We start from the raw sequence: 288,358 nt of genomic DNA on the forward strand, positions 1-288,358 counted from the left end.
AGTCTCATTTTATGTCTTTTATAAGAACCTTTTTTTGAATCATCTGGCCATAAAACACTACTTTTTGCAGAAACCTGAAGGAAGCGTGCTCATGACCCAAAATTTAAACATGGTCATATGAGGCGGTGTGCATTCAGCCCTTGTCAGGCAAACTGGGAACTACTTGACTGAGAAGTTGTTGTTGTTGTTGTTGTGGTCTTCAGTCCTGATACTGTATTGATGCAGCTCTCCATGCTACTCTATCCTGTGCCAGCTTCTTCATCTCCCAGTACTTACTGCAAGCTACATCCCTCTGAATTTGCTTAGTGTATTCATCTCTTGATCTTCCTCTACGATTTTTACCCTCCACGCTGCCCTCCAGTACTAAATTGGTGATCCCTTGATGCCTCAGAACGTGTCCTACCAACCGATCCCTTCTTCTAGTCAAGTTGTGCCACAAACTCCTCTACTCCCCAATTCTATTCAATACCTCCTCATTAGTTATGTGATATACCCATCTAATCTTCAGCATTCTTCTGTAGCACCACATTTCGAAAGCTTCTATTCTCTTCTTGTCTAAACTATTTATCGTCCTCACAAATACTTTCAGAAACGACTTCCTGACACTTAAATCTATGCTCGATGTTAACAAATTTCTCTTCTTCAGAAACGCTTTTCTTGCCATTGCCAGTCTACATTTTATATCCTCTCTACTTCGACCATCATCAGTTACTTTGCTCCCCAAATAGCAAAACTCCTTTACTACTTTAAGTGTCTCATTTCCTAATCTAGAGAAGTAGGTCGCAAAAACGAACGCCCTGGAGAGCGGTGTGCTGACCACACCCCCCTCCATATCCGCATCCAGTGACGCCTATACATTGGGGATGACACAGCGGTCGGTCGGTACCGTTAAGGTCTTCCGAGACCTGTTCAGAAGGTGTTTTTTTTATTCATGTGAGGGGTATGGCATATATAAGCCCATTATTAAAAACACAGAGAGACAGAACGTTCATAGGTGTAGTGGTGTCTTCTAAACAGCCATGTTGGCTGTTGCATGCATTTCTAATGGTCCCACCATGACCTTGGAATATTTACAAGCATTAGTATATTAGTCTAATCCTTGCCAAAATTTGCATAACGGCAGAACATACACTAATGTCATCCATTAGGAATTTATATTGACCTCCATGGCCTTGAAATACAGTTTTAGTTAAAAGCATAATAAACGAAATCATTTACTTTGTTCCTCCCTGTTGATTTAAAAATCATCCGTAAATTGTAGTGAATAGTCATTCATTTTCAGATGGTTAAAACATGCATTAACACAAAAAATTGAGACAGCTTATGCCAATAATCCTTTGCACTACAAGAAAACGAGGAATATTATACGAAAAATGTGTGTAAAAAGCATATTGACTTTCGAACATACCTACATGAGCCTGCAGTCCAAACCTTAGGAAACTTACAAGTTGTTGTTTGGAGTATTTGGCAGAAAGGAGACGTCAGTGTAAGAAATGCTTTACAGAAGTACGATGAAATAAGTAAACACCTGTAGATATAGAACTGCATAGCGAGCTCTACAAGTGCTTACATATGGTACAGCTCATACAGAAAGATATAGCTGTTTGTTCTTTCCGCACGCTATATGAGATTGGAATATTAGAGAGTTGTGAAGGTTGTTCGATGAACCCTCTGCCAGGTACTTACATATGATGTGCAGAGTATCCATGTAGATGTAGATGACACAAGGGCACAAACTGAGCCACTACAGATAACTTCAAATATTTTTTCACAACAGAAAACATGGGCAGCACACACACAATGACAAAGCTTAGACAGTCGCAATGAAATTCTTCAGCAGCTTCTCAAGCATACTAGAAGATGTACTGTAACTTTTGAGTGACTGAGTGACCTAAATTATAAAACAGTTCCCATAACACCAAACTATCTACTCCTTGCAACATAGCAATCACCAATCTATATGATTAAATAAGGTTTATTATTTTATCTTTTATTCTTCATGTCTTTATTTTTTACACTAATAATCTTCTTAAGCAAACAGTTTGTGCAGAAATAAAAAAAATATATATTTACTAGTATCTTTGATTCGCAATGTACGCTAGTAATGAACGCTCTTTGACTCACAAAGGACTATACCCAGTGAACCTATACATTCTTCATGTAGATCTCGGACCTCAATGCATGGAATTTCGACGTGCCTGCAGATTCTTGTCATGTGCATATTGTAATTAGACAAAAAATTTAGACCTGTCCGTACATGATAAAGAATTCTATATTAACTTCTGTCTTTGAACCTTACATTAATGTGCAATGAACAGGCTGTGGGAGCAGAATCAGACAGTATTTTCATTCTGCATTCTCGTGGCATGTTATGATTAGGCGGGAAACTAAGTACGAACATCTTTGGCCGGCACGTTCAGGCAGATGGGGTTCAGCATCCAGATAGTATAGAGATCACTGATTGTATCTCAACATCTGAATAATCTCTGGATTGTTTACGTTATTGGTTCGTGTTTGTATGACATCTAAAGGTGGCAGCGTATATTTATGACGAACCTAAGGGTTCTTCCTGCTGGAATCTATTGTGAATATCTTTATTATTGTTTAAAACGTCTTACCATAGTGCCATATTACCTTAAGAAGCGCTGATTATTATTCATAGCGAAATGTCCCTCAAAATAGGTAATTGACTATCTCCAGCAAATAAATATGTAAGGCAATCCAATGAACCCTATGACGACGAGGATGTAAGTCCTCTAAACGCGTCGTGGGAGTAAATAAAAAGCAATTGAAACAGATAATTGTTTTAATTTATCTTTTTTGTCATAAGCAGTCGCAGTTTTCTAACCTCAGTCCGACATGAACGATCCAAGGTTGTTTGGTCCCATGCAAAGTACTCTCCGCCATGCAGTGCGCAGTGATTTTCAAGGTGTGCATATTAATGTAGAGTGAATGCATGTGACTGAGGGAATGCTCACAGACTGTGTTACAGGCAAGCGCGCTGTGGTATTCCGTGGTCACGAATATGCAAATGCAATTTTGCCAGCTTTCAGTGTTCTCGTTGCCCTCACGGCACAGCGCACTGGCGACCACCCCTCGCAATTGGTTTCGCCCGCGCTGTACCGACCTAGCACAAGGTATTCCGCCTGCAAGCGCTTTTGGCGGCCAAGGTCGATGCAGCAGCGCCATCGACCCAGCGCACTGTTGCCGGGCAGCCATTGAGGGGTCCGTTGCCACCACCACGGGGTGGCAGTGGAAAATCCCAGAGAGGGGAACGAAAGGGGACAGCGCAGGAAAGCGAGAACAGCGCCACAGCGAGTGCGGCGGCGGGAGAGTGGAAGTATCTGTGAAGCGAGGCGAGCAACGCGCAGGCGTCCTCCGCTGGTTATTTTTTCACTTCCTTGTCTCTGTTAGCGCTATATGACGCCAAGCGGAATGCGACAAATGTACATTACCTAATCGTAACTCACACTTTTTTAAATATTGATATCGGGTGGCAGTCATTGTTTGGTTGCTGTAGACATATACTGCAAGAAGTTTATTCGCTTTACAACCTCAGATGATCTTTTCGTACTGCATAATTTTTATTTGCGTTGCAGACTCGTCTGTCTTCATAATAATCAAGTCTCCAGCGGATTTTTCCTGGAATACCACAACTTCATTCTACCTGTGATGAATACACATTCCGAACAGTTCACTCCAAGAGTTTTACTTGAGTAAAATGTTGCCTACAGTTAAACTCATCTGTCCTACCAAATCTGTGTTTCGTCTCATCTGACCAGATGATCGTAACTGTAGCATTTTGTTCCTGTAAATATTGTTTTTAGTGACAGTTGTTTTAAATCTAGAAGCATCACACCTTCAGTGTATTTTAGAACAAACACACTGAAGGTGCTTTTAAAGTAAAAGGTAAAACACACATGGAATGTAAATAAATATTACTTGGGCGCAAGAACAAACGGATTTGCATTTATTAAGCAGTAAAGTTACTCATGGAATTGTCGCGTAAGTCAGACTTCGACCGCCTTTCTCAGTACCGAAGCTCGTTTCATTTGTAACCGGAACGTGCTGTTTAAATGGAGGGCTACGTAAGTCGATGTAATAATGTGTTTGAGGCTACCTACGTTTGTTATAAACAGAGCAAATATCAGAGAATAGGAAAAGATAGCCATCAACAGGCAGCAATAGGCTTTTCTTCTTTGCTGTAGGTTTCAACTTGGTACTTAGTGCTGTGTTCGTATCATGCAGCGTAAACAGGATATGTTGTTGTTGTTGTTGTGGTCTTCAGTCCAGAGACTGGTTTGATGCAGCTCTCCATGCTACTCTATCCTGTGCAAGCATCTTCATCTCCCAGTACCTACAGCAACCTACATCCCTCTCAGTCTGCTAGTGTATTGATCTCTTGGTCTCCTATTCCGATTTTTACCCTCCACGCTTCCCTTCAATACTAAACTGATGATCCCTTGATGCCTCAGAACGTGTCCTACCAATGGATCCCTTCTTCTAGTCAAGTTGTGCCACAAATTTCTCTTCTCTCCAATTCTATTCAGTACCTCCTCATTAGTTATGTGATCTACCCATCTAATCTTCAGCATTCTTCTATAGCACCACATTTCGAAAGCTTCTATTCTCTTCTTGTCCCCTGTCTCACTCCCTTCCGAACCACTGCTTTCCTTTCATGTCTCTATCTGAGTTATGAAAACAGTTGTATCAGGTGGCCTGCTTCAGCTTGCGCGCACAAAAGCCTGATTAGCTAACTCCAATGTTAGTTGACTCGAAAGCGGCGCAAGGCACCGGATTTTTTTTTCTATACAGTTATTTCTCGGCACAACCTATTCAGAAACACCCTTATAAGATTTTCAGACTTTTTTTGACCTGCCTCTATATACTTAAGTTGGCTGCTTGTTAATACTCTGACCACACAAAAAATTGTGTAATGACGTGTAGTTTACAACACTGCTACTATTCTGTAACTGAATTGAAACTAGATTCATAACTTATGCGTAATAAGGATTGTCTGTCCATGTTCTGGCACACTTAGGGTAAAATTAAGCACTAAATTAATTTAACTTCGTTACATGGCATTTTAGGTAACGTGACACTTCACTAATGATCGAGTATCACTGCCATTGCGTATATCATGAACAATCCTTCATTCCTTAATTATGAAGGAATTCGATGATCGGATATGAGTTGTATATATTTCGAATCACAGTAATTTGTGAACAAACAGTACAAGTGCGCGAAGAGAAGTCTTTGACCCGGCAGTAGAAAACTGTGTTTTAAGTAACAAATGTAGGTTTTAGTTGCGTTTTGACATACTTCCCTTTTAGACCAACTCACATTGTCCACTGCTTTCAAGAGATACGAATCTATCCCTGAGGTGAGATTCTTGACGATCTGTGAAGATCAAACCAAGTAGAGTCTTAATCTCTTCATTGAACTCTGATGAGCAGAGTAGATTTTTTAATAATCTGTACTTAAAATCCCCCAATTCTCTTATGCCAAAGCACTTTTGCGGTCTGGTACATAGTTCTGAAGAAAGGCATCCTAATAAACAACTCTTCATCAAACTGATCCAGACCACTTGCGCAATATTCGCCTGTTACTGCAGTCAGTAAGAAGAATGCCTTCTGCTTACCAGAGATAGCTTCGCCTTTTTTGGCGCATGTCCGCCGGGCCCTACCCATTGCTTTGACTGCATTTTTGTTATTGGTGTGTATGTTGTGACGGAAGTCTCATCCCCAGTAACATATAGTTTCACAGTTTCAGAATTACTCTCACAAAAGACCTCACCCATTTCTCACCATGTTTTCTCACAGCTAGTTCTTCACGAACAACATGCGACACTTTTTCTTTGATACGCCTATTGTGTGTTTTACATACGATTAATCGCCAGTCGAGTACGAATTGCGTTGTTTTCCGATTTTATCTGTGGTTGCTGTTTCTGGAAAGTCCACGTCGATCATCTCCAAGAAGTATGGCATATCTGAGTCCAGCGCTGCAGTTATAATCGCGTCTGCAATTCACGCTGCAGTATGAAAGTAAACTCTGCATGCTTAGCAAAAAACACGAACAACTATTCTTCTGCTTTATCTCAAACACCGAATGGAATTCTGAGCGTATTTGTTACTATCAGTTGTGTACTGAAATTCATTAAGAATATATGCGGTTGTCACCAGCATCCCTGTGTTCTTAAAAACATAGCAGTGTGGCACGGAGTAATTTCAACGACGACATACCAGCCATTATGGAAGTTACCAAAGTGCTGAAACTTGAGATGGGATCAGTCTGTTACAATTCTGCACAAAATCGGATGAAAACCGTATCGAGCGAGCGCAGTGGCGGATAACAGAAGTTCCAAAGAGGCCCGCAGGATCACCATCGCTACGAAGAAGATGTAGGTCATCTTCCTTTTGGTTCTGCAAGGATATCTTATGGTCCGGGGATCACTGACTGGAGGTTTGTTTAACTTAACTACAAAACGTATAGCCCAAAACATTAAACGTCTGTTTCTCGAAACAGTAAATAAGATTTTGATCAAAATTTGATGCTGGTATTCTAAAACCAGTTCTCTATCGGCGTACATAACCGTTTAGAGAGAGCTCCAAAAATCTGTTTTCGGTGCTTGCTTTTGTCTCAATTTTTTGTGCGAAAAATATGATATTTATTTCAACACGTCACCATTTTGTTATAACTTAGTATTTTTCAGTTATCCCACCTATACTTGTAGAAAATATATTGAAAATTATTTTGTTGCAAGTCCAATAGAACGCTTCGGGAATTCCCGCCAATGACCAGTGTTCCTCCAGTTTGTACAGCGGTTACATGGAGCGTCTGATACGGACACAAAACTGATTTCTGAAAGGCAAAAGTTAGAGGAACATAAGAATATCATCAAATGTAGCATTACACTGTGTTTCACTTGAAAAAATCACGAAAATAACCTATTTTTCATGCATTCAATGACAATTACTCGTCAAGCGATGTAACACATTACGAATGTCCATAGGTTATATTTTGAGTGAAGATGAACTACTGCAAAATTATTTTAGAAATGTGAGATTGTTTAACTAAATTCAGTGTTATTCCTCCAAAATATAAAATGAAAATGGTAATTGCATAAAGGTGTCTTTCTTCAACAGGTTTTGAAACTGCTGCTGCAGCACTATGACAGCCATTCCTCGAGTGGGAAAAAGGAAAGAAGAAGACGTCAATTCTCAAGACTCCAGCAGTTAATCAATTTGAAGAAATGAGAGTCTGTTATCAATACTGTATGTCTGAATAGTTGCAGAATTTTGTGAAGCTTAATTACTGGACATTTGGAATACTGCACTGTCTAAAGCTGTGAAAATAAAGGCACGCATGTAAAAGATATCAAAGCTGGAAAATTTCTTCCACGAAAACAAATCAGTTAATAGGCTGTACAGGCATCGTTTTCACCAATCTGACATGTGTATTGTGGCACGGTTCCATAGCTTAACTAGCGTTCGAACCCACTTTTGCATTTATATCCATACTTTCAAATCACTGTGAAGTGCATGGCAGCGGCGCTTCCCATGTATGTTTAAATGCTTCTATGTGCATTGTATTTCATGGAGCAGTCCTCTTTGAATGTATAAAAATTATGTAGTTTTCGCGATTTTTTCCAATAAAATAAAAAGCAATGCTTAGTACGATTCCATAGTTTTATTCCTTACATTTATGTGTCCACAGTGGACGCTCCCTGTAACCGGTGCACCTGCTGGAAGGATCTCTTGCAGCCATTAGTCCGCTATTGTGCAGATGTTGTAACATGTTGCCCTGATTTCACGTGTGACCACATTCATAATTTCCATAATGCTTTTTACAACGTTGTTCAAATTACATGCTGCCACGTTAGCCGCGATGTCGACTATTTCTTTCTCTGCTATGAGTGGTTTTCGGGGACCCTTTTTAAAAATCGCATTGTAACTCGACAACAGTGCATTTCTGTCGACTGGGGATAAACGCTACAATCGATATGACAAAGAACATATTTTTAGCCAACAAAACTAATCTTTTTTTTTTTTTGAAATTTTCAAAGTGGACTATCCTCTTAAGCTTCCATTACCTGCCCGCGCGGGATTAGCCGAGCGGTCTGACACGCGCTGCAGTCATGGACTGTACGGCTGGTCCCGGCGGAGGTTCGAGTCCTCCCTCGGGCATGGGTGTGTGTGTGTTCGTCCTTAGGATCATTTAGGTTAAGTAGTGTGTAAGCTTAGGGACTGATGACCTTAGCAGTCAAGTCCCATAAGATTTCACACACATTTGAACATTTTTTTCCATTACCTACTGCCTCCGACGAACATACATAATCAGTTTTAATGACCTAACTGTCTGGCTAATAACACATTTTGAAGCAAATAGGTAAAATGGAAATGTCGTGTGGCTAGGGCCTCCCGTCGGGTAGACCGTTAACGATGAGTAAACTGAAAGTTCAAACTACTAAAAACAAAATTGCTGTGCACTGGACATTCGCATTATCAAGTTATAAAATGGAGATTACCCATTTGCAAGCTGTATACTCCGACAAGTAGATTAGTAAGTCGTACTCTTTTTCACCATTCGTCCCATCTTTGTAATAATCTCCCATTCATGACGTACAAAATATTTTTTCTTTTAACATCGTTCACAAATGGCCTCCATTTCATAACAGTTAGCAGCCCTTGGAGAGAATGGTGAGCCGGCCGAAGTGGCCGTGCGGTTAACGGCGCTGCAGTCTGGAACCGCAAGACCGCTACGGTCGCAGGTTCGAATCCTGCCTCGGGCATGGATGTTTGTGATGTCCTTAGGTTAGGTTTAACTAGTTCTAAGTTCTAGGGGACTAATGACCTCAGCAGTTGAGTCCCATAGTGCTCAGAGCCATTTGAACCATTTTTGAGAATGGTGAAGCGGGTCACCTTCCTTCGAAATAATGTGAACTTTGTTCTGTGGGTATTCGTATCTTAAACAGTTGAATACCAGCACAGCATTATCCTAGAAAAATGGCAAAAACCGCCTCAAAAGGCAGACTGGCGAGTGTACAGCACTCCCTCACTACATACATTCAAAAATACATCTCAAGAGAAGATCAAAATTGAAAACAGTGCCTTCATAGCGAAGCTGCCGTGGTTTACATCCACTTATTACCTAATGACCTTCTTATAATATGAGCTTGCATGGGTGGCTAACAACCATGAGGTATCAGCAGGTGGCGAGGGATGTTGGAAGAACTTCAATTTATAACAAGCATCGTTGTATGAAAAACTACTTTATGCAGTTCTCTGTCAGTAACTGTCTTTTTCATTAAATTTCAACGTAATGTTAACGTTCATAAGCCACATACGTTATCTACTAATCTAACTTCCACGGGTATTGACGCGAATTCCCGCTTTCTAATCCTGACGATCACCTTCAGTTATTATGTAGAGGAGAAGTCTGGATAAAGGCCCATTCAGCCTTGTGAGGATGTTTGAGTAAAATTAGCAGTAAATCTGCTTCTGCGCTCAGTAAATAAAACTGTTAAGAGTTGCAGTGGTCACAGGGATTGTTTACAATTGCTGCTACTGTACTGTACTGTGTTGGTGGATATTTTCATCATATAGTGCGAGTGTATATTTATTGAGACTGACAACTAGTGCTAACCCTTCTCGTCGACCACTCTTGGATGGCCAAAAGAATTAATTTTAAATGTCTCGTGCAGGTGAGTGTGATGAATGCGTATGTATCATAGTGTCGTGTTTGTGTCAGTGATGTGATAATTCAATTCCATACAAAGACTGTACCATAGCGAGAGGAATTTCGCCATTAGAATACTGCGAAAGGGGTGCAAATATAAAGATATGTATTCCGTGGAGCAAGTGGGAAGAGAAACGCGCTCAAGAATATTACTAGCTCGCACCATTCAAAAGGAACAATAGGAGACGGAGAAAGCCTGTTTCATTTCCTCCTCCCCACGTTGGCGCCGTGAGGAGGATGAATTTGCTCGTCTTTGTCCCTCTCATCTTCCGCTGGTATTGAGAGTGAACCGTCTTGCGGAAAACTGTGATGGAGGACGAAGACGAGTGGCACCAAGCTACTCTCTTCCCCACCTCTCATGGGACGTGAAAACCTTCGTGGACGAGGAGTTGACGTCACAGCGTGGAACTCCAAGTTCCGCTACATGTACGTACGTATACTATACGTGTGTACTACTGTAAGTACACGTATGAATTTACTCTGTGTGTGTGTGTGTGTGTGTGTGTGTGTGTGTGTGTGTGTGTGTATGTATGTGTTACCACGTAAAAGTCTCTATACAAGATGATTTCGTGATGTTACAAACTTTCAGGGATGATGGAGAAGGATAAATATATGCATTTGAGGTAACCAGAAACGACCGAGGCCAGAATTTTAAAGCTGAAATCGCTGTGATACTCTGACAGTGGAATAGATGTACCAGTACTGCTGTCGCTAAGATTGCGAAGTGGGTACTTTTCAGAGATGGACAAAAACAAGAAAAAAATGTTTGGCTACATGGGCTCCAAAATGCATACCATAAGAGTATTAGTTCATCTTCGATATTGTAAAACAGACATCATCTGTTACACAAGTGCTCATAACTCTTAATGTATGCATTATAGGGCCCATATTTACATAACTTTTTTTGTTATTTCGGTCCATACTAACTCCTTCAAAAATGCGGAAACCAAAGAGCTTACCATAGAAGAGATGGTTTTCACAGTATCGGAGATAAGTGCTAATAGCTTTTAAGAAATAAATTTTAGAAACCATGTTTACTAGTCACTTTCTCTTATTTTGATCCATATTATCGTTTCTACAAACTTGGCAACAATAGTACCGGAGCATATATTCCACTGTCAGAGGTATCAGACCGATTTTCGCTTATAACTTGCTCTCCTCAAATTAATACTTTTACTGTTCTCCATCATACCTGAAAGTTTCTAACAGCATCACGGGATCACCATGTATACTATAAGGGGCATTCAAATGAAACCCGGTCACTAGTTTAAAGTAACGGTAACGAGAATGAAACTTTCACTCTGCAGCGGAGTGTGCTCTGATTTGAAACTATTTGACAGATTAAAACTGCGTGCTGGACCGAGACTCGAACTCAGGACGTTTGTCTTTCGCTGGGCAAGTGCTCTACCAACTGAGAGCAGTTGCAAAGGTCCCGAGTTCGAGTTTCGGTTCGGCACACAGTTTTAATCTGCTTTGTAGTTTCATAACGGTAATTATTTTATTAACTCAGAAATGTAGTTATACACACTACATACTCAAAAATAGTCGCCAAAACTGTTGACACATTTATTCCATTGCGACACTAGCCAATCGATTCCATCCTTGAAAAAGCTAGTAGGCTGCTGTCGGATTCAGGCCTGAACCCAGTCACACACTTCGTCGTCCGTTGCGAATCGACGTCCGCGGATAGCTTGTTTTAGACGTCCAAACACATGAAAGTCACACGGTGAAAGGTCGGGACTGTACGGTGGATGTTCCAGCGTTTCCCACCGAAACTGCTGCAATGTCGTCCTCGCCGCATCGGCCGTATGTGGGCGGGCATTGACATGCAGAAGGATAACGCCATTGGACAACATGCCCATGCTAATACCCAGTAACCTATGGATCTCGTTCATGGTGATTCTGCAGTCGTCCAAGAATAAAGCATTCACTTCCGCAACCATTTCCGGTGTGATGACACGATAAGCCTGTCTAGGTTGAACATCCTCTTCCAGTGACTCGCACCCCTGAAGGAATCGTTTGCGTCATTCCACAACACTTGAACGACTCAAATTGTACGCACGGAGTACAGCCTTAATCAGTCGATACATTTCACAGCCTCCAAAACCCTCCAACGCCAAAAATCGAATCACTCCTCGTTGTTCCTGCTTACTCGCCTGCATGTTCGGTAGTGGGCGATAACTTGCGTGACACACTTCTCTTCGGAGTGAAACCACACTGGCGCTATGCAACATCAAACGGTGCGCACGCGTCAGTCTCTCTACCAATAGATGGCGCCCCCATAGCCGCAGTTACGTGGTGCCACATTACGTGTCTGTTAAGGTACAACCAATAATGTGTTGTAAAATAACTTTCAAAATTTTTCGTTGATAAAAAAAGATAATAAAAGCTTATTGTAAAAAACTTTGGAAAGATCTTGTTAATAAACTAGAAATTAGTTTGCTATATACCTGTAATTATTGACAACAACTACCCACACCCTGATCCCAGACAAACCTGATCGTTTCAGTATAGTGAAAAGAACTTAAATGACAAGGCTCATGCAATTGCTCTAAAGAGACAAAGAGGAGGGGGTGGGAAGAGCTCCATTAAAGAGTACGGGGGGAGGAGAGGGGTTTTCCATCTCTTTTAAGCCATCCTGTTCGTCTGGGTTAGTGGTGGGAAGGCTGACCACGTCTTAGATCGTTATATGGGCTATAAACTGCCACAGTGAATGGGGGGCCTCAATTTTTATCTCATGTAATTTCCCATGATACGTGGGTTACCTTGGTGGGAACTTACCTTGACATGTGATGGACATCAGGTTACGTCCTGATCTTGAAAGTAACTCACGCAATTACCCTAGATGCATGGACAGAGAGGGGTGGGGGGATTTCTCGAGAGCATGGGCATGACCTTGGGATATGAGCGTTACCTTGGCTTGAACCAGCCCTGCTCCACTAGTTTACGTATTATCATATGCGTTCTTTAAAATTATGTTGGACAGATTAAACAGCTATAACTCTGATGTCTTTTGGCCTGAATAATTTTACCTATGTTGTTCTTGATATTCAATGGGGTTACGAGAAAGCACACTTTATTAGCCAGATTTCTAGCTTTTTGATGTATTATTTGCATGTTTGACAAAAGAGTAAAACTTCAGTTTCACTTTATTAAAATAGAAAATAAATATATTTCCTTATTTGCAACCGAGAAGTCAAATACCAGTTTTCATAGATTTAGCTTTAAAAATGTTTTAATATAACTAAATATTTTCATAAACATTTTCATCCCCTGTATGACCTCCTTAGGGGTTGAATTTCCTAAAACACTCATACATAATTTTTTTAAATTCCTGATCAGGAAGTCAAAATTTAGTTTTCATAAATGTAGCTTTAAAAATGCTGTAGCGGTTCGTCAATAACAATATGATTTCAAAAAGCTTTCACCCACTATTTTCCTCCCTTTGTGGTCAAAGTTTCAAAAATGCTTAAACATGTATTTTTTTAATTTCTGGCTGAGAAACCAAATACCAATTTTCGTAGTTCTGTCTTCAAAATTGACTTAAATACGACATATTTTCAAAAACTTTTCACCCTCTATTTCATCCACTTAGGGCGGAATTTCAAAAAATCTCTATTTAAACGATGTGTACAGTATACAGTCAACACTTTCTTCAAATTTCAAGTTTCTCTTCTTAGCGATTTAGGGTGAGCGATGATGAGTCATACAGTCAGGACGTCTCCTTTTATATACAGATGTATTGTTGGGTTTTGTATGGTCCTCTTTACAATACTGTGTACTGGTAGTTTTGTCATCTGCAATTAAATGGCGTAGCCCGTTCGAGAACATTTTTTCACATAAACAACGTATCATTTGACGCTCCCCCACTCCCTCATATACCATCACCCGTGTCATTTTTCACCACTAACTGTGATGCAGCTTGTATACAAATTTTGCTCTTGGTTGCTTGTGCCACTTGAGCTTTAAACCGGCACTGGGTATACAATAATGTAAAGAGGGTCTTACGCTACTCAACAATGTATAAAATAGGGTAGTAACCAAAAGAGGCATAAACTGTTTTAAGCCTAATTTCATTAGAATAATTAGTACTTCATGTATGTTTGCATTTTACAGAACTGAATAAAAGTACCCAGTGATGATGGCACCGAAGTGCTGAAACATATTTGAGCATTTATAAACAACAGTTGTTTGCATAATTCGCACATCTGAATTCTCATAATTTAGTCTATAAAAACATATGCTGCCTAACCTTGAAAATCAAGCAATGAAAATTCTGGTGATCAGTGGGCATGTGTAATATGTTTCTTACAGGTTTATTCCTGCTCTAGCTGCTTTTGTGTTGAAAACCATGCTGCTCTGTACAGTATGTGCTTGTTATTTATATTGCATTCCTAATATAAATAGTTTACTTAACCTAATTTTATCTAACGTAATGTCTATATCTCAACCTAATATTCAATTATACAGCCTTACACTGGAGTTTATTATCAGTTGTGTCTGTATATTTGACAGTTTTCTCGGATTAATTAAGTGATTATCGATCACGATATACGAGGGCTGTTCAATAAGTAATGCAACACATTTTTTTTCTCGGCCAATTTTGGTTGAAAAAACCGGAAATTTCTTGTGGAATATTTTCAAACATTCCCGCTTCGTCTCGTATAGTTTCATTGACTTCCGACAGGTGGCAGCGCTGTACGGAGCTGTTAAAATGGCGTCTGTAACGGATGTGCGTTGCAAACAACGGGCAGTGATGGAGTTTCTTTTGGCGGAAAACCAGGGCATCTCAGATATTCATAGGCGCTTGCTAGAATGTCTACGGTGATCTGGCAGTGGACAAAAGCACGGTGAGTCGTTGGGCAAAGCGTGTGTCATCATCGCCGCAAGGTCAAGCAAGACTGTCTGATCCCCCGCGTGCGGGCCGGCCGTGCACATCTGTGACTCCTGCAATGGCGGAGCGTGCGAACACACTCGTTCGAGATGATCGATGGATCACCATCAAACAACTCAGTGCTCAACTTGACATCTCTGTTGGTAGTGCTGTCACAATTGTTCACCAGTTGGGATATTCAAAGGTTTGTTCCCGCTGGGTCCCTCGTTGTCTAACCGAACACCATAAAGAGCAAAGGAGAACCATCTGTGCGGAATTGCTTGCTCGTCATGTGGCTGAGGATGACAATTTCTTGTCAAAGATTGTTACAGGCGATGAAACATGGGTTCATCACTTCGAACCTGAAACAAAACGGCAATCAATGGAGTGGCGCCACACCCACTCCCCTACCAAGAAAAAGTTTAAAGCCATACCCTCAGCCAGTAAAGTCATGGTTACAGTCTTCTGGGACGCTGAAGGGGTTATTCTGTTCGATGTCCTTCCCCATGGTCAAACGATCAACTCTGAAGTGTATTGTGCTACTCTTCAGAAATTGAAGAAACGACTTCAGCGTGTTCGTAGGCACAAAAATCTGAACGAACTTCTCCTTCTTCATGACAACGCAAGACCTCACACAAGTCTTCGCACCTGAGTGGAGCTCAGAAAACTTCAGTGGACTGTTCTTCCTCATGCACCCTACAGCCCCGATCTCGCACCGTCGGATTTCCATATGTTTGGCCCAATGAAGGACGCAATCCGTGGGAGGCGCTACGCAGATGATGAAGAAGTTATTGATGCAGTACGACGTTGGCTCCGACATCGACCAGTGGAATGGTACCGTGCAGGCATACAGGCCCTCATTTCAAGGTGGCGTAAGGCCGTAGCATTGAATGGAGATTACGTTGAAAAATAGTGTTGTGTAGCTAAAAGATTGGGGAATAACCTGGTGTATTTCAATGCTGAATAATACAACCCCTGTTTCAGAAAAAAAAAATGTGTTGCATTACTTATTGAACTGCCCTCGTATTCTGCCACCTAATGATATAAACGATGCGTATATACTTCTGAAGTGTTACCCAAACAGTGTAGGTCTTACTACATTTGATTTCAGTGTAAAGCACTCAGCTGAAAGGTATGTGAATACTTATACGAAGGGGGGTCGCAAAGTTTCTAGCATAACAAAGAATGACAGAAATTTCGTAATACCGATTTATTTTTCAAGATAACACCCGTGTACACTAATATACTTGCGGGCACGTCCAAATAACTTCTGCAAACCATTCAAATAAAAGGTCTTCGGTTTCGAGTCCAACCAAGCGTTCACAGCATCAATCACTGCATCATCATTGTCAAATCGTCGTCCTTTGAGGTCTGTTTTTAGATTTGGGAAAAGAAAAAAGTGTGATGGAGCCAAATCTGGAGAATATGGCGGATGACGCAACAATTCAAACGGGCAGTCACTCAGAGCTTCTAGTGTTGCCAAGGCTTTGTGCGCAGCTGCGTGGTCCTGACACAAAATAACTTCGCGCGCCAATTTTCTGCGCAATTTTTTTCTTTATCGCTTCTCTCAAACGGCACAGGAGGGTGCAACATTGTGTTGCTTTGACAGTTATGCCCTTTTGTAAGTATTCCACCATAATTACTCTTCTGCATCCCAGAAGACCGATGCCATCCGTCACCTTACCGGATGATTTTTGCACCCGGAATTCTTTTGGCTTTTCCATTGTTGAGACTGTTGTTTTGTCTCAGGATCAAAGTGTGAACCCACGTTTCATCCATTGTCACATACCTCATAAGAAAACCGTCGTTATCGGCTTCAAATTGGCGGACGACTTCTTCACAACACTGCACTCGCTCCCGTCTCTGATCTGCACTCAAGTTCTTCGGGACCCACCGACATGAAACTGCCGGCATCCCAAAATATCCACCACAATGCCTCAGGACGCCCGTGGGAGATTCGAAATGTGGTTTCAATGTGCTGCAACGATGTTCGACGTTCCTGACAAGGGAACCTCCCCATGGCACCCCCCTCAGATTTAGTTATAACTTGGCACAGTGGATAGGCCTTGATAAACCGAACACAGATCAATTGAGAAAACAGGAAGTAGTTGTGTGGAACTGTGAAAAAATAAGCAAAATATACAAACTGAGTAGTCCATGGGTCACATATGCAACATTACGGAGATCGTAAGTTCAGGAGCGCCGTGGTCTCGTGGTAGCGTGAGCAGCTGCAAATGAAAGGGTCTGAGGTATTTGGTTCAAGTCTTCCCACTAGTGAAAATTTTACTTTCTTTATTTTTGCGTAGTTATTATCTGTCCGTTCGTTCATTGACGTCTCTGTTCACAGTAATAAGTTTAGTGTCTGTGTTTTGCGACCGCATCGCAAAACCGTGCGATTAGTAGACGAAAGGACGTGCCTCTCCAATGGGAACGGAAAACATTTGATCGCAAGGTCATAGGTCAACCGATTCCTCCACAGGAAAACACATCTGATATATTCTATACGACACTGGTGACGGCATGTGCGTCACATGAAAGGAATATGTTGTCGACCGACCTAACTTGTACACTTGGCGAATGGGTAAAAAGACTCTTCTACCTTGCCCGATTTAGGTTTTCTTGTGGATGTGATAATTACTCCCAAAAAAGTGATGAAAACATAAGAGTTTGTCACATAAACTGGAAATAAAAAAATTAAAATTTTCACTCGATTGAATCAAGGACCTCTCGTTCCGCAGCTGCTCACGTTACCACGAGACCACGGAGCTCCTGCTGTCCCAGAGTCCATGATGTTACGTATCTTCCTATGGACTACTCAGTTTGTATATTTTGCTTATTTTTGCTCAGTTCCACACAACTTCTTCCTGTTTTCTCAATTGATCTGTGTTCAGTTTTTCAAGGCCTATCCACTGTGCCAACTTATAACTAAATCTGAGGGGGGTGCGATGGGGAGGTTCCCTTGTGAGAAATCGTATCGTTAACTGCACTCACTGTTTCTTCAGTGGCAACGGTGAAAGGCTTTCCGCTCCTTGGAGCATCTTCCACACTCTTTCTTCCACGTTGGAAGTCAGACACACAGTTTTTCACTGCTGCGTAAGTTGAGTACTGTCATTGAGTGTATTCCGCATGTCCTTTGCAATTTTCTTGGGCGTTATTTCCTTCAAATGAAGATATTTAATCACAGTAGGATTCTTGATTATCTCGATATTCGTTATTTTGATTACAATTCGGTAAACAACGCATTCTACCGGCAAAAGTAACGAAGCTGGGCCATCATAAAAGAAGATGTTGCTTGTGCGAGACTATCTCAGGCTGGGCACTTTTCGACCGCCCCTCGTACATGGTGATGGTTTCACATCTTTGGCAACTCAACTGAGCCGGCCATAATGGACGCGCTCTATGGCAATTAGGCGGGAGTTCCTGTGACCTCCTGCCACAAGCTACTGCATCTCGTGGATGTCATGAAATTGGGTTTGCTGACTGGCTAACGTTCATGATGTCGTAGCGCAACTCGAAGCGACCTCGAAACTCAATAAAAGTTGGATGCCCTAGGGTTCGTCGTTTATAATTGTATTCCTGTTATAAAATGTATGTTATGATAGTATGCCATTTCAAGCCAATGACACACTGAAGATTTATCACAAGCACGTCACTCATGGTACGATTTGTTATAATTGTCACTTAATCACATAGCTTTCATGACATCGTTACATGATGGATAATGTCTGAATTTTCGTGTATTCACCATCGTGTAATGGACAGGTGTATGGGGTTATGAAGTAAATCGTTGTAGGTTTATGTTATGTAGTACTCTAATATTTTTACCCAGCTTCACATTTGTAAAAAGTTCTGTGACTTTCTTATTAATGTAATATAAGTATGTTCTGCAACATTCGATGTTATTTACATATAAGAGAGTATTCCTTCATGAATGAGTTTCTTCGATTTTGTGTCTCCATTCTGATTAAAAAACGAAATTCCTACGAGTAAATCGAGGAGGAGTGGCATTTGTGTTCTGGTTTGTCACGACAATTTCGGCGCTTTTACCGAATATGTCGCGATTTCCAAGGGTGTGGTTAGGCAGGAATCTAAGAGGGCAGTTCAAATGTCGATAAAGCTCCTTACAGGACAAGTTACTAGGCAGGTCTGTTACAGACTGTCCGTGCCATGTACGATGTCATGAACGTTAGCCAATCGGCAACCAATTCTCTTACAGCTGCAAGAGGCAAGTGCCGCACGCCCCTCACCTGGCAATCTTCTCTGACAGCTCTCATCTGTCACCGGCTGCCTGATTGGCTCGCGCATTCAGGCATGCTCCCCAAGCTCTCTCAGCATATATCTAATGTCACATTACTAGCTTTGAGAATTAAGGTAATGAGAGACTCAATTTATTGTGAAAACTCCGACACTCCATGGATTGCTCAACAGCAATGGAAAGCTCCATGGTGGTAGTTACTTGGAGTGACAGAAAGGCGTAACTACGATAGTACTTTTTTTTTTAAGTGGAGGCTGTTGGAACCTGCAGCGAGGCGAAAGAATGATGCTTGAACTAAGGAAATTCTTCGCTGAATTTCTAACGATAAGAGATTAGCGAGATGATGGCATGTCAGAAGGAAGATGGATCACATCAGAAATCATACTAGTTGCTTGATCACTGGAGCTAAGAGATGACAGAGGTAAAAAACTGTCAGACTGATATTGACGAGTCGTTTCTATAGATCGAAATAGAAAAGGTCAAGTAAAATAATGTAGCCAAGACGACGGATTAGAATCTCCAGGTACTGTATAGAGGACACGGTACTGTAAAAATAAATATCTGATTAAATTTCTTAACAAATGAATTTTTTGTTTCGAGAAATTCTTACGTATGAAGTGAGACTGCAGCACTCTTTTGTAGTGCGTTATAGTTGGGCTCACAACATGGTCTGGTAGGACGTGAAGTTAATACAGAATTTATAGAATATCATTTGTGGCACATCAGTCTCGGTTTGCTGCAGTTATTTTTCAATCATACAAAATATGAGACTAATACAGACGGCTTCTCAATTTGGTCATGCGTGCTGTATTGATAATCGGGCAAACTGTCATGTCGCGGAAGCGTGGCAGTGTTACGACAGCTTTCCCGTGACTTGACCTGACTGCAACTGTGTATGGATCTATTGGAAAATACGTCGAAGCCATAACATGAGCGATAACGCATGTTGGAGCAGAATGCATGTAGTTCGAAAGTCTCGTGTCATCTTTGTACTAATGTATTCCCCCCCTCCCACACCCCAATATCTGCAGGCAAAAAACATAGAAAATATAATCTGTAAGTCATTCGGACAGAGCTATGGTAACTAAGTTGTCTAAATAGCAGAAAAGATGGAGATCGGAAAAAGGAAGCTTGGCTTTTTTGTGCATGTTCTAATATAAACCATCCATACGATGTACAAGAAAAGCAGGCCTGCATAAGTACCAGAGGTGCTAACCACTATGCAAATGGCAACTAATACGGAAATCTTGAGTTCAGTTCTTGATAATCACATCTGAAATTTACAATGTGAGAAGGTTTGGAACGGAGTCTCTACCGTAGATCTATCGCTTATCGTGGATACGAACTGTTGGGATTACTAAGTATTACGACGATTGCTTTGCAGGAACTGGCAAATTCACCAGTGCTTTTAGCCTCCTCGAAATTTGTCATGAGTAATTATTTCCCATCACTTTCTTCCTCCCTTTCATGCCTATTCAAGCATCAACAACATTAAGTATTTGTCGTTTGCGACCATCACAATAGACAGTAGTAGCAAGGTAACTGTCTCAGTTCTAATTTTCGCAGATCAGTGCGAGAAATATTTTATTAAATATTATTGTCTCTGAATGGTGAAGTAGTTATAAAGTTTACGGATTTTGAAATTCAGGTATCCTACTCTTTAGGAGCTACCTATGGAGTTGATGGGGTTCAAATTGTTGAGTTGATCTAGAAATCTTGATATAAACAGAGCTGGTCAAAATTCTACTTAAAAGCAAAAAGTGAGACGTAACAAATTTATCACATTATTAAGCAAATACCTTGACGGTGGCAGAGCTGAGAGCGGCAACACAGGTGGGCGAGGGATTTCCATCGATGCCGGAGATCCTGCTCGAGACTTGGCCTTCTTCATTTCCGATTTGGACTGCAATAAATGAATGTGCTGTAAGTACCGTGTGTTCCGATTAACATATACTTTTGCTTCATGAGAACGTGTCCAGAAAATCGAAATAGGTCAGTAGACGCTACAGATTCAAGAAAAATAGTTTGAAATTCAGCTCAAGAATCCCTCTTTAACGAAAGAATTCTAAGTGCACACTGACTTTAGCTTATACTTGTCATTCCTCACTCTGCTGTACAGTGGTCAACAGACTATACAGGAAAATGAATTCCAAAATTTTCGTTATGTTTTTTTTTTTTTACGAAAAATGACACAGTAGGTAAAACGTAGGGTGAATAAAAGAATAACGCGATCATAGACTCCACCAAACTGATCGTTCCTCTACATTTGGAAATGCAAAATTAGCTTGCAATTGCAATGAACTGTATAGAAAAAGAAGTCAACATGTAAACAAAATCCTAGTAAGCGAAACACAACGTAGTTGTCATCTCCAACGATTTGGAGTTTGGATATAAAGATGACGTGGAAAGTAGAAGTTAAAACAATTATGACATTATTGCTGCAGAATAATGCTTGCTATAAAAAGTTGTTTTTTGTTTAAATTAGTAGTGCACTCTTCAGTTTTTACTTCCTTAAAACGTGAATGACATGTAATGTATCTCCTTTTTGATAGCTGTATCCGCTTTTGTAGTCAAGGTCGCTAACGTATGCAACTGCTGTGGTGCTCAAACCTTTGGGTAGCTAGTTAGAGCACTGGCAAAAAAAAAAAAAAAAAAAAAAAAAAAAAAAAGACTCACCAGCTGCTTTTAGCCATAGAATGTGGCGGGAGGTGATGGTGGGAAGTTCCTGATAGCCAAACGTAATTGCTCAAAATAGATTCGCCCAGGCTCACGACTTGTGTAGTTCGCGATTTTTGTTCGGGTGAAGCTGGAAGGCCAATCAGTCATGTTTCGGGCCAGTACCATGTACGTCTCCTATCGCTGTTCAGAGTAATTTGAGGGCTGGAGTCATATCGGAACAGGATCCTCCAACCAACTGTCCAGTCCTACAGTCAACATGGCAATGGGTTCGTCCCTCAAGACGATAATGCACGAGCACATTGAGCCTATCTCTTGAACATCTTCCTCCAGAAGGCAACAATAAACAAAATGAGGTGCAATACACTACCTGCTGACATGGAGCCAGCCTAGCACGTTTCCAGAAAATCGTCGCACGCTCCGTCCACACGCACTCGGTGACTGCAGAAGGGACAGTGTCAAGAGTGGGGCTAGCTTGAGCAGCTACATCTCTATAAAGCTTGTGGACAGCATGCCTTCGAGGATCCGACTATCCGGTAGGAGTTTTCACCCTGCAGTGGAGTTTGTGCGGATCTGAAACATTCTGGTAGATTAAAACTGCTTGAGTCCGCCTCCATAGCACAGCGGCCAGCGTAGATGAATGTCATGCCAGGCGCCCAGGTTCGAATCTTGGCTAGGACGGAGATTTTCTCACTCGGGAACTCGTTGTTGTGTTGTCCTCATCATCATTTTATCATCATTGACACACAAGTCGCCGAAGTGGCTTCAAATAAAAAGACTTGCACCAGGCGACCGATCTCCCCAAAAGAGACTCCCGCCCAAAATGTGCTAAGACTGCGTGCTGGACTAGAACTGGAACATGGGTTCTTTTCCTTTCGTATGCAACTGCGCTACGAACTGAGTTATTCAGGCACAAGTCACGACTCGCCCTCACAGCACTTCCCTGCGAAAGGTTGGAGTCCGAGTCTGGCACTTAGTTTTCATCTGCCAGGAAATTTCAGGATCCAAGAATGTTACAATGCACTGAGTGGGGTAACATGGTTTGGCTAGCGATATTACCCAGCAGCAGATTTTGGTATATACTGATGATCGCTTTCATATGAAATGCTGTTATTTCGATTATTGTTTTGGTTTTATTTCACAGCAAAATTATTTTATTAGTTTGATATGACTTATTCTGTCATTCCCCACTTTATCTGAAACTAAGTCCACATACGTTCGCAGACATTCTTTTTTACCAGTTTATGAGCTAACGTCTTAGAAATGTTTCAAATCCATCTGCTGTATTCATAGAGTTAGGGCTTGTTATGTTGTTCGTGGTGATCGTCTGTCGGATGGGGTCGTTTCCCTTCGTGATTTCTACGTTGTTATATGAGGATGCTAGAAGGTAATCGACAATGAATTTCACTCTTCTTCCTTTCATTCTATACTCAGTTATAACAGCACAAACAATAACATACCGTATGCATGGTGCCAGTTCTTTCGGGAATCAGCGAAATGCCGTGAGCAGTGAGGATAAAGGGGAAGTGACACTACATCAGTTTTGTGGGTAGATAAGTTGAGAATCTGGGTCTGACGGGAGGCATGCTAGGGTAGTCCATGCAGTTGTGATGACCACTGTGCCCGCATGGCATAGTGGTCCGTGCATCTGCCTAGTAAGCAGAAGACCCAAGTTCAAATCCCAGTCTGGCACACATTTTCAATTATCTCCATTGATATAAATCAGTGCCCACTGGTAGGTAATATCTTTAATTCCCGTGTGTCTCCAACAACATAATGCACGAGTTTTACTGAATGTAGTGGAATACACTCTTTGAAACGTAATGGAGATAAAATATTGTGAGTGTAAGGTTACATACGACTTGCACCGAAACCAGACTGCTGTTATAAGAGTCGAAGAACATGAAACGGAAGCATTAGCTGAGAAAACAGTGAGACACGGTTGCGAGCTATCCCCTTTATCATTCGCTCAATACATTCAACAAGCAGCAAGGGGAACCAAGAAGAAAATTGGAAACGGAGTTATAATTCAGGCAGAAGAAATAAAAACTCTGAAGTTTGCCAGTGGCATTGTGGTTCTATCAGAAACGGCGAAGATCAGTTGAACGGAATCAAAAGTGTCATTCAAAAGAGTTTATAAACTGAATATCAACAAAAGTATGACCGTGGAAATAGAATATAGTCGAATTAAATCTGACAACGTTGAGCTAATTAGATAAGGAAATGTGGCACAAGAAGTAACAGATGAGTTTTATTCAAAATCAAAACGGTTAAAATGGCTCTAAGTGCTATGGGACTTAAAATCTGAGGTCATCAGTCCCGTAGACTTAGAAGTACTTAAACCTAACCAACCTAAGGACATCAAACACATCCACGCCCGAGGCAGGATTCGAACCTGCGACCGTAGCAGTCGCGCGGTTCCGGACTGAAGCGCCTAGAACCGCTAGGCCACAGTGACCGGCGAGTTTTATTCAGTGCCTGAAAAAAAAAAAAAAAAAAAAAAAAAAAAAAAAAAAAAAAAAAAAAAAAAAAAACCACCACCCAGAAGGTAAGCGGGAAACGAAAATAAATTTCAGGGGGTGAGAGGGCATGTGATATTATTTCAGTGATTACAAACTCGAGTCCGATATTAGTAAAAAGGCCACGAGTGTCATGTTGGGCCCCTCTCGCTTCGTTGCATACAATGATTTGGTTGGGAAGGGTGTCTTAAAGCCCTTGTATCCTCTCCTGAGAGAAATGGGCCAAATACTCTTGCAACTGGTCGTTGATATCCTGGGTACAGGCACTCGGACGAAGTTGAAGCCCAAGCTGGTCCCACACATGTTCTATTTGGGACAGATTTGGAAATCTAGCTGACCATGGGAGCCTCAACATCACGCAGACAATTAGTCGAGATGAGTGGTTGAGAATTTTCCTGTTGAAAAATAGCAACAGGATGCTATCACCTGAGAGAAAACGCATGAAGACGGAGAATGTCTGTCATGTGCCATGGTACCACCAGAGACCTTTTAATCAGTACCAGCTGTCATGGTCTGAAGTCACACCCGATGGCTTCCCACACCATGACCCCAGGTATAACACTGCTGTGCCTCTCCAAAACATTGGAAGAATGTGACCTCTCCACGGATCGCCGTCGTACTCGCCGACGATGGTTGTCTAAAGCACTCTATCTTCAGGCCACAAGTGGCCCACCGGGACCATCCGACCGCCGTGTCGTCCTCAGCTGAGGATGCGAATAGGAGGGGCGTGTGGTCAGCACACTAGTCTCCTGGTCGTTATGATGGAGCCGCTACTATTCGGTCGAGTAGCTCCTCAAGTGGCATCACGAGGCTGAGTGCACCCTGAAAAATAGCAACAGAGCATGGCGACCAGGATGGTCACCCATCCAAGTGCCGGCCACGCCCGGCAGCACTTAACTTCGGTGATCTGACGGGAACTGGTGCATCCACTGCGGTAAAGCCGTTGCCCCATGGTTGTCTAAGGTAGAGCAGAATCGTGATTCCTTACTGAACACAGTGCGACGACATTCATGAGCAGCGCAGGCTTCCCTTCCCGGTCATGGCACCACTAAAAACGCAACCATTTCCGTTGTGATGTTAACGGCAGTAGGCGCAAGGGACGCTAATTCCCAAGCCCAGCTCCTGCTTGTCTCTGACTAATGGGTTAGATTACACAGATTGTTACAGGGAGCCTATTACTTTTTCTCGGATGGCAGGCGCAGATGTGACTGAGTTACAATGCCCAATGTGGAGATCTTTCCTTGCAGTGATCAGACGTGATCAGCTGGATCCTTGACCAGTACTGCCACATCCGAATGCCCCACAAATCTGTGTACTGCAAAATTCGACCAGCCAGCCGAATGTAGACCTTCAGTGAGACCTCCTTGAAATTCTGTCAGATGTTGGTAATGCTGTCTCACATGAAAACGTGGTATTTCCGTGCCCTTGACACAGATCACTTAGCATCGGAACTGTACATGTCCCCTATACAGAGTGTTTCAATAAGAGTGTGCAAAAATTTAATACGACATAAAGGATTCTCCACTGAACAATTTGAGATAGGGTACCTAGGGTCGGAAAAGCCAGCTTAAGGAGATAATAGGAATAAAGTCACATTACTCTGTACTTTTTATTTTCGTTAGTTACAGTTAACTACAAATACCACCACTTACACAGTGAACATACCGTTTCTTGTGTATCTTACAAAATGTGCTGAATCTGACGGCCATCGCCCTCAATACATGCATGACATCAGTGAACAAGGTTCTGACGCACCCTGACAGATATCCCTGGGGTGTTTAGAATCATAGCACAAGCAGCTACAATTCTAGCAACTAATTCCATCTCTGTATCCCCTGGGATCTCATACACAAGTGAATTTATATACCCCCTCAGGTCAGGTGACAACACAGGCCATGGAATAGGATCTTCCCTTCCAACCCAGCGACCAGGAAATACAGTACTGAGATGGTGTGGGGCATCCACACTGAAGTGAGGCGGTGCACAGTCATGTTGTATCCACATCCTCTCACGAACAGCCAAGCCTATGTTCTCCAACAACTCAAGTAGAACCCTTTGCGCTAATCCTAAGTACAGGTGGCCATTCAGACGGCCATGTAGAAGATATGGCCCAATAAGATTATCGCCTATAACGCTGGCCCAGATATTCACAGCTAACGTACTTGATGGTGTGACTCTACTACAGCGTGAAGGATTTCCTCATCCCACACATGGCTGTTTCTGTTGTTCGAAATACCATCACAATCAAATGAGGCCTCGTCAGTAAACCGCGCGATCTGAAGGAAATGTGGTCGACCAATCCAATGTTGGAACAACCACTGACGCAATGCGACCATTGGTGCAAACTCAGTCACAAGCACTGCATGGACACGTTGTGGGTGATATGGGTGTAATTGTTGTTCGTGGAGTAGTCGGCACATGCTAGTATGTGCAGTGCTCATTTCACGTGCAATACGACGAATACTTGTAGTGGGGTTCGCTGCAACACGTTCTAGCACCTCCTCTTCAAAATCTTGTTGCGAGTGGTTCTCATGTTGCCAGGTCCCTCGTGTTTTCTTTCCAATGAACTACAGTCCCCGATTAGTCGATCGAGAGAAATAAACACTCGTGATAGATGAAGCCTGTTAGGAAATCATTCCCTGTACAGCCTTTCAGCAGCAAGATCATTCCAACGTAGTTCCCCATACATAAGGTGCATGTCAGTGAGTTCTGCGAAACTGTACCGGTACTGCTCCATCTTATTGTACTGTACTTCTCTGAGCGGCACTGAGCAATGAATGGGTCTGTCGTTGATACATAGCGCGTTCTGTCATAAGACAATGTAAACACGATACAACTGAGCCACCCTATGGACGAGTAAAGTAAACATTACCTCCATCATGACTTCCTAGTAATCAGGCTCGTCCTCCTCGTTTCCTTGCAGGAAATAAAGAATGTTCATGTAAATAAACAGCACAGTACGCGTAAACTTGTACGCATTTTAGTTGTAAATAAGCTGGAAAACAGCAATGCTAGATAAAGTGGTAGACAAGTTTACTTCCATATCTCCTTAAGCTGCTTCTCTGACCCCAGGTTCACTTATCTCAAACAGTGCAGTGGAGCATTTTTGTACGCTCTTACGGAAACACCCTGTATATTGTTCCAGAGCTAGTAACAACACTAAACTTGAACAACAATAAACTTATACAACACTCGTGCACTCTTGTGGTCGTTCTACCTGCCACAGAGAATTCCAACTCTCCTTTACATAACCGCCGATGGGGTTTTTGAGTAGGAACTTACATCCGACCATGTCTTCTAGGTGCTTCACTTTTTTTGCCGCTCAGAGTACGACAGCAAAATAATAACATTGGCTGAAGTAGTGACAACAGCTATAAAAGCTTTTCTAAAACAGAGAAATGTGTTATCATAGAATATATTCTTATATTTAAGTGCTAGGAAATATTTTCTGAAGGTATTTGTCTGAAGTGTAGCCTTAAGTAAGTGAAAAGTGGACGATAAACAGTTTAGAGATGAAGTTAGAATTTTGTGAAGTGTGGAGTTACAGACGAAAGCTGACGATTAGATGAGGAAAAAGGATAACTGATGAAGAGGTGCTGAATCGAACTAGAGAGAAAGATATCTACTGATAATATACATCCTGAGACATAAAGAAATATCAGATTTTGTAACGGCGTAGGGGGATGAAAACTCTACAGCTAGATACGCGCTTGGCTACTGTAAGCAGGCCCAATAGATGTACATTATCTGATGAAAAGCATCTGGTCACCTATTAGTGGACATTCCGATGTTTTAGAGCCAGTGTTGTTAAGAAGAATTATGCAGTGTTCCTTCGGACATGCATACGTATCCGAACGAACATGGTATCTTTCTTCTTAACAACACAAACACTGCAGTAACGCGTTTATCCGTCGATACCACACAATTAAAATGTCCTGCCCGGTACGGGAATTACATAATGTTTGTACGAGTACAGTTCATCAAGCAATAGCGAAAGAACTTGCCCCCCTTCTAACAGCCGTGTACCGCAAGTCTCTAGATGAACGGAAGGTTCCAAATGATTGGAAAAGAGCACAGGTAATTCCAGTTTTCAAGAAGGGTCGTCGAGCAGATGCGCAAAACTATAGGCCTATATCTCTGACATCGATCTGTTGTAGAATTTTAGAACATGTTTTTTGCTCGCATATCATGTCATTTCTGGAAACCCAGAATCTTATCTGCAGGAATCAACATGGATTCCGGAAACAGCGATCGTGTGAGACCCAAGTCGCTTTATTTGTTCATGAGACACAGAAAATATTAGATACAGGCTCCCAGGTAGATGCCATTTTCCTTGACTTCCGGAAGGCGTTGGATACAGTTCCGCACTGTCGCCTGATAAACAAAGTAAGAGCCTACGGAATATCAGACCAGCTGTGTGGCTAGATTGAAGAGTTTTTAGCAAACAGAACACAGCATGTTGTTCTCAATGGAGACGTCTACAGACGTTAAAGTAACCTCTGGCGTGCCATAGGGGAATGTTATGGGACCATTGCTTTTCACAATATACAGGGTGTTACAAACTTTCAGGAAACATTCCTCACACACAAATAAAGAAAAGAAGTTATGTGGGCATGTGTCCGGAAACGCTTACTTTCCATGTTAAAAAGAGCTCATTTTATTACTTCTCTTCAAATCACATTAATCATGGAATGGAAACACACAGCAACAGAACGTACATTGTTGGATGAACCATTCGAAGAAGTGTACCCGTGGAGGCCAATCAGCTGCTGATAGTGCCTGCACACGCTGTACATGGTACGGAAACAACTGGTTCTCCCGTAGCACTCTCCATACAGCGACGTGGTCAAGGTTACCATGTACAGCAGCAACTTCTCTGAAGCTGACATTAGGGTTATCGTCAACTGCACGAAGAATTGCCTCGTCCATTGCAGGTGTCCTCGTCGCTCTAGGTCTTCCCCAGTCGCGAGTCATAGGCTGGAATGTTCCGTGCTCCCTAGGACGCCGATCAATTCCTTCGAACGTCTTCCCGTCGGGACACTTTCGTTCTGGAAATCTGTCTCGATACAAAAGTACCGCGACACAGCTATTGCCCCGTGCTAATCCATACATCAAATGGGCATCTGCCAACTCCGCATTTGTAAACATTGCACTAACTGCAAAACTACGTTCGTGATGAACACTAACCTGTTGATGCTACGTACTGATGTGCTTGATGCTAGTACTGTAGAGCAATGAGTCGTATGTCAACACAAGCACCGAAGTCAACATTACCTTCCTTCAATTGGGCCAACTGGCGGTGAATCTAGGAAGTACAGTATATACTGACGAAACTAAAATGAGCTCTAACATGGAAATTAAGTGTTTCCGGACACATGTCCACATAACGTCTTTTCTCTATTTGTGTGTGAGGAATATCGCCTGAAAGTTTGGCCGTACCTTTTTGTAACACCCTGTATATAAATGACCTAGGTCGGAAGTTCCATGCGGCTTTTCGCGGATGATGGTGTAGTATACAGAGAAGTTGCAGCATTAGAAAATTGCAGCGAAATGCAGGAAGATCTGCAGCGGTTAGGCACTTGGTGCAGGGAGTGGCAACTGACCCTTGACATAGACAAATGTAATGTATTGCGAGTACATAGAAAGAAGGATCCTTTATTGTATGATTATATGATAGCGGAACAAACACTCGTAGCAGTTACTTCTGTAAAATATCTGGGCGTATGCGTACGGAACGATTTGAAGTGGAATGATCATATAAAATTAATTGTTGGTAAGGCGGGTGCCAGGTCGAGATTCATTGGGAGAGTCCTTAGAAAATGTAGTCCATCAACAAAGGAGGTGGCTTACAAAACACTCGTTCGACCTATACTTCGGTATTGCTCATAAGTGTGGGATCCGTACCAGGTCGAGTTGACGGAGGAGATAAGATCCAACGAAGAGCGGCGCGTTTCGTCACAGGGTTATTTGGTAAGCGTGATAGCGTTACGGAGATGTTTAGCAAACTCAAGTGGCAGACTCTGGAAGAGAGGCGGCTTGCTGTCCAGGTATCGAGAGGGTGCGTTTCTGGATGAGGTATCGAATATATTGCTTTCCCTACTTTTACCTCCCGAGGAGATCGCGAATGTAAAATTAGAGAGATTAGAGCGCGCACGGAGGCTTTCCGGCAGTCGTTCTTCCCGCGAACCATACGACTGGAACAGGAAAGGTAGGTAATGACAGTGGCACGTAAAGTGTCCTCTGCCACACACCGTTGGGTGGCTTGCGGAGTATAAATGTAAATGTAAATGACATATGGAAGCTTGGATCTGACAGTGGGTCGTGCATGGATAACCAAAGCAGTTAAGGCGACAGGTGACTAAAGCGGGAAATGGGAGTTCGAGTCCCAGACTGCCACAGATTTTCACAGTCGTGATTCCCTTATACAGCTGATGGTCGTTCGTGTACGCAACTGCAAATATATTTCATTGAGTAGACATTAATATTGGTTGTGACCACACGTCGCCTTTATGTTGACTTGAGCTCTGCTGTGCGCACTTTCAATGAGGTGTTTGTATGTCTGTGGAGAAATGGCAGCACATTCTTCCTCAAGAGTCAAAACTAGAAACATAGCGATGTTGGACTCCGGGGTTTGGAGCGAAGTCGCCATTCTAACTCATCCCAGAGGTGTTCCATTGCTTTGGGGTCGGAACTCTCGGTAGGCCATCTCATTTCTGGAATGCTGTTGTCCACAAGCCATTGCGTCGCAGATGCTGCTTTATGACAGCATGTATTGTCATGGTGACACAGTCATCGATTCCGAATTATTCCTCTACCATACACTGTACATAATTCTGTAAAACGTGTTCATATGGTTCTCCATTTAGCGCAATAAGGGTACCACACTCTAATCACGGAGAACACCCCCTTACCATAACATCACTCTCATCGTACCACGTATGATGGCAGGTAACGTTCTTGAAGTACTCACCAAACCCAAATCCTTTCATCAGCTTGTTTCAGGGTACAGAGTGATTCAACACACATAATTTGTTTCCACCCATCCACTGTCCAGTGGCATCGCTATTTATAACATCTCAAGATCGCTTAGCACTGCGGATTATGAGGATCTGTTCGACCACTCTGCAACAATCTTATCTGCACCCTATGCTGTCATTGTGCTATCTGGACTGCTGCTAGCACTTTGGAACACTTCCACCGATTTCATGACTTTCTTTTCTAACCAACATCCACACTCCACAAAAATCCCTGTCTGTCAGCACATGACGCCTTGGTTTAGCTGGGGTCGTTCCTTCGCGTTTCCACTTCGCTGCCACATCGCCAGCCATCGTCCTGGGCAGCTTTAGAAGCGTTGCAATGTTCCTGACGGCTGTGTTACTCAAGTGACATCCAGTGACAAGTTCACGTTCGAAAGTCACTGAGCAGTCCTGACTAACCCATTCTGCTGTTACTGCTTCACTACTGGCAGTGCAATACTTCAATACTTTCGATCAAATAGTGTTAGCTGCATCAGCTATTAAGATATGAAGAGACTTGCACAGCACAGACTTGCACAGCACAGACAAGTGTGAACAGTTGCATCAAACCCGTCTTCTATCTAAAAACGACAACAACAACAACAACAACAAAATAGTTCGCATGAAAGTGGCAATATACTGCTCTCCATTTGGGCCTTGTCAAGTACACCAATGATGTTTCCAGGCCTCAACACTCGAGTGTGGGACTGGCTTCGACTTTGAATGTTTACAATGAAATTATCTGGCCACTTACTTTCACTTGTTACGAGGCGTGTTTTTTAAGTAAGTATCGTTTTGAAATTAAAAATACGTGCTAATATATCTCAAAAATTTTATTTTTACGTGAAAGCCTGTAACCTTAATCTACGCACTGACGCCATTAAAGTCTGATTCTTCCTTGTTTACGTTGCGTACTGAGTGTTTAAGATGCCTCCGATAATCGTGAGTCCCACCGACTGTGAAGTACGGGCAGTTATAAGATTTCTTAGTGCTAAAGGCCTAAAAGCGATCGATATTCATCGTGAGATCTGTTCAGTTTACGGAGAAAACAATATGAGTGATGGAATGGTAACAAAGTGGGTGAGAGCATTTACAGATGACCTCACAAATGTGCATGATGAACAACGGAGTGGGCGTCCTTAGGTCGTTAAAGAAAGTTTGGTGCAGGTGGGAGAAAACAGACGCTTTACGATTTCCTCCTTGCGGGATGACTTTCCTAATGTTTCTCGTAGTGTTTTGTATGGCATTGTGACCACGCACTTGAATTACCGAAAATTGTGCGCACGTTGGGTACCGAAAATGTTGACGGATGTGCACAAAACCAAACGCTTAGACAGTGCATTGACTTTCCTTCAGCGCTACCACAACGACGGTGACGGTTTCTTAAGCCAAATTGTTACGGGCGACGAAACATGGGTGGCCTACGTCACACTCGAATCAAAACAACAGTCCATGGAAGTTGAGCAAGAGCATCGTTTTGCTGCAAGACAATGCCCGTCCGCATGTGGCGAATCAGACCAAAGATCTCATCACATCTTTTCGATGGGAAACTCTAGATCATCCTTCGTACAGCCCCGATCTTGCGCCCAGTGACTACCATCTGTTCCCGCACTTGCAGAAACACCTGGGCGGTCAGCTTCTTCAAGACGATGACGAGCTCAAAACAGTGGTGATGCAGTGGTTAACAAGTCAGGCGGCAGAATTCTATGAGAAGGGTATTCAAAAACTGGTACAACGTTATGGCAAGTGCCTCAATATTGACGGAAATTATGTAGAAAAGTAGATTTAGGTTCATGTAAAAATAAAATTATTGAGATATCTTAGCACGTCTTTTTTTTAATTTCGAAACTGTAGGCCTACTTACTTAAAAAACACGCCTCGTATAAAATGCAAGTCTGAATAAGTTTTTACTCTTTATTCCATCAGTGAATTTGCTTTCGGGTATTTTTTGCATCCTAATTTTATGTCAGTCCAGTATGATGATTTCTAATTTGAAAGACAGTACTGAATAAGAGAAAATAGCTGGTAATTTAACCTTTACTTTAATAAAGCACCAGTTCAATACACCACCTACATTGGAATACAGATAGAATATCATTGATACCGCGCAACTAACAATCGAAAGTCAGGAACAGTATAGAAGTATTCGTCAGTTCTGACGTCTTCATCATAGTGCACAGAAAGCACTGAATATTACCTACCAGACTAAGGTAGGTATAGTTCCAAGGATCTAACTTAAATTTTTGAAACTTGTTCTGCAAATAAGAAGACCTTTAATTCGAATTAACCTTGTACCACAGATTAGGTAAATAATAATACACAAATGATTATAATTGCAGAACCACACATATGACCTCTGCCTCTGAGACTGCACACAGTATGAAGTCTTCAAGCTCTGCAAAAAATTATTATAGTGTGTAATCATATCGAGCACGGGAAATTTTCGGCCATACCGTTTCCATGCGAATCAAAGCATCAACATTCGTTGGTTGAGGACCGCGACGACCATATTTCTAAATGGTTCAAATGGCTCTGAGCACTATGGGACTCAACATCTGAGGTCATCAGTCCCCTATAATCTAGAACTACTTAAATCTAACTAACCTAAGGACATCACACACATCCATGCCCGAGGCAGGATTCGAACCTGCGACTGTAGCGGTCGCGTGGTTCCAGATTGAAGCTCCTAGAACCGCTCGCCCACACTTGCCGGCCCATATTTCTACATCTACAGCTACATCTACATGGTTACTCTGCAATTCACACTTAAGTGCCTGGCAGAGGGTTCATCAAACCATTTTCATACTACTTCTCTACCATTCCACTCTAGAATGGTGCGTGGGAAAAAGGAACACCTAATCTTTCCGTTCGAGCTCTGATTTCTCTTATTTTATTATGATGATCATTTCTCCCTACGTAGGTGGGTATCAAAAATATATATATTCGCATTCGGACCAGAAATTTGGTGATTGAAGTTTCGTAAACGGATCTCACCGCAAAGAAAGCCGCCTTTTCTTCAGTGACAGCCACCCCAACTTGCCTATCATATCAGTGACACTCTCACCCCTATTGCGCGATAACACGAAACGAGCTGCCCTTTTTTGCACTTTTTCGATGTGTTCCGTCAATAATACCTGGTAAGGATCCCATCCCACGCAGCAACATTCCAGCAGAGGACGGACAAGTGTAATGTAGGCTGTCTCTTTAGGGGTTTGTCGCATCTTCTAAGTGTTCTGTCAACAAAGCGCAGTCTTTGTTTCGCCTTCCCCACAATATTATCTACGTGGTCTTTCCAACTTAAGTTGCTCGTGGCCGGCCTGTGTGGCCGTGCGGTTCTAGGCGCTTCAGTCTGGAACCTCGTGACCGCTACGGTCGCAGGTTCGAATCCTGCCTCGGGCATGGATGTGTGTGATGTGCTTAGGTTAGTTAGGTTTAATTAGTTCTAAGTTCTAGGCGACTGATGACCTCAGAAGTTAAGTCGCATAGTGCTCAGAGCCATTTTTTAAGTTGCTCGTAATTGTAATTTCTAGGTATTTAGTCGAATTGACAGCCCTTAGATTTGTGCGATTTATCGTATACCCAAAATTTATCGGATTTCTTTTAGTGCCCTTGTGGATGACCTCGCACTTTTCTTTGTTTAGTGCCAATTGCCACTTTCGCACCATACAGAAATTCTCTCTACATCATTTTGTACCTGGAATTGATCGTCTGATGATTTTACTAGACGGTGAATTACAGCGCCATCTGCAAATAATCTAGGGGGGCTGCTCAGATTATCACCTAGATCATTTATGAAAATCAGGAACAGCGGACGGCCTATGATACTACCTTGCGGAATGGCAGATATCACTTCTGTTCTATTCGATGATTTACCGTCTATCACTACGAACTGTGACCTCTCTGAGAGGAAATCACGAATCCAGTCACACAACTGAGACGATACTCCATATGCACGCAATTTGATTAATAGTCACTTGTGAGGAACGGCATCAAAAGCCTTCTGGAAATCTAGGAATATGGAATCGATCTAAGATCTCTTGTCGACAGCACTCATTACTTCATGGGAATAAAGAGCTAGCTGTGTTGCACAAGAACGATATTTTCTGAATCCATGTTGGTTATCTATCAATAAGTCTTTTGCTTCAAGGTGATTCATAATGTTCGAGTGCAGTATATGCTCCAAAATCCTATTGCAAATTGAGGTCTGTGATATGGTCTGTAATTCAATGGGCTACTCCCATTTCCTTTCTTGAATATTGGTGTGACCTGTGCTACTTTCCAGTCTTTAGGAACAGATCTTTCGTCAAGTTAGCCGTTGTACATGATTGCTAAGAAAGGCGCTATTGTGTCTGCATACTCTGAAAGGAACCTGATTAGTATACCACCTGAACCGGAAGACTTACCTTTCTTAAGTGATTTGAGTTGTTTCGAAACACCTAAGATATCTACTTTTTTGTCACTCATGCTAACAGCTGTTCTGGTTTCGAATGGTATTTACTTCGTCTTCTTTGGTGAAGGAATTACGGAAAACTGTATTTAGTAATTCCGCTTTAGTGACACCATCATTGGTAACATTCCATCGCTATCGCGCAGAGACGGTATTGACTGTTTTTTGCCACTGGTGTGCTTTACATACAAACAGAATCTCTTTGGGTTTTCTACCATATTTTGAGACAATGTTTCATTAAAAGCATCTCGCGTTGACGTCAAAACTAAATTTCAAGCTTCCGCGAAAATTAGGCAGTCTTGGGGATTATGCGTTCTTCTAAATTTGGCATGCTTTTTTCGTTGCTTCTGCAACAGTGTTCTGACGTGTCTTGTGTACCACGGTCGATCAGTCCCGCCTCTTATTAACTTATGCGGTATGAATCTATTTATTTCTGTCGATACTGTATCTTTGAATTTGAGCAATATCTGGTCTACACTTACATAATTAGCTTGGAAGGAATGGAGACTCTTTCTTAGGAAGGCATCAAGCGAATTTTTATCTGCTGTTTTAAATAAATATATTTTGCGTTTATTTTTAGTGGTAGTTGATACGGTTTTGAGCCTCGCTACAATGACCTTGTGTTCACTAATCCCTGTGTCCGCCATGACGCTATTAGATCAGAATTATTTGTGGCGAAGAGGTCAAGGGCGTTTTCGCAAAAATTTACAATTCGTGTGGGCTCATGAACTAATTGTTCAAAGTAATTCTCAGAGAAAGCATTTAGTACAACTTCGGAAGATGTTTTCTGCCTACCACCGGCTTTGAACATGTATTTTCGCCAACAAATCGAGGGTAGATTGAAGTCTCCACCAATTATAACTGTATGAGTGGGGTATTTATTTGTAATGAGATTCAAGTTTTCTTTGAAGCGTTCAGCTATTACATCATCTGAGTCGGGGGTCGGTAGAAGGAGCCAATTATTATTTTGGTACGGTTGTTGAGTATAACCTCTACCTATAGTAATTCGCAGGAACTATTTCAACTTAACTACAAGATAAAGTACTACCAACAGACACAAACACACCACCACCTCCTTTCTGAACACGGTATGCGCCTCTGTAAAAATTTCAGCAGAATTTATCTCCGGCTTTAGCCAGCTTTCTGTTCCTATAACGATTTCAGCTTCAGTGCTTTCTATCAGCGCTTGAAGTTCTGGTACTACAGCTACGACAATTTGCAACTACAATACCGACTGTTGCTTGGTCCATTCTCGTCGTTTCTTTGCCCTGTACCCTTTGAGACTGGAGCCCTTTTATATCTTTCCCAAGACTGTCTAACCTAATAAACCGCCCAGTCCACGCCACACAGCCCCTGCTACCCGTGTAGCCGCCTCCTGTGTGTAGTGGACACCTGACCCATTTAGCGGAACCCGAAACCCTACCACCCTATGGCGCAAGTCGAAGAATCTGCAGCCTTCACGGTCGCAGAACCGTCTGAGCCTCTGATTCAGACCCTCCACTCGGCTCTGTACCAAAGATCCAGAATCGGTCCCGTCGACGATGCTGCAGATGGTGAGCTCTGCCTTCATCTTCATTCTGATCAACCATAAGTCCGAGACGTTCGATGGTTGATAAATCTTGTAAAACTGAGGCCAAAAATGTATTAGTACACATTGTACTTCGAAGAAAGCTGGCACATTCGTCGCCATATGTGGCGAGGCTGTGTGCTTCTCACTTATGACATGTGCCGTTGTCTGAAGAGGGGAAAGGGGAGACATTCTCAAACCCTATATCCTTCCTGACATAGTGATCTCTGCTTAGATTTTGCTCAATGAGGAGTCCATGTCGCATGTTGTATCACTCGATATCCTAAGCTGCCTCATTTGATGTTTGTTCGAAATGTCACACAGTAATAAAGACAGCAAGACTACAAGTGGCTCACACTTAAGTGATCATCATTGCAGGATAAATAGAAGCAAGACTCGTCTTGACACGCAGCATTTTGTTAGTCAGCACGCCAGCGACGAGGATATTTGCCTATTTCAGTTTGTGGTAGTGTTTGGACAACGTGCTCTACACTGACGAGCCAAAACATTATGAACATCTGATTAGTATCGTGTTGGCCCACTTTTGAAACGCAATAAAGCAACAGTTCTGTGTGGTTTGGGTTCGAGAAGTCCTTTGTAGGTTTCCGGAGGTGTATGGCACGAGTTGTCCATGTGTGGATCATGCATTTCCCGCAAATTACGGACCGATGGTTTGTGGACGCGTAGATAGTGCCTGGTAGCGTCCCAGATATGCTACGTTGGGTTCAGGTAGGGCGTTTCTGTTGGCATATACATAATTTCGTTATCACGATCCCCAAACGACTTTAGAGCATTTCTGGTCCTGTGACACGGACAGTTATCATGGTAAGATGACACTGCTGTCGGGGAAGATAAAAAACGCGAAAGGATATACGGGTATATGGTCCACATAATTTTTACGTAATCCTCAGCTGTCATGGTGACTCCGGTTACTGCCATAGGTGCCACAGAAGCCCGGGTTAATGTGCCTCATAGCATAAAATTGCCCCACATTGCATTGGTCTGTGGCGTAGAGCATGTTTCGAGCGGCTTGGATGACGGCATGTCCGGTACAATCATTCACCTGATGCAAGGGGTAACGTGATTCATCCGATCAAGCAAAAATTTTCCATATACCCGTAGTCCAGTAGCATGACTGTGTGCCCCCTGCAATCATAACTGATGTTGTCATTTGGTCAATAATGAAGCGCAAATGGGTCGTCTTCTATGGAGCCTCTTTTCGAACAATATATACTGAACAGTGTGCTCTGAAACACTTCCGTCCGCACCAGCTTTGTACTCTGTCGTCAGATCTGAAATAAACCACCGCCTACCTTCCTTTAAAGAGCGGGCAAACCTTCAACCTCATAGTTTCACCGTCCTTCAAACATCTTCCATATAGAATGAGATTTCACTCTGCAGCGGAGTGTGCGCTGATATGAAACTTCCTGGCAGATTAAAACTGTACAGGACCGAGACTCGAACTCGGGACTTTTGCCTTTCGCGGGCAAGTGCTCTACCAACTGAGCTACCCAAGCACGATTCACGCCCCGTCCTCACAGCTTTTATTTCGCCAGTACCTCGTCTGATACCTTCCAAATTTCACAGAAGCTCTCCTGCGGACCTTGCAGAACTAACACTCCTGAAAGAAAGGATATTGCGGAGACATGGATTAGCCACAGTCTAGGGGATGTTTCCAGAATGAGGTTTTCACTCTGCAGCGGAGTGTACGCTGATATGGAACTTCCTGGTAGATTAAAACTGTGTGCCGGACCGAGACTCGAACTCAGGACCTTTGCACAGTTTTAATCTGCCAGGAAGTTTCATATCAGCGCACACTCCGTTGCAGAGTGAAAATCTCATTCTGCAAACATCCTCTAGGCTGTGGCTAAGCCATGTCTCCGCAATATCCTTTCTTTCAGGAGTGCTGGTTCTGCATGGTTTCGCAGGAGAGTTTCTGTTTGGAAGGTAGGAGACGAGGTATTGGCAGAAGTGAAGCTGTTAGGACGGGGCGTGAGTCGTGCTTGGGTAGCTCAGTTGGTAGATCACTTGCCCGCGAAAGGCAAAGGTCCCGAGTTCGAGTCTCGGTCCGGCACACAGTTTTAATCTGCCAGGAAGTTTCATGTTCCATATACGCTCACGACAGTAGCACACAGGCAGCTGACTTGCGTCGCTTTTTTCGGGATGCTCGTTCCCAGGGATTGAGCTACATTAATCAACCCTTTGTCAAAGTCGTTTATGTCATTGGATTTTCCCGTTTTCAGTATATATCGTCACTTCAATGATTTCTGAATCATCTGCGTTCTGATTTTATAGTTTCCTTATTACATCATGTACCCGCAATGCCACACGGTAGCACTGAGTGTCAGAGTGAGCAGCGGACATGACATTATGGTTCATCAGTGTACCGAAGTTACAGCAGTTTCATCATTTGTTACTAGTATGATGTTTCGCAGATCTTCCACGTCTGGATTATTCGTGCTTTCAAGGTTTTGTAGTTATAACACAGATCCGTGTAAAAGCTTACACGGTACTATGATTCAGTAGCCAGTAATTCATATACCATTACAAGCCACAGGCTTGTGTACGAATGTATCCAGCAGCTATGAAGTCACCTCGAGACTAGAACACATACCTTGATTGGAGGGAGCCGTGCTCGACGAATGTCGCTGGGCTCAGCTTGCAGCGGAGATGGCGGAGCGGCCTCTTTTGATTTGCGGCTGCTGGCTGAAGGACGTCCGCCACGAGACGGCCGTGTCTGCCCCTGTGAAAAACAGGAACTTTGATCATTGGTCGCTGAACATTCTGCGTCGAGCTTTTTGGTTGAGTGATAGGAACTACACTCCTGGAAATTGAAATAAGAACACCGTGAATTCATTGTCCCAGGAAGGGGAAACTTTAATGACACATTCCTGGGGTCAGATACATCACATGATCACACTGACAGAACCACAGGCACATAGACACAGGCAACAGAGCATGCACAATGTCGGCACTAGTACAGTGTATATCCACCTTTCGCAGCAATGCAGGCTGCTATTCTCCCATGGAGACTATCGTAGAGATGCTGGATGTAGTCCTGTGGAACGGCTTGCCATGCCATTTCCATCTGGCGCCTCAGTTGGACCAGCGTTCGTGCTGGACGTGCAGACCGCGTGAGACGACGCTTCATCCAGTCCCAAACATGCTCAATGGGGGACAGATCCGGAGATCTTGCTGGCCAGGGCAGTTGACTTACACCTTCTAGAGCACGTTGGGTGGCACGGGATACATGCGGACGTGCATTGTCCTGTTGGAACAGCAAGTTCCCTTGCCGGTCTAGGAATGGTAGAACGATGGGTTCGATGACGGTTTGGATGTACCGTGCACTATTCAGTGTCCCCTCTACGATCACCAGTGCTGTACGGCCAGTGTAGGAGATCGCTCCCCACACCATGATGCCGGGTGTTGGCCATGTGTGCCTCGGTCGTATGCAGTCCTGATTGTGGCGCTCACCTGCACGGCGCCAAACACGCATACGACCATCATTGGCACCAAGGCAGAAGCGACTCTCATCGCTGAAGACGACACGTCTCCATTCGTCCCTCCATTCACGCCTGTCGCGACGCCACTGGAGACGGGCTGCACGATGTTGGGGCGTGAGCGGAAGACGGCCTAACGGTGTGCGGGACCGTAGCCCAGCTTCATGGAGACGGTTGCGAATGGTCCTCGCCGATACCCCAGGAGCAACAGTGTCCCTAATTTGCTGGGAAGTGGCGGTGCGGTCCCCTACGGCACTGCGTAGGATCCTACGGTCTTGGCGTGCATCCGTGCGTCGCTGCGGTCCGGTCCCACGTCGACGGGCACGTGCACCTTCCGCCGACCACTGACGACAACATCGATGTACTCTGGAGACCTCACGCCCCACGTGTTGAGCAATTCGGCGGTACGTCCACCCGGCCTCCCGCATGCCCACTATACGCCCTCGCTCAAAGTCCGCCAACTGCACATACGGTTCACGTCCACGCTGTCACGGCATGCTACCAGTGTTAAAGACTGCGATGGAGCTCCGTATGCCACGGCAAACTGGCTGACACTGACGGCGGCGGTGCACAAATGCTGCGCAGCTAGCACCATTCGACGGCCAGCACCGCGGTTCCTGGTGTGTCCGCTGTGCCGTGCGTGTGATCATTGCTTGTACAGCCCTCTCGCAGTGTCCGGAGCAAGTATGGTGGGTCTGACACACCGGTGTCAATGTGTTCTTTTTTCCATTTCCAGGAGTGGATATTAAAATGTTGCAGAGAGTGGGTTGTAGAGTAGGGAACATGGGGGAACTATGTCACGAGACAAATGAAAGGTAACATCTTTTAGATGCGTGACAATCTTTATTAAATGTTTAAGTATCAAGAAAGAGTGACGTACACATCCAAAACTAAACTGGTACGATGAAGATAGCCAGAAAGACATTGGTAGTAGGTATAAAAACAAATATGCAATTTGGTTTCCATAATATTTCCAGAATTTCCCTATAATTCTTAAATCCAACACAAAAAATTGTACGACTTTCACATTCAAGATAGCCAACAGCCTTGCCGCAGTGCCAACAATGATTCCCGTCACATCACCGAAGTTAAATGCTCGGCAAGCTCTTGGATGGGTGACTGTCTGGGTCTGCCGAGTGGTGTTGCCAAGCGGGGTGCACCCAGTCCTTTTGAGGCCTATTGAGGAGTTACTTGATTGAGATGTACAGATTTTGGTCACGAAAACTGACGACGGATGGGAGAGTGGCGTGCCGATCACATGCCGCTCCACAGCTGCATCCAGTGTCGCCTGTCGGCTGAGAATGACCCAGCAGTCTACCGGTACCGTTGGGCCTTCTGAGGCCTGTTCGGACTGAGTTTAGTTTTTTTCCACATTAATGATCGCAATATCCATGCTAACAAACCCTGGGTCATCTAATGTCGATTGGCCTAGCGCCTCCTCTGTAGGTGATGGTAACAACATTTTTCGTTGGGGGATAAAAACGAATTTCACTCTATTGTTCGACTTCTGCAGAAAGTCTAAGAACAGTGTAGTTCATCAGTGTTGGAAATTACTGCTACGTCTCTATTTCAACGCAGTACCCCAACTGAGAAAATGCTCAATCCAATAGAGTTGGAAGTACAATGAGATCAAACCTGAGAAGATGCAGAAGGATGTGGTACGAAGGACAGGAATAGAATTGTAATGACTCCCAATGGACCTTTTGTATGGTTCGTCTATGAGAATCACTCCAAATACCGTTTCATCTATTACTCTCAATCTTGCCACTGGTTGTACTTTAAAATGATGTATGCGGTCGATCTTTCAGAGCTGCATCTTCACAACTCTTAATACAGTTTACCTTTCTAGGTATAACCACACCACTTACTAAGTAGTCTATCCATTTGTGTTACGTCTTAACCACTTTCCTGTAGCAACTACACGCTCTCTCTCCTACTCGCTCTCTAGATACCTGGCATCAAAATTATATCTGCACTTCAAGGGCACCATAGGTTCTTCCCATGTGTATGCCCGACGTAATAATGACTACTACTGAACTCTAACACATCCCAGACAGGTACGCACTGTGGATCTCATAAAATCTCTGTTAGATCGTCCTGTACTACCAAACAAAGTCGTCTTTTACCCTGCTTATCACTTTAGTCTGTTAGAGACATACTTTATAACGGGTACTGCTTGAAGTAGGGCTTTTCACCAGGTGACACTGCCTTGCACACATGATAATGTGTGGCACTGATCAGCTAGGCGCCAGGTTCTAATATGTACACTACTGTAGATTATACCGTCAGTATACCTGTGCCGGTATATGATTTTGTTTTTCTATTTAACATGCCTAGGCGAACCAAATGAAAGATGAATTTCATTCGGAAATACAGAAGACACAAACCAACATTAAAGAAAACTTCGGCTGTAACAATGGCAAATGACTAGTTGGTTGTTATGAGAAATTGGACAACCAAATTTCAATAAATTCTCATAAATATGGTACTTAAAGTTCGTCCATTGTGATTTTTTATTCACATAATTCATTGTTTTCAAATATTTCTAGCGTAAGGACTTATTTTTAAAATCATACATACTATAAAAAATTTTGTTCTAAAAATGCGTCAATAGTTACTTAACACTATTTACTTACAAACTGAGTACTCTTAACATCAATTACCACTGGGTTACCAGTGTTTACTTGCTCGAAAAGCTAACGAAATGTCTCTGTGAAATCTTTCAAAAATACCAATTTAAAAGATAAGTTTATGGTACTAAGATTTGCATCACACTTTTTGAAATAATGAAGTATAACAAACTCAGATATCAAACTATGATTAAGCACAATGTTATGGATGGGCTTTACTGTCATGTAAATTACTGCTAGGTCTCTGTTTCACGGAGTTCCCCAACTGTGTCTCTGGTTCATAGAGAAAATGATCAGCCCAATAGAGTTGAAAGTACAACGAGATCAAACCTGAGAAGATGCAGAAGGATGTGGTACGAAGGACAGGATACAACTCAATATTGTTTACTTCGTTAAACATTTATTCACATTTACCTGATTAGCAACAACCTTAGAAGCTTATTTGCATTCACGAACATATTCAGGATTATTGTCTGAGTTGTAAATATCCACATCATCATCATATTTGTGCAAATTGTCCGTGGAAATCATTTTCCTGGCACGAACACGGCACATATTACCGCTAGTAGCTGCCATGTTTTTGGCACTTATCTCTGTTTACGTGCACAAATAATGACAAAGAATCCATTAGTGAGAATCTGAAATTAGAGGCAGAGTTGATTTTTCTCGGTTTATCATGGAGCTATCGACTACTGTGAATGATGTACATCACTTACCCTGTTTTACATTCAGTAACTATGTTCCGCATCGAGTGTCCCTTATCACTGTTTACAGCCAGAATCTTAAAAATTCAAATTAAAAAAGGAAACGAAAATGTGACATTAAATTAGTAAAGAAAGATGGTTAAACTCTTTCGACATAACATAAGAAATTATAGCCATGTACACTAAAATACACTGAAAATCTAATCATCCTCCAAACCAAAAACAAGGTGCACTAAAGCCTATGTTATATGAAGTTAAAGGAATCTCACACGGTGAAAGAAACCATGACTACGAAATGTATGAACAGTGGATATAACATGTAGGCAGCAGATAACTGGTTTACAGTGCCAGTTTAGAGATAAGGAGTCCAACAATCAACTGATTTACAAACAATAAGTTTCTGTACACATTTTAACTTAGTTGGTTTTAAATATGGGTGCAGGGTGTCCCAGTGACTGATTAGTTCGTGGCTGGGAGCCACTGACATAGATAGTTCAGTCGATTAAGTACTGCTTGCGAAAGGCAGCGGTCCAGGTTTCAGTCCTGGTCTGCCCCGCTGTCTTGACAATCTCGACGTTCCACAGCTGCAGACCTCTAACGATGAACACTACTAATATTGGCGTGTGGTTGGGGATTCGTCAGCAACTGTTATTAGACAACATCCGCAGAATTTGAATAGTTGCACAGTGAATATGACAGCGATAAATTACGGTGGTGTGTTAATCTGTACCTTGGGCGGCGATTCTGCCGGTGGTTTGGGCTTCGCCGGCTCCTTGCTGTGTCGCAGTGCCGACTCAACCGCTGCGGGAGGCCACTCCGTAGACGGCTGGTATCGCGTGTACAGCTGCTCCGACAGGCCGCCGGGCCGATCCTAACAATGGGCCAAGCATTGAGAGGCATTATTCGAACGAATTTCTATCCAGCTAATTATTCTAATGAATAAATATTACAAAAAATATTTACGCACAAATATCCGCAGGTAAAAAGACTGGAGTGTTGTTGTAGACCCCTTTCTAAAATCTTGGCTACGGTAACAGACTAATCCGTAGCGCAGCCTGATATCACAATCTGCATAAAATTTAACGCACTTTGCCATATTTCACTCATTATTCGTTATAAAAACTAAACATGCAAAGTAAATTCAGAATACCTATATTAGATACTGCACAATCCTCCCAAGAGTATTTACGAAAATATATGAAACGAAAACTACGGAGACACAAGGGAGGGGGTTCACTACCTATTACTGATAAAGGGACTATTCCTCTCTGAAAACAAAATAGTAGTTTGTTATTTATTACCACTAACTTTTACTAGCGAATAACGTAGACCACCACCGCATTGTTTTTGTTTACTTCTCCATCAGCTCACTCCGTCCCCCCCCCCCCCCTTCCTCTCTCTCACGTATAACCCTGTTTTTCCTTGTGGTTGAATGAGGATTCTGCTTGAGAAATTATTTACAATCCTTTATACACCACAAAAAAGTAAATAAAAATGCTACATAGGCAAATGCTCCCAGCATTTCACTACTACCGCGTACCAATTCAACTCACTCTCTACTTACCAGTATTTCCTTTCGAGAAAGTGTCGAGAGACGATTTGAAGGGTTTCGTCGCCACTCTGTACCATAATGAGAACACGCAGCTATTGCAGTAATGCCTTAGTCACGACGTAAAAACAAATGCTTAATCTTTATTGCTATTCATGTCGAATGGAGGCTTACAATGAACATCAAACACAGAGCAGTCAAGGAAATGCCGATTAAGCGGCTGACGAGTCAGAGAATAAAGTTAAAAAAAATTCATTTTACAATTTTGAATCAGACGCGGGAGTTGAAACTGTCGTAGATACGTAACACCAATTCCCAAAAACTGGAGCAGAATTTATTAAGGACTGCTTGTTTTAAACGTCTTAGATCGTTATTCTGAAATAAGGGGGTTTTCGGTAGATATAACCCACCGCTTTCCCATTCGGCATCTACTGAACATCTTATATTTTCATGTGGCATTCACGACTAACGAATAATAATTTCTATCGGTATTTATTATTCCAGATGGAGACGAATAAGTGCCATATTTATGGGCACAATTATAAGTTAGTTGAGAGGTTTTAATTATTTACTTGAATAAATTTTCTAGCCCAATCTAGACCTAATATTTACGAGTGATAAACTACGTAAAATCTTGTCAACAGTGTGGCCGTGCGGTTCTAGGCACGGCAGTCTGGAACCGCGTGACCCCTACGGTCGCAGGTTCGTATCCTGCCTCGGGCATGAATGTGTGTGATGTCCTTAGGTTGGTTAGGTTTAAGTAGTTCTAAGTCTAGGACGATCTTCGACTATGACGATCTTCGACGACTAAGTCGAAGAGAAAATCCCAACACCCAATCCCTAATCCAGTTCCTTCCCACATAACACCAATCTTCTCGCCTACCTCAGGCAAGTACCAGACACACTCACAACAATCATCAAATTATCACAGACACCATAAAAACTATAGAAAAATCACACACACACGTTCACAGGGGAGTAAAAGCCGAAAGGCTACAAACTCCCCCTCACACTTCCCCAAAGATGGGAAAGTAATAGATGAGAGCAGCAGCAGCAGCAGTTCTAAGTTCTAGGGGACTGATGACCTCAAAAGTTAAGTCCCATAGTGCTCAGAGCCATTTGAACCATTTTGAACCAAGTGATTGAGGACTTGCTTTAAGTATGGATTTCTCAAGTGAGGGCAAGATAAGAACACTGGATATGGCAGGATACAACTTGAATAGGGACTGGGCATATGACATAGCTGGTGATCAAGACAGGATAGCTCTACAGACTTGTTCCACCAATGTGCACTCTGTTAAATTCTTCTGACGCTGAGGTGGACCATGTCTTATTAGTGCTCTAAAGCATATTAATGCACAGCTGAGGATGTAGCTGATGACAGGTGCCATTGGGCATGTTGTGGTGGAACTGAAGGAACTGTAGATATGAGTGCTGTGTGACCTACTGGACATGTTAAGGAAATAGGGTGGAAAAGAGATAGGAAGGAAATAATGACTTTGAGTCACACAAGGCATTCTACGGGTGTGACAGCTGTTTGATAAAAGAGTTTCAGTGCGGATGCACAACGAACATTTGAACTACTATGGGAATCAGAAATCTGCAAGTAGGAGATTAATGAGTGTGGGTCGTTATGGTGTGGTGTGCAGTAAATTAGGAATTTGGGCCTGACAAAAAGTGTGTCCACATGGCCGATGCAGTTAAGGCAGTTGCTCTGGAGAAGCAGAGCATGCAGGTTTGAGTGCCAGTCCAGCAGAAATTTTTAACTCTCACTGTTCCATAGACACAATGCCTTGTGTGGCTGTAAGTCATTATTTACCTTCTGTCTCTTTCCCATCCCATTTCCTTTCCATCCCTTTCACCCCAGTTATTCATGTACACCTGAAGAAGACTGGGAAGGGAAAGTACACTGAGCTTATTAGTGAATGCATAATTGCCTGGGTCTCGGGTCATACATGGTCAAATACCTACTGTCAGTAGTAGGACGACTAGGACTTTTTAGATTACATCCAGACAAGCTTAAAAATGTCCCTATAAGTTTGGAAATTTCAGATACGAAGTGCACTTTGTGAGGCCTGACTTATCCTGTCACACGGTATAAAATACGTGACACTTTAGTGAAATAGCATACTGAATACTAGTAACATACATTTTTATCACTAACAAATAACATTTGCTATGTTTTCAATAACATTTGCTATGCTTTCAACTACCCACTTTCAACTACTTTTTCAAAGTTAATCAAACATTTTAGCTACCCCAAGTTAGGGTTAAAATTTTATCATGCTATACAAAACGTTTATCATCATGTGTTGATAATGTTAACTCATGGTGTCACACAGTAAAAACTGTATGACACTTCACACCATGCATTGCCATGTTATAGACAAATTGTAACAAATTACTCCTATACATCACTATGTTACAGCAAAATTGTAACAAATTGCCCCCTACATCACCCTTTTGCAGCATGGAAGCTCAAACAGGACAAAATAGGTATCATTCACAAGAAAAATACTGAGACATGTAGCTCAGTATACTACAAAACACTACATTATCATAATACACATACAACTTTTTTGTTTGGATGTTGAGTGAGACAGAGTGTTTTCACGTTCTTTGTTATAAGCAAAGCTATACTGTGGATCACAATCAATTGCCTGTTTCGCTACTTCTATTGATGTACAAACGATCACACAAAAATTGGAAATGAGCGTTGGCTCATTGGCCGGGAGGCCCCTTGCGAGGCAGGTCCGGCTGCCTTGGTGCAGGTCTTATTACATTTGATGCCACATTGGGCGGCCTGCGCGCCGGATGGGGATGAAATGATAATGAAGACAACACAACACCCAGTCCCTGAGCGGAGAAAATCCCAGACCCAGCCGGGAATCGAACCTGGGCCCGTAGGACGGCAATCCGTCATGCTGACCACCCAACTATCGGAGCAGACACAGCCTCAAGGTAACTGTACTTATGTATCACATACTGGTTTGTCAAGGGTTCAAGCATATTTGTTTTTTAAATTGTTGAACAAAAACATACATTTGATATGCTGGTAATGGGGGCAGTGTCAGTCCACATGTCAATTGACTCTTATTGCCCCAAAAAGTATTAACATCCACCATCCATTTTGGATAATAGCACTCAACATAACTGGGAGTAGTGACTGCCATCCATGTCAAGTGACCCTCATTACCATGAATAGTGTCCACTATACATTTTGGGAAATGATAGTCACCATGATCAGGGGTAACAGCAATCGCCATTTGCCAAGTGACTCCCATTACCCTAATAGTAGCCATTTCATGTTTTTTCCTATATTTCAGATGGTTAAAAAGATAGAAGGATACCAGACAAAGTTAAATGAACTGCAGGAAACATGGAAGAAGCAAAGCAAGTTCTTGTTGAAAATCTATTAAATAGAAAGGTTGCTAAAAATTTTAAAACACCTTTTAGCACACTGTAAATCAGATTAAAGTGTGGAACTGGATCAAGTCCAAGCTTACGAAGGAAATGTGACTGTCCTCCTGCACACAAAGAAGCTGTCACTGACCATGTTAAAACATCTGAAGCTACATTCAATTATTCAGATCCTTGTCCTAGCCATTTTTACATATATTGCTGAAGAGATCTTGAATACTTATATATGGTACCACTCATTAAATTCAATAAACTATGAATGTTATCCGATATTTTATATATGAATACAAACAACACTTTATTTATCCAAAAATGTAATTATTTACACTTGGATGTAAATAATTCAAAGAGAAAAACTATATTTTAGTTTCACCAGAATATCATTTCTTGGCTTTAATGACTATCTCACAAACACGAGGCATGCACTCAGTAAGTTTCAGAAGTATTGTGAGATGAAATTCATGAAGCATGAACTTCAACTTCCCATCAGTATTATTACTAATGAAGGTGGATTACAATTAGGAAGTTGCAAACATGGCAATCTGTTTCCAGATACAATTAGATGTACCATATCTGCTCCACCCTGTCCTCTTTATGAAAATGGTCTCAAGTTTAAGATGTATACCACTCATTACTTTCAATAAACCTAATAATTGCCATCTAATTATCTGTAGTTACCATACCATGGCTGTGTAAGCTGGTAAACAAGTCAGGTTTATGTGTTTGTTTTTATCTACATGCAATATTATCCAGAAGAGTGTTGTGTACATACAGAATAGTTTCTGAACTGGTATGTTTGTTTGTTTGTTTGTTTATGTATGTCATCAATGAACACCCATTCCATACTTCACTCTTGTCCCTGTGGTGTTGTGATGTCCACAGTGTACTTCAAGCAATGGCACAATACATCTACATGGTTATGGCACTTCTATTCCTCAGTGACAGTTGACAGCATACATTGTGAAAATAGAAGGGTACATGGACTAGAGACACTGATACTGCATACTTCAGTATCATATGATTCCATGTGAATGCCACCTAAAAGGGAAAAAGTCCACATTACAATAGGACAATGATCCTAAACAACAGTACATTGCATCAAAGGAAAGCCAGAAGATTCTGAAAGACATGGTGTAGCTAAAGCCCTTACTGTAATTCTGTTGAAATGCCCTGGGATGAAATGGACATACACACCCAGAAAGTTCACATAACAAGCATAGTCAATCTCTGGATTGTTGTAAGGGATTTACAGCATCATATAGACTCGCAATACCTATGAAAACTTATAGCTGCATGCCTCAAGTTTGTAAGCCAGCACTAAATCCAAGAGAGGATACTTTTATAAAAGCAAAATATAGTTTTTTGTTTGTATTGTATATGTTTAAGTGTAAGTAATTACATTTTTGGAAAAATAAAGTTTTATTTTATTTATATTTGAAATACCAGACAACAGTCATAGTTTATTGAATTTAATGAGTGGAACCATATATCTGCATTCCAAATCTCATCAGCAAAGTATGTATAAATTGCTAGGACAGGAATCTGAAAACTTGAATAATACTGGATATTTCATATCTGCAAGTAAGGAGATGTTATATCGTCTGGTGAAGTGCTACCATTTTTTATTTTTATTTTTGATGACATTGTCTGTGGTAAGCAAGAACACATTAAGGGATATTTTTCCATGGGTCACAGTTATGGTGTAGATAGCTTTTATTATGCCAAACATATAGTAAAATTCTGGAACAGTTAGAGACAAAACTAATGTAATTATTCGTTCAAGACAAAGATTGGGCCATGAATTAGTGATCATGCTAACTTTGATATAAGTCTGAATGTGTCCCTCAAAATGTGTAAATATGTATGCAGTAATGATGCATACAGGTTTCTAGCTATAAACGAAGGTGTTGATAAAATAGCAGGTGTTATCATATTAATTTTGATAACTACACTTCTATGGAATAGAGTAATAGATGAGTAAGGAATGAAATTGTAATCTGTATGTTGTATATGTAAAGTGAAATTGTCACTGGAACATATTTGTTGAATATGTATTATAACAGTGTAGTATTTCATAATATATTAAGCTACACATCTCAGTGTGTGTGTGTGTGTGTGTGTGTGTGTGTGTGTGTGTGTGTGTGTGTGTGTGTGTGTGTTCTGTACCTATCATGTCCTGTTTGAACATTCATACTGTTAACTGACACATCTGGAAAACAAGGCCAGCCAACAGTTTCATTAGGTTGCTGTGATGTCACACCAAATGGCCCACAGCAAGAGAGTATATTTGCAACATGGTGACAGAATTTTATTGCAAGTCAATCGATGTTGACCTGTGAATTGCTGAAAGAGTTCTTGTTATTACACATCTCTTTCATCACTGCATGGCATTTGCTTTCTGTCACACTATGGTGAATAAGTGCTTTGTACTAGGCTGCACTGATAAATACTGGACCAGGAAAAAGATTCTGTGCCCAGATTTCCAGAGAACTCTGAGCTGAGGAATTAGTGGGCACATGCTATTTGATGGGAGAAATTCACTCCATCAGAATGTTTCATGGTAAGCACTATCAAGACGCATCAAGAACAAAAAAGTAACGCTAATTTCAGTGTTTATGTGGGGTATGCAACAATAAATTATAACCACAATGGTTCCATTATTGGTGCACATTTTCATTGAAATAGTAACTCCATCAGAATGTTCCGTGGTAAGCACTATCCAGACACATCAAGAACAATAAAGTAATGTTAATTTCAGTGTTTATGTGGGGTATGCAACAATAAATTATAGCCACAATGGCTCCATTATTGGTGCACATTTTCATTGAAATTATCATGCAATTTGTATAGTTTGAATTTTGCATGATTCAATGTGTGTCAACTGAACAGTGGACAAGCTACATAAAATTTTGTGTGACAGTGTGAATAGATTATTTAATTTCAACTCCCTACAGTAACTACAACAGTAATTCCAGCACCTAAAAATACTTATCCCAAAAATTTTCGTGTTTGATGATTAACATTTTCTGCAGATGAATAACAAAATATATTTAAATTAGTGAAAAGTACTAATCTTGCTTTGCTATAAAAGATGTGTGACATACTTTTGCTAATGTGATATTTTTATAGCAAGATGATGTGTAAGTAAAAGTATTTCATTTCACAAATATTACAGAATAATTTTCTTTTCATTCCTTTTCCAGGTTTGTCAAAAACACTTTCTTTAGAGTAACCTGATATTTCGAAGCACTAGAGTTGATCGGAAAACAGGGAAAACATTAACACTTCCTTTGGAGAAACCCAGATTGAAATAAAATACAGTGCCACATTTATTACCGAATGCCAGTTGCTTGAGCTCAGAATAATATGTTCAATGAGAATCCAAAAGTCAAAGAAGACCGAGGCTGGAAGCAGATGCCTTGAGAACAGCTATATGTGAAAGCATACAAGTAGAAACAGCTTCCACACGGATGGAAAAAGAGTTTTGACAATCCTAATGAATAGTGAATGAAATGTGGAACAAAGTTTTGAAAAAAGATTATGTACTGTTCCTGTATTTAAACTTTGCAAAAACTTCACTTGTAATTGTGTATATAGCTGTTTGCAGAAAAGTCCATGTGAAATTGTTTATGAAGGGTGTAGAGATTGTTTCAACACACTTTCAATGAAAGTTAGCAGTGCAACTGAAGTTGACAATTTGCCGAAGTTATGTGCAGAGTTAATTAATCCCAGAAATAGTGATCTAAGCATGCCAGTTATGCACTAAACAGTGTAAGAAGGTTGTTTCACTCCTGAAGGCACACACTGCAATCTCTTTTCAATCTAAGGCTCATAAATTTGATCCAGAGCTTTTGATTTTATTGTGTTATTATTGCACCACATGCTTACAGGGTGTTGTGATCACTGGTTTTGTCATTATGCCTCACCAGAATTCATTGAGGAAGCTTAGCCACCATATAAATGTGAACCCAAGTAAACATGATATCTTATGTCACTTGAAGCATGAAGTTTCACATTTAGAACCACATGAGCTGTTTGTAGTCTTTATGCTAGATGAGACAAACATCAAGCTGTAAATAGATTATAAAGAACAAAATATTTCTTTAATGACTTTGGACACTACTGTTATAGCAACAAGTGCATGTGTTTTTATGTTCCAGAGTATCTTTCTCCTTGCAAAAAGGTTGTGCATGTATTGGCTATAAAGAAACTGAACACAAAGATCTTGTTTAATATAGTAAGGACTTTAGTAGTAGGTGCAGATGCTTTTTCACTTGTTGCAGATAATAATGCCATCAATAGAAAAACAGTTACACATTTAGCAAACCTACCACCGGCCGGTTTTGTGAACACAGATAGTCAATTCATTTATCCACATGACACTGTTCATATTCTTAAGTACCTTCATATAATTGGAAGAAAATGAAAATCTTAGAGAAACATTTTGTTGTCCAGATTTTGATAATACTGATGCTGTTAGATATGCATCTTTTGTTGCAGTTATGGAAGTTTGTGATATAAAAAGTCAAAAGTTGTTAAAAGATAGTTATGGTGTGTCAGTTAAAACTATGTGGCCTAAATTTTAGAAAGGCAAAATGTTAAACTGGTCACTCAAGTGTTCAGTGATTATATTGAAAGTAATTTAGTTCAGTTAGGGTCCATTCATAACATGGAGAACTGGAAAGATACAGCTAAATTTATAAATCTGAACACAGTGAAGCACTGTAAATGTTAAAAAAGGAGTTCAGTATAAAGAAGAAATGCAGAAGTGTATGACCAATGAAACAGGAGACATGTGTAGATAAGTTAATTACTTTGTTGGATGAAAGGAGAACTTGAGGCTCAGACAGTGGTAAGCTGTCTCTAGAAACAGGCACAGCATTTGAGCTTACTACCAGGGCCATTCAATAATTAAAGAGACAAACTGGTCTAGAGAAAAACTGTTAGTACCTAGTTTGGTACTTCTATGGCTTTAAGTTGGTATCACATGGATGAACCCTGCTCAGCTGATGTTTCAACATCGTTTTGTTTATAATCTCAAAAATACATTTCAAGATGGCGAGTGCACTTGAAATATCCACATTAGTTGAATAACGTTCTGTTATTTGTTTTTTACTTGCTGAAGGCAAGAAACCAGTGAATATATACTGTAGAATTTCTAAAGTTTATGGGTAAGGTTGTATGAATTGTGCAAATTTTTACAAGTGAGTAGAGCAGTTCAAAAATGGTTGCGACTCAGTGACTGACGAACACTGCTCTGGTCGACCAATCACAGTTTCAACTCCCTCACTTGAAAGTCAATTTGATGACATTATTTGTACCTATCACTGTGTGACTGAGGAAATAATAGTTGATAAGGTTCTAGTTAGTACTGGTACAGTCCATTACATTACCTGTAACAAGCTGAAGTACCGCAAAACGTGCAAGATGAGTCCCAAAGGAGTTGATGCGGCTACACAAGGAAATAAGGTTGAGAGTGTGCACAGATCTAAAGGAGCATTATGAAAGAGAAGGTGAGCACTTCCTCAACAAATTTTTAACTTGTGATGAAACTTGGGTTCACTATTATGAGACAGAATTAAAAAGTTAAAGCAAGGAGTGGAAGCACTCCAACTCACCAGTGAAGAAAAAATTCAAAAACCAACCATCAGGAGGAAAAGTCATGTTGGCAGTGTTTTGGGATGCTGAAAGTCCAGCATACAATGAACAGCCAATACTACTTGGATTTGCTTTTAAATGAGGTGAAGCCAGCCATGAGAGAGAGGTGTCGTGGATCTCAGAGGAGAGGTGTGATTTTACAGCAAGATAACGCACATCCTCATGTTGCTTAACTAACCTGTGAAACCATTGACAAATTGGGCAGAGAAGTACTGCCTCATCCCCCTTATAGTCCTGATTTAGCACCTAGTGATTTCCATTTTTTTAGTGCACTGAAGGAGGCATTACTTGGGAAGAGGTTCCAGGACAACGAGGATGTGAAAAAGTTTGTGGGAAATTGGTTCAAACATCATGGTAAAGAGTTCTTTACAGCTGGAATAAAAAAGCTTGTAGCCTGTAGGAACAATTGCATTAATGTTCAAGGAGATTATGTTGAAAAGTAGAAAAAGTATTGTTTTGTAAAAATAAACGTTTTTTTCTCCATAACAACTTGTCTCTTTAATTATTGAATGACCCTCATATTTATGCATTAATGTGGTAACTGAGTACTGTAGCTTGGAAATAAATATGACATAATGACATATATCCTATCAGCCAAGTTCCGGATTAATTCTATGGTAGCAGGATTTGGTCTGTATAGAAAGTTATCAGGATGTCAGCATCATAGCCTCAATTAGTGATTTGTTGAAAACTGAAAAGAAGACTCATGAGTATCTTAGAACTAAAGGTGCACATACAAAAGAAGATGAGAATTGTAGAGATGGTTTTTAAATGTTGAATCTGATCTCCCAGGTTTAACACCCATTGCTGGTCTCTGTTGCCATTCATTAATAAGGAAACTTTGAAGTACAGAGGGCACAGTTTTTTGACACTAGATAGGTCTGTGACAACTGATAAGCAGTTCAACTTAGACAACTGCACAGAGGTAGTTTGAACTTCTCACATGCATGTCCTGTGACTACACACAGTTATTTGACCCTGTAGAGTTTGTTGATAAAACCTTCGACCATGAAGCTACAAAACAGAGGGCAGTAGCAACTGAAGTCATTTTGAAAATAGTTATGGCTAATTATGTGATGTGTCAAAAGTGTTGTCCTCAAGAAAATTATATGGACCACTGCGAGTATTGTACCAAATAATTTTTGCAAAAAGAAAAATAATGAAACCTCCATGCAATCTCTTCAATGCTATAGGAAGAGGAAATTACAAATAATTTGCGAAAACTAGAGATCAAATATTTGATTTTTATCCATTTATTCTGTATTGCTTATGACTGCCTTCCACACACAACCACATATTTCCAACACAAGATGCTTTTACTCTATGAAGCAGTGTGTTATCTGCTCAGTGTGTAGTGTAAAATCAAGAGCAAATGCTGCACAGTGGATCATGTTAAGAAACAACAACCTTAATTTTTTGGGCAAAATCTGTCAACATTTTCATTGATTGCTTAATATGCATTGCTTGTACCTATCAGTAGCATCCAAATAAGCCCATAAAAATGTTTCTGCTCTGTAATGAATGATGCAGTGGACACTGGACTCAGCACTAAGTGTAAAATCAAATTTAAGTGTGACATAGTCTCCTGAAAATGATTATAAATAAAACTGAATTTTTTGGACACAGTATGACAACATTTCCTTTTATTGACAATGCAGGAAAAGATAGATTGCTACTTACTGTAAAGCTAACATGATGAGTTGCAGATAGGTACAGCTAAAAGATACTTGTACAAAGCTTTTGGCCACAGCATTCATCAGAAAAAGAGAAACACACATCATTCATTCACACAAGCAAGCACACCTCTCACACACGACTGCCAACTCCGCCAGCTCGGGCCAGAGCTGGTGGTCATGTGTGCATGAGGTGTGCTTGCTTGTGTGCATGAATAATATGTTTCTCTTTTCCTGCATAAGGATCTGGCAGAAAGCCTTGTGTAAGTGTGTTTCAACTGTGCCTGTCTACACCTTAAGTGTCATCTTTACGATAGGTAGAAATCTGGCTTTTCTTACAGTGTTGATACTCCTACCCCAGTTTCCATTGTTTGATGTTCCTTTCATTGATTAATATGCATTGCTTGCTACCTACACACCACTAACCTCCAGAGGTCCTCTAATAAAATGATTTTACTCTTTAAATGAATGATGCAGTGCATACTGTGCTCAGTGACAAGCATAAAATCAAATGTGAGTAATATACAGCCTCCTAAAAAAAAAAAAAAAACACTTAAGTTTTTCTGCACAGTCTGACATAAACCTCCCTTTGAATGCTTAATAAGCATTGCTTACTACATATCACATATTACCACATCTAGATATATCTAGATATACTGAAAAGAAACTAAAAATTTTCTTGAATTTCAAGCTGCAAAATCCAAATCAACTTACTGTCAGAGTTTTTATGAATCACTGGAACTCTTATGGTGCCAGTTCTAAGTAATTAATGCATACTGATTCACAGATAAATTACATTTATAAGAAAACAGAAAATATTTTAGAGTTCATTTTCTTCCCTTCTCTGATTGCATCGATAGTACCTAAAAAACTGCAGCGTATAATCAGTATCTTTTGTGATAACAAACAAAACTGTGTCTCTGTGAAGTATGCTGTTACTGACCTGTTTGATAACAAACAACCAATTGCAAGTGCAATATAGGTCATTAAGTACAATTTTTCATTATTAAATGAAGAAGTGCAGTGATTTAGGCACTGTACTTGCAATTTCCTTGCGGTATTTCATGACTGAGGAATGAGCATCTGCAGGCTTTGTGCTGCAGTTATTTACATGGACCACTAAGCATTATGTCACAAAGTTGTTGGCTGCAGTTGTATTCTCGGAGGTGTCACAGTAACATGGTGATGTGGAGGGCAATTGTTTCAGTTTTGCTGTAACATAGTGATGTATGGTGGGTAGTGTGTTACAATTTAGCTGTAACACGGTATTGTATAGAGTGATGTGTCACATACTCTCTACTATGTGACAGTGTAAGTTAGCATTACCAGCAGAGTATCACAAATGTTTTCCACTGCAAGAATTTTTTTTGTGCTAGCATGGAGTCACTATATTGTTTGGCTGACATTAAAAACTAGTTAAAAATGATAGTTAAAAGCATAGCAGCCCTCATGTATTACCAGGATGACAGTGTGTTACTTTTGCTCAATATGTTATTTCATGTCATGTAGATTACACTGCGTGACAGTCTTTGTCAAGTGCACTTGAAACTCTAAGTTAGATCATTAGTGCCAATGTGTGAGATATGCACTTTTTTTTTACTGTTGTAGAGTAATAAGTTACAACAGCAGTGCCATGTGTGTTTCATACTGTTATACATTAAAGCTGTGTGTGTTTTGATAAATACTGCAACCAATTTCATTTTGATGCAAATGTCGAATTTTTGTTTCTGATCAGAGTTCGTAGTCATGCTTGCATATTATGACAAGCATGTATTTTTATTTTGTACTTGTAACCTTTATGTACTTTGATAAATATTTTTTATGCAAAAATTGTTTTTTAGAGAGGTCGAACTTTCCTGTGTGTGGAAGCTTGTCCTTCACTGTCTTGCCTTTCAAAGTCATTCTTGCACATTATTAAAATATGCAGTTTTATTGATACAATGCTTTAAAGATCTCATCAAAATGGACCATTTCTAGTACACTTTGCTGTGCTATGGTGTCAGAAAATGTGACATAATTGGATAAATATGCTGCCAGAGATAAGTTCAAGATCAAAAATAAAATTACTACTCACTCCACAATGTTAATTTTACTTATCTTCTTCTCCCCCTAAAATGGTGCTTGGTTAGTTTGTTTTTCTAACATTGGATCGTTAGGCATAAGACGAAGTGTCAGCTGTTACAGCAACATGTTATTTTGGATACATGTGTTTTTCACTGTTGTGGAACAATTTAAATGGGGAAATATCATTGCAACACATGGTTTGAGAGCCAACAGTCAAGTTTTACATGTAACATGTAAGTTACACAACTACACTGCTCCAGTAGCTGACACATTATTGTAGTTGACATGCGAGATGTATAACAGTTTTTTTTTGGGTCATCAGTCTACTGACTGGTTTGATGCGGCCCGCCACGAATTCCTTTCCTGTGCTAACCTCTTCATCTCAGAGTAGCACTTGCTACCTAAGTCCTCAATTATTTGCTTGACGTATTCCAATCGCTGTCTTCCTCTACAGTTTTTGCCCTCTACAGCTCGCTCTAGTACCATGGAAGTCATTCCCTCATGTCTTAGCAGATGTCCTATCATCCTGTCCCTTCTCCTTATCAGTGTTTTCCACATGTTCCTTTCCTCTCCGATTATGCGTAGAACCTCCTCATTCCATACCTTATCAGTCCACCTAATTTTCAACATTCGTCTATAGCACCACATCTCAAATGCTTCGATTCTCTTCTGTTCCGATTTTCCCACAGTCCATGTTTCACTACCATACAATGCTGTACTCCAGACGTGCATCCTCAGAAATTTCTTCCTCAAATTAAGGCCGGTATTTGATATTATTAGACTTCTCTCGGCCAGAAATACCTTTTTTGCCATAGCGAGTCTGCTTTTGATGTCCTCCTTGCTCCGTCCGTCATTGGTTATTTTACTGCCTAGGTAGAAGAATTCCTTAACTTCATTGACTTCGTGACCATCAATCCTGATGTTAAGTTTCTCGCTGTTCTCATTTCTACTACTTCTCATTACCTTCATCTTTCTCCGGTTTACTCTCAAACCATACTGTGTACTCATTAGACTGTTCATTCCGTTCAGCAGATCATTTAATTCTTCTTCACTTTCACTCAGGATAGCAATGTCATCAGCGAATCGTATCATTGACATCCTTTCACCTTGTATTTTAATTCCACTCCTGAACCTTTCCTTTATTTCCATCATTGCCTCCTCGATGTACAGATTGAAGAGTAGGGGCGAAACGCTACAGCCTTGTCTTACACCCTTCTTAATACGAGCATCCCTCTTGGTTGTTGTACATATTGCATATGACCCGTCTCTCCCTATAGCTTACCCCTACTTTTTTCAGAATCTCGAACAGCTTGCACCATTTTATATTGTCGAACGGTTTTTCCAGGTCGACAAATCCTATGAAAGTGTCTGATTTTTCTTTAGCCTTGCTTCCATTATTAGCCGTAACGTCAGAATTGCCTCTCTCGTCCCTTTACTTTTCCTAAAGCCAAACTGATCGCCACCTAGCGCATTCTCAATTTTCTTTTCCATTCTTCTGTATATTATTCTTGTAAGCAGCTTCGATGCATGAGCTGTTAAGCTGATTGTGCGATAATTCTCGCACTTGTCAGCTCTTCCCGTCTTCGGAATTGTGTGGATGATGCTTCTCCGAAAGTCAGATGGTACATCGCCAGACTCATATATTCTACACACCAACGTGAATAGTCTTTTTGTTGCCACTTCCCCCCATGATTTTAGAAATTCTGATGGAATGTTATCTATCCCTTCTGCCTTATTTGACCGTAAGTCCTCCAAAGCTCTTTTAAATTCCGATTCTAATACTGGATCCATTATCTCTTCTAAATCGACTCCTGTATCTTCTTCTATCACATCAGACAAATCTTCACCCTCATAGAGGCTTTCAATGTATTCTTTCCACCTATCTGCTCTCTCTTCTGCATTTAACAGTGGAATTCCCGTTGCACTCTTAATGTTACCACCGTTGCTTTTAATGTCACCAAAGGTTGTTTTGACTTTCCTGTATGCTGAGTCTGTCCTTCCGACAATCATATCTTTTTCGATGTCTTCACATTTTTCCTGCAGCCATTTCGTCTTAGCTTCCCTGCACTTCCTATTTATTTCATTCCTCAGCGACCTGTATTTCTGTATTCCTGATTTTCCCGGAACATGTTTGTACTTCCTCCTTTCATCAATCAACTGAAGTACTTCTTCTGTTACCCATGATTTCTTCGCAGCTACCTTCTTTGTTTTCCTTCCCAACTTCTGTGATGGCCCTTTTTCGAGATGCCCACTCCTCTTCAACTGTATTGCCTACTGCGCTATTCCTTATTGCTGTATCTATAGCGTTAGAGAACTTCAAACGTATCTCGTAATTCCTTAGTACTTCCGTATCCCACTTCTTTGCGTATTGATTCTTCCTGACTAATGTCTTGAACTTCAGCCTACTCTTCATCACTACTATATTGTGATCTGAGTCTATATCTGCTCCTGGGTACGCCTTACAATCCAGTATCTGATTTCGGAATCTGTGTCTGACCATGATGTAATCTAATTGCATTTCCCTTTCCAGATTGTCTAGTTTCCCTACCACGCTCAAGCTTCTGACATTCCACGCCCCGACTCGTAGAAAGTTATCCTTTCGTTGATTATTCAATCTTTTTCTCATGGTAACCTCCCCCTTGGCAGTCCCCTCCCGGAGATCCGAATGGGGGACTATTCCGGAATCTTTTGCCAATGGAGAGATCATCATGACACTTCTTCAATTACAGGCCACATGTCCTGTGGATACACGTTACGTGTATAACAGTAGTACAGACAATTTAGGTTGGGTAATAACATTGACATAACCATTGTGTGCGTGATCAGACCGGGATACAGGGCAGGAGGAGGGGCAAACCGGGGTATCCGCCCCGGGTGGCAACTTCACGGTGCGCCAATTTCATATTCTTGAAGATAAACACTTGGTTTCACAAAGTGCCTAGTATCCAGCCCATGTTGGTCTACTGATTATGCATATTATTTTGAAACGCATCTTTGTGGATTTTTGAACACATTCTAAGTCGATTTCTGAACGAATGGTAAGGTGATTTTTTAATGCAAGCATAGCGCACGTAATGTCTCTCCGTCTCCCCGTCACATCTAGAAATAGAGATCTTTCCCACAGACAAAAGGGGACTGCCCTATAAGAGCTGAGCCGAAAAAATCCGCACAGGTGAATGCCAATCGTTATTTGTTTATGTGGTTGGTTGGGTGAGCGAGTGATTAGCATTATTATAATTATTAACCAAATTCATCGGTTCAGACTACCAGGGTGGAAATAAACGGCTAGCAGGAATAACATACAGTGTAAGAAAGATAACACATTATCTTCTTGGTGTATCCAAGAAAATGAAGTATTGATAGAAAATTTTTGCCAGACAGCACACTGCTAAGGACCAGCTGTATAGCCCCTGGTTAGCAGATGCTTAAATTCTGTGCTCGGAATAGCGCGGAAAACGCGTTCTACGAACACATAATAACGCCTAACTGAAGAATAAACGCGGGAACACTAAAACGGTGACTCTGGTATGGTTAGTGAAGTTAACCGGAGAATAAGTTTTGGTAATGGCAGGAACAATTACAGAATTAGTGATGACAAGATTGATTGTTAGAATGAGGAAACGGGGACATCACCCAAACTATGTGGAAGAATATGACGATTCCATACTTATATAAAAATTTTGTGCTACTACTTCTCGATCTCATGCTTGAGAAATTGGAACGTATGAATGAAATGTGAAACTATTTCCTAACATAAAACTTTTTGCTTGTAGTACGCATAATAGGCATTTGATACTGGTACGTCATGAATTATATTCTGTCGTGTTATTTGTTTAAATGAGGTAGATAAAAATGATAGGCGTGTGTTACAACTGCTGCAGTATTAGAAAGGTCTGTTTCGTTTTAGCTAACAGTGACAAAATAGACATAATAAAATCGAGAAACCATTTCATTTTTTACCACACCAGTCTTGGGTACTATTCGTATTAATACTTTTTTCAGTATTAGACAATGACATTTTGATTTTTCATGTAGCAAACGTTTGACGAACGTCGATGAAGTAATAGGTTCTTTCGCAGAAAGGAAAGGAGGCCGTGTAAAGCTGTAGCAGGATTAGAGAGAAAAAAATGCTGGGACCTAAGGATTGAAAAAATGTCTACTGCTCTGCTTGTCTCTTGTCTTTACTGGTTTTATGTTTCCTATGCTTAATTTAATGTCACACAAAGGAGACAGTTATTAGCTAATAGGCAATAAAGACTGCACATTTTCTGAAGAGTTTTCATTCTGCCAATTACAAGTAACCCCACCCAGTTCGTGGGTGGTAGGACGTCAAATTGGCTGACTGAGAGCAGAAGAGGCACCACAGGACATTTTAATTTCCACTGTTCTGAATATAGATTTGATGGCTTCCACTGCGAAATATACACGTTTGAATACCGCAGAGCAAAACACAGTGATGTGCGATGGAAGAATGCCGTGTGAAGAGGCGTGGCACTGTTCTTTGACACACTCAAAGACAGAAAAACATGTCTTACATTTCCTCGAGCATATATGATTTACATATCAAACGCTTCAGAAAGATGTGCGCTACAAAACGAACATATTTTTGAAAAATCGATTTTTTTAAATTTTTGGCGTCCTATCGCAAACGCTGTTGGAAAGGGGGTGGGCTGCCACTATCAAGATTTTGCCCCGGTTCGGAAATATCGTAGATCCGGGGCTGTGTGTGATTACGTAGTTTTGATAAATAATACAGACATTTTAGATGTGGAAGTATTGTAAGTTGTACCAGTATTGTCAATATATTTGCATATTTTTGATAAATAATTCAGATTGTTCGAATAATTTTTAACATCGTCAGTTCAGTAGACTTAATGGATTCCAGGCCCGGAAATTTGACGGTTGTCCTTAGAACCGAGGAATGTGTTGGAATGCCTATGAAAATATACCCCTATCGTCCTTCAGGTCTCCCTCCACACACTGGGACAAATGGCAGCAGCAATCAACTTCTCGATAACATCTGCTGTCTGATATTACAAACTGTGGGGCATGAGAAGGTGATTCTTATGTATCTTCGTTTGTTTTCTAACGATTCTGGTATCAGAATAGCTATTTCACTATACCACTTTGGGTTTTCAACAGACTGCAATACGTTTGTTTAGTCTGACAGTATCAGCAGTTTTTGGAACTTTGCATGATGTCCAAATTTGAGAGCCTCTCCAATCGCTATCACTTCAGCGGTAAAAATTGAACAATATGGGTGCAGGTGAAACTGACTGATGTATTTCTACTTAAGAACAACAAATGATGATCCTACAGATGAAGTCTCTTGATATTAAGAGCCATGTGCCCATGAACGTAGTGCAACCAATAAAGATTAATATAAACACTGAACTGGTGGTACCGAAGGAACTTTTCATAAATTTGTAATAGTGAGTATCGACGTTGGCCAATATCTGAATGGAATTCCAAAAGCGACTTTGTAGGTATCTGAATCCAGTCGTCGACGGCACTCACAGAGTCTAACGCTGTCACTAGTAGAAGGCAAAGACTCCACATTCGCAACGTAGATCTTATGACTGAAACACTGCCTCTCATTTATCGTAGGATACTGATTAATCTACTATTAGGCTGCCAACTCCTGGGAGAAATTAATTTTCTAGCCCTAGTACTGACGCCTAACAAACGGCAGAGGTTCAACAGCTTCTGTTAATAAGGTGTACGTCAGAATTGATTGCATTGCTCAGAGGCATATCTGCAGGCATCGAAATTCTACCATGTCAAGTTTAGCAGTATATGTAAACTAAAGGAGGAGGAGGGGGGGGGGGAGATAGGAAAGGAAAGGCAAAGGAAGCGATTATTGATGTTAGCTGCATCGGGACATTACGCGCAATCAGCGGTGATGAATGAAAACATGTACCGGATCGAGATTCGAACCCAGTATCTCCTGCTTATTAGGCAGATGGGTTATCCACTGCGCCATCTGGGACACAGTGTTATTGCAACTTCACGGACAATCTCGGCATATCTCATGACCAGCCCACATTTCCACCGAGTGCCACCTATCTGTAGTCGCTATCTATTTCCTCCATGCTCGCTACTCTGATTGTGAGATTCCCACAGGAGGTCGGACATACTTATGCATCCACACTGAAGAAAGTGGATCCATTGCCCATCTACCAAACCAATGATATGAATGTGTGGTGTCTATTCTTTCGGACATGACTAAAAGAACAGACACCAAGCGGAACCTGCATCTGTGATACGCTACATGTAAACTGAAGGTGGAGGGGGCAGAAAGGAAAGGGAAGGGAATACTGATATCAGCCGCATCGGGACATTACACGGAATCAGCAGTAATGAGTGAAAACGTGCACCGGACTGGGATCCTAATCCGGCATCTCCTGCTTTCTAGGCAAGTGCATTAATCATTGCGCCATCTGATACACAGTGCTACTGCAACTGCACGGACTATCTCTGCACGCCTTACCCACATTCCACTGAGCACCACCTGTCCGCAGTCCCTGTCCATTTCCTCCCTGCTCGCTAGTCTGAGATTCCTGCAGGAGGGTAGATGTATTTGTGCACTGCACTGAAGAAGGTGGATCCATTGGCCATCTACGCAAGTGAGTTATATGAATGCATGGCGTCTGTTCTTTTGAACGTATCCGAAAGAACAGACTCCACACATTCATATAAAAGTTTGGCAGCATTGTGAAGTAATAGGTAACCACGACCATAGACTGAGCAGATGAAGCCCTTGTACATTATCAAGAGAAAATAACGATCTTCATCCCATCATGTTCCAGCGACAGATCTCATTGCGCTAATAACGTTTTTCGTTATCTTGATTGTATGGCATGTGTGTTCATCCCATGTTGAGTACTTAAGCGTTTGTGAGATACCATACCTAAAAATTTCGATTTAGTTACCAGCGAGGAATATAGTTACACCACTAAAATCCTTGAACTGGTTGATCGGCCCCAGGTCATACAGAATTGGCGTACAATCACAAGGTCGACCAGTTGGCGAAGAAGGTCAATGTTTCTCGCGACTGTCTACCATCCCCTGTTTTCATGTTATAAATAGCCTATAGAAACTACTCGAGGACGGATGGGCTGAGGAATGGCGGCTTTCAGTCTGTCATAAAGCTAAATAATTTACTGTCATCTAAACTTCCACAGGTTTTGAATATTTCAGACGAGCAGCACGCTAACTACCTTGATACGAATGCATACAACCACTTATATTGGATAGGCGTTAGGGACTATCGTATCTGCGACTGTCACAAGAAAGAAGAAAGAGATGTAAATCATTAGCCCTTTTCCTATACTTTCGCCGAAGCACAGGAAAGCCGTTTATTGTGCAACCTCATCTAAGTGAAGGTGCCCCTTCCAACAAGTGCTCCTTTCTTTTGCGTCACGAAGATCTTCAGGTATATAACCCCTGTTTTATTTTATACGAGATGGTAACGTGTGTATATAAACTTGCTGTACTGTCGGTACTCGTATAAACACTATTTAATCTGCAGATGTTTGCTTCCCAACCTCTATTGAGTTTTTTTTTTTTTTTACTTTGTTTCGTCTACAGTTGACATGTCAGTATTCCTTAGTTATAAGGAATCCATGTGAACATGTTAAAATAGTTTTCAATCTTTGTTCATGTTATTTAGATCGCAGTTTCTCTGTTGCTGTAAGCAGTATGGTTCAATATATCCAAGCCAAATTAATAAAGCCAATTTTTTTTATTCTTACCCTCTGTGCCAGAAGCGTAATCCTGTGAATTTCTATTGGCGACAACCTGCATTTGTACTTCTCAAAATGACACCGTCTCAGATCGCACAAAAGAGGCCTCATTTTTCGAGTAATTCAAAGGCTATGCTAGTTGTAGGGTGGAAAAGAGGGGGGCGGGGGAGAACTCTAGCCGTGGTGAAAGCAACTATCTGAGGAAGACACCCTGGCAGGAAAAAAAAGCAGATCAGAAGACTTCTAGTAAGTAACTCAACGTACGACCGACTTGGCTACATGTTGGTAGACCATACACAGAACTCCTGTTACTCAAGATTGTGATGAAGCCTATCAGGACTACAGTTCCAGGTTCATTGTCTGGAATAGTAGTAGGACACAGACAGCCCTTATTCCCCTGCAACCGTCGACCCTTAGCTACCGACCCACAGTGCAACCTCATCTAAGTGAAGGTGCCCCTTCCAACAAGTGCCCCTTTCTTTTGCGTCACGAAGATCTTCAGGTATATAACCCCTGTTTTATTTTATACGAGATGGTAACGTGTGTATATAAACTTGCTGTACTGTCGGTACTCGTATAAACACTATTTAATCTGCAGATGTTTGCTTCCCAACCTCTATTGAGTTTTTTTTTTTTTTTACTTTGTTTCGTCTACAGTTGACATGTCAGTATTCCTTAGTTATAAGGAATCCATGTGAACATGTTAAAATAGTTTTCAATCTTTGTTCATGTTATTTAGATCGCAGTTTCTCTGTTGCTGTAAGCAGTATGGTTCAATATATCCAAGCCAAATTAATAAAGCCAATTTTTTTTATTCTTACCCTCTGTGCCAAAAGCGTAATCCTGTGAATTTCTATTGGCGACAACCTGCATTTGTACTTCTCAAAATGACACCGTCTCAGATCGCACAAAAGAGGCCTCATTTTTCGAGTAATTCAAAGGCTATGCTAGTTGTAGGGTGGAAAAGAGGGGGGCGGGGGAGAACTCTAGCCGTGGTGAAAGCAACTATCTGAGGAAGACACCCTGGCAGGAAAAAAAAGCAGATCAGAAGACTTCTAGTAAGTAACTCAACGTACGACCGACTTGGCTACATGTTGGTAGACCATACACAGAACTCCTGTTACTCAAGATTGTGATGAAGCCTATCAGGACTACAGTTCCAGGTTCATTGTCTGGAATAGTAGTAGGACACAGACAGCCCTTATTCCCCTGCAACCGTCGACCCTTAGCTACCGACCCACAGCTATCAACCTGCAATTATGGAACCCACACCTACTGACCTACTCCTATCGTCTACAGAAAACGAGAAGAGACGATCATAATCACCTTTTCTCAACGCCCCCCAGGACGCCAAATCTTCCCCACTGCAGTCCCACGAAACGCCAAACAGTTTAACCTTTTCAGCCAGTCATCACTGTGTTCACATTGTGATCATTGTTCACCTCATTGAATCTTCATTATCTCTATCTCTCTCCTCCCATTTCAAATAGTGACATCTCTCAGTTAATACTTACATCATAATGTTAAAAAGGGTTCTTTCAGTGGTCGTTAGGCACGCTCATTAAAAACTGCCAGTGTGTTCTTGACACCTGTCATCCCTCTAAATGAGAGGAACATTCCACCTATGGAATTGCATTGTCTGACATCACACTTAAAGTGACTTAAAATCACTCACAAAAAAATCAAATCCAGACTGTACAGTTTATAGCTATGGAGATTTCCATGCAGACATGGAAACAATGTGTTAGACGCTCACCTCATCGGCCGACTTGGGTGCTGACACGCTGCTGGGAGATGCTTCCGTAACTGGCGACGGCTGAGGCGTGCTGTGTGCCTCTGGTTCTTCTTTTGGCTTCTGCTGCACGACAGGCACCATGTAACTCAGCCACGGGTCCATTGGAGATGGTTCTGGCTCCTTGTCGGGCGCCCACGACGGATTGTCTGTTAGCAGCTTCTCGCCGGGGTCGAGTTTTATGAAGTATATCTGAAGCCGAAAAAAGAAATTCACGTGCTTTTGGTCATATTCGTTTCGATAGTGCACACCTCTGCAAAACAATTTTTTTTAAAATGTAGAGTCATCTTCCTTTGCCATGCAGAAATGTTGTTGCAGGTTCAGCCCAGGAAATATCAAGATTTCTCTTATTAATACACTGAGGAGCCAAAGAGACTGGCATACCTGCCTAATATCGTGGATGGTCCCGTGAGCACGCAGAAGTGCCGCAACACCACGTGGCGTGGACTCGACTAATGTCTGATGTAGTGCTGGAGTGAAGTGATATCATGAAACCTGCAGGGTTTTCCATACATCCGTAAGAGTACGACGGGGTGGAGATCTCATCTGAACAGCTCGTTGCAAGGCATCCCAGACCTGCTCAATAATGTTCATGTCTGGGGAGTTTGGTGGCCAGCGGAAGTGTTTAAACTCAGAAAAATGTTCCTGGAGCCACTCTGCAACAATTCTGGTCGTGTGGGGTGTCGCATTGTCCTGCTGGAATCGTTCAAGTCCGCCGGAATGCACAATGGACATGGATGGATGCAAGTGATCAGACAGGATGCTTACATATGTGTCACCTGTCAGAGTGATAGCTAGACGTCTCAGAGTCCCATATCATTAAAACTGCACACGCCCCACGCCATTACAGAGCCTATACCAGCTTGAACAGTCTCCTGCTGACGTGCAGGGTCCATGGATTCATGAGGTAGTCTCCATATCCGTACACGTCCATCCACTCAATACAATCTGAAATGAGACTCGTCCGACCAGGCAACACGTTTCCAGTCATCAACAGCCCAATGTGCCTGTTGGCAGGCTCAGTACTACTGAACCTTCAGTCCACTGTGTTAACTCGAACATCAGTTTTTTTAATGATTTTTTTGCACCTTTACATACAGTTGCATGTTAAATTATTCAGGGCAATATACAGGGCTATAACAAATGATTGAAGCGATGTCATAAATTCACTGTAGCTCCATTCATTGACATATGGTCATGACACACTACAGATACGTAGAAAAACTCATAAAGTTTTGTTCGGCTGAAGCCGCACTTCAGGTTTCTGCCGCCAGAGCGCTCGACAGCGCAGTGAGAAAAATGGCGACAGGAGCCGAGAAAGCGTATGCCACGCTCTCCTGACATAACCCCATGCGATTTCTTTCTGTGAGATTATGTGAAAGATTCAGTGTTTAAATCTCCTCTACCAAGAAACGTGCCAGAACTGCGAGCTCGCATCAACTATGCTTTCGAACTCATTGATGGGGACATGCTGCGCCGAGTGTGGGAGGAACTTGATTATCAGCTTGATGTCTGCCGAATCACTAAAGGGGCACATATCGAACATTTGTGAATGCCTAAAAATACTTTTTGAGTTTTTGTATGTGTGTGCAAAGCATTATGAAAATATCTCAAATAATAAAGTTATTGTAGAACTGTGAAATCGCTTAATCATTTGTAATAACCCTGTACACGTATAAGTGTACACATTTTACTTAAAACTCGTTTATACTGTTAGCACAGTGCAAAAGTCTTATTCTTCATATACTTTGTAGTTCATCTACTTTGATTAATTAGGTTAATTTAATGTTGTGCACGTGAAAAATACTTACAAATACAAACATAAGCCTACCATCAATATTATATGAGCTGAGAGCAACTGTCGCTAGTAGGAAAGCCTCAATTATGCGACAAATTGCACATATTTAACACAAAACTATAAAAATAGAAATCTGCAAATAAGTAATCCATTAGCATGCTGTAGGTGACAGAAATTAAGGAAATCAAGAAGAATTATTTGGTGACGTTCTATCCTTAAGAACTTACAGATCTGAGTGACATTTATGAATTCCCCTAAGTCATTTCTACTTTGGGGCTGCTCAGATATTACTGAAAATACTTTCGATTAAAACTTGGTTTGCTAGTTGTATATCGGAAGCTGTAAAACGAATTCACTGGTACTTACACTGGTGACTTTGAGGAATGCCTGATGAGCGCAATGTACAGTGAAATCGATGACCTGTCTCTCAAGATACTTTTCGTAACAAATATTGAAAAGACTTTCAAATATTTCTTCTCGAATCTGAAGAATCGTAATATCACGTGTTTCGTCATTAATGATTTTTTCCCTGAAAAAATGATGTTTGAATTGAAAATGAACATAAAATGTGGTTTTACATTAAATTAGTCATATTCCATGGATTCCAGGGTGATTAGTCCCTGGCATGTGGAAAGAAGTACAGCTACACATTCAATTTAAGTCCAAAACTATGAAATGATATTACATGTGACATTACTATATTACAATGCTCCTCTTAATTATAAAGTAACTTAAAACATTACATTTCAGACTTAGGCAAAGATACTGTTCAGTGTACTATAAGGGGTTGCCCAATAGAAATTTCCTTAATTCAGCCTTAAAAGTGCTCTCGTAGGTTACTGAATACATGTATGCTTATGTATCTGACTCGGTTTCTGTACTAACGTTAGATTCTTGAAGTCTTTGTAGAGGTTGTTTTTGGTCCTAGTGTGATATTTATGTTTTTTGCTATTTTTTAAAAAACAGAAATATTAATAATGACAAAGGACATCAATAAATACATAATTTTAAGCAGTTGTCAATATAACCATTTTTTAAAGACATGATATTCTAGAATTAACACCAGATATAATTCTTATAACATGTTACTGTATTCTGAAAATGTGCAGAGTATACTAGTTTCTCCATTTGCCTACAGTTGTAATCTTGTTCATTGCAAACATAGCTGAACCAAGGTGTTTCTTTAATTCTAGACAAAGGGTATTCCAATATTGAGACTCTTGCCTGCCTGTAGCCGCAAAAACATTACACTTCCAACTTCTTGTATTTCATTTCTTTTATAGCTAATGGAGTTCTCTGAGAAGTACTGAACTCTACGCACTGAGTCTTGTCAAAATTCCATGATAATCCATTTGGCTTCAACCATTCATTGATGTTTCAGATATATACCAGTAACAGGACTAGTAATAATTTTTATTCGCATACTTGTATAATCTACAAAAAGTACAAAATTTATATCTTCAGAAATTGTAAATGGAAGGTAGTTATGTACACAAGTAGTGATCAGAGATTTGCATTCCTTTCGCTTCCACAATGACAAATCTCAGAACTTATCAGTATCACCTAGTCTTCTTTTGCCTATGACAATAACCAGACACAACTCTTAATTAAAGGATCTGAAGTGTTGCTACCAAAAGATAGAGTAAAATATGTTTTTCTATAATGTCATACAGAATTTAAATTATCTGGAAAGGTTTCAAATATTTTCCACATGAATGTAACTAATAAGTCAACAATTTTAGAACTGTTAATATGGAGAGACGTTTTCCTACATCTCCATCTGTATCAGTTTTTCAAACAAGTGACAGTTGGTCTCTAGGCTGCACCTTGAAATGCCAGTTAGTGCCATGCAGCAGAGGGTTGGATGTGGCTTCTGCAGAATACAACACTTATAGGCTCCTAGAACGCTCAGCAAGCTGAGACTATATGTGTCATACCAACCTCCACATGATTTTCACGTTCCATTGCTTACAACAAAAGGGAGTCAACTTAGAGGCTAAATGTTTAGTCTGGAATTCCTGTCTCTTTAATCTGTATCTCTCTATTATGCTTTGAAACATCATTAATCGATGTTCAACAATCCTTTGATAGTGTTAAAAATACTTTTTCTTCTGGCACTGGCAGTTCTACCCACTGATCAAAAGCATACAAAATTTGTACATGTTTCAAAGAGTGCACTAGAATACACTAACGTAAGTTTAACCACTTTGCGAGAATTTTATCAATGATTAGATGAAATAAGTGTAACAGCATGATCCTGATGCAAGAGAGCTTGTTCTCATGAGACAGCCACTTGGTGTAATATGCTGGCATGGCATTTCTCTATGGCACCTGCATTGCTAACCTTGTCTTGTCAGTCAATAACCAGCTGGTTACTGAAACCATGGACACTGTATGCAGCCACACCACAACAAACCCACTTTTCCATCCAGGTAGGCTCGTCATCAAGTCAATATGTCATTGAGTCAGCATCTGTAGATACTGTTGGTTTCTGCTATGCGATTGCTGCCATTTGACCATCATCTTCAAAGGAATGCCTTACAGCTGAACTGCAGCAGCGATGGACCAAAGGTCAGACTACATCCTTCAGCAGTAGGGCAGGCTCGGTAAGAGAACCAAACCATTAATAATCGATTATAACCAGTTTAATCCACTGATAACACAGGTTAAGGTCACACTTGACCTTGAGAGGGGTATTGTGTTACACATGAGGCAATTGGGCATGTTATATTCAAGGTCACCCCCTTCCCTCCCCTCAGACGTGACCACATACCATCCTCCCTCCCCTCCCGTCCCCCTTACCCCTCGAGCAATTAAGAGTGGAGCTCCAACTCCCACTCCTCACCCTTTATGACTAGAGGAAATATGTGGGATGTGCTTTCGAGGTGTATATTTCATAGTGAAAGGAACATGATAAGGCATCAGGGATCACCCGCCACATCATGGCAGACTAAAAAGGCATGTGAGTACAATTAACTATTTACTGTCATAATTAATTTCTGTTTATAATTTTGAGGTAATTTTTTTGCAGTTGTACCAATTTTCCCTATACCTACATCTCCATCCTGTGATATATGTAAATACGATGGTAAGTAATTACCTCAGTGTGTTATTTAACAAATTGCATTATATCTGAAGTTGAAGAATATTCAAAATGCATTTTTAACAACAAATACGCTCTTGATGAGACATCAAATGTTAAACAAATCACACCAATATTCTGCATTAAACGATTTCTAAAGTGTGTTGTTAACAAAAGATACACTCTTGCAAAGTCTTTAAGTGTTAAATAAATACCGTAACACTGTATTTATACAAATATATACCAAATGTAAGCCATCCCTGCGTTACTGGCATGTGTGTGTGTGTGTGTGTGTGTGTGTGTGTGTGAGTGAGACATTATAGTGTATGTTTTAAAATGAATGTGTTTTCCAATCAGTATAATTTATGTAATATAATGAAGACGTGACATACTCTATTATATCTCTGTGAATAGTAACAAAACATATGACATAAAACACTTTGACAACACAGTGTGTATAAATTAATGACGTCATAGCAAATTATGAACACGTATTGCTATTTTACTAATGTCCTTCCACTTTCCATGACAGTTAACCAAACACAAGCAGATGTGGTATATAAGATAATTAACACAGTATAATGTATTAATTAATACCACACTGCTACAAATACACATAGAGAGTATGAGAAACTCGCTCCTGTACTGTTGTGTGGTGTCACTATAAAGTTGCTATAGGTTAAGCAGCCCACTATAGGATATAAATAGACGTGTAAAATAGTGACAGAAAAAGTTCAAGCATGTACATACTTTGCTTAGTATCACGCTTTATTTAAAACAAACTAATAAAAATATGTGGGATCATTTCACTGCTCACATGCTGTCACACAGATAACCACAAACTCCAGAGACAAGCACTATCATCGCTGCCACCACCGCTGCCAGTGATCACTGATGCTATGAGCCAAACACATGTGTGCAAAACAATAATCCACACTGCTGCTGCTGCTACCAACCCTGAGGCATGAATGACCTACCTCTGCCCACCCATCTTCCCATCATATGTTGAGAAAGTAGAGAAATTCACTTTATTTATTTAAAACAAATACACCCCAGCTTGTACCTTCTACAAACACGCTGATGAATGATCACATACCCACCACCTCTTAATTGCTGTCATGGGTGGCTGAGGATAAAGACTGCCACATTATGAAACACTCTGTCAGATCTCTACCACCCACAAGAATCCTCCCCTCCATGTCCTCCCCTCCATCCCTCTTTCTTTGACTCAAAAAGAGTCAGGATCTCCATCCACCCCTCCCACTTTTATTAATAGAGCAAATGCATCGACAGCTTTCATCTTCTCTCGCTGGAGAGCTTCTGTAAAGTTTGGAAGGTAAGAGACGAGGTACTGGCAGAAGTAAAGCTGTGAGGGCGGGGCGTGAGTCGTGCTTGAGTAGTTCAGATGGTAGAGCACTTGCCCGCAAAAGGCAAAGGTCCTGAGTGCAAGTCTCGGTCCGGCACACAGTTTTAATCTGCCAGGAAGTTTCATATCGCCGCACACTCCATTGCAGAATGAAAATCTCATTCTCCATCTTCTTTGTTCACCACGGAGAGAATATCATCATGAAACACCAGCAGCAGCAGGCCCTGTTGCACAATTATTATAATTTAATGAAGTCACAACGTTTTCTGTAGCCACTGGAAAGCATGACGCACAACTAGTATTCGAAAATACATATGAGATGCTTGAACGATGGATAAATTGCACATTGCATTATTTAGTAACAAATGCCCGCCTGATAAGTACAAAGTCTACAAAAGCACGGTGTGACATGCCTATCAGATTCGTAAATAACGATGGAAAAATCCGACTGTGTACCTCACAACACACTGCTAAATGTAAACTTCAAGCATTTATTGTCACAAGAATTTAAAAAGATGACATCATAGTATGTTAAAACAATAATGTCACTCTAAGACTTATCCCTAGCACCCAAATCAGACTGAGCAAGGACTACAACGTAACAAATAAACAAATTCTACATACCAAGTCATCGACTCTACCCAGTCACGGGCCCCTCTGCAGAGCGTACCACTGTATGATAAATGTGAAACAATGTGCAGCTGAAACCAACTACCAACTACAGTGTTTGTTTGCTGTCTCTTGATAAGATCAGATGACAAAACTGTTCACAAGCCGTTGGCAGTCACATAAGTCTTCTGATCTCTTACACACATGACACATGGGGAATCACCAGTCTTTGTTGCTTTAGTTAATGACTGAATTATCTGTTCGATGCCTCTGGATGTTGAGCGATGTACATGTATGCCTTAGATGCCTACACACAGTAGATAAGCTGCCAATAGGAAGGAGCAGCAGCGTCTAGAATGCAGAGATGCAGAGCAAGTGCGCTCTTTGAGCGTTAAAATCATATAGTAGCCAGGGGAAACCCAAGAAATGCCCACGTGCAGTGATTGCATATTGATAGCTATGTCACCAATAACACAGACAATAAGCATTCAACAGAGAAGGAGAATATAAGCTGTAGTAAACACACTAAAATATCTTTATTAAATGTCTCAATTCTCCAGGATATTTTCCAGAAATGTAGTGTTATTAATGTTCCACATACTGATAAAGTTTGCCTGACCATCTATCTAATGATAATATGTATATCTTTTTTTAATCATCTCTGGAGTCCTAAGTATGTCATATGTAACCTAGAATTACACTGAGAGACTGTTTGAAATACAACTGTCAGCATATATTTTTTGTTACTGCCTCTTGCCATTACCAAATGTTCCATTAAAACTACAGTACACATAAACTCTTCTTGATTTTGCTTAAGAAGAATAGGCAGTCACCCATTAGAGGAATGGAGTCAGATGTGTGTATGAAATAGATTTTCCACACCGCTTTCAATGCACCTGTCAGTCCTATCTTACTGTGGTGGCGTGTAGATAGACCCTAAAATGTGTTTCTACAGTTTTGTTCACTAATACCACATTTATGGACAATATTAGTATCGTCTACATACAGCTGATACAATATTCCATTAGAACACTCACTTTAATATCAACCAATTCACATTCCTGCAAGAGCATCAGTTCGTCTATTTATAATAATAATAAGTGATGATTAAACTATGGGACACTGACAGGCACTTCCTGACTGATACAGATAGCATTACCACGTCACATAGGAACGACTCCGACAAGGCAATGCAAGCAACCCATCCTAATGCACAGGACTATTAATAAGTAGAATCAGTTACAGCTGATACAATATGGCTATCCCACTGAGAAAATGATTTTAGAATCTATGAATACATTCTCTGCATTTATTCTGAATGACTTACAGCACTTCTCTGCTAAAACGTTCTTTCTGATATGCCTACTTCTGATGCAGTATGACCGTCATATAGGTGAATCTGGTAGCTTCGTCTCAGCACCCTGGTGCAATCAATAGCTATCATATTAAGAACAGACTGAAAGTGTGCTTGATATAGGAAAAAGAAAGTATTTTAATGATAGTTTTTTCCTCCAAAATGTGTTTTAATAATGTATAGAAATATATAAGAAAATAGTGGTATTTCCTACAAAATCGTTGTTTTTGTCAAAAATGCTCTTACTTTAGTTGGAAGAACTCTCCAGCACACTACACAAGGAGGAAAGGGAAAGTTCAAATTTAACACAAACAGCAATATGTCTCCATGGAAGGAATAGAACTTCCATTTATTCCTGTAAGCATATTTTACACAGGTATGCATTGTCAGAAGCTTGCACAGTCATGTTAATTCTGATGCTGCTTTCAGAAGATTTGGCAGAAATGTAATATTAGCTGAAAATATTGCATCTCTATTCTGACAAATACTATCCACAAAATCTTTACCCTTCGTAAAAATCACAAACGAACGCTGGGAAAACCACATAGCGCGTTCAACCCACGGATTGGGTGTTTTTTCCCAACATTTCAGGACTTCATCACTAAGGAAACACTAGGTTTGATCTCTGTTACCAGTACATAAGAATCCAGCATCACTTAGTTTGTCATAACGTTGATTAATAGCTAATTACCAACCACTGTAGGATACCAGCCTCATATCATATATTCTATATTTAGGATCAGCCACCTCACTGCCTCGTACATCACATGTTGAAGTGCACTATGATGTCATTTCAGGAGATGAATACTGACATATTTCCATTCTGTACCGAAAACAGTTCAATGCGTAACATTTCATCCACCACAGATACACTTCATAGGTGTGACTCCCTAACAGCCCAGACATCCACTAAGTTCAAAAGAGACTTGCTTTCAAACATCCTCACATCTCTGTTACATAATAAAGTGCGGTGTATGTATGTATGTATGTCCTGAATCTCTTTCCAAACTCCTGAGTCGATTTTAACCGAATTTGGCAGGGAAACAAAAGGACTTACAACTATCAGACCTGCAAAGTTTATAAATTTTGAAGTCCAGGAGGAGTGGAGAAATGGTAAAAACGTGTTTTTTCCAGACCTTAGTATATAGACTGCCCTACATGATAGATATGTTGTGTGGAAGCAATATTGGCCTGCCAAATCATTCTGCTCTGCAAGGCATCCTACATGTCAGATGCAAGAAACAGTTTTCTGGGCCCCAACATGTAAGTTTCCTAGCATGGCGTGTTCGTGAAGTATCGACCTGCTATACTGAACTGTATTGCAGGAGCTACATATGCCAATGAGCATGGCTGGGAACAGGTTGAGGCAAATAGAGATGTGGGTGTACAGAGTGAGGGGTTAGAAGAAATTGACAGAGAGAGGGGAGAAGGAGGAGATGCATTTGGTGGGTAGAAGGCGTAGGAGGTGGTGGGCATGTGGAGAAGTAGGGGGGAGGAGGTTACTGTCAGAGGGAGGTGGAGGAAGATGTAGTCAGAGAGAGAGAGTGGAGGATATGGATAAAGAGAGGGAAAAGAGGAGATTAAGAGACAGAGAGAGTGGGGAAGAGAAGATAGACAGTTAGGGTTGGTAGAATAAGGTGGACAGACAGAGGGAGGAAGAGGTGGAAGAGGAGGTGTATTCATAGGCAGGTGAAGCTGCAGAGAAAAGGCTATGATACTCTAATGATGCTGGTTAGAGGCACTTCCAGTCATGTGATTAAGATGTGACTGTTGGTCACGTATTCTGCATTTATTTGTACAAGCAAACCAATTGCAACCACTTAGCCCAATTGCGCTACTTTCTGTATAAGTATGTGTTGTCGTGAGGGCCCAACAGACCATAGTCTGGAGCTACAGCAAGTAAATCCAGGTAAATTCACTTCTGGATGCCACTCCAGATGCAATACTGGTGGTTCAGTCTCCAGATGTTACCCCAAATCATACACGTGTGGATCCAACCCAAACAATGCCATGGACATAAGCTGGTGGATCAGTCTCTGGACATTACCCCACATCATATGTCGTTGGATCCACCCCAGATGTTATGCTGGTAGGTCCATCTGTGGGAATTACTTCTGGTCATATGTGGGTGGATCCATCCCAAACAATATCCTGGGTGCAAAGCTGGTGGATCCTCCTTGGACTCCTATCCCAGGTATAACTCATGGTGGACCCACATTCGAAACCTATCCCAAACCTAACTTGGACTTTGGGGAGGTATACCTGTGCAATGTATCTGTGGTGGGCTGTATGTTACACCTTGAACTGTTTTTGTACGATATTTACGCTCGGTATTGAATGGAAATACATCCATATTCATGTCCTGAGTCAACACAGCTGTGCGGTCCGGTGTGAGATGTGCAAGATATTGGATTAGTTCAACCGAAATATAGAACAGATGATACGAGGCTGATATCCTTCTGTGGTTGGGCTTTGGTTATTAAGGAACGTCATGACAAACAACGAGGGTCACTCCAAATGAAATGCGCACTATTTTTGTAAAAATACAGTTTTAATTCTGCATGTGTGAAAGTTTTACAGTGTGTAGATACATCCTTCCCGCTTGTTTTCAAACTTAGTTCAACCTGTTCCCGTGAGTGGCGCCGTTACAGCATGTCTTCAAGATGGCTGCTACACTTGACGTTCGTCAGAAGCAACGTGCTATCATAGAATTCGTGTGCTGTGAAAACTAGACAGTGGGAAACATCCCCAAGAGGTTGAAAAAGGTGTATGGAGATGCTGCTGTCGATCGCAGTACAGTTAGTCGGAGGGAAAGCAGGTTACGTGATGAAAGCGGGCACGGTAATATTGAGGATTGTCCTCACAGCAGCAGGCCGCATACTGCACACACTCCAGACAATGTGCAGAGAGTTAACGAATTGGTGACTGCTGACAGGCGCATCACAGTGAACAAATTATCACGCTACGTTGGGAAAGGAGAAGGAAGTGATTGCAGAATACTGAAAGTGTTGGCGTTAAAAAAGATTTGTGCCAGGTGGGTTCCCAGGATGTTGACAGTGGCTCACAAAGTAATTTGGCTGTGAATGTGTATCTGTAAATATTGTAGTATGTTTTTAAAAAATCAAGTGATGGCAATAAACGTGAAATGCTTCACAGGCAAGCAAGGGGTATTACTTACCTCATTTATAACTATTTCAAGCGTGAATCTTAAAGTTAGACTCTTTCTATTGACATTTGAAGACACGAAAACGGACTACAGAATCATGTGGTATCGAGAGAACTGTAAGCAAAAGTGTTAGAGTTGTAGAAACCTTAGGAAAAGTTGGTTTTGTGTCTGCTGGAAAGCATCGAAATCCCAAGAAGGCTGTACCAGAAATGGATGGTTTTGATAACGACGTTTTAAAGCGTTACACGTCATCAGTGAATATCCGACATCATAAAAACTTATTGAGCGGGTTGGCGCAATGATTACGACACTGGACTCGCATTCAGGAGAACGACAGTTCAAACCTGGGTCTGGCCATCCTGATTTAGGTTTTCCACGATTTCCCTAAATCACTTCAGACAAATGCCAGGATGGTTCCTTTAAAAGGGCACGGCGGACTTCTTTCCCCATCATTCCCCATTCCGATGGGACAGATGACCTCACTGTTTGGTCCTCTCCCTCAAATTAACCATCCAACAAAAACTTGACACAATTATGCACGGCTCCAAAGGTTGTGTTTCCTCAATGTAAAGAATTTTAGAAGACATTGATTTTAAATATAATAAGAAGAGGGCCTCTAGTTGAAAGAAGGATCACAGGCACAGCACAAACAATATCTCTTATAAAGATGAACGATACAAGAGAAGTAAGTAGTTCAACAGTGTGCTACCTTGATGAAACATGGAGGAACCAGAATCATTGCAAGAAAACCTGCTGAAAAATGAATGATGGAACTGGCGGTTTTAAAGTTCCCATAGGACGTGCCCTTGTTGGCAGAGTTCTCTATTTATGCTCTTCTCAAGGACACAGATTTAGCAGAGGGTGTCGTCAAGAAATTGACACCTCAAGGACGTGTACCACAAGACTATGGACTCCCTAAAGTCCACAAAGAAGGAGTGCCGTTACGCCCAATTGTCAGCAACATTAGGGCACCTATATATTTTCTGGCCAAATGCCTGGCAGAATTACTAAGCCCCTATGTAGGTAAATGCCCTCATCACGTTCGTAATTCTGTGCATTTCGTAAAACGTTTCGACAACTTCAAGCTGAAAGAGTCAGATATCCTGGTGAGTTTTGATGTTGTTTCTTTATTCACCAGGGTGCCTCTTCGAGAGTCAGTTGACCTTATTGCACAGAAATTTGACGAGAAGACGACCGACCTTTTCAAGCACGTTCTGACCTCCACGTATTTTCTCTTTAATGGAGAATACTATGAACAAAAAGAAGGAGTCGCAATGGGGAGCCCACTCTCGCCTGTGGCCGCGAGTTTCTATATGGAGTACTTAGAGGCAGAAGCTTTGGCATCATCCAAATGGAAACCTACTTGTTTTGTACGTTATGTGGATGGCACGTTCTGATCTGGCCCCATGGAAGGGACTCGCTCCTAGACTTCCTTATACACCTGAACTCCATACATCCGAACATAGAATTCACTGTAGAGACCGAAGCAGAAGGAAGATTACCATTCCTAGACGTCATGGTCAAAAGAAGAGGGGACTGCACCCTGGGCCACGGGTTATACAGGAAGAAAACGCACACCGTCCTATATTTGCAAGCGGATAGCTGCCACCACCCTGTGCAGAGGAATGGGGTGCTAAAAACACTGGTTCACAGGGCGCGCACCATCTCTGACGCAGAGAGTCTGCCCCAAGAGCTGCAACACCTCAAAACTGTATTCTGGAAAAACAGGTACTCGAAATGGCAAATCAGGCGCGCTCTCCGCACCACCTCTACAGTACAGCACGTGGAGACGGAAGAAGGCACGGAGAAAGAGATAGCCACTGCCAATGTACCGTATACTGGCGCACTATCGGGAAAATAGGACGAATATTGAGGAAACACAGAGTGGGAACTGTCTTTTACCACCAAATAAAACGCGACCATTATTGAGAAGTGTCAAATACGATCTCGGTTTGCGGCCGGCCGGCATATACCAGATTCCGTGCCAATGTGGGAATATCATTGCCGAGAACATCAGAGGCACACTCGACTTGGGTATCCCAACAAGTCGGCGGTCGCAGAGCACTGTTTGTCCGAAAATCACGAAATGGACTACCAACATCCCAGGGTCTTGGCACAGACATCTAAATACTGGACAGCGTCGTTGGAGAGGCTATCGAAATTCGTACCATGGCCAGACTCATCAACCGAGATTGCGGCTACAACCTCAGCAAGGCATGGGAAACAGCATCGAGTCTAATAAAAAAAGACGGTCAGCAAAAGGAAACGAACAGGCGACTAGGGCGGACGAGGCAATTACACAGACGCCGACGCCAGCGTCTCACGACCGCTGACGCGCTGACGCGGACCGCAGGGTGAACGCCTCGCGAGGGGAAGGGATTTAAGACGGTCGCCCACCCTCAGGAGCTCAGTTCGTCAGGGCACCTGACGATGGCGACATGTGTGATTGCACAAATATTGTGCCCGTTGGACGCTATGGACCGGCAGTACACCCGTGGACTGTTCGAGCAAGAAATACGCCGGGGGAAACTGAAGAATCATATCAAAATTTTATTGACCCGCAAAATTCTTTTGCTGTTAAGTGACATGCCCTGCTGTGGCAGGTAAATGCGGGGAACCAGCGGAAAAATGCTCCTACCGGAGCACAGAAAAGGCGAATATGCTCCTATTCAAAAGACTCTGACTGACAAGTATACTGCCTCACTCTACCTGCCAAAGCACCTTTAAAAGTTTTCCTAAAAATTGTAGCATGTGAACATACTCACGCTTTTCATGCTCACGCTTTTTATGCTGAGGGAAAAGGAGACATTGGCAGTGGGAAATAGGCAGGAAAGTAATAACGCAGAACGATAGTAGACAGTGGTTGTGGTATAGAAAGAGCGAAGGAGACAATAGCAGTGCGAGGACAATGACAACGAGAAAGAGGGAGATAGTGACAGTGAGAAGAGACAGCAGCTGTGGGAAGTAATGGATGAGGTAACAGCAGTAAGACAGGGCAAGAGGGAGACAGCGACAGTGAGAAGAGACAGTAGCATTAGGACAGAGCGAAGGAGATTGTGGCTCTGATACAGGAGGCAGTGACAGAGAGACACAAAGAGATAACAGGAGTGAGTTAGGATGAATGAGTCACTGTGAGGGGACAAGTGGTAGTGGATGGGTTTGTGCGATTTCCAGTGAAGGACTAGTGGGTGTGAGCGAGTTACAGTTAGCAGAGCTTATGGGAGTGAGCGGCGAGTTGCACGTTAACAAGAGCGCGAAAATGTTCGCATGGCAAACTTTTTGGGAAATTTTTGAAGGCAGCATACCCCACTTTTCAGTTATTTTTAAACAAGAGCACATTAGCCTTTTCAATGCTCCGATTAGAGCACGCTTCCGCAGGTCGAGTTGCCGTGCTCTATGCAGCATGGAAGGCCTACGATAAGTAGGTAAATCCTCATCCGCCCTCTTTTAAGCAAAGTTTGAATCACAATAGCAACATGCGTTACATCACTATACGCGTCTTTTCCAGAGCGTTCGAGTGATAGTAAACAAAGTACAGCGTCCCATTTAAAAAACGTGTACTTGCCTCATTATCTCGGTCAATATAAACGTTGTGATTATTGTGCATGTACCAACGTATGTGCCCCATAGTCGGCTATGATTCGCCAAAAACCGCATGCCGATACGTGCAATCGCCCCCGGAAAAAGAGGGTGTTACGTCTTACGCGACTCACCCTGTATATATGATAGCAGGAGAACTATCGTGGTTGCCCCAAGCCCCTGACTGCAGATTTGTAGGACCTGTCTAATATACAGGATGGTCCATTGATCGTGAACGGGCCGAACAGCTCACGAAAGAAGCGTCAAACGAAAAAACTACAAAGAACCAACCTTATCTAGCTTGAAGGGGGAAACCAGATGGCGCTATGGTTGGCCCGCTAGATGGCGCTGCCATAGGTCAGACGGATATCAACTGCGTTTTTTTTAAATAGGAACCCCCATTTTTTATTAAATATTCGTGTAGTACGTAAAGAAATATGTTTTAGTTGGACCACTTTTTTTCGCTTTGTGAATGATGGCGCTGTAAGAGTCACAAACATATGGCTCACAATTTTACACGAACAGTTGGTAACAGGTAGGTTTTTTAAATTAAAATACAGAACGTACGTACATTCGAACATTTTATTTCGGTTGTTCCAATGTGATACATGTACCTTTGTCAACTTATCATTTCTGAGAACGCATGCTGTTCAGCGTGATTACCTGTAAATACCACATTAATGCAATAAATGCTCAAAATGATGTCCGTCAACCTCAATGCATTTGGCAATATGTGTAACGACATTCCTCTCAACAGCGAGTAGTTCCCCTTCCGTAATGTTCGCACATGCATTGACAATGCGCTGACGCATGTTGTCAGGCGTTGTCGGTGGATCACGATGGTAAATATCCTTCAACTTTCCCCACAGAAAGAAATCCGGGGATGTCATAAGTGGTGAACGTGCGGGCCCTGGTATGGTGTTTCGACGACCAATCCACCTGTCATGAAATATGCTATTCAATACCGCTTCAACCCCACGCGAGCTATGTGCCGGACATCCATCATGTTGGAAGTACATCGCCATTCTGTCATGCAGTGAAACATCTTGTAGTAAAATCGGTAGAATGTAGGAAATCAGCGTACATTGCACCCTTTAGATTGCCATCGATGAAATGGGGGCTATTTATCCTTCCTCCCATAATGCCGCACCATACATTAACCCGCCAAGGTCGCTGATGTTCCACTTGTCGCAGCCATCGTGGATTTTCCGTTGCCCAATAGTGCATACTTTGCCGGTTTACGTTACCGCTGTTGGTGAATGACGCTTCGTCGCTAAATAGAACGCGTGCAAAGAATCTGTCATCATCCCGTAATTTCTCTTGTGCCCAGTGACAGAACTGTACACGACGTTCAGAGTCGTCGCCATGCAATTCCTGGTGCATAGAAACATGGTACGGGTGCAACCGAAGTTGATGTAGCATTCTCAACACTGACGTTTTTGAGATTCCCGATTCTCGCGCATTTTGTCTGCAACTGATGTGCGGATTAGCCGCGACAGCTGCTAAAACACCTACTTGGGCATCATCATTTGTTGCAGGTCGTGGTTGACGTTTCACATGTGGCTGAACACTTCCTATTTCCTTAAATAACGTAACTATCCGGCGAACGATCCGGACACTTGGATGATGTCGTCCAGGATACCGAGCAGCATACATAGCACACACCCGTTGGGCATTTTGATAACAATAGCCATACATCAACACGATATCGACCTTTTCCGCAATTAGTAAACGGTCCATTTTAACACGGGTAATGTATCACGAAGCAAATACCGTCCGCACTGGGGGAATGTTACGTGAAACCACGTACTTCTACGTTTGTGACTATTACAGCGCCATCTATCACAAAGCGAAAAAAGTGGTCCAACTAAAACATTCATTTTTCTTTACGTACTACACGAATATGTAATAAACAATGGGGATTCCCATTTTTATAAACGCAGTTGATATCCGTTTGACCTACACTATATATATATATATATATATATATATATATATATATATATATATATATATTGTTGTTGTGACTTGGCAAGACAGCCAAGTCACAATGAGAGGAAGCCGAAAGGCAAGCGCTTAAGCTCACGCAGGCTGGCGCGAGGTCTGGAATAGTAAGGGAATTAATAGTAGCAAATAAAGTACGTAGTTGATATAATACTTAACTTTAATCCACAATTGTAGAATATCTCTCTTGACGGTACATGTTATAACCACAATATAAAATAATATCCAATGCTATGGCGCCTTGCTAGGTCGTAGCAAATGACGTAGCTGAAGGCTATGCTAACTATCGTCTCGGCAAATGAGAGCGTAGTTGTCAGTGATCCATCTCTGGCAAAGTCGGCTGTACAACTGGGGCGAGTGCTAGTAAGTCTCTCTAGACCTGCCGTGTGGTGGCGCTCGGTCTGCTATCACTGACAGTGGCGACACGTGGGTCCGCCGTATACTAATGGACCGCGGCCGATTTAAAGGCTACCACCTAGCAAGTGTGGTGTCTGGCGGTGACACCACACACACACACACACACACACACACATACACACACACACACACACACACACACACACACACACATATAATTCTAAACGGATTTACCTTCAAAACCTTTAGGAGAGAATGTTGCCGATGATAGAGAAACTGATGATCTTTTGAGACTATAACAAACTAGCTTAGCACCCGCTGCTTCGCTCGGTCAGGCTGTATGACCTGCAGAGATTTTTTTATATTTTTTTTATTTAATCGAATTTTTTTGTTGCTCTCTAACTGCAGCACTTTCTAAGTTTTCACCCTAATTAAGGCCACATAAGCTTGGTCTTTTCCGAACGTACTTGTGATCAAAAAGCGATTTTGGCAGCTGGAATCCAAAGTTTTTTCTAAACTTGCCTTCTGTGTTCTTGTGGAAATATTTACATAGCAGCTTTCATCCCCTAACAAATACTTCTTTATATCCAACCGAGAAGTAAATTACCAATTTTCATAAATTTAGCTTTAAAATTTTTGTCATGTAAGGAAATATTTTCTCATAAATTTTAATCCCCCACTGCACTGCCTTAGGTGTTGAATTTCCAGAAACACTCAAAACACTTTTTTTTAAAAAATTTGTAACCGAGAAGATAAGTAACAGTTGTTTTTCAGATGTAGCCTTAAAAATCTTTTAGTAGTTCTCCAGTAGTTATTTATTTTCAAACAACCTTTCACCCTCAATTTACCCCCTTAGTGTTTTAATTTCCAAAAATGATGAAACACATATTTTTTATTTTCTGACAGAGAAACCAAATACCAGTTTTCGTAGTTCTAACTTAAAAATTCCCTTAATAGCGACATACTTTCGAAAAGCCTTTCATCCCCTATTTCATCCCCTTAGGAGTGGAATGTCGGACAATCCCTTCCTAAAATATGTCTACATTTTAAGCTCTACATCCTCTCCAAACTTCAAGTTTCTATCCTTAGCAGTTTGGGCTGGGCGATGATGAGTCACTGAATCAGTCTGACCATATTTCTCCCCGTTAGGGATTGCATTGCCAAAAACACTGAAACACGCATTTTTCTACGTCTAATCGAGAAACCAAACACTAAGTTTCAAAGATTTAGCTTTAAAAATGCTTTCGCAATGAAATATTTTACAAAACATTTCACCCCCTATTTCACCTACTCTGGGGGCGAATTTCCAAAAACAGTGACATGTTTTATTTCTAAAAAAAGCCAGATACAAATTTTTACAGATTTTATTTCAAAAACGCTTGCAAAATGAAATATTTCCACAGAAACTTTCATCCCACTTTCACCCCCATTGGAATTGAATGTCTAAAAATAGTTTCACGAATCTTTTTTATTTCTAATTGAGAAGCCAAATTCAAATTTTCGTAGGTAGCTTTAAAAATGCTTTCATAATAAAATATTTTTATAAAGCATCTCGTCCTCTATTTCCCCGCCTTAGGGGTTGAGTTCCCAAAAACACTGAAACACGTACTTTTTTTATTTGTAACCAAGAAGTCAAATACCAATGTTTATAGATGTAGCTTTAAAAATACTTCAGTAGTTCTGTAATCAAGAAAAGCTATTTCACCCCCATAAGGTTAAATTTGCAAAAATGCTGAAACATGTATTTCTTTATTTCTGACCGAGAAACGTAATACCAGTTTTCCTAGATCTAGTTTCAAAATTGCCTTAACAGCGACACTTTTCAGAAAAACCCTTCATCCCCTATTTCACCCCTTAGGATTGGAATTTCCAAAAATCTCTTCTTAAACGACGCCTGCGGTATATGATCCACACCTGTCTGCGTGCTAGACACACTGGATCTACACCTGGAGTTATGGTTTGGGGTGAGATTTCGTATCTCGTGGTTATCCCACGCACCCTGACTGCAGGTTTGTACGACCTTTTGAACTCCTACACATAAACAGCATTCCAAGACGAGTTTTCTGACAGCATAGCGCTCACCCACATACCGCTGTTGTAACCCCACATGCTCTACAGAGTAATGACATGCAGGCTTAGCGTGATCGATCACTGGATCTGTCTCCAATCGAGCACATATGGGACATCATCGGACGACAACTCAAGTGTCATCCACAGACAGCATTAACCGTCCCTATATTAACCGACCAAATGTAACAGGCACGGTGCTCCACCCCACAAACTAACATCTGGCACCTGCACAACACATCTTTAAGCTTCATTCAACATTCTAGTTGCTACGCCGCTTATTAATGTACCAGAATTTCACATCTGCAATTGCTTATCTCCCGCTTACAGTAAACTGTGATCGAGCAATGTTAATCACATAATTATGTTGCCTAGACAAATGTATCCCAGAAATTTTATTACAGTAATAGGGTGGGCTTATTGGTAGTTGGGAGCTCCAATGTTAGGCGCGTAATGTGGCCCCTTAGGGATATGGCGGCTAAGGAGGGGAAGAAATCGTGTGCACTCCGTGTGCATTCCGGGTGGAGCCATTCCTGATGTGGAAAGGGTCCTTCCGGATGCCATGAAGAGCACAGGGTGCAGCCAGCTGCAGGTGGTGGCACATGTCGGCACTAATGACGTGTGTCGCTTTGGATCTGAGGAAATTCCTTCTGGATTCCAGCGGCTATCTGATTTGGTGAAGGCTGCCGGTCTTGCTTACGAGATGAAGGCAGAGCTCACCATCTGCAGCATCGTTGACAGAACCGACTGCGGACCTTTGGTGCAGAGCCGGGTGGAGGGTCTGAATCAGAGGCTCAGACGGTTTTGCGACCGTGTTGGCTGCAGATTCCTTGACTTGCGCCGTAGGGTGGTGAGGTTTCGGGTTCCGCTGAGTAGGTCAGGAGTTCACTACACTCAGCTGGCGGCTACACGGGTGGTGGAGGCTGTGTGCCGTGGACTGGGCGGTTTTTTTAGGTTAGAAGACCTTGGGAAAGTACGGGGTGGGCTGCAATCTCAAAGGGTGCATGGCAAATACAGGACGTGCTTGGATCAAGGAACAGTCGGAAATGTAGTTGTAAATTATTGTAGTTGTGCTGGAAAGTCCCTGAGCTTCAAGCGCTAATAGAAAGCACAGAAGCTGAAATCGTTATAGGTACAGAAAGCTGGCTAAAGCCTGAATAAGTTCTGCAGAAATTTTTACGAAGTCTCAGACGGTGTTCAGGAAAGATAGATTAGGCAGAATTGGTGGTGAAGTGTTTGTGTCTGTCAGTAGTTGTTTATCTTGTAGTGAAGTCGAAGTAGATACTCCGTGCGAATTGGTATGGGTGGAGGTTATACTTAACAGCCGAACTAAGTTAATAATTGGCTCCTTCTACCAACCCTCAGACTCCGATGATATAGTTGCTGAACAGTTAAGAGAAAATTTGAGTCTCGTAACAAATAAATACCCCACTCATACGGTTATAATTGGTGGGGACTTCAACCTTCCCTCGATATGTTGGCAAAAATCAAAAATACTTGTTCAAAACCGGTGATAGGCAGAAAACATCTTCCGAGATTGTCCTAAACGCTTTCTCCGAAAATTATTTCGAGCAGTTAGTCCACGAACCCACGCGAATTGTAAATGGTTGCGAAAACACACTTGACCTCTTAGCCACAAACAATCCAGAGCTGATAGAGAGCATCATGACTGATACAGGGATTAGTGATCACAAGGTCGTTGTAGCTAGGCTCAATACCGTTTCTTCCAAATTCACCAGAAACAAACGCAAAATAATTTTATTTAAAAAAGCGGATGAAGTGTCACTAGACAATCTCCACTCCTTCCGAACTGACTATGCAAATGTAGACGAGATGTGGCTCAAATTCAAAGATATAGTAGCAACAGCAATTGAGAGATTCATACCTCATAAATTGGTAAGAGATGGAACTGACCCCCCGTGGTACACAAAACAGGTCCGAACGCTGTTGCAGAGGCAACGGAAAAAGCATGCGAAGTTCAGAAGAACGCGAAATCCCGAAGATTGGCTAAAATTTACAGATGCGCGAAATTTGGCACGGACCACAATGCGAGATGCCTTTAATGGGTTCCACAACGAAACATTGTCTCGAAATTTGGTAGAAAATCCGAAGAAATTCTGGTCGTATGTAAAGTACACAAGCGGCAAGACGCAGTCAATACCTTCGCTGCGCAGTGCCGATGGTACTGTTACCGACGACTGTGCCGCTAAAGCGGAGTTATTGAACGCAGTTTTCCGAAATTCCTTCACCAGGGAAGACGAACGGAATATTCCAGAATTTGAAACACGAACAGCTGCTAGCATGAGTTTCTTAGAAGTGGATACCTTAGGGGTTGCGAAGCAACTCAAATCGCTTGATACGGGCAAGTCTTCAGGTCCAGATTGTATACCGATAAGGTTCCTTTTAGATTACGCTGATACAATAGCTCCCTACTTAGCAATCATATACAACCGCTCGCTCACCGATAGATCTGTACCTACAGATTGGAAAATTGCGCAGGTCGCACCAGTGTTTAAGAAGGGTAGTAGGAGTAATCCATCGAACTACAGACCTATATCATTGACGTCGGTTTGCAGTAGGGTTTTGGAGCATATACTATATTCAAACATTATGAATCACCTCGAAGGGAACGATCTATTGATACGTAATCAGCATGGTTTCAGAAAACATCGTTCTTATGCAACGCAGCTAGCTCTCTATTCGCACGAAGTAATGGCCGCTATCGACAGGGGATCTCAAGTTGATTCCGTATTTCTAGATTTCCGGAAAGCTTTTGACACCGTTCCTCACAAGCGACTTCTAATCAAGCTGCGGGCCTATGGAGTATCGCCTCAGTTGTGAGACTGGATTCGTGATTTCCTGTCAGGAAGGTCGCAGTTCGTAGTAATAGACGGCAAATCATAGAGTAAAACTGAAGTGATATCAGGTGTTCCCCAGGGAAGCGTCCTGGGACCTCTGCTGTTCCTGATCTGTATAAATGACCTGGGTGACAATCTGAGCAGTTTTCTTAGGTTGTTCACAGATAATGCTCTAATTTACCGTCTAGTAAGGTCATCCGAAGACCAGTATCAGTTGCAAAGCGATTTTGAAAAGATTGCTGTATGGTGTGGCAGGTGGCAGTTGACGCTAAATAACGAAAAGTGTGAGGTGGTCCACATGAGTTCCAAAAGAAATCCGTTGGAATTCGATTACTCGATAAATAGTACAATTCTCAAGGCTGTCAATTCAACTAAGTACCTGGGTGTTAAAATTACGAACAACTTCAGTTAGAAAGACCACATAGATAATATTGTGGGGAAGGCGAGCCAAAGGTTGCGTTTCATTGGCAGGACACTTAGAAGATGCAACAAGTCCACTAAAGAGACAGCTTACACTACACTCGTTCGTAATCTGTTAGAATATTGCTGCGCGGTGTGGGATCCTTACCAGGTGGGATTGACGGAGGACATCGAAAGGGTGCAAAAAAGGGCAGCTCGTTTTGTATTATCACATAATAGGGGAGAGAGTGTGGCAAATATGATACGTGAATTGGGATGGAAGTCATTAAAGCAAAGACGTTTTTCGTCGCTGCGAGATCTATTTACGAAATTTTAGTCACCAACTTTCTCTTCCTAATGCGAAAATATTTTGTTGAGCCCAACCTACATAGGTAGGAATTATCATCAAAATAAAATAAGAGAAATCAGAGCTCGAACAGAAATGTTTAGGTGTTCGTTTTTCCCGCGCGCTGTTCGGGAGTGGAATGGTAGAGAGATAGTATGATTGTGGTTCGATGAACCCTCTGCCAAGCACTTAAATGTGAATTGCAGAGTAGTCATGTAGATGTAGATGAATTATTTTGCGATTTTGCTATTTTTTCCGTCAGTGTATACTAAATAGAGAATTGAATATTGAATGAAATGTAATAGGTGATGAAGAAAATCATATCAGACAATCATTCAAACTTTATTCTGGGCAAATCCAACCGTAACAGTGGTTTGTCCCATCTTTGGAACGTAGCGCAGCAGTGATTTTTCATGAAGGATTAGACAAGTCCTTGGTTGGTACCCACAGGTAAGAGGCACCAGATGCCGTGCACAGTTCACGCAAGTTTCTTAAATTTGGGCCGGTTTGTGGTGGCGGAGATAGTGCCCGACAGCATTCCAAATGTGTTCCATCATTTTCGTACCAGGTGAATTTGGTGGCCAGACATAAACTTGAGTTCCCTACAGTGCACCTCAAATCACTGTACCACGATTATGTCCTTGTGACGTGCACAGTTATCTGGTTGAAAAATGCCGTTTCCGACGGGGAAGACATCAAGCTTGAAGGAGTGCACATGGTCTGATACACAGGGCGTTCCGAAAAGAATGACCCGATTTCAAAACTCCATATTTATTGATAAGAACATACTAAAAACATGGGACACAGGCAAAATATTAAGCAAATCTTGAAGTTTCAGCTATGCTATTACAAATGTTCTGTGTGTCCACCAGCAACAACACGAACAACATCTAGATACAGCTAAATTGGTTATAAGCTTTACACTATTTATCTGCTATTATAGAAGTTATGGTGGCTGTTATTCTGTGCCGGCTGGAGTGGCCGTGCGGTTCTAGGTGCTACAGTCTGGAGCCGAGCGACCGCTACGGTCGCAGGTTCGAATCCTGCCACGGGCATGGATGTGTGTGATGTCTTTAGGTTAGTTAGGTTTAATTAGTTCTAAGTTCTAGGCAACTGATGACCTCAGAAGTCAAGTGCTCAGAGCCATTTTTTGTTATTCTGTTCTTCACATCTTCTATGTCATGAGCTGAAGGGGAGATGAACACACTTTCTTTTCAAAGTTCCCACAGAAAAAAATCACAAGGGGTCATGTCCGCCGATTTTGGATGCCAAGAAAACAGGGCAGTGTCTCGGGGTCCCGTGCGCTCTATCCAGAGCCATTGAGGCAGAATGTCAGTGAGAAAATGACGCCCGCTGTTGTGCCAGTGTGATGGAGCTACGACCTGTTGGAAAATGAAGATATCGGAGCCCTCCTGTCATTGAGTTTTCCTAAAAAAAGAAGGTGCCGTACACTATTTCACGTGAAATAGCACAAAAAGCATTCGCTTTAGGTGCTAAATAATGTCATGACGGTTCAGGAGTCCCCATACGCACACGTTATGTTGGTTTACATTATCGTTAACATGAAATGTTGCTTCATCACAGAAAATTCACCACAGCAAAAATGTATCGTCTTACACGTCCTTTAACAGAGTACTGCTGAAGTCAATCCGCTTCATTTTATTGCTAACACAATAGCTTGCACTAACTGCAATCTGTACGATTTATAGACCAAACGACGCCTTATTATTCGCCAGACAGTCATATGAGGCATTGCTAGTTCTCAGCTTTTGTGGCGAGTAGACGTTCGTGAACTCCACTCAAACGTATGCAGTTCTTTCCACCACGTCATCAGAGGCGCGAGGTCGACCTCACTTTTACCTATGCACAAACATCCTGTTTCATCAAATTGGCGATACCAACGACGAAGTTTTTGAGTACAGGCGGATCAGTGCCAAAATTCTGACGAAAAGCACGATGGACCCAAATCATTGACTCATTCTTTGCAAACTGCAAGACACAAAAGACTTCTGTTTACTGGGCGCCCTCCTACTTCTGACTGACTGCAAAGTAAAAAGAAGCACTGTCTGACATCTAGCGACGATTTTTTGAAACTCTAGGCCACACCCACTCAAACAACTCACATTTCCTTGCTGGCTCGTCCCATGTTACGGCATCCTCTAATCTTCACGTACTCCATAGCTGTGTGGTGCCTTCGACTACTACCATCCTTTGGTAGGTGAGGTGACTGTCCCCCACAGCAGTAGCCGGCCTGCATCCGTAGTGTGAAGCATGTTTTGATGATGGAGTATGCAGACGTAACCACCGACATGGTGTAACTAGAAATGAGATTCATCCGAATGGGTGATACGTTTCTATTCATCCACAGTTCAACCTCAATGAATCCATGCACACTGTAAATGTACACTACTGGCCATTAAAATTGCTACACCACGAAGATGACGTGCTACAGACGCCAAAATTTAACCGACAGGAAGATGCTGTGATGTGCAAATGATTAGCTTTTCAGAGCATTCACACAAGGTTGGCGCCGGTGGTGAACCCTACAACGTACTGACATGAGGAAAGTTTCCAACTGATTTCTCATACACAACCAGCAGTTGACAGGCCGGCGTTGCCTGGTGAAACGTTGTTGTCATGCCTCGTGTAAGGAGGAGAACTGCGTACCATCACGTTTCCGACTTTGATAAAGGTCGGGTTGTACCCCATCGCGATTGCGGTTTATCGAATCGCGACACTGCTGCTCGCGTTGGTCGAGATCCAATGACTTAGCAGAATATGGAATAGGTGGGTTCAGGAGGGTAATACCGAACGCCGTGCTAGATCCCAACGGCCTCGTATCACTAGCAGTCGAGATGACAGGCATCTTATCCGCATGGCTGTAACGGATCGTGCAGCCACGTCTCGATCCCTGAGTCAAACAGATGGGGACGTTTGCAAGACAACAACATCTGCACGAACAGTTCGACGACGTTTGGACTATCAGCTCGGAGACCAGGGCTGTGGTTACCCTTGACGCTGCATCACAGACAGGAACGCCTGCGATGGTGTACTCAACGACGAACCTGGGTGCACGAATGGCAAAACGTCATTTTTTCGGATGAGTCCAGGCTCTGTTTACAGCATCATAATGGTCGCATCCGTGTTTGGCGACATCGCGGTGAACGCACATTGGAAGCGTGTATTCGTCATCTCTATACTGGTGTATCACCCGGCGTGATGGTCACCTCTTGCTCGTATTGACGGCACTTTGAACAGTGGACATTACATTTTAGATGTGTTACGACCTGTGGCTCTACCCTTCATTCGATCCCTGCGAAACCCTACATTTCAGCAAGATAATGCACGACCCCATGTTGCAGGTCCTGTACGGGCCTTTTTGGATACAGAAAATGTCCGACTGCTGCCCTGGCCAGCACATTCTCCAGATCTCTCGCCAATTGAAAACGTCTGGTCAATGGTGGCCGAGCAACTGCCAACAGAGAGCATTCAGTCTCACGGTAGACAGTCGTTTTAATACTTTGGCTATCAGTGTATATTGTCTTATCTCTATTGCATGGTATCTGCAGGTGTTTGAAGCTGCCGTTAGCTCGAACAAACAAGATGATTACTATTTCGTCCTTAGACTTTTATTTTAAGCAGAAAATAATTATACTTACCATTTTGGATGTATAGGATTTAAGAATTCACTTGCTCTTACAGTTTCGGCAGCTCCGTCATCTATTCTTTTGCTTTCATGTGCACTTCCTCCTTTCTTTCTCCGGACTTTAACATTTGACATTACTTTCGAGAATGGACTGCAATAAAGATTTCTCAGAATTAGTTCTCAGTTTAGCACATCTTTTGTGTGTGAGTGGAACTTGATCTGAGAAAATTCCACTGTCACTGCTACATTGACCACCGAACACCATACACACCATTATACATATAATGTACCATCACTGTCAGCCGTCTTCCAGAATTTGCGAGTACTGACAACACCTTGTTACACACCGCCAGCTGAATGATGGATCTTACATGCACCAACAATTATGATCAGCCATAGCTTCTACTTGCAAAGGGCACTGCTGTACCAATGTAGTATACCCATATACTCATGTACAGGCAGTGTCTAAGGTAAACTATATGCAGTGTTTCAAGGGTAAACTATACAGTAGAAAAATAGAGCCCCAATCCTGGGCACGGATTTCTTAAAAGCATGTTGTCATGAAACTGGCATCTACTGGTTGGAGTGCGCAACGTTAGACCCCTTAATCTGGTAGCTAGGTAGGTTAGTGAACCGACAGGTGAATTTAGAAACTGATATCTGAAGTTAGAATCTGATATCTGAAGTTAGTGATAGTGGGAATCAGTAAAGAGCAGTGGCATGAAGAATGGGACTACAGGATTATGACCACAAAATAGCATATGAGGACAGATGGTGTCGGTTTGATAATGAATCAGAAAACCGGAATGTGGGTGATCTACTTATTAGAAACAGTATTGCCGTAACCAAGATAAAGGCAAAGCCAACATCCACGACCGTAGCACAAGTTTAAATGCCTATTAGATCCATTGATGGTGAAGATATAGAAACAATATATGATGAGGTAAATTAATTAATTTTAATGGTGGACTGGAATTCGATAGTAGGAATAGGAAGAGAAGAAAAATTAGTGAGAGAACGTTGGTTGGAGAAATTAATGAAATGGGAAGCTGCCTGAAATAATTTTGCACAGAGCACAGTTTAGTCATGAGTAACACTTGGCTTAGTCATAATGGAAAATGGAAGACGGTTTATACACGGGAGACACCTGAAGACACTTTAAGGCTTGAAATGGATTATGTCATGGTAAAACAGAGATTACAAAACTATAGGTTAAACTGGAATAGATTTCAAAGGGCAGATGTGGATTCTGTCCATGATTTATTTGTTATGAACTGTGGCTTAAAGCTGGAGAAACTGTAGAAAGGCAGGAAATTAAGCAAATGGGCCCTGGATAAGATGTAGAGTTTTAAAGGGAGTGTTACTGGATGATCACCTAAAACATGGGAGATGAATGCAATAGGAAACGAATGGGTAGGTTTGAAAGATGAAACAGTGAAGGCAGCAGTAAATGAAATAGGAAAAAAGACAAAGGCCAGCAGAGATCATTGCATTGTATTGAATTTAAAAATGCATAAATGAAGGAGGTAAAAGGGAATGTAGGCATCTATAAAATGAGTTTGACACAAGGTACAAAATGGGAAAGCGGACACAGCTAGAGGAGAAATGGAAACTGTGGAAGCATACATGACTATGGGAAAGACAAGTGCCAGAAAGAGACCATAGGTGAAACGAGAAGCACCAGTATGAATATTAAGAGTTCAGATGACAAGAAATTACTGCACAGTGTCAGCAAGAATGAAAGGTGGAAATGATATATACCAGTAAAGGGCTAAACAAGGGTAACATACTTGCAGACAATATCACGGATTTTTTCTGCATTTTATTTTCCGTATAAATCAGGCTGGACCACATAGATTCAGCGGAGCAGAGGGAATCCTAAATTAGACTATTTAAGAGAAGATTTCCGGTTGCAAAATTTGCCTTACGGCCAAAGGAAACCTCCTAAAAACCATAGTCGGGAATGGTGAATGGAAACTGCTATGAATTTAATCCTGGGACCATATCTCCCATACAAAAAGTAAAAGACTACTGTTTGTGAGAGTGTCTTTGTTTACGACTACGCAATCTTAAGTCAATGACTTGCTAAACACATACATTGCATCAATGTCAATATCAATCATAGGTGATGCAAATGACACCACGTGATCATTCCATATGTGGTCCGTTTGTTTTTTGTTCCCAGCTCGTGAGAAGTGGGCGGACTGAGATAGGACTTCGTTCTTTTGAGCCAAATGTCCCAATAGTCTGGGAATGGGACAGAGGGAATCACAACATTGAATCTTAGGAGAGGATTTCCAGTTTCAGTAATTGCCCGATGACTAACAGAAACCTTCCATAACCACAAATATTGCGTGAATTGGAGCTATTTCAGTTTACTTCCGGACAAGAAATATACGAGGGTCACTCCAAAAGAAATGCACAATATTTTTTTAAATCTATCTTTTATTCTACATATTAGAAAGTTTTACATTGTGTAGATACATCCTTTAGGAACAATATTTTCATTTCTCCACATAATTTCCATCCCTCTCAACTGCCTTACGCCATCTTGGAATCAACACCTGTATACCCGCACGGTAAAATTCTGGACCAACCTGTTGGAGCCACTGTTTGGCAGCGTGCACAAGGGAGTCATCATCTTCAAACCTTGTTCCACGAAGAGAGTCTTTCAGTTTCCCAAAGAGATGGTAGTCACATGGAGCCAGGTCAGGACTATAAGGCGGGTATTTCAGTGTCGTCCATCCGAGTTTTGTGATCTCTTGCATGGTTTTTTTGACTGACATGTGGACGTGCATTGTCGTGCAACAGCAAAACATCCTGATTTTGCCGATGTGGTCGAACACGACTCAGTCGAGCTTGGTGGTCGAACACGACTCAGTCGAGCTTGAAGTTTCTTCAGTGTCGTCACATATGCATCAGAATTTATGGTGGTTCCACTTGGCATGATGTCCACAAGCAAGAGTCCTTCAGAATCGAAAGACATCATAGCCATAACTTTTCCAGCAGAAGGTGTGGTTTTGAATTTTTTTTTTCCTTGGGTGAATTTGCCACTCCATTGATTGCCTCTTTGTCTCTGGTGAAAAATGATGGAGCCATGTTTCATCACCTGTCGCAATTCTTCTAAGCAATTCATCTCCACCATTCTCGTACTGTTCCAAAAGTTCACTGCATACCGTTTTTCTTGTTTCTTTGTGAGCCACTGTCAACATCCTGGGAACCCACCTGGCACAAATCTTTTTTAACGCCAACACTTTCAGTATTCTGCAATCACTTCCTTCTCCTTTCCCAACGTAGCGTGATAATTTGTTCACTGTGATGCGCCTGTCAGCAGTCACCAATTCGTTAACTCTCTGCACATTGTCTGGAGTGTGTGCAGTATGAGGCCTGCTGCTGGGAGGACAATCCTCAATATTACCGTGCCCGCTTTCATCACGTAACCTGCTTTCCCACCGACTAACTGTACTGCGATCGGCAGCAGCATCTCCATACACCTTTTTCAACCTCTTGTGGATGTTTCCCACTGTCTCGTTTTCACAGCACAGGAATTCTATGATAGCACGTTGCTTCTGACGAACGTCAAGTGTAGCAGCCATCTTGAAGACATGCTGTAACGGCGCCACTCACGGGAACAGGTTGAACTAAGTTTGAAAACAAGCGGGAAGGATGTATCTACACACTGTAAAACTTTCACACATGCAGAATGAAAACTCTATTTTTACAAAATATACCCTCATATATATATATATATATATATGTATATATGTGTGTGTGTGTGTGTGTGTGTGTGTGTGTGTGTGTGTGTGTGTGTGTGTGTGTTAGTGTATATGCATGTGTCTGCGTGCATCTGTGTGTCTTTTTTTTACTCCATCGCTGACGGAGATAGTGGTTGCAACAGAGTGGAGTCCTCCTCTGCCAGTTGCTTTTGTTGCTGATTAAGCACTCTTTATTTTATTAATTTCGGTAGTCATTTAATTAGGATGAAGAGTCCTTGATGGGATTCTTTGTCTTGCGTGATTGCATTTTGCAAAAAAAATGCAAGATGGCGGAACTAGCGCAGATGTCTTAAGTATACACTGGTGAGGAATTTAAGAAAATCCAAGATGGCTGAACTAGCCCACTTGTCATAAAATTAAAACAACGGGAAATGAAAAACTCACACTTTGAAATAACGATAAATTCAAAATAACTCAATTGTTCTAAGTTTCATTAAGAAATCCTGATCTCAAAGCTTACTGGCGCAACCTGCATGGTTACCTAGTAACTGGTGCTAAGTTTAAAACCCAAGGGCCCACTTGTCATAAATTTAAAACAGTGTCACAACGTTTTTATTTAAACAATTACCATTTTGTATAGTGGAACAGAATAGGAATGTTTATGTATTTAAACAAAAGCGCGTTGGGGACTGTTTCTGCAGTCCGTGCTACCCTCAGACCTCTGCTCCAACATCCCCTCGGGCTGACCCCATGTCCCAATGGGCACCGCCGCCCGGAGTGGCCGTGCGGTTCTAGGCGCTACAGTCTGGAGCCGAGCGACCGCTACGGTCGCAGGTTCGAACTAGGCGCTACAGTCTGGAGCCGAGCGACCGCTACGGTCGCAGGTTCGAATCCTGCCTCGGGCATGGATGTGTGGTGATGTCCTTAGGTTAGTTAGGTTTAATTAGTTCTAAGTTCTAGGCGACTGATGACCTCAAAAGTTAAGTCGCATAGTGCTCAGAGCCATTTGAACCAACCAATGCGCACCAGGCAAAATCACGACGCCTGCTGAGCTGACAGCCGCAACACTCCACTAGTTTGCTAGTTTGGACGGTGTCTGAAGCACTTGGATCGACGTGTTGGTTTATTTATTTGAGTGTTTTGTGTGTACTAAGCTACTGTCTAGACGCCACTAAGATGTCCGCAGTAAGTTATGTAGTTGCCGCAACGAGAGCCGTGTCAGCAGCCACGCCACGTCATTCTGTGCTGTGCCACTTACTCCACTATTAACCGCAGCCACTGTCTACTCAGTGCACACTTCTGAGAGTGTGGTTCTGCACTGTCTCGTCTGATTCTGGACTGACCACCACCACCAGCATCACCACCACAACAGCCGGCGCCTCTGGCCGCAGCCCATCTGATGGAAAGACTGAGTACTGGAAAGCGACGCTCTTTCTGGCGCTCTAAGTTTAGATCTAATCCACCACTTCCGTTAGAACACAGACGTATTTCTAAGGCAACACGACTTTACACTTAAACCTGCTCCAGTTTTAGAATGGGATAGCAGTACATCCAGACAGTACGTTGGATACTATGCTGGATAATTGCAATATCCCAACGATGTCTAACAGCTGCTACATCAAAGCTTTCACGAGTGGGTCACCCTGCAGGATGCGCAAATGAAGAGACTTAAGAAAATTTTTAAAACTTATGGTAAATTTACAGCTATATGCAGAGATGGAATGTGGTGATTGTTATGTGGCACCTTTTCTCCAAAAGAGTCACGCAACACATTTCGTGATATTATATGTACATCCCCATGTAGTCAATCTCTTAAGTGCATCGTAACTGCAGAAAACATTTAGTACTACTATTTGCTGAGAGTGTTCTCTTGTCTTCATTTTTATTACAATGAAGAGCCTGTTATTTTTCTGCAGAGATGAAAGCTTCCTGGGAGGCTTCGGCGACACAGGAACTCACATGTAAACAGGAGGGTCGATAAACGCGTTCAGAGATGAGGGCTGCTTTGCAGCACAGGTGAACCAAACAGATTGGTTTTGGGGCACCTCTGGGCTCCGAGTTGTCCAACTGACTGCGTAACTGTTACAAAAATGCATTGTATCACGCCCAAAGAAATCTTTTTTGGCAAAATATCAGGTGCAACCAGGTGCACATGCTAGGCTCAAAGGAGTCTGGGATCAGTCATTGCTGTCTGGCTTCAGCACAAAAGAACGTTATGTCAAAATCATTGCAACAGGCTTTGCACGTGGTTCATAATGTTTGTATTCATAGGGCCTGTATGCAAGTATTCTGATTCGTCAACTTTGAAGTCCAGTCAGTGAGCGGGAAAAGTCTTCTGCTGTCCTCCCTACGCCACGGCATTATTGCTTAATGATTACAAAATCTGCAGAAGTAGAAGTTTGTTCAACTTACTTATAAAATGAGTACTGGATGGAAGTCACAAGACCAGCAGAGTTCCCGGAAAGGTCTCCACAACAGCAAAAACAGCCAAGTTCAGAGAGTTAACATAGAGAGCGCTTACTGCTAGGCAATCGATGAGTAAAGAGTTGCGGACAGATAACGGAAGTATAATAAATTGCTGCCAGACGAGACTTGCTGTCATATGGTAGGATGCTTCCACTTTAGTAGTGAGTAATGAGGGCGAACTGGACACACCAATTCCAGCTGTTACTGCTGCCACGAATCACCTTAATGTGGTGTGAATGGTAAGAACGAGCCTACGATGCTATCACCGATTCGGTAATGACCCAATGTTAGTTAACTTTCATCAGAGGCTAAATGCATAGTCTTAACTTCTAAAGCCAGCTAGTTGCTCCAATCGTGTACTCTGGGGATTTTACTGGTGTTCGTACTTATTTTCTCAGTTGCTTCATTAACTACTAATCATTCTTGCATCCACTGGGGGTATCCAAGATTTATTCTCATAATTATGCTTTTATTACGCTCACCCCGCCGGCCGCGGTGGTCTAGCGGTTCTAGGCGCTCAGTCCGAAACCGCGGGACTGCTACGGTCGCAGGTTCGAATCCTGCCTCGGGCATGGATGTTTGTGATGTCCTTAGGTTAGTTAGGTTTAAGTAGTTCTAAGTTCTAGGGGACTGATGACCACAGATGTTAAGTCCCATAGTGCTCAGAGCCATTACGCTCACCCGCATGTGATAATGCTAGGTCTCACAACTACAATCCCTTGCCTAATTATTAAACGTTAATTTACGTATCTCGGTGCGTGATTCACATGCTTATTAATTTAACCATATGTGGCGTGGTACCTGTATTTTCATGCCTGATTAGACTATGCCTGCTAATTATCAATCAACAAGACGTTTCCGTTGCACGACATTATCATTTCCTTAATAATTTGAATGATCTTATGAGCAGCTTTCATTCTCTGTAGGTCACTACAGATCAGACTTACAGCACCCAAATGGCGGCATGTTATTGCCACCAAAACGGCTGGCGCAGTGATTTCATCTGGCGCTCTGTGTACGGTGGTGCTAGTCCAGTGACAGCAGGTTCAGAGGCTGTATATCGACTGCGGAAGCCCTTCCCAACACGTAGTTGTTTAAATAAACAAAGGTCCGCTGCACACAATGGTAATTGTTTAAACTGAAACTATGTGACACCATTTCAAACACATGAGAAGTGGGGTCTGGGGTTCTAAACGTAGCACTGGTGACCTTCAGATGTGGCAGTGGAAGGTGTTCCACTGCGCAAGGTCGTTCTCTCCCAGTTAGTTAATAAATTAAAATAGTAAAGAAGAGAAATAACCAGGTGAAATCATACACATATGTAATTTATGTAGAATTTTGTGAGGGTAAGTTTGGTTAAAACAGTATTGTGATCTGAGTGGTAGATCATGAGATATTTCAATTTCAGTTAAGCACTAAAATTAGAATTCTTGGAGCCCTGCAATGGCAGGAAGCTACCCCTGTCGGATCAGCGGGGTGACAGCACGCCCGAGGACGCAACATCATCATAGTGGGCTTCAGAGCTCTGTTATCGAGAGTTTCGGTGCGCTGGTATAAGGATACGAAAAGGGATAAGCTTAAAAAGACGTTATTTCCGGGATAGACGCCCCTTGGCAATCAGCAGATGGACGAGTACAACGAATGGACGACCGTGGAAAGAAAACTGCTTCATCAGAAAACCGCGTTTGATAAGAATAAGACTGAAGCGAGAATTATTTCAGAGAGTGTTCGTAAAGAGCTTCTACTGGAGGAACCAATGTACGACACTATAATTTCGACAGAAAAGTTGTAGATGAAGAGGCTTATCTGACGTCATAATAGTTTCAGAAGTTATAATTACGACCATCAGACCACTGTGTAGCACAGAACGCAATCGGGAATTGACCAAGGTCCGCAGTCCATCTTAGTTACATAATAAGTCTTGCATTTATTTATTTTACGTTAAACAAGTCTGGATATGTACAGTTCGAATACAGGGATTTTAATCGGTATTTCAGCATATTTTTGCCAGTAAAAGTATCAACAGATTTGGACGGAGGTAGTTTAATTGAACAAAGATTACGGCGCGTCTTGCATACATGACTCAACTAAGTAAGTGGGATGAGGCTAATTACTCACTTGTCAGTCGTGTACTGGCTCGCTGTTGCTATAGTTTGTCGAAAATGGCTGTGTCGTAGAGAGTGGTCGGATTAGCATAGTATTTTGTCTTGGAGAAATTGTATGTCTTATTGTAGGCAAATTCCAAAACTATACTAGCGATTTGTGTTCGAATCCCACGTGGCAGAGTAACAAAGTGATGCAAGGTTATGAGCGAGTTGTTGCGTCACTCAGAATCAGTTTCAGTCTCGCAGGCTCCCTGAATTCTGATGAGAGCTTTTGCCTAGTTTGCATACGTGCTTTAAATTCTGTGCACCAACTTAATAGGATGACAAAGGCCCTCGATAATACGGTTGGTTTTAGCAGACTCGTTTGTTCTTTCTTGAATGGTGTGCCGCCCCCTTTCCGAGTGATATTGCAGTCAAGAAAGTTCAGTTATGTGCACAGATGGGGAGTGAAGTGTAACAATAACTGCATCATAGATAAAGACAGGTTGTTTTAACAGGTCGAGACTGTGCAGGTGGAGATAGTATCTCTGTGGCGAAATTCAGTCCCACACCCTTGTTAGATCTCCTGTTACTGTCACATACAGCTCTTTTGATATCATGTTGTACAACTGAGTATTTGCTTGGTTCTTCCTCCTGTTATAAACCGATGTAGTTAAAGTTCTGGAAAAAATCGACTGGGAAAGTTTGTGCAAGGTAGCTTTTATTTTTATCAACCTCAAATTGAATCAGTTATTTTGAAAAGAGAACGAGTCACATTTTTTCCATATTGAGTTATGCTTGGATTCGGCATCTATAGAAATAGATGCATCGTTTTGTATGAAAACGGCATCATTCCAATGCATAACATAGGCAGGGGAAGGCAATGAGTTTGTTGAATGTTTTGAAAAGTGCATTAATCCTGCACTCGTGCCCCTTTCAAAACAACTACGCTGCTGCTATCTGGTGGCCATTTTAGTAAACTGTTCAAACAGCTGGTTGAGTGTAGTTTTATAGTTGATTTGCGTACAAACATGGACAGTGGTACTAATGAATCACCTCGAAAACGCAAAACTGGCCAACGAAACCCAGAAGAATATAAATAGAATAAGATTAAGTGGTGTAAAGTAAAGGGAAATGAACATGTCAGCTATTCTGGGAAAGTCATTGCAGCCAGGTCTACAGGACCCGATTGCAGGTGAGTTTCTAACTTAACTTTTATCTGGGTTACATCTTATTAAAAATATAATCTAATACAAAAAAGCTTTCAACATACTGGTCAGCAGAACAATAAAAAAACACTTTCCATGAGGCAAACATTCACTTCATCTTCACTAATTAAAACCCATAAAACAAATACATCAAAATTTTAATGTGGGCTTATTCTGTTTACTGGGATCAATCAATGAATTTTGCTGTAATTATTAATCTTCTTCAACATAGCATAAATACCTGTATTTAAGCTCAAATAAATTAAAAATTTATGGTACTAAATTTATATTTCCATGGATTTGTGCAGATAACACAGTTTGCCTAAATGCCCATGACAAAACACTACAGCCAAAAGTAGTAGCTTTTGTTTGATTTCAGATCAGTATGAAGTGTTTTACAAAATTCAGTGACCTAGACAAGATAACAGTTTTGAAAAATTTCTATGAATTTGAAACGAAAACAGAGCAAGATATTTTCCTACAAGGCCAGCTGACTTTATCTGATGTTCATCGGCGTAGATCATGAAAGAATACTCCAAAGGCCAAACTCCATTGCATGGGATATCCGAAACGAGAGTGAGAGTGAGAAGACTTGTTGGCTCGATGGCTGCAGGGGAATCTCCAAAAGAAAATCGAGGAAAAACATAAAACTCTAGAAACAAAGCTGTAGCAGGCGCACTTTGTGAAAAAATAAATGAGCATATTTTCTCTTTCCCAGTAAAGGAAACACATTATGCAAATCAAAATATGAAGTATTTGAATGCCAAGGTAAGAATCATGCATGCACTCCTTTGCAAAAAGTATCCAGACATTAAAGTTACTTATTCGTTTTATTTGAAGTATTACAAGGAGAACTTCGGCTATGCATTTGGAAGGCCACAAAAGATGTGTGTGCTACTTGTAATTTTTTAAATGATAACACTAAGCGTGTTGCAGCCGCAGAGCTGTTGGTACATAAGCGTAGATCACGAAAGTTCTGCAACAAAATGAAGGAAGTAACGGCAAATTGTGTTGAACGAGATGATATCACATGTATTTGTTTTGATTACATGCGGAATTTGCCCTTGCCTCACATTCCAGTGGAAGAGATATTTTACATCAGACGACTATGGGTTTACTTGTTTTTCATTCATTATATGAAAAAGGGAACCTCAGTACATCATTTATATCATGAGTGCTTGGGCAGAAAAGGACCCAATGAGGTGCGCTCACTTCTTAATTATTACATATGTAATAACATATCTGACAGCATCAAGGAGCTTCATTTATTTTCAGATTTCTGTTGTGGACAGCACCAAGGAGCTTCATTTATTTTCAGATTTCTGTGGTGGACAAAACCAAAACCACACAGTCGCACGCTCTATCTTGAGTCTGGTTGCAACAGGAAGACTCGACAAAACTGCACAATATTATCCTACATGGGGGCACTCTTTCCTCCCCTGTGACCGTGACTTTGGGGTAATTAAAAGATATACACTCATCAAAAACAGTTTTCACTCACCCCGGTTCCCAGAACTCCTGAAATAGACGATGACTGTGGAAATTGTATCACAGACACAGTCCCTTTGACTGTTCAGAGATGTCGTCACTAAACCCGCCCAAAGATGTAAACAACCATGCATGAGTAGGACTTATTACACTCCTGGAAATTGAAATAAGAACACCGTGAATTCATTGTCCCAGGAAGGGGAAACTTTATTGACACATTCCTGGGGTCAGATACATCACATGATCACACTGACAGAACCACAGGCACATAGACACAGGCAACAGAGCATGCACAATGTCGGCACTAGTACAGTGTATATCCACCTTTCGCAGCAATGCAGGCTGCTATTCTACCATGGAGACGATCGTAGAGATGCTGGATGTAGTCCTGTGGAACGGCTTGCCATGCCATTTCCACCTGGCGCCTCAGTTGGACCAGCGTTCGTGCTGGACGTGCAGACCGCGTGAGACGACGCTTCATCCAGTCCCAAACATGCTCAATGGGGGACAGATCCGGAGATCTTGCTGGCCAGGGTAGTTGACTTACACCTTCTAGAGCACGTTGGGTGGCACGGGATACATGCGGACGTGCATTGTCCTGTTGGAACAGCAAGTTCCCTTGCCGGTCTAGGAATGGTAGAACGATGGGTTCGATGACGGTTTGGATGTACCATGCACTATTCAGTGTCCCCTCGACGATCACCAGTGGTGTACGGCCAGTGTAGGAGATCGCTCCCCACACCATGATGCCGGGTGTTGGCCCTGTGTGCCTCGGTCGTATGCAGTCCTGATTGTGGCGCTCACCTGCACGGCGCCAAACACGCATACGACCATCATTGGCACCAAGGCAGAAGCGACTCTCATCGCTGAAGACGACACGTCTCCCTTCGTCCCTCCATTCACGCCTGTCGCGACACCACTGGAGGCGGGCTGCACGATGTTGGGGCGTGAGCGGAAGACGGCCTAACGGTGTGCGGGACCGTAGCCCAGCTTCATGGAGACGGTTGCGAATGGTCCTCGCCGATACCCCAGGGGCAACAGTGTCCCTAATTTGCTGGGAAGTGGCGGTGCGGTCCCCTACGGCACTGCGTAGGATCCTACGGTCTTGGCGTGCATCCGTGCGTCGCTGCGGTCCGGTCCCAGGTCGACGGGCACGTGCACCTTCCGCCGACCACTGGCGACAACATCGATGTACTGTGGAGACCTCACGCCCCACGTGTTGAGCAATTCGGCGGTACGTCCACCCGGCCTCCCGCATGCCCACTATACGCCCTCGCTCAAAGTCCGTGAACTGCACATACGGTTCACGTCCACGCTGTCGCGGCATGCTACCAGTGTTAAAGACTGCGATGGAGCTCCGTATGCCACGGCAAACTGGCTGACACTGACGGCGGCGGTGCACAAATGCTGCGCAGCTAGCGCCATTCGACGGCCAACACCGCGGTTCCTGGTGTGTCCGCTGTGCCGTGCGTGTGATCATTGCTTGTACAGCCCTCTCGCAGTGTCCGGAGCAAGTATGGTGGGTCTGACACACCGGTGTCAATGTGTTCTTTTTTCCATTTCCAGGAGTGTAGACGGAAGGGGTCCGACAGCCGATCAGTTTCAGTCATTCCACCAGGAAGGAGGTACACGGCTCGGGTTGTCTGTAGTTCAACCATGCCTAGACGGTCAATACCGCGGTTCGATCGCGTCCGCATTGTCACTTCGTGCCAAGAAGGGCTCAACAAGGGAAGTGTTCAAGCGTCTCGGAATGAACCAATGCGATATTGTTTGGACATGTAGGAGATACAGAATACAGAGAGACAGGAACTGTCGATGACATGACTCGCTAAGGCCGCCCAAAGACTAGACTACTACTGCAGTGGATGACCGCTACCTATGGATTATGGCTCGGAGGCACCCTGACAGCAACGCCATCATGTTGAATAATGCTATTCGTCCAGCCACAGGATGTCGTGTTACGACTGAAACCGTGCGCAATAGGCTGCATAATGCGCAACTTCGCTCCCGACGTCCATGGCGAGGTCCATCTTCGCAACCACGAATCCATACAGCGCGGTACAGATGGGCCCAGCAACATGCCGAAAGGATCGCTCAGGATTGGCATCAAGTTCTCTTCACCGGTGAGTCTCTCATATTCCTTCAACAAGACAATCGTCAGAGACGTGTTTGTAAGCAACCCGGTCAGGCTGAACGCCTTAGACACACTGTCTAGCGAGTGCAGCAAGGTGGAGGTTCCCTATTGTTTTGTGGTGGCATTATGTGGGGCCAATGTACGCCGCTGGTGGTCACAGAAGGCCCCGTAACGGCTGTACGATACGTGAATGCCGTCCTCCGACCGAGTGTGCAACCATATCGGCAGCATACTGGCGAGGTATTTGTGTTCATGGGCGACAATTCGCGCCCCCATCGTGCACATCTTGTGAATGACTTCCTTCAGGATAACGACATCGCTCGACTAGAGTGGCCAGCATGTTCTCCAGACATCAACCCTATCAAACATGCCTGGGATAGATTGAAAAGGTCTGTTTATGGACGTCGTGATCCATTAACCACTCTGAGGGACCTACGCTGAATCACCGTTGAGAAGTGGGACAATCTGGACCAACAATGCCTTGATGAACTTGTAGTTAGTATGCCGTGACGAATACAGGGATGCATCAATGCAAGAGGACGTGTTACTGGGTATCAGAGGTACCGGTGTGTACAACAATCTGGGCCACCACCTCTGAAGGTCTCGCTGTATGGTGGTACAACATGCAGTGTGTGGTTTTCATGAGCAATAAGAAGGGCGGAAATGACGTTTATGTTGATCTCTATTCCAATTTTCTGTACAGGTATCGGAACTCTCGGGACCGAGGTGATGCAAAACTTTTTTTGATTTGTGTGTAAAGCGGAGTGATCGTGTGTACTTGCCTACACAGTATGCAATGAAAGTAGCTGAATCAAGTTCAAAATGTAAATTTACAAGCGTACTACATCAAAAATCGTTCAGTATTGATTATAAAGGTTGGTGGCAAAATTTTACATAGAAACAACCAAGTCGACTGAATCTTTGGGAAATAGGATGCCAAAAAAGGACAAAATTGATTTCAATATATCAAAGTATTTCATGTTGCAGTGTGAAAAATGTAATCCTGGTGCGTTACAAGCTTATGAACATACTGATGGATTAACATTACACCACTTTACTGTGGCTGAGGCAGGAAACATTTCCTTACCAACAGAGGAGGCTTACCATAACAAGTGCCCAATCAAACATAAGAAAGTTGAAGATATTAATATGATGGTAAAGTACATTCCACAGGAGCATCTCCTATTTTATGAAGAAAAGACGAAGAACTCAATGATGACTGAACATAAAATATAGCCTTAAAATGCACATATTTTATTTTTTATTGATCATCCAAATAAGTAATGATTTTGATACAATGTTAACATATTCAAATTCAACATTAAATATAAACACGTTTTCTTAGGAAGTGCTATTATTCAAATTACCTTTTTTTGGTTTTTTTGAAAAGGGCATTAATCCACTTACTTTAAACTTCTTTTTGTAAAAGAAAAAAATAATCACTTGCTATTTAGGTACTCAACAGACGTTAAATATATACATTAATGAAAAATTCTTAAAATATATAAATCAAAAACTTTTTTAAAAAAACTGTTTTAGTCGATTTCCGGAAAATTGCTTCTAGTGGGTAAGTGCCCTTTTCTAAACCACAGAATCAATTAGAAAAATAATATTCATAAAATAACCGAGAGGAGATCAGCCATAGTTCAACTTGTTAATCACGCAGGCCGCATAAGTGATCTGTGATGCCAGTATTTTTTTAATTAAACTTAGAACAGTTGATTTGTTTTTGTTTTCTCACATTTAAATCAGATTTTTTAATTTCCTGGAATTTTAAACTTAGAACAAAAGAGCTAATTCCATTATATTCGACGTTTTTTTTTAAATTTCCATCCAGTTTAAACTGCGAACAACTATCTCTCCTTACTTACATTTTTTTTAATTTCCCAACATTTTATACTTAGGCCAACTGTGATAGTTTGACTTTTTTTTTAATTTCGTGCCTTAGGTCTGCAATCTTAGCTTCTATATGTTGCGCAAGTGACCTATTGGATGACGTCATCGCAAGTATAGTAACAGTACAGGCTGTTCTCATATCGCCAATTCCTTGCTACTCGGTGCAATATGTTTGATATAACTTCTAGAATGCCGTGAGTGGGGCTATGTACTTGAAGTCCGGATAGTTGAAATTGCTATGTTCGTGCAGAAGGAGAATCTTCGTAGATCCATCGTGCTTTAATCTGTTTAGTCCATATCTAGTGCTGAGTTGGTATATGTTTTACTTGTATTGAAAGCTACATGTAATGAGGCAATAGGGAAGTCTTACGCCAAGTCTCCATGTGTTCATAGCATTATCCTGTCTGTATGCAAGACCTTCTTAGTTCGAATGGGCGACGTTATCCATGCTTGCGTTCCATTTTCAAGCATAGGGCGATCGAATATTTTGTATATGAAGACTGACGATGGAGGGTCCGCACCACCCATTCTGTATTTCACAAGTTGTACTAGGTGTATGGGAAGAAAACAAGAAATGAAGTAGATGAAATGTGAAATATAATACTGCGAGAAGAATTTGACACAGTACTGAAAGACTTAAATTCATGTGGAATATACGACCTTCCCTCGACATTTTAAGATCCTGATAGCTAATTGCTTAATGTAGTGTTGAATATTTGTAGTAATGAAAGAATATGAAATGATGTGTAAGACTGATTCCTCTTCTAACAAGACTATAGTAGGTCGCTGGAATAATGTAGGTTCCTATGTCATTGGAAAAAAGTGCAAGTCTTGACAGTTCTCAAGAAGGGCTGCAGAATAGATGTGGATAACTATAAGCGTCTCTCACTGATAGCGGTTAGTTATCAGATTATAGTTAATATGTTTAAAATACGTGCTATTATTTTTATTGCTGAACAATTCCTCTGTAGAGATCAACACGGATTCTGCAAGCACCGATCGAGAAAACCGCAGCTTGTTCTCTGGTCCATGTGGTAGAGAAGTTTGGAGAGATCCAGTTTTGATCTCATTATGTGTTATCTGCCTATTGGAAAGCTTTAAATTCTGTCCCTTGTCGCTACCTACTAAACAAACCATATGCTTTTGGAATATTGGTGCAGGTCCCCGATTAGAGAGACGACTTCCTAGCAAACGGTGCTTAGTACATGTGAGCTGACACACAACATTCGTAAGTCTCTTAGGAAAAATAGAAGTCGTCAACAATACTGGACATCCTCCCCCTCCTTCTGGGTGCTGTCTATACCTTGCTCAACACTGATGCCAAATTAAATACTGGCATATGAAGGATTTAACATTTTCTGAGCACTGACTCACAAGTAGGTGACAAAAGTCATCGGATACCTCGTACTATCGTGTCGGCCGTCCTTTTGCCCGCGTAGTGCAGCAACTCGACGTGGTATGGACTCAACAAGACGTTGAAAGCCCCTCCAGAAATGCTGGGCTATGCTGCCTCTATAGCTGACCCTAGCTGCGGAAGAGTTACAGGTGCAGGATGTTCTACACGAACTGACTTCTCGATTATGTCCCCTTACCTGGGATTCATAATGGGCGATCTGGGTAGCCAAATCATTCGCTCGAACTGTCCAGAATGTTCTTCAAACCAATAGCGAACAATTGTGGCCCAGTGACATGACACCAGTGTTTTAGAACATGAACACCATGAATGGCTGCAAATTGTCTCCAACTAGCTGAACACAACCATTTCGAATCAATGATCGGTTCAGTTGAACCAGGGGACCCAGTCAATTCCATGCAAACACAGCCCACGCCATTAAGGAGTGCCCACCAACTTGGGACTATGACTTCGTGGGGTCTGGGCCACACTCGAACCCTACCACCAGCTCTTACCAACTGAAATCGGAACTCCTCTGAACAGGCCACAGTTTTCCTGTCGTCTAGATTCCAGCTTTCCAGTCGATATGGTCACAAGCCCAGGAGAGGCACAGGAGGCGATGTCGTGTTGACTCGTGACGGTCGTCTGCTCCCATAGCCCATTACCATCACATTGCGCCGCACTGCCCTAACGGATATGTTCGTCGTACGTCCCACAATGATTTCAGCGGTTATTTCACTCAGCATGGCTTGTCTGTTGGCACTGACAACTCTACGCAAACGCCGTTGTTCTCGCTCGTTAGGTGAAGATGCCTGAAATTTGGTATTCTCGGCACACTCTTGGCACTGTGAATCTCGGAGTATTGAATCCCTAACGAGTTTCGTAATGGAACGTTCCATGCGTCTAGATCAACTACCATTCCGTCTTCAAAGTTTGTTAATTCCCGTCGTGCGGCCACAATCACGTCGGAAACCTTTTCACATGAATCACCTGAGTACAAATGACAGCTCAGCCAATGCACCACCCTTCTATACCTCGTGTAAGCGATACTAAGGCCGTGTGTATCTGTGCATATCGCTGTCCTATGACGTTTGTCACCACAATGTATATTTGACGAGACAAAAATCTTGTTCCATGCGTTGACTTCTCTCTCCTAAAAAAGCCGTTGAGATCAAATTATGCAGCAACAGTTTTAATCATTATAACAACTATACGCACAGTAACGCATGGATATGACCCCTATGATGCTGAGGATCTCCCAAGGAGCATTCATAGTTGTTTGCTTCCTGCGCGCCTGCTGCAGTCACAGGTTCGAATCCCGCCTCGGGCATGGATGTGTGTGGTGTCCTTAGGTTATTTAGGTTTCAAGTCCAGGGGACTGATGACCTCAGATGTTAAGTCTCATAGTGCTTAGAGCCATTTGAACCATCTGTTTACTTTCCAACGAAATCGATGGCTCTACTATTCTGTAATGGACGAGTACATCAATAGAATCTCTGGTAGCAGAAGTACATCTACTAATATAAACATAAAAATTTGTCCTACAGTGCGATGAAAGCAACATTTTAAATGTTCAAATGTGTGTGAATTCCTAAGGGATCAAATTGCTGAGGTCATCGGTTCCTAGACTTACACACAACTTTAACTTAATGCTAAGAACAACACACACACCCGTGCCCGAGGGAGGACTCGAACCTCCGGCGGGACGGGCCACACAATGAGTGACATGGCGCCTCTAACCGCGCGGCCACTTCGCGCGGCAACTATATTTTAAGAAAAATACGCAAAATGTGGAGTAGCAGTTGGCATGGGTGGTGCTGATGGGTGCAACCAACGATAAAATGCCGTTCGATAAATTTTATCATCAAAATTCACGGCAGCATAATGATATTAATTATGCAGATTGCTGCCACATAACACAGAATGATCTGAAAATTTAAGCCGTACTTTTAGGTTCCTATCTTAGAAATCGGAGCATTCAGGAAGTATTCCACAAAATTTTGTAAACGATCATTTTAATCGCTATTGCTACGAGTTAACGAGCAAAAGTCACATCCCAAAACAGTGTAGCCCATCACCACCGTGAGTTTTCTCCCAGTCACATTAGTTGACTTAGCCAGTTCGATAACAAACCGTAACATTCAAAACTCATCATCAGGGTACACAGTATCGTAAAAACGAGCACATCGATTGTGCTAGTTCATACATTTGCCGAAAGAGACACTACTTCTGTCAGTTTGTGACAGAAATAGGCCCTCAGTACGCAGAAAATAATGGAAATTAAAGCATAAAATTTCGAAGAATACACAGATTTCCGGCTACACTACAGGTAAGTCGCATACCACAACCTATTCATATCTATTACAAGACTCAACAGCCACCACCCACGTCTCATCTTGCCTATGCATAAAGCCTCTCCATAACCAGCACACACACCTCACTGTTGTTTTTGGCGCACTGAAGATTTATCACGTCACCCTTGTTAGGACATTTTACAATTAAACGTCGCTTCATGACGCATTGGCGTAGCAGTCTTCAGGACATCCTATGAATGATAATATTGTTTCTCACTGCCAGTGTTCGGCGTGATCGTTTGGTTAGGACGGAGCAGAAGGAAGTAGGTTCGCATCCTGCCTTATGCTTACCCTTTTTTTATCTTCGTGCTTGTAACAGATTCTGGGACCAGTCATGGCATTTGTATTCTTACCTATTACAAATATTTGGCCATTTTTCCGAATAAGTTATATTTCTTAGGGTGTGGTTAGCCAGAAACCTAAGAGATCAGCTTAAATTGCTACGACTGACACAAACAGCAATTCCCTGCTTGTCACAACTACTTGCTATTTATTTTCTAATATATTGCCATTCCCGAGTGCGTGGTTAAGCAGGAACCTATGAGTACACCTTGAATTGCTACGAGTGAAACGAGCAACAATGACATTTATATTCTTCGTTGTCACAAATATTTAGCTGTTTCAGAAGGGGGGGATAACAAGCTTTGCTCATGCGCAGTGTGCGGTGCGGCCGCTGGATACGGGGTCTTCGTATATTTGGCTAGCTTTGCCAACTCAGAACCACACTGCCACCTTTCAAACTAACCTAAAACTCAGGAACGCTGCCACAGCCTAGATTCTGTCTTTAAGACGAAATCAATAATAATATATCAGCAATGAGTGCAAAAGTGTTGCGCACATCAATAACAAAAGCGGCTGCAAGTGATAAAAGTTTTAAAAAATCAATAAAGGGCCGCCCGCACAACGCGAGTAGTTCGCATCATTTTGTCAACACCACCAAGATTTGCATTTCAGGTGAAATCGTTCTTGATCTCTCAACACAAAAGGCGCAAATGTATTACATACAGAGTGACAATTATTGAACTCCAGGAAAAAAACGTAAATTAGTTATAAACTACGGTGTGCCCACACTTTATTCAACATGTAAACATCACTACAGATCCGGATTTAGATTACGACATGTTCGATATGCCTGCCATCATTGGCGATGATGTGGCTCAGACGAATAGCGAAATTCTGCATGACCCGCTGAATGTCGGAACATCGATGCTGTCGGTGACCTCCTGAATGGCTGTTTTCAGTTCAGCAATGGCTTTGGGGTCGTTGCTGTTCACCTTGTCTTTAATATAGCACCACAAAAAGGAGTCGCATGTGTTCAGATACTGAGAATATGACGGCCAATCGAGGCCCATGCCAGTGGCGTCTGGCTACCCCAGAACCAGAATGCGATCCCCAAAGTGCTCCTCCAGGACAGCAAACACTTTTCTGCGTTGATGGGGTCGAGCTCCGTCTTGCATGAACCACATCTTGTCGAAATCAGGGTCACTTTGGATAAGGGGGATGAAATCATCTTCAAAAACCTTAACGTACCGTTCGGTAGCAGCGTACCATCAAGGAATATCGCACCGATTATTCCGTGACTGAACATTGCACATCACACAGTCATCCGTTGAGGTTGAAGAGACTTCTCGATCGCGAAAAGTGGATTCTCAGTCCCCAAAATGCGCCAATTTTGCTTACTGACGAAACTACCCATATGTAAGTGGGCTTCGTCGTTAATTGTCGCCTTGTATATATGCATAACAATAACGGAAATGTCAGACTGCCAAAGTAGAAATGAAGGAAAGAAAGAACGATCACAAATGCGATGAATTTATATTAGATTAGAGGTAATCTAGTTAACAGTTGTTGACTTTCCGTCCTCCCAATGGCTGCCTGCAACGTGGCACGGAGATGTATTGCAATCATCTGTTCTACACGGCGAACAATCGCAGCTCATGGGTGGCCCTCAGTATAGTTTAGCTCACAATTGCGTATGTCTATTACTCTGTTACGCAACATTATTTCTTTACTTGCATTTTGTGCTTTCACCATCTGTTCATAAAGGCCTAAAGGATTTACTAGCCATTTACCGATAACTGTTATAAAATTCCCATTTCTTTTGTAGTATGAGGCACTAATCAGAGAGTTAAAAATGGACATTATTCATGTATTTTAAACACCCACGTCGCTAGTGGGGCAAACAGAATTTTTTGTGCAAACAACTACAAATATAGCTCTAGTACAGTAGTGACATCAAAGTTTTCTTTTTCACACAACTGAAAAAAAATTTTCTGACCACTGGGAGATTTAATTATTAATTTCAGGATAAACGCCCGAATACAAATATCAGCGTACGGATGTTCGTTACGCTACCTGAATGCACGCAATTGTTTAGCGTTCAAATCTGTAAGAATTTTGTTAGGCGTGACCAACTTTAACCGTCAGGTCATAGCCGTTTTAGTCATAGCCAGCAAATTTGATATCTGCTGCATCAGTCGCAACGCAGAACAAGAAAAATATAAGAATAAATAAAAAGTACAACTTCCTACTTTTCTATTCAGCGGAGTCAGGACCTATAAGTATGTCAGTTATTAAGTTTCTTTTGTGTTTTTCCCTCATTTGTTATAACATTATAAACAACAACTCACATTAATTGGTTCACTGCTAATTTTCTTCAGCTTTGTACTATTGATGACTGTGAAATTAAAATTGGACTTTAACACATCGATCAAAGGCACGTAAACAGTTATTCTTCGGACATTCCATCCACGACTCGAACGAGAAGAAACCTTAACCGGAAATACAGAAGCGTCCGATCTTACCCGTCGGCTTTGACCCATGACGTCACAAATACCGCGGAAACGACTATAAACAATTCCAATATGGCGGATATAAAAACATCGCATACGTATTGTAAACACTGAAATACACAAGTTTCACAAAAAGCCTAATGACTGTAACGGGACAAGCGTGGGAAATTAGGGGTTTTTGGGTGCGGAGAAACTAAATATACAGAAATGTAGCCACCGACCGCCATTCAAAACCACGCAAAACAACGAAATAAATCAACATCACAAAACTGACCAAATACCAAAAAACACATTCCTATCCATAATCGGACACTTCCCTTAACCTATATAGCTCAACAGAACCTACCGATCACATCCCCCAATAGAAAACTAAGAAACGAAAGCTTCCCTTACACCTACATACATCGGCACTTATGCAGTTTAGCAGGTACGGAAAAAATTTTTCATTTTTTTTCAAAATTTGATCATCATGTGTCGTTATGCGGTGGGGGGAGTCTGCAGTGCCCCCCCATCCCCCCACAGGCTTCATTAGCGTCAAATCAATATTTTCGAATCATAGGCGGCCGCTGCCGCGGCCGCATTCCAAAAAAAAACTCCCAACCTAACCTCAAGTGGGCTACGCTACAGATCAATATGTTCATCAAATTGCTTCATATTACGTATACATGTTCATTAGTGTCAAATCAATATTTTCGAATCATAGGCGGCCGCTGCCGCGGCCGCATTCCAAAAAAAAACTCCCAACCTAACCTCGTATTCAGGGCTACGCTACAGATCAATGTGTAGGTCCCTTACGTCACGGGTCAAAGCCGACGCGTGAGATCGGATGTTTCCAACCTATACCCAATACACAAAACATACATAAATAACAAAAAAAAAAAACGGAACTTACCTCAAAAAAGTTCCAGCTCCACAAACTAGATTGGCCACCACAATCACACACAAATGCACACACGCACGCACGCACACACACACACACGAAAAAATACTGATCAGCTCTAAAGCTGTCTCCCCCATCATCGCCCTCAACCGAACACTGTTAAGGCGGTCTTTCATATCCATTCCTGAACAAAAAACCACAACCAAATACACTCAATAACAAACTCACCCGACGTACAGCAATGAGCATTAAATTAACCATTAACTCACTAATAGAAATTCCGCTTCAAATCCAACACCTGAGCAACAGAAAACTGACCCCACCACACGAAACAAACGAAACAAACGAAAACCATGAACACACCACCAGAGAGCACGACAAACAAAAACAAGACATCTACAAACACGCCACAATCGCAAATCAAACTCCGCGCCGTAATGACGTCACACACCACAACACGCTTACGTCACGGGTCAAAGCCGACGGGTAAGATCGGACGCTTCTGTTGACCCCCTTAACCTATGGCACTATAAAGAGTACCTTCTAGCTTTCACACTGAAATGGTATGCGGAGCATATATGTATATGTACTAATTTTCGAAGTATTTTCCCTTCTATTACACAATTGTTTGCTAACACAGATTGTTAACATGCTTCGGATTATTTCATACAATGAGCGTCACTTCATTGGAAGAATCGGAAACAGATAAATTTCCCCCGTGTTACAGAATTAGACCGGCAACGTACGTTACTGCTTTCATATGAAATAACACATTTTAAAAGACCGGCTAACATGATGTTATGTAGTGGGTATTATTGTTGTCTAATTTTACAAACCGTGGAAACAATTCACTTGGAAACAATAACCGCCTTTCTACATAAGTAACTTCATGGCAAATCAGAGCGATCTGAAATAAAATACACTCAAGTTAGTTCTTACATACCTTTAAATCTGGAAGTTACGTTGCAGAACTAACACAGGTGAGACAGAGATAATCCTGACCGGAAGGTAGTCACAGACGTGTAAGTGTTTTTGTTTTGTTTTTTGACTTCGGTTGGACACCATTCAGTCATTGCTGCATAATGATATATCTTTGCTCACTCAATATTCCCTTCTTTTAGCGTAGCTTCGCTTTTTCTGTACCTAGTTTGCTGTTAAACTTTGTATCTTTATCTGCCCATTACATATAAATTCGATTATCTTCTTGTAAGTTTTAATGTTGGGTTGAGATAGTAAGGACATGACTGACATTGGTTGCGGGATTTTATTCTTGATAACAAGTGCTAAAAACTTGTTGCTCGCCTCGCTATATTTTCTGCACTGAAATAGTGCCTGGTTCGTATGCCTCTGAGTAGTACCATAACAATCACAAGCTGGTGTTTGGTTTATACGCAGTCGGTATAAATGCTCTGGAAATGTCCCGTGATTGAATCTTACTCTATTTAATGTGGATATTGCTTGTCTGGATCCATAAACGGACTCAAACCTATGTCGCTTCGGAATTTGCGGTTTTATTTGCGCACAGTCGCCTCCTTTGTGTCGGAAGCTTTGCGTCCATTCTTCCAGCCAGAATTCGAATGCTCTTTTCCGAATCAGATGTCTATTTTGTTTAGCCAAGCACTATCGTGAACATATATACAATAACATCTTTGATAAATATGTGCTCTTTCCTTTAGATGGGAACCGTAGCACAAGCTAGTCGGGCGAAATAGGCTCGGGTCATTCTTGTAACGAGTTCTTTCTAGAAATTAAAATTTAACGAGCGAAAAAATTAGCTGCAGCCTACATTTATCATGAACTTCACGCGCCTGCTTTTTCCATTCGCGCTGTAAAACAAAATTATTCTCTAATACTATAATAAGAAAGCTGTATAAAATAATTTGAAAGACATTTTTGATTCAAAATTAAATACGTGTATCTTTGGAAATCTGTTGTTCTACGCCTCACCGACTCTGCTTTTTTTGTCGTCACACAGTACTTTATGAGAGTACTACATGACATTTACAGTGATGGAAAAAAAAATCGCAACACCAAGAAGGAGCTGTGCGACATAAACGGAAGTTGGTAGGCGTGGTTCTGCATCTGAAAGATGATGTCTATTCAGATTTCGCGCCACTCACAGAAGAGTGGCGCTATTAGCGCTTCTCTGAGAATGCAAACCAAGTTTGCTTTAAATATAGAAAAATGGTTCAAATGGCTCTGAGCACTATGGGACTTAACTACTGAGGTCATCAGTCCCCTAGAACTTAGAACTACTTAAACCTAACTAACCTAAGGACATCACACACATCCATGCCCGAGGCAGGATTCGAACCTGCGAGCGTAGCGGTCACGCGGTTCCAAACTGAAGCGCTTAGAACCGCACGGCCACACAGGCCGGCCCTTTAAATATGTGCTGTAATAATCGCGAGCGTTAGCTACCTTTGAGACTGGACATGGTGAGTTGATGTCAATCAAGAATACCTCTAAGGCAACGAAGACGCAATTGTCAACACTAGTTTGAGTGAGGTCGTGTAAAAGGGCTAAGAGAAGCTGGATGTTCCTTCTGCGATACTGCAGAAAGACTTGGCAAGGATGTAGCCTCTGTACATGATTGTTGGCAGCGTTGGTCACGCCGGCCGGAGTGGCCGTGCGGTTCTAGGCGCTACAGTCTGGAACCGAGCGACCGCTACGGTCGCAGGTTCGAATCCTGCCTCGGGCATGGATGTGTGTGATGTCCTTAGGTTAGTTAGGTTTCAGTAGTTCTAAGTTCTAGGCGACTCATGACCTCAGAAGTTAAGTCGCATAGTGCTTAGAGCCATTTGAACCATTTTGAAGCGTTGGTCACAATGTACGGCCGCAAGAAGACCGGTCTCAGGACGCCCACGTGGCACTACCGAGAGGGAAAATCATTGTGTTCGGCGTATGGCTTTGGCGCAGCGTAACTGCATCTGCAGCAGCTATTTGAGGAGGAGTTGGCACCACAGTGACAGCTCCGTGCCAGACGTCCTTAGCATGCATTCAACTGACCCCAAACCACCGTCATTTGCGACTTCAGTGGTATCAAGCTAGAGCTCACTGGAGGGCAGGGTGGAAGTCTGTTGCGTTTCCTAATGATAGTTGGTTCTGCCTCGATACCAGTGATGGCCACGTGTTGGTTAGAAAAAGGCCAGTTGAGGCTTGCACACAACCTGCCTGTGTGCTAAACACACTGGATCTACACCTGGGGTGCCATTTGACAGCAGGAGCAGTTTAGTGGTTATTCCACGCACCCTGACTTATACGTCAGTCTGGTGATTCAACCTATCGTGCTACCATCCATGAGCAGCATTCTAGGGGGTGTTTTCCAACAGGATAATCGTCGCCCACATACCGCTGATGTAATCCAGCCTTGTCTACAGAGTGTCGACATGTTACCTCGGCCTGGTCGATCGCCGAGCACATGTGGGAAATTAACGGATAACAACTCCAGCGCCATCCACAAACAGCCTTAACCGTTCCTGTATTGACCGACCAAGTGCAACAGGCACGAAACTCCATCCCACAAACTGACATCCGCCACCTGTACAACACAACAAATGCACTTTAGCTTGCTTGCATTCAACATTCCGGCGGTTACACTTGTTATTAATGTACCAGCATTTCACACTTGCATTTGCTTATCTCGCACTTACATTAGCCTGTGATCTTGCAATGTTAATCATTTAAATATGTTATATAGAGAAATGTATTCCTGAAATTTCATTACTCTGCATTAACCCTCCGCTGGGCACGTGGGGTCTTTTGAGACCTCATACCATTTAAACTTATTGCACTTCATTATTTACTGGACCTGCAACGCTCGTAGTCCCTGACATCTCTCTCGTAATTGTGATCTAAATGACTACTATGCACAAATACCATTAATTAATTATTTATTTAAATTTATGATGACTTAGTTTAGGAATAAACGAAAATGGGCACTTGTGGTTTTCAAAGACCCGGTCTGGTTTAACTGATTCAGTGTTGCCAGAAAATGACTGAAGTTGGCAGAATTCATTAACAACGAAGCTTACTCAGTTGTTAAGCTTCAGACAGCATTGATGATGCGAGGGAAGTAGATGATGGCTGGCTTTATTAGGTAAGCTCACTATTTGTCTTCAAATCTTACAGTTTTGCAAACATGTATGATATTATTCATATAAAGAAAGAAATGTTTGTTCATTATAACGTAAGTAAGTCAAAATTATGAAAACTGAGGGAACAGTAGGAAACACTGTTTTCTTGTAACTTACGTTAGAATTTAAATATAGGATTAACTTTTTGTCTAGGGTTGATGGAAAAGGGTTCCTGCTGAAGAAACTAATAAGATTCTTCTTCAGATGTCAGATGATGCTGATTTCGATAATGAAAGTGATTTAATGAAAGAAGAAGATAATGAAGTTGACGTCATTCACAATGACTATGATGTTACTGTAAGTAATGACGACACTCTGAAAGATTATTTCATTGGAAAAAATGGAATGATTTAGCACAAGGAGCTTTCAACTATGTGCCAAACTCCATCTCATAATATAATTCGTGATAAACGTGGTCCTAAAGTGGTACCCCCTACTTCAATAAAAGAAGCCTTATAGCTCCTAATTACCCCAGAAATAATGTCCGTCGTGGAAAGCGAAACTAACAGAGAGCCTAGGTGAGTGTACAAAAAGTGGTATGAAGATTATCCTAGTAGCACACCTAAGGTATGGAATAAACTAGATGCGGAAGAATTGGAGGGATACATTGGTTTGCATGTACCTTCTAGAGCCTACAGATCAGGTAGGGAGGACGTGAGTAAACAGTGGAAAGAACATGGCAGGCCTATTTTCAAAGCAACAATGAGCCTAAAAAGGTTTCAAGCTATCACACGTTTTCTCAGATTTGATAATATAGAAACAAGAGAAGATCGTAGGATTCATGATAAATTAGCTGCATTTAGAGGCATCTGAGAAATGTTCATTTCACAGTTTTCTTCGATAACTGCTGATGAACAGCTTGTTGCGTTTAGAGGGAAATGCCCATTTCGACAATACGTCAAAAGCAAGCCTACTAAATATGGTATAAAAATATGGTGGGCTTGTGATTCTAGAAATGCATTTCCACTGAATAGATAAATTTACTTGGGAAAACAACCCGGCCAACAGAGAGAAGTAAATCAGGTTACCAGAGTCATAGGAGATCTAACTACAAAATGGTCCAAAATGGGCCACAATATTGTAGCTGACAATTTTTTCAGTGGCATAACTTTAGTTAGAGAACTGGCTGGGAAAACCACCTATGTCGGAACCCGAAGGAAAAACAAAATTGAAATTCGTAAGGAGATGCAGCCACATCGTTCGAGATAAATAAATTCGTCTATGTCTGGATTCTCTGATTTCATATCACTAGTATAGTATGTACCAAAGAAGTCATCAGCAGCTATACTTGTCTCCTCTCTTCACTCATCGCGAGCTGTAGTTGGTCACGAAAAGAAGCCAGTAGTAATAGAGCATTACAACAAACATAAGAGGGGTATTGACACGATGGATCAACTTGTGGGTACCTATAGCGTGAAACGTGGCACCAAGCGCTGGCCCCTTGTACTCTTCTATAATATGATCGACATTGCTGGGATCGCTGCAATGATTAAATGGTTGCATCATCACCCACAAAGCCTGACTTCGAATGAGAAGAGGCGGCAATTCCTGCTGCAGTTAGGATGACAGCTTGTGAATCCTTATATCAAAAGAAGACTACTTTATAAGGAGGAGTATTCAAAAGGGAGCAAAAAGTGGTCTTCTTGTTCTTGGATATGACTATGAGCCTAAAGGACTCAGTACACCTGTGAATCACCAACCCACCAAGCAAAGACAAAGGTGTTCTTTGTCCAAGAAACCTAGCTAAAAAATAAAAAACAATTTGTAGCTATTGTGCAAAATTTGTATGCAGTTCTCATTCCAGCCAGATTATGATACACTTAGAATGTGATAAAAAGGAGTAAATGTGTTTCTATCACAGCAAAATTAGAACACGTATTTTATTTCACTGAAGTTTTCATTTTCTTTTCATTTTTGTTACGATCTCTATAGATATAGCAAAACCTGATAAATATGAAAATATGTGAGTTGTCTTCAAAAAGATAAAACAAAACGGTATGTCCTGATAATGTTTAATACGTAAGAATGTAAATTGTAAAAATATAAGATGTTATTGTAACAAAAAGCAATGTAAAACAAAATTTGCACAAATTATATAATGATCTTTTTTCGTCATACAAAATAAGAAACAAATTTTCATTGTATATATATGATCCACTAAAAATAAAAACAGTGTGGTATATAACAATTTGTTGTTACAACAAGGAAATAACGGTAAAACACAACAATAAATAAAGTGCTCCAATGAAATGAACTGGGGTCTTGAAAGACCCCAAGTGCCAAGTCATGTAACTTTTCCGACGTGCCCAGCGGAGGTTTAATTATTTTTTGATGTTGTGATTTTTTTTCCGTCATTGTATGTCGATACTTCAGAAACTGTGTTGTCGGTTGATAAAGCTCGCAGTCGACTGTTAATCTCTAGTTGGTTTTAACGCATTTCGCCGCTTAAAACTCTGTAATAACGAAGCCTTGCTCTTTTATGGTCAAAGGATAGTAAATTCTTTAGTTAGTCCGAAGGTAAAACGGCAGATGTGTACCAATACACCTATTCCGCAATGCACAAAAAGTAGCATTAAATGTACAGAAGTGAAACGTGGATGAAAAACAGTTTGGACAAGAATAAAATAGAAGCTTTTGAAACTTATTGCTACAGAAATTCTGAAGGTTAGATGAGCAGATGAAATAACTAATTAAGAGATAGCGAATCGCATTGGGGTAAACAGAAATTAACTGCACAGTTTAATTAAAAGAACGGATCGGCTGGCGCACATTCTGAGAGACCTAGGAATCTTCAGTTTGGTAATGGAGCAAAGTGTGGAGAGTAAAAATGGCGTAGGGAGAACGACGCTTAAATACAGCAAGCAGGTTCAGATGACAACTAAAGAGCTTTGCACAGGACAGACTAACGTCGAGAGCTGCTTCAAAACAGTCATTTAACAACAACAGCAACAACTGTTAACATCTTTATTCTTGTTGAGTCGCCTTTGGACTTTTTTGGCCCCAGATTTTCGAGATGTGTCTGGTTTCATAAGCTGTTTTTGATATTCTGTCATCATCATCATCATCATCATCATCATCATCTCAGCCTTTTCCCACGTCTTGTGAGGTCGGCGTTGCTTTGCTGGCTTTGCTGGATCCTTCTCTTCCATAAATGCCTATCCAGTGCTTCTTCTCTGGGCCATCCTTTCTCCCGTAGGTCCCCTGCTACCTTGTCTTTCGATCTCAGTTTCGGTCTCCCTCTTCTCCTTGATCCTTCGATTTCTAGGTCTTCAACTCTTCTCCCCCCGTAGTACTGCCCTCATCTCTGCACATGTCCATACCATCTTAGCCTACTTTCTTGGATCTTCTGCCCTATGGGCCCCACGTTCACTGTTCCCCTGATGTACTCACCCCTTAGTCTATCCTTTCGTGTCACCCCAGTCATTCACCTTAACATTCCCATTTCTGTCACTTCCATATTTTTCTCTTGGGCTTTTGTAATTGGCCAAGTATCTGCGCTATACAGCATCGCAGGCATCACCACAGACTTGTAGAGCTTTCCTTTCATTCTGCAGCTAACCTTCTTATCACACAGTACTCTGCTCAGTTTCCTCCAGTTCATCCATCCACTATTTATCCTGTGCTGCATTTCGGCCTCCAGTCCTCCATCACTTTGCATGTGAGAGCCTAGGTATTTAATTTCTTGACCAGCGTCAGTTGTTCTCCTTGCAGGTTGATATATAGAACTTTGGCATCCTTTGTGCACATATACTCCGTTTTCACCCTGCTAATTCTCATTCCTCTTTCCTCTAGAGATTTTCTCCATTGTTCAAGATTGTCTGGAAGTGCCTCCTGGGTGGGTTCAGAGATTACAACATCATTGGCAAACGTCATGCTCCAATGTGCCTCTTTTTTCACATTTTGACTAGTATATCCATGACAAAGTCAAAGAGATATGGACTGAGAGCAGATCCCTGATGTAGTCCTATTCTCACTAGAAATGCCTTTGTTGCACCTGCACTGCTCCTGACTTGTGTCATTGCACCTTCATACATGTCTTCTGCCACCCTGATATATTTTTCTGGCAGGCATTTACTTCTCAGACGTCTCCATATCTCTTGCCTCGGCACTCTGTCATATGCCTTCTCAAGATCGATAAAGGCCATATGCAATTCTGTTTGTACTTCTCTGTGTCTCTCCATCAGTTGTCTTAGTGCAAATATTGGTCGGTTGTTCCTCTTCTCGGCATAAATCCAAACTGTTCTTCACATACTTCAATTTCTAGACACAACCTCTTCTCAATTATCCTTTCCAAGATCTTCATTGTTTTTGATATTCTGTCATATCTCTTATTTATTAGCTTGGTCCATAAGTTCATAGCGTTTTTTCGTAAGTTTAATAAAAACAACAGATACACTTAACACCAGAGAGCAAGAGTAAGAATAGAAGGTGTGATGAATGAAGAAATAGAACTGGGAAGAGGTGTTCCATATATATCTGAAGGAAATTATTAGTGAAAGTTTTGATCGAAGGAGAGGAGCTTGTATAGGGGGACGGAGAGTGGAGCGTATAAGATTTGCAGACGGCATGGTTGGGATGGCAGAGAGTGCAAGAGAGATGGAACAAATGTCAGACGATCTAAACACAAAATTAGAAGAACATGGAATGAAGATTAACAAGAAGAAAACGAAAATCATGGTAATTGGAGGAAAGGGGAGAAAATGCCGCATGAAAATAGGGGGAGAGGAAATAGAGCAAATGAATTACTTTAGATGATATGTATTGCTCAACAGAAATTAGGAAAATAGTTGCAATGGCAAAAGAAGGATTCAAGAGGAAACAGAAATTACTTTGTGGACCACTAAACAAAGGTCTGAGGAAAAGACTTGTCAAATGTTACATCTGGAGCGTTGCACTATATGGTGCGGAGACCTGGACATTGAAGATGGAAGAAGATTGGAGGCACTAGAGATGTGGATATGGAGCAGAATGGAAAAATGAAATTGGAAGACCAAACAAGAGTTGGAGAAGAAAGAAACATGCTGAAAGTTATCAGAAAGAGAAAACGGAACTGGATTGTACATTGGTTGAGGAGGGACTGTTTATTGAAGAAAGGAATAGAAGGAATGGTGGAGGGAAAAGGGGGAAGAGGAAAAAGAAAATATCAAATGCTGGACAATATAAAAGGAGACAAATATTCAGAAATGAAAAGACTGGCTATGGACAGACAAAAGCGGAAGAGGCCTAACCCGTGACAAGACCTGCCGTAAGGCAGAATACCTTTACTACTATTATACACTTCAAAATGGTTCAAATGGTTCTGAGCACTATGGGACTTAACATCTGAGGTCATCAGTCCTGTAGACTTAGAACTACTTAAACCTAACTAACCTAAGGACAGCACACACAGCCTTACCCGAGCTAGGATTCGAACCTGCGACCGCAGCAGTCCCGCGGCGCCGGACTGAAGCGCTTAGAACCGCTCTGCCACAGCGGCCGGCTACTATACACTTAACAGAGATTTTAGTCATCAGTAATATATTCTCTTTCACTACTTACAACAGTCTGCCAACTCGGGGGTAACATTTTAATTCCACGACGGTAGAATTCACGTTGTTTTGATGCGAAGAACTCGTCGAACCATATCCGGAGCGCATTTTCATCCGGAAAGGAGGTTCCGTGAAGATTGTTCGACAGCGAGTGGAATATTGTTGGCACAAGATCAGGAATGACTTCCCAAACCAACTTCTGTATAGTGTTTTCTGTCAGACTAGCAGAAAGCGGGCGGCCGTTATCGTGGAGTAGCATCAGTTCACGCAGTCTTCCTGGTTGTTATTCTTGGACTGCGTCTGCAAGACGTCACAGTTGTCAACAATTAATATCAGCAGTGTTGGTTACACCTCGGGGAAGAAATTTGTAGTGCAGCACACTATCGCTGTTCAAAAATGGCTCTGAGCACTATGGGACTTAACATCTGAGGTCATCAGCCCCCTAGAACTTACAACTACTTAAACGTAACTAACATAAGGACAGCACACACATCCATGCTTGAGGCAGGATTCGAACCTGGGACCGTAGCGATTACGCGGTTCCAGACTGAAGCGCCTACAACCGCTCGGTCACTCAGGCCGGCGCCGCTGTTCCAGCCGATGCATAAAATTATCTTTTCTGGGGAGCAAATATTTTTACGTGCTGTGGCTGCCTTGTTTGGGCTCATCCATTCGTTTCCTTTCCTTACTTTAGCATAAAAACACCATTCCTCGTCACCAGTGACGACACAGGAGAGGAATGTTCGGCGTTGTCCACGAGCCAATTGATGATAACCAAGCAAAGATGTACATATGATACCCGCTGATTTTTGTGATTTTGACTTAGAGCATGCGGTCCCATACGCCCGATTTTTTAACCTTCTCCATTGCTTGCAAATGTCGCACGATGGTGGAATGATCACAGTTCATTTCATTTGCGCCGGCCGGAGTGGCCGAGCGGTTCTACGCGCTACAGTCTGGAACCGCGTGACCGCCACGGTCGCAGGTTCGAATCCTTCCTCGGGCATGGCTGTGTGTGATGTCCTTCGGTTAGTTAGGTTTAAGTATTTCTAAGTTATAGGGGACTGATGACCTCCGAAGTTAAGTCCCATAGTGCTCAGAGCCATTTGAACCATCTCATTTGCCAGTTCTCGGGTACACTGACGTGGAGCATTATGGATTAATGCGTTTAAACGATCTTCATCAAATCCTGAAGGTCTTCCTGAATGTGGAGAGCCACTGATCTTAAAGCGACCATCGTTAAAACGAGAAATCTATTTTCCTTCGGTTCTCTGTCCAACGCCATTATCCCCATACACGACGTTTGTTTCTGACTGCCTCCGCTGTGTCACCCCTCTGCTGATCTCAGACAGAAGAGTATCTCGGAAATGTTCCGATTTCTCTGCTTGGCGCTCCATTTTCTAGCGTCCACAGCTTCACTCACTGTCTCCAAACGACAAAATATCGTACGTAAACTCAAATAGCAACAGTGAACTACAAATAAAAGATAACAATCGATAAATATACTCACAGAAACTGGAGTAACAACATGGAAAGCAAAAACGCTACGAACTTAGGCACCAAAAGTTTTTGGTTGTTGCGCAGTTGGTAAACATCGCCTTTTTTTGGGAAGTGGGGGGGGGGGGGGGGAGGGAGGGCCAAAGAAATTCCTTAACATCTTTTGCTTATTCTTTTCTAAACCATCAGTGTCTTTTCTTTTCTCTAATGCTATGTTAGATCAGTCGGCTGGATCAGTATTTGGTTATGCCACTGGTTTGTGTTAAATGAGATCGTTTTCTTATTTTAGATGTCCTTCCTTAGTTGGACTACCAGCTACATTTTTCTAAATGTTCCATGCTTTGCACATTTTTTTTTACTCAACTCCGTTGTTTAATCTCAATGAGATACGTCAACTAACCAATCAATCTTGTCTATCATTCTTCCTCTTAGTTAGCTAGTTGGCTAGATTCATGTTCCATTGATCCAACGACATCGGCAATTACGTCTGCAGCGGGCACGGGACCATTGGGATCCGACCGTGGATCGTTGGAAACGTGTCGGCTCTTCGGATGAATGATATTTCTTGCTACACCAGGTCGATGGTCATCTCCACAAACGCCGTCATCGAGGCGAACGGCGGCTCCAAATATGCACCGCGCCACCGGCGCAGGCTGGTGGGAGCAGTGTTATGCTGTGGAAAACATTCTCTTGCGCTTGCATGTGACCGGTGGTAGTAAGCGAAGACATCATTTCAGCTGCAGATCACCTGCTTCCCTTCATGCTTGATATTTCCCTGCCGACGATGTCATCTTTTAGCAGTTGAATTGTCCGTGTCTTGAAGCCAGAATCGTGCTACAGTGGTTTGAAGAACATGATAGTGAAGTCATGTTGATATCTTTCTAAGACCTAGGCGATCATTTTACGCAAAACCACCCCTTCCTTCCGTCTCCTCGACTTCTATATCACCATTTATGGCCGTCCTATCACCCTCACCCCCACCCCCCTCAAGTACCTTGGCATCACCCTTGACTGTCGGCTCTCCTGGACCCCCCATCTCCGGATAATCCAAGTCAAGTCACGCTCCTGCCTCCTTCTCCTCAAGCTGCTTTCTGGCTGCACAAGGGGTCTGGACACCTCCACCATCCTCCACACCTATAAATCCCTCATCCGCCCTATCCTCTGCTACGCCTACCCTGCATGGATCTGCGCCCCTCCAACCTTTTACAAATCCCTTCAAATCCTAGAACACCATGCGCTCCGCCTCGCCTATCGTATCCATCTCCCCTCCCCCACGCGGATCCTGGTTGACCTTGTTCCGTTCCTGCACCTCCTCATTTTCCTCGAATGGATATGGATCCTCTATACCTCCCGTAAACTTGATCCCCCTCACCCGCTTGTCTCTCCCATCCTTTCCAACCGCTGTCTGCTGCCACGCCTGTATTCCCACGTCCCACCTGCTCTCCATCTCTCCACTCTCCATACCCTTGCCCAAGGTGGCTTCCACAAATTCCCCCTCCCTGATGATGCCCACATCCCCTCCATCTACCCCTCCTACCAACTTTGATCCTCTTCCACACCCTGTGTTTTTTCCTTAGGGCACCCTCTCTCCCCCCCCGGGCTTCCCCTACCCCCCTTACCTTCTTTCCTCCCCCTCCCATCTCCTCTGCCACTGGCATATACACCCTCCCCTCTCCCTCCTCCCCCACATTTTCCCCTTTTGGCAGGTCCCCGGACTCGTACATGTAAAGTGAACATTCACGCACCGGACATCGTCGCCAGTGTTTTTGTTTGTGCCGTTGTGATAGTGATTCAGTGTTTCGTCATTTGTGCTCCTTCGTTCACGTGTGCCGTTTCTGTCGTCTCTGTTAGTGCCAGAGTGCCGAACGTTTTTCTTTGGACGCTGCACTTGTGAACGACTTCATGTATTTTTAAATTTTTATGTCTACTGTTGTCTACCCACCGTGTTCTTTCGTTTTTCGATGTCTCCACTTGTAATAAATGTATTATCTGTGGCCGAAGAGCGGCGTAGCATTGCCACTGCTGGCCTACCTTCGTATAAGGTGTCAAAATAACAACAAAGGGAATCTGATGGAAGCCTTCTGGGTCGCTATTGGATGCCATCACCAGGTACACAGATCAGAGGCCCGTTATTTACGGATATTACATGACTTGTGTGCAGACATCAGATGCCATATACACCACAAATATACCAGCAAATTGTAGAATCGATGGTACACAGAATCGGTGTTGTTATTGCGTTTCAAAGATAGACCAACAAGCTATTAAGCAGGTGGTCATAACGTTTTGGCTAGTCAATATATGTGCATCTTTTTTTCCTTTTGAAGTCTAGTCAGACATTAAGAACAAATTTCTTGAGGGAACAGAAGCAGTAATCAAAATGCTTAACTCCTTAAAACAAATGTTCACAAGATGATCCTGAGTAAGCGCCACGTATTATTCTTACAGCACACTTTTGTGCACTGAACACTCTTTTTAAAGATGAGTCACTCCATAGCATAAGTCCATACGGCATTATTCAATGAAAATACGCAAAATTTATAGAGATGAAATTCGGACTTACAGTAATATTGATTGTGCAATGTTTTGCCTTCTCTTTCAGTACGTTACCATTTGTTGTGTAAATATTATTATTTATTGTTTCTTTGGAATCCTTATGACCATCGTGATCGTCATATAGTCACATACTTAGAATGGAGAACCGTTTAAGTGAAAGAAACTTATATGTGAGTCTAATCATCAAGCCCTTCAGTTCAGGCCCCTACAACCACTATGAGCAAGACGCATTTTCATCGTTCAGACCTATATGCAGCTGGTAATCACCTGCTGATCTGCTACAGCACATTGTAAATATCGCATAAAATTCATGCCATTTCTCTTCCAACGTGACCAGAAATCACTCTAAAATTACACCTTTTCCCTTTGAATGCGTGCTGGAACGCAAATAAAATGTGCGAAAACTAGAAAGCAATGTCGAGTGCTGAAATGATGGGCAGCCATGCCATGAACGACTCAGAAAAGAGATGCAGCTGTCTGTTTCCAAATGCACACTCTCCGATGTGACGTCATCCCTGTTGGCACTAACGGGTGCTACGTCGCTTGCAGCACAAGGTTAGTATCTTTCTTTTAAAGTATGTATAAAGTATAGTGCAAGCAACATGACGAATTCTGTTGACGATCTGTTAAAGAGGCCCCTTCCCAATAGATCTCTAGAGGAGCAAGTGAGAGTTAAAAGCGTTGGTTTGTGAACTGGTTCTGTGCGGGCTACTTTCAGGAAGTCTGTAAATTCCTCAGTATGTAAGCATTTATTTATTACTATTGTCAGTGGTTGAAAAATTGAACAGGTTACATTTTTTAACTTGGTACAGGACATACGGTGAATATCGAGGCTCTGTGTTTGTATGTTTTCAACTGTGAACTGCTTGGCAGAGGGTACTTAGCATGGTATCACACGTTCCATTCACGCATGGAGTGCGACAAGGCTGACTGCTTAAATGCCTCTGTGCGTACCGTAATTAGTAGACCACGGATTTTTAGGTCGTAAAAAAGTGTGTTTTAGGCACCTAAAATAGGCTTTTTCAGTAGTTGATTTAGGCTATATCAAACCTAAAATAGGCTCTAATAAAAATGATGCAGAGAAAATAAAAATAAATTAAAATACACAGTGTTGACAGTATGAACATCTTATTAGTCATTAAAACAAGGAGAATGAATATTTAAACAGTTACAGAGCACAGCAATCTACAACATTAATGTTGAACGCAACTCCAAATATTTTTCGGTTCCTGCAAGATAAAGATCTCCGTAAAAAAGATGTGGCAATGGTTTAATTAATACATTCGTAGTTTCACATATTCTGACCATAGTTGGCTTCACAATAAATAACCAAAATCTTTTCTAGGTTTTCTAGTGAAAAACTGTGGCACTTGTCAGTCAGAATCATTTTATATGCTGAAAAAGAACGTTCTACATCAACAGATGTGACAGGGGCGTACTTCATTTTCGGCACATGTTGGACAGGAATGCTGCAGTCAGGAGTGCTGGATTTTCCACTAAGTATGTCGGCAGCTGCACACAACTCCGTCAGGCCAGTGTTCTTCTGCAAAACCGTTTGCATTTTTGACTGTAATTTTTCCCCTACTTCACCTGGCACTTCTTTAATTTTCAGTTTGACTTCTTCAAGCAAAGAAATATTGTCATAGATAGGTCTCCCTGAGCCTTCTAATTGTGAAATTATTCTTGCCATAAATGTGTAGTGAGCCCTAATGTAAGATAAGTCCCGTTTTAAAGAAATATCTTTGAGTAACTCCATTGCTGCAGTTACGGATGCAGCACCTTCCGGTATGTTTTAACCACCTTCTGGACAGCTGAGAGATGCGCACTATAGTATTCTGCTGCTATCGGCCACGTGCCCCAGAGGGTGACAACAGGCTCTCGCGGTAATGGGACATCTGGAAGCTGTTCTTTGAATGTCTGTATTCTTGATGGTGCCATAACAAAAATTTTCTTCAAAAAATGTTCAAATATGTGTGAAATTTTCTTCACCATAGACATTACTTTATTTAATTTAGGAAATTGTAGCCTTACTTGCTCTGCTGTATGGTTGATCCCATGCACTGCACAACTTCCGTGCAGCATCAATGGGTTGTTGTTGTTGTGGTCTTCAGTCCTGAGACTGGTTTGATGCAGCTCTCCATGCTACTCTATCCTGTGCAAGCTTCTTCATCTCCCAGTACCTACTGCAACCAACATCCTTCTGAATCTGCTTAGTGTATTCATCTCTTGGTCTCCCTCTACGATTTTTACCCTCCACGCTGCCCTCCAATGCTAAATTTGTGATCCCTTGATGCCTCAAAACATGTCCTACCAACCGATCCCTTCTTCTAGTCAAGTTGTGCCACAAACTTCTCTTCTCCCCAATCCTACTCAATACCTCCTCATTAGTTACGTGATCTACCCACCTTATCGTCAGCATTCTTCTGTAGCACCACATTTCGAAAGCTTCTATTCTCTTCTTGTCCAAACTAGTTATCGTCCATGTTTCACTTCCATACATGGCTACACTCCATACAAATACTTTCAGAAACGACTTCCTGACACTTAAATCTATACTCGATGTTAACAAGTTTCTCTTCTTGAGAAACGCTTTCCTTGCCATTGCCAGTCTACATTTTATATCCTCTCTGCTTCGACCATCATCGGTTATTTTACTCCCTAAATAGCAAAACTCCTTTACTACTCTAAGTGTCTCATTTCCTAATCTAATTCCCTCAGCATCACCCGACTTAATTTGACTACATTCCATTATCCTCGTTTTGCTTTTGTTGATGTTCATCTTACATCCTCCTTTCAAGACACTGTCCATTCCGTTCAACTGCTCTTCCAAGTCCTTTGCTGTCTCTGACAGAATTACAATGTCATCGGCGAACCTCAAAGTTTTTACTTCTTCTCCGTGAATTTTAATACCTACTCCGAATTTTTCTTTTGTTTCCTTTACTGCTTGCTCAATATACAGATTGAATAACATCGGGGAGAGGCTTCAACCCTGTCTCACTCCTTTCCCAACCACTGCTTCCCTTTCATGCCCCTCGACTCTTATAACTGCCATCTGGTTTCTGTACAAGTTGTAAATAGCCTTTCGCTCCCTGTATTTTACCCCTGCCACCTTCAGAATTTGAAAGAGAGTATTCCAGTTAACATTGTCAAAAGCTTTCTCTAAGTCTACAAATGCTAGAAACGTAGGTTTGCCTTTTCTTAATCTTTCTTCTAAGATAAGTCGTAAGGTCAGTATTGCCTCACGTGTTCCAACATTTCTACGGAATCCAAACTGATCTTCCCCGAGGTCGGCTTCTACCAGTTTTTCCATTCGTCTGTAAAGAATTCGCGTTAGTATTTTACAGCTGTGACTTATTAAACTGATAGTTCGCTAATTTTCACATCTGTCAACACCTGCTTTCTTTGGGATTGGAATTATTATATTCTTCTTGAAGTCTGAGGGTATTTCGCCTGTCTCATACATCGTGCTCACCAGATGGTAGAGTTTTGTCATGGCTGGCTCTCCGGAGGCCATCAGTAGTTCTAATGGAATGTTGTCTACTCCCGGGGCCTTGTTTCGACTCAGGTCTTTCAGTGCTCTGTCAAACTCTTCACGCAGTATCTTATCTCCCATTTCGTCTTCATCTACATCCTCTTCCATTTCCATAATATTGTCCTCAAGTACATCACCCTTGTATAAACCCTCCATATACTCCTTCCACCTTTCTGCCTTCCCTTCTTTGCTTAGAACTGGGTTGCCATCTAAGCTCTTGATATTCATACAAGTGGTTCTCTTCTCTCCAAAGGTCTCTTTAATTTTCCTGTAGGCAGTATCTATCTTACCCCTAGTGAGACAAGCATCTACATCCTTACATTTGACCTCTAGCCATCCCTGCTTAGCCATTTTGCACTTCCTGTCGATATCATTTTTGAGACGTTTGTATTCCTTTTTGCCTGCTTCATTTACTGCATTTTTATATTTTCTCCTTTCATCAATTAAATTCAATATTTCTTCTGTTACCCAAGGATTTCTATTAGCCCTCGTCTTTTTACCTACTTGATCGTCTGCTGCCTTCACTACTTCATCCCTCAGAGCTACCCATTCTTCTTCTACTGTATTTCTTTCCTCCATTCCTGTCAATTGTTCCCTTATGCTCTCCCTGAAACTCTCTACAACCTCTGGTTCTTTCAGTTTATCCAGGTCCCATCTCCTTAAATTCCCACCTTTTTGCAGTTTCTGCAGTTTCAATCTGCAGTTTATAACCAATAGATTGTGGTCAGAATCCACATCTGCCCCTGGAAATGTCTTACAATTTAAAACCTGGTTCCTAAATCTCTGTCTTACCATTATATAATCTATCTGATATCTTTTAGTATCTCCAGGATTCTTCCAGGTATACAACCTTCTTTTATGATTCTTGAACCAAGTGTTAGCTATGATTAAGTTATGCTCTGTGCAAAATTCTACAAGGCGGCTTCCTCTCTCATTCCTTCCCCCCAATCCATATTCACCTACTATGTTTCCTTCTCTCCCTTTTCCTACTGAAGAATTCCAGTCACCCATGACTATTAAATTTTCGTCTCCCTTCACTACCTGAATAATTTCTTTTATCTCGTCATACATTTCATCTATTTCTTCATCATCTGCAGAGCTAGTTGGCATATAAACTTGTACTACTGTAGTAGGCATGGGCTTTGTGTCTATCTTGGCCACAATAATGCGTTCACTATGCTGTTTGTAGTAGCTAACCCGCACTCCTATTTTTTTATTCATTATTAAACCTACTCCTGCATTACCCCTATTTGATTTTGTATTTATAACCCTGTAATCACCTGACCAAAAGTCTTGTTCCTCCTGCCACCGAACTTCACTAATTCCCACTATATCTAACTTTAACCTATCCATTTCCCTTTTTAAATTTTCTAACCTACCTGCCCGATTAAGGGATCTGACATTCCACGCTCCGATCCGTAGAATGCCAGTTTTCTTTCTCCTGATAATGACGTTCTCTTGAGTAGTCCCCGCCCGGAGATCCCAATGGGGGACTATTTTACCTCCGGAATATTTTACCCAAGAGGACGCCATCATCATTTAATCATACAGTAAAGCTGCATGTCCTCGGGAAAAATTACGGCTGTAGTTTCCCCTTGCTTTCAGCCGTTCGCAGTACCAGCACAGCAAGGCCGTTTTGGTTAATGTTACAAGGCCAGATCAGTCAATCATCCAGACTGTTGCCCCTGCAACTACTGAAAAGGCTGCTGCCCCTCTTCAGGAACCACATGTTTGTCTGGCCTCTCAACAGATACCCCTCCGCTGTGGTTGCACCTACGGTACGGCCATCTGTATCGCTGAGGCACGCAAGCCTCCCCACCAACGGCAAGGTCCATGGTTCATGGGGGGGGGGGGGGGCATCAATGGGTAGAATACTTTTAATAGTTGAAACGCTGCTATCATATATGCAGCAGCATCAGTGACAGCCAGAAGCACCTCATTCTCATCCACTCCGTTTGTTCACAAACTGTGCTATTGTTTGTTGGTTAGGTTTTGCAAGCTGTTTTGAGTAAATCAAATGAGCCCTGGATGGAGCATCTGGATCTAGCTTGCCAATAATCAGGTTTGCAATGTAACGGCCAAGACTGTCAGTAGTTTCATCCACAGAAATCCATATACAAGATTCTCCAACATCATCTCGGATTCTGTGCTGAATCCACATAATTCTTACGTAAAGTTGACTCTGCAGGAAATAGACTGATAGCAGTACTCAAGAAAACCTCTGAAAATAGGCTTTTCTAGTTTCTGAAAGGGGATGTTTGCTGCCACAAGTGCATGGAGGATTTCGGAAGATTCACCAGATTTATTGGTTAAGAGTTTGCTTCAATTTTGACTTTCGTTCAACATTAGCTTTATGTGTGATTCCATCTGCATGCTGAGTTAAGTGAGATTTCTTAACGCTCGAAACCTAATACGAGAGAAAAGGGAAATGCAGTTTAGAATCGCATATAAATAGTATTTCATATTACTTAAGGATAGCGATAAAAAAGAATCCTAAGTGACAGGAAAATAAGAAGTCTAAGAAAAACATCGACTAACCTCCTTGTTGCATGCTTGGCAGAAAATAATTTTCCCATGTGTTGTATAATGCGGAAAATCTTGCAGCCACTGCCCTATACGAGTAGACTTTGAACTAGCTGTTTTCGGCATGGCGTAGTATTCTCACACAGAAACTAGAATTTATTTTGCACTTAGAACATCAGCAACACTTAACACGTCGGTCGCTACACAATGTAATGATTTGTTTTCGCTGGGAAAAAGTGTTTTCTTTTTTTCCTTTTACTGCGGTGCATGGGAGTGGTAGGGGAAGTACCGTACTCGTTGCTGGACATATGGCACCTGACAGATGGCCGCCCCTTCTGAACAAGCGAATGGAATCCATCGGTGCTTCAGATGAAAACATCTCACTACTGGCAAATTATTTTTCGAACCGGAAAATTCACGTATAATACCTTTCACGAAACAGAGTAGTTTGATAGGACTGCCTGTAGACAGCAGCGAGAAAATGCGCGAAGGGCAGCTATTTAGCTATAGAGAGCGTTTACGATTAACATAGTGATTTTTTAATCCGTGCTCAGCTTAAGGCCTATGAAACCGTTTCTTTGTGAAAATACACAGCTGGCTAGAATCCTAGGACCGAAATATTTTCAAATATAACATTTAGTACTCCTATGTTCGATTCTAATGTGTAACTCAAATCTTTGGCCGGTTCCCATTCGCTCACCGAAGTTAAGCACTGTCGCGCTCGGTGCGTACTTGGGTGGATGACCATTCACCCGTTCCGAGTGCTGTTGGTAGTAAGGCAAGCAATGGAATTGTAAACAGTCTCTAACGACCTTCGCCTTCAACGATACGTAAGACCCTAAGTTTACTTCCTTTTTCTAATCTTTGAAAACACAAGAACTCTATTTCAGATTAACGAAATTGGTACTTTTTATGATTTTGATGCCGAAATAGGCAAAATTAGGCGTCAACGTCGAAATTATCAATTTTAGGTCCTATGGAACTAATGGTATTCAGTTTAGTTAAGTCATGAAACGCGTAAGTACCAACTTATATGCAAATTGGAACTTAGGAAAAAAAATAGGTTTTAACCTAAACGTCCGTGATCTATTTATCACATACGAATAATAAAATACCTATAAAGAGTATTGGGTATTAACAGGGATAGCGATATAAAAAAATAAAAAAAGACCGAAGTGTTAGGCAAATACGAAGCATGAGCGCATATTAACTAACCACCTTGCTGCACACTGGGCAGAAAATATTTTTTTTCCATCTGTCGTATAGTGTGGAAAAACTTGGAGCCACTGTCTTATACGATGAAATAGGCACTTTTTAGGATATTAAAGCCAAAATAGGCAAAAATATGCACTAAAGTCGAAATAGGCTTTTTTAGGTCCTATAGAATTAATGCTATTAAGTGTAAATAGTCATGAAACGTATAAGTACAATTTTTTATGCAAATAGGAACTCTGGAACAAAATAGGTTTTTACCTAAAATCCGCGGTCTAGTAATTAGTCTTCTTCCTGTGTGAACGGTAGCTCATTGTGCCATGTGTGTTCCATTCCGTTGGCGTCGGTGTGAATCGACCGTAAATGTGTCGATAGTATCAGTTTGCGGAGGCTGTTGCTGACTCGATTCGACTAATGTATGACGTCATTAGTCAAAGCCGACGGGTTGTATCCCCTGCTTCACTAGACCCGGGGCTTTAGACTGTTAACCGTACTTACTGTTTCTACAGTAAGCACTGATGGGCTGCATAATCGTTGCCACCTCAATTACAGACCACATAAACAGCAAGAATGTGAAAGAAATTTCTACATAGAGCACTAATAAACACAAAGATTTCGAGTTTCAGTCTACACCTGTGAGTTTGTGTCGTATTTCAGAGATCTCAATTAATTTGAAAATTTCAGGCTGAAAAGCGGTTACGTCGACCTTATGACAATTTGTATTATTTGGGAAATTATGACAGACACACTGACGGAAGACTATTACCAGTTTCTTAAATTAAGCAGCAGCAATTTCTTTTCTGAGATAACAGCAATAAGCATTGCCTAAGTGCTTTGTCCATGTCAAGAAATACGATCTGAAGAATAATAGCTCCGCTTGACGGTAGGCGGTTATAAAAAAATATTCCGTCGAATACTGGAATGAGGCACTGCTGACATTCTTCTCCGCAGTGTTCTGTTTGTGTCTTCTACTTAGTCCGAACTAAATCCTAAGCATGGAGGTGGCCCACAGTTTGATTTCCATAGTATCTTTGTCAAAAACAAAAATTATATGTTACAGGGTTCTCATTCGGCATTTGTTTTCGCTATATCTATGTCCGAATTGGAAAATTTTATCTCAAAATTTTTCGAATTTTCGATTTAATGTAACAGAAAGGTTCTACTTTCTGTGAAATTTGAATCTAGAAATCAGTACGAGTTTGCTGAATACCAAGTAGCTTTTCCTGGGTCGCGAAGAGGGATACAACAATGCAAGCTGTACAGTACAGTACGTATAGGCAATAACATACGGTAACACAGACAGGATAGTTAGTGAACAGTGTACTAACATTTACTTTTGTTTCTCTCCTCAAGAACCAGTCTACGGCAGGAACTCCGTAAAAGAAAAAAGAAGTAAGGGCAAGAATGCATCACCAGACATTAAATTTAGAACTTTCACTCCGGCACTGTCGCGCTCTGTAAGTAACTATCTATTTAGTTTCTGTGCAATTAAGGCTGCACATTATTTGGATAAAACTGCTCATAGACGTGCAAAAAATGAATCACTTCGATATTTATGATTACAATTAGTTAGTCGGTACCGGCATGATAAGATGTTGGTAAGGGTACACAAGTAGAAAATGAGCTGTGCCGGCTAGGTTCTGTCATACCGTAATTGGTTATTTCGTGGTCAGGCTACGTTTAAATTTAATGATATGATTACTGAGCAAAAGCTCAACAAATGTTTTGCACATTTTCGAACATACTTCAGTTACGCAGAGAACGAAAGAGTAAACCTTATGGGAAAAAAAGTCACAGTGAAATAAAAACTCTGTGAAAATAACGGTAACTAAAATAAAGGAAGTCTGTAAGAAAATGAAAATATTTGCACGACCACGATATCAACACATGCTGCAGAACAAAATTCAATACAGTACATATCCCCAATCCGAGTGGCTGGGTGCTTCTTGTCACGATGTCGAGATGTTGCTGTTCAGACTTGCTCCTGTCTTCGACAATGACTCTCCTTAAGTCAACCAGTACCTACGGAGGAAGGAAGGACAGCGTTAAATGATGGAGGACAAACCTGGGCTGTGTTAAAGAGGGAAGGGAAAGGAATCGTACACAACCTAACAAATGAACTATCTCGGGATTTGCTTTTAGGGTAATTCCATCCCCATTTGACGCAGAAAAGTAACATTTTCAATCCGCACATCTCAGATTTCTTTCATAGTTGATACGTCCAGTGATCTAGATAAGAGATGGAAAACGGCTAATTTGCAGCGGTACCCCACGATGTATGGCAGTTGTCAAGAAAATTACAGCCCAGCTAAATTTTGAAATTGTGTGAATTTTACTTTGTTTCTCTCAGCATAAATGGCCATAATACTTGCTCTAATCCAGAAACAACAGTGAAACTTATATCATTGGGAAACCGAGTAGAGCTTTAGGGTCTACATTGATATTCAACGTGGTGGGTTCTAAGATTTTTCTCATGCAAGGTCATTGACAGTGAACTTTGACCTGGAAAATCTCAAAACACCCAACATTCAATTTTTATGAAAAAAGTATTGTATTGCCCCAGTATATTACTATGCACATGGTACATATCAAGATGGCACACCAAAGGCATCACGCCCAAAAATTTATTTCGTCTGCATCACTACACTATCAAAATGCAGTACGGTAAGTAGTTCATAACTATGAAACACAAATTAATGAAAAGTACAGCTTATATGTATTATTATACAAAAATATGATTTACATCATTGTAGTATTATACTAACCACTTACAAAGTAGCTTCAACGAAAAGTAAGATGTGTAAAACTTACAAAGTAGACGCTTTTCTTGCATTTTTCATAATTTATGTACATAAATTGCATACTTGTCGGAGACTTGTCCATTTCTGAATTTCTCTTGAATTTTTAGTTTTTATGATGAACTGTGAGCTAAATATGGCAAAGTACATTTAAAAATGGCACTGAAGTAAGCATTAGGCTACGCTACAGGTTAGTCTGCTACCACAACCTTTATGTGGCTTTCACGTTCAGACCTAGACCACGGACTATGCTTCAGTTCAGTCTGTCACCACAATCAATATTTCAGGGGGATGAGGGAGTCTGTACTACACTTTAGCCAAAAAGCTTTACAACTCATCTCACAAGGCTGCACTTAAATGATTAGTTTTCATCAGACCTGTGCAGAGTGAGTTATGTCCTTGCAGTTGGTGTCACATGATCCAGTCTTGTGCGAATGCCACATCTTCTGAAAATGCAACTATATTGTTTGGCAGGAAACACAAATGATGGAGATGGCCCATACCGGTGCAAATACCTGGCCTGCACATTTTCTACAAAAGTTTGTAAGATATATCCAATGCACTAATGATTTTCATAGAGACAGGAACAAATTCTGTGTATGAAATGTGTTTTATTCACTGTAGCAGTCTATATCTACGTACATACTCTGCAGGCCACTATTAGTCATTTACATTCCTATTCCACCCATAAATAGAGCAATGGAAAAAAAGGAACTGTCTATAAGCCTCCATACAAGCCATAATTTCTCTCATATTATCTCTGTGACCCTTATGAAAAACTTGGATTCGCAGCAGTACCATCTGCAGTCAGCCTCAAATGCCAGTTCTTTAAATTTCCGCAATAGCATCTCGTGCAAAAAGTGCCATCTGCCATCCAGGTATTCTCATTTGAGTTCATGAAGCATCTATTTAATACTTGCAGCCACGCTGGACTAGCCATGCGGTGTAAGGCGCTGCAGTCATGGACTGTGCAGCTAGTCCGGGTGGAGGTTCGAGTCCTCCCTCGGGCATGGGTGTGTGTGTTTGTCCTTAGGATAATTTAGGTTAAGTAGTGTGTAAGCTTAGGGACTGATGACCTTAGCAGTTAAGTTCCATAAGATTTCACACACATTTGAACATTTTTTAATACTCACGTGTTGATCAAATCTACCAGTCACAAATATAATTGCATGCCTCTGAAATGCTTCAGTGTCTTCCTTTAATCCAATCTGTGGGAATCCGAGACACTTCAGCAGTTCTCAAGAATGAGTCACACTAGCGTTCAATATGCCATCTCCTTTAGAGATGAGCAACACTTCCCAAAAATTCTCCGAAGCAGACGAAGTCGAGCATTCAGGCTCCCTAGCACCAACCGGATGTGCCCATTCCATTTCATACTGCCTTGGACTGTTATGCCTAGATATTTAACTGATCTGACTGTGTCAAACACCACACTACCAATGCTGTATTCGAATGTTACAGGATTGGTTTCCCTACACTTCTGCATGAACTCACACATTTTTCTACATTTAGAGCAAGCTACCATTCATTACACCAAGTAGAAATTCTGTCAAAGTCATCTTGTATTACCCTGCATCTACAGCTATATGGATACTCTGCAAATCACACTTAGGTGCATGGTGGAGCCTACAGTCACTCAATTATGACATCTCCCCATGCACCACAGCATCATCAGCAAAGAGATAAGTTTCTGCTAACTGTGCATCAGTTCTATCACTTAAAAAAGTCTTTGGGCCACTCACATATCTGGGAACCTAATCCTAATCACTGGCTCTTTTCTGCTGAATATTGAAGTGGAATATGTTGTTGTTTTTACTATGTTGCTGTTGTGGTATTTGGTCCAGTGGTTGATTTGATGCAGCTCTCCATGCTACTCTATCCCTTGTGAACCTTTTCATCCCCAAATAACTACTGCTAGTTAGTTATTTAGTTATGCTCTCCATTGATCAATAGGACGGAAAAACCGTTATGATGTGGAACGTGTCAAATGCACAAGAAATGCGCACATGAAACAAGGTTTTTTTTTTTTACATTATAGTGTTATACCTAAAAATTTCTGTTATCTATCTCATTCCCTTAAGTCGCACAAAATGCATATATTATATCTACAGATTTATTTACTCATATTCAAGAATTCATCTATGGTATAGAAGGAGTTGTCAAGGAGGTATGATTTCAATTTGTTTTTGAAACTATTACTGCTGTCTTTCAGACGTTTTATTTCATCTGGTAATTTATCAAAAAGTTTTATAGCAGCCTATTTTACCCCTTTCTGTGCCAAAGATAGGTTAAGTAAAGGATAGTGTAGGTCTTTCTTTTTTCTGGTATTGTAATCATGAATGTCGCTGTTGATTTTAAACTGGTCCATGTTGTTGAAAAAAAATTTCGTTACTGAGTAAATGTACTGTGAAGCAGTTGTAAGAATTCCTAACCTTTTAAACAGATGCCTACAAGATGTGTTACTATGAACCCCACACATTATTCTAACTACTTTCTTTGAGCAGTGAATACCTTTTGCCTAAGTGTTGAGTTGCCCCAGAATCTTATTCCATACGACATCAGAGAGTGGAAGTATGCAAAGTATGTTAGCTTACTAATTTCTACATCCTCAAAATTGGCAATTATTCTGACTGCAAAAGTTGCTGAACCTAGTCGCTTTAGGAGATGCAAAATATGAATTTTCCAATTAAGATTCTCATCTATATGTACACCCAAAAACTTAGTATGCTCTACCCTGGCTACTGATTTCTTTTGATGTGTTATGTTTATTGAAGGAACTGTACTTTTTGCAGCAGAAAATTGGATGTACTGTGTTTCTTCAAAGTTCAGAGCAAGCCCATTCGCAGAAAACCAATTAATAACTTTTCCAAAGACCTTATTTGTGTCATTTTCTAATGGGCTTTCTTTTACTGGATTAATAATTATGCTTGTATCATCAGCAAACAGCGCCAGTTCAGCATCTTGTTTCCCATAAGAAAGGAGGTCATTCACATATATCAAGAACAGGAGGGGACCCATGATCGAACCTTGTGGAACACCTAATGAATTTCACCCCAGTTAGATGAAGCGCGACCTTCATCCTTCCGGGTCTGTTTACTGTATTCACCTCTTAGTCTCTTTCTATGACGTTTACCCCTCACACTTCCCTCCAATACCAAATTAGTGATCCCTTGATATCTTAGAATGTGTCCCATCAACCTATCCCTTCTTTTGGTCAAGTTGTACCACAACTATTTTTCTTCCCAAGTCTGTTCAGTACCTCCTCATTAGTTACATGATCTACACATCTAATTTTCAACATTCCTCTGTAGCAACACATTTCAAAAGTGTCTAGTTTCTTTTTTCGTAAATTGTTTATCGTCCATGTTTCACTTCCATACATGGCAACAATCCAAACAAATACGTTCAGAAAAGACTTCCTGACACTTATATCTATATTAGCCGTTAACAAATTTCTCTTCTTCAGAAACACTTTCCTTATCATTGCCAGTCTACATTTTATATCATCTCTACTTTATCCACCATTAGTTATTTTGCTGTGCAAACAGCAAAATTCATCTATTGCTTTAAGTATCTCATTTCCTGGTCTAATTTCCTTAGCATCACCTGATTTAACTTGGCTATATTCCATTATCCTTGTTTTGCTTTTGTTGATGCTCATATTATATCCTCTTTTAAATATACTGTACATCCTGTTCAACTGCTCTTACAAGTCCTTTGCATTTCTGAAAGAATTACAGTGTCATCAACAAACCTCAAAGTTTTTATTTCTTCTTTGAGAACTTTAATTCATACCCCAATTTACTCTTTGGTTTCGTTTACTGATTGTTTAGTGTGCAGACTAAATAACATCAGGGATAGGTAACAACCCTGTCTCACTCCCTTCTCAACCACTGCTTTCCCTTTCGTGACTCTTGTAACTGCCGTCGGGTTTCTGTACAAGTTGTACTGGCCTTTTGCTCCCTTTATTTGACCGCTGCTACCTCAGAATTTCAAAGATAGTGTTACAGACAACATTGTCGAAAGCTTTTTCTAAGTTTACAAATGCTATAAACATAGGTTTGCCTTTTGTTAAGCTATCGTATAAGGTAGGTCATTGGGTCAATATTCCCACGCATGTCCACACATTTCTCCAGAATCCAAAATGGTCTTCCACGAGATCAGCTCCTACATTGGTAACAATACACAATGAAGCTCATGGTGCCATGAAATCATCCTTGTCTTCTTGAAAAGTTGCTTCAGCTTGACAATATTTTCATTATGATTGGAAGCTGATGTTTAGTGGAAGAAACATGAAGAATATCTTTTATGGACCACTGACACAATTGTGGACATGGTTTTCATGTGTTCATTTGAATGTAATGAAATTCTGCTGGAAAGAATACAAACACACACACACACACACACACACTGAACGTAGTCAGATATTTCCACATATGACATACTCATGGTGTATTTCGTTAGTATTTGCACCTCTGAACTAAGCTACAAGTAATTGATAGAATGATGGAGTATTCTCTGCTGAATTGCAAACAACAAGGTATTACTTTACAGTATGTTCTTCATTAGTGATTTTAAGAACTGTGACTGCTGCTGTATAATAAATAAGTACAGTAGGAGCTTGATGCCAACACCTCAGTGAAAATTGTATGTCTCTAGAACTACCCTGCCTGCAGTTAACCAACACTTTAGCATAATTTCATCAGTGCCATTCATACCAAATAGGTCAGTCAGTCTTGCCACACTCAGACAAGAGGGATGCACACCTAAGAAACGCACTGTTCTTATGATGGTAATTTGTGTTCTTGACATTTTGTTTGTTCTTTTAATTTACACCCTTCAAACATTAAAATTCTGGTGTGAGACATATAAACAGACAGCATGCCATTGGCACTGACAAGGACACAGTGCTTTGGCCACAAATCACAAAATTCTGGGAATCCATCCAATTGTTACATCTGTGTAGTTGTCTTAGAAATATGTACACAATTCAGTAAAATTGTGGAATACTAGCTGCTTCTGCTTACATACTCTAACTCCATTTTCTTTCACAGACAAATGATCTTTTTCTCCTGGTATTACCAAGGGGATATTATCATCACAAGAAGAATCATGTACTCATTGAATTGTTTGCTCACACAATGTCTTACCTGGCTTTGGATATGATGTCACTACTATACCATGTGCTGCTACAAACTATTTTGCTCTCCCTACCATGTAATCGGAAGTGGAAAATACATTCATTGTTTTCCTTATACTCCAATTCTTTAGAATTGGAAATCAAATCCCATGTTTCTTGACAGAGCATAGGGGAATGATGCGGGAGACCCTCACTGCCATACTATGCATGGTCCTAATGGAGGCGGTTTACCGTTACATTCCTGCAACCATAATGGGGATGAATGATAATGATAAAGATGACACAACAACACCCAGTCATCTCAGGGGCAGGTGAAAATCCCTGAACCCACCAGGAATCGAACCCGGGACCCCGCGCTCGGAAAGCGAGAACGTTACCAGAAGACCACAAGTTGCGGACTCTTTGGAATTACAATTAAAATTTGTAATTTGTCATTCATGGGGTATACTGTCTGTGTTACGACACTTAGCTTTCAGGTGGGTTGTGATTTCACTTTCTGCATTTTTTTGTGCTCTTCTTTTTCCAGCTATGCCACATAATTATGCTCCAACACAGGCAACATTTTTAATTACTGCTTTGGGTACTTTTCCTCATGTTGAAGCTTCTTTTTCTTCACAGGAGCTTCACCCATGTACTGAAGGCCCATATTTAAAGAACCCAATGACAGATCAGATGCTATTTCATATTCCTTTACATCTCCTATGGAAGTACCTAGTACAGCTGAGACTACACCTACAGGGGTTGATGGAATATGTGAAATTTGCTTTTAACATTTGCTGCAAATTTTTCCTTCTAGCAATACTTACAGGACCTTTTTTTGCCACACACTCTGGAAGATTCGATTAAGATTCTTTATTGATATGTTAACAATTTATATGGATGTAGTCAAATCACAATCAGGGTTATTTACAATAAAATTTTGTAGTTTTAAGTTGTTTACAATTTTACATAAAATTATGATCATTTGTGTATCAGGATATGCAAATAATTTTACTTTTTCAAATTCAGATATTCTTCAGTGTTATCAAAGCTTTACATTATTAAAAATTGTTTTGACTCTACTTTGTATTTATGAAATTCTTTAATTTTCTTTAATCTAGCAGGCAATTCATTAAAAAGTATTTCTGTTTGATAATGTACACGGGGAGCAAAATAACTGATGATGGTCGAAGTAGAGAGGATATAAAATGTAGACTGGCGGTGACAAGGAAAGCGTTTCTGAAGAAGAGAAATTAGTTAACATCATGTATAGATTTAAGTGTCAGGAAGTCGTTTCTGAAAGTATTTGTGTGGAGTGTAGCCATGGATGGAAGTGAAACGTGATTTAGACAAGAAGAGAATAGAAGCTTTCAAAATGTGGTGCTACAGAAGAATGCTGAAGATTAGATGGGTAGATTACATGACTAATGAGGAGGTATTGAATAGAATTGGAGAGAAGATAAATTTGTGGCACAACTTGACTAGAAGAAGGGATAGGTTGGGAGGGCATATTGTGAGGCATCAAGGGATCACCAATTTAGTATTGGAGGGCAGTGTGGAGGGTAAAAATTATAGAGGGAGACCAACAGATGAATACACTAAACGGATTCAGAAGGATGTAGGTTGCAGTAGGTACTGGGAGATGAAGAATGTGCACAGGATAGAGTAGCATGGAGAGCTGCATCAAACCAGTCTCTGGACTGAAGACCGTAACAACAACAACAATGTACACTTTTTTGGTAAAGGACATTTTTGTGAGTGTCTTTGTGAAAGTCATCTCTGTTTTGTAGTTATCAACTTGACTATTCAATTCTGAAAGTTCTTGCTTGAGTTTTCAGAAAGCACACACCTTCATAAATGTCTAAGTCAGGAAATATCATTATTATAAATTCTTTAAATATTTTCCTTCATGACGGTCTTACAGCGAACTGCTTTGATTATTCCAACAGCCCTTTTTTAAGTTTGAAAGTTTGTTTTTCCATTCCTGTATTCTCCCAGAAGAGCTTACCATATCTGAGCAAGCTGTTCATATAAGCACAAATGGCACACAACAGTGATTCAATGCTGCAACAGTCCCGAAGCCTTCTTAGCACACAACAGCATTTAAATAGCTTTTATTCAAATATTCTACATCCTTCTCCCGCCTCAGGTGCTTATCCACCCACATGCCTAGAAATTTTGTGACTGGAACTTGTGCAATAGCATAGTTACCTAACTCAGCTTTTATACAGCTTCTATCTTTACTTCTAATATTACTGAAATTCATTTACTCTGCTTTTTCCTTATTTATGACCAAAGCATTATCCCTAAACTATTTTCCTGCCTCATCTATTGTCTTAGAGACATTCTGCTCTAGATAAACCTCCATGCATCCTTTTATAAAAATGTGCATGCCGTCAGCAAACATCACTTTATCGGCAGTGCTTAGAAGGTTTGGCAGATCATTTATATATGCCAGGAACAACAGAAGGCCTAATACAGAACACTGATACACAATGTTCAGTTTGCCTCACAAGGGATGAGTGCACCCCGTTTGCCAACAGCGTTCGGCAGAGTGGATGGTCACCCGTTCAAGTGCTAGCCGAGCCCGACAGCACTTAAATACTGTGATCTGATGGGAACCAGTGTTACCATTGCATGGCCATTGACCCTCCTTAAGATTACTATTTAAAATGACTTCCAGCTCATACAGTCTGTTGCCTTATCCTTGCTTATTTTGATACAGCTAAGTTACGGCACTGACACCTAGATTTGGTGAGCTGCTTGCTTCGGAGTCCCCTTAAGGCTGATTGGCAGAAAAAAAATCCTTCAGGCATGATGGTTGTATCACTCTTCTTCTGAATAGCACTTGACTAATTGGTTCTGCTGGACTAGATGCTCTTGTTGCTGCTGCTGATGATAGATCAACTGATGGTGACGTTTCTGCTGCTGCTGGTTTTCTGCTGTTGTTGAAGATGCTGACAGAGCCTCTGCTGCTATGAGTAGTTGTTGTTCATCTGCTGTCTATAATGGTGGTGGTTCCTCTGCTGCTGGTTGTTGTTGATGCTGTTGCTGTTACAGGTAATGATGACAACTCTGCAACTGCCCCTGGTGACTCTACTGTTACAGACAATTCTTGTTTTGGTGAAATTCGGGTTGGAGTTCTTTGCTCTACAGACGACTCATTAATGAATTTAAATATTTTGGCACTCATAATTTTTTCCCTCGTGCATTCATGTGGAGACTGTGCCTAAAGTGCTCCGTGTTCTGACTGTTTATCTCTGGTAACATTCCGATCAGGCAACCTCTACAGATTTTTCTCAAGTATCCTGTTTCCCATAGCAATTTCAGTGCCTACACACAAATTTTCCATCAGATCATGCCTCTGTAGAATACTGACAATGTAGAAATGTGCTTGAGGCATTATTTTGATTATTTCCTTCAGGACACTTGTTGCACATGAAGTTTCGTTGTGACAAATATCGTTTGCACCTCTGATTAAGAAGTAACTCTTACGAGTTGTCAGTAACTTGTCAGAGCTTTTCAAAACTTTGCATACTGGCAAGCCTATCTTCATAATGCCTGTTACATTAAGGTCTGGGTGATTATTTCTCACAATTTTTCTAACTCTTCTTCCATGGCTGTCAGCAAAGCTGTAAGTCCATTGCTTGTACCCTCATTTAAACATTGCATGGTTATTTGGGTTTCTTTGATTGCAAATATTCACTTTGTCTTTTTCTACATTTAATTCCTCAGATTCTTCTGTACTATTGTACTTTCTTGTTTAAAGGGCTCGCAGCAGTTCAATTTGGACTTGAAATCAATTTTTTATGTCCAGCTACTTAATATTACTTCACAGCACATGTACACTGCAGTTTGAGTAAACAAGCCACATCCATGAAACAGGATAAAGATGACTGACTAAAATAAAAGTCTCTCTGATTGGCTATACACAGTAAGAAATGTCCACCAATTGGTCAGAATAATAGTGACTGCTATTGGCTGTTGTTTTCAGACTTTGTTTTAAGTATCAATAGTCAAACTTGATATAATTGCCAAATGTGGCGCTGCATGGTATGTCATTGATCACATCAGAAGTAAAATACAAAATAAATTACACTAACCAAGTGTAGATGACAATTCATAACATGCCATAAAGTCACTAGGTTAGATTTAAAAATGATAATAAAACTGGATACATAGTTCCTTACTGCATTTGTCATGTTTATAGTAATGTAGGGAAGGATACTCATTATACTTTTAAAAAATTGAAAATGATGGGTTTTCTTACATTCAACGTGAAACATCAAGATAAATAACGTTGTATGTGAAAATTGTTTGAAACATACCATGTTCCATATCATTGTAAAGCTCTACTCATTATCTTTCTCAGTGATATAAGTTTTATTGCTGCATCAGGATCAGAACAAGAATTATAGTCATTTAAATTGAAATGGGCACAAAATTTCCAGATTTTAAAGATCTGCAACTTTCTTCACAATTGTCATGTATCTCTACAAATTGGTAATCTTACATCTCTTATCTGGATCATAGAATTCACCAAATTTAAAGAAACATGAGTGGCTTGGGGTAATGAAGTGTTGAACTGACACTGAGCGCCTTTAAGTGATTTAGGTTAAATATAAATATCAAAGGGTGAATCGAAATTTGTAATGTGTGTGTGTGTTTGGTGTGTCTGAATTATGTCACTTCGATATTTCCTAATTTAGTGACAAACTTCTTGTGCCTCAAACCATTTTTACGTTAAAGTGGCCATGTGCAGATGGCATGAGATTGAAATGACACTTTATAAAAGGCGTAAAACTTTGCTTCCACTGTTTTTTCCCCAACATTTGAGGCTTTAATGAAACAAATTGGTTACACATGTATCATTCAAAGTATTTTCCATCACTTTCTCCCATTTTTCAGGCAGTGTATGAATCCCGCATCAAAAAATTGTTCATCTTTTGAAGCGATCCATGAATTGATCCAATTTGTGACTTCTTCATGAGATCGGAAGTGTTGGTCAGCCAGGCTATGCACCATTGATATAAACAGGTGACAGTCAGAGGGAGCAATGTCTGAAGAATATGGCAGGTGGGGTAGGACTTCCCATTTTAATGTTTCCAAGTACATTTTGAGCTCTTTTGCAATGTGGGGTCGAGTGTTGTCATGCTGCAAAATCACTTTATCGTGCCTCTCGCTGTATTGTGGCCATTTGTTTTTTAATACTCTGCTTGAACACACTAATTGAATTTGATAACGAGCACTGTATGTGACTGTTTCACTTGGTTTTAACACCTCATAGTATACGACACCGAGCTGGCCTCACCAAATGCAGAGCATGATCTGGGAGCTGTGAATATTCAGTTTGGCCGTTGACATGGAAGCATGGCCGGGATATCCTCATCATTTCCAGAATGAAGTTTTCACTCTGCAGTGGAGTGTACGCTGATATGAAACTTCCTGGCAGATTAAAACTGTGTGCCCGACTGAGACTTGAACTCGCGAACTTTGCCTTTCGTGGACAATTGCTCTACCAGCTGAGCTACCCAAGCATGACTCATGCCCCGTTCTCACAGCAGGTATGCAAGAGAGCTTCTGCGAAGTTTGGAAGGTAGGAGACGAGGTACTGGTGGAATTAAATCTGTGAGAACGGGGCGTGAGTCGTTCTTGGGTAACTCAGTTGGTAGAGCAATTGCCTGTGAAAGGCAAAGGTCCCGAGTTTGAGTCTTGGTCCGGCACACAGTTTTAATCTGCCAGTGAGGAAGTTTCATCCCCATCATTTTTTGCATTTAGGGTTATCATAATAAACCCATTTTTTGTCCTCGGTCACAATGCGATACAGAAATCCCTTCTGTATTTGCCTCTGAAGCAACTGTTCACAAACACACAAACGCCATTCAACGTCTCTTGGCCTCAGCTCACACTAGACCCAAGTTCCTTCTTTCTGAATCATGCCCATAGCCTTGAGACATTTTGAAATGGCTTGCTGTGTGATTCCCACTAATCGTGCCAATTATTCTTGAGTTTGATGCGAGTCTTTACTCAGCAATGTCTCCAATTCTGCATCTTCGAAAACATTATCTCTTCCACCACTATAGCGATCTACAACGTTAAAATCACCATTCTTGAAGCATTGAAACCACTGACGGCACATTCTTTCTCTAATAGCATCCTTACCATAGATACTTGAGAGCATTTGATGAGACTCAGCTGCCGTTTTCTTCATATTGCAACAAGACAGTAACACCTCCTACAAATGAAGAGAATTAGGCTCATAAACAGACATTTTCAGTCAAGAACAACTTTATGATGCAGAGACAAATCGACTAATGTTTGAATGAGGTTATGTTGACCGAGGTCCAAGCTAACTGGCTGATGCCTGTGATCTGTTTCTTTCGACCGTTTCTTACTGTTTTTGCCACCTATCGGCAAACGGTGGAAGCAAATTTGTTCACATTGTATTATGTTGACAGGCTGAACTGAATACACAAGCCTGTTCATGGATGGAGATAACATGTCCCCTAAAAAAACTCCACTGAAAATGCAGGTTCACTTTTACCTTCATTGCACAGCTGTATGTAGTAGTTTTCTGTGGTTACAAGAGTGTTTGTACCTCATTAGAAGAAAACAAAATGCTAAGCTTGAGAGTGGGGTTGAACTACTTTGAACAGGTGTCAGATATACCAACTGTAGCCTTTTTACAGGGAGATGAACGAATTCTGAGAGGTGGGTGCTGGGAGTCCCCCAAACCCCATTACAGCACCTGCCAAGTTGTGAAGGGGTTGGGGAAAACAAGCCACACCTATTTCTCACAGTTCTGGCACTACGCGTGTGTTCCTGTATCTGTTTATGCTCCAAGCTGTGGTTTATCGAGAGGTTGTAACAATGGAAAATAATACTGAATTGCAGGAGGATCTGCAACGACGCATAGTGTGGGGAATGACAACTGAATCTCAATGTAGACAAGTGTAATGTGCTGTGAATACATAGAAAGAAAGATCCTTTATCATTTAGCTACAATATAGCAGGTCAGCAACTGGAAGCAGTTAATTCCATAAATTATCTGGGAGTAGGCATTAGGAGTGATTTAAAATGGAATGATCATATAAAGCTGATCGTCGATAAATCAGATGCCAGACTGAGATTCATTGGAAGAATCCTAAGAAAATGCAATCCAAAAACAAAGGAAGTAGGTTACAGTGCACTTGTTCGCAGACTGCTTGAATATTGCTCACCAGTGTGGGATCTGTACCAGATGGGGTTGATAGAAGAGATAGAGAAGATCCAACAGAGAGCAGCGCGCTTCATTACAGGATTATTTAGTAATCGCAAAAGTGTTACGGAGATGATAGATAAACTCCAGTGGAAGACTCTGCAGGAGAGATGCTCAGTAGCTCGGTACGGGCTTTTGTTGAAGTTTCAAGAACATACCTTCACCGAGGAGTCAAGCAGTATATTGCTCCCTCCTACATATATCTCGCGAAGAGACCACAAGGATAAAATCAGAGAGATTAAGAGCCCACACAGAGGCATACCAACAATCTTTCTTTCCACGAACAATACAAGACTGGAATAGAAGGGAGAACTGATAGAGGTACTCAAAGTACCCTCCGCCACACACCGTCAGGTGGCTTGCGGAGTATGGATGTAGATGTAGATGTAGATGAAGCGACATTGACACTGCCACCTACTGGCAGCCAATCCAGCTGTCAATTGCCGTGTATTGCACGTCTATGAAAACAAAAACTGGGAAGGGGCATAACAAAAGCTTATAGAAACTGATAGTTTCATGTTGAATGATGGTGCTTGTTACTACTAAGTACACATTTGTTCTAAAAGTCGCTTTGGTTTTGGTGTCGAGTCCTAAAATCAACTTGATTCAAAATTTCAGAAATTCATCTGTTCATCATCTTCAGGAGAACACTGCTGCTGCTGAGTCCCACTGAAAACTGATACCAAGGCTGCAAATTGTCACCCTATATAGGTGTCCATACTGTACACAGCACATGCCTCATCCATCAGTTGCTGCCCTCCGAGACAGGCCAGCAACTGTGATGGGCAGCATAAGTGCCATGTACATTACAGACACCTACATAGGACGATGATCTGCAGTGTTGGTATCAGTTTTCAGTGGGACTCAGCAACAGCAGTCTTCTCCTGAAGATGACAAACAGTTGGATTGCTGAAATATTGAATCAAGTTGATTTTAGAGTCTGGCAGCAAACCTGAACAGACCTTCAAGACTTACTACACTGGGAAAGACTACAAAGTTGAATATCAGTTCCCATAGAAAATTTGAAATTAAAAAACCAGCAGTAAAACCTGCATTGTGGCAATAAACAGAATGATTAAAATTTGGAACATATACTAAAATGTGTAATGCTGGGTTGTAAGAACACATAAAGCACTCAGAATCATTATCACTGTATTCCTTGTCTGTGCACAATTCATTGTTATCGTCACTACTCTCTGATTCAGCGCCATCAACAATAATTTTGTCTGTTATGAGTTTCATGTAATTTCCCAGAATTAACTTTGCAAAAATTCCTAATTCTTCCCAGTGAGTTGAAGCTCGCTCCTGTGTACATCACTGTTCATGTCACCGGCTGAGAGAGAGGGTGGAGCACTATTTATTTTTTCTCTCCTACTTGCAACATTCAGTGACATTATTAATTATTTTTCTAGCTCCACTTCACAAAGTGGTACCCTTTCCCCATCTCTGAGGAGTGGAAAGAATATCTGCTGCTGCCGATGATGGGCCAGGAACCATTTAGTCACTCATTAAGCTAAATACTATTTTATGATGCAGCTCAACACAGAGTAACAATTACTTCACAACATGGCTAAATTCACAGAGCTCTGCATTATATCAAACAGATTGTCAGTGGGCAGACACAAAACTAAAGCCAAATCGACTGGCTTATACTGATGTCTGCTGAGTCAGATCTAAGGAGCCCTTGTTCATCTCTTTATGGACAGACTATAAAAATCTTATCTTGATGTTCGTGATGACAACCAATAAATACATTTTGGTGAATACTGCAAGCACCATACAGTTTATAAGCCTTTTTGAAGTCGGTATGGGCGGTATAAAAGGGGTCATTCTGCGAAAGCAAAAGTAAAGCTGTGCCACTCAGGCCACAGATCAACTGACTGCCAAGTTGTCCTCAGCCAGTGGTGTCATTTTCCTTCAAATATGAGGGATATTCAGAAAGTTAGTTCTGACTGGTTGCAAAATGGAAACCAGTGTGAAAATCTGATGAAGCTTTGCACAGATGTCTTGGGCAGTGTATATATGTCCGTAGATCACATCATGTCGCTCTTTTCAGTTCTGAGTGCATAGTGAGCACATAAAGATACCTAGGAAATAGAGTCTCGTGCCAAGTATGAGGGCCTGGTGAGAGATTTCGCCTGATGTCACGTGGCCCATGTAACACAACTGTCATTTGGTTCCTTCTTCAATACAATTCTTGGCCACACTCTACATGGGCAATGAGGATGTTCCTGCACCATTTTCAATGGGAAGTGTGTGATCACCCACAGTACAGCTCATAACTGGCTACCCCTGGTTTCATCTCTGCTCGCATGTAGAGACATAACTGGAAGGTGTAGCTAACTGTTGCAAATAAATCAATTTTGATTTTCACAGTAGTTTACATTTTGTGACTGATCAGAACTTACTTTCTGAACAGCCCTCGTGGCTGCTCAGTGGGTATCACAAGGCTGAGAGTGTCCTGTTCCAGTTCTCTCACCAAGGATAAATTCTTGCATTGTCGAAAATTGGGCCCAGGTTCTCCACATGGCAATCATCTACACTCCCCACAAAGCTACAGGGGTGAACAATTCCATGTGAAATCAATCGATAAAAAAGTAAATTTGAATCTTGATGATATATAATTTTTGGCCATTCTGTTTTCGAATTATTAATTTTTAAAGTTTCTAAAATTGTGTGATTGTTAGCACATTTTGAAAACTTGAAATGTGTACACATGAAAACTATTTGAGTTACGGACCTAAAATTTGTGTCATTTAATTCAGTTGATAATAAGTTTTAAAAATATGTAATGCTTCATGATATCTGTGAAACTTTTAAACCTTCCAGAACCAATTCTGAATCAAAATTTTTTGTGTTGAAATAAATGTGTCAGTCATGCACTATTTGTTAATCTGTGTGCCATAATTTATGATGAAATGCCATAGGGAACACATTAGATATATTCTACACTGGTGACCAAAATTAAAGCAACAAACAGAAAATTTGCAAGGTTGCATTTATTTTGCCACAGAACAGTGTAAACAGGTGGTAGCAAAGTAGAAACAATGAAAAGAATACAGAACATAATCAGCTGCAACATACATAACAGTAGACACAAATGTTCTTCATTTTTTTCAAGTTAACAGATTTGTACACACATCCTGACATCTGGTTAATGCGCTCAGAAGGGTGTGTAACCACCTCTGGCACCAACACAGTCCTGAAAATGATGGGACATGCTGTGAATGATGCCATCAGTCTGATGTTGAAGCAATAATGTCCATTCTTCCTGCAGAGCTGCTCACAAGTCTTGGAGAGTGGTTGGTAGATGCTGACATGAAGCAGCCTGTCTCCCTAGTGCACCCCAGACATGCTCTGTGGGATTCAAATTGGGAGAGTGAGCAGGCCACGTGATGTGTGCAGTATCTTCCGTTTCCAATATAACATCAACCACCCGTACTCTGTGAGGTCGAACATTACTGTCCGTCAATGCAAAGTTTGGGCCTGCAGCACCTCGCAATAACTGTGCATGAGATCCCAGGATCTCCTCACGGTTCCTGTCAGCTGACAGCAGTTAATCTTGCTGATTCAATTGTACAATTTCACAAAGAGGTGTTTGAGTAGTCAACATATTTTTCCACATGCCCTCCAGATCCGAATCCGTCGATAATCACTCTCCAGACCAAATCGGGACTCATATGTGAAAAGAACATCGACCCACTGTTCGACCATCCAGGTGGCTCTACTCTAGACATTCCCTTCTGTGAAGACACACACAGGTAAACATTCAGTAGGTCTCCAACAATAAAGGCCACTCTGCTGAAGCCTTCTGTATACCGTTTGCCTTGATACAACGTGTTCTGGGGATGTTGCGAGGTCAGATGCCAGTTGCAGTGCAGCACTAAGGTGGTACCATCATGCCTTTCCAGCCAAATAACGGTCCACTCTTTCTAATGTCACATGTGGTTGGCCCTGTCCTGGTCTCCAGGATACAGTTTTGGTCTCTATAAACTGTCGCCCCGTCTGATAAACAACAGAACAATTCACATTAAACCACGTCAGTTTCCAACTCTGCTGCTTCCATTCTTGCTATGGCCCTCCACAGCGGAGAATAGGCGTCTTCTCTGTGCCATACTGCACAACCTGAGACTGTGAATACAGTGATTGTGGATGTGGGACTACCTTACAAACACTATCCTGCTTGACAGGTATCTTGACGTTAGTGTTGATGTGATTCTCCGTTGATCACAATGTTATCTACCATGAAGAACATGATGATAATGACATCTGTTGACAGCTTGTATGATTATATTGTGAATTACACACAGGTTGGGGAAGTAGCAGTTTGTTGCTTTAATTTTGGACATCAGTGTATTTTTCTGTTATTTTGCTTTCCCAGCACACATCCGTTTATCATTTTAAAAATGTGGTAAATCATGCCATATTAACTTTCGCATGCCATCTCCGTCACACCCACATCCACTCCCAAGCTGCTACGGTGTCTTACCCAACAGTATATCTTTTTTCCAGATAGTGAATCATGTAGGTACCAAATTTGGTTGAGATTATTACTGGTGTTCCAGAGTTAAGCTTATATGGTACTACTTATCTATCTTCACCATCATCCCTACAAGTATGGATGATAGGAGTGTCTTACCCCCAAACATGTATCCTGGTACTGTCACACAAACACAAATATGCATTTTTATGTGTAGATTTGGCTATGGTGCTGTGGTGCCACAACTTCACTAATTTTTTGGTAAACACATCAGTGAATTCCTTAAAAGCAGAAAAAATGGTCAGTAGTGTGGAACTAGCTTACTACTATTTATTGTTTTTGATAGATATACCTTTTAACATTTCCAGTGAAGTCTTATGAAATTCATCAGAATGGAGACAGCTGCTCCTTTAATCAAAGTAAATCTTATACTGTTTACTGAACAAACAGTTTATTTATAAGTATTACTGGCAGTAAATTTCTAAACAAGACATTCATGATCAACCACGAGGTTTGTTAGGGTATATTGATAATTTTTACTTATGGACCATTTGTGTTTTGGTGAATTACCCATTCATAAACAGAATGAGCTCATTTATAACATACAACGGGCTTTGCTTAGAACAGTATACTGGAAAGTTTAGAATATTGCCAAGTGTTTCTCATAAAATACAGCATGCAGTTTCTCGCAAAGGGTATCCAATAATTACATTACAGTACTTATTATTTGCCTTTTGATTTTTTGTAAGTAGGAAGCATGAAAGACATGGTCATCTACATTCTTTTTTATTTTTGTTTATTTATTTTTTGTACAGTCAGCAATTGTCAACAGTCCTCCTCTATGGGATTTGTTTATCATCGTGGAGATTTATAATAGACCTACGGACACAAAAAATATGGAAAGACTCACCTGTAGTTTATTAGTGCATAGTGCATACATAGATATAACAGTGCATATACTCTGTTAACTTTCAAGATACTGCCCTTTTTTTCTAGTTTTAAATATGCCCTTTGTACACACAGACACCAAAATGCATACAGCCAGGTTCACAACAACATTATGAGCTACAGTTATCTTTCCTCATTTTTTCTATTAGTTCCATCCTGAAATTTCCAATTGTCTTTCACATACAGACTCCACATTTATTAATTAAAAACAGAGAAAAATAGTTGGTTTTCTAATTATGTGCATATAAGGTCAAGTGCCAATGGAAACTTGATCTCTCTGTAAATAGGAGACTGGAGCAACTATTGAGAGCAAGGTCTTAATATGAATATTATGCATGTTTATTGTGATCCTAATCTGTTTTCCACTAAAAGCTCTGCATCTTTTCCTAACATGCCAAATTTTGCTGCAGCCCTCATATTTTTATTATCCTGTGTTATTAGGAGGTAAAGTAAGTTCTTGCTTTCCAGAAGCCAGACAGATGTATAAGAAGGAACTCTAAAGTATCAACTCCAAAGAAGAAAGCACTGGTTGCATCTTTGCATGGTATTTTCAACAAATCTCGTTCAGCAAGTAGAAGAAAATATTTACCAAGGTAGTAAAGTTTAAACTTCAATTAAATTTACATGCCATCCATTTAATTTTACATAACAAAAGACTGTTTTGATAGAGTAGCATACTAAAAATTTTGAAGGGGTCATATTATTGTTGTTATTAAAAAATTTTTTTCTTTGTTTCCTGTATGGTTAATAGCATGACTACTTACAGCACTGTCATTCTGCAGCAAGTCATTACTGTTACCAGTGACTAATTTTCATGTTCTTCAATTTTTTTTTCATTCATTGGATAGGTGGATAGGTGGAGGTCAACGTCAAGGAAAGTGGCATGGGATTTGGAGTAGGACCATGTGAATCTAATGGAACCAAAGGAGTTGAGGTTGGAGAGGAAATTCTGGAGTTCTTCTTCACTGTGAGTCCAGATCATGAAAATGTCATCAATAAATCTGTACCAAACTTTGGGTTGGCGGGCCTGGGTAACCAAGAAGGCTTCCTCTAAGCGACCCATGAATAGGTTGGCGTACGAGGGGGCCATCCTGGTACCCATGGCTGTTCCCTTTAATTGTTGGTATGTCTGGCCTTCGAAAGTGAAGAAGTTGTGGGTCAGGATGAAGCTGGCTAAGGTAATGAGGAAAGAGGTTTTAGCTAGGGTGACAGGTGATCGGCATGAAAGGAAGTGCTCCATCGCAGCGAGGCCCTGGACGTGCAGAATATTTGTGTATAAGGAAGTGGCATCAATGGTTACAAGGATGGTTTCCAGGGATAACAGACTGGGTAAGGATTCCAGGCATTCGAGAAAGTCGTTGGTGTCTTTGATGAAGGATGGGAGACTGCATGTAATGGGTTGAAGGTGTTGATCTACGTAGGCAGAGATACGTTCTGTGGGGGCTTGGTAACCAGCTACAATGGGATGGCCGGGATGATTGGGTTTGTGAATTTTAGGAAGAAGGTAGAAGGTAGGGGTGCAGGGTGTTGGTGGAGTCAGGAGGTTGATGGAGTCAGGTGAAAGGTTTTGTAAGGGGCCTAAGGTTCTGAGGATTTCTTGAAGCTCCGCCTGGACATCAGGAATGGGATTACCTTGGCAAACTTCGTATGTAGTGTTGTCTGAAAGCTGACGCAGTCCCTCAGTCACATACTCCCGACGATCAAGTACCACGGTCGTGGAACCCTTGTCTGCCGGAAGATAGCCTGGGCTTCAGCAGTGGTGATGTTGGGAGTAGGATTTAGGTTTTTTAAGAAGGATTGAGAGGCAAGACTGGAAGTCAGAAATTCCTGGAAAGTTTGGAGAGGGTGATTTTGAGGAAGAGGAGGTGGGTCCCGCTGTGACAGAGGATGGAACTGTTCCAGGCAGGGTTCAATTTGGATAGTGTCTTTGGGAGTTGGATCATTAGGAGTAGGATTAGGATCATTTTTCTTCGTGGCGAAGTGATATTTCCAGCAGAGAGTACAGGTGTAGGACAGTAAATCTTTGACAAGGGCTGCTTGGTTGAAACTGGGAGTGGGGCTGAAGGTGAGGCCTTTCGATAGGACAGAGGTTTCGCATTGGGAGAGAGGTTTGGAGGAAAGGTTAACTACTGAATTAGGGTGTTGTGGTTCCAGATTGTGTTGATTGGAATTTTGAGGTTTTGGGGGGAGTGGAGCTGGAAGTGGGAGATTGAGTAGATGGGAGAGACTGGGTCTGTGTGCAATGAGAGGAGGTTGAGGATTGCTGGAAAGGTTGTGAGGGGTGAGTGAGTTGCCTTTCCGGAGGTGGGAAACCAGGAGATTGGATAGTTTTTTGAGGTGGAGGGTGGCGTTCTGTTCTAATTTGCGGTTGGCCTGTAGGAGGATACTCTGAACAGCTGGTGTGGATGTGGGAGAGGAAAGACTGAGGACTTTTATTAAGGATAGGAGTTGACAAGTGTGTTCATTGACTGAGTTGATGTGTAGGTGAAGGATTAGGTGGGTGAGAGCAATGGATTGTTCAGTTTGGAACTGGTATAGGGACTGATGGAAAGAAGGGTTACAGCCAGAGATGGGAACTTTAAGTGTGAGGCCTTTGGGGGTAATGCCAAATGTCAGACAAGCCCAAGAAAATAAAATATGGGAGTGAAATCTGGCTAGGGCGAAGGCATGTTTGCGGAGGGAATGTAAATAAAACTTAATGGGGCCGTTGTGGGGATGGTGTGAGGGTGACATGGTATTAGAAGGTGGAAAGTGTAACATGAGGCTGAAATGAAAATGAAAATAAAAATATATGGGGAGAGATACAGGTGAACTGGGGATCTGCTGTGAAAAAAGGCGAAAAAGTGTTGGTTATAGCTGGGCTATGTTGATCCTGTGGTGAACTTGGGTTGGTAGACAACGATGTGCACAAAGGTTAGGTGGTTGTGTTGCCGCCAAAACACGTAAAAGGGTGGAGCAATTCGGGAAAATTTCGAAAAAACTGCATGTAAATGTATTAAAAGGAGTGGTTTTGTGGTGGCAGATTGTGAAAATGAGGCTAACAATTGTCTGACGAAGAAATAATGACGTTAAAACCAGTGGGAAGCGGTTAAAAAAATCAGTGATGTGGGAAAAATGGAAATGGAAAAAAAGGCGAAAGTTATTAGAACTAACCGAAATGGCTGTTTAATAGCTGAAAGGAACTGTTTGTGAACTGGAAACGGTGGATTTTAAAGCAGCTGTAGTGTTGAAAGTGGAAAAAATTTTTTTCGTTATGGTTTGGAAGTGGGTTACGTATTATTGAGTATATATAGGCGGGATAAAATTGTATGGTTGATTCGGTAAAGAGGAGAAGGTGAATGCAAACTGAAACTACTAATACAAAGTGAAAGTACTTGCAAAAACAGAAAGAGAAAATAAGATGACAGGAAAGATTTCGAAATGCAACAGTGACAATAACAAACGTAATTGTTGGGTTCAAATTAATGGTATGAATATAATAGAGGGAAACATTCCACGTGGGAAAAATATATCTAAAAACAAAGATGATGTGACTTACCAAACGAAAGAGCGTAGTGAAGAAGAACTCCAGAATTTCCTCTCCAACCTCAACTCCTTTGGTTCCATTAGATTCACCTGATCCTACTCCAAATCTCATGCCACTTTCCTTGACGTTGACCTCCACCTGTCCAATGGCCAGCTTCACACGTCCGTCCACATCAAACCCACCAACAAGCAACAGTACCTCCATTATGACAGCTGCCACCCATTCCACATCAAACAGTCCCTTCCCTACAGCCTAGGTCTTCGTGGCAAACGAATCTGCTCCAGTCCGGAATCCCTGAACCATTACACCAACAACCTGAAAACAACTTTCGCATCCCGCAACTACCCTCCCGACCTGGTACAGAAGCAAATAACCAGAGCCACTTCCTCATCTCCTCAAACCCAGAACCTCCCACAGAAGAACCCCAAAAGTGCCCCACTTGTGACACGATACTTTCTGGGACTGGATCAGACTTTGAATGTGGCTCTCCAGCAGGGATACGACTTCCTCAAATCCTGCCCTGAAATGAGATCCATCCATCATGAAATCCTCCCCAATCCACCAAGAGTGTCTTTCCGCCGTCCACCTAACCTTCGTAACCTCGTAGTTCATCCCTATGAAATCCCCAAACCACCTTCCCTACCCTCTGGCTCCTACCCTTGTAACTGCCCCCGGCATAAAACCTGTCCCTTGCACCCTCCCACCACCACCTACTCAAGTCCTGTAACTCGGAAGGTGTACACGATCAAAGGCAGAGCCACGTGTGAAAGCACCCACGTGATTTACCACTGATCTGCCTACACTGTGAAGCTCTCTATGTGGGAATGACCAGCAACAAACTGTCCATTCGCATGAATGGACACAGACAGACAGTGTTTGTTGGTAATGGGGATCACCCTGTGGCTAAACATGCCTTGGTGCACAGCCAGCACATCTTGGCACAGTGTTACACCGTCCGGGTTATCTGGATACTCCCCACTAACACCAACCTGTCAGAACTCTGGAGATGGGAACTTGCCCTTCAGTATATCCTCTCTTCTCGTTATCCGCCAGGCCTCAATATCCGCTAATTTCTAATTTCAATTTGCCACCGCTCATACCTCACCTGTCTTCCAACAACATCTTTGCCTCTGTACTTCCGCCTCGACTGACATCTCTGCCCAAACTCTTTGCCTTTACAAATGCCTGCTTGTGTCTGTGTATGTGTGGATGGATATGTGTGTGTGTGTGTGTGTGTGTGTGTGTGTGTGTGTGTGTGTGTGTGTGAGTGTATACCTGTCCTTTTTTCCCCCTAAGGTAAGTCTTTCCGCTCCCGGGATTAGAATGACTCCTTACCCTCTCCCTTAAAACCCACATCCTTTTGTCTTTCCCTCTCCTTCCCTCTTTCCTGATGAAGCAACCGTTTGTTGCGAAAGCTTGAATTTTGTGTGTATGTTTGTGTTTGTTTGTGTGTCTATTGACCTGCCAGCACTTTCGTTTGGTTATATATATATATATCAAACACAAACATACACACAAAATTCAAGCTTTCACAACAAACGGTTGCCTCATATCCGAGCAACTTTAAATGGAGAAATGGAGAGAAAAATTCCAACTTTAATGCACTTTCTCATACATAGCTGTGATACTTCCCCAAAATTTCCCTTGTAATGTTACAGAAACAGTCTTAAATATACTGCAATAAAAGTACAGGGTTAACCTTAATAACTCTTTGGGTTTCAAAGCACTGTTGTTTGGAAGTATATGATGCACAAAGATAGGTGTTACATGAAAAGATTCATATACTCAGCAAGTATCTGGTGCATTCTACAAAGTTACAGTATGTGTGTCCTTGGTCCCATGACACATCCAAATTTTAATCCAGTTCCATGCATAGCACAGATTTAATTAAACTACATTCCGTTATCCTCATTTTGCTTTTGTTGATGTTCATCTTTATCCTCGTTTTGAGACACTGTCCATTCTATTCAGCTCTTCTTCCAAATCCTTCAGTGTCTGTGACTGAATTGCAGTTTCATCAGTGAACCTCAAGGTTTTTATTTCTTCTTCCTGGATTTTAATTCATACTTCAAATTTTTCTTTTGTTACCTTTACTGCTTGCTTAATATACAGATTGAATAACATCGGGGATAGGCTACAGCCTTGTCTCACTCCCTTTCAACCACTGCTTCCCTTTCATGCCCCTCGACTCTTATAACTGCCATCTGGTTTCTGCACAACTTCTAAATAGCCTTTTGCTTCCTGTATTTTATCCCTACCACCTTCAGAATTTGAAAGAGTGTGTTCCAGTCAACATTGTCAAAAGCTTTCTCTAAATCTGCAAGTGCTCTAAACATAGGTTAGCCTTTCCTTAACCTATCTTCTAAGATAAGTCATACAGTCAGTATTACCTCGCATATTGCTATATTTCTACAGAATTCAAACTGATTTTCCCTGAGGTCAGCTTCTGTCAGTTTTTCTATTTGTTTGTAAAGAATTTGTGTTAGTATTTTGCAACCGTGACTTATTACACTGATAGTTTGGTAATTTTCACGCCTGTCAGACTGTTTGCTTTGGTATTGGAATTATTATATTCTTCTTGAAGTCTGTGGGTATTTCACCTGTCTCATACATCTCCCTCACCAAATGGAAGAGTTTTGTCATGGCTGGCTCTCCCAAGTCTATCAGTAGCTCTAACGGAATGTTGTCTTCTCCGGGCCTTGTTTTGATTTAGTTGTTTCAGTGCTGTGTTGAATTCTTCATGTAGTATCATATCTCCCACCTTATTTCATCTATATTCTCTTCCATTTCCATAATATTGCTCTCAAAATACATTGCCTTTGTATAGACCCTCTATGTGCTGCTTCCACCTTTTACTTTTACCTTCTTTGCTTAGGACTGGTTTTCCATCTGAGCAGTTGATATTCAAATGGGTGGCTCTGTTTTTTTCAAAGGTCTCTTTAATTTTCCTGTAGTGACATCTATCATACCCCTAGTGATATATACTGCTACATCCTTACATTTGTCCTATAGTCATTTCCACTTAGCCATTTCGCACTTCCTGTCGATCTCAGTTTTGAGATGTTTGTACTCTTTTTCACCTGCTTCATTTACTGCATTGTTATATTTTCTCCTTTCATCAGTTAGATTCGATATTTTTTGTGTTACCAAAGGATTTCTACCAGCCCTCATCTTTTTAACTACTTGATCCTCTGCTGTCTTTGCTATTTCATCTCTTAAACCTCCTCATTCTTCTTCTGCTGTATTCCTTTCGCCTGTTCTTGTCAGTTGTTCTGTAATGTTCCCTCTAAAACTCTCTGTAACCTCTGTTTCTTACAGTATATCCAGATTACATCTCCTTAAATTTCTACCTTTTTGCACTTTCTTCGGTTTTAATTTACAGTCGATAACCAGTAAATTGTGATCCCACTCCACATGTGCCCCTGGAAATGTCTTACAATTTAAAAGCTGATTCCTAAATCTCTGTATTATCGTTATATATCCAGGTTTCTTCCATGTATACAACCTTCTTTCACGATTCTTAAACCAAGTGTTAGTGATGATTAAGTTATGCTCTGTGCAAAATTCTACCAGGAGGTTTCTTCTTTCATTCCTTAACCCCCAGTCCATATTCACCTACTAGTTTTCCTCCTCTTCCTTTTCCTGCTAAGAAATTCCAGTCCCCCATGACTACTAAGTTTCTGTCTCCCTTAACTATCTGAATAATTTCTTTTACCTCATCATATATTTCTTCAAACTCTTCGTCATCTGCAGAGCAAGTGGACACATAAACTTGTACTACCGTGGAAAGCGTGGGCTTCATGTCTATCTTGGCTTCAATAATGTGCTCACTGTGCTGCTTGTAGAAGCTTATCCATGCTCCTGTTTTTTTTTTTTTTTATTCATTATTAAATATACTCCTGTGTTACTCTTTTTTGATTTTGTATTTGTAGCCCTGTATTCACTTGAACAGAAGTCTTGTTCCTCCTGCCACCAAACTTCACTAATTCCCACTATATCTAACTTTAACCTATCCATTTCCCTTTTTTAAATTTTCTACCCTACCTGCCCATTTAAGTGCTCTGACATTCCATGCTCCAATCCATAGTACTGAAAAGGCTGCTGCCCCTCTTCAGTAACCACGAGTTTGTGTAGCCTCTCAATGGATACCCCTCCATTGTGGTTGCACCTACGGTATGGTTATCTGTATCGCTGAGGTGCGCAAGCCTCCCCACCAATGGCAAGGTCCATGGTTCATGGGAGGGGGGGGGGGGGATAATTGGAAAGATAGTGGGCCGATATTCATCATTTCAGAGAACAATGAGAGGTATTCGAACACTGGTGGCTAGGCTGTATGGATGGGGCTTCTTGTCGTGGAATGGCTGGTGACTGTCGAAGTGGAGGTAATGCTGGTGGTTGGTTTTGTATGTTAGATACTTCTCAATAAACAGTACTCTGAAACCTGATTAATCATTTGGGCTAACCTTGCACTTCATTAGCAGTAATGTTATTACAGGAAAACAAATTCTTCTTGTACTTTAGGTACCTATGTCACAGCGTAGTACTTGATAGTATGTAGCTGCCATACTGGGCTTCTGTATATTGCCCGACACTCCATGGACAAGCAAGAAGTAAGGATAAATTAAATTTGTTTCTGAATGCATGTACTTATCTTTGTGCTCTTTAGACACAGAAGCAGCTTTGTGAACACATTTCATTGAGAATTTGCAGGATCTTGACTTATTAATCGTTTCCGTTTACTATCAGTGTGGTCCTCATTTATTTTCTTTGTATTATGGTCATGCATACAATTGTTTAATAATGTATTGCAGTTTATATTCACAAACATAGCTGCATCTTGTATAAGTTCTTTAACATTAGAACAACAATAGGGTCAAAGGACATATTTCAGATTTTATTTCTGCAGTAAGAAATTCAGTTTTCAACAGTTTTCCACCAAAATTAGTGACTTTGTGTTATCCTTCTACTTTTTGCAGTGGTATACTGCAGTTTTGTGAATTTTCATGATTTCTGGAAGTTTTGTGAAATATGTCTAGAAAAGTGAGAGGAGCAACCCCTTTTTTAGGATACTGCTGTTTTCACCATTAAAAATGCACTCCACATCACATTTTGCTTCAGCCAGTGATCACTACCTTGAATGATGATTTTTGCATTGTCATTACTTTGCGTGATGGACACTGTTGCATAACTTTTCAGTCACGTTTTGTATTTTGCTGATGTTATTCGCCTAATCATTTAGATAGCTTTTCTTTCCCTATAACAGGTGTTTTCCATTATGTCTTGTCAGTCTGGTTTTATTAATGAAGACATTTTGCATATTCTAGAGAACTTGGATATGAAACCAGAAAATAGATAACTGCATTTAAATGATGATTTTCTTCCAGAGAAATGACAGTGTACATAGTGTGACAGAGAAAGTTACGTCTATTCATTTCAGTTCTCTCCACAACAGTAACTACAGTCAACTGATGCCAAAGTGAAAATGGCTGCTAGAGAAAGAACAGAATGGAAGGTTGTTAACTTGTCATTAAATGGAGGACAGACTATCTTGAATGTCCTGCAGGAGAGAGGAGAGCCCACTGTATAAGTTTACCACTGAGTGGATGACCAACCCATCATTAGTGCATTATGACTACTTTTTACAAATTGATGCTGCATATCATAAAAAAGTAAATATAATCAAAAGCTTGGAATGAAGTAGAAAATGCCACTTGCATCGTATTGTTGGAGGAAGTAGAATCAGTGACTGCTATCTTGTGTGCCAGACATGCCTTTTCTTCTAAAAGTGTTTCATTGGATGACCTCTGGCCACATTCTTAGTTAGGGATAAATGGCAAGAGATAGAGTCTATGAACTTTTCTGGCTCCTCTGATTTGATGGTTTCAGGGAGAGCATAAGGGAACAATTGACAGGAATGAGGGAAAGAAATACAGTAGAAGAAGAATGGGTAGCTTTGAGGAATGAAATAGTGAAGGCAGCAGAGGATCAAGTAGGTAAAAAGATGAGGACTAGTAGAAATCCTTGGGTAACATCAACTGATTTGATGAGACATTCCCCCAAGTTAAGTGCATCCTTGTTGACCTTTCATTTCTGTAAAATGGACAAGTTCATGGAAAACTGCTCCTGCTGTTACTGCCATGATGAAATATTACCGTTGATGAGCAGCTACTTCCCAGCACAGCAAAGTGCACATCCACCCAATTTATGCCCTACAAAACTAAGAAATCCTGCCTCTAGTTGTGGATAACTGCAGATCTGCAGATGTGTCTTCAGATTACATTGCAGTGCCTTCCTGTACCTTGCCAAGGAGGAAAGTTGACCAGACAACCAACCATTTGGAGAGTATGTTGGAACTTCATGAAGCCATTTATATATATGAAACATTCCACGTGAGAAAAATATATCTAAAAACAAAGATGATGTAACTTACCAATCAAAAGTGTTGGCATGTTGATAGACACACAAACAAACACAAACACACACACAAAGTTCAAGCTTTCGCAACCAACAGTTGCTTCATCAGGAAAGAGGGAAGGAGAGGGAAAGACGAAAGGATTTGGGTTTTAAGGGAGAGGGTAAGGAGTTGTTCCTATCCCGAGAGCGGAAAGACTTACCTTAGGGGGAAAAGAGGACAGATATACACTCGCAACACACACACACATATCCATCCGCACATATACAGACAAAGCAGACATGGATGATCTACCAAAAAAGAGTGCCAACAATTTGCGAGAATGGAAGAAAGTATCTAACAAACGGAATGCTTTAGGCATGGAAATGCCACCAGCAGTAAATGATATAAGGTTTGAGAATGTAAACAAATTTACTATACTCTATTCTAACAGTCTTTCAGTGAATGACTCAGAACTGAAGCTGAATTCGAATGTGAAAGTGACCTTGGATAACGTTCCAAAAAATGTAAATTGTCGTAAAAACATTACGTTTGATTTGCCAAAGCCTGAACTATCAGCAGCAAGAAGTAATGAGAATAAAACAGAGCGTGTTCATACTTTTGCTGACAGTCATGGAAGAGGTATGGCCGAAATTGTAAAAAACAGATTAAATAGTGCTAATGTTTGTGGAATAGTGAAACCTGGTGCGAAAATTCAGGAAGCCGTAGCTGGCTGTGATCCTGAAAGAGTAAAAAACGATTATGTGATTATAATAGGTGGTTCAAACAATGTAGCCTGCAATGAAGATTTTGATGTCACACGATCACTCAAGGAGAAATTAATGGCTCTTCAGCATTCTAAGTTATTTGTTGTGAATATTCCAAAGATACATGACTTAATACCACAATTCTGTGTAAATGAAGCTGTTATTCAAAATAACTCTAAATTAGCGAAGACTTGCAAACAATTTAGCAATACTTCTCCTTCCCTCTTTCCTGACGAGGCAACCATTGGTTGCGAAAGCTAGAATTTTGTGTGTATGTTTGTGTTTGTTTGTGTGTCTATCGACCTGCCAGCGCTTTTGTTTGGTAAGTTTCATCATCTTTCTTTTTATATATATATATATATATATATATATATATATATATATATATATATATATATATATATATATATATATAAATAGAGGGAAACATTCCACATGGGAAAAATATGTCTAAAAACAAAGATGATGTGACTTACCAAACGAAAGTGCTGGCACGTCGATAGACACACAAACAAACACAAATATACACACAAAATTTTAGCTTTCACAACCAACGGTTGCCTCGTCAGGAAAGAGGGAAGGAGAGGTAAAGGTGAAAGGATGTGGGTTTTAAAGGAGAGGGTAAGGAGTCATTCCAATCCTGGGAGCGGAAAGACTTACCTTAGGGGGAAAAAAGGACGGGTATACACTCGCACACACACACATATCCATCCACACATATACAGACACAAGCAGACATATTCAAAGGCAAAGAGTTTGCCCAAATTTGTGCAGAAGTCAGGGTTTTTTACTTATTTACTTATGTGGGAATGTTGTAACCCACTCAGTAATATAAAGCTGTCACACGGTGTGTAAGAGTAGTTGCATGTGCTGGTGTGAATTTATCTGCTGTCCCTTATGCTATTAATGTTATAAACTTGGTGAAGCAATGATATACATGCTTGAACATAAATTTCATATAGCAGGGGTGGTAAATATTTTAACAGCCTCAAGCAAAATGAATTCATTAAAAAAACGTATGGTCAAGCTTTCTACAGTAATGATTGAATGTATCATGTTTCATCTAAATTCAGTGAGAGTCCACTTGCAGACAACCAGTTATTAATTTTCAAGAAAATATTGTTCACAATTTTCTTCTGCTGATGGTTTGATTATAATATTTGCATCATTAGAAAAGAGAAATATTTCTGCTTCTTGGATATATGATAGAAGATCATTTATGTATAACAAGAACAGAAGTAGACCCAATATTGGTCCCGACAATACACCTGTAGTGATTATTTCCTATTCTGGAAGTGATGTTTCATTGTATACACTCCCTGAGTTAATTAACACAACATTCTACATCCTTTTAGTGACACAGTGGGAAAACCAGTTACCAGCAAGATCTCTCAATACTATAAGGAAGAGTCAGGGTCAGAGTCATTCACGTGTGGGTGCCTGAACATACCATGAACAATGTATATTACAAATTGTCTGAGTGTCATCTTAACAATGATGGCCACCTACAAGACATCGTTTTTGAAACATGAACAGTACATGAAATCAGCCATACGGAAGGATTTTGTTATAGTGACTGAAAATCATTTACAGAATAATCCTTGGCTTTTCTATATCGAAATTGGCCTGTTTTTCTGTCACTCCTTTTGGTAGAAGAGTTGCTTGTACTTGCATTGGTCAGTTGTCTAGGTTGTTGTTAGACAGCTGCAGCATAAGTCTGAGTTGCCAAGTCCTTTCTCCCTGCCAGGTTTTTTCACCTGGTGGCAGAAACTGGTGCCAAAGATTGACTAACCTCCTCTTCAACAACTTGGATTTTCTCCTGATGTATGGGGTTGACATTAATGACTAATAGCATTCTATAGCAGCCATGATTGCCAGATTAAGTAAGCAACAGAGAGTCTGTTGCATACTTAATCTGGCAATCCTGGCTGCTATGAAATGCTATTTCGGAATGCTGTTTCTCTCTCACTACCTGGCATGTTAAAGAGGCATGGTCATGATTGCCTTCCACAACTGCTGCATGGACTACATTTAGAGGCCTATCATGCTTGTTTTGTCTAGCTCTTTTCCGTTCCACCTACTCGATGTGCTGGGACCACATGATGAATTCTTCTGTTGTTGTGACATCTTACATCATTTCTTCTGTGATCATTTCATCAAGTGTGGGATTCTACCAGCTTCTGTCATATTAGGAATCACAATTTGACGTAGGGCCAAGACATTTTGTTGGCATGACTGTGTTATTTCCCCATGATATTGGGCTTGTTTCTTTAGCTGTTCTTCCTCTGTGTGAACCTGCTGCTGATTATTTCCAAATGTTTTCTCCAGTTTTCTCCAATTTGTCCCAGCTATTGAGCTCCTCTTTCATGTTCTTGAACCACTGCTGGGCTGTGCCGTGCAAGTAAAAGCATACATTTACCAAATGTACCAGGTCATCACACATGTTACATTTGGTGGCTTGATGGAATCCTTTAAGCAGTTTTGTCAGAGTCTGATCAGCAACCCTGGAAAATGCTGATGGATGCCTGAATTGCATCTGACTTGTTGCTGTTTTGGAATCCATAGGTACAGTGAATATACAGATCTTGGGAGGACATACTGCCTGTATTCTGGTTCCTGTCCAAGTAGGCAACGGCGTTTATGTTGTGTAACTGGAACCATGATTTAAAGTTTTGAAGTACCCATCATCTCCACGAAACAGTGTCACGTTGTAACTACACGTAAGTCCATATCTGGAAGTATGGTCATCTAGGAAGTACAAACTTAGCACTGGAAGCACATTTATTACAAACACCAACACACAGCCAGAACAGAACTGAACTCCTGGATAGAGAATGCTGCTATTTATACAGACATCAAATATTTGAAGATATACTGACACTACAAACAAAAGAAATTTCCAGAAATGGTAAAAAATAAATAAAAAAGTAAAATTAAAAATAAATGCTTATTTCCTTAACTTTCTGAATAGTATGAGAGTAAATAGTTAACATTCACAGTGGGTTTTCATCATTAATCATTCCAGAAAATGCTTGGTGTCAATATAAGTTCATGTAATTTATTTTTATTGGCCTTTATGTGCTCAATTTAAGTCAAGTGACAGGTTATATCACACAAAACCATAAATTTTGAATTTTCACATCAGTGACTAAAAACCAGTTAGATGAGGGGCAACTGAAGATAGAAACTTTTGGCGATGGCAAAATATACAAGAGGTTCAAACGGTTCAAATGGCTCTGAGCACTATGGGACTCAACTGCTGTGGTCATCAGTCCCCTAGAACTTAGAGCTACTTAAACCTAACTAACCTAAGGACATCACACACATCCATGCCCGAGGCAGGATTCGAACCTGCGACCATAGCTGTAAAAGAGGACAGGGAAAAAGCTTTTCTAAGGAAAGATACATGTGGTGGATCTTACACTAACCCAGAAGCATATAAAGTTGTGATCCTGTGCCAAATGCAGTAAGAACTGTGTGAACCCTGTGTTGGAAAAGGAAAGTAAAAAGACTTTCAGTGTGTGTGGTGTACTGTGAGTCCACTGCTGCACAACCGTACTGACCTGGCTGGCCTGTGGCAAAAAGTTGTTGGGCTACCAAAGCCCAGTGAGAGTATGTTAGACTGATGCCAATGGAGAAGCTGTGAGCTGTTTGCTCTGTTCAATATACATTCTGAAAATCTGAAAAATTTTTGTGTTCTGAGAACGAGCTTTCAGAAAGTATATGTCATGATTTTGTTTATATGACTGCATTATGCAGCCCCCATCACATAGTGAGTGGGTGTGCCCACTTCATGTGCATGCACACTGTTTACCATAATATTCATCTTTTGTATTTGCAGCTCTTGTATTTTATCTGTGTTTGCAGTTAAAATTATTGGACATGAGTTCCATCTTTTATGCAAAACACTGTTTTTTCTTGTTGTCCATTGCAAACAGAAACAGACAATGCACTAGATTTTCTGCATCTCACCATATGAAAAACAAACACCACCCATAAATTCATAATATTCAGGAAATCAACAACCATGCACACCACCATTTACAATCTATTGAACCACCTGGTGGCACATAAGCAAGGAAGCTTCAGATTCATGCTCCACAGATTGAACAGAACTGTGGGAGTAACAATTCGATAGTCGACAGGACACTGAAAGATTCTCTTTGCAAGTGAGGTTCTTTGGAGGAAACAACCAGTGTTCGTTTCCCGCGTTAACGTATGTATCGATTGTGTTTGTGCGGTACAATAAAGGTGGTCGTTCACAGTATAAAATCCACACAAGTGTTTTCCTTTATGTAGTGAAATTACTCCTACATAAGTGGTGACCCCATAACTAAGCATTGTGACAGTAGACAAGTTTCTTCAGAAAATTTCCACGACGTCTCGTATCGACATGTCGTCTGCGCAGAACCTCTTCCGCGACATCGACGGCGTCATCCAGAATATCAAGAAGGAGCTCGACACGATGCAGCAAAACCCTCAGTTCACAGTGCCACGGACGCCTACATCTCAAACAGACTTCGCCCACGACGTTACGTTTCCAACCGCGCCGCGTGTGCCAGCCGTTCCCACACTGTCGCCACAGGACATTGCATCCTACAACCAGCCCACAGGACATGCCGATATCCGACCAAATGTGCTCGCGTTTTCATCACCCGCGTCGTTACCGCTCCCATGAGTTTCGCACTTTCCGTTCGCTGGTTATTGTAGCCCACCCACGTTGTGGTTACAAATTCGGCCCCCACCTTTTGTTCCCGAACGTCCGGAAATTTGGTTCGCTATTATGGAGAACATTTTCGTGCAGCAACAAATAGTCGACGATTTTGAAGAGTTCACACTAGTGATATGCAACCTGGACCAACGTGCGTCATCAGTGGTATCAGATATAATTATGCAACCCCCACCACAACAAGCCTACGCCACTCTCAAGACAGCTTTAATTTCGCGTTGTACAAAACCTGTGGACCAGCGGATAACACAGTTCCTGTACCACGAGAAATGTGGTGACAGGTCGCCGTCATTTATGTGCTATGGTGGACCCTTCTGTGTTCTCAGACACATTACTTGTGCACATATGGCAACAGCAGTTACCTCTGCAGGTGTACTTAACCTTAATTGCTTACGAGGGTCGGCCATTAAGCGAGTTGCTGCAAGTGGTCGATAGAGTGCACTCCCTGCTCAACTTGCACGCCACAGTGGCTGCCGCCACAACCACCTGGGCCAACGACACCAGCCTAGCACGGCCAGAGCCAGTTGACGCAGCACCTCCAGCTTGTGCTGCCACGAGTACACGTCGAGCGCCGGACGCGACCAAAGATTTCCGGTCTCTCCGCGCTGCCATCGATCAGCTGACCACCCAGCTGCAGTGGCTAGAGCCACGCGACGTTGTGGCGGCTTACACACACACGCGTCATCGCCAGCCGATGCGCCCGCCGCATCACGCAAACAACGGCACCGGTTATTGCTGGTTCCACCAATGTTTTGGCGCGCAAGCTACGAAGTGTAAGGCGCCATGCTCACACCCAAACGCACCCCATGGCTTGCTTTAGGTGCAGCCGACCGTGACAACAAGCAACTGCGCCTAAACTCACAGACTCATGGAAGGAGAACACCTCCATTTCAGCACGAGCCTACATTATGCGGCTCGACTTCTCCCACAGCTGTAAGGTACGCAGCTTCACAAAGGCTTTTCGTTCCTGATCGCTCTACAGGATGGATGTTCTTGGTTGACACCAGCTCAGATGTCAGCACTCTGCCTGTAAATTTCTTCCCTTCAGACAAACGCACTGAAGAGACCGCTTTGAAAGCAGTCAACGATTCAGTCGTCCATACATATGGACAGAAAACACTGCCAGTGGACATTGGGCTACCAGAAAAATGCAACTGGACCTTTGTTATGGCCGATATCGACCAACCTATACTAGGTGCTGATTTCCTGGCAAAACATGCATTGTCAGTAGATTTACGCAAGTCACAACTCGTCCATTCTGCCAATGGATGGGTTATTCTGGGAATACAAGGACGTCCGACCTCTCACGCATGCCAAAGGGTAGATAACCTCAGTGCACCCAACTGGGAGGACACCATAGCAACGAAGGAATCTGGCTGGCAGATGGCTCAAACGACATCAAAACAGTTGACGACACAGCAACAGGCCCTTGCTGTTTCAACCGCAAAAGCGACACCCAAACCAGAACATGGAACAAGAAAGAGCAGGACAAAACATGAGACGGTGCACCACATCCGTACAACTCCAGGTCCACCAGTCACCTCATGTGTTCACAGGCTTGCACCTGATTGTTTGCAGGAATCCAAGGCCATTTTCAATGAGATGCTACAGGAAGGAACTATACAGCCATCCAACAGTCCGTGGTCCTCTCCTCTGCACCTCACCCGTAAAAAGAATAGGTCATGGTGCCCATGCGGTAATTATCGAGCTTTGAATGCCCGAACTGTTCCAGACAGATACCCTGTGCCACATATACAGGATTTCACACATTCACTGGCCGGGACAACCATATTCAGTGTTTTGGATTGCCTTGGCCGGACACAACAAAATTGGCAAGCGCCCACTCCCATGGACACCCGAGATGGACTCTGCTTTCAAGGCACTGCAAAACAGCCTTCACAACGCAGTGGGGCTTGCACATCCTGCACCAGGAGCTCAGCTAGCCCTAGTAGTGGACGCAAGCCAAGTTGCAATCGGTGCAGCACTGCACCAGAGAGTGAAGGGTCACTGGCAGCCACTAAGTTTTTTCTCACAAAAACTGCAGATGAGTCAAACTCATTGGAGTGCATACGACAGGGAACTCCTCGCAATGTATGAAAGTGTCAGGCACTTCTGCCCTTTCGTTGAGGGCAGGCAATTCACCATATACACTGACCACAAACCTCTCGTGGCAGCTTTCTACAAAGTCAGTGATTCATGTTCCCCCTGCCAGGCCCGCCATATAGAGTTTATATGCCAGTTTTCAACAGACATGCATCACATCCATGGTGCCGACAACATTGTGGCCGACTATTTCTCACGTATTAATGGGATAAGTCCAATGTTGGATTATTCTGAATTGGCAAGGGCACAGGCTTCAGATGCCCAGCTGCAGTCCTTGTTGGTGGACCCGTCCACTGGCCTACGTTTACAACTTGTGGATGCCCCCTGCAGACCATGTAAGGTATGGTGCGACACCTCCACAGTTAGGCCACGCCCATACATCACCCCCCAGTTCCGAAGAAAGGTATTCGACAACATTCACAACCTGGCACACCTGGGAACCAATGCCTCAGTGAAGTTAGTGACGGACCGTTTTGTGTGGCCTTCAATCAAAAAAGATACACGGGAGTGGGCCCACAGCTGCTATCAGTGTCAACGTAGCAAAGTGGGACACCATGTTCATGCTCCAGTAGGACAATTCCCAACCACAACAGCACGCTTTGGGCATGTACACATTGACTCTGTTGGACCCCTCCCCCCTTCAGAAGGTTACAGGTACTTGTTTACAGCAGTGGATCGTTGCACATGATGGGCAGAGGCTACACCAATCAGGGAAATTTCTGCAGAGACTACTGCACGGGCATTCTTGGAAACTTGGGTGGCTCATTTTGGGTGCCCATTTTTTGTTATGACCGACCAAGGATGCCAGTTCGAGTCGACACTGTTCCAACAGCTGTCGAAAATCTGCAGCTTCCAATGAAACCAGACTACTAGCTACCACCCGGCCAGCAATGGTTTGGTGGAAAGGTGGCACCAGACTTTAAAGGCTGCCCTGATGTGCCACGAGGACTCATGGACTCAAGCGTTGCCATTGGTTTTGTTTGGGTTATGGACCGCATTAAAAACAGACATCAATTGTTCCTCGGCAGAGTTGGTATATGGAGAACCACTCCGTGTTCCAGCAGAATTCCTAGCACCAGTACCTCTCCCGGATGACACACAACTACCCCACCTCTTGCAACAAATGAGGAAGCAGGCAGAGATGCTACGTGCAGCCCCGACGTCTCAGCACGGCACGCATCCAGTGTTCATACACAAGTCCCTCGATACTTGTTCCCACATCATACTCCGCACAGACCTGGTACGTCACTCATTACAGCCACCATACACTGGACCATACCAAGTGTTAGGACGGGACACACACACACACAATGGATATCCTCCTCCAGGGAAAGTCGACCAAGGTTTCCATTGAGCGGGTAAAACCCGCTTGGACAATGACAGCACCGACTACAGTCTCACAGACAACTTCAGACACAACTCGCACCAAACCCACACCAACCACAGAACCAGACAGCTGTGACCCACCGGAGCCCCACACCAGGGGACCTAATGCAGCAACGGAATCATCAAGCAGCACCCACACCCGCACTATCCACACTCGGGCAGGCCGAGAGTTGAAGTTTAAGTACCCCACCATACCTGGAGCTCCGCAATTCAAGGGGGGGAGGGGGGCTGTGTGGGAGTAACAAATCAATAGTCGACAGGACACTGAAAGATTCTCTTTGCGAGTGAGGTTCTTTGGAGGAAACAACCAGTGTTCGTTTCCCGCGTTAACACATGTATCGATTGTGTTTGTGCGGTACAATAAAGGTGGTCGTTCACAGTATAAAATCTTCACAAGTGTTTTCCTTTATGTAGTGAAATTACTCCTACAGAACACCCATAAGCAAACAGAATTACACACAGGAGCTAAACACAATACAACAAATAGCAATAAAAAATAGTTATGAGACCCAAATGATAGAGAAATTAAACCAACAAATTTGAAAAAGGAAAAGGAACAAGTGCACCACACACCTCATGAAACCTTACACCACACGGCACACAAACAATGACCGCATGTAAGACACAACTGTACAACAACATACACACACAAAATGGCACATACTCTCCTACAATAACAAAATTGTCCACAGAACAGCCAACACATTGAAGAAACAGGGACTTCAAATAGGACACAGGTCAGACAAGATAAGGAATACATGAATTACCACGCAACACTTGCCAATTAGTACTCAGAGCACCACAGGGCCCTATAAAGTAACAGCACATGTAGCATGTTTGCTGAACACCTAATAGCCCTTAACAACCCACCCAACTACAATAGCAACAGATTTCAAAATACTGGAATCAAGCCTCATCCTTGATAAAAAACTAAAAGCAGAAAAAAACTACCACATACAGAAGGCAGTAGCAGAAGGCAAACAAGTTTTAAATGAATACACTAAAATCCGGAATGGCACATTATTTAACACTTCAAAGGAACTTTATGGAAAAGGCAATACAAACAGTATGCACACACACACAAATACACACACACACACACACACACACACACACACACACACACACACACACACACACACACACACACACACACCACGAAGCCCCACTTGTGAACAAATGAATACTGACGTGTTTAGGACACACAACAACATTATTTACACTGCATTTTGCAAAGCGAGAAGGCATTTGTTAAATTAAAATTATACAAAGTACAAACCAAAACTATACAGAGTACATCTAATATGTGTGTGCAGAATCTCAGAATGTGAAGGAAGTAGAATCTGTCTCAACAAAAGGTGAGTAATAACAAATGCACATGCAAAGCATTTTGCCACACTAAAATCACATTTTAAAAATCAAGGGAAGTATTAATTCGCTGATAAAATACACATGTAGATTTTTTTGGTTTGCAGATGACAAGCTATAGGTGCAGGACACCATACAGATGGTCCTGCAAAACCATATAATGTAATATCAAGGAAAGAACAAAAATGAACAAAAACTATCTTTAGGTGTCATTTTGTTAGATCAGTTGCAACCTAAAATATATTCACTTTTTACAGTTTTTCAATATACAAAACCCACTGATGATGGCACAGAGTTGGCAAAACATGTTTGAGTAACAATAAAAAACAGTGTTTTGCATAAAAGATAGGACCTTTATCCAATAATGTTTACCATAAATAACTTCATAATATCCATGAGCAAAATGGTACAGTGATGTAGGCAGGTAGTATGGTCAAAACACCATCTGATCATCCAGAATTTGGCTTACTGTGGCTTATATGAGCATGGGCTTTCATGGCTGGATAAGATTATTCTGAGAATTCTTATTGAAATAAGTGCGGCTGAACTATGTTAACTAAGATGAATATTGGAATATTCTCATAAACTCCACACTGGATTTCCTTCCCCTCCATGTTCAGTTCAGGTCTCACACCGTATCTCCAGTTATCTTAGCATTGATGGGTAATTAAACTCTACCTTTCCTTTTCTTCAGCTAATTTCCCCTCATGGGAAATCATGAGAAATAAATGGGTGCATAAGTTCATTGTGAAGGAAGGAAGAAAGAGTGACATTTACTGTTTCATCATAATCTGTGTAGTTAGAAGTGGAGCACTAGATGAGAAGTGTGTAGAAGTTCATCCATGGATTTATTTGAGGTAAATTGAGATTTGCATCCTGCTCTTCCAAAATATAATTCCAGTGTGTTAATCATTGTGCCACTTTGCTTTTAATAGTTTGTTATGGCCTTCACAGTCAACGTGAAAAGATTTACAAATAAACCACATACTTTCCTTTGTTCATTCAGTCCTTGTGCTATAGAACATACAGAATTCCTGTGTTAGTAGACCTGCAAAGGTTATTCCTGTGTTAGTAGAGCCACTTTTTCTAAACTCATGCTGCTCTTCATTCAGTTTAAAAAAATTGATATTCTGTTTATAGACCGAAAGTTACCAGGATCTTTTTTGCCTATATAATCATTAAGAATGTTTTACTATGCTTCAGTCATTATCCTCCCTCCACTACAAAATTTGTGGGAATCTATAATTCCCTCACTAACTGGTCACCATCTGACCATCTTGGCGTAAGATTCCTATGGTTTGCTAAATTTGCTTCAGACAAAGAAGGAAGATTAAGGTTTGTCTCATGAGTGACAAGGTGATTAGAGATGGACATGTGAGACATTTGCCAGGTTCTTCACAGGTATTGGTATTTCTAATGAACTTAATATAAATTACACTTGTAACTTTAACCACCACTTCACTTAAGAATAATTCATAAATACAGTAGCAGGTATAATGCTTAATTTCTGTTTTATATTAGAAGATATTCTGTGTTGTTAGAAATAGTACTCGTACTTTTTTTCCCTTTGAATGATTATGATCAGTAAATGTTCCCATTACTTCTGTGTAATGGTTGGGTTCTTTCTAGATATTGCCAGCTTAAAATCCTCTTTGTGTCATGACACGCTAATACAAACAAAGTGTAGTTACTATTAGTAACAGAATTGTTGCAACTGAAAGTACTTCTTAATCATTAGTTAGTTGCCACAGTCAGGCCCAGTGTACCATGTGCTTCCTTGAGAGTTCAGCTCCAGCTGTGTCTGTACACTGCTCTCTTGTTGCAATTCATCCAGCATTTCTACTTCCTGTAGATCTTTCAAAACATGATCCATCCACCAGATCTTCCCAATGGTTTAATGTCAATTATTTTGGTACTTATCACTATTTTTGGCCATGAGCATTCAGGAATACAAACAGTGTGACCTGCCTGTTGTAAATATATTAATTTCATTACATCTACAGTGTGGCAATGGCCTTGCCGCAGTGGATACACTGGTTCCCATGAGATCACGGAAGTTAAGCGCTGTTGGGCATGGTCGGCACTTGGATGGGTGTCCATCCAGGCCACCATGTGCTGTTGCCATTTTTCGGGGTGCCCTCAGCCTCATGATGCCAATTGAGTAGCTACTGAACTGAATAGTAGTGGCTTTGGTCAAGAATACCATCATCACGACTGGGAGAGTGGTGTGCTGACCCCACGCCCCTCCTATCGGCATCCTCCAGTGAGGATGACACGGCAGTCATATGGTCCTGGTAGGCCACTCGTGGCCTGAAGATGGAGTACATCTACAGTGTATGGCTGATTGTACATAGTACAGAGTTCAAAATTTTGATTCTCAACTTTTTCTAGCAACAAAGGGCCCAGAGATGTTATGAAGGATTTTTTTTTTCAGACGTGTTAAGAAACACTGACAATGACCGAGAGAGTGGTTAGCTGACCATATGCCCCTCCTCCTCCATACCACATCCTATGACACTTTTGGCAGTGGGTGACATGACGGTCAGTTGGGTACAATTGGCCCATCTGGGACCAGAACACAGATTATCCCCACCAGACACCAATAGCATGTCCAGGTGATATTGTGAGTTACTTAAAGTAGTGCATCCATACCGAAAAAATAGTTAGATGAGTGTTTTATAGATGTTTATCTTAAAATTTGTAGGAGCCTCAGTCTTGAAGGTAGGATGAAGGCCAGCTTGCCTGTATCTTGTTTGACATGGCTGGAAAAATTTCTCTCCAAATACAGTGTGCATATATTTGAATTCTTGAACATATGGGTTTGGTCCATCTGCAATCCAGAACTGTGGAAGTGATCCCTGATTCCCATTTTGGCCTCTTTTTAGTCTTAAAAACCGTGTTTTTTCTGTTGATGTGAAGTCCTAACTCACTTGTTTCAGATTCCAGTGCCTCAACCATTTGTTGTAGTTCTTCCTTGAAGTTAGACAATAATATTATGTCATCAGCATGTCCAAGCCACTTGGTGCTCTCATTTTCAATTTGTATTTTTCTGAGTTTGTTAAATGTTACCTCTATCATAATATCCCCGAAGGAAGTTTGAATAGTAATGGGGAAAGACTGCCACTGTGTTGGAATTTGGTTCTGATCTTGAAAATGTGTGTCATCTTACTCATAATTTTTATTCTTCCTGAAGTGTCAGCAAAGCATGCTTTCCATTCTTAGTGGAAGCTATCATATACTTTCTTTAAGTAAAAAAGTCATATGAAATTCCTGGCTAAACTCCCATCTTTTCTTCATAATTTTTGGTAAAACAAAGATCTGACCAAAATTATGCTTTGTATTCTGCTGTAAGTTTGCCTTGATCTAAAAGGCAGTTTGAAAATATTGCCACAAGCTGTGGTGTATGAATTACAGTGTAGTGGTTAGTGTCACTGGCTGGCATGCTGCAAGTCGCCAGTTCAAAGCTGATCACCAGAAATTTTTGGTATTCAGTGTTGTGTCTAGACAAGACAGCCTAGACACAATGAGAGGAAGCCGAAATGCACGCTATAAGCTCACGCAGGATGACGTGAGGTCTGAAACAGGATACGTAATGAATGCTATAAAGAAAAGTACGTAGCTGCTGGAATACTTAACTTTAATCCATCATTTGTATATATCGTTCTTGATGAGACATGCTTCATATGATAACTATCAATTGCTATGGCGCCTTGCTAGGTCATAGCCATTGACTTAGCTGAAGGCTATTCTAACTATCTTCTCTGCAAATAAGCGAGGCTTCGTCAGTGTTGCATCGCTAGCTAAGTCGTCCGTACAACTGGGGCGAGTGCTAGTAAATCTCTCGAGACCTGCCGTGTGGTGGCGCTCGGTCTGCTGTCACTGACAGTGGCGACATGCGGGTCTGACATGTACTAATGGACCGCGGCCGATTTAAAGCTACCACCTAGCAAGTGTGGTGTCTGGCGGTGACACCACATTCAGTATTTATCATTTTGGAAGGTTCTTGACAAATCTTATGTTTGTAATGTGTGAGTGTTCTGCAGTATTTGATGTTTGTGTAAATACCAGCGTTCTTGAAAGTTAAATGTTTGTATAGATAGCTGCATTTTCCATCCAGGAGGTCATTTTTATTGTGGCTCTACCTTGGCGTCAGTAGCAAACATAATCTCAGTTCTTAAGTGTTCGACCTGGTGAAATGGCTGAAAGACTAGACCGTCTCACCAAATGCAATAGGTAGGATGACATGATATGTTTAGCAAATGTATACTTTTGCTTGGATGACACAGGCCAGCATTTGTTCATGAGCAATGAAAGGAAGATCAATAATTGGATCAAATTGCAGGCTAAACTCAAGTAAAAATATGATGACAGTCACCAGCAAGTCCACTTAGCAGAAGAAAAATTGAACAGAGCCCAGTGTCATACATACAAAATGTGCTGGTCCTTTGCAACACTGTGAATCCAAATATGGCAGAAGCTGACAAAATCTCCATTTGATGAAAGGAGTTGCAGAAGAAGTGTATGTATGAAGCCCATGAGGTAAAGGATGTGACAACAACAGAATGCTTTATCAATTGGTGCCAACACATTGAGGGAATGCAAAGTAAATAATTGGAGAAAAGAGATATGAACAACTTCAGGAAGTGGTCCTTATGGCATTCATGAAAAACTACTATGAACTTGCTTCTCTCATACACTTGGTTGTAAGAGAAGAGATAGAACATTTTATGGGAGCCAAGACTGCCAGACCAAGTACACAAGAGTTAGTGACAATTAACATTGGCCCCATAAGTAAGGAGGTAATAGAGAATGTTGAATTAGAGGTGTATTTATCTTTGGCATCAATCTCTACCACTAGTCAAATACAACATGAAGAATGGACTAGGCCAAATTGGACTTATGATATAGCTGTCAACTACATTAGTAGTTTTGGGACAGAAGCAGTTCTAGTACAAACTGAGGAAGATGCTGAAAAGGTGAAAGCTTGTGTTTCCATATCACTGTCCAAGTCTCAGAAGACCTACTCGACAATCAAGAAATAGTGCCTTGCAGGTGCTTGGGCTGTCATCAAGTGCTGACCATATTTATTTGGCATATCATTCGACATTGTGATGGATCACCATTCTCTGTACCGGATGACCAGCCTGAAGGACCCATTCTGGTCAACTGGGGAGATGATGACTAAAGTTTCAGGAGTATAATGTCACAGTGATTTACAAGAAAAGATGTAAACATGAGGATGCTGACTGCCTTTTGAGGAATCCTTTGGCAGAATACAGCAGCATGGACAAAATCACAGTCATTGCTGCAGTAAAAGACATTGCTGCTGAACACTGTAGAAGCCTTGAAGGATGAAGGCCAACCAAAGAAGGATTCCATTTAATAAACATAAAATTGTATAAGAGGAACTATAAGTAGCTGGTACCAATTGCAGCACCATTCCATCAAACTGAAAGCAACCTGTTGTGGAGGTTCCTCAAGTCAACAACACAGGAATCAGTGGATAAAATTTTACACTGACTACTCCACTTGATATGCTGTCACCAAAGCTGTGCTGGCTCCTGAAACTCCAGAAATTGCAACACCATGTGATGTATGATTGTGGGAAAGTTTTCCATTTGAGACTAGTATCAGAGATAATTTCATGTTTTGACATCACCTTCCTGGATGACTGGTCTTGTAGAATGCTTTAATAGGACGTTGGCAGATATACTCTGGATATTCGCTTATGTCGAACAGAGAGGTTAGGATACAATGCTGCCTGTCATGACATTCACATACAACACAATGGAGAAAGACACTACAGGATCCAATCCTTTCTGCACCACACTCATGGGGCCTATGTGACAATGGATACGCTGTTTCTGTTTCTGCTGAACAGAACTCAGGAGGACTAAATGGATCAGCTCAGCACTGGGACCAAAGATGCAAGGCATCTGGCTGGCTTACCAACCATGGATGCCCAGGAGAAAGAGCAAAAGCACTACAGTGGCAAACATTGGCCATCGAGATACAACTAAGGGGACAGGGTATGAAATTTTACATCTTTGGAAAGTGGGGCTACCAGAAAACCTACTAAAGTGATACTTTGGGATATACCATATTCTTCATTGCTTGTCAGATGCCACATATTAAGTTGAGCATTATGACCCTTCATCAGGAAGACAAAAGCACAGAGAATCGCCCAAATTCTCTGTATGAAGCCCTACTACATTCCAGAGGTGAAGATTGACAGTGGGAGGTTCCAGGAAATTGAAGACCCACATGGCGATCATGCAGCTTTGATGGGAGGGGCTACCTTCATTGTTTATCATAGTGAAGAGCATATAACAACATTACCAGAGTGCAAGGAACTGCCTGGGCTGCCATGTAGAGGGCCACTGACAAGATCTAGATCCAGAGTGGTGTAATTTGTTCCAGTGATACCTTCTGAAACTGTGGGTTGCTGTTGCTGCAGGAAAAGGAGCAATGCTGCAAGCTGTGGTCCACACAGTGTTGCGTAGTGCTTAATGACATAGTCTCCCATGCTGCGAGTCATCATTTTAAACCCGTTCAACAGAAATTATTTGTTTTTTAGTTTTTATCATTTTGGGAAGGTTCTTGAATTATATTATATATTTTCTGGAATATTCAATGTTTGTATAAATGCCACGTTCTGGAATATTCGATGTTTGTATAAATATCTGAACTCTCAATCTAGTCAGTCAGCTCTGTTTCTGCTTACATTAGATCCATAATAATAAAAGTGCTTTCAGTGCTAAGTGTTGTACTTTACTGATGACTCTGCCTTTGAATTTGGACTTCATTGTTGTTTTGATGTGATAATATTATTTAACAAATATTGAGCAGGTAAACTAGTCTCCCATTCAAATCTCCCATTGGGATTACTGAGAAAGTTATCATCATTAGGAGAAACAAAACTGGTGTTCTACATATTGGAATGTGATATGTTTGATTCCTGAATTTGGCAGGTACGTTAGAAAATTTAAAAAGGGAAGTGCACAGGTTGAAGTTATGTACAGTAGGAAGTAGTGAAGTTCAGCAGTGGGAGGAACAGGACTTGTGGTCAGGTGACTACTAAATACTGAGTTACAGATTATAAATACAAAGTCAAACAGGGGTAGTGAAGGAGTGGATTGGATAATGACTAAGAAAATAGGAATGGTGCTGCAATTGGTACCAGATACTTACAGTTCCTCTTATACAATGTTATGTTTATTAAATGGAATCCTCCTTTGGTTGGCCTTCATTCTTCAAGGCTTCTACAGTATTCAGCAGCAATGTCTTTTACTGCAGCAATGATTGTGATTTTGTTCCTGCTGCTGTATTCTGCCAAAGGATTCCTCAAAAGGCAGTCAACATCTTTGTGTTTGCATCTTTTTTTGTAAATCACTGTGACATTATACTCCTGAAACTTGAGTCATCATCTCCCCAGTTGACCAGAATGGGTCCTTCAGGCTAGTCATCCAGTATAGAGAATTGTGGAAAAGTTTTCCATTTGAGGCTAGTATCAGTATGCGGGCAAGCTACAGTGATCAACATAGTGAATGCATTATTGCAGCCACGATAAACAAAAAGCACATACACACCACAGGAGCGCTAGTTTATACACCAAATAGCTCTGCAGATGATGAACAGATTGAAGGAATGCATGATGAGATCAAAGAAACCATTCACGTAGTTCAAGAAGGTGAAAATTTAATTGTGATGGGAGACTGGAATTCGAAGAAAGAGAAGGAAGAATAGTAGGTGAACATGGACTGGGAGAAACAAATGAAAGGGGAACCTGTGTGATAGAATTTTGCACACAGCATAATTTAATTATTGCGAACTCTGGGTTTAAGAATCATAAAAGAAGGTTGTGTATGTGAAAGAGACACTGGAAAGTTTAAAAATGCTTATATGATGGTAATACAGAGATTTCAGCACCAGATTTTAAATTGTATGACATTTCCAGGGCAGATGTGGACTCTTGATCACAATTTATTGGTCATGAATTGTAGATTAAAACTGAATAAATTGCAGAAGGGTAGGAAATTAACGAGTTGAGACATGATAAGTTGAAAGAACCAGAGGCTGTTGAGAGTTTCAGAGGGACCATTAGGCACCAACTGACTAGACCAGGCTAAAGGAATACCGGTAGAAGACAATGGGTAACTTTGAGAGATGAAACAGTGGAGGCAGTGGAGGATCGAATAGGTAAAAAGACAATGCCTAGTAGAAACCCTTGGTTAACAGAATAAATATTGAATTTTATTGATTAAATGATGAAATATAAAAATGCAACAAATGAAGCAGGTGAAAGGAAATACGAACACCTAAATGAGATCGACAGGAAGTGTAAATGACTAAGCAGCGATGGCCGGAAGACAAATGTAGGGATTTGGAAGAAGATTTCACTGGGGGTAAGTTGGGTACTGCCTACAGGTAAATTAAAAAGGCCTCCATCTACATCTACATCTATGCCCTGCAAATGACCATGAAGTGTATGGCAGAGGGTATGTCATATTACACCAGTTATTAGGCTTTCTTCCCATTCCATTCACGTATGGAGTGCGGGAAGAATGAGTGTTTGAAAGCCTGTGTGTATGCTGTAATTATTCTAATCTTGTCCTCACAGTCCCTTTGTGAGCAATACTTAAAGCAAGTTGCCAATCTTTCCACTATTTTGAAATCTTATAAAGATATGACAGAACATTTATCCAAAATAGTATAATTGGCTAGATAAAAAACCTACTAACCGAGTGGTGGCAGAACATGCACACGAAAGAAGTTTATAATTTACCAAGCTTTTGGAGCCTTTTTCAGGTGGAAAGGTGAAGGGCAAGGAAGAGGGGTGAATGGAAAGAACAGGAGAGGTCTAGGAAAAGGGGTAGATTTTGGGAAAGGCACCCAGAACTGTGGGTCAGGGGAAACTTACTAGATGGGCCAAAAGGAGTCGATATCAGATTCTATACTGAAGAATGGAATAATCTCAATTCCAAAAAAAGCAGTTTCTGACAGGTCCAAATATTTTAAAACTACCAGTTTAATAAGTCATGGGTGCAGAATAATATCATGAATTCTTTACAGAAGAATGGAAAACCTGGTAGAAGCTGACCTTGGGGTAGATTAGGTCAGATACTGGGGAAATCTAGGAACACATGAAGCAATACTGACACTACAACTTCTCTTAGAAGATAGGTTAAGAAAAGGCAAACCTATGTTTATAGCATTTGTACACTTAGAGAAAGCTTTTGACAGTGTTGAATGGAATACTCTGTTTGAAATTATGAAGGTAGTTGGGGTAAAATAGAGTCAGTGGAGGGCAGTTTGCAACTTGTACACAAACCAGACGGCAGCTATAAAAGCTGAGGGGCCTGAAAAGGAAGCAGTGATTGAGAAGCTAGTGAGACAAGGTTTTCGTCTATCCCTGGTATTATTCAATCCATACATTAAGCAAACAGTAATGGAAATGAAAGAAAAATTTGCAGTAGGATTTAAACTTCAAGGAGAAGAAATAAAAACTTTGAGGTTTGTTGATGACACTGTAATTCTGTCAGACAGCAAAGGACTTGGAAGAGCAGTTGAACTGAATGGACAGCATCTTGAAAGGGGCACACAAGATGAACAAAAGCAAAATAAGAATAATGAAATGTAGTCTAATTAAATCAGATGGTGCTGAAGGAATTAGATTGTCTAATTAAATCAGATGGTGCTGAAGGAATTAGATTAGGAAATGAGACACTAAAAGCAATAGACTACTTTTGGTATTTGGCAGCAAAATAGCTGATGATGGTTGAAGTAGAGTGGATATAAAATGTAGACTGGTAAGGGCAAGAAAAGAATTTCCGAAAAACAGAAATTCATTCACATCGAATATAGATTTAAGTGTTAGGAAGTTTTTCCTGAAGGTATCTATCTAGAGTGTAGCTATGTATGGAAGTGAAACATGTGTGATAAACAGTTTAGACAGGAAGAGAACAGAGGTTTTTGAAACCTGGTGCAGCAGAAGAATGCTGAAGATAAATCGGTAGATGGCATAATTAATGAAGAGGTACGGAATAGAATTGGGAAGACAGTAAATTTATGGCACAATGTGACTAAAGGAAGGGGTCAGTTTATTGGACACACGCTGAGACATGTACGGGTCACGAGTTTAGGGGGGGGGGGGGGGGGGGAGAGGTAGGGGGGCAGAAATAATAGAGAGAGACCAAGAATGAATACATTAAGCAGATTCATAGGGATTTAGGTTGCAGTAGTTATCCAGAGATAAAGAAGCTTGCACAAGATAGAGCAGCATGGAGAGCTGCATCAAACCAGTCTTTGGACTGCAGACGACAGTAACAACATGCATTTATTGGAAGTACCAACATTATACAACTTCTACTTCAGCAAGTTATCTGATTATCAAGGTTCGAGGATTGAAGACACTTATTAGCTCCAGGGCAAGTACCAGTGATCACCATAAAAGGCCGTTTTCCTTAAACCGTGAGAAAAATGCTGTAAACTGAGAAGATGTAGATCAACATTCTGAACTATTGTGTTTGAAATTTCATGAAAATAAAGCCAGCATGATAAAGGATGAGTATGTTAGCACACATTAGACAACCTTACTTACACCAAAATGGACCTTAACTCCACATTGGGGTATATGCAATAATTTGAAACCTCACCGCAGATTAAAACTGTGCACCACAAAGTTTCAAATGAGGACAGGCTCCACATTTGGGAAACAATCCACTAGGCTGCGGCTAAGTCATGTATCTGTACTACCCTTTCTTCCATGAGCACCAGTAAGTAGAGGAACTTCTGTGAAGTTTGGAAGATAGAAGTGGAAGTAAAGCTGTGAGGGCAGGTCACTAGTCATGCTTGGATAGCTCAGTCAGTAGAACACTTGGCCATGAAAAGGAAAGGTCCCAGGTTTGAGTACCAGTTTGGTTGTTGTTGTGGTCTTCAGTCCAGAGACTGGTTTGATGCAGCTCTCCATGCTGCTCTATCCAGTGCAAGTTTCTTCATATCCCAGTACTTACTGCAACCTACATCCTTCTGAATCTGCTTAGTGTATTCATCTCGTGGTTTCCCTCTATGATTTTTACCCTCCACGTTGCCCTCCAATAACTAAACTGGTGATCCCTTGATACCTCAGAACATGTCCTACCAACTTATCCCTTCTTCTAGTCAAGGTGTGCCACAAATTTCTCTTCTCTGTAATTCTGTTAAATACTTCCTCATTAGTTATGTGATCTACACATCTGTTCTTCAGCGTTCTTCTGTAGCGTCACATTTCGAAAGCTACTATACTCTTCTTGTCCGAACTATTTATCGTCCATGTTTCACTTCCATACATGGCCACACTCCGTACAAATACTTTCAGAAACGACTTCCTGACACTTAAATCTATACTTGATGTTAACAAATTTCTCTTCTTCAGAAACGCTTTCCTTGCCATTGCCAGTCTACATTTTATATCCTCCATACTTCAACCATCATCAGTTATTTTGCTCCCCAAATAGCAAAACACATTTACTACTTGAAGCGGTTCATTTCCTTATGTAACACCCTCAGCATCACCTGGTTTAATTCGATTACATTCCATTATCCTCGTTTTGCTTTTGTTGATGTTCATCTTACATCCTCCTTTCAAGACACAGTCCATTCCGTTCAACTGCTCTTCCAGGTCCTTTTCTGTCTCTGACAGAATTACAATGTCATTGGCGACTCTCAAAGTTTTTATTTCTTCTCCATGGATTTTAATTCCTACTCTGAATTTTTCTTTTGTTTCCTTTACTGCTTGCTCAATATACAGATTGAATAACATTGGGGAGAGGCTACAACCCTAACTCACTCCCTTCCCAACCACTGCTTCCCTTTCATGCCCCTCGACTCTTATAACTGCCATCTGGTTTCTGTACAAATTGTAAATAGCCTTTTGCTCCCTGTATTTTACCCCTGACACTTTCAGAATTTGAAAGAGAGTTTTCCAGTAAACATTGTTAAAAGCTTTCTCTAAGTCTACAAATGATAAAAACGTAGGTTTTTCCTTTCCTTAATCTATTTTCTAAGATAAGTCGTAGGATCAGTATTGCCTCATGTGTTCCAATATTTCTACGGAATCCAAAGTGGCTTCCCGGAGGTCGCCTTCTACCAGTTTTTCCATTCGTCTGTAAAGTATTCATGTTAGTATTTTCCAGCCGTGGCTTATTAAACTGATAGTTCGATAATTTTCACATCTGTCAGCACCTGCTTTCTTTGGGATTGGAATTATTATATTCTTCTTTGAGGGTATTCCGCCTGTCTCATACATCTTGCTCACCAGATGGTAGAGTTTTGTCAGGGCTGGTTCTCCCGAGTCTATCAGTAGTTCAAATGGAATGTTGTCTACTCCCGGGGCCTTGTTTCAGTTTAGGTCTTTCAGTGCTCTGTCAAACTTTTCACGCAGTATCATATCTCCCATTTCATCTTCATCTACATCCTCTTCCATTTCCATAATATTGTCCTCAAGTACATCACCCCTGTACAGACCCTCTATATACTACTTCCACCTTTTTGTTTTCTCTTCATTGCTTAGAACTGGGTTTCCATCTGAGCTCTTGATATTCATACAAGTGGTTCTCTTTTCTCCGAAAGTCTCTTTAATTTTCCTGTAGGCAGTATCTATCTTACCCCTAGTGAGATATGCCTGTACATTTTTACATTTGTATTCTGGCCATCCCTGCTTAACCATTTTGCACTTCCTGTTGATCTCATTTTTGAGACATTTGTATTCCTTTTTGCCTGCTTCATTTACTGCATTTTTATATTTTCTCCTTTCATAAATTAAATTCAATATATCTTCTGGTACTCAAGGATTTCTACTAGCCCTCATCTTTTTACCTACTTGATTCTCTGCTGCCTTCACTGTTTCATCCCTCAAAGCTACCCATTCTTCTTCTACTGTATTTCTTTCCTCTATTCCTGTCAATCGATCCCTAATGCTCTCCCTGAAACTCTCTACAACCTCAGGTTTTGTCAGTTTATCCAGATCCCATCTCCTTAAATTCCCACTTTTTTGCAGTTTCTTCAGTTTTAATCTAAAGTTCATAACCAATAGATTGTGGTCGGAGTCCACATCTGCCCCTGGAAATGTCTTACAATTTAAAACCTGGTTCCTAAATATCTATCTTACCATTATATAATCTACCTGAAACCTTCGAGTACCTCCAGGCTTCTTCCATGTATACAACCTTCTTTCATGATTCTTAAACCAAGTGGTAGCTATGATTAAGTTATGCTGTGTGCAAAATTCTACCAGGCAGCTTCCTCTTTCATTTCTTACCCCCATTACATATTCACCTATTACGCTTCCTTCTCTTCCTTTTCCTACTACTGAATTCCAGTCACCCATGACTACTAAATTTTCATCTACATTCACTATCTGAATAATTTCTTTTATCTCATCATACATTTCATTAATCTCTTCGTCAACTGTGGAGATAGTTGGCATATAAACTTGTACTACTGTGGTAGGCGTGGGCTTCTTGTCTATCTTGGACACAATAATGCATTCAGTATGCTGTTTGTAGTAGCGTACCTGCACTCCTATTTTTTAATTCATTATTATACCTACTCCTGCATTACCCCTATTTGATTTTGTATTTATAACCCTGTATTCATCTGACTAGAAGTCTTGTTCCAACTGCCACCGAACTTCACTAATTCCCATTATATCTAATTTTAACCTATCCATTTCCCTTTTTAAATTTTCTAACCTACCTACCCAATTAAGGGATCTGATATTCCACGCTACAAACCATAGAACACCAGTTTTCTTTCTCCTGATAATGGTGTCCTGAGTAGTTCCTGCCCGGAGATCCAAATGGGGGGCTATTTTACCTCCGGAATATTTTACCCAAGAGGACGCCATCATCATTTAACCATATTAACCATACAGTAAAGGTGCATGCCTTCGGGAAAAATTACGTCTGTAGTTTCCCCTTGCTTTCAGCCGTTCGCAGTACCAGCACAGAAAGACCTTTTTGGTTAATGTTACAGGACCAGGTCGGTCAATCATCCAGACTGTTGCCCCTGCAACTACTGAAAAGGCTGCTGCCCCTCTTCAGGAACCACAAGTTGGTCTGGCCTCTCAACAGATACCCGTCTGTTGTGGTTGCACCTACGATATGGCTACCTGTATCGCTGAGCACACAAGCATGCCCACCAACGGCAAGGTCCATGGTTCATGTTGGGACCAGTTTGGTATACAGCTTTATTCTGCCAGGAAGTTTCAGAATTTTCACTGCCTGATTATTTGTTGTGAACCAAAATTGCTTTGTTGAGTGAGGAGAGAGAAGATCAGTGGAAATAACAGCACACTACTTGCTGAGTTACATTTAGACAAGGTAACCACATTTAGTATTTAGAAGTATGGTGATAGTTAATTGTCAGGACAATATACAAATTAATTTTTGTAAGAGATGGTTGTCTTTTGTTAATAATCTGTACTTTGAGTTTTCCTCATTCATGAAGGTTCTTGTTCTTGGTGGGAATTACAGAACAGATGAAACATATGATTTCATGAATCGCACGTAACTAATATCACCTGCTGAGGCATTGGTTTCACTCTGCAGAAATATCACATTCATGAAGATTGCCACATTTGCTTTTGAAATTCACATAATGTATTGCATAAATTTAGTTCTGCACGCATTTTATTGTTTTTCCACTCAAGGTTCACAGCCTTTATTCCCAAAAGCAATGCTACATATGAGTTCCTTTAGTACTATTAGGGTGCGTTTACACGTGTGAACTTTTTGGATAATCGTCTTACAGTCTTTGCACACACAAGAACATGATGGGTGTCCAGCACATTTTTCTCTAATGGGTAGAAATGAGTTGCAGAGACAATGCCCAAATGATTGGATTGAACGAGGAGGAGATGTGTCGTGGCCGGCTCATTCAACAGACTTGACAGCTCTGGATTTTTTCTTGTGGGGATTCGTAAAAGACATTGTTTATAAAGATGTTCCAGCTATACTTGAACATATACGAGAGAGAACTGTCAGAGCATGTGCTTCAATAAGTGCCGAAGTGATAAGGAATACCACTTAATCCCTGATAAGAAGATTGCAGCACTGCACTGATAGCAATGGTGATAACTTTGAACACCATCTGTAAATGTAGGTTCATGCCACCTTTCTGACCTTCATTGACCTCCAAAGACCTTACTGTTACACATCACTGGACTCGTCTCAATAGTTTCTATCAGAAAATAAGTACCAAACTATAGTATCCCATTAAAAGAAATTAAAAAAATAAAAAATAAAAAAGAAGTTAACCTTCATATCTCTTGACATGACCCCACCTAGCAACAAAAAACAAACATCATATTATGGCCCTCGTTGTCCCATGCAACATTTGTCCCACAAACATTTCAGCTACTACCACACTTTCAGAGTTATTCTATGAGGCAATAGTTAGTGAAGGAGTGTATTTATATATATATTAAACTGTTCAGATAGTTAAAGGAGATGAAAATTAATTGTGATGGAATACTGCAATTCGATAGTAGGAAAAGGAAGAGAAGGAAAAACAGTAGGTGAATATGGAATGGGGGAAAGGAATGACAGATGGTGCCAGCTGGTCGAATGTTCCACAGAGCATAATTTAATTATCTCTAACACTTGGTTTAAGATAAGGTAAGGTCTTACGGGACCAAACTACTGAGGTCATCGGTCACTTGGTTTAAGAAAGATAAAAGAAGGTTGTATGGGTGGAAGAGACCTGTAGGCACTGGAGGTTTCAGATTGATTATGTAATGGTAGGACAAAAATTTAGTAACCAGATTTTAAATTTTAAGACATTTCCAGGGGCAGAAGTGGACTCTGACCACAATTTATTGGTTGTGAATTGTAGATTAAAACTGAAGAAATTGCAAAAAGGTAGGAAATTAAAGAGATGGGACCTGGATAAGCTGAAAGAACCAGAGGTTGTTGAGAGTTTCAGATGGGGCAATAGGCAACAGATGACTAAATCAGGGGAAAGGAATACAGCAGAAGACAAATGGGTAACTTTAAGAGATGAAATAGTGAAGGCAGCAGGGGTAAAAAGACAAGGACTAGTGGAAATCCTTGGATAACATGAGACATTCAGCTTAATTGATGAAAGGAGAAAACTTAAAAATTCAGCAAATGAAGCAGGTGGAAGGGAATACAAAGGTTTAAAAAATGAGATTAACAGGAAGTGCAGAATGGTTAAGCAGGAATGGCTGGATGACAAATGGAAGGATTTAGAAGGGCATTTCACTCGGGGAAACTTAGATACCACCTGCAGGAAAAGAGAAGCAGTTGTATGATATCAAGAGCTCAGATGAAAAACCAGTCGTAAAGAAGGAAGGAAAAACTGAAAGGTGGAAGGAGTATATAGAGGGTGTATACAAGGGAGATAAAATTGAAGACAATGTTATAGATAGGGGGAATGGGCATACATGAAGACGAGATGAGAGATATGATACTGTGAGAAGAATTTGACAGTGCTCTGAAAGATCTAAGGCAAAACAAGGCCCCAGGTCCAGCTGATATTTTGTCAGAATTACTGATAGCCTTGGGAGAGCCAGCCATGACAAAACTCTTCCACCTCATGTGCGAGATGTATGAGACAGGTGAAATACCCTCAGACTCTTAGGAGAATGTGGTAATTCCAATTCCAAAATTGGAAAAACTGGTATCAGTTTGGATTCCAGATAAATGTACGAACAGGCAATGCAATACTGACCCAACAATTTATCTTAGAAGGTAGGTTAAGGAAAGACAAACCTATGTTTATAGCATTTGTAGACTTAGAGAAAGCTTTTGACAATATTGATTCGAATACTCTCTTTGAAATTCTGAAGGTAGCAGGGGTAAAATACAGGGAGTGAAGGACTATTTATGACTTGTACAGAAACTAGATGACAGTTGTAAGATTCAAGGGGCATGAAAGGAAGCAGTTGTTGAGAAGGGAGCAAGACAGGGTTGTAGCCTGTCCCCAATGTTATTCAATCTGTACATTGAACAAGCAGTAAAGGAAGCTACAGAAAAATCTGGAGTAGGAATTAAAGTTCAGGGAGAAGAAATAAAAACTTTGAGGTTTGCCGATGACATTGTAATTCTGTCAGAGACAACAAAGGACTCGGAAGAGCACTTGAATGGAATGTACAATGTCTTCAAAGGAGGATATAAGATGAACATAGACAAAAGCAAAACAAGGATAAGGGAACAAAGGTGAATTAAATCTGCTGATGCTAAGGGAATTAGATTAGGAAATGAGACACTTAAAGTAGTAAATGAGTTTTGTTATTTGGCAGCAAAACAACTGATGATGGCCAAAGTAGAGAGGATATAAAATGTAGATTGGCAAAGGCAAGAAAAGCATTTCTGAAGAAGAGACATTTGTTAACATCGAATATAAATTTAAGTGTTAGGAAGCCTTTTCTGAAGATATTTGTCTGGATTGTAGCCATGTGTGGAAGTGAAACATGGATGATAAACAATTCAGGCAAAAGGAAAAAGAGATTTCAAAATATGGGACTAGAGGAGACTGTTGAAGATTAGATGGGTAGATTACGTAACCGATGAGGGGGCACTGAGGAAATTTGGAGAGACAAGAAATTTGTGGCACAACTTGACCAGGAGAAGGGATTGGTTGATAGGACACATTCTGCGACATCAAGGGGTCACCAATTTAGTATTGGAGGGACATGTGGGGGGGGGGGGGGAGACTAATAGAGGGAGAGCAAGAGATTAATACAGTAACCAGACTGAGAATGATGTAGCTATTCAGAGATGAAGAGGCTCACACAGTATAGTAGAGCAGCATGGAGAACTGCATCAAACCAGTCTTTGGACTGAAGACCACAGCAATAGCAACATCAACTAAATGTATGTGCTTTTAAAATACAATTCTGTAAGCCATACATTAAACAAATAAATAACACCTGAGAAGCTGTAGACAGTCATTTCATTCCATTTTGTAGGTGTTGGAATTGACCCACCAAAGACAGGGAAATTCATGATAATCCACCACAAATAATGTGTGTTTCTGATCAGAAATGTGAATTAGAGTTGAAAAAGTCTTATGCCGAGTAGTTAATGGAGAATGAAAGGGAACTAATAAATTAGTTTTTAATTCTACTGTGCTCTGTCTATGCAAGGGTATTTACAAAGAAATGAGAGCACAATGCTAAGAATTGCCGAATTATAAATATTTCCTCAGCTTGACAAAAATATTTATTTTATAAGACAGATGAAATATTTTTGTACATTGCATCTGAAATCTAGATACCTTCTGTAACGTATACTGTCACTGTGAGTAGATCAATTAATATTGATAAATATTGGATTTATCAGTAGACATCATGATTTACATTTGTTGAATTTTTAGATACCACAGATCTCATCAGGAAGAGCGTCAGAAAGCAGAGCCAAGCAATTCATCCCAGTATAGTGCTCCTCTTAATCTTCAGAAGAAGCAACTATCTGTTTCACTAAGAAAAAGTAAGAAACAAAAATGTCACTCTCCTCTTTTGTTTACGTAACATATGCCCTATATTAGTGTAAAAAGTATGATACAGTACATGTTTTATAATTTTATATACTCTCGCCCTTCTTATTGCATTTGCAAGAGCGCCTGGCAAAAAGAAAATCCACTACAGCAAACACTGGACAATTCAGTGGGGAGATCAGGCTCTTCAACAAACAAAATGATGGTCCAGCAGTGGCGTCATTGCAGTCAAATGTTTGGAATACAGTACCAAACGTTTCTTCAAACATTTTTGTAAGTTAACATTTTTGCAGTTATTTTTATTATATGCTGATATCACACAATTTCCTTAATCTTTACCTGGGATCATCAAAATGTATGAAAGTAAGATCTCTGCTTAATATAAAGATGACATGTTGAGTTGCAGACAAGCACAACAAAAAGACTGTTACTACTATATGAAAAGACTGTTGGAATTCCAACATGGAGTTTCCATTGTATGAAAGTAAGATCTACTTGTTGTGTATGAAAATGAGTCAAAGGTTTGACGTAAATCATCCAGAGAAGCTATTAAGATTTATTTTTAAATCCATATTTTGTTTTTAATGTAACTTCTCAAGTAGTGTTACTGATGAAAACTAAAGCCAAAATATATCGAAGTGATAATTTGCTATATGAAGTGAAAATGTAGATGATATCACTCACTTTTGGATGTTTTAATTGCCATTTGTCACAGAGAAATATGCTCATAAGACAAAACATGATGACCACCACCCACCACAATTCTGGTTTTGGACTGATGTCATTGCTGGCATGTGACAAGGTAAAAAAAGTATGTAAGCAGAGCAGACATGGACGGGAGATTACCCTAGTGAAGATATGGACTGCAAATGGGGAAATCTGCTGAGATAACCGAATCTGACAAAGGGCAGATTATTATTAAGCAGAGCCTATGAAGGAGTATCTCTGCCAGCTGCGGTGGCCGAGCGGTTCTGGTGCTTCAGTCCAGAGCCGCGCGACTGCTACCGTCGCAGGTTGAAATCCTGCCTTGGTCATGGATGTGTGTGATGTCTTTAGGTTAGTTAGATTTAAGTAGTTATAAGTTCTAGGGGACTGATGACCTCAGATGTTAAGTCCCCTAGTGCTCGGAGACATTTGAACCATTTTTGGAGTAGGCCTATCTCTTAAATGGCGAAGCTGGTAAAACTGTCACATGCTACTGTTGTGAGTATGTATGGAAAGAGGTAGGACGACAGTGAAACCACCACTAGGCACTAAATGGTTGGATGTCCATGACGCTTTACAGAACATGGGGTTCGGAGGCTTGTCTGCTCTGTAGAGTAGGTCAGATGGGGATCTGTGACATTTATGGCTCAAAAGCACAATGCTGGTGCACACACAAGTGTTTCACAGCACAACATTGCTGCACACAGCACAAGATACATTGTTGAACATGGAGCTCTGCAGCAGACCACCACTACATGTTCCCACGTTGACCCAATGACACCATCAATTACAATTGCAGTGGGGATGGGACCAACGGGATTCAACCATTGATCAATGGAAACATGTTGGATCTTTGGGTGAATCATGTATTTGCTACACTAAGTGGACGATCATCTCGACAAGCGCCATCATTGAGCTGAATAGTGGCTCAAAATGTACAGTATGCCACAGATGCAGCTTGGTGGAAGCAGTATTATCCTGTGGGAAACGTTCTCCTGTGCTTGCATGGGACGTGTAGTAATCGAAGACACACTAACAGATATGAACCAGCTGCAGCCCTTCATGCTTGATCCATCTTTTTGAATTTGTCTATGTCTCAGAGCCAGAACAATGCTACAGTGGTTTGAGGAGCATTATAGTGAACTCACACTGATATCTCAGTGACAAAATTCGTCTGATACATCATATGGAAGCCATTTGGGTTGCTGTCGGGCACCATCACTGCGTATGCAAATCAATGTCCCATTGCTGACGTGAATTACATGACCTGTGTGTAAACATGTAATAGCACATACCTCAAAAAACCTACCAACTAACTGTCAGACCTCTGATACACAGAATCAACAATGAGTTTCGCTCCAAAGACAAATGAGCAGACTATTAAGAAAGTGGTCATAATGTTTTGGCTCTTCGGTGTACAATGTACTCCAATGAAGATATGAAGGGAGATCAAGGTTTAATTATGAGCAAAAAGAATTAAAATCTTGGATGTATGACTGCACTGGGGAGGGGGAGCAGAGGAGTAGTGGTAAAAAGATTTTTTTATGCAGAGAATGTAGTAAAAAGTGGTATACTTATGTCAGTGTGAGTAATTTATGTATTCTTCAATTCTATAGAAACTATGACCTTTTAGAAATAGTGCAAAATATAAGTAATTTGGGATTCTTAACATATCTGTGGAACTGGAAACATAATACTCTTGCATGCTGAGGAACATTTCAGATGCCAATCAGTTTATCTTTATAACTCTTGTATTGAAAATACATTTATATACAGCTACGCAATGTAAGGTTTATATTCAGCAGTAACCTTGCAGAACTATGCAGTAATGTTCTAAATTATTATTTATCTGGGATTATTTATCACAATCAAGTTGAGTACAGTATGAGGGAACAAATAACTGCAATAATATTTCTGCGTGAACTTGAAATTTTTATCTAAAATACTAGCTTTTTACTGGCTTCACCTGCCAAACTATTGTTGTGTACATTGCACACATCTTGTCCTCCTCCCTCACTCTGTTATTCCCCTTCCCTACCTTTCTCTGGCCATCTCCTCCTTCCCCTCTCTCTGTCTGTCTCCTCCTCCTCTTTCTGTCAACCTACTCCAACTCCCTCTGTTTGCCAATCTCCTCCTCCCCCCTTCCTACTAAGCAGTGCTGTCAGTATGTAAACTGCCTGGAAGGTATTCTAATACTATGTGCACAACACGCTGGGCCTGCAGGGCAGCTGAGATGTCAGGTGTTAGCAGTCCTTTTCACCTCCATCTAAAGCCCAGAGGGAGTTGAGTATGGTATACACTGCAGAGTACTGAAAATAATTTACAAATTTTGATATCAGAAGCAATCATTTTAAACCACACATGTCTTTGAATTTCATATTTATTCTGTTAACTCTACATCTACATACAAATTCTGTAACCCACTGTGAAGTAGTGGGTGCAAGTCGTTAGGATTCCTTCCTGCTCCGATTGCTTAGGGAGTGCAGGATAAATCCTTAAACGACTCTGTGCAGTGTGTGTATTATAATTAGTGTAATAGTGTAAACTGTATTATAATTAGTGTAATCTTGTCTTCACTGTCCCTATTGAAGCAGTATGTAGAGGTCTGAATTATATTTCTAGATTCTTCAGTTAATGCTGGTTCTTAAAATTATGTAAGTAGGCCTTTAGAGATAGTTGGCACTTATATATATACAATAGAGGGAAACATTCCACGTGGGAAAAATATATCTAAATGCAAAGATGATGTGACTTACCAAACGAAAGTGCTGGCAGGTCAATAGACACACAAACAAACATAAACATACACACAAAATTCAAGATTTCCCAACAAACGGTTGCTTCATCAGGAAAGAGGGAAGGAGAGGGAAAGACGAAAGGATGTGGGTTTTAAGGGAGAGGTTCAAATGGTTCAAATGGCTCTGAGCACTATGGGACTTAACCTCTGTGGTCATCAGTCCCCTAGACCTTAGAACTACTTAAACCTAACTAACCTAAGGACATCACACACATCCATGCCCGAGGCAGGATTCGAACCTGTGACCATAGCAGTCACGCGGTTCCGGACTGAGCGCCTAGAACCGCTAGACCACCGCGGCTGGCTTGAGGGAGAGGGTAAGGAGAGAGGGATTGGAATGACTCCTTACCCTCTCCCTTAAAACCCACATCCTTTCGTCTTTCCCTCTCCTTCCCTCTTTCCTGATGAAGCAACCGTTGGTTGCGAAATCTTGAATTTTGTGTGTATGTTTGTGTTTGTTTGTGTCTCTATCGACCTGCCAGCGCTTTCGATTGGTAAATCACATCATCTTTGTTTCTAGATATATTTTTCCCACGTGGAATGTTTCCCTCCATATATATATATATATATATATATATATATATATATATATATATATATATATATATATATATATATAGAGGGAAACATTCCACCTATATATATATATATATATATATATATATATATATATATATATATATATATATATATATAAAAAAACAAAGATGATGTGACTTACCAAATGAAAGTGCTGGCAGGTCGACAGACACACAAACGAACGCAAACATACACACAAAATTCAAGCTTTCGCAACAAACTGTTGCCTCATCAGGAAAGAGGGAAGGAGAGGGAAAGACGAAAGGATGTGGGTTTTAAGGGAGAGGGTAAGGAGTCATTCCAATCCCGGGAGAGGAAAGACTTACCTTAGGGGGGAAAAAAGGAGGGGTATACACTCGCACACACACACATATCCATCCACACATATACAGACACAAGCAGACATATTTAAAGACTGCTGGTCTAAAAACAAAGATGATGTGACTTACCAAAGGAAAGTGCTGGCAGGTCGACAGACACACAAACGAACACAAACATACACACAAAATTCAAGTTTTTGCAACAAACTGTTGCCTCATCAGGAAAGAGGGAAGGAGAGGGAAGGACGAAAGGATGTGGGTTTTAAGGGAGAGGGTAAGGATTTTTACAAAAGGAGGAAAGGTTAACTACTGAATTAGGGTGTCGTGGTTCCGGATTGTGTTGATTGGAATTTTGAGGTTTTGGAGGGAGTCGAGCTGGAAGTGGGAGGTTGAGTAGATGGGAGAGACTGGGTTTGTGTGCAATGAGAGGAGGTTGAAGTTTGCTGGAAAGGTTGTGAAGGGTGAGTGAGTTGCCTTTCTGGAGGTGGGAAACCAGGAGATTGGATAGTTTTTTGAGGTGAAGGGTGGCATGTTGTTCTAATTTGCGGTTGGCCTGTAGGAGGATGCTCTGAACAGCCGGTGTGGATGTGGGAGAGGAAAGATTGAGGACTTTTATTAAGGATAGGAGTTGACGGGTGTGTTCATTGGCTGAGTGGATGTGCAGGTGAAGGATTAGGTGGGTGAGGGCAATGGATTGTTCAGTTTGGAACTGGTACAGGGACTGATGGAAAGAAGGGTTGCAGCCAGAGATGGGAACTTTAAGTGTGAGGCCTTTGGGGGTAATGCTAAATGTCAGACAAGCCTGAGAAAATAAAATATGTGAGCGTAATCTGGCTAGGGTGAAGGCATGTTTGTGGAGGGAATGTAAATAAAACTTTATGGGGTCGTTGTGGGGGTGTTGTGAGGGTGACATGGTATTAGAAGGTGGAAAGTGTAACATGGGGTTGAAATGAAAATGAAAATAACTGGAGAAAGTAACTGGAGATCTGTTGTGAAAAATGGCGAAAAAGTGTTGGATAAAGCTGGCTATGTTGATCCTGTGGTGAACTTGAGTTGATAGGCAACGATGTGCACAAAGGTTAGGTGGTTGTGTTGCTGCCAAAACACGTTAAAGGATGGAGAGATTCGGGAAAATTTCGAAAAAACGGCGTATAAATTTATTAAAAAGAGTGGTTTTGTTGTGGTAGATTATGAAAATGAGGCTAACAATTGTCTGGCGAAGATATAATGACGATAAAACCTGTGGGAAGCGGCTAAAAATTATCAGTGATGTGGGAAAAACGGAAATGGAAATAAAGCGAAAGCTATCAGAACTAGACGAAATGGTTGTGTAATAGGTGAAAGGAACTGTTTGTGGACTAGAAACGGTGGATTTTATAGCAGCGGTAGTGTTGAAAGCGGAAAAAAAATTTTTTTTGGTTATGGTTTGGAAGTGGGTGACGTATTATTGAGTATATATAGGCGGGATAAAATTGTATAGTAGATTACGGTAAAAAGGAGAAGGTGAATACAAAGTGAAACTACTGGCAAAAACAAAAAGAGAAAATAAGACGACAGAAAAGATTTCGAAATGCAACAGTGACAACAACAAACGTAATTGTTGGGTTCAAATTAATGATATGAATTAATAGAGGGAAACATTCCACATGGGAAAAATATATCTAAAAACAAAGATGATGTGACTTACCAAACGAAAGCGCTGGCACGTCGATAGACACACAAACAAACACAAACATACACACATAATTCAAGCTTTCGCAACAAACTCTTGCCTCATCAGGAAAGAGGGAAGGAGAGGGAAGGACGAAAGGATGTGGGTTTTAGGATATATATATATGTGACTTACCAAACGAAAGTGCTGGCAGGTCGATAGACACACAAACAAACACAAACATACACACAAAATTGAAGCTTTCACAACAAACGCTGGCCTTCAAAAGTGAAGAAGTTGTGGGTCAGCCAGCTTCATCCTGACCTATAACTTCTTCACTTTCGAAGGCCAGACATACCAACAATTAAAGGGAACAGCCATGGGTACCAGGAGGGCCCCCTCGTACGCCAGCCTATTCATGGGTCAATTAGAGGAAGCTTTCTTGGTTACCCAGGTCTGCCAACCCAAAGTTTGGTACAGATTTATTGATGACATTTTCATGATCTGGACTCACAGTGAAGAACAGCTCCAGAATTTCCTCTCCAACCTCAGCTCCTTTGGTTCCATCAGATTCACCTGGTCCTACTCCAAATCCCATGCCACTTTCCTTGACGTTGACCTCCACCTGTCCAATGGCCAGCTTCACACGTCCGTCCACATCAAACCCACCAACAAGCAACAGTACCTCCATTATGAGAGCTGCCACCCATTCCACATCAAACGGTCCCTTCCCTACAGCCTAGGTCTTCGTGGCAAACGAATCTGCTCCAGTCCGGAATCCCTGAACCATTACACCAACAACCTGAAAACAGCTTTTGCATCCCGCAACTACCCTCCCGACCTGGTACAGAAGCAAATAACCAGAACCACTTCCTCATCTCCTCAAACCCAGAACCTCCCAGAGAATAACCCCAAAAGTGCCCCACTTGTGACAGGATACTTTCCGGGACTGGATCAGACTCTGAATGTGGCTCTCCAGCAGGGATACAACTTTCTCAAATCCCGCCCTGAAATGAGATCCATCCTTCATGAAATCCTCCCCACTCCACCAAGAGTGTCTTTCCGCCGTCCACCTAACCTTCATAACCTCTTAGTTCATGCCTATGAAATCCCCAAACCACCTTCCCTACCCTCTGGCTCCTAACCTTGTAACTGCCCCCGGTGTAAAAGCTGTCCCATGCACCCTCCCACTACCACCTACTCCAGTCCTGTTACCCAGAAGGTGTACATGATCAAAGGCAGAGCCACGTGTGAACGCACCCATGTGATTTACCAACTGACCTGCCTACACTGTGAAGCTTTCTATGTGGGAATGACCAGCAACAAACTGTCCATTCGCATGAATGGACACAGGCAGACAGTGTTTGTTGGTAATGAGGATCACCCTGTGGCTAAACATGTCTCGGTGCACAGCCAGCACATCTTGGCACAGTGTTACACCGTCCGGGTTATCTTGATACTTCCCACTAACACCAACCTGTCAGAACTCCGGAGATGGGAACTTGCCCTTCAGTATATCCTCTCTTCTCGTTATCCGCCAGGCCTCAATCTCCGCTAATTTCTAATTTCAATTTGCCACCGCTCATACCTCACCTGTCTTTCAACAACGTCTTTGCCTCTGTACTTCTGCCTCGACTGACATCTCTGCCCAAACTCTTTGCCTTTACAAATGTCTGCTTGTTGCTGTGTATGTGCGGATGGATATGCGTGTGTGTGCAAGTGTTTACCTGTCCTTTTTTCCCCCTAAGGTAAGACTTTCCACTCCCAGGATTGGAATGACTCCTTACCCTCTCCCTTAAAACCCACATCCTTTTGTCTTTCCCTCTCCTTCCCTCTTTCCTGATGAAGCAACCGTTTGTTGTAAAAAGCTTGAATTTTGTGTGTATGTTTGTGTTTGTTTGTGTGTCTATCGACCTGCCAATATATATATTTTTCCCTCTCCTTCCCTCTTTCCTGACGAAGCAACCGTTGGTTGCGAAAGCTAGAATTTTGTGTGTATGTTTGTGTTTGTTTGTGTGTCTATCGACGTGCCAGCGCTTTTTTTTGGTAAGTCACATCATCTTTGTTTTTTATATATATATATATATATATATATATATATATATATATATATTCAGTTAGTTCCAGAATTATGACTTGTGAAAGAAGGTGACCCGGATATTGCAACCCGCATCTGGCAATCTATCTTCAGACCCAACTTCAGGTCTTAATAACTTTGGAACTATTCCACACAGTACAGTGAAATTTTTACAACCCAGTAACATCTACTTAGAGAACAAACTCCGTGAATCAAAACACCAACATATTTCTGAGGGAAAATGAAAAATTCCAAAATGTGATTAAAAAAATGTAATACGTTAGAAGGTACATATTGTAGGTGCCCTCTATGCCAAATATAATGCACTCAAAAAGGGTATACATTTTTTTGTGGTAAGCTTAATGTGGCCTAGACACACACAGTCATCATGCCCATATCAGTCACAAAAACTGAGTTACATGCACAGGAAAATACAAAAATTTGAAAAATTACTTGAAAAACACGGTTTTTCAATGTGTGGTAGCACAAAAGGGACAAGCGGTATCCAAGCCAAATTTCACACACTGCACAAGTAGACCATAATAATATACATCTCAAAATTTCAGCGTGTTATTGCAAGACATTTGTGTACAATGGAAGTTTGCAGTTGTATTTGGTGATGTGGCCATTGTTCCACAACACAATTTTGTAAAAACATATCGTAAACTGTTCTGCCTCTTCTTATCCTCTCCCACAACTGTTTAATCACTAAGCAACAACATATAGACAGATTAACACAACCTATCATTAATGTCTACTGCACTTTAACTGCTAAAAGCCAGTTGATTGTGCTTGGAGCAGAAGTTCTCCCACACTTTAGCTTCTGTACTCTGTACATTGAGTGGCAAATTGTACCGTCTTCCTGACACTGTAGTAGGAACTGGAACTGTCATAAGAATATGTTCAAATGGAATCCAACATCTGTCTGCCAAACGTGGCCAATAAAATGATCTTGATGGTCCTGCTGATGCCATGAAGTTCACAAATACATCACCTTCTGCTTCACAGCACTCTGCAACACATCCTAAGTACCATTTGTCATCATAAATAGCAATAAGATAGCAACCTGGTTGTATGTTGTTGCTTTTGCTTCTGAATCCTGAGTCAGGCACACTGTGAAGACACATGTTGTGCATGAACCTATAGTTATAGCCGGACAGTCTGCTCATATGCACATTGTCAAAGTCCACTGATGGCTCCTTGTGCCTGCAACAGTTTTAACGTGTTCTAGTCTGCTTTTTAGCAACTCTTCAACTGATATCACCTCATCTTTCAAAACATAGAATGATTGTATGCCAGAGATATTTTTCTGTACCCAGGTAAATACGAGGGTTATTCCAAAAGTAAGGTCCGGTTATAAAAAAAAAATCAAAACTAAAATGTTTTTTCAAAACAATTGTTTTATTTACATTCTTTACATCTTTATCTATTTTTCTACATAACTTCCATACTTATTTAAACATTTGTCACATCGTTCAACAAGCTTTTGAATGCCCATGTTATAGAAATCGGCCGCCTGTGACGATAACCAGTCCTTAACTGCTTCTTTCACTTCATCATCTGTGTCGAAGCGCTTGCCGCCGAGAAACTCCTTTAAGTAACGGAACAGGTGGAAATCACTTGGCGCCAGGTCCGGACTGTAAGGAGGATGGTCCATCTGTTCCCATCCAAATTTCTTGATCAGAGCTTGCGTTTCATTTGCAGTGTGGGGTCTGGCATTGTCATGCAACAACAAGATTCCAGACGACAAAAGACCACGTCGCTTATTCTGGATTGCACGTCGAAGTTTAGTCAGGGTAGCGCAGTAGGCGGCTTTATTAATCGTTGTTCCTCTCTCCATAAAGTCGACTAACAATACTCCACGTCTATCCCAGAACACAGTCGCCATAACCTTACGTGTTGAGATTGTCTGCTTTGCCTTGACCTTGACTGGCGATGACGTGTGATGCCATTGCATTGACTGACATTTAGACTCTGGAGTGATGTGAGAAACCCATGTCTCATCCCCTGTGACAACATTGTCTAAAAGACTGTCACCTTCCTTATGATATCGCTCCAAAAAATCAAGAGCAAAAGCCATTCTTTTCATTCGTTGGGGCTCAGTAAGCAGCCTGGGAACCCAACGGGCACACAATTTGTGAAACTTCAAATGTTCGGACACAATTCTGTACAAAGTTGTTCTACTCACATTCCGAAAATGCATGTCTACGTCTGTAATAGTGAATCGGCGATCTTCACGAATTTTTTTGTCAACCGCATTGACCAAATCGTCTGAAATCACTGATGGTCGGCCACACCGTGGTTCATCGTGCACATTATCCCGTCCTTCATTAAAAGCTCGCACCCACTTGCGCACTTTACTGTCACTCATTATGTTAGGACCGTACACTTCAGTAATCTGCCGATGGATTTCCGCCGCTGAATTGTTTCTTGCAGACAAAAACCGTATCACTGCCCTTACTTCACAATCAGCGGGCTGATCAATTGTCTTAAACATTGTAAAGTGACACTGTGAACTACACTCAGCAACAGTAACAAAGTGAATGGCGGCGTTTGACGCGCAAGGCTTGCCGGGAGTTGGCGCGCATGCGTGTTTTGTCATTGGCGCCAAATTTCAATAGTTACGGCGAATCGCACCTTACTTTTGGAATAACCCTCGTAATTGAAGAGGTGTTAGAATGTGACCTTCTGTAGGGTGCTGCAGACTAGCTCGTGGATGCCATGTACTTAATGGTATCACCAATACCATCACATACATTTTTACTGTGACTTGTTGTGAAAAAATTCCATTCTGTGTGAATCTGAAAATAATGGTAATGCATGCATAAATTTTTGAGATTTTTTACAGTTTTTGTACTGACTAGCTGCTCCATCACTGAAGTATTTTGCAAAATGTATGTGAGGCAGCTTGTTTTTCACATGTACCATGACAGTGAAAATGTGGGCATGAACTGCAATGGCATCATGAATTAAACAGTCACTAAAAATGCACAGGTTCATGACAGACACATTACCTGATTCACCTCTGTAGTAAATCACAAATGGGTGGAGAGTTGCTTGATTGTTGTCCCAATGATATCCTTGGATGACATCTTGAACTATAAATGCATAATTTTCTGAAAAGTCTAGTATTACTATAATTTCATCTTGTTTCAAATTATCCTTACAAAATTGGAGATAAGCTGATTGTGCTGTTGCTGAGAAGCTATGTGGGGTCAGTTTGTCTGTTTTTTGACAACACATTTCAACAAAATCTTCCACTGTACTTTGTTTTGTTTCAAGACTTGTGCAATCCATGTATGTCCATTGTTTATAAGAAACAAGTTCATCATCATCCATAAGGAGTTCACCATACAGTTTGTTATTCATGGGCTCTGCAAGATTTGCCTTACCAGGACACTTTTCACACCTGTGTGTCATGCACTGGTAGGAACTGATGTCACACACTAGCAGCTTCAGTGCACCTTTGTAATCCAGACCAGAATCCTTTATAGCAGCAAACATCAGCTTAGCATTTTGATGGGTCTCACATACACGAACATTGTGTGTGCCCCTTGCACTTACAGGCACAACCCATTTTGGCCAAAGATTGAAAAAAGATGATAAACCCTCTTTGGTATTGCGATATTTTTCCTTGATTTCTACATATGGTTCTGATATGTTGCATAGCAAGTCCTTTTTGCATCTGTACACGTACATTCACCGTTACGTAGTCTTTTTTTCCAGGCATTATTCGGCTGTAATCATTATTTTCATAAAACTCCGACACTAGCACCTTCATTTCTCAACTCAGATTGCTTACCCTGAGCCTGCTGAAGTTGTGAAAGCACTCCTTGGGTTCCTTTTATTTTTCTAGCTTGCTTTACGATATATGTAGAAACATTAAATTCCTTTGCAGTGTAGTCAATAGACCAGCTGGAAGGTGCAAGGGTAAGAATAGCTACTTTTTTCTGGTGTGTGGATATGGCACATTTTTCTTTCAAATCATGCACAATTTTATCCAAATCAGAGCATTTCTGGCATGATTTCTGTTCCTTTGGAGCAGATCGTTCTTCCTCTCCCACCATTAGTGTGTCAGCTATTTTGTGTTTTAATTCCATTTGAGCTTCTTGTTTTCTTCTACCATAGCTGGGCCTGTCTCTTTTCCCAACTTTGTGGGTCTTCATGGGAGACAAACCAAGAGCAGTCACTGAAGTATTTAATTGCTCATCCGCTTTGGTTGTTGGTGGCTGATACTCTTCATCACTGTCATGTAAATTATGAGAATATTCTTCATTTTTTAGCAGTGTAACACACTTGGTACATAACTTTTGTCCTGGTTTCATGTTAAGTCCCATGCACTGATTCACTCTCAATACTGGTTTTATATCAATTTCTCTGAAGCTACGCTTCACTGTCTTCTTATGAATCCAAAATGGATCAAAACAACTTCTTTGTAGGAAAGAATACTTATCCAGAAACACTTTCATATGATGATAACAAACACTAAAGTTTCCTGGAACTGTACTTCTTGTGCCCACAGGGTGTACCCCGAATCTCCATAGCAACAAATCTTGGTCCGATTCATCCAGATCATACAGTACAAAGCAAATGCCACATTTTGTTCCATATGTTGTTTTATGACATTCAGATGATTGTGCTTTTACTGACTTTCCACAACAGTCTTAACTGGAATCTTAAAAACATGAGTAACCTGTAATTGTTGCTTGTTTCCTTTGTTGTTCCTGCCTGACAATGACTCATTCTGTCCCTGAAAACTACCATTGTTTAACTTTCTGTTGCCTAATGGTTCCCAACAATTGCTGCAGCTTTATCTGAAACAAGCTGTCTGCATCATCACTATTACTTGCTAAATAGTGTTAAAAGAAACGTAACCAAATACATCTCTGTCAACTTTTATTGTACACAAATGCCTTGCAATAACAAGTTGAAATTTTGCCACATATTATATTATGGTCTACTTATGCAGTGTTTGAAATTTGGCTTTGATATCACTTGTCTCTTTTGTGTTACCACACTTAGAAAATCCATTTTTTTCAGGTAATTTTTCAAACTTTTGTATTTTCGTGTGCATGTAACTCTGTTTGACTGATATGGGCAAGATGAGTTGTGTGTGTGTTTAGGCCGCATTAAGCTTACCACAAAAAAATGTATACCCTTTTTGAGTGAATTACATTTGGCATAGAGGACACCTACAATATGTACCTTTTAATGTATTACATTTTTTTAATCACATTTTGGAATTTTTTATTTTCCCTCAGAAATATGTTGTTGGTGTTTTGAGTCATAGAGTGTGTTCTCTAAGTGTATGTTACTGGGTTGTAAAAATTTCACTGGACTGTGCGGAATAGTTCCAAAAATTATTAAGGCCTGAAGTTGGGTCTGAAGATAGATTGCCAGATGTGGGTTGTAATTTCCGGGTCACCTTCTTTCACAAGTCATAATTCTGGAACTAATTGGCAGAGGAACTTAAAATTTTGTACATGAGTGTTCCACACTTGGTAGCATCGGTGTGCTAAATTTCAGCCAAATCTGAGACTATCAGTTGCAACATTTTATGTACCATTTCCATGGTATTATCCCATGAGTGAAACAAACCTGCGAACATTCATGCTGTCCTTCTTTGTATATGTCTAATATCTCTATTAGCCATTTGGTATCTGTAGGAGCAGTCAAATAAAAATGTGACAGGTGGAAAAAATAAGTAAACTGTTTATTATTTCAAAAGTAATTGCCATAACCTTTAATAAATTTATACCACTATGAGACAAGGCTGTTAATGCTTCAATGGAAAAACCTTGGCAGCAAGTAGGCCAGTGTTGTTTTGACTATGCAGCAGACATTTCGCTGGGAAGCTTTTACGCATTCTCCATACAATCCCAATCTCTCCTCATGTGACTTCCATATTTTCGGAGTCCTGAAAAAGACATGGCAGTCAGTTTGCTTTGGATGAAGAGGCGCTTGCCTGGATACAAGCAAGGTTCTGTAGGGAACTGCATACATTTCTCCATGAAGATATTGACCATCTTCTTTCACAGAAGTATAAATGTATTAACAGTTATAGCAATTGCTATTGAAATAATAAGCAGTTTACTCACTTTTTTTCCATGTGTTGCTCATTTTCATTTGATTGCTCTTTGTACATCTGCATCTACAGGCATACTCTGCAAGCTGCTATATGATTCATGGAGGTGGGCACCTTGTACAACTGCCAGTCATTTTCTTTCCTGTTCCACCCACAAATGGAAGAAAGATAGGAAGGAAGATTAGAGTTTGGATGGGATTTGAATCATTATCGCAAATGGTCCCAGCCAGTTGAGAAGTATTCTAAGATGAGGATGTGCAAGTGTTTTGTAAGCAGGCTCCTTTGTAGACTAACTGCATTTTCCCAGTGTTCTGCCAATAAATCAAAGTAAGGCACTTGCTTTACCTAGCACTGATTTCTATCGTATCTCTATTCTGTCACCTGGTGCAGTACAGAGTGCTGGTCGCTCCATGAAAGAAAGATAAATTTCAAGTCATCTGATTTGCTTGAAAAGAAATTTTTTTATGTATATGAAGCAAAGCTAGATCTGCCTCTGTAGTTACTTTCTCAGTAAAACTTTTACTTTTGACATAAGAAAATAAAAAATACAGTTTTGAGATTTGTGTGTGTTTTTGCTACTACACAGTCTTTTTCATTTGATTTCAAAGAAACTAATTGGTAGGAAAAATTATTTTTCTGCCTCATATAGCTACACATTACAGCTTAACAGTGAACTGGTTTCCTTTTACTTGTTGTTTATATTTAGTGATACTAAAGTACAGCACTGTGCATATTTTGAAAAGCTTTGAGTAAAAAATGTAGTCACTGGCCAGTTTACATTTGCTGCATTCTATGCCATACATTGCTGCATAAGACATGTAGCTAACATATTTAAACTGTTTTTAATGCTGTAAGGGAAGCTGTACCTCTTTCCAATCTCGGCTAAATATGTGATACATTTTGGCATTGGCTGCAACAAGCTATGATGAGCCAAATTTGATACTATGACTGCATGCCACACTGTGTGGAGCTGTCTCTTGTTGCTACCGATACAAGCTGAAGCATTCACTTCCAAGTGTGCTTTCTAGCTGAAAGATTTCTTGACCTGTGCATTTGTTCTGTGCTGTGTGTAGTTAACATATCATTCACACAAGAGGACTGTTTGAAGATGACATCTTTCATCCAGCTTGTTGAGGAGAGCCTTGTCTGTGGGATTACATTATGAAATCATTTTTAAGAGCACATGTGGCCAGCTTGGTGTGGCAGAATATAGCAATGGAAATGAAAGAAATAGCTAAGAATTTGCTATGGATTCTGTACTACCATTTTTAACTCATTATCTTTGATGTTGTTATTTCTTAAACAAATAACAAACCTAAGGATTTGGTTGGTGACTGTAAAATGTTAATTGTATTGTGAAAATTACTCCATTTGAAGCTGAAGTGGAGGAGTCCTTATACAAACTGAGGAAGCCCTAGTTTCTGTACATTTAAACATAGAGCTTTGAATAAAAGTTATCTACAGCTGTTTTGATGAACAGATGAGGTTACAGTTCAAGTTAAATCATTGTAGGCCATAATGGTGTAAAAATTATTATAAGCCCTGAACTCAGTAGTACATTAACACTGAAGCGTGACTGGACTGTGATGAGCACATGGTCTGGTGAATCAATATTGGACCACACATTAACAATCTGTGAAACAGTAGTTAATTCACACCTGTTTCTGATAGTATTGTCTAAAGGAAAGAATACGAGCCTTCAGTGGCATAAGTTATTCTGATCTACTGTAAAGACAAGAGAGGTGTAGGAAGATGTTGTAGCACTGCATGTCTCCCATGCTACACCTCCTCTATGTGGTATATAGCAACCTATCCTATTTCATGCTGTTGTTTTTTCATCGCAGAGGTTTCACTGTTTGAAAATTCATGGTACATCTATACAAAAGAACAGATGTGCTAATGTGGAATAAGTAAAATGTATGAAACATTTTAATTAAAAAATTTGTAACAAACTTACCACAAAGATGCAAATGTAAATACATCGAAGTACGCAAAATAATTTGGTAACACTTACTTTCACATGTGCATTACTGTATTGAAGATATACAGAAGTAAGATTTTCTAATGCCCACTTTGGATCAGGAAAGTCATTTTTTAACAGTCTTGAATATGCTGAAGCAAAGAAAAAATGACTTAATTCAGAAGCATTACTTATCCTCTGAGTTCACAGGACTACAAATAAAAGCAATACAACTTTAATCCTTTAATTACTTTTGAGCCTCAGAGGCTGTTTATGATCTTCTCTATGAAATTTTAGGACTTTTCCTAATTTGTCTTCTTAGTGATAATTTTGGAAAATAATTATAAAAATTTACATAGGGCTTTGTATTAAAGTGTTGGCTAACATTTCCTCCCATACAGACCTTTCAAGCCCGTGTGGTTAGAAGCAATTTTTAAACAACCAGATGTCTGTAGTTGCTATTATTGACTTTTTTGATGCATTATTTCATAACAGTTGTCTGTTTCACAAATGGAAAATGTATCAGAGAAGGGGACCATCAGATAGGGAGACAATGTAAGTTGCTGGCAGTCTTCTGATTGTGAAAATCAACCTAGTAAATTTTGAATTTTACAGTGATGATGATAATGAGTAGACATCACTGAATACTCAGAACAAGATGAAGATGATGAAGAATCCCTTTACTAAGAGGGAAAATAACAGTTTATTGCAAATTCTGTTGAGTGTGACTTACTGTTTTCTCATAATGGGAATGAAATATGGGCTGCAGCCGGTCAGGCTGAAATTTATGGCAGATGGAGTGAAAAGGATGTATTGAAAGAAGACCAGAGGCATACAAGGTATTTGATTATGAACTGTGATAATAAAGAGAGTCTCTTTTTTTGTTGTTCTTTTGTGTACCCCTGATTGAGAAAGTGTGTATGCAGACCAACCAGGAAAGTCGAATCATTTATAGGAGCTGGGCATATATAGATTTGCATGAAATAAAAATGTTTCTAGGTGTTCAGATCCTGACGGTGTTTACAAATCTAGAAATGAAGGTATCAGTCAGCTTTGTAGGGTTGAGAATGGCTGACCATTATCACTGAAATTATGTCTGTCAATCACTTCCATGATTTTCTGAGCGTGTTAAGTTTTGACAGTGCAACAGCCCAACGTGAACATACATCGAGTGACAAACTGGAAACAATCAGAGAAGTTGTTGAGATGTGGGTAGCTACCTTGAGGGATGCCTACATTCCAAGACAGTGCATGACTGTGAATGAACAGTTAGTCCCCATTGTAGGTCCCTGTTCATTTCGACAATACATACTGTCAAAACCTGATAGATACCGAATAACATTCTGGGTGATTTGTGACAGTGCAACATGGAGCTGCTGGAAGATGAAAACGTATTTTTGGGGAAGTAGGGAGAAATCAGAGCTGTGCAACTGGCCATGCTAATGGAGAGAATGTTGTCAAAACCCTTGTAATTGAACTCGAAAAGTTTCTGTGTAATATCACCTTGATATTTTTTTTTTTACATCCCTTAATTTAGCTCATTATTTGTTGTCAAAAGATCTGACACTGCAGTAGTTAGTACTATCCAAGAACCAAAGGTGAACTGCCTGCTGATTTTATTACGACTAAAGGACATGAAGTACACACTACATTACTTGGTTTTCAACAGATGTGATGATAGCTTCCTATGTTCCTGAGAACAACAAAGCTGACCAACCAACGCTACAACATGAGAAGTAAAGAAACCTGACTTTATAATGATATACAATGCCACAAAAGGTGGCACTGACATGATGGACCAGAAGACGTGACACTATAGTGTAAAAAAAAAAAAAAAAACAAGGCACTGGCTATTAGTGGCTTTCTTCAACGTGGTTAACGTAAGAGTGATGAATGCATACACAATTAAATGATGTTGGCTATCAATAAAAAAATAAGACATTGGACTTTCATCATCAGTTTGGGAAAGCAACTAGCTGGGGTGAAGAAGGCACTGAATTCATCAGTAGACCTGGATCGAGGAAGGGCAGTGAAACCTCCAGCTAAGAAAAGAAGACAACATGCATATTATGTAGAGAAGAAATGTAGAAAAAATAAAATTACTTATTATAACTCCACCAAACTTGTATCCCCAGAACATTCTACTATTTTCTGTCGATCCTGCACAAATTTGCAACAAGAAATTTTTTTTATGAAAACTTTGTATAGAATGATAATAAACTGTATATCCTTAAAAAAGCCACCAGTAAAAGCATAAAAACTGCGTATTTTTAGTGTAAACTTTAAATAAATGAAATTGTTTTAAAAGTGTTCATACGTCAAAGGTGGTTGATGTCATAAGCAGTCAAAATAGTGTCAGTTTATATCAGTTTAAACAACCTGGGCTTGAGACGTCTGATTGGTAGGTAACATTAACAGATTTTCTGGTAAGCAGAGTGTTAACTTTGGTGGTGGGAGCTATCACTTAGCTGGGCTTTAAAATAGCATATAAGCCTGGGCAAACCCTCCAATCACACCTAAGCCAGCCAGCCACCAAGAGGGACAAATTCCAACAATCAGGAATATATAAACTTGAATGTCAAAGTTGTGATTTAGTATACATAGGCATGACATGCAGGAATTTTGAAACAAGATACAAAGAACATATCAGATGTTGGAAGTATGAAACAAACCATTCGACATTTGCAGAGCACTTAAAACACAATAACCATCATCCTACAAACATGGAACAAGAAATGAAAATAATGAGAATAAGCAACCATGACAAACATCTTATACAAACGCAAGAAAACTTCCCCATCCAGAAAGCCATAGCAGAAAACAAATATGTCATAAATGAACAAACGCACGTCAGCACAGGCTCCCAACACTTAATAAAGGAAATGATAACATAAAACAAAAAAACTCTTCCCCACACCATCCGGACACACACACACACACACACACACACACACACACACACACACACACATGCATACATGAATACATCACAGATATTTCAATAATTACACTCGAAAGTTTGGCAATAACATTCGATCTTTGGTAAAATCATTTGACAGTCGGCAACAGAAACCAAAACATTGCATTGATGCAAGCATTCAGTTCATAGTGCTATGGTATGTGGGAAAAAAACTACAAACTGACATTCATAAGAAAAAGAAAAACACCAAAAATGCAACAGGAGCTTAATATGTAATAAATTGTCCACGCAACCTGTAAGTACAGTTCAAAACATTACTACTTAATAAGAAATACCAACCACCAGAACTGTTTATAACCTATAGGCACAGTGACTAAAATGTAAATTAAATAGCTAACTTATTCCAGGCCACTGATGATGCCTTGCAGAAAATAAAGGTGAAATGCGTATGGCACTAAAATTGTGTTTTATTCAGTTGATGTCAGACGGTTCATAAGTAAAAAGAATATTGCTCTTTAAATTAGAAAACCTGCTGTGAAAAAAAAAAAAAACTTTCTTCAGGGGATTATCTGTCAGCAACAACTTCCTCAACAAACACCTTCAACATGAAAGGAATATTCTAGTTACAAAAATGGAATCGGAAAACATTCCAAAGATAGTTGGTATGTGCAGGAAGAGCTATGAAACTCATTTGAAATTGAGAAACAACTTTAAAAAATCATTGCTGGTGATGGTGAAAAATGCTCATCTTTTGCAAAATCCTTCCAGAGAAAAAGTAGTGTTCAGTGTCTGTTCATTTACATCATGTTTGGGATCAATAGAAATTGTAAATAAAAATACATTTCGATACACATCAAAAAAAGTTTTGCATCACCTCAGTTCAAAGTGTTCCGCAACCTGTACAGAAAATTGGAATAGAGATCAACATAAAAACCATTTCCACCCTTTTATTGCTCATGAAAATCACACATTGCATGCCGTACCACCGCACAGCGAGACCTTCAGAGGTGGTGGACCAGATTGCTGTACACTCCTGTACCTCTAATACCCAGCTGCATGTTCTCTTACATTGATTCATGCCTGTATTCGTCGTGGCATACTATCCACAAACTCATCAAGGCACTGTTGGTCCAGATTGTCCCACTTCTCAATGGTGATTTGGCGTAGGTCCCTTAGATAGGTTAGTGGATCACGTTGTCTATAAACAGCCCTTTTCAATCTATCCTAGCCATGTTCGATAGGGTTCATGTCTGGAGAACATGCTGGCCACTCTATTGAAGAGGTGTTGCTATCCTGAAGGAAGTCATTCAGAAGATGTGCACGATGGGGGTGCGAATTGTCACCCATGAAAATGAATGCCTTGCCAATATGCTGCTGATATGGTTGCACTATTGGTCAGAGGATGGCATTAATGTATCATACAGCCGTTATGGCGCCTTCCATGACCACCAGCTGCGTACATCAACCCCACGTAATGCCACCCCAAAACAGCAGGGAACTTTAACCTTGCTGCACTCGCTGGACAATGTGTCTAAGGCAGTCAGCCTGACCGGGTTGCCTCCAAACACATTTCCAACGTTTTTCTGGTGTATGCAACACTCATCAGTGAAGAGAATGTGATGCCAATCCTGAGCGGTTCATTCAGCATGTTGTTGGACCAATCTCTATTGTGGTGCATGGTTTTTTGGTTGCAAAGATGGACCTCCCCATGGATGTTGGGTGTGAATTTGTGCATCATGCAGCCTATGGCACACAGTTTGAGTCATAAACCGATGTCCTGTGGCTGCACAAAAAGCATTATTCAACATGGTAGTGTTGCTGTCAGTGTTCCTCCAACCCATAATCCATAGGTAGTGGTCATCCACTGCAGTTGTAGCCCTTGGGCAGCCAGAGCGAGGCATGTCATCCACAGTTCCCGTCTCTCTGTATCTCCTCCATGTCTTAACAACATCACTTTTGTTCACTCTGAGACGTCTGGACACTTCCCTTGTTGAGAGCCCTTCCTGGCACAAAGTAACAATGCAGATGTGGTTGAACTGTGGTATTGACCGTCTAGGCATGGTTGAACTACAGACAACACGAGCTGTGTACCTCCTTCCAGGTGGAATTACTGGAACTGATCGGCTGTGGGACCCCCTCCATCTAATAGGTGCTCTAATAGGTGCTGCTCATGCATGGTTGTTTACATCTTTGGGCAGTTAGTGACATCTATTGACAGTCAAAGGGACTGTGTCTGTGATGCAACATCCACAGTCAACATCTATCTTCAGGAGTTCTGGGAATTGATGATGCAAAACCTTTTTTGATGTGTGTATTACAGAAGTTGTGTACCACTTCTTCTTTTTGTAATGACCCTCACCAGGCCACATTACAGTTTTCCCTAGATGATAGAAGTTAATGAGAGCCCAGTTTGCCCACATTTGTTTCCTATGCTGTTCCTTCCTCATTTTTCCAGTTTTTAATTTTGGCTTTCTGTAAAAATCAAGGTGCTCATGGAGTTTGTTTTTTGAATGGAATGCGTTTATGGATATCCTCCACTTTAGCCCCCCTTCTTGCCGGTCATTTTCTACCTCAGTGAACGACACCACCTTGGTTTTCATGCTGAGAAAGCAACAGAAGATCTGACTGCTTAACCCTGTAGGATTCATATGTGCAATGTGGCCATAGAAAACAATCCTAAAAATGTGTCTGCAATCTTGTCTACGTGTATATAGAGCTAATGGTTGTGTTGTCTCCTGAGTTTATCACTTGGTTTGAGTGGGCCTTAGATTTTCCTCAGGGTAAGTGTTTTGTCTTAACTACAGAAGCTGAGCACTTTATTAATGCAAACGGTTAATTTTTCTTAAATTTTTCACATTTTCAGGAAGTTTTGGAAAATGAATTTTGGAATTTTTAGCTCACAATGTTTTATAACAAGTGCTGTATTTGCCTTTATGTGTCTGCATAAATTTGTTTTAGAATATAAAAAGAACATGGTGGAGATTGGTAAGTTTATATATCTTTTAAATGGTATTATTTGATGCATACACTCTTTTTCCACTTTCAAGGCTTTTGAGAATTGAATAGAAGTTGTCCAATTGAGCAGAAATTTTATGCAGGCTAAGCATGAAAGTTTTACCTTTTTAAAATTATTAAGACATTGTGTGATCTGAGGCTTTCCTGGCGAATGTGCTGTATCCAAGGTTCTCGGGTGTCCAGTCGGATCCGATTGTCAAAGTTCCACGATATTTCGGGGAGTAACCGTTCCGCCATCATCAGCAGCACCTGATGATGGCGGAATGGTTATTCGCCAAAATATCAAGGAACTTCGATGATCGGATCTGGCTGGACACCCAAGAACCTTATTAAGATATATTCTCTTCTTCAACCACTGGACAAGATAATTCTGGATTGGAGGGGGAAAGAAAATATTCTTTTGAATGGTGGTGATCTAGTAATATTACATCTACTTCAAGTTGCAGTTCTTCAGACAATATAAAAGCCTGCATCTTGAAAGAAAAAAAAAAGGCAATCAGGAATGATACACAGTTACTTTTCTGTGAAAAATTTGAAAACCAAGAAGAACATGAAATAATTGCGTATCAGTTGATAAATTTCTTCATCAGTTTCACACAGACAGTGAAAATGTTCCCAGTGCAAGAAAAAATTAAAATCAAAAGTGAAGTACAGTATACTCCAAATTACTAGGGGTAATGTGGGCGAGAAGGTGGATGAATAGAAAAACACGAATGATCAAGGTATTTTCAAACATGTATTGTTTGCTTGAAAGTTTATTTAAGTTCTCTGCATAGGTACTGTAGGCTTGTATATTTTTTAAAGTAGTCTGTGATGTTGGTCTGCTGCTGAGAGGAGTTAACATTTTTTCACATGGCATTTTGAATTTTTCTTGCAGCGATAATGTCTTTGTACAGAAACCCCCTCTGCCCCATATAATCCACAGGAATATCAACGATGACTGACAAGATTATTGTCTTCATCCCCACTTTTACACTCACTGTTTTCATCATTGTTTTGTTGCAAAGCAGCAGTCACAATTTTGGTGTCAGGCACATACTGGAAGCAGGGTTTGCATTTGTTGATCTCCATCCACTCATTCAAGTTTTCTTCACTGAAATCTTCAAAACAATTTAAACCCACTAGCAGATTCATTATTTGTGTAGTTGTTCTTTCTTCATCACTAAAACCTTGAAAATCAGTTTCTTCTATATCCTGGAAGAATTTTCCTCCTTGATTGAACTAGTGTATGTGGCTTGCCTTCCTGCCAGGCATCAGAAATCCCATTTATAGCATCTAGAATTATCAGTTTCTTCCATAATGGCACCAAGTCATCTTCATCAACTGACATTCCGAGTAGACCATCCCGTTAATGCTGTTTTACTACTGCAGTTATGCATTGGTCCTTTGGCTTTATAATGGCAGTCACTTTAGTAGCTAGAACCTTAGTTACACTCCTGGAAATTGAAAAAAGAACACCGTGAATTCATTGTCCCAGGAAGGGGAAACTTTATTGACACATTCCTGGGGTCAGATAAATCACATGATCACACTGACAGAACCACAGGCACATAGACACAGGCAACAGAGCATGCACAATGTCGGCACTAGTACAGTGTATATCCACCTTTCGCAGCAATGCAGGCTGCTATTCTCCCATGGAGACGATCGTAGAGATGCTGGATGTAGTCCTGTGGAACGGCTTGCCATGCCATTTCCACCTGGCGCCTCAGTTGGACCAGCGTTCGTGCTGGACGTGTAGACCGCGTGAGACGACGCTTCATCCAGTCCCAAACATGCTCAATGGGGGACAGATCCAGAGATCTTGCTGGCCAGGGTAGTTGACTTACACCTTCTAGAGCACGTTGGGTGGCACGGGATACATGCGGACGTGCATTGTCCTGTTGGAACAGCAAGTTCCCTTGCCGGTCTAGGAATGGTAGAACGATGGGTTTGATGACGGTTTGGATGTACCGTGCACTATTCAGTGTCCCCTCGACAATCACCAGTGGTGTACGGCCAGTGTAGGAGATCGCTCCCCACACCATGATGCCGGGTGTTGGCCCTGTGTGCCTCGGTCATATGCAGTCCTGATTGTGGCGCTCACCTGCACGGCGCCAAACACACATACGACCATCATTGGCACCAAGGCAGAAGCGACTCTCATCGCTGAAGACGACACGTCTCCATTCGTCCCTCCATTCACGCCTGTCGCGACACCACTGGAGGCGGGCTGCACGATGTTGGGGCGTGAGCGGAAGACGGCCTAATGGTGTGCGGGACCGCAGCCCAGCTTCATGGAGACGGTTGCGAATGGTCCTCCCCGATACCCCAGGAGCAACAGTGTCCCCAATTTGCTGGGAAGTGGCGGTGCGGTCCCCTACGGCACTGCGTAGGATCCTACGGTCTTGGCGTGCATCCGTGCGTCGCTGCGGTCCGGTCCCAGGTCGACGGGCACGTGCACCTTCCGCCGACCACTGGCGACAACATCGATGTACTGTGGAGACCTCACGCCCCACGTGTTGAGCAATTCGGCGGTACGTCCACCCGGCCTCCCGCATGCCCACTATACGCCCTCGCTCAAAGTCCGTCAACTGCACATACGGTTCACGTCCACGCTGTCGCGGCATGCACCAGTGTTAAAGACTGCGATGGAGCTCCGTATGCCACGGCAAACTGGCTGACACTGACGGCGGCGGTGCACAAATGCTGCGCAGCTAGCGCCATTTGACGGCCAACACCGCGGTTCCTTGTGTGTCCACTGTGCCGTGCGTGTGATCATTGCTTGTACAGCCCTCTCGCAGTGTCCGGAGCAAGTATGGAGGGTCTGACACACCGGTGTCAATGTGTTCTTTTTTCCATTTCCAGGAGTGTATAATGAGACTATCACCAGATAAGAGAATCCCCTTATTGGGATGCAAATGAGCAGTATCAAGCAATAGAACAGCCTTCTGTTCTTGACTAGAAATCGCTGAGCTTATGGTGCAAAATGTTTTTGAAATAATCAGTAGCCATCCATGCTCCAGTTTTGTTGTATAATGCACAGGGAAATCCTTGAATGCTTGAACTTTTCATTATTATTGTTACACACGATACAGGCCTTTTATCAGACCACATGAAACATTCATGACTACTTGTTCATCCTGTTCTTCCAGTACCCCTCCATTCATTCACTAAAGGCTCTCTTCCTTTCTTCCGTCCACTTTGGATTTTGGGCTTTAGGTGCTGTTTTCTCTGACATCACTTCCCACTTGTACACCTTGTGTCTATAGACGTCGGCTGAATCTATCTGAGCTCTTTTCGGATCAATTTTGACTTGTGTGATCCAGGGTGTAGTGGTCTTGAGTCTCTGGATGTACCTCAGGATTCTATTGGTGAGTCTGGTCCATGAGAGTCTGCTTATTCCATCAAATTTTACTCTCTTCTTTCAAATGTCTGCTGCAATGTTAGAGAACTTCTCTGTGGTGTCCCTGGAGTGAAGTCTATATCCATCATCTGTGAGTTTTGGCCCAATAATTTTCCTAATGATTTTTCTTTCCTGTGTGAGAATGTTCTCACGGTTGGCCTTTGTGTGTAATGTCAGTGTCTCACTGGCGTATAGCACCTGAGGTTTGATTACAGTGTTGTAGTGACGAATTTTGGTGCAGGTGGCCAGACATTTCTTGTTGTAAATACTCTGTGTTTTGTATAAAGCTGTCTTCATTTTCAATAACCTAGTGTTCTGGGCAGTTTTCTCCTTTCCTGTTGGTTCGAGCACTAGACCTAGGTACTTAAAGTGTGTGACCCTGTTGATCTTGCCATACTTTGTGTTCAAATTTGGAGGGTTTAATTTCATGCAGAAGAACTCAATTTTCTGAAAGGAAATCTGTAGCCTTTCTTTTTATGTGCACTCTTTGAGTGCTTCTATCTGTCTGATTGCTGTAGTTTATCTGCGAGTAGTGCCAGATCATCTGCAAAGGTTAGACAGCCGACTTCCAGCTTGTCCTTGGGTTGTCCAAGTCACACTGGCTTGCATTGGTCTTGTATTTGCAGCTCTTTCTCCCATTCCTTGATGACATTATCCTGCACTAGGTTGAAGAATGGCTGTCTTGATCTCAAAGGGTGCAGGGATTTACCCCTTGAACTTCACCTTAGATGTCATGTCTGTCAGTGTCTGATCAGTTGCAGTGTCTTGCTGTCCAAACCTTGTTCATGTAGGATGTTGAACAATGACTGGTGGTTGACAGAGTCATATGCCTTCTTGAGCCAATAAAGGTGCATATGACTGTACTGTTCCTGAGGGCTTTGACTTTCAGGGCAGTCTTCAGATTGAAGATTTGTTCTGCAAAGGAGCGATCAGGGCAGAATCCTGCCTGGTACTTGCCAATCTTATGTTCCAGTTGGTTCTGTGTTCTTTGGAGTAGGCACGCTTAGAGTACCTTGTATGTGACTTGTATTAGTGAGATGCCCCTGTAATTGTTCACATCTGTGGGGTCACCCTTCTTGTGCAGAGGGTGAATCAGTGCACATTTCCAATTATCTGGCAACTTTTCTGACGTCAATATGTCTGTGATGATCTGTGTGAGTTCTCTGAGTTAGTTTGGTCCAAGGTTTTTCAGTAGTTCGTCCACTATGCCGTCTTCACCAGATGTCCTGTTGTTTTTCAGGCTGAGGATGTGCCTGTGGACTTCCTCTTGTGTCCGGGGTAGTGAGACTGTGTGTCTGTCTGTAGGTTCTTCATCTGGAAATCTCCCTGTGTGTTCTGGGTAATTGAGTAATTCTGAGCAGTACTGTGCCAGCACCTTACAGTTCTCCTTATCCGTCAGTGCCAATTTTCTGTCGCTATTACTAAAGCAGAGATTTGGTGGTGTGTCTCCTCGGATGTGCCCTGCAAACATCCTGTAGAAGTCCCTTGCGTTGCAGTTGCAGAAGTTGTCCTATATAGAGTCTAGCTGTTCCTTCAGGTATTTCCTCTTGGATTGTCTAATAATATTTGCTGTTGTCTGTCATATTTTGTTGAACACCTGTAAATTTTCTGGGGACTTGTTACTGTTGTATTTCTGGTATGCCAGTTTCCTGGTGATGAGTGCATTCTCACAATCAGTGTCTCACCAGGGGTGCTTGGTATTCTTCTTCAGAAGAGTGAGGGCTTGGCTTTTTCTGTGATTTTTGCGGAAATTTTGCGTCATTTGTATGTCCTTTTTCCCAAGCCTCTTTCACTCCAGTCAAATTTCAGTAGGGGAGTTTTCTTACAGAAGATTCTCTTGGGGGTGAACTTGATTTTGTCGCATGTTAGGTAATGGTCAGAATCAATGTTGGCTCCCCTGCATACTTGTATGTCATGGATCTCTTTTTGTTCTGGGTACAAGATTGCCACATGGTCAATTTGGAACTCGCCTAACTGCTGGCCTGGTGAACGCCAGGTTTTCTGTTTTCTGGGATGTTTTCTGAGGGATGTTGACATGAGCTTGAGGTTGTGCTGCTGGCAAAGTTCTACGAGATGTGTGCCACTTTTGTTGGTGAATTTATGTGTGGGATAATTTCCAACTGTTTTCCTGTGCATTTTTTCTCTGTTGATCTGTGCATTGAAATCACACATAAGAAGTTTGATGTCACCTTTGGAGACTTTGGATAATACTTTCTCAAGGGTTTACCAGAATTTATCTCTGGACTGTGGGTCTCTCTTGTTGCTCTTGTTTGTAGGGGCATGAGCATTGATCAGTGTGTATTTTTTGTTGGCACACAGAATGCGTATGGTCATCAGTTGGTTGTTTACAGGTGTGACTTATCTGATGGATTTGAGTATGGTATTATGGACCATGAAGGCCATCCCCAACAGTGGAGCACCTTTGGCAATTCTCCTATCAGTTTTGCTCTTAAAGATGTGGTACTTGCTGTAGTCTGTGGTGTCTTCGTCTGTGATACGTGTCTCTTGCAGTTTGGGGATCACTATCTTCTTCCTATTGATTTCTGTCACTAGGTTGTGCAGCTTTCCATACTGTATGAGAGTGTTGATGTTGAAGGTGACAATCTATGTTGGTGTCTTGTGTGGGGTTTGGCAGAGAACTCTGACTTTCTCTGTGGTCATGGAAGTCTGGGTCCCCCAGAATTCGAGTGCCTGTTTGCCGCCTGTTGACGGGTGGATTGGTTACCACCTGCGGTATTGCTGTTATTATTTACATGAGTCATGATTGCTTGTAAGCATTGGTGTCCAGTGGTCACCCACTGGGTTTGTTAGAATCAGGGATTGTCAGTTCCTGATGCATGTATTGCAGCCGCACTCACTGAGTGAACAGAAGCTGGCCAGTCGCTGGTGGCTACCACTGCAGATGTGACTTGGATTTGATATACTCCATTAGTCCCAAGTACTGGGCTGCCTCTTCTGCCACCTACACTGTTTTGAAGTCCATTTTCTCCACTGTAGATGCCGTTGAGGTCTTCACCGTAAACCTGGCAAGGGACCCTGAGTTTGATACTCCTCCCCCTCCTCCTTTCTCATCACTTGCGAGATGAGGCCCTGGGCTTGCGACCTGCAGTGGCGGAGTTCTTGAGCATTTTATTATTATTTGTACACCAGCAGTAGTTTCACTTTGTAGTTCCCAGAAGCATCAGTGGTGCACAAAACTGTAATCTGTTCTTCAGATGACTTCACTCTTAAAAGCAAGGACTCTGATTGGTAAACATTTCCAATACAGGCCACTTATGTTTGCATTATAAACTTGGTCTGGTGCGAAATTCTCTTCTTAGACAAATTTTGGAACTCTTCCCAGAAGAAATTAGCTACCACAACATTTGAACTAAGCCACTCTCCTTGCACAGTAAGTTCACAAATCCTGTGACATTGTTTGAATCATGTTAACCATCCAGATGACGCTTTACTTTCTTTCTCTAACTGTAGAGCTTCATCAAAACATTTTGCTGTTTTGGCACACATTGCACCTGAAACAGTGACAACTTGTGCTAGTTTTTGCTAACCCTTTGTAAAAGAGCAGCATCTAATTCATCAAATGTAGATCTCTTCATGCTTTTTGTGCAGGTGGCCAAGAATTAGAATCATATTTCTTGACAAAATCCTGTATTTTCTGCTTATTCTTTCTAATGCCCTGATTAGTCTGCTCCAGTAACAAACCACTGGACAACTTTAGACTTTGGATGAAGTCAACACAGCATATGCATGCTTATTTGCAGCACAACTTGTGCTTGTCAATGAACACACCACTCTTAAATAATGGATGTAAAGGAAGTAAGGACGAATTTTAATTTTGCACCATTTTGTCATATGACAGTTGGCAGCCATAGTTTCTTCTTGTTTGTTATCTGTGATCCTGCTCATTAGTAGCAACCTGGTAGATTTTGCGTGATGAACATTGTTGTTTGATGTTTATTTTCGTCATGGAAAGATGACAATCGAGCAATGTAGCCAACTTACAAAAAGTTGTTATAAAAACTGTGAAAGTCCCACGGCAGCCATTAGTAAATTGCATGTGACACTTGGACATAATGCTGTTCCAACCGAATCATCAGTTTGGAAGTTGATCTGGAAGTTGAGACCACAGATTCTGTTTCAAACATTAAGAAAACAGGGCTATCGCATTCTGTTCGAACACAAGAAAACATTTCTGTCATGTGTGACAATGTGATCATAAACTCCAGAAAATTGGTTCACTGATGAGCTCAACAATTGATTTTATCACCAAGTTCACTGCATGAAATCCTTTCAAAAGATCTGAAAGTACATGTGTATAAGATTCAACTTTCGCAAGAGTTGAAACCTGCAGATTATGGAAACAGACATCGATTTGCTCAGTGGGTCTTGGCTCAACAAGTGGAGAATGAGAACTTCACAAAAAGAATTATTTTCTAAGATTGACATACCCACCTCAGTGGGTATGTCAATAAGTAGAACTGCAGAATTTGGTTAATGAAAATCTGCGAGTGACTGTGGAAGATGAGATGCATCCACAATGCATGAATGTGTGGTGTGGGTTCTGGGCAAGAGGAGTGATCAGTCCGTACTTCTTTGGAAATGGTGATGGAGCTGCCATCACTGTGAACGGTTGCTGTTACCAAAACATGCTTTCTGATTGGTTTGTCCCTCTTATTGATGAAAATGATGATTTTTGGTTTCAACAAGATGGTTCAAGATGTAACACATCTCGTGAAATGATTCCTCTGCTGAATGAAAAGATTCCTCAAAAAATTATCTCTTTACATGGCAACCAGGAATGGCCTGCCAGATCATGTGATCTTACACCTTGTGGCTTTTTTTTATAGGGATTTGTGAAATCAAAAGTGTACATGAACAAACCACTAACAATATACCAACTGAAGGATGAAATTAAAAGGGTCATTAATGGCATCCCACCAGATGCTTGTGAACTTGTCATCATGAACTTCAATGAATGCATAGCTCGTTGCCATGTGGCCTTGGGTGGTTGTAGTAAACAAAACCAACTGCGGGAATGCCTTGGACTGCGGATCGGAGCCGCCAGGCGGGGAAGCCGCCAGTGGTGGAGCATGCACCACTGGGTAAACACAAGGACCAGTCAGATGACAGACCAACGACAACCTGCAACAACCGACCACGACCGACTATGACCGACACAACAAGGAAGGGATAAACAATGGAGGCTTGTAGAAACCACAACACCAAACAACATCAGTAAATCCACTCGGAACCAGAGCCAGGCAAATGTCAACAACGAGCAACGACCAGAACGCAGTACCGCCAAGATAGAAACACAATCCAGAGCGAGTACTAGACTAACTGGATTATGGCTGAGCGGGTTCCTGTATACGAAACTGGAGGGAGCGATTATTGGCCGCAGTCTGCACGTGGTGTAACGGTGGTGCCCTCGCTACGTGAGAGCCGCTGCGCGGAAGTGCCGCCACGAACGCGGAGCCCTCTATGGGCTGGCCACGTCCATTTGTTGTGGCACGTGTTCGACTTCCGCGGTGGGAGGTACTAGAGTGGTCATAGCTTTTTATAGATAGGACAAAGTATGCAGAACTTGTGTGTGTAATGCAGCCCAGGGGACGTTTACCTTAAGGAGAAATCTTTTTGGAATTCTGTGTGATTTTGACACTATCTCAATAAGTTATTGATTGATGTCCCTTTCAGACTTTTGTCACACTTCAGAATCGCTGAACTCTGAACTATGTGCTATATTTAGTAGAACATGTACTTCATATATGCCATAACATGCCAGAGAAATAACATTTACTTAATTTTCTGGACACACTACAATTTTCCCCCTCGATTTTGTTTTCTGATTTTGTGGAAGGTCTTCTTTGTAAGCTTCTTCTTTGTTCAGGTTAGGTTTGATGTGCTTTTTGTTCGATAGATCCATAATGAGGTGATCCTCAAGGAGGTAGAACATATTGTTAAACAATAACGTCCAACATCAATATGCCTTCCACAGCCCAAGTGAAATGGTCCTCATGGATGTGGAATACGTCAAAAAATCTTAGACATACTTTCATTTAATAGTAATAATAACAAACTTGTCACAAAAATCTAAATGCACAATACACTGATGTGTATATGATAATTTTTAGGTAGCCATGCATCCTGAAAGAGAAGAATTAGTTTATCATACTTGTTTGCATTGATTGCATTATTGCACTGAAGATTTACAGAAAACAGATTTTACATACTACTCACATTATATGATATTATTAAAAATATATACAAATCAATCAGTTGTACTAAGAAAGTAGAAAGAATTGGCCACCAATAAATATAAACTGAACTTTATTATTGGTTAAACTTTTTATGGCTTCTTGCGAGTTACTAAAAATATTTTTTCCATAATAGTGGCAATTTTTATGGACCAAAAGTAAGTGACTTTAAATCTTTCTGAATAATTTTTGTGATTATTTTAATTTGTAGTATTGATTCCATGAACTGAGCTGTTGGTTTGAAAATGAGGTATATACGAGGTGTGGCTAGAAAAAAACCGGACTAGTACTGGTGAAACAATAAAACGAATGCAATAAGGCTGAAAGTCGCGTGGCCTGTCACGTGACTCTCGCTCCACCTACTGCTCGAGTTTCATCTGCCTCCTGCACTCAGTCTGCCCGTGGCGTCTGTTTTAAGTAGTTGACATTTTGTCTGTGCGTCGGAAAATGTTGAGTGTACAGAAAGAACAGCGTGTTGACATCAAATTTTGTTTCAAACTAGGAAAATCTGCAAGTGAAACGTTTGTAATGTTACAACAAGTGTACGGCGATGATTGTTTATCGCGAACACAAGTGTTTGAGTGGTTTAAACAATTTAAAGATGGCCGCGAAGACACCAGTGATGACACTCGCACTGGCAGACCATTGTCAGCAAAAACTGATGCAAACATTGAAAAAATCGGTAAACTTGTTCGACTAGATCGCCGTTTAACAATCAGAGCAGTGTCTGAGTTAACAGGAGTTGACAAGGAAAGTGTTAGGCAGATTCTTCATGAAAGTTTCAACATGAACAAAGTGTTTTCAAAAATGGTTCCAAAGTGTCTCACAATTGAACAGAAGGAACGCCGAAGAATGATTTGTTCTGACATCCTGGAAAACATTGAAAGTGATCCCACCTTCTTACAAAATGTTATTACTTGCGATGAATCGTGGTTTTTTACTTACGATCCCGAAACTAAACGCCAATCGATGCATTGGAAAACTCCTGGTTCTCCACGACAAAAAAAAGCACGAATGTCAAAATCGAAATTCAAGGCAATGATGATTGTTTTTTTTTGACATCAAAGGGATTGTGCACATTGATTGGGTACCAGAGGGACAAACAGTGAATCAGCATTACTACATTAGCGTCCTGGCTACCCTACGTGAGCGAGTACGGAGAAAACGGAACGATTTGTGGAGAAAAAAGTCATGGATCCTTCACCAAGACAATGCCCCAGCTCACAGTGCGTTGTCAGTGAAGACGTTTTTGGCAAAACACAACATTCCCATCTTAGATCATCCACCCTACTCACCTGATTTGGCCCCCTGTGACTTTTTTCTTTTCCCTAAAGTCAAGTCAGCTTTGAAAGGAACTAGATTTGAGACTGTTGAAGCAGTAAAAGAAAAAGCGACGGAAGTAATGTATGGACTTACCGCAAATGATCTGCAGCATTGCTATGAACAGTGGAAAATTCGTATGGAGCGGTGTAGAGACCAAAGAGGAGAGTACATTGAAGGAGATAACATGAAATTGTAAATAATTGTAAATAAATGTTTTTTCCAGCGTCAGTCCGGTTTTTTTCTAGCCGCACCTCGTATGACAAATTTCCTTAAGGAACAAATGTATTGAAAATCAGCGGCTGGTTTCCTTGAATAGGCCCCTGCTGGATATTAACCACAAACAATTCCTATTACATATTTTTGGTCTCTGTAAACTGAAGCCTAGTTTGATGGGTTACCCACATAAATGATCCATATTACATTAAGGGATGAAAGTAAGTGAAGTATGGTAGCTTTCTTATTTTTATGTCACCTATGTCTGACATCTTCAGTGCAAATAAAGATTTGTTTAAGCACTTCAGCAGTTGTGTGGTATGGTCCTTCCACTTGAATTTATTATCGAGCTGTATTCCCAAATGTTTAATACTGCAACCACTTCTATCAGCCAATTGTCATGTTCCAGTCATATACTAGGTGAAAGTTCTTACAGAGTCTGAATTTCATGTAATGTGTTTTTTCAAAGTTTAGTGACAAAAATTCAGCTAGAAGCCATATAGTTCTTAAACGAAAATCCCCTTTACACCACGTTAAACAATGTTTTACCTTCCTTTGTAGAAAATAAGTAAAGTTACACTGTTTCTGAAACTCTAAGGGACATTTGTTGGAGTAAATTTGCTACTTCCCATGATAAGGAAAGCTTCGTTGTATGGAAAGGATAGATTGCTACTCACCACATAGAACAGGTGCTGACTGACAGACAGGCACTATGACAAACGACTACTAGATAGTATAAACTCTTAAGCTCTTCTTCGGACATACACAAGACAAAAGACACACATATTTACATTGCATGAGTTCTCAACAACTTACACTTAAATGCCTAGAAGACGGTTCATCAAACTATCTTCAGACTATTTGTCTATTGTTCCACTCTTGAACAGTGTGTGAGAAAAATGAACAGTTAAATCTTTCTGTGTGAGCTCTGATTTCTCTTACGTCTTTACAGTGATATACTTCTTTGTATGTAGGATAGTGCCAACAAAATACTTTTGCATTCAAAGGAGATTTAAGTTGGTGATCAGAATTTTGTGACGAGATCTCTCCGCAGCAAAAAATGGCGTTCTTTTAATGATTGCCACCTCAATTTGTGTATCATATCTGAGAGACTCTCTCCCATATTTCATGATAATACATAATGAGCTGCTCTTCTTTGAACTTTCTTGATGTCCTTCCATCAATCCTGTCTGGCACAAATTGAATACCATGCAGAATACTCTGGGAGAGAATGTACAACTATTGTTCAGGCTGCCTTTGTGGTAGACCTATTGCATTTTCTAAGTATTCTGTCAATAAATTACAGTCTCTGGTTCATCTTCTCCACAACATTACATGTATGATTGTTCCATTTTAAGTTGTTCATAATTGTAATCCCTAGCTATTTTGTTGAATTGATTGCCTTCTAATTTGTGCTGTTTGTAGTATAACTGAAATTTAATGGATTAGTTTTAGTGCTCAAGTGGATGACCTCACACTTTTCATTATTTAGAGGCAATTGCTACTTTTTGCACCATACAGATATTTTGTCTAAATCATTTTGTATTTCATATTGATCTTCTGATGAGTTTACTAGATGGTAAATGAGAGCATCATCTGCAAACAATCTAAGAAGGCTGCTCAGACTATCTTTTAAATTGTTTATGTAGATTAGGAATGGCAGAGAGCCTGTAACACTTCCTTGTGAAACATCAAATATCTCTTCTGTTTTTACTGACAAACAGCTAGTTGTGTTTCTCAAGAATGATATTTTCTGGATCTGTGTGGACTATGTATAAATAGATCATTTTATTTGAGGTAATTCACAATGTCTGAACACAGTATATGTTTCCGAATCCCACTGCAAATCGATGTCAGTGATATCAGTCTGTAATTTAGCACATTACTTCCATTTCCTTTCTTGAGTGTTGGTGCAACCTGCAACTTTCCAATCTCTATATAGATATTTCGTCACATGAGCAGTTGTATATGACTGCTAAGTATGGAGATACTGTATGAGCATACTCTGGAAGACACTTGGTACACAATCTGGACCAGAAGATTTGTCTTTATTAAGTGATTTAAGCTGCTTTGTTACACCGAGGGTATCTAGTTCCAAGTAACTCATGTTAGCATTTGCTCAAGTTTTGAATTATGAAATACTTACTTTGTCTTCTATGGTGAAATAACTTCAGAAAACTGTTTTTAGTAAATATGCTTTAGGGTCACTGTCATCGGTAACATTACCATCACTATTGCAGAGTGAAGGTATTGATCGTGTCTTGCCACTGTTGCACTTTACATATGATCAGAATCTCTTAGGATTTTCTGCCAGATTTCAATACAGATCTTTACTGTGAAAACTTAAGCATCTCACATTGAAGTCCACACAAAGTTTGAAGTTTCAGTAAAACATAGGCAATCTTGGAGATGCGCAGTCTTTGAAATTCAGCATGCTCTTTTTGTTGCTTCTGCAACTGTTTTCTGACCTTTCTTCTGTATCACAGGGTATCAGTATCATATCTTATTAATTTATTTGGTGTAGATCTCTCATACTTATAATTCATACACACATGGCCAATGTCATCTTCGGGCACTAAGGCCAGGCTACAACTATGTCTGAGGTGAACAGTGATCTTTGATGGGGTGGGTAGTGGAGGTACAGAATAAGCTGTAGTTATAATTTTGTGTGGATCAGTGGCCTGATGCAAGTCTTTCAGTTGGATGCCACTTCTGTCACTTGCGTGTCAATAACTTACCCCAGCTATCCAACTGGGAAAAGGGGACCCACAGTTTAATGTAGAATTTGAATACTGTGTAATTTGGAGAATCCCTACATACATATTTCGCAATCCACCTGTGGTCCATGGCAGAGGGTACCTTGTACCACTGCTAGTCATATCCTTTCCTGTTCCACTGGCAAATGCAGTGAGAGAAAAACAACTGTCTATATGCCTCCATACAAGGCCTAATTTCTCTTATATTATCTTTGTGGTCCTTATGTAAAATGTTAGTTATCAGCAGTAGAACTGCCCTGCAGTCAGCTTCAAATGCTGGTTCTCTAAATTTTCTCAGTTGTGTTTCACGAAAAGAATGTTGGTTTCTCTCCAGGGATTCCCATTTAAGTTCACGAGGCATCTACATAACATTTGCATATTGATTGACCCTACTGGTAACAATTCAAACTGTATGCCTCTCAATTGCTTTGACGTCTTCCCTCAGTCTGACCTGGTGGGAATCCCAAACACTTGAGCAGTACTGAAGAATGGGTGGCACTAATGTTCTGTACGCTGTCTCCTGTATTGATGAGCCACTCTTTCCCAAAGTTCTCCCAATAAATGTATTCCAACCGTTTGCCTTCCTTTACTAATGCCCTTTTATCTCATTCCAATTCATATTGCTTTGCAACATTACACTTAGATATTTAATTGACATGACTGTGTCAAGCAGCACACCATTAATGTTGTATTCAGACATTACAGGCTGATTTTTCCTACTCATTTGCATTAACTTATATGTTTTACATTTAGAGCAAGCTGCCATTTGTGACATCAAGCAGAAGTTTGGTCTAAGTCATCATGTATCCTCCTGCAGTCACTCAACAATGATACTTTCCTGTAAATCATGGCATTGTCAGCTAATAGCTGCTCATCATGTCTATCAGATCATTTATGTATATCACATTATTGAGAGGTAAATGCTAGGTTAAAAAGCAGACTGAAAAAGCCATGGTCATACTGTGTGTGGAGTGGGGAGAGTGGGGTAGCAGGTTTAGGACCGGGGAAGATGCTGTTGATGCCTTTGGGAGCATGCAGGGACTAGTGGATGTTGAGGCCAGGTGAATTATGGAAATGACAGATATGTTGTGGGGAGTGCTCCCACCTGTGCATTTAAAAAAAGCTGGCATTCGTGGAAAGAAACCAGATGGCCAGACTGTGAAGCAGTCATTTAAATGAAGCACTTCATGTTGGGCAGCATGCTCAGCAACTGGATGGTTCTTGTCCACAGTTTAGTGTTGGTTGCTCATGCAAACAAACAGCTTGTTAGTGGTTACACCCACATAGAATATGACACAGTGGTTACAGCTAAGTTGGTAGATAACATAGCTGCTTTCACATGTGGACCTACCTTTGATATGGTTAGAGATACATGTGACAAAACTGAAATACATTTAAGGGAGAAGATGGATGGCAAAAGTCTTGCATCTAGGTCTATTGCAGGGATATGAACCATGGAACAAGGTGAGGAGCTGGGGTAGCATAGGGAAAGACAAGGATATTGTGGAGGTTGTGTGGATTGCAGAATACCACTGGGGGAGGGATAGGGGTGAAAGTAAGGAGGATATTTCTCACTTCAGGTCTTGGTGAGAAGTGCCAAAATGATTACTGAAATACATTTAAGGGAGAAGATGGATGGCAAAAGTCTTGCATCTAGGTCTATTGCAGGGATATGAACCATGGAACAAGGTGAGGAGCTGGGGTAGCATAGGGAAAGATAAGGATATTGTGGAGGTTGTGTGGATTGCAGAATACCACTGGGGGAGGGATAGGGGTGAAAGTAAGGAGGATATTTCTCACTTCAGGTCTTGGTGAGAAGTGCCAAAATGATTATGGAGAAAGTTATTCATTCGCTCCAGTCACGTAAGTGGTACTGACTCATGAGAGGATGCTCCTTTGTGGTCAGTCAGTGGATATATAGAGGATGATGGGTAACTTGGAAGAAAAGGCATAAGAGATCTGTTGTGGACAAGGTGGGTAGGGTAATTTCTGTCTGTGAGTTCCTAAGCAAGACCCCTGATATAGTTGGAGAAGGTCTGCTTGTCACTGCAGATGTGATGAACACAGGCGGCAAGACTACATGGAAGGACTTTTTGGTGTGCAGCAGGTGGTAGCTGTTTGAGTTGGTGGTTGGTAGGTTTGATACTGGCAGAGTTACCAATGCAGCCATCATTGAGGTGGAGGTTGTCATTGAGAAAGGTGGTTTGTTGTGCTTAGGTGGATCATTTGAAGGGAATGGGGGAAAGATGTTGAGCTTCTGGACAAATGTGGATAAGGTGACCTCACCCTCAGTCCAGTTGATGAAGATGCCATCAATGAAGCTGGACCAGTTGAAGGATTTGGGATTCTTGGTTGTTGTCAAGGATTCCTCTAGATGCCACATGAATAGGTTGATGGAGGATGATGCCATGCAGGTGCTCACTGCTGTACCATGGATTTGTTTGTAGATGGTGTCTTAAGAGGAGAGTTTATTGTGATTGAGATTGTAGTTGGGCATGGTGACCAGGAACAAGATTGTAGGTTTGGAGTCAGCTAGGCATTGGAAAAGGTATTGTTCAGTAGTGGTAAAAACATGGGCATTGGGGTGTTAGTGTAGAGAGAGCTGACACTGACAGTGACAAGCAGGATGCTGAGAGGTAAAGGAACAGGAAATGTGGAGAGTCAGTGGAGGAAATTGTTAGTTTCTTTTTTGTAGGAGGGTAAGAAATAGGCAATAGGCTGAAAGTGTTGGTACACAAGGGCAGACACTCTCTCTGTAGGGACACATTAACCAGCCACAATGGGGCATCATCGGTGTGATGTTTTTGTACTTTAGAAAATATGTAGAAGGCAGATCATGGGGAGTGGTGGGAGTGAGAAGGGAGATGGAGAGGCTGTAGGATGGATTTTGGGGTTTGAGGAGGGAGTGGAGATCATTTTGGAATCCTAGAATAGGGTCGGGTCACTGTGGCAGAGGTTGTAGATGAACAGATCTGACAGCCATTGGATTCCCTCTGCCAGGTAATCCCTGCAGTTCGTAACCACAGAGGTTAGGAAATTCTGGAAAGTTAACAGGGGTTGATTTGGGGGAGTGGAGCAGATCACAGTTAGGTAGAGGAGTATATTGAGTACTGTAGGGTTCAGTATTGGTTATGACTGAAGTGTGATTGGTAGGGTTAATGATGGAAAAAGTGTTTCCATTGTATGGGCTGGTAGAAGGAAAAAAGTTCTTTGACAAGCCCAATTACTGAATTTGTGACACCGGCAAAGGGTAAATCCTTTGGAAAGGTCTGGTGCTCCTGTGGGATTGAGGCTTTTGGAGGACAGTTTCAACCCTATGTTGTGGGACTATTTAGGCTCTGGGTTCTGTAGCATGATGGGAGGAAGTTTGTGAGGGTATGGCAAATGAAATATATCTGTTAGGCAGGGTTTAGGGGCTATGAGGGGATGCAAGGGATGTTTAATAGAGGCTCTTGTAGAGGGGGATGCGCAGGAGGTTTAATAGAGGCTTTTGTAATGGTTGTGGATAGTGATTGTCCAAGATGGAAGTGTGAGGTGAATAGATTGGGCAGGTTTTGGCAGTGGCATTGTGTGTGCTGCTCTAGTTCCTGGAGAGGAAGAGTTTCAGTATGGAAGATGAGATGCAGGAATTTCAGATTGCAGAGCACAAGGATTTCACAGGTGAAGCAGAGGTAGTACAGGGAGGTTTGGACTTAATTTTTATATGGTTTTGCAGTACTAGGTTGGTGAGGGTTATGGAATGTAGGAATGTGAAGAGGTGGAGGTCACTGTGAAAGGATGAGTTGCAGCTGGAGATAGTTGATTTGATGATCAGGTCATTTGGGGGAATCCATTAGCTAAGGAATAGTATATGGCACTGGGTTCTGGCTACGGATAGGGAAACTTTTATGTATTTGTGCAGTTGGAAAGAGCAAGGATCCATAGTGGGGAATAAAAACACATAAAAATATACAAAAGTATGTAAACATATGCGAGAATATCACAAAAAACAAACAAGATTAGGTATATTGAAAGAACATAAGTATAGTGAAAAGTTAGGTGAAAAATGAAGTAAAATTTATGTGAAAACAGGTTGAGGTCAGAGTGAAAATAGAAATAAAAATAAATAAAAAATATCATAACAGAGTGGAGTGTAGGTTGTTAGGTGATGTGTGCAAAGAGATAGTGCTACAGATGCTATTTTGGGTGTGGGCAGTGAGCTGCTTGCATGAACAAGGGGAAAGGCTGTTAGTACAAGATACAAGGAAGTACACTTGGTTCAGCCAGTACCAGGAAACTGTGTGTGGGTGAAGGGAGGCAGTGGAATCAATTTGAAGGTCCAGGAATTACTATATCCATGGGGAGAATGTGGGATACAAGGTGCTGCAGTTACAGCATTCGGGAACATATAATGATATGTTGGGCTTGGATGAAAAGGTTGATACAGGATGTCTCACAAGTCAAGAGTTTTACAGGGTGTGTGGTAGCAATTTGAAAGGTGATAAGGAAATATAGGACGATAGAGAAAGATGAGGATGGACACTGAGTAATACAATGTGACAGAGAACAGTAACAAAAGTAAACAGAACTGGGTTGTAGGAGGAGCCACAAGGAAAATCAAACAGTAGAAAATCGCAGGTGGAAAGACAACAGTATGGAAAGAATAGATTTCTGCTCACCAATTAGAGGAGGTGTTAAATAGCACATAGCCACTGTGAAAAAAGACTGCTAGATATTATAATCTATCAGACTAATTCCTTCAACAGATTAGGCAAAACAAAATACACACACAATTACAATTGAACAACTCACACACCCATGACTACTGTCATCAATGAGCAGTAAGGCTGAAATGTGTCTGTGATGAATAGCAATCTTTGCTGGGGTGGACAGGTAGGAGTGGTACAGAAGAGGTGTGGGGTGGGAAGGGAGGATAGTAGGATAGATGTGGGGGAAGTTGCTAATGCTGTCTGTGGGCATGTACAAGGACATGATGTGGACAGGATGGAACAGCTGCTAGGTGGTCTTGTTGTTATTGAACACTCCTCTTCCAAATGTCTGACTCCAAGCTTGCAACCTCCTTTCTGGTCACTGACTGAGATGCAAGACGTCTGATACATCCTCCCACTGCTACTACTCTAGTTCTGTCATAGGTAGAGACATGGACTGAGATACAAGACCTGTCAGATACATCATCTCACTACCGTTACTCCAGTTCTGTCACAGACATTGCCAACCACAAGAATGACAGAGTCATCTGTGAAAGGAGCCATGAGATCTACCAACTTAGCTGCTAGCTACTGAGTTGCTGAGGACTGCCCAGTCACTGAGCATGATGCCCAATATGATGTGCTTGATTTCAGCACTGCTGGAAGGACTGTCATGTCTATTCTTCCCACCGACATCAGTTTTAGTGGTTGTGCAGATGGAAACTCTCCCTGCAAGAAACTCTCCCTGCAAGATAGTCTTTGTTTCCATAACACCACTGGCCTCAACCTTTGCTAGTCTATTTCATCCACCTACCTATCCCCATCCCTGCTCTCACTCAAGCTTTACATGTGCCTTCTATCCACAAGCACAGCTACATAGTCATTTCCCCCTCTTTACTTTTCTCCTCTCCCCTTTGGTTTCCCTCTCCCTCTCCCCTTCCCCCCAAGCACAGATGAACCTAGCAGCCCATCTGTTCTGTTTGCATCAGATCCCTGTAAACTCCCACATACTGCACTTGGATCTCCTCTAACCCTGCTCTTCCTCTTCTTGCTCCCAATGTTTGCCTCATAGCTAATATTGCTTTAATAGACCTAGATACAAGACCTGTAACATACATCCTCCCACCACCTGCTTCAATCTAGGCTTAAGTGGCACCTATCTCATCAAAGGCAGGGTTACCTGCGAAACCAGTCATTTGAGCTACAAGCTAAGCTGAAACCGCTGCACTGCATTTTATGAGGGCATGACAGCCAACAAGCTGTCTGTCTGCATGAACGGCTGCCAACAAACCGTGGCCAAGAGACAACTGGATCACCCAGATGGAGAACACACTGTCAAACACAACGTGCTTCACTTCAGTGATTGCTTCACAGCCTGTGCCAAATGGAGTCTTCCTACCAACACCAACTTTTCTGAATTGTGCAGCTGGAAACTCCCTGGAATATATCCTATTTTCCTGTAACTGCCCTGGCATCAACCATCACTAGTCCCTGTTCTCCATCCGCCTACCCCCACCCCTACTCCCACTCCAGCACTACACAGCCTTCTATTCCACCAACACACCCACTAGTCTCTCTCCTATCTTCCCATCTTCTACTTTTCCTTTTCCCATGCCGCTCCCCCTCAAACTGTCCAACCCCTTCCCCGTCCTCTTTACATCTCTGCATGCTCCCAAAAGCAGCACTACAAACTCCCGCACCCTTACCTTGCTATCCCTTCCACTCCCCGCTCCAGCCTCCTCCTTACCACCACCACTCAGATTGCTTCTCCCATGAGGCGCAATTGCTCACAGTCTGGCTTTAGTGGCCAGAGACAGTGGTCATGTGTGTGAATGAGTTGTGCTTGCATGTCAGTTTGTGTGTGTTTTCTACATTAAAAGGAGGTCTTTTGTCTGAAAGCTCGCATAGTTGTGCCTGTCTGCAACTCAACAACTCCTGTATGATGAGTAGCAACCTGTCTTTGTCACAATATTGTTGTTATTTCATCCTGATTTTTCCATTATCTGAAGAACTTAATCCGACAGCTTATGATGTCTAACAATCCCCTCCCCCCCCCCCCCCCCCTTTTTCTTCCAGTGTACTTGTGTGCCTCTCGACACATCCTTTAAGTGGGGAACAGCTGTCCATCCTTTTTACATTGTTGTTATTCCATCCCATTGTTTCTATTATTTCAGTTTATTTAAAACCTACACAACAATAAACCGTAAGTTTTATGCCTTTATTATTGCTGACTAGGCAGTATCTTAAGGGAAGAAAATAGTACTCTTCTCTGCATTTTTAGTGTTTATAAGTATTGCCTGTGTTTCTTCTTGTATTGTTTAGTTGTTAGTGTCCCTCGTTACTGTCTCAGAGATTCAGGGTGCAATTTCTATAGGCTATTTCTGGTTCATGTGGAGTGGGAAAGTCGGGAAGAGCTTATCTCAGCTTCATGAGGCCAAATGAGAAGCTACTTGAATAAATAAGCAAAGACTTTGGCATAAAAAGTACTGAAATTTCCAGCAAACTGATAACAGTTCTTGTTGTTGTTGTTGTTGTTGTTGTAGTCTTCAGTCCTGATACTGGTTTGATGCAGCTCTCCATGCTACTCTATTCTGTGCAAACTTCTTCATATCCAGGTAACTACTGCAATCTACATCCTTCTGCATCTGTTTAGTGTATTCCTGCCTTGGTCTCTCTCTATGAGTTTTACCCTCCACACTTCCCTCCAATACTGAATTCATTATGCCTTGATGCCTCAGAACATGTCCTACCAACCGATCTCCTCTTCTAGTCAAGTTGTGCCACAAATTCCTCTTTTCCCCAATTCTGTTCAGTACCTCCTCATTAGTTATGTGATCTACCCACCTAATCTTCAGCATTCTTCTGTAGCACCACATTTCATAAGCGTCTATTCTCTTCTTGTCTAAACTGTTTATCGTCCATGTTTCACTTCCATACATGGCTACACTCCATACAAATACTTCCAGAAACGACTTCCTGACACTTAAATCTATACTCGATGTTAACAAATTTCTCTTCTTCAGAAACGCTTTTCTTGCCATTACCAGTCTACATTTTATATCTTCTCTACTTTGACCATCATCAGTTATTTTGCTCCCCAACTAGCAAAACCCATCTACTACTTTAAGTGTCTCATTTCCTAATCCAATTCCCTCAGCATCACCTGATTTAATTCGACCACATCCCATTTTCCTTGTTTTGCTTTTGTTGATGTCCATCTATCCTCCTTTCAGCTGATAACTACATGTGTATAATTGTTTGTTTATTTGTTGTGTTTATGCTCCGGTTTATTACTTCATCAGATTTCTCAGTTTTCCATGTGTACTTTCATATTCTTGCTAAAGTTGTGAATGAATTTTTGATCCCTTTGTCAAAATATTCTTGATATTACTGTTTATGGTAATTACATATTAAACTGCTTGTTTACTGATGGAACATTAAACTTAAAGTAATGGAAGAGTACAGTTCTTAACTTTCAAAGTTGTATTAGTCCTAAATTACTGTAAGATTATTGTTTGTTCTTCCTATTTACAGGCCCATAAAGCTTTCCAGCTGAAGAGCAATAGGGAGAACAAAGTATTGCAAAGAAAGTTGAAAAGTCTGGCAAAATTTTGGCAAAATGATGCTGCTAACGTCCCAAAATCATATGCAACAGATTCAGATGAAAATCACATTATGTTGAATGACCAAAACTCTTCTGCATCACAGAACACAACATTGACTTCATCCACTTTTGATGCAACAGCTAAAGATACTCTTGGAGCAACTACTGCTGACCCTGGAACAACTGAAGTTGTACAATTAAATAATAAAAATATGTCTGCTGAAACTGAAAATGAGAATCATTCTTCTATTGCAAATGAGGTGTGTATAGTGATTATTTTTTCTTCTCAGTTGATCATATTTATAAAAACCATTTTTCCCTACATTTATTAATCATTAGTTAACATTTGGAACAAGTGAATTCTTACATGTTTACTATTCACCATTATCTAACAATTACTTACAGTAGCTCATTGACAGTAAAGATCTGAAATTAGGTATTAGCTTTTAGCATATTTTTAGTTTTGAGTTGCTTCCTGCCTGTTGTGTCTTTTCCAACCTTGGTTTTAAAAATAGGGTGTTTATGCCCTGGGACAACCAGGAAATCCAGGAAAAACCTGGGAATTTTTTTGTCTAGAGGAAACCAGAAATTCTTAGGATGCTCTTAATATACACTGTCATTTGCTGGTGACGTAACATGATATGAGCTATGATTGGCTGACAAAAGCACATTGCAATGTTGATTTCAGTGCTTCGGAAACTAATATGCCATGTTTGGTGGAATTCGTATTTATACTTTTATAACATGGAAATATGCAGCATACATGTCGCTACACATCAAAGGTCTTTCCAAAATGCATTATTTTTTTGCCGCAGTTTTTATTTATTTATTTATTTATTTATTTTAAAAAAAAGGTGCTGGAAGTTCTATGCTGGTGTATAAAACCTTTAACATTCAAAGGACTGATACATTTTACAGGCCTGAGGGAAAGTATATTGTCATGTAACACAGAGAAGGTGTATTTTCATCCAGGAAAAAGTGTGTTTCTAATTGGGAAACCTGGGAAAAATCTAAGAATTTTTTTTTTCCTTGTCTGCGTATACACCCTGTTGTAAGAGTCAACGATACTATCTTTTTTGATAGTTTGTAAGTAGACACTCTTACTAGATTGCAAATAAAGTATGAAAATTTGTGTGTTAAAATACTGTCCATAAGCAAATAATACATGTAAAATCATATTATTATTACAAAAATCATGAAATAAACAAATAAAGATGTATCTAAGGATAATGTTGAAATGAATTAGATTTCATTTAAGTTACTTACATATGCATATAATTTAAGAACATAATAGGAAATACCAATTGAAGTCAAATCAGAGAACTGACAAATTTCCATTTACTCATTTACGCAAGGACAAGTTACAAAGAAAATAAATATATGCTGCTGACCATTAAAACTGCAATTTGAGGAATGATAGCAAACAACATTTTAGTTGTTGTGTGTGTACAGTGTAGTTGAAAGAATACATGATGAAATTTGTTGATGATTTGAAGGGATGTAGGGTGTGAAATTTTGTATGCAGAGCTTCCAGTTCTGTCAGAAACAATGACTATAACCCAGATGAGTGTCATGTCAAACTTGCCTTGGATGACTGATATGAGTATGTAATTCCATACTGCTTCAGACCTATGACATAATCATCAATTGTAGCAATTGGCAAGTGGCATTGTGCCACTCTGTCAGTAAGCCATGACCAAATGTTTTTATTGGGGGAGAGATTTGAAGAATGTGCTAGCCATGCCAATGGTCAAACCATCTGTATCGAAACAGATCAGGACAGATGGGGCAATGTGTTGTCATGAGTTGTCTTGTTGAAAGACATCATCATAGAAACCTTTAAGGCAGGGTGCAGCAACTGGCCTTAACCCATCAGAAATACATCAACTGGTGCCCAAATTACTGGCTATGTGAACCACAGGTGATTGTGTTGTGTATCCAATGGCACTCTGTACCATCATACCAAGTGCTCGACCTATGTGATGATGACAAATGCAGTCTGGTGGAGTTCATTTACACTCAAAGTCTCCACACACATATACATCTATCGAATGCTGTGCACTGTAACAGCAGTAATCTGAAAAAATTGTGTGGTGTCACTCCTGCACTCTTTGTTGTTGTTGGGTACACAAGTGTTAGTGGATCATTCTCTGTTGCCACACTAAGGAAACAGCAACAGTGGTTATCATGCTGACAGCCTGTGTTGTTCCTGATGTCATTGTTCTCTCCACATGGATACTTATCTTGCCACAAACAATCCCACTTCCTGTCTCAAGATACATGATGTGGACATAAGATCCTGCACCGAGGTGACCTGAGTGATGGGGTATCTCCTAATACCATGTCAGACCTCTTTTTGCCTGATGTAGTGCAGCAAGTCATGTCGTATGGACTCAACAAACTGATGGATATCCCATGCAGAAATATTGAGCCATGCTGCCTCTATAGCCATCCATAGTTGCAAAAAATGTTGCCAGTGCAGGGTTTTGTGCACGAACTGACCTCTTGATTATGTTCCGTAAATGTTTGATGGGATTCATGTTGGACAATCTGGGTGGCCAGGTCATTTGCTTTATTTGTCCAGAATGTTCTTGAAACCAGTCATGAACAATTGTGGCCCAATGACAAGATGTATTGTCCAGCATATGTTGTTTGGGAACATGAAGTCCATGAATGGCTACAGATGGTATCCGAGTTGCCGAACATAATCATTTCCAGTCAATGATTGGTTCAGTTGGACTAGAGGACCTAGTCCGTTCCATGTAAACACAGCCCGCACCATTACAGAGTCATCACCAACTTGCACAGCGCGCTCTTGACAACTGGGGTCCATAGCTTCAAGGGATAGTGCCACAAACCTTTCCATCAGCTCTCACCAACTGAAATTGGGACTCATCTGATCAGGCCATGGTTTATCAGTCATATAGGATCAAACTGATATGGCCACGAGTCCAGGAGAGGCACTGCAGGCAATGTGGTGCTGTTAGTAAAGGCATTCACGTCAGCTGTCTGCTGCCATAGCCCATGAATGCCAAATTTCACCCCACTACCCTAATGGGTATGTTCGTCATACATCCTACATTGATTTTTGTGGTTATTTTACGTTGTGTTGCTTTTCTATTAGCACTGACAACTTTATGCAAATGTGTTGCTCTCGGTCATTAATTAAAGGTCGTCAGCCACCGTGTTGTCCATGGTGAGAGGTAATGCTTGAAAAATGGTATTCTCAGCCTACTCTTGACACAGTGGATCTTAGAATTCTGAGTTCCCTAATGATGTTCAAAACGGAATGTCCCATGTGTCTAGCTCCAACTACCACTCCATGTTCAGAGTCTGTTAATTACCATTGTACCATTCCATGTTCAGAGTTTGTTAATTCCCATTGTGCATCAATAATCATGTCAGACACCTTTTCACATGAATCATCTGAGTACAAATGGTAGCTCTGCCAGTGCACTGCCCTTTTATAACTTGTGTATGTGATACTACTGCCATATGTATACATGCATATTACTATCCCATGACTTTTGTCATGTCAGTGTTGTCTGACCTTGTGGGTGCTAGTCACATTGAGGCATTGGTACGGTCTTCCTGAATCCATTGATTCCATACTCGCATTGTGCAGTAAGGTTGCAGAACAATAAACCATTGCCTCAACAGACCACAACTCTACTGTTGTTGAATTTGATATGTATTTGTAGACATTTCTCCTTCTTACAGAAAGTAAATCACGATCTTCTTGCAAACAACCAATATTCAAATGTGATTCCTGAATGAAAAAGACACTATACATTCCTTCCTTTTACACAGAATGTAAGTGGTGCCACTCCTATCTATAAAACAGCAAGGTGAACGATCTACATGACCATAATGGGAAGTAACTAGATCATGTGACTTGGTACAGCTATGTTTTTAATTCAGAGCAGCATGCATTGTCAGCTTGAAGTATGAACACAAAAAATGATAACAGAAAATACCTTTGCAGGAATCCATGACAACTTGCTGTTAATGTCATTAATTTTACTCACAACTGAAATAATAAAGATATGATATTGATAGAATAAAAATATGCTACCTCTATCAATATACATCAACATGTTCCTCAGCTATGGATGTTTGGCTAATCAAATAAAGGTATGATAGTGCTGACAGAGAAGACAATGGAAGTTACAAGCAAATATTGACAAACACAACAATCATTTGGATATATCATCAGTTGACTGTCACACAGACTCCCACATGTACCACACAGAAATCATGATTCCTAGCATTGAGAAGCAACTGAAAGAGTTGGAAACAAATAAATCACTATGTCCACATGGAATTGCAATTCGGTTTTGCAGATAGTACTCCCCAGCATTGGTCCCTTACTTAGCTTTCATTTATCATGAATCTGTTGCCAGGTGCAAACTCCCAAACAACAGCTAAAAAATGCAGGTGGCTCCCATATGGAAGAAGGATAAAAGAAAAACCCGCAAAATTAGAGATCAGTATCTTTAATGTCAACTTTCTGCAAAATTCTTGTTGAAATAAAATAAATTTTCTTGAGAAAGAAAAACTTCTTTATACAAATTGGCATGGATGTAGAAAGCATCACTCATATGAAATGTAACTTACCTTTTTTTGTGTGATATTCTATGAACAATTGGTGAAGGGCAATAGGCAGATTCTTTATTCCTAGATTCCTACAAAGCATAAGACACAGTGCCTCACTGCAATTAATGAAAAATCCAAGTGTATGAAATAGATTCTCTTGTCATTGATGGCATGTGTTCATTAGAGGACAGGTTGTCATCAGAAGTGTCCCAGGTAAACGATAGGACTGCTCTTGTTCACTAGACAGGGTGAGTTGTGTAAGTAAGTAGGTAACACCACTTTTATTTCGTGAATAGCTCCAGGTATCAAAACAAGGTTTTCTGCAATTGATATTATGTAGTATTTTTGTGTGGATAATGCTCTGAACTCTGGTATATACTGAGATATTTAAACAAGCAGGGATTTTTTAAAAATATGACAGTATACTTTTCATAACTACTATCAGCAGCTCTTGGAAACATCACCAAGCAGAGCTCCCACACCAGGATCCATCATTATATGCTGTGAGACAGGCCTATGCTGCTAAAATTAACCCTCATTACCTATTTGACATAGATGCATGGCCAGCTATTATTTTTGTGTATGTAACTATGGCATATGCTAGCTTCTAGCGTATCAGATGGCACTTAAGTAATCTATTTCAAATTTGTGTACATTTCCAGGTTTTGTGGAATTAACTACAGTTTTGCCTGGCAGTTTTTCTTTTAAACCCTCCACCTTGCTGCTTACTTATCAAAGCAAAAACAAAAATGTCAGTCATTCATACTCCGTAATGATAAACAGCCCTATTCAGAGAGAAAAAGCAACTACTGTATTTCCAATTGGCATTTGAGATATAGATGAGCAGGTGAAAGTATACTGTATTTCCAATTGGCATTTGAGATATAGATGAGCAGGTGAAATTATAGTGGATGATATGTTATTGCATGCTGTGGTGATTCAGCGGTGCATATAATCTGGCATAGTTGGGGCTTCATGATAGGCTGCCTCTTTCAGTGCTCCCCATAGAAAGAAATCAAAAGGACTGAAATTATGGAACCCGCCTAGCCATTGTCCTACAGCATTCCATCCTATCCACAGGGTGTCTACGACCCAGGACAACCGGGAATTTTTTCATCCAGGAGGAAACCGGGAAAAACCCAGGAATTTTTTTGAATTCCGGGAATTTTTAATTTTTTTTGTTCTCAGTTAAATTTGTGTAATTTTGACTGGTAAGAACCAATACTCTAACAAAGGATATTACTGTATCCTACTACTGCAGAAAAATACTGCAGCAATAAAACATGAACGAGAGAAAAAACTGAAATAAAACTTAAATTGCAAAGGAAATGCGCCATATACAGCAACAAAACACAGTGCTCATACAAGCGTCCTGCCAACAGCAAAATGTGTCAAAGGCTTTAAGAAGACTATGCAATGCTTCGTAACAACAAATTCTAAAAAAACACGTTCTAAGTTGATTTCTGAATGAATCATGCATTGATTTGTGAATGCATGCGTAGTGTACGTGATGTCTCTGTCAGTGGAATCCTCATCACATCCAGAAATAAACATTCTTGCAGACAAAACGGGCTATACGAGCTGAGCAGAGTATAGCTGAACTAAAGAAAACCAACCACTGTCAGATTATGTAGTTGATTGGGTTTGCGAATGATGAGCGTTGTTATGATTACCAGTGAAATCCATAGATTCAGACTACCAGAGTGCGAATTGACGACTAAGTTGAATAACAGGTAAGAAAGATTACATATTATCTTCTCGGTGTATCTAAGAAAATGAAATTTTGACAGAAAATATTTGGCCAGATCGATATACTAGTAAGGGCCAGCTGTACAGTCTCGTGCTAGCAGCCACTTTAAGGTCTATTCTGGAAGTAGTGCGGAAAACGCATTGTACGAACACGTAATAATGCCTAACCCGAAAAATAATCGCGGGATAACTAAACTGGTGATTCTGGCAGAGTTAGTCAAGTTAGCCGGCGAATAAGCTTTGACACTGGCAGGAATAGATACAGAATTAGTGATGACAACATTGTTTGTTAGAATGAGGAAGGAGAAGAAACGGTGACATCACTTAAATTATGGAAGAATTTGACGATTCCAAATTTATATAAAATTTTTGCACTACTACTTTTGATCTCATGCTTGAGAAACTGGAGCATATGAATGAAGTGTAAAACTATTTCCTAACCTAAAGCTTTTTGCTTGTAGTAGGCGTAATAGGCATTTGATATTGGTACTTTGTGAATTATATTCTGCTGTGTTATAAAATGACCATTTCTGTCAAAACAATCTCGTTTATTTGGCGTGTGTTACAATTGCTGCTGTATTATAAAGGCCTATTTTGTTTTATCTCTCAGACAGTGACAAAATACAAGTAATCAGGTCGAGAAACCACACCAGTCTTGGGCCTATTTGTGATTACAGCTTTTTCAGTATTAGACAGCGACATTTCGATTTTTCATGTAGCAAAATGTTTGATGAACTTTGATGAGGTAACAGATCCTTTCACAGAAAGGAAAGCATGCCATGTAAAGCTGTAGCAAGGTTAGAGTGAAAAAAATTCTAGGAGCTAAGGATTGAAGAAATGTGTACTGTCTTGCTTGTCTCTTCTCTTTACTGGTTTGATGTATCCTATACTTAATTTTATGTCACACAAAGCAGCAAGTTGTTAGCTAATAGGGAATAAAGACTGGAATTTAAAAAAAAAAAATCCACAGACCGAAATACAGTGACGTGCGATAGAAGAATGCTGTGTGAAGAGGTGTGTCGCTGCACTTTGGCACACTTAAGATCAAATAACATGTCTTACAATTCCTTGGACACGTATGTTTTATGTATCAGTTTCTTCAGAAACATTTGCGCTATGAAATGAACATATTTTTGAAAATTCCATTTTTTTAAAAATTTTTGACGTCCTATCTCAAACACTCGAGGGACACCACTATCTACTATTGCCCCGGTTCAGAAATATTGTAGATACGGGTCTGATGTGCAGAGCAGTCCGAGTTATAATAGGGAAGCGGGTAGTCTCCATGTGACCCGTGTTTACATTTAGTGATTTTGCTGTTTCCTCTTTGTCTACTGCACTCATGTCAATTGAAAACAAAATTGATTTCTTTGGCCAGGTGCTATCATGTGAATTAAAATACATTCACATAATTACAGAAGGCTAAAATATGTTATTAGTTTCAGATTATTTTATTTCAACCTTTCTGACAGTCAAGAATGAATTGCCATGCAGGACAATGAAGTTATTTTTATCGGTTTGCTGAAGAAATTTTCTTTTATTAATCTTTTCTGCTGAGGCAGTCAATATATTTGAAACAAAGAGTTTAATTTCAAACTATTGGCTAGTTTCAACTGTTCGGTGCATTTCAAGTGCACGTTTTCATCTTCTAGCATGTATGGCATTACGCCATAACAAAGAACCAGACATGAGATAACAAAGTACTGGTACCCAAGGAAATTTACACCCTGAAACCACATTGAAAAGCTTAATATCAGGTCGATGCCTACTTCACTGGGAATCTGGGACTCATTTAAAAATCAGCTCTTTGATGATGAGCCATGCAGAAGAATTTATAGCCCAGAAGATCACACTTTTATGTCGTTATTAAACAATTTACTGGCACAATTGTGTGCATATCTTAAAATGTAATACATGCGTAAAAGACCAACATTATATGTGAAAGCTTAGCTTCTCTTGCAGTGTATTGGCCTTAGAGACCAATATTATATGTGAAAGCTTTGTTTTTCTTGTAGCAACAATATATATATTAGTTTAAACCACTAACTTTTCCTGTTTGTGTGTTCACAGTACTTAACAGTGATGTTGCTATTGGTTGACTACACCACATGTCTGAAGCTCTGAATATCTGCTGTCATTGGCTGGCGAGATCATATGACATGAGCTATGACTGGCTTACAAATAAGCATCGCAATCGATTTCAGTGCTTCGGAAAGTAACATGCAGTGTTTGGTGGAATTCGTAATACAAAAATATGCAGTGTACATGTTACTGCACATCAAATAGCTTTCCAAAAGGTGTTTTTTTCCCCTGAGTTTCGTTTTCTAAAGTGCCGGGAAATTCTACGTCCATGTATAAAACCATAACCATTCAAAGAACTGATAAGTTATACAGTTCTGAGAGAAAATACACTGTCAATTAACAGAGAAAATCTATGTTTCCACCTGGGAGAAAGTGTATTTTTAACCGGGAAATCCGGGAATTTTTTTTCCATGTCTACATAGACACCCTGTATCCAGTGATGAGGAAACTTTTCATTCAGTATTTGTGTTGGAACATGGGAAGAGTGAGCTAGGCAGCAGTCTTGTTGGAACCATATGCAATGTCACTTATCCAGTGTTACCTCTTGTAGAAAAACAGGCAGAATGTTTGTAAGACAGTGTGTATTCATATTTCCACTTAACAGCACTGGGATGAAGTGAGGTCCCACAATGTAATTTCCTATGAAGATGTGCCACATGTTTACACTTCAGAATTGTTGGTGTAGTATTTCATGAAGCCACCACAGATTTTCAGCTGTCCAGCAGTGCATCTGCATTAACATGGTTTGTAAAATTGCTTCGTTGGTAGAGTGCATGCATCAGAAAAAAACATAGTGTTGGTTCCCAGGCACTGCAGAGCAAACTGACAAAATTATATATGACTTTCAAAATCACAGTCTCTGACTGCCTGATGTAGTGACAGATAATTATGGTGGTATTTATGTCTATGCAATATGCAAATGACACTCATATGGCTGATAGCACATTCCTTTGCAGTACGTCTTGTGCCACCATGATGACTGATAAGCATCATAGCCAGAACAGCTTCTTCACATGCTTGTTAGTTGCAGTCTCCATACTTGTCCTTTTGTTTGACTTTGAAGCTACCTGTTTGCACTAGTGAACTAATAATTCATGCAATTGTGTAGTGCAATGGGCAGTGACAGTCAAGATAGACATCCCTATACCACTGTTCCATCTTGACAGAGTTTCTTTTATATTCGCTATATAAAAGTAGCATGTCAAAGTTCTCTTTATTGGTGTACATGTCTGTGTCCCAGGAATGTTGAAGCAGAAATGATCTGTCGATGGATGACATCATTCCTGTTAGTTCTGCAGTGCAGACAAATAAACGATCTAAAGGCTTGTCACCCTGACGTAACCGGGCATGAGCGTGTTTATGACACAGTAGTCATTTTCAGCCTACCTGCCCTTTAATTGCAGAATATTTTACAGATTCCTTTGAGAAGGAGTTCACCTTCAAATTTACAAGCATTATGTCACTGTTATTGTCTTTTCATGTGCTTTTGGTTGCCATTAAAAAAGTGTATTATTCTGTTCAGAAAAATCATACTCACTTCAGTATCTTGATCAGTACAAAAGTTAAGTCTTTTTATCACATAGCAAGAGTATATACTCTTATTTGGCAGAAACCTTTTTTCACCATCTGAAACTGTTCATGAACTAAAAGGGGTGTTACATCTTATGTGACCTAAGTTGTATATGCGAATCATCTGATGAACAGTGTGAGCAGCAATCTGTGACTTTTTGCTGGTGACATTGTAGAGTACAGGAAAGTTCCATTGTTGAGTCACTGAAGGAAAATACAGAATGAATCTGGGAGAATCCCTGTTTAGTGCGGTGAATGACAACTTGCTTTAAATGTGGAAAAATGTAAGCTAATGCAGATGAGTTGGAAAAACGGCCCTGTAGTGCTCAAATAAATTATTAATTGCATACTACTTGACATATCCACATCAATTAAATATCTAGGAGTGATGCTGCAAAGTGATATGAATGCAATGAGTACAAGAGGTCAGTTGTATGGAAGATGAATGGTTGATTTGGTTTTATGGGAGAATTCTAGGAAAATGTAGGTCATCTATAAAGGAGACCTTGTGTAGAATAGTTCTGCAACCTATTCTTGAGTATTGGTTGAGTGTTCGGAATCCTCACCTGGTCAGATTAATGGAAAAACATCAAAGCAATTTAGAGGTGTGCTGCTAGATTTGTTCCTGCTAAGTTTGATCACGACACGAGCATTACAAATGTGCTCTGTGAACTCAAATGGGAACTTTGCAGGGAGGAAGACATTCTTTTCCCAAAACACTATTGAGAAAGTTTTGGAAACTGGCATTTGCACCAGGCTGCAGACTATTCCACTGCCATCAATGTACATCTTGTGTAAGGACTGCAAAGACAAGATACAATGAATTAGGGCCTGTACAGAGACGTGTATGTAGTTTTTTCCCCTCACTCTATATGCAAGAGAAACTAGCATTGTTACAAGGTGCCTTCTACTATGCACTGCATGATGACTTGCAGAGTACATATGTTAATGTAGAAGTTAGGGAAGTCAATGATGTTTAAATTGTGGAAGGTGGTGCATTATAACAAGTGAAGAAGGATTCAAGTACCTGCCCCAAAGCAGAATAAGTAAAATTCACATAGTGAATTTATCATTTATGATATGGATAAATTTGTGAGATATTATGAACAACCTAAGAAATACAATCTTTGCAAATACTTTGTAGTTTTTGTTGCACAAAGCTTGACATCAAGGGAATGAAGAAATGCAGAAAAATTGTTCCAGTCATGGGATTTGATTTTAAAAGGTTCCAGAATGAATGAATCATTGTGCACAGACCAGAGGCCACACTTCTAAAAAGAACATATTGAATTAGATTATTTGTAAGAAATGAAACATCAGAACTCCAAGTGGGCAGTGGTTTACTTAGATGAACCATGGATTCATACACAGTACACTGTGAATAAATGCTGTGAACTAACAATGTGTGAAGAGTATTGTCAAACAACAATGCCAAGCAATGTATCAATGTTATGAATGCACAGTTTTGTTTTGTTTTCACTTCTTCCTACTGCCATCATATTGGTAGGACTTAAATGCTATAGGACTAGTCTGGAATGTTGCAAACAGTAAGATCTGTAGTCATAATAGGTCAGTCCTAACACTCTCAAACCCGAAAAAATAAGGGCTGATGTTTTCTTTTTGCTAATAAATAAACATCATGTGTCACTTAACCTAGTCTTAGCCTTTGGACATAACTCTAGTTTGGGAAATTGTACATAAATTTCACTGCTTTTATATCTGAGCAACTTTGCAAATAATCTCTTAAGGCTGAGTGGACCTCCTTCCAGACCTTCCCATCTTGTACATCGGTATTACTTACCAAAAATGCCAACCTCTAAACAATGTGGAATTTTATGTAATATGGACACACAGAAAAAGTACATATTAAGTGATAAAATTGGATAAAATGCATAAGAAAATACATAATCTCAAAAAATATTTTATGAAATATTTAATGCATAAAAATAATTTAAACTGAAATCAACTTCTGATTACTCCATAGCCTATTATATTATCTAAATATTCACTTAAACACACCAGAAACACAAAAAACTCATTAAGAAAGTGCATTTTACATTCAACATTTTAATTTTTTATTTTGTAAGTCTATACTGCACTAATAAAAGAAAATTGCTTTTGGTCACATGTGTTTACTTAAAAGGTCCTCCTTCACTGAAAGTGCTAAGGTAACGTACCTTACGTTTCATTTTGAAGCACAATGAACAGCCAGGTAGTTCTCTAGGTTTTCATCTGTTATAGAATGTCAATGTTTTTGTAGGAGAAAAATGATCTCTTCACATCACAGACATCGATGGTACAAATTTTAGGAAATTAAATATTCTTGAAGAGGTGTCCACTGGGAGTGTCTCCTTGTCCGCACTGAGGACACTGCAGATAGTAGAAAAGTAAAGTAGCTTGGATTTCTTGCCAAAACATCATCTAACTTATTCACTACCTCCTGTCGATGCCTATGTCTGATGGATACACTGGTTCCCAAGAGGTCACTGAAGTTAAGCACCTTTGGGCATGGCCAGTGCTTGGATTTATTTTATGCTAGGCAGTCTATCTCTGTTGTGAATGCAGAGTTTGTTTTGTTTTCACTTCTGCTCAATGACTATAACAGGGAAATTTTGAACTATAGTGTAGAAATTAACAGAAAAAAATCGTTTATAGGACCCCTGTTCACAGAATGCACATCACTGAGAATTTATTTTGTGAGCACAAGGTTGAACTGTTGCATCTTCCTTGGTCCCATAGTCACCAGATCACAATATCATTGAGCCCTTGTGAAAAAATCACGCTGTTGACAATTTTCCCTTTGCCTTTATGGAATAGGGGACAAGAGGGATGGTACCGTAAAGTCTCTGATCACCAGACTTTGTGCCATTGTCCTGGTTTAAATTCCAAACCTCTCTGCAATGTCTCATGAAGTTGGGCATGCACCATTGTTGATGGTTATCTGTTCATCAGATGGGGACATTAAGCTCAGAGGCCCCCTTGAAGCTGTTTGAGAGGAGTATGACATCATGCTAACAGTATCTGACAATTCGTGCAAAGTCAACCCAATAGATTGCTGTTATTAAATGCTGCTGGCAAGGAAACTAGAGTTGCTATGGATATACACCAAAGGATTTTTAATTTTAGGTTCAACGAAAGAATTTCTTGCCTGTTGTACTGAAACTGAAGAATCTCAGTTACTAATTTCACAACTTGCAAATATTCATTATAAAAACTGACAGCTAAAATTCATATCCCACCTCATTAGAAGAGCCTCAGGTGGAAATGTTAGGTTCAGCAGCATCTCTCCACAGAGTGACCATGAGTGTGGGACTTTGAGAAACACTTCCTTAGTGCTTGAAATTATTTTATTTACTTGTGGGATGCTGCCTCACACTTCTTTGACTGTAGATTGTAGTGCGTAGGCCAGATAAGTGAAGCGAACCAAATACAGACAGAATACATGCCTTCAGCTTGTAGTCCACACCATCCAAATACATGAGAACTTTATCTTTTTGAATTCTCTCAACCAACAGCACCTCAAGACTGTCATTCACAAAGAAGCTACTGTTGAATGACTTGCACATTCCAACACTTCGCAGGCTATCAGTAAAGGTTTTGGGCTTTGAGAGTTCTCCTCCATTGAGTTTACCAACAGTGTGGTTACCAATGGAACACCCATGTGTCTGTGTTTTGTCAATCTGTTCATAAATGGTTGTTACTTACACAGGGTGATTTTTTTCCACTGTATACAAACTCTAGGGATTGAGTGATGAGAGGGTACAAAACACAAAGGCCTAATCAACTTATGTCTGGATATGTATGGTTTCTCTGCTAGAGACCATTTATTCAGTCATACTTTGGTACAGAGACTGCACCTTAATACGCAGTGTACTATGCAGCCACAGTTACAGCATGCATGGTTTCCTCCTAGGGGGTGGTGCTGTTCCTCATACATCATGCTCTAACACCATCTCCTGCCATAGTAATTACATGTACGATACACTTCTCTTGCTGACTCACCTTGTAGTGGATATGATACAGCGTTGTACACAATGGTCCTGTATTCTCATTGAGAGCTTGCTGACATGGTGTTTACTCATGGAAAGAAAATGGCAATGAGCGGTGGGCAGTAAGGTTGTTTCAGGAAAACTATCCCTGCCGACAATAACCACAGCATTCAATGTTTGCAACAGTGTTCCTCCATTTGCCTGAGACAGGGTCATTTCAGAAAGCAGGAAATTGTAGAGGACGTATCTGAAATGTTTGGACAGGAGACTTGGAGGAAAATGTGATTGACACTATTGAAGGTGGCTGCCATGATAGCATCAGGCAGTTGGCCCAAAAGTTCAGGGTAAGGCAGACGACTGTGTGGAACATTCTCCATGATGATTGTTACTACCCTTACCATGTATAGCGTGTGCAGGGCTTACTACTGACAGACTTTCTACATCAGGAGCAGTTTTGTCACAGGTTTCTTCACCAGGCAAACATGATTCCAGGATTTGTGTCATCCATCCTATTCACAGATGAGGCCACCTTTATGTGGAATGATACCTTCAACTTTCATAAGTCATCTGTGGGATAGTATGCAGAAGCCTCATGGTATATTAATAGCGAATCAGCAGGATTGGTGCAGCTGGAATGTGTGGGCCAGGATAATTGGTGACCGTACTTGGTGACCACTCTTCCTTCCACCCCACCAAACAGACCGAAACTATTGGTGTTCCTTATGGGTGACTTCGCCTCCCCTGCTGGAAGAAGTGTTGATGTTTTGAAGGGTTATGTGGCTGCTACATGATGGTGCTCCAGCTCACTTCACCATTAACGTCCGGACGCATCTCAGTCGTGTCTTCCTTAGTCGATGGATTGGACGGGGGGGGGGGGGGGGGGGGTCCAGTTGCATGGTCTGCTCACAGGATCTCAACTCGTGTTGTTTCTACTTATGGGGTCATCTCAAAAATATCATGCATGCAGAGCCCATTCCAGATGTGGACACACTGGAACAGCATATTCATGCTGCCTTTGACACAGTTTGGATGCAGCCTGGCTGATGTGTACGTGTGAGACAGAAAATACTATGGTGCATAGACACAAGTGACGAGGCACATGGGAACCATTTTCAGCACATACTCTAACTGCAGCTGCATGGTACAATGTGTAGTAGACCGCAGTCTCTGTAATTTGTAGAACTGAATAAATGGCCTCTAGGATGGAAACCATGCATTTCCAGATGCATTAGACCTTTTTTGTTCCATATCCTCTCATTGATCAACCCCGAGAGTTTGTGCACAGTGGAAAAAATCACCCTGTATAGTGCTACACAATTTTCAGAGCCTTCTGGTAGCAAAAATCTAAATAGCTTTTCCTTGATGCTGATTCATCAGAAATCCCTTGCTCCCAGTTCTTGTGTAGAAAGATGTAATATTCAGTTTGAAGTTTTTGCTACAGAATATTCACACCAAGCATAGCAGAGAATGTATCATGGAAAAATTCAAATGTGGAGTTTGGAGTCTTTTGCATCTGCACCATCATCATTTGCTTCTTAGACAACTGTGCTGCATTGTCCTTTGTGTGTGCATCACCATATTTATGTTGCTGAAGCTGGTACTTCGCAGGCATAACCAGTCTGGTTATTGTGTGCTTCTCATAGATCTATCTTATCAGTTGTGAAAGCATTGTCCATCATAACCCAAGATCTTATTTTGTATAATGATTTTGATGTATCTAGTGGTATTATGAATACCAGCAGCTGTCAGCTCTTAAGAAGCACTTCTCGGTAAAGTTTTCTTAATGCACAGGCTTCCTAATTGTAAATCAATAAAAGTCACTAGTAGATGGAAAAATTCAAGCGACTAGTCTTTTGTTTGTTCCTCTGCCAATCATGACAGCACACAAAGCTCTTATTCAGAGTGTGTGCAAGAATATGGAAACACAATACATTACCATGCCCTAATATGGTGTAGAAAATCAGCTTCCAGTCATCTCAAAATGGATGAACACAGGTCATGTATGACTTTCAAATGAATTTCATACCATCCTTTTTTCAAACTAGTGGCGAGTTCAGGTAACAATGATGATGGCGGATGCAAACTGTGCACCCTTATCTCCAAAGTAGACCACAAGGGCTCATCTGTGAACAGGGATCCTGTGCTCCTGGAACACAGCATCACCTCTGGGGAATGAATATTCTACCATGGGATGGACCTGATCAGCTAAAATCATTATATAATCCTTGGCAGTAATGCAGTCTAGCAGAGTGACCTTGAGATCCATGGAATAACACAATATTTCCCATGTCATCACTGAACCTGTTTCATTCTTGGCAGCAAGTAGTCTGCATCATAGGCTTGGGACTGTGCACACCTTAATTAAACTTGACCAGAAGATGGAAACAGTGTAAAACAAGACTCATTCAACTAAGTGACTTTCTTCCATTGCTCCATAGTCCACGTTTTATGGCTTCAGCACCATGTTTTTCTGTTATGGTCATTTGCGTCATGCTGCAATTCCCAGCTTATGGTGCACCTTCTCTGTTGTTTTTGGTGCTGAAAGGGTTGCAACTGAAACATTCAGTTCTTCAGTGACTTTTCTAGCTTTCATCTTCTTATTTTTAGTCGCTGTCCTCTTCAGTGACTGTTATGATCAATCAACACCTGCTTTCATCCATGTTGTGAGTTAATGGATGATGTTTTTCTGCTTTCCCCATATGTGGTAGAAATCATCAGTATGGTGTCTCTTGGAACACCAAACACTTTGGCTAAGTTGATTACAGAAAGATGCACCATACAAGCACCAACAATTTGCCCATGTTTGAAATAACTAATCTTCAACATAGTGCACTCACAACTACACAGATCACTGGTCTGACCACAGCCAACAGTTGCAACGTATTGAGGGTATTGAACAGGTGCTGTTTGTGTTCAAATACAAAAGCACCACTTGAAGGCTTAGCTAGCATCTACATTTATGTTCAAGCATTCATTTTTCATGGTTTTTCCATATTTTTATCCAAGGCCTGTAATAATGGCTACTGCAGTGTCATACACAGGATTGTTTTTGTGTATCTGTTTTGCTGTCAAGAACTGAAATCCCAAATCTTATAAAACTAAGCAGAATCATGTCTTTCACAATTCAGTTTAAAGTGCAGTTAATAATTTTTTTATTGCAGTAGAACATGATTTTTAGAGATAATTTACTTCCTGTCTTCAAGTTTTATGATATCAGATTCAGACATTTTTCTATGGGAGGAACCTACTGAGTGTGTAAGGAAGTATTAAAAATGGCAAATAAGGAATGATAGATAATTTTAGGTGACTTAAAGTTTAAATATATACAACTGTGAAAATATTGTGAAATGTTGAAAATTCTGTACTGATGAAATGAAGTATATCAAGACTGGCAAGATAATTCATGCACATTTATCATTGTCGCATACATGTGAGCAAAGGGGGGGGGGGGGGAAGAGAAATGTAGTTAGATACAAATCAGGCCTCAGTGTGGAGAACTGCCAGAGAAAGACTGTGGTGCCTGAGGGGAATGAAACTATAATACACACTGTAATGTTGTTGCTTTAATTTATTCTGTAAGCAGTGCTGATATTCAAGACCATAAAAGTGGGTTAAAAGCTGTGAGCTATCTGAGGAAGTTAACCTTGCATTACTGCACAACTGTTTCACCAGGTATCCAGTATAGCTTACCAAATTCCCAACCAGACTAACATTAATTATAATCTTTCAGTACTCATCTTATGATAACCGGTGATATATATATATATAAAAAGACAATTTAAATAAAAGGAAGTAAATCAGTTTATATTTGGACATTTATTTTAACATTGATCATTGTTCCGTTAAAATTTCAGCATATCAAACTTGATTCGTAACTAAACTGGTGCCTTATTTAGGATTGTGTTAATGTGAGTTTGTAATCTTACGGAACACATCAAATAGAGAGCCAAGATTGGGAGACTACATACAACACTGCATTCATAAAGTAACACGCGAAGAACGTTGAAACATATGCAAGAGGAAATTAACCACAACCAACCGATTCAATTTTCACCCAAAGAAGTTACGTTCATAGCACAATCCTGTCCATCATGAAATTACGACACACTGGTATACTAAATTCATACTAACTCTCTGTGAAATCTTCCCAAAAAGAATAGCTGAGGGCTACTTTGATGCTTACACCACATGCTTCACGTGGTCAACTTGGTTTACACAAAGAGTATAACTCCACAATAATTTTGATAATTAAAATAAATTACATCGAAACACAATTTACAAAAGAAAAACCTCGAACTGGTTACTATCGTCTTACTATTAACCTGATGTGTCAAACAATTGGATAAGCACGTGGTACTGGTCTCACAAAGTACACCCCACGTGGGTTGAACATAAAGAAAAGTTGCTATATTGAAAAATATTGTCAAGACGAGATGTTATAATCTCATGCACATTCGCATTTAAGATTGATGATCTAGTTAGAATTACTGATCAACATGTGGTTCCACTTTACTCACAAAGTAGTGACAAAGCAACTATAGGAAGATATTCTGAACTTCACACTCGAATTACACTGTGTTGCAATTTAAGATGACATTAGATATTTTAGAGCTAAACCTGAAATAAAGGTGATTAAATTTTCAGTTAGGCTGAACTTAAGAAATCCATTGTCCTACAGACTTAGCAGACATGCGCTTAACCAGAGATCTTACCACTTCAGGCACTTACCGCGGACAGACTGACCTGGGCCCCTACCGAGCGTGCTTAACAGATACAAACAGAAGTGACCAGAGAGGCAGCTTCCTATACCAACATGACGAGGGACGGACAGGAACATACTAAGAATAGAAACCTCTCTGCTTTTAGAAATCATAGCTACCTGTTCCGACATTGATCCTACTGTTCTCTAGCAGACAGGCAACTAGAAACACATTTGATCATTCATCCTCTCACACAGAAGGGAAGGGGGATGAAAGTATATTATCATATACAGTATATAAAAGAAAGCGGATGTAGGTTCCATATGAGACTGTGTGACATGAATTACATATAAACTGTGTTTTAAAGTGTAGTAGTGTTACAGATTATTCTTGTTTATGTGTAAAAGTAACACGTTTCACTGCTCAGTCTCCTCCCAGATAGTTAGAAACACCACAGTAAATTTAGAAGAGGAATGTATGCCCTAAATGACAACAGATTTAAGAAATTATCATGAAAGGAATCCAACAGAGACCTTTCATAACCCCAACGCTCCGGGAAAAGACTGTGCAGGGAATTTTCTGGCCATGCTAGGACATTCCCAAGCAGGCTTCTCACACCCAACGTAAACCAAAATTGTAAAGAAAAGGCAAAAGGTCAGCAGCTACTTGCTAAATCACAATAATTTCAACACATCTTTAGAATCTACTAATTTCAAAGAGAAAAAAACGATCTGTGACACCTATTTAAAAGATAGTGTAGACCTAATGCGGTCAGCAAGTAAAAACAATGGTCCCTGTGTCATTAATATGAAAACAATTTCTGGTTGTTACCCTTATGGAGTTCACCAGTATTTGCTCATTGCAAGAGCCAACTGATCACAGGAAAATTTATGACTGTTCGTTAACAAGTAAATAGCAAAGGTGCCACAGCAATTTAAAAAAAATATTAAAATAACATCAGTATTATAAAGCAGAACATTACAATGCGCAATACACAAAAGCAAAAAAAAAAAAAATGATAAGAGAAAAAAACATGTTTTACAAAGTGGTTATCGCAAAAAAAATTCTATATCTTATAAAACTAATAATTTGTAGAACTAAAATAACTTTGTGGCACTAATTTAATCACTCTACTATATTTCAGTTAGTTAGCAAACAATGATCACTGTGTCATTATACTGAAACTACACTTAATTATGTGATTGTCACCCTTAAGGGGTTCCTCACTATAAATATGCCCCTTGTAAAGGCTAATCGATCACAGTCCAATGAGAATGAATAGCTATCTGACTGATAAACGAAGCAATGCCACAGGAATGAATTTACGAAACAAAATATCACAAATCTAATACATCACACAAAAACAAACATTGAGAAATAAAACAGCTCTGAAAGTAGAGTAGTCAATGTCTAAAAAAAAAAAAACAATAAATAAAACACCTGCAAAATACAAGATTCAGTCTAATAAAAAAAACACCAGTAAATTGAACCCCTGCAAAATACACGATCAAAGTTTCTTTGAAAGAACACATGTATATGCATAGGACTAAGAACCGTATAATCACTGTTCACTGGCACACTCAGTAGTTCCACTGTTATGAGGCACAATATAAGACGGGGGAGAGGGGGTGGTTGTCGCCGCAGCTGTCAGTAGAGATTTTTGTCCATCTGTTGCGTGCAATCCCGCCGTCTCTGCCCTCTGATGAAGTTTCTCTTGGTGGCCCGTGTCACGTACATCTCAATTTGGTTCCCTGTTTGTGTTGTCAAATTCATGCGGTATCCTCATTTGACATGCCAGGTTGATATTCCTGGGCAAGGATGACACTTAATGGCTCTTCTTTGTGCCACCCTTAGCTACCAGAGAACATTGAACTATGATTTACTGTCGCTTGACAGTGGGCATCCGCCAGGAAATGTTGATAGGCGTCGTTGAAGTCTGCCAGTTTCTCTGGACAGTATGTGTCAAAAGGCTCCATGCCCCTTGTGTTGTTACATACTTGAGTTATCCTCAATTGGCTCGCTGGTTTGATATTCCTGGGCAAGGATGACACTTAATGGCTCTTCTTTGTGCCACCCTTAGCGACCCGAGAACATCGAACCATGATTTACTGTCGCTTGACAGTGGGCATCCATCAGGAAATGGTGATAGGCGTCGTTGACGTCTGCAAGTTTCTCTGGACAGTACCTGTCAAAAGGCTCCATGCCCCTTTATCCCGTCTTCTGTCGTTTTACCGCGGCCATCTCGTCACAGTTGCGTGTGTGTGGTGCGTTGCCAACAGATGGATTTCCGCGCGGTGGACCGCTCGGCCACCTCAGGTCATCGCCTCCATGTAGGGTCGCACTGGTGCAGCCGGCCATTAGCTCCGGGTGCAAAGGAAAGTGTTTGCCACGTACCCTTCTTTTGTTGTCGACCCCACTCCCGAAGTTGCCCGGTTGACAGTGTGTCCTGCTGGGAAATCCGTCTGTTTGCAACTAGTCCTCCTCCTCACTGCTCCCGCTGTCTCGTAAGAGTTTAGCTGGTTCGCTTTCATGTTCTCAACTGCATTCACAGTAGTTGTTCATCATAGTTATGCGATTACAAAATGTCATACATAATACCACTTAGTATTGTCTTTCACAATTTTTAAGACCAAAAGTGAGACTTAATTTTTTTTAAATAAAAAAGTTAGATGAATCGACAATATAAAAATAAAAGTTAAGTGACTTGACAATATAAAAAATAAAAGTGAAATGACTTGACAGTATAAAAATAAAAATTAAATGAACTGACAATATAATATCTAAATCCACATCACTAATGTGGTTCACTTGCGTTTTAATACATCAAATGCTACTTATTAATTCACTAAAATGAATAGGATTATGCCTTGTGCAAGTATAGGTCAGGACAGCATGGGGTTCACGTGTTATTTACACACACACATGCACACCTGTTGTCTATTCTACAAACTAACATTTACACACACACATGCACACCTGTTGTCTATTCTACAAACTAACTACCAATAAACATGAATTACTCAAAATTTTACTTCAGTTCACTACTAGTTAATCCAACAAGCTACTTCAATGCTACTTCAGCACAGTGTTTATACCAGTACAACATTGTTCTAATTTGTCCTCTTCCTGACGCTCGCGGCATATGTCTTGTCATATGATAAATATGGAGAAACTTTCCTTAAACATACACAGTAAAAAGAACAATGGCTATTTACACGCCAAAACATTTATACCAGTTGACACACCTGATAAGAGACTCGCAATTATACATTTATCATACTCATATGTTCATACATAAAACAATAAGACAATTTCATCCAGAATTACATTATCACAAGAATTAATCACACAGATGACTCCGAGAAGGGTAAAATATTTTTTTCATACAGGTTATACTACATTTTCTTACCCATTTTACTCCAATTTCGTTCCTTCTTTATGTTACCCTTCGCTTCCAAATCAGTTATTTCACCTGTGATGGCTATTCTTGATTCATTTCTCATGAATGGCAAAATTGTGGTCTCCTCTATTCTGTAAAACAGTTTCATCTTAACATCCTATTGAACTTACAACTGACACAAAAGATCCGAATCCTCCTGTAGTTTAAATGACAAATGTTTTGCTTCATCCTTATTACCTTAAACCAAGCTTTCCTTCGGTCCCATAATCAAAATTATTTACTCTTACTCTACCTTCAAGAGGGAAATTTCTTCAGTTCAACTCATATAGGCTGCAGTGCATCCCGCACCATCGAAAACAGTTAGCTGTAATGCTTACAGCGTCAGCAAAACACATAAACATCGCTTTTCTAGGGCAAGTATTGACGCAGAATAATTTTTCAGGCTCTGGCTCAACATCAATCAAGACTACAGAAAGGATCCATATTTCTGTTCCATTCTCCTTTTTCTGAAAAACTGCTCTTATTTGACTACTACAATAATATCTCAGGGCCACATAAATTACACAAACCACAATTCTTCTTTCACCTCGAAGGGAATCAATATACTGACGAAATCCACAGACAGCACTTTGCATACTCAGCTATAAAGAACAAAAAAGATATATATCATCAATATCAACGTATCAGCACACATTGGGAAGCCATTGGTTAAAAAATTGTATTATCGCATCCTGTTTTCAAGATTCCAAACTTACTCATTCCTTTCTCAGAGTTCTTCTATCTTAAAATATTCATGCAGCACGCATACTATAGTAAGAGATCCTCATTTATACTGACAGATATAGAATAGTAATAAATAGATAGTAGCACTGAAAGCAGAAAATCGGAAACAAGGCTACTAACAGCTGGGGACCTGGGTTTGCCAGACCCATAATACCCACAGATCATATATTCCCCTGAGTTTTGCATTAATTCAACACAGATCTTGCTTCTCTCAGGAGCGACTCTTTTCAATTTACACAAAAAAAAACCATAAACAGCATTTCACTCATTCACAAAGAAACCTTTTATCTTCACATTTGAACCAACCTAACTCCTAATTGCACAAGGAAAGAAAAAAAAAACTAAAAACATCACTTCAATCAATCACATAGAAACATCTTTATCATTATTTTTACCAACATATTATTCAAAATGCATATGTCACAAATGAAAACCAATCAATTCATTCTCCTCTCTATACACCCTATGTACTCATTTGCCATGTGACTCATTTGTTCCGATTGGGCGCCTTCTGCGCTGATCATTTGTCATTGCCGGTTTTGTTCATTTCTATTTGCTGGATTATGTCTAGGGTTGGCCGGCCGAATTTCAACATCATGTGGTGCCCCGCCTACAATCCTATTCCCACCGTGTTCATCATAGTATCGATTCTGGTTGCCGTACCTGTAGTGTTCATGATCCTGTCTACGTCCTTGATCATTTCCGTTGTTCCACCTGTGTTCGCGACTGTTACCCCAGTTTCTATACGGCCGGTCCCGATTATTGTTCCGTTCGCGTAGTGACGACCAGTCACGCCGTTGATTAGTACTACGGCCACAACTGCGATCGCACTGCTGTGCCCCGTAATAACTTTGTGCCTGATTAGTCGGGCATTCTCCTGTATTGTATTCCAGCTCTTGGAGAAGTGTCTTAAACATTTCCACGTCCTCTTTGCATCATCCCGCAAGAATGACGTGGTGCAAGTGCATCGGCAATTTGGTGATGCATATCCTAATTAGTTCCGCAGGCCCGTATGGGTTGTATAGAAATTGATTTGCCTGCAGCATGTGGTCGAATAGGCATGCTGGGCTGCCGAAACCAGACTGGTTCAAATTTGGCAGCATAATTATGCCATGCTTGACCCTATCTTGTGCTGCTTCTGACCAGTAGGCAGACAGAAAGGCTTGTCGAAACTCCCGAGTGGAGTTGCAGTGACGCGCTGCCGACTTCATGCGAATCGCCGGTTTTCCTTCCAAATAGCCACACATATATCCTATCTTATGTGAACTTGCCCAGTCTGGGGGAAGACAGAACTCAAATTGCTCGAGCCATGCTCGTGGATGTATTCCTTTTTGCGAATTTCGAAATGCCTCAAACTTTCTCACCATAAGGAAATGTTTGAAATGAAATCCCCGCATTTCCTCCAGCGAGGCCCTTGAATGTTTCTGTTTTTCTCATGTCTGCCCCTCAAAATACATTCTTCCCTGTCGTCAAAATCTCCCTCGTGGCTGGAGTCCCTCTCTGCACTGTTTGTACAGCTATTTTTAGTGCTATTGGCGAGTTCGGAATCACACCCCATGCGGCTTTCCAGATGCGCCACGCGTTCTTGTAATTCGCCTGTTACAGCTTTGCGCCACCTGTTCACTTCGAACTGTCCCTTCTGAAATCTAAGAAGCGAATGCACTTCTTCGGTCTCTACGACCGCTACCGGTGTAGTATTGTTATCGCTCTCTGTCACCTTCATCGTGCCTACAATGTCCGCTAATGCTGCAATCTTATCATGTATTTGTCTGTTGTCCTCCGCCCCAGTCTGCTTCAATTGTTCTACTTGCTGTTCGAGTGCTTGAATCGCTTGACTGTTGTCCGCTAATGTGTTGCTAACGGTCACGGGACAATGCGTTTCCGCCTCCTGGACCCTGGAGAGTACATGCTGGTATTCCCTTTGGCATTCTTCTCTCAGAGCTTGGAAATTCCTAAGTAGCTGTTCCTCGCTCTTGTTCGATTCCGCATCGCGACTCCGCTTGCCCTGTTCTAAGGCTTGCAGACGATCATCGATTTGTTCGAATGTATGGCCTAATTCTTTCATAATATCACTTTTTATTTCACTTGCCAGATTGTTTATTCTTTGTGAGATATCATCGGACACTCTCTGCTTCGACTTGTTGACTTTGTCTGCTGGATTAGTTTTTTGTCTATTTGTTCACTTAGCTCACGGATCGATTTTTCAGATATCTGCGTCATTTGTTCGCCTAGCTCGCGGATCGATTTTTCAGATTTTTGCATCATTTGTTCGCCTAGCTCACGGATTGATTTTTCAGATTTCTGCGTCATTTGTTCGCCTAGCTCTAGGATCGATTTTTCGGATGATTCTTTTTGTTCTCAGAACGATTTTTCTGATTTCTCTGCGTTTTCTCTATTTTGATGCGATAAGGCTTTTATGAGTTCTGCCAAATTAATTTGGTTAGTTGGAGGCAAATTAATTTCTGGCTCTGCTGTGAGCCTGTTCGTCCTGTTTTGCATTTCCTCTGAAGTATTCCCCATTGCATTTTCAGAACCGTCCGACGTGTTATATTCAAAATCAAATTATCCCCCTGGTCCATATTGCTTAAGTTGTTTGACCGCCTACTTTTAGCTTGGTTATGTGTCTGCATTAGTTCAATTTATACCCGGTATGCAACACACTAATTAGAATAAATGTATCCCCCAAAAATTACGACAGTCACACGAAACGTACCCAACCAAGTACGCACTTTTTCACACGCAAAACAAATTTATATCTTTGATCGAAGTCAGTGCAATTTACAATTGAGAAAAAAAACACATACATATAAAACACACAAATATAGAAAACAAAACAAGACAAACAACACAACGCCGCTCAACAACACCGTGAATCTTTTGAAAGTCTGCTCAGAAACAACGCAGAAGTTGTTTGAGCTCTGCAGGGAAAAAAATTAAGATTCTACAACGCTCGCAATCTAACGTTTCAGAGATTCCAGAGTCTAGCAGAATCACAGAACAGGGTCACCAAGTGTAATGTTGTTGCTTTAATTTATTCTGTAAGCGGTGCTGATATTCAAGACCATAAAAGTGGGTTAAAAGCTGTGAGCTATCTGAGGAAGTTAACCTTGCATTACTGCACAACTGTTTCACCAGGTATCCAGTATAGCTTACCAAATTCCCAACCAGACTAACATTAATTATAATCTTTCAGTACTCATCTTATGATAACCGGTGATATATATATATAAAAAGACAATTTAAATAAAAGGAAGTAAATCAGTTTATATTTGGACATTTATTTTAACATTGATCATTGTTCCGTTAAAATTTCAGCATATCAAACTTGATTCGTAACTAAACTGGTGCCTTATTTAGGATTGTGTTAATGTGAGTTTGTAATCTTACAGAACACATCAAATAGAGAGCCAAGATTGGGAGACTACATACAACACTGCATTCATAAAGTAACACGCGAAGAACGTTGAAACATATGCAAGAGGAAATTAACCACAACCAACCGATTCAATTTTCACCCAAAGAAGTTACGTTCATAGCACAATCCTGTCCATCATGAAATTACGACACACTGGTATACTAAATTCATACTAACTCTCTGTGAAATCTTCCCAAAAAGAATAGCTGAGGGCTACTTTGATGCTTACACCACATGCTTCACGTGGTCAACTTGGTTTACACAAAGAGTGTAACTCCACAATAATTTTGATAATTAAAATAAATTACATCGAAACACAATTTACAAAAGAAAAACCTCGAACTGGTTACTATCGTCTTACTATTAACCTGATGTGTCAAACAATTGGATAAGCACGTGGTACTGGTCTCACAAAGTACACCCCACGTGGGTTGAACATAAAGAAAAGTTGCTATATTGAAAAATATTGTCAAGACGAGACGTTATAATCTCATGCACATTCGCATTTAAGATTGATGATCTAGTTAGAATTACTGATCAACATGTGGTTCCACTTTACTCACAAAGTAGTGACAAAGCAACTATAGGAAGATATTCTGAACTTCACACTCGAATTACACTGTGTTGCAATTTAAGATGACATTAGATATTTTAGAGCTAAACCTGAAATAAAGGTGATTAAATTTTCAGTTAGGCTGAACTTAAGAAATCCATTGTCCTACAGACTTAGCAGACACGCGCTTAGCCGGAGATCTTACCACTTCAGACACTCGCTGCGGACAGACTGACCTGGGCCCCTACCGAGCATGCTTAACCGATACAAACGTAAGTGACCAGAGAGGCAGCTTCCTATACCAACATGACAAGGGACGGACAGGACCATACGAAGAATAGAAACCTCTCTGCTTTTAGAAAGCGTAGCGACCTGTTCCGACGTTGGTCCTACTGTTCTCTAGCAGACAGGCTTGTCTGCTACCATCAAGCATGCAACAAGAAATACGTTTGCTCATTCATCCTCTCACACAGAAGGGAAGGGGGATGATTTTATCATATACAGTATATAAAAGAAAGTGGATGTAGGTTCTGTATGAGACTGTGTGATATGAATTACATATAAACTGTGTTTTTAAGTGTAGTAGTGTGACTGATCGTTCTTGTTTATGTGTAAAAGTAACACGTTTCTCTGCTCAGTCTCCTCCCAGATAGTCAGAAACACCACAGTAAATTTAGAAGAGGAATGTATGCCGTAAATGACAACAGATTTAAGAAATTAACATGAAAGGAATCCAACAGAGACCTTTCAACACATCAAAAAAGGTTATGCATCACCCCAGTTCCCAGAATTCCTGAAGATAGATGTTGACTGTGGATATTGTATCACAGACACAGTCCCTTTGACTGTTCAGAGATGTCACTAAACCCACCCAAGGGTGTAAACAACCATGCATGAGCAGCAGCTGTTAGATGGAGGGGGTCCAACAGCTGACCAGTTCCAGTCATTCAACCAGAAGGGAGGTACACGGCTTGTGTTGTCTGTAGTTCAACCATGCACAGACAGTCAGTACCACGGTTCCATATTGTCCATATTGTTACTTTGTGCCAGGAAGGGCTCTCAACAAAGGAAATGTCCAGGTGTCTCGAAGTGAACTAAAGCGATGTTCTTCGGACATGGAGGAGATACAGAGAGACAGGAACTGTCGATGACATGCCTTGCTCACACTGCCCAAGGGCTACTATTGCAGTGGATGACTGCTGTCTACAGATTATGCCTTGGGGGAACCCTGACAGCGACACCACCATGTTGAATAATGCTTTTCATCCAACCACAGAATGTCATGTTACAATTCGAACTGTGCGCAATAGGCTGCATGATGTGCAACTGCACTCCCGACGTCCATGGCAAGGTCCATCTTTGCATTATGACACAATACAGCATGGTACAATATGCAGAATGGGCCGCTAAGAATTGGCATCAAGTTCTCTTCACCGATGAGTGTCAGATATACCTCCAACCAGACAATCGTCAGAGATGTGTTTTTGAGGCAATCCAGTCAGGCTGAATACCTTAGACACACTGTCCATCGGCAGCATATTAGTGAGGCATTTATCTTCATGAACAACAATTCGTGCTCTCATCATGCACATCTTGTGAATGACTTCCTTCAGGATAATGACATCGCTCGACTAGAGTGGCCAGTACATTCCCCAGACATGAACCCTATTGAACATGCCTGGGATGGTTGAAAAGGGCTGTTTATGGATGACGTAACCCACCAACCACTCTGAGGGATACAAATACAGGCATGTATCAGTGCAAGAGGATGTGCTACTGGGTGCTAGAGGTACTGGTGTGTACAGAAATCTGGACCACCACCTCTGAAGGTCTCACTGTATGGTAGTACAACATGCAATGTGTGGTTTTCATGAGCAATCAAAAAAGGCAGAAATGATGTTTATGTTGATCTCTATTTCAATTTTCTGTACCAGTCCCTGAACTCTTGGAACCGAGGTGAGGCAAAACTTTTTTTGATGTGCATAAGACCAGTCAGCACAGATTTTTAACAGTGTGTTGGCATTATCATCCATGACTGAAAAAATAGGTTAAGGATCTTCAGGCACAGTTGTGGAAATTAGTGACATTACCAGGGAAGGTAGTTTTATATTTGCTGACAGCGAAGTGTCAAGAGTAGCTAAAGCAAGATATACTGTACATATTGTTTACTGCTCTAGTTCTAAATGGATAATTCATTCAGAAGCACATGCAGACATGTAGCATGTGACACCACTCCACTTGTAATAACAATGGAGTGTACACTGTTGGGCATAAACACAATGATGCTCCCACTTTGGATAGTTAATCAGCTTGATTTGCTGGATAATACTTTGCATGGTTGCAACAAAAATGCTATTTACTTGCATATCGAAGAATGTAGTGCACTTCTTGCTAATTTCTGTACAATGTTGCAATTTTAATGGACAGCAGTATAAAAACAGACTACCTGCAGTCCACTTTGCACTAAGCTAATTTTTCATTAAATAAATTGGTGCAGTGTACTCTTTAAGATGTTGTCTGCACTAAGTAAGCTCTGTATCTTTTCACAATTAATTTCATGGAAGCATAGAAAATGTTTGTCATATAGTATGAATTAGGGTAAAAAAACATTGATGAGATAGATATCATTCAGTCTTCTTTATATCTTCTTCTTCTTCTTCTTCCTTAGCATTTACCCACATGCTGGCAGGGTCTGCTGCTTTGGCTCTCTGGCACCATCTTATGTTGTGCCTGGTGAGGGTGCAGGCCTGAGATCTAGGGATCTTCATGCAGGGTGTCAAGTTATTGCTGCCTAGGTTGTCTTGCTGACCGTTCACCATTTACTCTCGAACAAGAACTAGTCTTTGCCACTGTTATTGAGTCTGCTCTAAGATGGTGCCTGAGTCATTGTAGTTTACCTGTGCCATTGTAGTTTTTTAAGGACATCATATTTGGCATTGCCTGTAGAAATTATTAGTTTGTAAATGGCTTTCTCTAGTCTTGTCTGCTATTCATGCTACTCCATATAACTTGCGAACTTGATCATACACTCCTGGAAATGGAAAAAAGAACACATTGACACCGGTGTGTCAGACCCACCATACTTGCTCCGGACACTGCGAGAGGGCTGTACAAGCAATGATCACACGCACCGCACAGCGGACCCACCAGGAACCGCGGTGTTGGCCGTCGAATGGCGCTAGCTGCGCAGCATTTGTGCACCGCCGCCGTCAGTGTCAGCCAGTTTGCCGTGGCATACGGAGCTCCATCGCAGTCTTTAACACTGGTAGCATGCCGCGACAGCGTGGACGTGAACCGTATATGCAGTTGACGGACTTTGAGCGAGGGCGTATAGTGGGCATGCGGGAGGCCGGGTGGACGTACCGCCAAATTGCTCAACACATGGGGCGTGAGGTCTCCACAGTACATCGATGTTGCCGCCAGTGGTCGGCGGAAGGTGCACGTGCCCGTCGACCTGGGACCGGACCGCAGCGACGCACGAATGCACGCCAAGACCGTAGGATCCTACGCAGTGCCATAGGGGACCGCACCGCCACTTCCCAGCAAATTAGGGACACTGTTGCTCCTGGGGTATCGGCGAGGACCATTCGCAACCGTCTCCATGAAGCTGGGCTACGGTCCCGCACACCGTTAGGCCGTCTTCCGCTCACGCCCCAACATCGTGCAGCCCGCCTCCAGTGGTGTCGCGACAGGCGTGAATGGAGGGACGAATGGAGACGTGTCGTCTTCAGCGATGAGAGCGCTTCTGCCTTGGTGCCAATGATGGTCGTATGCGTGTTTGGCGCCGTGCAGGTGAGCGCCACAATCAGGACTGCATACGACCGAGGCACACAGGGCCAACACCCGGCATCATGGTGTGGGGAGCGATCTCCTTCACTGGCTGTACACCACTGGTGATTGTTGAGGGAACGCTGAATAGTGCACGGTACATCCAAACCATCATCGAACCCATCGTTCTACCATTCCTAGACCGGCAAGGGAACTTGCTGTTCCAACAGGACAATGCACGTCCGCATGTATCCCGTGCCACCCAACGTGCTCTAGAAGGTGTAAGTCAACTACCCTGGCCAGCAAGATCTCCGGATCTGTCCCCCATTGAGCATGTTTGGGACTGGATGAAGCGTCGTCTCATGCGGTCTGCACGTCCAGCACGAACGCTGGTCCAACTGAGGCGCCAGGTGGAAATGGCATGGCAAGCCGTTCCACAGGACTACATCCAGCATCTCTACGATCGTCTCCATGGGAGAATAGCAGCCTGCATTGCTGCGAAAGGTGGGTATACACTGTACTAGTGCCGACATTGTGCATGCTCTGTTGCCTGTGTCTATGTGCCTGTGGTTTTGTCAGTGTGATCATGTGATGTATCTGACCCCAGGAATGTGTCAATAAAGTTTCCCCTTCCTGGGACAATGAATTCACGGTGTTCTTATTTCAATTTCCAGGAGTGTATTTTCTGTGACCGTGCAGTGTTAATCCAGATGTCCACCTGAGCATCTTTGTTTCCATGGAAGCAAGTTGTCATTCTGCATCTTTTGTTGAAGCTTAGCATTCAGTACCATACAGTGCAGCTGAAAGGATTACAAGGAATATAATATCAAATTGAGCCAGTCTGGAATCAGCTGGACACAGAGTACAACAGTCACAGAACACAATATGAGCCCCATCCTGCTCAGGCAGTTAGAGATATCTACACTGAAATTTCCATCAGCAGCAATTGTTGAGTCTAGATACTTAAAAGTTATTTTTCTTAGAAGGTCAGTAATGCTGTTTCTAATGGTATTCAGATCATTTAGATCTGTGATGTGATACTTTCTGTCTATGCAAATAGACCACTTGACTTTGCTTATGTTCTTTGTGTGCATTTGTTTTGTAAACTTGTTGTTGTGACTGCATATTTCAACCATTTTGCATTGTAAACTTCCAGAAATGAAGATGTTTAATTGCAGTCTTAAATTTTATGATAATCAATTCACGTGTGTTGTTAGAAACTGTAAAAATGAAGAAATTGTTGAACCATAGTGAAATGAGGTTAGGCCTAAAAGTTTGCCAGGCAGTGCTTCAAAACACAAGCTGAAACATCTTACCAAAGATGAACAAGATTTTGGTGCTGCAAATAGTGAAAATTACAGTTACATTTTAATTAGTAAGTGCAAACTTTCAGAATGGTTTTGTCTATTACTAAATGTAAACATTGTAACAGTGAATAATTCCTTATGTTTAGTGAAACATAAGTAGGAGAAGAGGCCTATCCAGCAAAATTGTCATGCAATATGAAGTGCGTAAAGTAATGAAATGTACAGTGACATCTCCTGTGACATGCACAAAATATAGTGGAGTGAATATTTGCCTTTCTTATGCCATGAGGTGTATTGGGAAGGGAAGAAATGCTGCCCAGATATTCTTTGCTATGATGGCTCTCCCACTGCCACCTGTCAATTTTGAGAGGTATATATAAACATACGCATAATGCCATTATGGAAGTCAGTGAAACATTTATACAGAGGGCAGCAAAAGAAACTGTAGATATTGGTTAAGCTACTGATACTGATGCTGCCTTTTAGGATTCCTTGGCAGGAGAAGGGTCATGCATCACTGAATGGAGTTGTTTACCACTGTAGATACAGGCAAGGTGCTGGACTATGAATGTCTGACAAAACATAACCAAAGTTATGCCAATAAGGTAAATGGACACAAATGCAAAAACTTTCAAGGTTTTAGTAGTGACATGGAAAGCAAGGGACAGTCTCTGTTTTTAGCAGGTCAACTGTTAGATGTGATGTGCAATACACTCACTAACGTGGCGATAGTGACTTTGAAAGTCTCAGTAGTGTTGTGGCTGCTAAACCATATGGTGAACCTGAAATTAAAAAAAAAAAAAATCGATTGTATAGAACATGTTCAGAAGAGGATGGGGGCAAGACTTGGGAAACTCTGCAGGGACATGATAGGAAAAACGCTCTCTAGTGGGAAAAGCAGACTCACCAAATCACATACAGAAAATCTCACAGATTATGATGATGTGGCCATCAGAAGAAACAATGAAAATATTAGTGAAATGAGGGGAGCAATTTGGACAATTCTGTTTCACAGAATATCCACTGATGAGCATACATAGTGTGGCCTATGGCCAAAAGGAAACACTTCATGGTGCAATTATAATAGGTGTGAAGCAAATGAACAAAAACATGCACATGCACACTTGATGCCAGGAACTGTTATGGTAGAACTAAAGCCAGTATGTAGAGATCTTTCTGATTCTAAACTTGTGAATAACTGTTTGTGTGCCAAAACACAGAATCTAAATGAAAGCTTCAATAGTTGCATTCGGAACGCTTGCCAAAAACTGTTTTAGTTTGCATGTCAATTTTTCAGATTGGTGTGATTGATTCCATAATATGTTTTAATGATGAAGTAACAAGCACTTGAAAAACAATGAGCAGGCTAGGCAACAAAACTGGGGACAACATGAAAAGTATGCTATTATGAGTAGACAGGCAATGTGTCAATGAAGCCGAAAAAGATGCTGAAAGCATGGCAAAGGAGGCCAGAAAAATAAAGAAAACTAGAAAAGATGAAAAGGACACTCAGTATGAAGAAAATTATGGAACTGGAATGTTTTGACACATTATCACTGAGAAGAGAATGACGTGGAAATCTTTAGTTTCAATTTTCCCAGTCAAATTTTTTGCATACTTAGGTATAATTATATCACCTAGTATTAGAGATACAAAAATAAAACTTTTCATGAATAATAATATAGTGCTTGCGCACAGTGAACTACATTATTGAACAATTCATTAAATATTTTAATGTGGAACATGTTGTATGTTCTTAAATTATTAGGAGAAAAATTGACTTCTAAAAAACATTTCTTAAAGAATACACAAAACAACAAATTGGTAAATATCCTGGTCTACTGTTTCAACAATTTAATAATTAAAAGAATAAAATTTGTTTTGACCTTCTATTTGGAGTAGTATGGAAGTACAGTGTACTGAACGTAAAAATCACCCATAATTAAGTATGTGAGATAAAAATCAGTATTCACTCCACTACATATTTCATAATTTTTAATTTTTTTTTCATGTAGATGTTACAATATATTAATTATTTGGCTGAAGTTTCATTCCAATATCTATTGAAGTTTTTGAGTTATTAAATTCCAAAATATTAGTAAAAACTACAGGCTATGCTGTCCAGGTCCCCTAAATAGCTTTCACAGTGAAATCCTATCTTGAAATCTGACAGAAAATCCAAAGAGTTTCTGGTCATGTCTAAAGTATACTAGTGTCAAGACACAATCAATACCTTCACTCTGTGATACCAGTGGTAATATTATTGATGACAGCACCATTAAAGTGGAGTTATTAAACACAGATTTCCAAAATTCCTTCACCAAACAAGACAAAGTATTTATTCCAGAATTCAAATCAAGAACAAATGCCAGTATGAGTAACTTATAAGTAGATCCTAAGAGCAGTGAAACAACTTAAACCACTTAATAAAAGGAAGTATTCTGGTCCAGGTAGCATACCAGTAAGGTTACTTTCAGGTATGCTGATACAATAGCCCCATACATAGTAATCATATATTACTGCTTGCTTTACGAAAGGTCCATGCCAAAAGACTGGAAATTTGCACAGGTCACACCAGTATTCAAGAAAGGAAATAGGAGCAATTCTTTGAATCACAAGTACAAGTCACTAACATTGATTTGTAGTAGTATTTTGAAACATATACAAGGTGTACAACTTTTCTTCCACCATATTTTCCCCAACATTTGAGGTTTTAATGAAACAAATTGGCTACACATGTATCAGTCAAAGTATTCTCCATGTCTGGCCACTACTTTCTCCCATCTTTTGGGCAGTGTGTGAATCCCATGTCGAAAAAATTGTTCATCTTTTGAAGCAATCCACGAATCAATTCAATTTGTGACTTCTTCATGAGATCAGAAGTGTTGGTCAGCCAGGCCATGTGCCAAAAACAGGTGATAATCAGAGAGAGCAATGTCTGGAGAATAAGGCGGGTGGGATAGGACTTCCCATTTTAACATTTCCAAGTACGTTTTGACCTCTTTTGCAACGTGGGGTCACGCATTGTCGTGCTGCAAAATCACTTTGTCATGCCTATCGCTGTATTGCGGCCATTTGTCTTTTAATGCTCTGCTCAAACGCATTAGTTGCATTCGATAACAAGCACCTGCGATTCTTTCACTTTGTTTTAACACCTCATAGTACACGACGCCGAGCTGGTCCCACCAAATGCAGAGCCTGATCTTGGAGCTGTGAATATTTGGTTTGGCCGTCGACGTTTAAACATGGCTGGGATGTCCCCATGATTTTTTCCATTTAGGGTTATCGTAATGAACCCATGACCCATGTTTTGTCCCCAGTCACAATGTGATGCAGAAATCCCTTCCATTTTTGCCTCTGAAGCAACTGTTCACAAACACACAAATGCCATTCAAAGTCTCTTGGTTTCAGCTCACACGGGACCCAAGTTCCTTCTTTGTGAATCATACCCATAGCCCTGAGACGTTTTGAAATGGCTTGCTATGTCACTCCCACTAGTCGTGCCAATTCTTCTTGAGTTTCACGCGAGTCTTCACTCAGCAATGTCGCCAACTCTGCTTCTTCTGAAAACATTCTCTCTTCCACCACTGTGACTATGACGTTAAAATCACCATTCTTGAAGCATTGAAACCACTCACGACACATTCTTTCAGTAATAGCGTCCTTCCCATATGTACTTGAGAGCATTTAATGAGACTCAGCCACTGTTTTCTCCATTTTGAAACAAAATGGTAACACCTCCCACAAATGAGAAGAATTAGGCTCATCAACTGACATTTTCAATCAAGAACAGCTTTATGATTCAGACACAAATTGACGAATATTTGAATGAGGTTGTGTTGATGAATGTCCAAGCTGACTGCCTGTTGTCTATGATCTGTTTCTTTTGGCCGCTACATACCATGTCACCACCTATAGCCAAACGGTGGAAGAAAAGTTGTGCATCTTGTACTATGTTCAAACATTATGAAGTACTTCAAAGATGACAGTCAACACAGATTCAGAAAATATCAGTCTCGTGAAACCCAACTAGCTATTTATTCACGTCAATTAATGAGTGCTGTCAACAGGGTATCTCAAATTGATTCCATATTTCAAGACTTCCAGAAGACTTTTGATACCATTCCTCACAAGAGATTTCTAATCAAACTGAATGCTTGTGGAGTATCGCTTCAGTTGTGTGATGGGGTCCATGGTTTCCTGTCAGGAGGGTCACAGTACATATTAATCGATGGAAAATCATCAAGTAAAACAGAAGTGATATCTGGCATTCTCCAAGGAAATGTTTTTGGACATCTGCTCTTCCTAATGTACATAAACGATTTAGGAGACAATCTGAGCAGCCCTCTTGGATTGTTTGTAGATGATGCTGTCTTTTACTGTGTAGTAAAGTCATAAGAAGATCAAAATCAATTGAAAAATGATTTACACATGATATCTGAGTGGTGTGAAAAGTGGCAGTTGTTTCTCAGTAGGGAAAAGTGTGAGGTCATCCACGAGTACAAAAAGATATCTGTTAAACTTTGGTTACATGATAATAACACAAATTTAAATGCTGTCAATTCGACTAAGTAACTAGAAATTATTTCTACAAACAGCTTAATTTGGAATGATGATGTAGATAATGTTATGGGGAAGGTAAATAAGAGACTACACTTTATTGTCAGAATACTTAGAAGATGCAACACATCTACTAAAGAGACTGCATACACTAAGCTTATTCATTCTCTGCTAGAGTATTGCTGTGCTGTATGAGGATAAGGTTGGTGGACGACATTGATAAAGTTCAATGAAGGGTGTCTGCTTTTGTTTATCATGAATTAGGAGAGAGAGTTTCACAGATATGATATGCCAGTGGGGATGCCAATCATTAAAACAAAGATATTTTCCATTGCCACAAGTTCTGTTCATGAAATTTCAATAACCAGCTTTCTCTGCTGAATGTTAAAATATTTTATCATCACTGACCTTCATGGGGAGAAATGATCATCGTAATGAAATAAGAGAAATCAGAGCTCGTAGAGAAAGACTTAAGTGTTCATTTTCAGTGTGCTGTTAGAGAGTAGGGCAGCAAAGAAATAGTTTGAAGGTGGTTTAAAGAATCATCTGCCAGGCATGTAAGTGTGAACTTCAGAGTAGTGTGTGTGTGTAAACAAAGATGCTGTGACTTACCAAATGAGAAAGCGCTGGTACATAGACACAATAAAAATACACAAACACACACACAAATTTCAAGCTTTCGCAACCCGAGGTTGCTTCATCTTTCTCGTTGGGTAAGTCACAGCATCTTTGTTTTTTATACATATTTTTTCCCACATGAAATGTTTCCCTCTATTATATTCACTACAGAGTAGTCATGTAGATGTAGACACCTTTAGTGGGCAGTAGCATGTCATCAGCATACAGTAAAGTTGAGGATACAGTTTTCTGGAGATCTCTTGTGACTATTGGTGACTGTGATGAAGAGGAGAGCTGAGAGAGCAGAACTCTGATGTAACTCTACAGAAACAGGAAAATCATCTGAGAGTCCAGCCGCTAACTGTGTTTTCTCTTTAGGTCATAACAGAGCAGTCTGAACTTCCTACTGATTCTTGAGGTTCTCCATGTTCTTTCTGGTCAAGCCAAATTAACACATGTGGCACTCAGTCAAAGGACATTTTGAGGTCAGGGAAGGCAAGATTTAAGTGCCTTGACTTCTCACAGTGTTTTTCAATAAACAAGTGAGCAGCATGCTTATTATGTGTCCTCCCACAGCCTCTCACAAATCCATATTGATTGGTGATGAGACTGACAATTTGTCAGATCCATTTACTGATTAATGTGTTTAAAGACATTTGTCATGTGATAAGATGTATATTGAATGCTAAGTGCTAGATTCAGCTAGGCTACACTGTGTCCAAGCTGGAAACTGTTATATGGCGTGTCCAATCAACTGGAATCCTGCCCTTTTCACTAATTTAGTTGAAGAAACCTGTCTGCCATTCATTTGAATCCCAATTCTTTCATTTCTGTAGCTCTGCAGGTAGATCATCAGGTTCCACTTATTTGTCATTTTCAAGATACAAAGGAATTAATGACATTAGCTGCTAGTGGGCACTGATTAAATCAATGGGGAAAATTGAAAATTTGTGGTGGACTGGATTTCAAACCTGGGTCTGCTGCTTACTGGCAAATGCAGTGACCAATGCATCATATGGACACAGTGGTCATTGCAACTACATGAGCTACCTTATCACACCTCCCATGAGACCCAGCTTCTCAAATTACCCACACACTGCTGATCTTGTGCCCTTGCCCATTATTCTCATTACTCTTATCATTTCACCAGTTCTGTTAAAAGTTTGAGCCTGGTGTGCATCTGCGTAGAACTGACAAATTGGTCATCTTAATTATATAAGTGGTGTCTGTTCTTTCAGACATGTTCGAAAGAAAAGGCACCACATACATGCTGATCTGCCACAACATTATGACCACCTACCTAACAGCTGGTCTGTCCACCTTTGCCACAGATAACAGTGGCAATATGTTCTGACACGGAAGGAGTAAGGCCTTGGTAGGTAACTGGAGGGAGTTGGCACCACATCAGCACACACAAGTCACATAATGCCCGTAAATTCCAGGGAGGAGGCGATGAGCTGATCAGTCGCATCCCAGATGTGTTCAATCATGTTCAGATCTGGTGAGTTGGAGGGCCAGCACATCAACTGGAACTCACCACTGTGTTCCCCAAACCACTCCATCACTCTCCTGGCTTTGTGACATGTCACATTATCTTGTTGAAAAATGCCAGTACTGTCAGGAAACAGGATCATCATGAAGGGGTGTATGTGGTTTGCAACCAGTGTATGATACTCCTTGGCCATCATGGTGCCTTGCACGAGCTCTACTGGATCCTTGGATGCCCAAGTGAATGTTCCCCAGAGCATAATGGAGCTACAGCCAGCTTGTTTCCCTTCGACAGTTCAGGTGGCAAGGAAGTGTTTTCCTGGAAGCTGCCGGATTCGTGTCCTCCTATCGGGGTGATGAAGAACTTATTGGGATTCATCAGACCATGCAACACTCTGCCACTGCACCAACATCCAGTGCCAACAGTCAAGTGACCATTTCAGTCTTAGTTGCTGATGTTATGGTGTTAACATTGGTACATGCATGGGTCGTTGGCTGTGGAGCCTCATTGTTAGGAGTGTTTGGTGCACTTGTACTCTGCCCAGCATTAAAATCTGATGCTATTTCTGCCAAAGTTCGTTGCCTGTCCTGTTTTACCAGCCCGCCCAGACTATGACATCCGACATCTGTAATGACGGGGGGCTGCCCAACCCCACAACATCTGGAAGTGGTTTCACTTTGGTTCCACCATGTCTTGAAGACACTCACTACAGCTCTCCTCAAACATACAACAATTATGTAGTTCTCAAAATGCTCATGCTGATCCTCTGGTCCATCACAATCTACTCTCAGTCCAACTCAGATATGTCACACACCTTGCCCATTCTACACACAGACAGCATGTTCACTGATATTACATGCATGGTGTGTGTGTGTCTGATCGGCATTCATTCCTCACCAGATGGCATTGCCATCATCTGGATGGTATTATATCAATAGCAGGTAGGTGATCATAATGTTCTGGCTGATCAGTGTATAATTAAGGTGAGGATGGCTTATTGATCACTTCAATGCAGATGCACATCATGCTCAAACTCTTATGGGAATCAGCGAAATCCCATGTGTAATGAGGAAAATGTGCAAGGGGCACTACATCAGTAGTGTGTGGATAAGTTGAGAATTCATTTGACAGGAGGTGTGCTACAATAGTCTGTGCAGTTGCGATGACCACTGTGTCCGTATGACACAGTGGTTGGTGCATCTGCCTAATAAGCAGGAGACCTGTGTTCAAGTTTTCATGTTTCCCCATTGATTTAAAACAATGTCTACTGGCAGCTAAAGTCTTTCATTTGTTTGTGTCTTGATTTATAGTGGCTGCAAGATCAAAATGGTGTCTGTTCTTTTGGACATGTTTGAAAGAGTAGACATCACATACAGGGTGATTCAGAGGGAATGTCACATAATTTGTGAGGTGACACTACAAGTGAAAATAAACCAAAAAATGTCCTATTACTATGTGTCTGATTTTCAATTGTTATGGAACTGGAACAGGTTGAAGACTGTACACATCCTTGCATGATTATGAAGACAAGTGTGAATATTACTTACTAGAATGCTGTCATATATTGGGGAACCCCAACACCCCTTGTAGAATGGATCAGTCATCTGTCTCACCATTATTCTGTCCACCACAGCGCCTACACAGCATTTTGGTAAGTGATATTCACACTTGTCTTCATGTCCATTCATGGATCTGGGTATTCTTCAACCTGCTCCAGTTCCGTAATGATAGAAAATTGGACACTTGTTCATAGGACTTTTTTGGTTTATTTTCACTTGTAGGATCACCTCACAAATTATGTGACATGCATCCTGAATCACCCTGTATATATAAAAGGGTGTTCAAAAAGAAACAAGCTGGAGGCATAATTACAGAAACCAGTACCTGTATGTTAGAAGTATTGACGCTGGCTGTTGAGATACTTGTCTCAGTGTGACACAACACTTGTCTCAGTGAATGGCTGTCTCATAAAATTCCCTGGGCTGTGATGTTAACCAGTTCCACACGTACAGCTGGACATCATCATCCGAGGTGAAGGTTATGCTGACGTTTTTCTTTGACCAAGATGGCCCCCTTCCGAGTCACTTCCTGCAGCACGGGGCAGCAGTGAATGTCCAGTATTAGTTGCAAACCTCGACCACCCTTTGCCAAGCAATCAAATCAAAACAACCAGGCAATCTCACCCGTGGGGTCATTCTGCTCCACGATAATGCAAAGGCTCATACGGTCAACACAGTCGCGGCATTTCTGAAGAAATTCAAATGGGACATTTTCGGCCACCCTCCATACAGTCCAGACCTCTCTCCCTGTGATTATACCATTTTTGGTCCCCTTAAAAAGGATCTGAGAGGGAAAAAATTCACCTCGGATGACAACATCCATGTGTCTGTGTGGAACTGGTTAACATCGCAGCCCCGGGAATTCTATGAGACAGCAATACACCACCTTATGTCACAGTGGGACACGTGTCTCAACAGGCTGGGTCAAGACTTCTAAAATACAGGTACTGGTTTTTGTAATTATGCCTCTGGTTTGTTTCTTTTTGAACACCCATTATAATTAAGGTGAGGACAACTAACTGATCATTTCAGTGCAGGAATCCTTGAAATAACCATGAGTAATTAGAATAATGGGCAAGGGGACACTAGATTGGTAGTGTGTGGATAAGTTAAGAATTTGGATCTGATGGGAGGCATGCTAAGGTAATCCATGCAGTTGCAATGACCACTGTGTCTGGATGCTGCAGTGATTATCGTATCTGTGTAGTAAGCAGGAGACCGGGTTTGAATCCCAAACCAGGGTACAGTTTTTCAAACTTTCCCCATTGATTGTCACTAACAGCTAATGTCCTTTATGTCTTGATTCATAATGGCTGTGGTATCAAAATGTATATGTTCTGTTGAACTTGTGTGAAAGAACAGACTCCACATATATTTCCATTTTTCATTTTATGCAATGCTTCAACAACCTCATCCGGCTGTTGACACTGGAATTGGAGTAGGTCAGCACCTGTACAAGAATCCATTACACAATAACTGAGCATCAAAGCAATGCATAAAACATAAAATGGAAAGGCAACATGACCAGTGTACTTTTATATGCAGTGTGTTATGGTTATAAGTGCAGATATTTCTATTGATGTCTGCAGACAGTGCACTATGTGACATTAAATCAATATTTACTTCATTTGCAGACTAATAATTATAGCTAGTATTAGTAGCATGTTTTTATGTTGGTTTGTACTTCCAAGTACAAGTGACACAAGCAAGCCTTTAATGTTTGTAGAATGTAGAGTGTAGTTTATTCAACTCATAACCTACAGTTACAAATCAAAGATTTTTGTACTGGAGACACATCAAAGTACTTAAAAAAATAAGGATATAATAATTAACATATTTAAGCAGGCATTTCTGAATTTCTAGACATGAACAATTTAACAAGAATATATATAACACTATGGTCATTTTGCAGCTTGTAATACAATTTATACAATATATTAACAATTTATTATACAATAAATAATCTTTATTGTTTCTTTTCTTTTCTTTTCAAAATGCCAAACTGTCCTGCATGAATTCTTCAATTGAATAATAAAATTTTTCCACTAAAGTATTAAATAACAATCTTTTTAGTGTGTCAAACTTCACATTTAACAGATGTGTGTTTTTAATGTATTGTAAATTTTTAAGCCCATGTACAAAGGTGTTTGAGTGTAAAGTTTTAAATTATGTGAGGGAAGTTTGAAACTGTGTCTATGACGAGTACTGTAATTGTGGTTGAAATGAAAATTGTCAAGTGAGTTTTGATTTTTATACATGAAAACACAAATTTCATATATGTAAAGAGAAGGAATGGTTAGTAATTTTTAAATAATGGGTGACACGATGTTTATTTTTTGGATCAAACACTTTCTTATGATTCTCTTTTGAAGTGTAAGTAATCTTGTGTTGTTCGTAGAGTTTCCCCAGAAAATTATTCCCTATGGAATTATAGTTTCAAAGTAGCTGTGGTAGACTATCTTCTTGGCATCCACAAAGGTGGAACCAAATAAGACACTCATCACATAAGCTAGGCTGTTTAGTTTATTTGCTAAGAAGTCTACATGTGCCTTCAAATTTAAATTTTTTTCAAGATTTGGACCTAGAAATTTTACATAACTTGCTTCAGTCATTTTCTGATCACTGTGCATTATTTTTATGGGAGATGCTGATGATGTTTTAGTACTGAAATGCACTAATTGTGTTTTTGTGACATTGAGTTTTAGTCCATTTTGCTGAAACCATAAACCATAATTCTAGGTTTCCCATTATATTTTCCACACTATGATGAATTTATTGTAAATTGTCATTTTCAGTTAAAACTGAGGTGTCATCTGCGAATAAAATGGATTGAACATCAGTACTTAATGTAAATCATTTATGTACAGCAGAAAAAGATGTTGTTGTTGTTGTTCTGGTCTTCAGTCCTGAGACTGGTTTGATGCAGCTCTCCATGCTCCTCTATCCTGTGCAAGCTGCTTCATCTCCCAGTACGTACTGCAGCCTACATCCTTCTGAATCTGCAGAAAAAGATGAGCCCCTAAAATTGAGCCCCATGGGACCCCTGTACAAATCTTTTTCCAGTCCGAAAATGATTTTTTTCATTTGAAATTAGGGTAACTCTGTTTCTTTTCTGACAAATAAGATTTGAATCACTGTAATGCCCTGTCCACGGTCCCATATCTCTTTATCTTTTATTTTCCCCTGGGCAGTATGTCAGGGCTGAAGTGTGCATGGACGTAAGATAGATAGTCTATTCTGACAGGCATAGTTCATTTATTAGCATAGTTACGACCATGCAGAGAACATCAGTAATAAATTGTGTGATGTGTTTGTGGGAAGACTGTTAGATGCAAAGAAAAAAAACAGCTAACATACTGAAGTGGGTACATATCAGGGTACCAATGATCACTGTGTCTGTACTTATACACCTGAAACCCTGTATTTCACTAATTAAAAAATGTACCATTGTCATAGGGATTGTCTTATACTTTGACTGAAAAAAGAAACATGATGATAATTATTAAATAAAAATTTCATAAAACTTCATTTATTTCTTAAAACTGATTTTTTCTCTTTTTCTGTTCTAGAAGTCAGTAAATTCTTCAAAAAGAAATATTGATGTGGTAACTGTAGAACAAAAACCACCTGATGCATCTACACAGGAGATTTTAAATGCATCCTGCTCAAATCGAAAAGAAGATATATTAAGGTTATTATACTGTTGAAAAAGATTGAGTTCATGGATAATATATTTTTGCAACTGTAATCTTTGGGAAGATCTTTATTTCTGTAGAAAAGTCAAGTATACAGGTAACCTTAGATAATAATTTACTTTTACATAATGCAGTGATTTATTTCATGCTGACAGCTTAGGGTGGACTAGGATTATCTGCAGAGGGAAGATGTTGAGTAGCTGAAGAAGGTGCAGTGTTGGTTATAATGACCTTTTTATGAGTCTTAATTATAATTAAAAATGTGTAGAATATGACAGCATCTCTCAAGAGGCAACAGCTTCCGACTGATGACTGCACATTGCACTGCTGGGTAGCAGATGCTGCATTGTCAGGTTCCCATGTTTCCTGGCTGTACTGAGTATGACTGCCAGCAGTGGCTATAGGGTTGTTAGGCTGCATCATTCTCCTGGGTTTGGAGTCTGTCAGTCTTCTGTTGGTGCCTCGCAGGTGCAGAAGTGGCAGGATCCTGGCATGGTACTCTTGGGAAGGCGGCAGAGCACTGAGCTGTCCCAGCTACCCAGAGGCTTAGCTGACAGGCAGAAGCATCTACGTCATCGGCGTGGCATGGAACAGCACAGGCTCAATGTCACATCACTGCCCAGCTGTACAATGATGACAGGCTGGTTCAACCATCCTTAAATAGTGCTTGTCCATGCTGATTTCTGCTGTTTATTGCATTAGTGTGCTGTGCCAAACCATCTTCAATGTGTTGGTGACCTCCAGGCAGTCTTAACTGGGTTGGAGTGCTCCTGCAGACTCTGTCATTCATTGGCTGTAAATTTGGACTGTTGGGAAGCTGCTGATCATGCAGTCCCATTTTGGCAGGTCCTGGTTTCATCGTGATGCTCTTCTGCTGGTTCCAAGACTTGCTTATGACTTAAACCATTCACATTTCTCCCAGCCATGAAGAAAATTTGCCTTTGAATTTTACTGAAATAAGTAGACTAGATATGTACACTTATTTTCACTTCATATTTGTTCCTCCTCTTACGGTATCAAATTGCACATTATTTGCATGACTTCAATAGCACTTATCACTACACAGAGGTCTTTGAACATGATGCACTTTGTCCTTCATGACATTGCTTCTAGTTGATGCCTTTGTGACTGTTTCCAACACATCGGTGTAAGTTTGGCAGGGATGGTATTAGGCTACTTTCTGCTTGAATTGGTAGTAAAAGATTCCAATTAACTGCAAAAATCATACAGCTAACTGAGGTTGAAGACCCTATAACTAGTAGTCACTGCTGACACTGCGGTGGTAGTTTTTTACCTGCTCTAACATGTGTTCCCCTGACACACAGCTGCGCTGAGTGGCCAACATTCAATGTAGGGAGATGAGCAGGGTCAGATCTAATGTGTTATGTAGGAGGGTCAGGTTGTCAGTGGATAACATCTCGTGGGGTAGATAATGTACAATGGGCGTTTGAAAAGTCCGTGCAACAATAAAAACTACTTATGTGTTTGTGGTGAACCTCTTTTATTTTTTGACATAGTCTCCTTTTTGACTTATACACTTTGTCCACACTGTTCTAATTTGTTGATCCCTTCTGAATAATACAGGGTGTATACGACCCGGGACAACCACGAGATCTGGGAAAAAGCGGGAATTTTTTCATCCGGGAGAAAACCGGGAAAAACCCGGGATATTCTTAGAATTCCAGGAATTTTTCATTGTTTTAGTTTTCAGTTAAGTTTTTTGTAATTTTGACTGGTAAGAACAGATACTCCAACAAAGAATATTACTGCATCCCACTGTTGCAGAATAATACTTCAACAATAAAACATTAACGAGAGAAAAAAACGAAAATAAATTGCAAAGGAAATGTGCCATATACAACAACAACACACAGTGCTCATGCAAGCGTCTGCCAGTTGAAAATGTGTCAAAGGCTTTAGGAAGACTATGCAGTGCTTCATAACAACAAGTTGCCTCCAATGAGCATGAAGCCGCAACTGTTTACATTCGATTTGTTTAGCAGTTACGCGCAGGCTCATGCGCATGCGCAGTTTGAGTTACGTTTGAGTAGTAGATTCTCCCGCTTCTGGCTACAGGAATGTGGCTGTTGGCTGTGCAAGCAGTTGCAGCAAGCAGCTGGATGCTACCGCGAAATGGTGGCGCCAAATTCATATTCTTGAGGAAAAAACTTGTTTCACAAAGCGCCTAGCATCCAGCTAATGTTTGTCTATCGATTGCTCACATGATTCTGAAACGCTTCCCTGTTGGTTTTTGAACACATTTAAAGTTGATTTCTGAATGAATTATAAGTTGACTTTTGAATGGATGCGTAGTGTACATGATGTCTCTGTCAGGAGAATCCTTGTCGCATCTAGAAATAAACTTTCCACAGACAAAAGGGAACGGGGCTATACGAGCTGAGGGAGTAAAGCCGAATGGATGAATGTCAATTGCTGTCTGATTATGTGGCTGATTGGGTTTGCGAATGATCAGCATTGTTATAATTACTAGCGAAATCAATAGATTCAGACTACCAGATGGAAATAAACGACTGACAGGAATAACAGGTGAGAAAGATTACGTATTACCTTCTCGGTGTATCCAAGAAAATGAAATTTTGACAGAAAATTTTTGGCCAGATCGCTGCACTAGTAAGGACCAGTAGTACAGTCCCTGGCTAGCAGCCGCGTAAGTTCTATTCTGGAAGTAATGTGGAAAACGTGTTGTTCGAACACATCTTAACGCCTAACCGGAAAATAATCGCGGGATAACTAAACCTGTGATTCTGACAGGGTTAGTGAAGTTAATCGGGGAACAAATTTTGGCAGTGGCAGCAATCGCTATGGAATTAGTGATGACAAGATTGTTTGTTAGAACGAGGAAGGAGAAGAAACGGGGACATCACACAAATTATGGAAGAATAAGATGATTCCAAATTTATATAAAAATGTCATAATTCTACTTTTCGATCTCATGCTTGAGAGGCTGGTG

General features: G+C 40.9%; 1 protein-coding gene and 1 pseudogene across 1 annotated transcript; one reads left to right on the top strand and one right to left on the bottom strand.

Moving 5' to 3' along the window:
- Nucleotides 1-39,681: 39,681 nt before the first annotated feature.
- On the bottom strand, nt 39,682-220,662 carry LOC124776112 (vegetative cell wall protein gp1-like). The gene is made up of 6 exons (XM_047250954.1): nt 220,572-220,662; nt 220,313-220,432; nt 213,452-213,549; nt 67,791-68,018; nt 44,656-44,796; nt 39,682-39,834 (listed from the first exon to the last, which is right to left on the bottom strand). The coding sequence occupies exons 1-6, from the start codon at nt 220,660-220,662 to the stop codon at nt 39,682-39,684; spliced, it is 831 nt and encodes a 276-aa protein (XP_047106910.1).
- On the top strand, nt 180,732-180,849 carry LOC124778962 (annotated as a pseudogene).
- Nucleotides 220,663-288,358: the final 67,696 nt, after the last annotated feature.

This window comes from Schistocerca piceifrons, chromosome 2 (genome assembly GCF_021461385.2).
Source record: "Schistocerca piceifrons isolate TAMUIC-IGC-003096 chromosome 2, iqSchPice1.1, whole genome shotgun sequence".
NCBI classification, from domain to species: domain Eukaryota; kingdom Metazoa; phylum Arthropoda; class Insecta; order Orthoptera; family Acrididae; genus Schistocerca; species Schistocerca piceifrons.

Bases quoted from the DNA above. Each gene is read 5' to 3' on its own strand.
- LOC124776112 (XM_047250954.1), bottom strand. From the start codon at position 220,662: ATGTCAGTTGATGAAGATGACTTGGTGCCATTATGGAAGAAACTGATA. The intron at 220,433-220,571 runs GCAAGCCACATA...ATTGTTTTGAAG, and splicing joins TTCTGATGCCTGGCAGGAAG to ATTTCAGTGAAGAAAACTTG. The intron at 44,797-67,790 runs GTGAGCGTCTAA...GCCCATTGTTAG, and splicing joins CACCCAAGTCGGCCGATGAG to GATCGGCCCGGCGGCCTGTC.